General features: G+C 48.2%; 7 protein-coding genes across 16 annotated transcripts; 3 read left to right on the top strand and 4 right to left on the bottom strand.

Moving 5' to 3' along the window:
• The first annotated feature begins 3,381 nt into the window (after window positions 1–3,381).
• Window positions 3,382–18,146, top strand: TPM2 (tropomyosin 2). 8 transcript variants are annotated; one of them, XM_074569020.1, is made up of 9 exons: window positions 3,382–3,627; window positions 5,339–5,464; window positions 11,863–11,996; window positions 13,064–13,181; window positions 13,304–13,374; window positions 14,147–14,222; window positions 14,354–14,416; window positions 14,746–14,815; window positions 15,102–15,913. In XM_074569020.1, exons 1-9 carry the CDS (start codon window positions 3,514–3,516, stop codon window positions 15,182–15,184), a joined length of 855 nt encoding a protein of 284 aa, XP_074425121.1. In that variant the 5' UTR covers window positions 3,382–3,513; the 3' UTR covers window positions 15,185–15,913. The 8 variants fall into 8 exon arrangements, with proteins under 8 accessions (XP_074425121.1, XP_074425124.1, XP_074425122.1 ...); XM_074569023.1 differs by lacking the exons at window positions 14,147–14,222; window positions 15,102–15,913 and adding exons at window positions 13,624–13,699; window positions 17,844–18,146 and having other exon boundaries at window positions 3,394–3,627; XM_074569021.1 differs by lacking the exon at window positions 15,102–15,913 and adding an exon at window positions 17,844–18,146 and having other exon boundaries at window positions 3,395–3,627.
• Window positions 18,147–25,589: 7,443 nt separating this feature from the next.
• On the top strand, window positions 25,590–31,567 carry LOC141736322 (gamma-secretase subunit Aph-1b-like). Of its 2 annotated transcripts, XR_012584939.1 has the most exons (8): window positions 25,604–25,819; window positions 27,525–27,695; window positions 29,190–29,263; window positions 29,433–29,555; window positions 29,891–30,018; window positions 30,275–30,398; window positions 30,637–31,045; window positions 31,132–31,547. XR_012584939.1 is itself a non-coding variant. In XM_074570347.1 (7 exons), exons 1-7 carry the CDS (start codon window positions 25,707–25,709, stop codon window positions 30,672–30,674), a joined length of 771 nt encoding a protein of 256 aa, XP_074426448.1. In that variant the 5' UTR covers window positions 25,590–25,706; the 3' UTR covers window positions 30,675–31,567. The 2 variants fall into 2 exon arrangements, 1 of the variants encoding a protein (XP_074426448.1); XM_074570347.1 differs by having other exon boundaries at window positions 25,590–25,819; window positions 30,637–31,567.
• Window positions 31,568–32,229: 662 nt separating this feature from the next.
• LOC141736321 (carbonic anhydrase 9-like) lies at window positions 32,230–48,578 on the bottom strand. The gene is made up of 12 exons (XM_074570346.1): window positions 48,180–48,578; window positions 41,013–41,042; window positions 39,589–39,759; window positions 37,237–37,379; window positions 36,392–36,484; window positions 36,060–36,126; window positions 35,573–35,730; window positions 35,288–35,429; window positions 33,131–33,157; window positions 32,923–32,949; window positions 32,687–32,780; window positions 32,230–32,532 (listed from the first exon to the last, which is right to left on the bottom strand). The coding sequence occupies exons 1-12, from the start codon at window positions 48,319–48,321 to the stop codon at window positions 32,469–32,471; spliced, it is 1,158 nt and encodes a 385-aa protein (XP_074426447.1). The 5' UTR covers window positions 48,322–48,578; the 3' UTR covers window positions 32,230–32,468.
• A 19,335-nt stretch (window positions 48,579–67,913) lies between these two features.
• Window positions 67,914–97,837, bottom strand: LOC141736362 (myosin-IIIb-like). The gene is made up of 30 exons (XM_074570421.1): window positions 97,659–97,837; window positions 97,478–97,543; window positions 97,268–97,398; window positions 94,325–94,427; window positions 92,539–92,641; window positions 91,901–92,057; window positions 91,476–91,578; window positions 91,082–91,210; window positions 89,690–89,798; window positions 88,353–88,469; window positions 87,811–87,911; window positions 87,293–87,379; window positions 87,052–87,117; window positions 86,613–86,726; window positions 85,447–85,558; window positions 83,966–84,012; window positions 83,584–83,649; window positions 83,195–83,314; window positions 82,219–82,304; window positions 81,924–81,971; window positions 80,356–80,403; window positions 80,074–80,165; window positions 78,714–78,845; window positions 78,239–78,354; window positions 77,711–77,910; window positions 71,692–71,781; window positions 70,869–71,034; window positions 70,221–70,529; window positions 69,828–69,909; window positions 67,914–68,712 (listed from the first exon to the last, which is right to left on the bottom strand). The coding sequence occupies exons 1-29, from the start codon at window positions 97,773–97,775 to the stop codon at window positions 69,832–69,834; spliced, it is 3,213 nt and encodes a 1,070-aa protein (XP_074426522.1). The 5' UTR covers window positions 97,776–97,837; the 3' UTR covers window positions 67,914–68,712; window positions 69,828–69,831.
• On the top strand, window positions 97,756–110,372 carry ARHGEF39 (Rho guanine nucleotide exchange factor 39). 2 transcript variants are annotated; one of them, XM_074570423.1, is made up of 10 exons: window positions 97,756–97,908; window positions 100,402–100,586; window positions 101,074–101,168; window positions 101,586–101,706; window positions 102,767–102,885; window positions 104,701–104,771; window positions 105,548–105,676; window positions 108,572–108,801; window positions 109,703–109,791; window positions 109,998–110,372. In XM_074570423.1, exons 2-10 carry the CDS (start codon window positions 100,440–100,442, stop codon window positions 110,011–110,013), a joined length of 1,017 nt encoding a protein of 338 aa, XP_074426524.1. In that variant the 5' UTR covers window positions 97,756–97,908; window positions 100,402–100,439; the 3' UTR covers window positions 110,014–110,372. The 2 variants fall into 2 exon arrangements, with proteins under 2 accessions (XP_074426524.1, XP_074426523.1); XM_074570422.1 differs by lacking the exon at window positions 97,756–97,908 and adding an exon at window positions 99,130–99,234.
• Window positions 110,373–111,974: 1,602 nt separating this feature from the next.
• MRPL17 (mitochondrial ribosomal protein L17) lies at window positions 111,975–113,179 on the bottom strand. The gene is made up of 3 exons (XM_074570424.1): window positions 112,744–113,179; window positions 112,578–112,646; window positions 111,975–112,470 (listed from the first exon to the last, which is right to left on the bottom strand). The coding sequence occupies exons 1-3, from the start codon at window positions 112,915–112,917 to the stop codon at window positions 112,213–112,215; spliced, it is 501 nt and encodes a 166-aa protein (XP_074426525.1). The 5' UTR covers window positions 112,918–113,179; the 3' UTR covers window positions 111,975–112,212.
• Window positions 113,180–117,726: 4,547 nt separating this feature from the next.
• On the bottom strand, window positions 117,727–219,463 carry CCBE1 (collagen and calcium binding EGF domains 1). The gene is made up of 11 exons (XM_074570420.1): window positions 219,267–219,463; window positions 219,050–219,130; window positions 141,246–141,298; window positions 135,024–135,158; window positions 134,144–134,281; window positions 127,644–127,750; window positions 122,439–122,559; window positions 120,332–120,471; window positions 120,205–120,240; window positions 119,611–119,646; window positions 117,727–118,513 (listed from the first exon to the last, which is right to left on the bottom strand). Exons 1-11 carry the CDS (start codon window positions 219,365–219,367, stop codon window positions 118,280–118,282), a joined length of 1,182 nt encoding a protein of 393 aa, XP_074426521.1. The 5' UTR covers window positions 219,368–219,463; the 3' UTR covers window positions 117,727–118,279.
• Between the last annotated feature and the right edge of the window lie 51,448 nt (window positions 219,464–270,911).

Consider the following 270,911-nt stretch of genomic DNA (forward strand, 5'->3'; position numbering starts at 1 on the left):
GTGGGCACATCCCAGGGGGTGCAGAGGGGCTGTCCCCCCTGGGACCTTCGCCCCTGGACGGGCTCCAGGGTGGATTTGTGGCTCTCGCAGGCATCCCAGTCCTCCCAGCTGTCCCCTGACAATCTGCGCTGGCCTGACCCAGCACCAGGCTCTCACCCAGGTACCAGCCGGACACAAGGTCCCTCTGAGCAGCCAGCAAGGACAGTGAGTGGGCACAGTGTGGCAGCGGCCCTGGCTTCATCCTGGCACCCTACGGCCAAGGGAGCTCCAGCACCCCCGGCACAGGGCTGCAAGAACATCCACTGCCGTGTCCTCAGGCTGGGGACCAGGCAAGTGGTGGTGGCACGGACATCAGGGGAGGGACATGGGGTGCAGTTGGCCCCAGTCTTCTAAGTGTTGCCTGCTGGAGAGAGGGATTATTTTGGCAGGCAGGTTTGGGGGAGGACATGTAGGGACTTGGAGCTGGGACCAAGGATGTCCAAGCTTGGAGAGGGACAGTGCCTCTGCAGGGACCCAAATGGGGTTAAGTTGGAAGTGGGCAGGGAAGCTGCAGCCCAAATCCTCAGGGAGACCAGGGACTGGGGGAGAGACTGTGGTGTGGGTTGCACCCAGGGGTTTGCGTTTAGACAGCGGGACAAGCCTTTCCCCAGGAAGGCAGTCAGATCCTGGAAGGTGGCACAGAAGGGGGTCCCCATCCTTGGAGACTCAGCCAGGGGTGGGACTGGACATGGGGCAGCAGTGGGAGGGATGTGCACCCACAGCACTCTGCACCCCCTGGTCCTAGGGGGCACCCCAGAGGATGGCCTCGAGGGCAAACTCGTGGGCCTGGGCACCTGGATGGCCCCAGATGTGCCCATCAGATGTGGCCATGACACCTGGAGCAAAGGGGAGGAGGCAGCAAGGGAAAACCGCATCCTCTGGGGACACATCTGAGGGCTGAAGCCCCGCCTGGCTCCAGGGCAACTGCCTGGCTGCTCGCACCACGCACGTTGTCATCTTTCCCCCATGTGCCGAGCCCATAAAGTTGCTTCGGGCCAAAGTATCTCGCAGAAAACCATCCATCCTCGCCCGGGAATGACGGGAGACAGATCTTCCCCCTCCCCTCAGAAGCCGCGTGCTGGTAGTTACTAACTCTCCTTGTCCAAATATGTGCCTAATTCGTCAGTATTAATAGCTGCTCTCCAGAGTCCAGCAGTGGCTCTTCTGCTGCTTTCCCGACGGCGCCAGCAGCCCCTCAGTCCTCGACTGCTCCCGTCCCTCATGCGCCCCCCACAACCCAGGGCTGGGGGCTCCTAGAAAGCCACTTTCTCCAGCTCTCAAAAGCTTTTTGCTCCTTTCAGCTCAGAGCACCAGTGCCGAAAAGTTGTGGCAGGCAGGGGCTAGACGCGGCCCTGGGGTGACGGGCTCGGGGAGCCCTCACCCCCCTCCTGTCCCTGTCCCATCCCAGCCTCCCACGTGCCGCACAGCTCCTGCAGCCCCTCCGATGGCTCCTTCCAGCCGCTCCCCGACCCAGAGCCCACCCTGCAGCTGGGAATGCGCCAGAAGCATTTACGAGCGTTATTAAAGCACGGGTTATTTTTGGAGGAGCTGGGATCTGAAGGGTTTGCATTTTTTTGCCTGTGGAATACAGTTTATTTAGAGAAGAAAGGCGGAGAGGGGCAGCAGGCTGCCCACGCACCCTGTGTCACCCTGAAATGCCACCCTATGGGCTGTGCATGTGTGAGGTGTCCCTGTGGGTGACAGGGACGACGGCACCAGGGTGCAAGGCAGCAGGGAGGTGGGTGCCAGGGAGCCTACATGGAGCTGGGGCCCCGCTGCCCTGCTGTGACGCAGGAGCTGGATGGGAAGATCAGGGGCTCCACTTTCTTCTCTCCCAGGGGATTTTCCCCATGTGGGCAGTGCCAGCCCATGGTGTCCCCAAGCACAATCACAGCCCATGTGTGTCCCTGAGTGTAATCACAGCCTGTGGGTGTCTGCAGTGTCAGACTGTGATGTCCTCGACTGCAATCGCAGCTTGTGGGTGTCCCCAGCTGCAGTCACAGCATGTGGGCATCCCTGAGTGCAATCAAAGCCTGAGAATGTCCCCAGGTCTTCAGTGCCAGCCCATGGGTTTCCCCAGTGCCATGCCAGCCCCTGAGGTCCCCTAACCCAGTGTCAGCAAGCAGGGTCCCTCAGGCCGCAGGGTGCAGTGACAGGGCATGGGGTGTGCCCGGGGCAGTGCTAGCCATGTCCTCTAGCGCAGGGACAGCTCTGGCCAGAGCAGAGGCAGGTCTCAGGCCCTGGGGGTGGATGGCTGGTGGTGTCCCTGGGGCACAGTAACAGCACACTGCCAGCACATGCAGTCCCTAAGCACAGGGCCAGACACGGCACGTTCCCCACGATGGTGAGAGGCTAGAGGAGGTCCTCTCCAGCCCAGTGCCACTGGGGAAGTGCCACCAAAAATGCCCCTACTGCAGTGCTCCAGGGTGTCCCTAGCACAGTGCCACTGGGTTGCCCCTAGAGCAGTACCCCTGGGGTGTCTCTAGCACAGTGCCACCAAGCTGTCCTTAGTGCAATACTCCTAGCGTGTCCCTAGCACACAGCCATCAGGGTACCTCTAGCACAGTGTCACTGCGCTGCCCCTAGTCTAGTGCCACCGACATGTCCCTAGCTTAGTGCCACCAGAGTACCCCTAGCACAATGCCACTGGGGTGTCCCTCACCTAGTGCCACCAGGGTATCCCTAGCACAGTGCCACCAGGGTATCCCTAATGCAGTGCTCTGGGGTGCCCACAACAGAGCGCCCCCGTGGTACCCCTAATACATTGGCCTGGGGTGTCCCTTGCCAGTGCCACCAGGGTGTCCCTAATGCAGTGCCGAGAGGTACACCCAGAGCTGTGCCACTGGGGTGTCCCTAATGCAGTGCCACCAGAGTGCCCCTGGCATAGCGCCACCGGGAGCACCCCTAGTGCTGTGTCCCGGGGTGTCCTTCTCACCGTGCCCTGGGGTGTCCCTCGCACAAGGGTGTCCTTGCCCAGTGCCACCAGGGCATCCCTAGCGCAGTGCCACCAGAGTATCCCTAGCTCTGTGCCCTGCTGTGTCCCTCACCCGGTGCCACCAGGGTACCCCTACTGCAGTGTCCCAGGGTGTCCCCCACCCGGTGCCCCCGGGGTGCCCCTAAGAGCATTGCCCCGGGGTGTGCCTCGCTCGGTGCCACCGGTGTGTCCCTTCCCCGGTGCCCCCGCGGATGCCCAGCGCCGGGGCTGCGACGGTGCCCGCCGGGGGTGCCCCCCCCTCGTCCTGCTTGGTGCGGCGGCCGGTGGCGAGCCTGTCCCTAAAAGGTGCTGGCGGGCGGCGGGGGAGGTGCCGGGGCGGCCCCCGCCCGGCACGGCCCCTCCCCGGCTCTTAGGCGGTGCGGCTGGGCGGGGAGCGCAGTGCCGGTGCTCCCACCGCCCCCGGTGCTCCCGCCGCCGCCCCCGGTGCTCCGCGCCCCGCCGCCGCCCAGCGCCCCGCCGCCCAGCGCCCCGCCGCCACCATGGAGGCCATCAAGAAGAAGATGCAGATGCTGAAACTGGACAAGGAGAATGCCATCGACCGCGCGGAGCAGGCGGAGGCCGACAAGAAGCAGGCGGAGGACCGCTGCAAGCAGGTGAGTGTCCCACGGACCTGCCCCCCAGCATTGCCCGGGGACCCCCGCCTTAAGGGTCTTGAGCCCCAGGGACCCCGTCCCACAAGGCATACAACCTGGGGACCTCTGTCCTAGAGGTGTCCAGCCCCGGGGACCCTGTCCCGCTGGGTGTCCAGCCTGGGGACCCTCTGCCCTAGGGGTGTCCAGCCCAGGGGACCCCGTCCTAGGGGTGTCCAGCCCCAGGGACATCCCTATGCTGCGTGTCCAGCCTGGGGACTTCTGTCCTAGGGGTGTCCAACCCCAGAGATCCTGTCCCGCTGGGTGTCCCACCTGGGGACCTTCTGCCCTAGCGGTGTCCATCTCTGGGGACCCTGTCCCGCTGGTTGTCCAGCCTGGGGACCCCGTGCTAGGGGTGTCCAGACCCAGGGACCTCCCCACACTGCGTGTTGAGCCTGAGGACCTCCATCCTAGTGTTGTCCTGCCCTGAGGACCTTGCCCTACTGGCTATCCTACCTGTGGATCCCAGCTCTAGAGATGCCCAGCCCTTGAGACCTCACCCCATTGGGTCCCCATCCTTGGGACCTCACCCCACTGTGTGCCTGTCCCCAGGAACCAGCGCTCCAGTCTGTTGCGCTTGACCACTCATGTTGGTCCCCTCCTATATGCCTTGTCTTGGTGGGACACCCCACTGCCATCTCCCTGTCCCTCTTCCCGGGAGACCCTTGGGGGCAGCTGTCACATGCGTAGTGATTAACTTCACTCGTAAGACGGTAGTGAAATATTTATTAATATAAAACAGTGATTTAACAAAGTTAGTAGTGAATGTGAAAGTGTTTTATGAGATTTGATGGCAAAGCACACTTGATTATCTACTGCACAGAGGACAGGGTCAGACAAGCTGTCAGGGAGACCCTCCCATGGAGTCACGAGGTTCAGAAAGGACCCCTTTGCTTTCTAAACTCCTTTTCAGAGAGGTGCCGAGGGGCGGCTGGATACAATCCTAGTCCCAGACTTGGTCAACGGTTTATGTCCAAAGGATTGCCCAATCAATCCTTTATATCACTTAGCTAAGATTTCAAAGTTTAGCATGCTATTAGTCACTTACCGAGAATCTGTTGCAGCAAGGAATTTCTCAACCTCAAGGAGTAGAACCTTAAGCGAGTGTCCCCACTCAAGGGGAGACCCTGGCGTGCAGCCCGCTGCCATGCAGGAGAGCTCAAAGGGCTCTTGGGCTGTCCACTATTTATAGAGTAAGAGAATTGACCTATAGTCATATTCGCATGGGAATAAAATACCTAGGTCCCCACTCCAGACAGTGTTTGCCTGTGTTGCCAGCCATCCCCCCAAAGTCCAGGTGCAACTCATCACACCTCCCACTGATGGTTATGGCTTGAGCAGGAGCCAGTGTGAAAGGGGGAAGGCACACCACCACAAGAGTGTGCTCCCGCCCCAGCCACACAGAGATGGGGACCTTCTCGGTACCCCGCAGAGCTATGTCCCTAAGTCAGGACCTCTCTGGTCCCCTATACATGGAGGTAGCTCACCACCCCTCTACCCCCGTTGGGCTCAGGGATGCTGGGGCTACTAAGGGCTCCCTAAGGACGTGTGGCCCCAAAGTTGACAGATGGAGCGTGTCTGTGTGCTCCTGCTGTGCCTTGAGCCTGGGCTTCCCCAGGAGGAGGATGGCCGTCCCCCCCCCAGCCCTGACACCTATCTTCTGTCCCTTCCCCAGCTGGAGGAAGAACAGCAGGGCCTGCAGAAGAAGCTGAAGGGCACGGAGGATGAGGTGGAGAAGTACTCCGAGTCTGTCAAGGAGGCCCAGGAGAAGCTGGAGCAGGCGGAGAAGAAAGCTACAGACGTACGTAGTCGCCCCAGCAACTCCTCCCCCATGCGGGCGCCAGACCTCGGGGCCGGGGGGGGGGGACGGTGAAGGAAGAGGGAGGCCTTATATGGAAAGCGTCCGTGGGGAAGATTGTCAGGATCCCATTCCTGCGACGCTGACACTGGACCAGGCTGAGATGCAGGGAAGGGACCGTACGGATCCCGCTCAGGGTGCAGGGACCAGACCAGCTGTGGCGGGCACCGCTCGGGCGGCCAGTCCTGCCTGGAGCTTTGCAGGCAGCTGCCCACCTGGCTCCCCAAAGCTGACGGGGATGAGCGTCCCAAGCTGTGTCGCTGGTCCCCAGGCATGCGCCTCCACAGTGCTTATAGGAAGAACACCGTGGCACTTGCTAAACTATGGCAGGAAAGAAAAAAGGGCAGAGAAATGGAAAAAAGATCTTGGCCATGGCCAGCTGCCAGGCGCTGGCTGCAAGGAAGGGTGCGTGTGGGGGGGGGATTCGGTCATTTTGGGGCCTGATATGCCACCCTGTACCCTAGGAAGGGGAAGGCCAGGAAGAGTTTTATTTAGTGCCATGACTGATGTGTCTCCTGGGAAATGGATCCCAATGGGGAGATGTTAGGAAGGTGTTGAAATTGGCTTGTGCCCGGCCAGGATGAAGGGTGGAACAGCTGTGTGCGGCCACAGAGACGCTTGGGAACGGGGTATAACGACCTGCGGTGCCACACAGGGTATTTGACACCCTATAAATAAATCCTCCTTTTGATAGCCAGTCCTTCTTTGATGAAAACCAACCCTGGAAACTGGAGGAGAAGCTAAAGGGGAGCCGGCTGGAGCATGGCCAGCAGGGCACAGCCGGGCTTTTTAGGATTGAGAACAAAAAATTCAATCCCAGCTGGTTTATGGAGCTAAATGGGGAGATGCATCAAATCTCCAAGGTGGCTGCCAAGGACAGGGGTGACAAGACAAGGACGAGTAGCAGCAGCGCAAGTTCCTGGGGTGGCCCAGAGCCCCTAGGGAGCAGCTGGAGGCCTCCCCAGCGTTGTTTGCTGGCCCTATGGACCTGCCCCAGTTTAGTTAGACACTAAACCAAGTAGTTAAAACATTGGAAATCCTCTGGAAGGGCACATTTATCCTGGCATGGGGCAGACACGTTGAGCCGGGGAGCGCAGCTGCCGTGTGCGGTGAGGTCCATACTGGTCTGACTGGATCCATGCTGGTGTGGGATGAGGCTAACTCAGCGTGGGGGCTGGCTGAGCGTGGACAGGATGTCTCTGGTGTGGGGCTCAAAGGAAGGGGCAAACAGTGGTGCTGCGCAGACATAGGCTATGGGGTGCAGAGTGGTTTGCTGCTGGCAGGGGGCTGTACGACTGCCATACTGGGCAGGGAGGGTGCCTGTCCCCACTCTTGGTCCACAGCAGCTCGCCCAGTCTGCAGGCTTCAGCGTGGAGGGTCCCATCCCAGCAGATATGGGGAACGGGATGCACTGACCCCTCCAAGGAAGGTTTGGAGGGGAGGGCATGGAGAAGGAGCAGCGTGAGGGAGGGCAGGCTGGCTGCGGCGAGTGCCGCAGGCAGGGCTATAAGCCCATCACCAGCACAGTGGCCCAGGGTCCATGCCGAAGCCTGGACAGGCTGTGCCATGTGTGGGGCTCTGGGAGCCGCCAGGTCCCCGCGCTAGAGAACTGAATGCGCTGACAGTACTAAATGCCAAGGCTGGTGTCACCTCCTCCCTGGGGCAGTGCAGCTCCCGGCTCCGGCGGAGGTAGCACAGGGTAGACCCCCAGAGCCCACCCACCCGCCTCCCCAGGACCCCTGTGCCCCCCTTGTCTGCCAGAATAACATGTGCCTGTGAGCACGGAGTGTCCTCGTCCCCTGGACAGGTCAGGGCCCATCACAGCGATCCAGGCAGGCTCCTGGTCTCTGCAAAAATGTCAAAAAATGCCTTAAAAGAATAAATATCACCTTCCTTTGGCACTGCCCTGCCTCTGGCACTGGGTGGCAGTGCACGAAGGCTGCAAGGAATGCACTAAGGCATGCAAATGCGACCCCCCCCAGGTACTTGGAGGGGGGGGGCAGATGGTGGCACTGACCCATGCTCGGCAGCTCCACGTCGTTGGCAGCCCCTTCCCAGCAGCCCTGCCCGGCCACCGTGGCCCCACCACCTCTTTGCGCCCAGGAGGGACAGCCCACGGTGCCCAGGGCAGGATGCGAGCAGGGGCTGCTGGGCATGACGCAGCCCCCTCCAGCCCCCTGTGTCCCCAGCCCGTGGCCTGTCCCTGGCCACTCAAGCAGGGCCCAGGGAAACTCCGATGTTCTCAGGCCATGATCCCGAAGGCTTCACCCAAGTTCCCGCCCCGGTTGCTCTCCCCAGCCGAGACTTTGCTCTTATTTGGCGATTCCTCGAGCCGGTGGGAGGGAACGGGGCTCTGCTGGGAAGTGACTGCATCCCTGGGTGGGGCCAGAGCAGGAGGCAACCAGCCCGGCCGCCTCGGGAAACGGGGTGGCTGCCCCCCAACCTGCCTTCCATCCTGCCCCCTGCAGCCTGCTTGCCCCTGCCCCATTGCTGCCGGGGACCCCCGTTTCTGCTCCGGCCCCCATGCGCCAGCTTGATAGCACTCTTGGCACCCAGGCGTCGTGTCGGGAGCAGGGCAGGATCGGCCGGGACCAAAGCCAATCCCCGAAGCCATGTGCTCCCAGGGGACCCGCAGCACCGCCTCTTCCACCGCCGCTGGGCAGGGGGACGCAGAGCTGAAAAGCGCTGCCGGCGCTGTGGCCAGGTGTCCCCCGCTCCCAGGACCCCTGGCCCCCGAGCCGAGGGCAGCCAGCAGGGTCATCCTGGGAATTGGCATCCCTGGAGGCAGGTGTGAAGTGCAGCCGGGGCTGCCCGGGATCTGTCAGAGCTCCTTAAGGGAGGATTGAGTGCCACTAGCACCGGCCTCTCCTGATGGATCAGGGCAAGTGCCTCGGCCAGGGTGCCGATCTGGGAGCTGGGATCTGGCCTCCCCTGTGGGGCAGAGCCCCCAGGGCAGCTAGGGGGTGCAGGGGGCTCCGTGGGCCTCATGGGTATCTATGGGGCGGCCAGCCTGGTCCTCACTTGGGGGAGTGGATGCCAAGGGGCTGAGCAGGATGGCAGCTGGGGACTTGGCTGTGGCCTGGGGCTCCAGCCCCAGGTCCCCTGGGGGTATGGCTGGCAGGAGGCTCTGCCCCATGTCCCTCATGCCTTTCATTGACTTACCTATGGCCCCTATAGGGCCAAAGTCCATGATTCCCCTCAGCTCTGCAGGAAGGGAGGTGGGGGGCAGAGGTGGGTACACTGCTCCTGTGCGCATGGGGGCTCACAGGGGCCAGGCTCTGTCACTCACAGACTCCCTGAGCTGTTTTTTTCCCCAGAGAAAGGGACTTCCTGCGCTCCTCTCCATCACTCTGGGGAATTGTGGTGGCACTGTGCACCCCTGCCTGGGGGGCACCATGTTCCCTGCCTTGGGGGGGACTGTGTTCCATACCCTGGGGCATGCTGTGTACGCTGTCTGGGGGTACCATGTACCCTGGCAATGGGGACTGTGCATCTGCTTAGGGGGAGGGGACGCCGTGCACCCTGCCCGGGGTGGGGGGACAGTGTGCCCAGCCTAGAAGCCTTGCTTTGCGGGGGGCACCTGGGGGACAGCGACCTCTGCTTGGGGAAGGCTACGCGTCCTGCCCGGGGAGGGGGCACCCTGTGTCCTATGTGGGGTGGGGGGCACCGTGCACCCCTCCTGATGTGGGGCCTGTCCCCTGCCGGGGGTGAGGTGAGGGGGGGGGTGTCTGTGTGCGCTGCCCGCGGGGAGCGGCGGCCCGGGCCGGTCGGCGGCAGCAGGAGGAAGAGGAGGAGGAGGAGGAGGAGGAGCAGGAAGGGATGGAGGCAGGGCGGGCGGCGGGAGCGGCCGCTGCCTGAGCGCTTCCTGCCCGAGCCGGGCGGATCCCACAAAGGGCTCGGGCGGCTCGGCCTCCCCGCCGGCAGCCCCCCCCCCGCCATGGCCAGCATCAGCTCCATCGACGCCGTCAAGAAGAAGATCCAGAGCCTGCAGCAGGTGGCCGACGAGGCGGAGGAACGCGCCGAGCACCTGCAGCGGGAGGCCGATGCCGAGCGGCAGGCCCGGGAGCGGGTAAGGGCCGCCGTGGAAGGGGTGGTGGGGGGCTCCCCGGGATGCCCCACCGGCTCCGGACCCGCCGCCGGCGTCCTTGGCTAGCCCCGGCCGCCCCCCGTGCCCCGCCCCCACCCGCCCCGGTAGCCGCGCTGGCTGCCCCCGGGGGCCATGGCAGCGCCGCGGCTGCTGGCCAGAGCCGCCGGGGTGGGGGGCTTCAGGCAGCGTCCCTGCCGCCTCCTCCTCCTCCTCCTCCTCCTCCTCCTCCTCCTCCGGGCTGCCTCCTCCAGCCGCCTCCTCCATGAGTCTTGCGAGGGATGCTCGGTGCGGCGGGGCCTCCCCAGGGCTTCCCTGGCGCGGGGGGAGCAGTCAGCGGCCGCCTCTGCCCGGGCTCTGCTGGGGGTCGGGCAGATAGATCCTGGGAAAGGACCCCGTCCCTCGGAGGCCGCCTGCGTACATGGCTAAAAATCCCACGCCCAGGCTCTTGTCTGGCTTCCAGCGGGCTCTGTGGGTCTTCACCACAGCACTCACAGGCTCCTCGGCTGTCCAGCGTGTCCCTTTGCAGGGACAAGGCACCCCTTCGCGCTGCCACTGGCCAAAATTTCCACTCTGTGGCAGTGGGACAGCATTTCCAGGCTGCAGCTTGTTCCTGGTTTGGCTTTTTTATTGTTGTTGGGTCCGGTGGTATTTTTTTCTTTCTTTTTCCTATGCCCACTCCTTTGACATCCTCACCATATCAGGAGCGGCAGAGCTGGGTGCGGTACCCGGGCTGTTGTCACTCGGGCTGTGTGTGGAGGAAATGGCCCCTTCCTGCAGCCACAGATCAGGTTCCACGGTCACTGGGCGCTGCCGGAGAGCTCATGTTCCCAAGTGTCCATCCCAGCAGCTCTGACCCACTTTGGGGGTGATTCCCTGGGAAAAAAAAATATAACGAGGTGAGGCAGACACCACAGGCAGAGCATCACCCCATGGGAACCAGCCCCAGCTCCCCACTGGGTGGTCTGGCTGGGGAAAAGCGCTCGGTGAGCCCAGAAAGAGGGTGTTCATGGGGCTGAGGTCATTGTTGTGCCAGCCGTGGGGCTGGCCACCCTCCTGGCATGCCACCGGCCTGCCCCACTCGGAGAGGTGCCGGCTGTGCCTGTCCCGGTTCGCCACAGGGGGCTGTGGGCACTCAGCGGGGCTAAGCAGGGTGTCAGCCCCTCGCTGCTCCCATGGTCGTCCTGCTTGTCCGATGTCCCCCGGGGCATTCCCGGTGCTTGGAGCATGAGGCCAGGCGCTGCAGCCGGCCAGGCCTGCTCCAGCCTGTCAATAAGCAGGAGACATTATCCCCCAGGTCGGTGCGTGCTTCCCTGCGCCTTGGTGCACGGGGCTGCACCCTGCGGCAAGGTCTCATCCCTTTGCCCATCCCTTTGCCCCTGAGGTTCATCTTCCCCGCAGCAGCCCCCCGGCCCCAGGCGGGGAGCGGGGCCAGGAGCTGCTGAGGCAGCGTTTCCCGGCGGTGGCGATGGAGAAGGAGGCCTTTACCAAATGGAAAGAGCACGGGGCCAGGCGTCGAGGGGCTGGCGGGGAGCCAGGGCCATCGCTCCCGGCCGGCCCCGGCTCCTGGCCCTGCGCGCAGGAAGCCAGGGAAAGCGGGGGGCCCCGGTCCCGTGGGCCCCAGCGGCCGCAGCTTGGCCGGGAGCCGGCCCGCCGAGGGCGACTCGCTCCATTGCCCCTGGCACTGTGCTGTGCATCGTCTTTGGGGGTGGAATGTGCTGGGCTTCAGGCTTCCCTGTTGCGCAGGGCTGGGGGGGTTCCCACAGGAGAGGCTCCCGCCTCGCTCCGCCGCCTCCGTAAACAGGAAATCCACAAGCGGCTCCGATCTCCTTTTCGGGAGCGAAGCTGCACAGGGCATTCCTCCCTCTTTACTCACTGCTCTGCAAACCCCAAATACCATCCCCGTGACGGCACGGCTGCTGTGGCCACCCTGCGCCGGTGAAGGCACCTTGTCCCTCTGTGGGGCAGGAGCTGGAGGTGCGAGGACATGGCGAAGGGGCTGCACGTGCTGGGCTGGGGTTGCATGTCCGGGAGGACCCAGCATCAAACAGGGCACTAGTGATGGGGAAAACCCCATTGTCCCTATAGAAAGGCAAGGGGATGCGTGGTTGGGCATCCCATTCCAGCGAGCACTGGCTTGTTGCACAATGCCAAGGGGTGTTGTGGATAGCAAATGGAGAAGTAACCACTGAAAATCCTTCTTTCATTATATATACATATAAGACTTGGGGTAACCGAGGGGTTTCTGCTCCCCCAGGCTGAGGCTGAAGTCGCTTCTCTGAACCGCCGCATCCAGCTGGTGGAGGAGGAGCTGGACCGAGCCCAGGAGCGCCTGGCCACCGCCCTGCAGAAGCTGGAGGAGGCTGAGAAGGCGGCTGATGAGAGCGAGAGGTGTGATGGGGAGGGACGGTGGAGGTGGCATTGGGTCACCAGTGATTGCAGGCAACACCCTCGGTTTCACAGTTAGGTCCCTCTGAAGTAACCTTAGGAGGTTTGTGTTGGTTTTCCTGCAGATGCCAAAGGGAGAGAGCAAAGCCATAGTGCAGAGGAGTCCCCCAGATACAGGCATTCTTAAAAAGGCTTTGAAGTTTCTAGGGCACCCTAAAATCCTAAAAAATTTGATCTGGTGCTTACACAACTGTCAGGCTGTAACCAAAGCCAGAGGGTGCTTGGAGCCTGTTTTCTGCCCCAGAGCAGCCTCCTACACTCAAGGGCTGAACAACAGCCCAGGAGGGGACTTCTGTGCCTGGGAACTAAGGTCAGCTTTTGAGAATGAACCAGCATCATTCAAAAAAACAGTCCGGCAAAACATGTTACCCCATCCTTGCAGCAAACACATTTCCTGGGCAGGATCTGTGCAGGCCAGGGCACTTGGATTGTATGGGAGTGCCCGGACATGTCACGGCGTTCCTGACAATTACGTGAGCTCTTCCCTGCATTGGCAAAGACTGGTTTGAGCAACAACATCTGAGTGAGAGGAGAAGAGTCTGCAGGAGTCCCTACCGCAGGGGTTTGGTGATCCCCTGCTTGTGAGCATCATCCCTGAATGAGAAAAGGCTTTAACATGGGATGTTTTCTAGCATTTCCTAAAGGTTGCTGGCCTGTCAGGCTGCTTTTGTGGAGGTTGCGGCTGGCTCATCCTGGGCTGCACACATTTTTCCCTCCAAATGATGTGTTCAGGACCTGCCTGGTTGAGAAGCACCATAGCCACATCTCCTCATTCTGGAACATAGCCCTGGGGCCAGCTCCACTGCTGTAATTGTGTGTAGGAGCATCCTTGGGGTACCACTGGTGTGACCCAACTGCATGGTGTGGCCAGTGAGTGCTGGCATCCCCACGCAACGTCTCATGTCTCTGGAGTTGGAGGATGGCAGGGTTAGGGTACAGAGGGCAAGCAGAAGGTGCAGGTGCCACCTCGACACACAGCAGTAACGTCTTCTGTCTTGGGCTTTCCTCAGAGGCATGAAGGTCATCGAAAACAGGGCCATGAAGGATGAGGAGAAGATGGAGCTCCAGGAAATGCAGCTGAAAGAGGCGAAGCACATAGCGGAGGAGGCTGACCGCAAATACGAGGAGGTGTGTGCCCCCTTCTCCCGGTCCTGACCCTGCAGCAGCACCCAGAGCTGCCTCCTTGCAGCCTTGTGGCCCCAGCTGGGGCAAGCATGGGGCCAACGTGTGCCTCTTGCTGCCATCAACAGGTTGCCCGCAAGCTGGTCGTCCTTGAGGGAGAGCTGGAGCGCTCAGAGGAAAGGGCAGAGGTGGCAGAGAGGTGAGCGGGGCTCCTGGCGGGCAGCGTCGGGGGGTCCAACACAGCCCTTGCCCCAAGTACCTGGCAGCTGTGGGGACGGGGATGTCTGCGTGGAGACGGGGATGTCCCTCCCTGGGAGTGTCAGAGTCTGCCATCGGGGTGGTCCCTGGGCTCGCAGGCTGGGGGCAGGGGGATGCCGGCCTGCTGGCAGCACATCCTTGACCCTGTTCTCTGCTGTCCCCTTGCCGGGGTGCCCCTCTTCCACCCCAGCCGAGTGAGACAGTTGGAAGAAGAGCTCCGGACCATGGACCAGACTCTCAAATCTCTCATTGCCTCAGAGGAAGAGGTACTGGGGCAGGGGTGCGAGGCGACGTGCAGCAGCCCCCCTCTCTCTGTCGCTGTCTCTCAAACTGTGCGAACCACCTCTCCTCTCTGCACCGCTGCCTCCACCACCGACCTCCCCTTGCCTCCTCCTCCAGCGGGCGCAGGCTGGGCACGCTCCTCCATCCCTCTGTGCCCACCCTCTTTCTCAGCGGGGCTGGCAAGAGCCCAGCCGGTGGTGATACACGGGGTGTCCGTGCGAGGAGGCACAAGGAACGGATGAATGGACGCGTCCCGGCAGCTCCTGCTCGCGGCGGCTCTGCTCCTTTTCCACCTGCACCTGAGTTTTCTCCTCTCTCAACTTGTTCTTTCTCTTTCTTTCCCCCTTCCCTGCACCCGCTCTTTCTGCTCCCCACTCTCTCCTGCCCCCCGGCCCTGCTCTCCCTCCTGGCGGCCCCTGCTTGGGATGTAGTAAATGTGGTGACCTAGAGGAAGAGCTGAAAATTGTCACCAACAACTTGAAGTCCCTGGAGGCCCAGGCTGACAAGGTAGGACCTGGTGGGGCTGCTGGGGCTGGGCAGAGTGCATGGGGTCTGGGGGTGCTGGGGTCTTCTCCTGGGGTGAAGGACAGATGGAGGTCTCCCATGGGGCTCACAGGTGCCTGTCTCTGTCTCTGCAGTATTCCACCAAGGAAGACAAGTACGAGGAGGAAATCAAGCTTCTAGGGGAAAAACTGAAGGAGGTAAGGGTTGTGGGGCCAGCGCTGCATTGGTGCAGGCATGAGTTTGCTATCCCATGTGGGTTTTGACCCCATTATGCCTGAGTTCTCTCACCATTCCCCAAAATGCAGCCCTGCAGCATGGCAGGTGTCCGGGTCTGGGATGACCCCCATCAGCTGGCGCAAGTTTAGGGTGTGGGGGTCCGTGGGGCCCTTGTCCCTTGCCTTTCCCAGGGGAGGGCTCATGGAGAAGGGTACTAGAGAGGCAGACGGGGCAGATTTGGGGTGCAGTGCAGCCTGCACCGTCCCTGTTGTGCCCAGCAGCTCACCCTCTTCCCGCTGTGCTCCCACAGGCTGAGACCCGGGCGGAGTTTGCAGAGAGGTCTGTGGCGAAGCTTGAGAAAACCATCGATGATCTAGAAGGTAAAATGTCCCCGCTGGCCCTGTGTCCCTTTTTCCGGGGGACACCTGTCTGGTGGGGCCAGACAGGGCTTGGCCGGGGTGAGGGGGCGGGCAGGGGTCGGGGGAGGGGGCAAGCTGGATGCTGTGGTGTCTGGCGTGGCAGCGCAGAGCTGCTGGGGTCTGGGCTCTGCCGTCGGGTGTGGAATAGGGCCGCATCCACGCCGCCTGTGCCTGCATGCTCCTGCTGCCCTCGGCTGCCCGCTCACAGCCACTCTCTCTCGCTCCACCGCCTGCCCCCCACCTGCAGACGAAGTGTATGCGCAGAAGATGAAGTACAAAGCCATCAGCGAGGAGCTGGACAATGCTCTTAATGACATCACCTCCCTCTGAGCCCCACGCCGGGCACCAGCACTGCATTTCCCGCACCCCCCACCTGCCTCTCCCCTCCCCAGCTCGGCCACTTGCCTGTGTGGCCGTCCCACTGCTCTCCCTGCCCGCTCTGTCCTCCTCTGTCCTTCTTAGCCTGAGCCTGGCTGTTGGCTCCTTTGGGACAGGAGCCGGCTGGGGTGTTCCTGCAAACCCCCTCTTTGGGGGAAGACGAGGTGCTTAGGGGTGTTTGGTGGGGCAGGGGAGCAGCCCCTGGGACCCCCACGCGCTGGGCGGACGGTGCCCATGTGGTTGCAGGTCCGTGCCCCAGCGTTGCCCAGTGGGGAACAGGTCTGTGCCCAGGAACCCTTTGCTCCAGCAGCTCCCTCCTCGGCTCCCCAGCAGCACAGGCACCGGGGACTCTGCAGATCCAGAGCTGGGGGGCCGCCTGCCCCCCAGATCTCCCTCAGCAAAGCCCCTTTGTGCTGTTTGCTGGGCTCAGGGTGGGAAGGACTCACACAGGGGAAGCGGCACCTCCACCGCCAAAGCTCAGGCCCAGGGGATAGTGTTCGGTCTGACCGCAGGCAGCCCTTCCCCAGGCAGGCAGGCAGCACCCAGACCTCCTCCCTCATCCCTGCCTCCCGTCTGTCCTTTGCACATTGCTCTTCAGTTTGCATTTCATGACTTTTCTTTTATGTTCCGTCCCTCTGGGTTACGGAGTTGGTCTCAATAAAGCATTTTCTTTCCTTGGTTTCTCCTTTGTTTTCTTCATGCTGCTCTGTCCCTCATCGCCTGCCTCTCTCATGCGGGTACCAGCAGCCAGGTGGCAGGAGGTGGTTGCAGGCAGCTTGCAGCCGCGGGACCCCCGGGATGGCTGTGGCTGAACCCCGGGCGGCTCCCGTGCTGCCAGGCTGAGCAGAATGGGGCCCTTTGCGCCTCGGCCCAGGGGATGACCCCTGCCACCCCCTGGCTCTCATACACAGCTTTCCTCATCTCGTGCCATCTTCTCCATGACTCTTTTGGCCTGAAATAGCATGGTTAGACCTGGTCCTGTCCATTCCTTGTCCCCACTCCCAGACGTTGCCTGCAAGCAGCGGTCTCAGCCCTGGCATCTCTCCTGCATCACCCTCCCTTGATGAAGGGGCTTGACCCTACCTACCCTTCAGCAGCGATCCTTAAATGGGTCCCTGATCATCATCCTCCTCCTCTTCCTTCAGCATCCTACCCTGCCCAAGAACCCACTTCCCAAATTGACGGACCCACAACCTTGTCCCTGCCCTGGGACTGGCTGCCTTCTGCCAGTCCAGCTCGTCCCCACTGATGGCTGGGTGGTTGCGGGATTTCCAGCGAGGGCTTTGGGGAGCACTGTCTCTTTTCACTAACTTGCCTTTCTCTCTCTCTTCCCTCTGCTGCGCTGACGTCTCCATTTTCTCTAGAGCGCTCCCGGCAGGAGGCTGAGAGAAACCGTGTTCTCACTAACGAGCTGCGGGTCATCCTTACTGAACTTAACAACTAAGCTGCCCAGAGTTCCCGGTCCCAGCCCAGCCTCCCTGCCCTGTTTCGGCCAGGCGGGCTCGGGGCTGGGAGCCCCTGCCCGCTCCCTGCTGGGGCTAGGTGGGGTGTGGAGCCTTGGCTTATCCCCCTGGGGCTAACTGCCCTGCTCAGGGTGGACAGGGAGCCCCTCTGGAGCTGATTGTTTTTTCTTGGGAAAGAAATGAGCGGGTTTGTGTTGTCCTGGGCCGCCCATAGATGTCTGTCTCCCGGCATCAGCCTGGCCCCGACAGGGAGTGATGCGGCAGCTTGTATTGCTGCCTTCCTCCCCTTGTCCCAGCAGTTGGCGGCCAGCCGCTTCCTCCTCACTCTGGTCACCCCAAACTGTGCAGGGAGTATCCCCTTGGAGCGGGGTCCCTGCAGGGTGCTGGGTGTGCTGGAATAAGAGCTGGGGACCTGGCAGCATTCACTGCCCCAAACTTGGGGAAGGGGACAGGGAAGAGCCCAGCTGTGAGTGCTGGGAGATGGGGCTGGGTGGGCAGAGCTCTCGTCCCATCCCTGTCTCTAGAGGAAAGGAGGATGCCATTTGGAAGCAACCACTGGAGGAGGCTGCCTTGGCAGCAGGCTGCCTGGCAGAGCTCGTCCCTGGAGCCTGGTTAGCTCTGCTCCTTCTCTTTCTGCTGTCCTCTCTGCCCTCCCTCCTGGGCTGCTGTCTCACTCTTCTTCATGGAGCACCACTGGGTCACGCAGCAGGCACTGGCTCTCCTCTTTCGCTGGCCAAGCATTTGTGCACGTGCCCACAGCCGGATGGTCGTGATGCCCCAGGACAGGACATGCTGGTGGCTGGCCAGGAAATGGTACCCGCCAGCGGTATCTGCACTGCGGAAGGCCTGGCCATGGGCAATGGGGCACCATGGGAAGATGGAAATGCTGAAGAGTGGGGATCACCTACCCCCAGTGACCAGCCTGGCTGGCCTGGCTGCCCTAGCGGGTCCTGGAGCGGCTGGGCTCATCCCTGCTGACAATGGGGCTGCTTGTGTGGATTCTGGTCCACAGGGGCACCCCACTCGGCTGGAGGCGACTGAAATGTCCATCCGTGTGCGTGTGTCTGTGCTTGGTGTGGTGTGTGTGTGTCTGGCCGCACCTGGGTGCTGTGTCTGTGTGTGTGGCTGGGTGTCTCTTGTATTCACAGAGAGTCTGGCCAGTGCCAAAGAGGAGAATGTGGGCATCCACCAGGTCCTGGACCAGACCTTGCTGGAGCTGAACAACCTCTGAGCTGCCCTGGGGAGCCCCCCTCCCTCTTCCCTACCCCACACGTGCACCCCACTGGCACGCTCAGGACGTCATCAGCTGAACTGCGTCTTGGCCAAATCCACACATCCATTGAGAAGGGAAGCCCTGCAGCCTTACAGCGTGGCTTGGGGGCATCTTGTCTGTGCACAGCCTGAGTGGCTCTGTCCTGTCTTCATGTCCAAATTAAAGCAGTTTGACAAGACAGATGGGTGTGCTTGGTTCTTGTGGGCATGCAGGGACTCTGAGAGACATGGTGGGGGTCTCCTTGCTGAGTTTGTGCAAGCTCTGCAGGAGCTTGAGTCTATGGTGAGCATGGCCGGCTTAAGGATGTCCTCTCTAGCCGTGGGGGTCTGGGAGCAGTAACGCACACAGTCTGGGCTGTGTTCCCTTGTCTCCATTGCTTCCTTGGGATGCACAGGAAACCTCCACATCTCAAGTTCATTACAGACTAACCATCCTCTTCCAGTGCACAGTGATATACATATGTCATTAGTGTAACCGCTTCCACAGCCAGCATGTTACCTGCCTGGCACTTGGGGAACACACAAGGTCTTTGACCTCCACATGGGGTCTGCTTCATGTTTATAATGCCATCTGAGGATGCATACAAGCATGTGACCGTGCACGCACACATTATTAGTTATCAGGGTCTTCTCCAGCTCTGGGGTGAGCCGCATACCCTGTGTGCTAGTTGCATTTTCTATTACCAGTCGTTGAATGCCTGGCTGAGGGACAGCTGTATAAACTAGCAAGTACTAATGCAGTAGACAATCATTTCCCAAAGCGTTCAGGAAGCTTGCTCCTGGCTTGCTGTATTTTCTCCAATACAAAGAGAAGAAGAGCAGGATGTGTCTCATTGCTGTCACCAAAACAGGCTGAATTTCCTGGGAATGCCCAAAGTCATGATGTAGTCCTGCCATCCGCTTTGGGCCCCTCCATGATGCGCATTGAGCTCTGTTGTCCCACGCTACTGGCGGATATCAGTCTAAAAGCACAGTGTCATGCTGCCAGGAAACATAATTCATACTGACCCCTTGCTGAGCCAGGCCATTGCCCCAGCGAGCGGCCAGAAGGGATAGCTTTCATTATCTACTTTCCTTTATTTGCTGTGCCTCTCTGCTCCGGAAAGGAGGGTGGTGAGATTGCATCTCTTTCCTGCCCAGGTGCTGCTGGCCTCCTGCCCTCCCCCTGGCCCAGAACCTCTGGTTTGTGGCTCTGAGGCCTTCTTCTACAGGGAAACAGCTCCCCTTGCATAGGGTGCTCATTTTCTGGTTGTCCTCCCTGGGTGCGAGACCCGCCGTGACCCACAGCCTCCCACCCTGGATGTGCTCAAGGGAAGGACTGTGCACAGCTGCCCTGCTGAGCTGGACCTGTGCAAGTATATTGGAAGCAAAAGGAAGACCAGAGAAGTTGTGGGCCCACTGTTGAATGAGACAGGAGCCATGGTGACAGAGGATACGGAGAAGGTGGAGTTACTCAATGCCTTCTTTGCTTCGGTCTTTACTGCTCAGCCCAACCCTCAGGAGTCCCAGGCATTGGGGGAATTAATGGGGAAAGAAGAAGACTCCCCTTGGGTTGAGGAGGATCAAGTGAGGGATCAATTAGATCAATTAGATATTCACAAGTCCATGGGCCCTGATGGGATGCACCCAAGAGTGCTGAGGGAGCTGGCAGAAGTCATTGCTGGGCCACTCTCCATCATCTTCGAAAGGTCCTGGAGAACAGGCAAGGTGCCTGAGGACTGGAGGAAAGCCGATGTCACTCCAGTCTTCAAAAAGGGCAAGAAGGAGGACCCAGGGAACCACAGGCCGGTCAGCCTCACCTCCACCCCTGGAAAGATGATCAAACAGCTCATGCTGGGCATCATCTAAAGGCATGTGGAGGAGAAGAAAAGTATCAGAAGTAGTCAACATGGATTCACCAAGGGGAAATCATGTCTGACTAATCTGATAGCCTTCTATGATGGCATGACTGGATGGATAGATGAGGGGAGGGCAGTAGATGTCTACCTTGACTTAAGCAAGGCGTTTGACATGGTCTCCCACAGCATCCTCATAGAGAAGCTTAGGAAGATTGGGCTTGATGAATGGACAGTAAGGTGGATAGATAACTGGTTGAAAGACAGAGCTCAGAGGGTGGTGATTAGGGGCACAGAGTCTAGTTGGAGGCCAGTGACTAGTGGTGTTCCCCAGGGGTCAGTACTGGGTCCAGTCCTCTTCAATATATTCATCAATGACCTGGACGAGGGGATAGAGTGCACCCTCAGCAAGTTTGCTAATGACACAAAGCTGGGGGGGTGGCTGACACACCAGAAGGCTGTGCCGCCATACAGAGAGACCTGGACAGGTTGGGGATCTGGGCAAAGAAGAATCACAGAATCACAGAAACTTCAGAGTTGGAAGGGACCTCTAGAGATCATCTACTCCAACTCCCCTGCTAAAGCAGGATTGCCTAGAGCACATTACTCAGGACTGCATCCAGGCGAGTCTTGAAAATCTCCAGAGAAGGGGACTCCACAACCTCCCTGGGCAGCCTGTTCCAGTGCTCTGTCACCCTCACTGTAAAGAAGTTTTTCCGTGTATTTGAACAGAACTTCCTATGTTCTAACTTGTGCCCATTGCCCCTCGTCCTGTCACTGGGAACCAATGAAAAGAATCTGGCACCATCCTCCTTCAACCCACCCTTTAGATACTTGTATGCCATAATAAGGTCTCCCCTCAGCCTTCTCTTCTCCAGGCTAAAGAGTCCCAGCTCTCTCAGCCTTTCCTCATAAGGGAGATGCTCCAGTCCCTCAATCATCTTAGTTGCCCTACGCTGGACTCGCTCCAGTAGTTCCCTGTCCCTCTTGAACCGGGGAGCCCAAAACTGGATGCAGTATTCCAGTTGTGGCCTCACCAGTGCAGAGTAGAGGGGGAGAATGACCTCCCTCGACCTACTGGCCACACTCTTCCCTATGCAGCCCAGGATTCCATTGGCCTTTTTGGCAACAAGGGCACATTGTTGGCTCATGGATAATTTACTGCCTACCAGGACCCCCAAATCCTTCTCCTCAGAACTACTTCCCAGCAGGTCCACCCCTAACCTATACTGGTGCTTAGCATTCTTCCTCCCCAGGTGGAGGACCTTGCACTTGCTTTTGTTGGACCTCATTAGGTTCTTCTCTGCCCAGCTCTCCAGCCTGTCCAGGTCACGCTGGATGGCAGCACGGCCCTCCGGAGTGTCAGCCACCCCTCCCAGTTTGGTATCATCAGCGAACTTACTGAGGATACACTCTGTCCCATCATCCAAGTCATTAATGAATATACTGAACACAATTGGACCGAGTATTGACCCCTGGGGGACACCACTGGTTACAGGCCTCCAACTAGACTCTATATGCCGCTGATCACAACCCTCTGGGTTCTGTCACACAGCCAGCTCTCGATCCACCTCACCGTCACCTCATCTAGCCCATACTTCCTCAGCTTCCTAATGAGGATGTTATGGGAGACAGTGTCAAAAGCCTTGCTAAAGACAAGGTAGATGACATCTACGGCTCTCCCCTCATCCAGCCAACCAGTTATAATATCATAGAAAGCTATCAGATTGGTCAAGCATGATTTACCCTTGGTAAATCCATGTTGACCACTTCCAATGACTTCCTGTTCCTCAACGTGTTTGGAGATGACATCCAGAATGAGTCGCTCCATTACCTTCCCAGGGACAGAGGTGAGACTAACCAGTCTGTAGTTCCCTGGGTCCTCCTTTTTGCCTTTTTTAAAGATTGGAGTGATGTCAGCCTTCCTCCAGTCCTCATGCACCTCTCCTGTTCCCCATGACCTTGCAAAGACGACGGAGAGTGGTCTAGCAATAACATCTGCCAGCTCTCTCAGCACTCGCAGGTGCATCCCATCAGGGCTTATGGACTTATGGATGTCCAGATTGGCCAAGTGGTCTCTGACTGGGTCCTCCTCAACTGAAGGAAGATCTTCCTCTCTCCAGACCTTCCCCCTTGCCTCCAGGGTATGGGATTCGTGAGAGGCAGCTTTAGCAGTGAAGACCGAAGAAAAGAAGGCATTCAGTAGCTCTGCCTTCTCTGTGTCTTCCACCACTAGGGCACCCGTCTCATTCATCAGTGGGCCTACATTTTCCCTAGTCTTCCTTTTTCTATTGATATACTGAAAGAATCTCTTCTTATTGTCTTTAACTGCAGTGGCCAAGCTGAGTTCTGATTGAGCTTTGGCCCTTCTAATTTTCCCCCTACATAGCTTTGTTATATCTTGATAATCCTCATAAGTTGCCAATCCCTTTTTCCAGAGAATGTAAGCTTTCCTTTTTTTCCTGAAGACCAGCCAAAGCTCTCTATTTAGCCAGGCTGGTCTTCTTCCCTGTTGGCTCGTTTTTCAAGACATGGGGATGGCCTTCTCCTGTGCTTCTAAGAGCACCTGCTTGAAGTATGACCAGCCTTCCTGGGCACCTTCGCTCTTCAACTCTGCCTCCCAAGGCAGAGAACCTTATGAACCTTATGAAATTCAATAAGGACAAGCATAGGGTGCTGCAGCTGGGGAGGAATAACCCCATGCACCAGTAGAGGTTGGGGGCTGACCTGCTGGAGAGCAGCTCTGTGGAAAGAGACCTGGGAGTCCTGGTGGACAACAGGTTGGCCATGAGCCAGCAATGTGCCCTTGTGGCCAAGAAGGCCCATGGCATCCTGGGGTGCATCAAGAAGAGTGTGGCCAGCAGGTCGAGGGAGGTCATCCTCCCCCTCTACTCTGCCCTGGTGAGGCCACAGCTGGAGTACTGTGTCCAGTTCTGGGCTCCCCGGTTCAAGAAGGACAGGGAACTGCTGGAGAGGGTGCAGCAAAGGGCTACCATGATTAGGGGATTGGAACACCTCTCTTATGAAGAAAGGCTGAGGGATTTGGGTCTTTTCAGTCTGGAAAAAAGATGGCTGAGGGGGTATCTTATCAACGCTTATAAATACTTAAAGGGTGGGTGTCAGGAGGATGGGGCCAGGCTCTTTTCAGTGGTGCCTGGGGACAGGACAAGAGGTAATGGACACAAACTTGAGCATAGGAAGTTCCACCTAAACATGAGGAGGAACTTCTTTCCTTTGAGGGTGGCAGAGCCCTGGCACAGGCTGCCCAGAGAGGTGGTGGAGTCTCCAACTCTGGAGACATTCAAAACCCGCCTGGACACATTCCTGTGCAACCTGCTCTAAGGTGACCCTGCTCTAGCAGGTGGGTTGGGACTAGATGATCTCCAGAGGTCCCTTCCAACCCTATGATTCTATGATTCTATGAAGAGCTGGAGCTCCTCCTTGGGTCTGTCTTGCTTTTCGGCAGCACAGCAGCTGAGCCATTCCATGGTTTGGTCAAAACACCTTCCAGGCATGGGCTTGTGTGGCTGCAAAAGGAACAAGAGTGTAAAACCACCTCTTCTCCAGGAGCCTGCACCCGGCACTGCAAACAAGCCAGCCCTGCACTCCTATCAGGGTGCGTCCCCAGTGCCCAGCCTCTGGGTGCCCTTCGCCTTCCTGCTGGGACAAAGAGCCCTTTCACGCCCAGTGTTTTCCCCTGCTAGCTGCTGCAGCCTCCTGGTTTGGACCAGCCCATTTAATTTAACTATTTACACCCCACCGCAAGGGCCTTTTTTTACCACTGAACTTTCTGTGGTTTGGCAGTGGCTGCTGTTCTCAGGTGATGCTCTGCCCCAAAGACATGAGCCTGTCTTTCATGGTTCAGCAAAGCTTTGCATTTTCTCCACCCTGCCACCCATCTTCTTCGCCCCAGGTCCCTGCAGAAAGATGCAGGCCAGGGGAAGCTCTGGGAGGCTGGGGCACAGCAGCTGGAGCTGCTGGCGGGGGAGCTCAACCTGGCAGCTCGTCTCCCCACATGCGTCACTCTGGTCCACACTGAGGTCCACAGTGCCTGTCCCCTCCTCTGTTCCTCCCACTGCACCTCTCCCATTGAATGTCAACCTTTGGATTTGTTTATCTGACAGACCGAAGATCTCCATGACGAGCGTTCAGCCCTGATGTGGGCTCCCACCCCATTGATAAACCACTACATTAACTTCCGGCAGCCTCTCATCTCCGCTCTCTTCTCTGCTTTTCTCATCATTCTGCTGCCTCATCTGATCTCTGAATCCTTCCTGTTCAATAGCCTTGAACTACATGCTGGAGGAGAGGGATGACACAAAGAGATCTGAAGAGACATTTTGAGGAGACAGACACAGACCACGGTCACCCCTCAGTCCGTCCCTGCATTTACAGCCCCGTACGTTCGGGTGAGGGTGGGAAACGCCACCTTGCCAAGCTATGTGTGTTTTACAGGGCTCCGGGTGACTTCAGAACAGGTCAGGCTGCCTAAAGCCAAGGGCCGCACAAAGCACTCAGTTACCAAATTGATACTACTAATTTGTCGATCCCAGCAGAGGACAAGGCAGCTGGAGGAAAATGCTAATGGCTATAACCACGCGGCGCTGTCTCATTTCTGTGCAAGTTCCATACACCCTGTATGCAGCGCGTGGTACCACACCTCACACTGGGGCTGCACTGCCTGAGCTGTGAGCACAGTGTGGGCAGCGCAGGAGGAGCGTGCAGCCCCTGCACCACATGCTCAGGGGCTGCAGAGGGTCTGGGAGCAGTGCCAGAGCTCCACTGTAGAGAGGTAGGCCTATAGTGGGGTTACAGGGAGCTACAGACCCTTGGGGACAGCCAGCACACTTCAACCAACCGCTGGCACCCTTGGCTGGCCCAGATCCTGGGGGGCAGCACATGTCCCCCTTCAATGAGGGCACTGGTGACAGGGACAAGCTCCCCTGGATGCAAGCCATGTCCCCATGGTACAGGCCGTGTCCCTCCATGACAGGACCAGGTCCAAGCCATGCAGGCTGCATTCCCCTAGTGCAGGCTGTGTTGACCATGTCAGAACCAAGTTACCCCCGGTGACAGGCTGTACCCTCCCATCCAGCAACGTAGGCTATGCCCCGCCAGTGCTGGCTGTGGCCCCTGTCACAGAATCAGGTCTCCCCTGTGACAGGCTTGAGCCCCACAGTGCAATCTGTGCCCACCCATGTCAGGACCAAGTTACCCTCGGTAATAGGCCGTAGCCCCCCAACCCGCAGTACAGACCACCACATCCCCCACAGTGCTGGCTGTGCTCCCTGCCACAGGACCAGGGCCCCCTGTGATATCCCTGAGGCCTCCAGTGCACACCATACCCCGCCATGACAGGCCCAGGGCCCACCCTGTGACAGGCCCAAGCCCCTCAGTGCCAGCTGTGCCCTGCCATGACACGCCCAGGCCCCTGCAGCAACAGGCCTGAGGCCCACAGTGCAGGCCGTGCCCCGCCATGAAGGCCTGGGCCCCCGCAGTACAGGCCGTGCCCCACCGTGAAGGCGCAGTCCCCCCAACACAAGCCGTGCCCCACCATGACAGGCCTGAGCCCCCCAGTGCAGGCCGTGCCCCGCCGTATCAGGACCAGGGCCCACCCCGTGACAGGCCTGGCCCCCGCGGTTCAGACCGTGTCCCCCTGTGACAGACCCCCGCTCCCCGCCGGTGATAGACGCGAGCCCCCGCCGCAGGCCGCGCCCCGCCATGACCCGCCTCAGTCCAGCCCCGCCCCCGCGCGCCGCTTCCGGCGGCGGCGGCGGCGGCGCGCGCAGTCGGCACGTGACGTAGGTCGCTCCCGGAAGGGCGGGAAGGGGGGAGGGGGCAGCGGGGCCGGGCCGGGCCGAGCCGCCGGGTCCCGTCCCCGTCCCGCGTCCCCGTCCCGGCGCCATGACGCTCGCCGTCTTCTTCGGGTGTACCTTCATCGCCTTCGGGCCGGCGCTCGGCCTCTTCCTCTTCACCATCGCCCGCGACCCGCTGCGCATCATCATCCTCATCGCCGGGTCAGTCCCGCACCGCCACCGAGGGGAGGGGTGGAGGCACTGGTACCGGTATCGGTACCAGTGTGGCACCAGTAGTGCTGTTAGTACCAGTATGGGCGCTATGGAGTACTGGTACCAGTGTCGCTGCAGGTACCAGTACGGGCGTGAGGGGGGACTGGTACCAGTATGGGCATGACAGGGGCCTTGGTACCAGTGCCACTGCTGGTACCAGTATGGGCATGAGGGGATACTGGTACCAGTGGTGTACCAGTGTGGGTGTGAGGGGGGACTGGTACCAATACCAGAACTGGTGCCAGTATGGGCATGATGTGGGCCTTGATACCAATGCCAGTCCTGGGTATGGGCATGGGGGGATACTGGTACCAGTGCCAGTAGTGGTACCAGTATGGGCGTAAGGGGATACAGGTACCCATGCCAGTACCTGGTACAAGTGGGGGTGTGACAGGGGCTCTGATACCAGTGCTGGTACTGGTATGGGCATGAGTGGATACTGGTACCAGTGGTGGTACTGGTACCAGCATGAGCATGACAGGGGCACTGGTACCAGTATGGGCATGAGGGGGTACTGGTACCAGCATGGGCATGACAGGGGCGCTGGTACCAGTGCCGGTGCTGGTACCAATATGGACGTGAGGGGCTACTGATATCAATGCTGGTACTGGTACCAGTATGGGTGTAACATGGGTGCTGGTACCAGTGCTGGTGCTGGTACCAGTATGGGTGTGACAGGCGTACTTATACCAGTGATGGTGCTGGTACCAGCATGGGTGTGACAGGGGCGTGACTGGTACTGGCAGAGGCACAACAGGAGGACCAGTACCAGTCCCATGGTGGGTACAACACAGGCACCAGTACCCACACTCATACTTGTGCTATTGTGGGCACAATGGGGGCACCGGTTCCAGTACCCATACTGGTGTTGTTGCTTGGATGACAGAGGCACCAATATTGTTTCTCTTCCTGGTGCAGTTGTGGGCATGTTAGGGTGGTCGTGGTCATGACGACCTTGTCATCACCAGATCATCATCACCAGATCCTTGTGAGTGTGGCAGGGGCACCAGTATCCAGACTTGTACTGGTACCATTGCAGGCACAGCAGGAGCACCAGTATTTGTACTGGTACCATTGTGGGCATGATGGGCACCAGTACTGGTGTTCATACTGGTGCCATTTGCACAGCAGGGGCACCAGTACTGGTATAGTACTAGTACCATTATGGTCATCGCATGGCGTGGGCATGATGTGGAGGACGCTGGTATCCGTAACGGCATGGGATCGGTGGAGAGCTGGTACCAGTACCAGTTCCAGTGCAGGCTTGGTAGTGGTACTGGTGCATGCATGAAGCAGGGGCACTGGTACCAGTACCACTGTGGAATCAGCTGGAACTGATACCAGCATGGATATGAGACAGACACTGGTACTGTTACTGGTGTGGGCACAAGGTGGGCACTGGTGCCAGTTCTGGTTACCAGCGGAGGAGTGCAGGCACAGCAGCGGTACCAGTACAAGCACCACCTGCCCAGCACTGGTGCCAGAATGGTGCTGGTACTGGTAGGAGAGTGGGCAAGGCCGGGGCACAGCTGCCAATGCTGGTACCAATGCAGAGAGGTGCAGGTATGGTGCTGATGGTCACAGGCATGGCACCAATACCGGCACTGGTCCCGGCACAGCACCGGTGCCAGCAGGCTCTTGCACTCTCTTGCAGGGCTTTCTTCTGGCTGGTGTCGCTGCTGCTCTCCTCCCTCATCTGGTTTATCGCGGTTAAAGCCAGCGACCCCCGGGATGAGCCTTTGCAGAAGGGGCTCTTGATATTTGGGGTGATGTTCTCTGTGCTGCTGCAGGAGGCCTTCCGCTTCCTCTACTACAAGCTCCTCAGGTAAGGCCATCTCCTACTCTGCTCCAGTGCTGCCAGGTGGTCCTCCTGGCAGTGGTGGGTGTTGGGTTTCGTCTGGGAGCTCCTGGGCGGGGGGGGATGCCAAGCGTGGCACCAAGCCACTTCAGTCCTCGCTGGGAGTGCATGGGTGGTACCTGTGTTAGTATCTTGACCTCTAGTGGTTTTCGAGTGGTGGAGCAGAGCAGCCCTAAGTCTGGAGGACCCAGGGCTAAGGTGGCTGGTAGCATCTCCCTGACTTTGGGACAGGTAGGCTGTGGGTTTGGGCTGCTGCAGGACATGTGACATCCTCTCTGCTCCGGTGGCTAGCACCAGCAGTGCTCCCGCAGCTCGGGGGATGCGAGGGGGGTGTCAGGCACTGGGAAATGCCTTCTTTGCTGCACGGGGGCAGAAGGGTTAGGGATCTGCCCTGGCCTCCTGCCAAGTCTTGTTCCTTTCTTAGGGACGGTTTTGTGTGAGCAGGGACCGCCTGAAGGTGGTTTTGCGGCTCTGTGGGGTGGCACATCGCCACGGGCCCCATGCATGGTGCCCTGGCCAGCCCAGGGCAAAGTCTCAGCGCAGCCTCAGCAGCTCCCGGCCTCGCTGCTGACGCTGGCCCAGAGCATGGGCTTTTGTGCCGCCTGACAGGTCAGCACATGCTGCACTCTGTACTGCATTCAGATGGATGGATGGGCAGACAGACTGGGGCTGGGCAGGCAGACAAGGGAAGGCAATGCTGGCGTTGACATCTCTCATACACCCCAGCCTTCCCGGCTGGGTGCTGGCGAGGGGCTAGGGTAAGGCTGGTGAGACCAGGTATATGGGCTTGCACCGCTGCCTGCAGCAAGGCACTGCTGGAGGCAGGCAGGTAGAGGGTAGCAGAGCTCCACGGAGCGGCCTCTAACAAAAAACACTGTGGTTTGGTCACCCTGAGGATCTCCAGTTGCAAGTGCTGCTGCCCTCCCTGGGCAGAGGAGCCCTCCGGCATCTTCCTCACCTGCCAAACCTCTAGTTGATAAAAATTATGAAGCTCACCTCTCCCAGTTTCTCCCCAAAAAGAGAGCTAGCTCTTTGAGGTCTTCCCTGCACCCTCTCCTTTTTTTTTCAATATCTTCTAAGAGTATAAATGCGGAGATCAGGTACACCCTCCTGCCATGTGCCTCCCCCACTGACGCTGGGGCTGTTCTCCATGCGGAGGTGCTGCTTGCTTTGCACCCAATGTCCCTTTCACCTCAGCCCTGCTCCACGGGGCTGGCTGGCACTCATATCCACCTCTGGAAAATCTTTCTGTGTCGCTTCATGTGGTTTTCACGTGCCTGGTCTATCCAGTGGTTCAGGGCAGTCATGCAGACACCGTGCGTGTTGCGGTTTATGATGGGGAGGTTACTAGGAGGGTAGGATGATGCAGACCCCGGTTCCTGCCCGCTCCATCCTGGTGCTGCGCTCTGCCTCAGGAGGTGGCTGGGCTGTGCCGGGCTCTAGCATGCTCTCACCCCACAGGAAGGCCATCGAGGGGCTGGTAGCCCTCAGCGAGGACGGCTGCTCCCCCATTTCCATCCAGCAAATGGCATATGGTGAGTGCTGTGCAGAGTGGGGCACCCCAACCACGGGGCCAGGGACAAGCCTGGGCAGGGCTGGGCATGGTGCTGGTGGGAAAGGGAGGTTTCTCACACCGAAGATGGTTAGGAGGTGCCTGGGTGTCCCTGGGTGGCTCAGGACCTGACAGTGTCCCTGTCCTGGCAGTGGCTGGTGTGGGCTTTGGGCTCATGAGCGGCGCTTTCTCCATGATCAATCTCCTGGCAGACGCATTAGGGCCCGGCACCGTGGGCATCCATGGGGATTCACAGCTCTACTTCCTGACCTCAGGTGAGTGACCAGCATTCTTCACCCTACCACAGAGGCAGCAGCCCTGGGGGACTGGGGGCACAGCTCCACTGCTCTATGCTGCACCCCTGAATTGATCCCCATATGCATATGAGCCCCCTATGGTCTCCTGCCGCTTCTCTCTATGCCAAACCCAGTGATCCTCTCTGCTCCTCTCCCCCATCTCTCCCACACTCAGGGTTTGCCCCAGTGCCTCCCAGTCCAGCCCAGCAGTGCCACTACTCCCCTTTCCCATCTTCTCTCCATCATTCCCTGAGCCTGTGGGCTGGGCCAGGATGGGTGGCTCCCTGGTGACACTTGTGTACCATTCCCTGCAGCTTTTATGACCATGGTGCTGATTTTCCTTCACACCTTCTGGGGGATCCTCTTCTTCCACGGCTGTGAGCACCGTCGCTGGTGGGAGATCATGGCAGTCGTTGTCATGCACCTCGCCGTTTCGGGGTCGGTGAGTAGCTGGGAGCGGAGCTCTGGGCTGAGACTTGTATTCGGGGATGGCTGTGGTGCGTGCTGTTCGCCATGCCAGGTAGGGAAACAGCCTTTGGCACTAGTGAAGCGGTTGGGTTTGGGGGACTTGCGGCTGGCCCTTGACAAACAGAATCCTGGCGGTGGTGTCCCCTGTCATTAAGGCGGTGATGCTGCCACTCGTTCATCCCTGTCCTCTCCCACCTGCTCACCCTCCCCTCTCCTGCCTCTCTCCTCAGACGTTTTGCAACCCCCTGTACGTGGGCAGTCTGGTGCCCTCCTACCTGGTGATGGCTGCTGCTGCCACCTGGGCTTACCTACTCTCGGGGGGATCTGCCCAGAACCTGCGGCGCTTCCTGCTCTGTAAGTCCTGCTCCATAAAGGGGATGGGGGACCTTGTGGGTCCCTTTGGGTACCAAGAGCAGTGCTGGGATGGGGAAAGGGTGTTACCAGGGCTGGAACAAGGGCGTCATCCCTTTGTCTGCCAGACTGGAGGAGAAGCTGGGTTTCAGGGCCATGGTTGGGTTGTTGCCTCTCCTGAGGGATGTGGATGGGATAAGGAGCCTGGTGAAAACTGTCCCCCTCTTCTTTGTTCCTGCAGGTCTAAGGAGCGGAGCCAGCCCCCAGCCAGGATCCTGAGACCCCGCAGGATCTTCCTGTCCCCGGCCACCCCTGCCCTTCCTTCCATCCCGGCAGCAAGAGCAACCGTCACCTTCTCTGCAATATCTTTTCTCCTGAACTGGGGGGACTTTGGCCAGTGGCAGCCAGCCAATTGGTGTGGCTGGGGCTGGCTCACTCTGACACCCTTTTGGGAACCCCTGGAGAACATCTCAGTTTTGGGGGACCCAGCTTTGCTGGCCCTGCCACGAGCGGAGCCCCAATTAGCCTGCTTGGGAAGGAATGCTACCTTGGACTGCTGGAGGCCTGAGCCCAAAGAAACCCATTGCTTCTCCCCCTGCTGCAGACCATGTGCCGGAGCCAGGGGGGCCTGCATCACCTCCTCACCGCAGGTGGAGGAAGTGGCTTTGCAAAGCACCGCCACACTCTGGGTCAGGGCTGACTGCTGTGGTGCTACTTTCTCCACCTCTTTGCCCAGCCTCACTGCCCCGGGAGCCTTGGCTCCAGTGCTGGACTGCAGTAGCTGCAGTGAGCCAGCATCCTGGCGCAGGGAGGATGGTGGTGGAGTGACTTGAGGGGATTGACAGCACCCAGGACAGGAGGGGGACGGGGAATAGACAGTACCTAAAGGACCTAGTGGACATGGAAGGTGGTGGAGGGCTCAGGAGGAGATGCAACCCTGCAGCTGGTGCCGGCACATCTTAGGGAGGGGGTTCAAGGGGCCAGTCCAGTGGGTCATTGACCTCTTCTGCACTTGGATGGGGATTTCAGGCGGGCACCAGCCCTGATGCGCTGCCACAGGGCTGGGAGGGAGAAGCTGCCATCGGGCTCAGGGCTGAGAAGGCAGTTTTATCCATAATGGGCTTTTATACCAATAAAAGAAGTACCACAGACAAGTGGGGCTGTGTGGCACCAGCAGTGCTGCCCTTCTGGGGAGGGTGCAAGCACTCTGCGGCAGTGGTGGCAGCGGCTTGTGCTGGTGCGACTCATCTGGCAGTTGCAGACCTCCATTACCTGGAGGTGTTGCTCCTGCTCTGTCCATGCTAACAGGGGCTGGGCTCTAGTTTCACTGCTTTGGGGTGGAGGCTGCTGAGAGCTGGAGACCTGCAGGTTCCTCCCCTTCTCCAGGACCTGACACATTTCTCTTGGTTTTGGCAGCGCCATAGAGCTCACTGGGGCTTGGCTCCAGCAGCACTGGAGCCACCAGGAAAGGTGGGAGGCAGCAGGGACCACTCCAGCTACGGTACAGCTGGAGGGGAGCTGGGTGGGGTCTGGCCAGCAAGGAAGCAGTGGCTCTGCCACCTTCAGCTCTGCCTTTCTCCAGCCCTAGTAAGCCACAGCTATGTTTTTCTAATGCTTTGCACAAATAAGAGGAGGAAGAAGTCCTAGAGCGATGGAGGGCAGGGCTGGGCTGTGCAAGGAGCCCTGTGCTGCTTGCTCTGGAGCTCTGCCCAGGGCACCGAGGTTGAAGCTGTCTCTGCCAGTTGGGAAGGGGTCCCTACACGCACCTCTCCGCTGTGGGCCCGTCTCCACCAGTGCCCTTTCCTGCCCCACCGCTTCGCACAAGGGCAGTGGAGAGGGCTGGCACCATGGGAGGCTTTTACTTTTTTTTTTTTTCTTTTTTAAAATACATTTTTACCTTTTTTTTTTTTATAACAAAAATATCTGCTGGGGCCAGATACTGCCCCGGGCAAACAGTCCGTGTGGGCAGCCTATGCAGCTGAGGGATGGTGGAGTGCTGGCCACACTTTGGCCTGGGGTGGGAGTGAAGGGAGGTGGGGTGGCAGGGTTGAGACCACCGCAGAGGTGTGGGGCTCAGGCTGTGTTCTCAGTGCTGGCTGCCGTGTAGATGACCTTGGATTTCGTTGGTGAGTCGAGCCTGGTGGGGGAGGAAGGGAGGGTAGTGTTAGAATAAGCACGGAGGCCCTGCTAACCCATCTTGCTGCTTGAGAGACCACCCTTAACACCCGTTTTCATGCCCCTGACCCATGCTACCCCCCAGTCCCCTCCTCACGGAGCTCCCCATCACTCACCGTGCATTCTGGCTGCGGTGCTTGTAGATGTACAGCAGGAAGGCTAGCGCCGTGATGGCAAAGAGGACCCCAAAGAGCACGGCCAGCACATCCCCTACAAGCCAAGCACAGGCAGGTTACACTGGCTATGGTACCCTGTGGCTACCAGCCAAGGGAAGGGGGCAAGGCTGGAGCAAGCCAGTAGCCTGAAGGCAAGAGGGGACACGGAGACGGCAGCCTCAGCTGAATATGCCTACCTGCATGAAACGAAGAGCTGGAGTGTCCTGAAAAGGAGACAAAGACAAAAAGATGAGAGCCAGCCACACAGATGCGAGGGCAGCCCTGCGAACCCACCGTGGCTGCCTGCCTCCCAGCTCAGCACATGGCTGCTGGCACCCCCCTTCCCAGGCAGGTACATCCCCCCCACCCCCGGCCACCTTCCCCTCCTTCGGCCAACCCACCTACCTCCTGCTGCTGCTGTGTCGTCATTACCTGAAAGAGAGACAAGGGCAGTCAGGAGGTTGCCTGAGGTATTTGGGAAGGGACGTGGCCAGCCTGCAGGGCTTCAGGTCGCACTGACAAAGCAGGGCTGCCTGCAAGACTCCCCATCACCCAAGAGCAGGCAGGGCCGGCTGCCTGCCCCGTTATCCCCGGCAGCTCACAGCATCTTGCTGCAGGAAGGCTGGCCCTGACACCCCGCCAGAAGCATCCAGACAAGGGAAAATTAAAAGAAAAAAAGAAAAAAAAAAGGATCCCTGAACTACATCCCACACAAAAGCCTCGCTGAACCCAGCCAGAAACGCCCCCCATCGCTGCTGCCACCCCCTGGGAAGCAGGCAGGCAGAAGGCCGAGCACTGCAGCATCCCTCGGCTGCACCAAACCCCGCTGGAGACCCCGGGGAGGGGCAGGGGGGACCCTAGAGAGGGGCAAGGGGGGAGCCCAGCAGACGGCAGCCGTGAGGAGAGCTGCCCGCCGCAACGAGGTGGTGAGCAGCTCTCTGGAAAAAGGCAGCCGGCTGCTGCTGTCAGGGATGTGGGGCAGGGATGGCTCGGTGGCCGTACAACGCTGGGCGAGGGCTGTGCTGGGCAAATATTTAAAAGCAACGCTGTCGCGCCGGGTAAATGGCTACATTATCGTCTGTACACAGCTCGAGTACCGCGCGCAGAGTGGCACTATCTGCAGGCCGTATCCAGCTGCGTGGCCACTGCGGGGAAGCCACTGCCTTCACCCAGCAGCCGGGGGCAGGAGGGGCTCTCCTGAACTGGGGGTGACTGGGGAAAGATCAACAAGCGTGGGCGCAGGAGGTGCAGCTGCAAGTGAAGCGAGACGTGACCCCGCAGCACTCCGTCTCAGCACTCGGCGGCCCCAGGGATAAAGCAGGCGCTTATCTGCACCGAGTTGGGGAGAAAACCCCAATCGCCCCATGCGTGCAAGGCGAGGGACCAATAAGCATAAACATGGTCCTGGCACTCCAAGAACAAGGGCTTCATGGCTTTGTTAAAGTGGGGGTCATTGAATAGAAATAGCAAATAAATAAAGAAAAAAATGGTGAGCTGGGTGACTTCCCCCCTTGTCCCAGCCATGGTGGCTGCAGGCTTTGGAACAGCTTCTGCAAGAAAGTGGTAAAAGAAAGGCTTGGAGGTAAATGGAAAATATGATAAAGTATCTAACAGGTTTACCAAAGATAGAGCATGCCAGCCTAACCTGATATCCTTCTTTGATAAGTGATATTCTAGACAAAGAAAATGTGGTAGATTTTATCTCTCCCGACTTCAGTGAAGCATTTGATGCAGTGCCACATGGGAAACTGCTCGCCAGGCTGAAGACCATGGTGATTAAAAGCCTGGAGCCGTCAGTGAGCTGGCTGCAGGTGGGATGGTGAAGGGAAGTGCCTTGCACAGTGGGCGTGTGGTTACTGAGGCATTGCCCAAGGGTCTGGGACGGTGCGCTGTTTCTATTAGTCACCTTGAAACATGGTGTAGGAAACGCCATCAAAACAGAAAAGGAACAGGATGTTGGACAGAAAAAACCCAGTGACCCCAGAGAGCAGCAATGGGCAAGAATTCAGTGACGCAGAGCGAAAGTCACACCTGAGGATTAACAGGAATTTCTACTCATCACTGGAAACTGAGAAACGCAAGAAAGGCCTTCGAGGACGAACTGAGGCCAGGCAGACAGGGATGTGTGGGGCAGGGGACTGCCATCCAGGATGGCTGCGTGGCCCCGCTGGCAGAGCACAGCCTTCGGGAAGGGACTCCTGCACTGCCCTTCCTGCAGCTCCTACCAAATTTAGTTGCTGTGTTTGGGGATGAAGATAGCTGGGATGCTAGGACCTGGCCTTTTGCCCTTGATCATACATCCCCCTATTCCTGCTACTGTTCTATCTGCAAGACCAAGGATAAAATAGATCTTCCCCACCCTAGACACTGATCTTCCCATGCACAGTAAGACAAGTGCAGAAATGGTGTAGAGCAGGACCCCAAGACCAGCACGGCTGTAAATTCACCTGCCAGGCAGGTCTATGCCATGCAAATGCTGCATTTCTGTAAGAGATGTGATTCCTGCTCCTTGCCCCAGCCCTGCACCCAGGTGCAGCCCGAGCACGCTCACGCACGCCTTACCAGCAGGCAGGTGCATCGTCGAAAGGAGGGTGGTCTGGAAGCTCGCCAGCACCCGTCGCCCATGCAGGTCCTGCGCCAGCCGGTAATTGTTCTGCAGAGGCTTGCTGTCGTCGTTTGTCAGGCTCGTCACCAGCATTAGCATCTGTAAGGGGAACAGCATGAGCAGAAAAGGGGTGCACCCCGCCTGCGGGAGCCGGGCAAGCACGAGGGGACGGGCACGGGTGGCGCACGCCTGCAGAGAGAGGCTGGGCAACAGCCAGCACGGACTTCATTGCCCTGACGGACCTGGTCGTGAGAGATCTGCATGGTCTGGTTGAAGACCGTCCACTTCACTGACTGGAAGCAGGGAGGGGTGGTCAGAGAGCCATTGTAGTGGAAGTAGAGTTTCAGGCTGGCAGGCAGCAGACCTGCGATGTTGAATCCAGGCACCAAGACTTCCGAGCCTGGGAAAGAAACACCACGGCAGTGAGACCGAGCGACCCCTTGAAGGACAACAGACAGGAGCAGCATGGAGATCATGGGCAGCCTGGCACTGTGTGTGCCAGGGTCCCCGCTGCCGCGCTGGAGAAAGAGCTGTGGGTTTGCCCTGGAGGCAGGGAAAAGCACGTGAGAGCAGAGGGCACCTTGGAAAGCTGTTTCTGTACAAGCTGTGCCATGCTCCCCTTCTCACATACGTACAGCAAACACCTGCTGCAGCCTCTCTCTGCCCTGCGGCGGGTTTCTCTGCGGGGCTGCACCCCTGAGACAAGTTCTAGGTGGGACAGGGCCTTACCTTCTCTTCGTATTTTGGGCAGATGCTCAAGTATTTCCTGGTAGTATGGGTTCTCCCTCGGCCCAACCTGCAACACAGAGACCCCACAGTAATGACAAGGACAGGGGCCAAACAGAGACTGGCCTGTGATGGCAGTGCCAGCGGGGAGGTATTGCTCCCCGTGAGAGGCACCCTATCCCGGTGACCCCTTCCTCCTAGCCGCGCTGTTCCATCCTCTGGACTGCCCTCTCTCTCCAGGAGCATTTGCACCTTTGCTAGACCCCAAAACTGTGGCTGACTCTGCCCACCCCAGTCCCACCCCTTCTCGTCCAGGGCTGATCTATGTGACTCACCTCCAGGAAGGCTCCCAGTACGGCCAGGCCATCTGGGTGGACCATTGCCTCACTAAAGCTGTCATACTTGGTGTTGTAGTGGACCACGTGTATCTAGAAGAGAAGTAAGCAATTCTAATGTAGGATGGGCACCTCCAGGAGGTCCTTACCCCCACAGGGCTCCAGCCTGCCAGAGCAAGGGCTGGGAGAGACATGCAGCCATGAGGAACACCCCTCCTAGGAGGGCAATATGCTGGTAGGACTGAAAAAATATGCTGCTGCAAAGCAGCAACCATAAAGATCTGCCCACGGGAACCTCCCCATCCAGGGACAGCAAACCAGCACTCTGCCCTAGATACCAGGGGGTCGTACAGCAGAGCCGGGCTCAGTTTGAGGACAGCAGCTAGAGAAGGAGGGATAAAACCGGATGGGAGCTGGCAGAGCAGGAGGACAGTGTGTACAGAGTAAACAGTCCCTGCAGCTCCCAAAGCAGGCTGCTCACAGCCGCCCGGGGAGCTGGCTCCCCCAGCTCGGGGACCACCGCAGCTCCTGCTCCATCAGCCCCGGAGCGGGGCTGCAGCATGGGGACGGGTTGCTCCGCTCACACGGGGTCAGCCCCAGCCCACCTGCAGGCAGAGCATCATGGAGGGTGGTCTCCTCCTCGCCTCTGCCGCGCAGGCTGCAGCGTGCCTGGCTCAGCAAACTCCTACACTGAACTCTGCTGCCTGAGGAGCAGGGATCCCGGCCAGGGGCTACAGCATCCATCCAGGGACAACCAGGGCTAGGAGCAGGGCAGAACGCCAGCACCTTCCCTGCCCAGCAGCAGGAGAGGCGAGGATGTCCCCGCCGCCACAAGGGCTCCTTACCTCCCCGGCAAAGCGGCGCCCGTTGATGGTGTGCTCCGAGCCGGGTCCTGACGGGGAGCCCCAGTGCAAATGGAGCTGCGTGGCTCGGTACTGCTGGGCATAGCCACCGGTGATGGCCAGGGATTCAGGCAGCTCGAGGACAACTGCAGAGGCAGAAGGAAGAGGTCGGTCAGTAAAACACAAAGCCCACTCCATCCCTTAGGTACGCAGAGGAGATGTCTCAAGGCACAGAGTCACCCTGGGCTTGTGGAAATTTGTCACAACAAACAAACTTGCTTTCCATCTTTCATGATGCTAGGGGCAGATACCAATACCCAGAGCTGTGCCAATGCGGCAGGGTTCAACTTTCGACTTCAGGTCGTAGGACACCCCACTAAATACATCAGCTTCAAAAACAGCTGCTATGAAAATGCTGGAAAGTGAAGAGTCCCTCTGCAGAGACTCCCAGGGGCCAGCTCCAAGCCAAATGTTATCCAACAATTTATTCAGTAAGTGAGAATAATAAAAAGAGGCTGCGGACAAAATTCATGGAGAAATATATTGGCAGAGTGGTGAATACGTACGAGAGCAGCGCAGCTGGACAGAGAGCTGCAGCGCTCGGCGAGCTGGGACCTTTCAAGTAAAGCTGCCTGTGAGTGTCTGACAGCACTGGAGCTGGGGGCACGGAAGCGTGAAATCTTTTGAAAGCATTTAGAGCTAAATTTTTGCCTCTTTGTGTACGGTAAATACATACTTAGTTTTGCCTTTTACTTTAATGTTGTTTGGCCAGCTCTCTTGGACTCATGCAGCAGCATAGCAAATCCAAAAGCTGAGTTACCTGGACACGCAGCAAAAATATCAGGAGCATCCCTGGACCCTGAGAAAGGCTGTCCTATCCTTCTAAGCACCTTTTCCTCCTTTTAGTATCAACTCCACTCCTTCCTCCTCCTTTATAGGTGAAGCGTCCCTTAGTCACATCACCAAGGTAGGGCACATGTTCAGAGGTAACCACATAACAGAGCTGTAATGAGTCATTTGTCCTCTCCCGTTTTCCCTGCCACTGGGTTCAGAGATACAAAACTCAAAGCAAGAGAATACTCCCTCCCTGGAAATTTATCTGCTTTTAAATTTCTTTTGCATATCTGAATCATTGCATTCCTTCTACTGGCTACCTGAGTCATTTTCAGGCCCTTGAAAAAGCTTATCCGGCACAAACTTTATACTACAAAAAGGAGTAACTGTACAAATACCTTACTGGTCTTGCAACTTTTTATTTATTTATGGCTTTTCATAAAGCAGACTGGTAATCGCGAGAATTAAAAAAAAAAGGCATGTTATAAGCATGTGAGAAACTACTTCCCTCCCCCAACACCTCACCCCAATGAAAATGCTCCGACTGCTTTTCTAAACACCAAGCAACACCAGATACCAGGGTGTCTAAAATAGCAACGACTGAGCTCAACTAGTTTAACTCTGCAGGCACGCGAGGGCAGGAGGCCATAATATAAAGCTCTGTGCATGCACGGCACGGCTGATCTGACCGTGCACAGCGAGTCCGACCTGTTGAGTTTGCTGTATACACAGCTCAGTTCCATCTCGCTGGCTACCAGGGCAAGGAGGTGCCTTATCACACTGCCAGAGAGTCTTTAAGTCCCTTTCTCCGACACCTTTTCTTAGCTCGGGGACTGGCAGGCACCAGCGTGCACAAGACACTCAGCTTGCTCCCAGAAAAAGCTGGTAGCAACCAGGACCCACCATACCATCTGTGGGGTGGGGAGCGGGAAGGAGATGTGGTTTTCCTCCATATCTGGCATGGCAAGACTGCTGCTACAGTAATGCAACTAAGTTGCGTCCAGACTTTCCAAAAAAAGTTGTAAAATTGGAGAAGGGAAACAAAAGACCTATAAAAATTTCTTGAGGTCTTGAGATAGCACCCTGAAGCACAGACTTAAAGAAGTTGGCCAATGTTTTCTGCGAAAAGACTGAGATGTAGGTACTTTAAAGGCTAAGTCACATCAGAGACTGACTAGTCCTTTGCAAGTAAAATGCAGGGGAGGGATCAGTGTCTGCAAACCTGCACCAGAAATACTAGGGACACATTTGTATGGGAAATGTGGGTTTCTTGGAGCCAGTTCCCAAAGGCAGTGAATGGTGAGCTCTCCGTCTCCTGGATTCTCCCCTCCAGACAGGAAAGCACGTGGACTTGTAAAGGCTCAGCACCCTGATGCTTCCCTTTTGGCCTTGAAGCAACATGACTGCAGCCTGCAAGAGAATCTCCTTCCCAGAGACCAGGGCAAGGGCGTCAGAGAAGCCTGGTGCTGCCGGCAGAGGCTCTGCTTGTGCTCCAGCCTCTGCCTGTGCCTCTGCACCCACCTGTGTGCCCGTTGTTCGTCAGCCTGAGCTTCTCGTTGGCGGGCAGGCTGTAGCCAGAGAGCTGGATCGGCCGCAGCTGGGGGCTGAAGATGGTTTTGTCCGTCTCAATGTTGATGGGCGACTGCACGTTGCCCGCACAGTCCGGGTAGTCCTCACTCCAGTGCTCCCGGTCTGGTATGAGGAGGAAGGGAGGGACTGCCAGTGAGACTGCCCAGGCAAGGAGCCCGACAGAAAGGAGGTTTGGTGGGTGGTGGGGAAGGGGACAGGCACTGACCAGGGAATAAGCCATGCGTGTACGGCTAGTTTCCAGCAAGTTAGCCTGGGAGCAGCTCTGTGCCACCATGTGACCACATGCAGCTGTATCAGGAAAGGTCTTGGAGCGTGGTGAGCTGCCAGGAAAGTCTATTTTTGGGGTGTTTGGGAAGAGCGCGAGAAGATCATTTACAAGTGGACTTGGCAAGCTGGGGAACCGCTGCTCTGCAGCTCATCACACGCTCGTTGCCTTGCACAGCTTGGCCTCTGGCAGGTACCAGCCCACCGGTTCGCCTGCTCTGCGACTCCAGCAAGGTACCACAGTACCGCTGCGATCACAGGAGCCTGCAGCCACAGGTCTGATGGGTTCCTGGCTGTTAACTGCACCAGTATGGTCCCGCACAGGGCCAACTCACAGGGCTGGGGTGGCTGCTTAAACTGCCACCTCTCCCCAGTGCCATAGCTGGGATAAGCGTGGCTGATGCCCCAGAAGCCTCCCCTTGCACTGCAAGGCGCTGCTTCTAGCGCATCTTGGGCCAGCGCAGGCCCAGGCTCACCCCCAGCCCAGCCCAGTCCCGCCCCTGACAGGACCCTCATGAAGATGGAGCTGGGCATCCGCAGGTCCAAGCCATCCCCTGGTCCTGAGCAGAATGATGGTGCCATGGCCTGTCCCACCACCATGGTGGGAAGGGGTGTGTTTGTGCTGCAGTGATGCCCATCATGGGTGCCGTGGAGAAGCCCCTTAAGCCATGATGGGAGGTCAGGGCCAGGCAGGATGGGGAGGGAGGGCAACAGAGGTGAGGACACAAGCTAATCCCTGGGCAGGTCAAAGTCCCAGCATGGGCTGCAAGTCCAGCCTGGAGAGTCTAGCCTGCTTCCCTGCTTGGCACAGGACCAAGGGAGCTCCCGTTCAGGGAGAAGCCCTGCCCTGAGGGGCATCCCCATACACCCAGGGGGCTGGGGAAACCCTCGGTGGAGCCACTGCTTCCTGTTCAAATCAGAGTAACCCCTGGCTCTTCAGCCCATGGGTGCCCAGGTAGCAGGGTCAGCCAGGAGGGAAGGGTGAGCCGCAGAGTGCGCACAGGAGCCCTATAATCATTAACCACAGCTGGCTCAGGACCAGGGTCTGCTGGGTGGTAGGAAAAAAGGAGGAGTAACTGCAGGGTATTTACCTTCATAGCTCCAGTGACTGTGTCCAGGACCTTGGGAAAAAAAAAAAAAAAAAAAAAGAGAGAGAGAGAGAAAAAAACCCACATGAATGGAAGGGAAAGGTTGGCAGCAAACACACCTCTGTTAGGCAGAGCTCCCAGCCCCAGCAGCAGGTCTCTGGGTTCCCATTGCCTTCAACCGCCCTCCCTGCGCTCGCTTTCCCACTCCTCCCCCTGCCCTGGTGAGGGGGATGCTCCTGGAGGGCATTGCCTCCTCTGAGCAGGGCCAGGTCTCCTGCACCTGTTGGCCAGAGGGAAAACCCCGGGTCTTGATGCGTTGTTATCATCCTTATAATGGAAAAATCACAGATATTGGCTTCCGTCACTGAGCAGCTGCACCAGTACTCTTGCAGCTACTCTGGGACAGCCAAAACCTCCCACTGTCCCAGGGCAAAGGACTTAAGGAGGCAGGTCTGCAGCTTCCTTATCAGGCTCCGTAAGCAAGAGCAGCCAGGGAAGCGGCTGTCCTGGTGGCACTCCTGCGATGCCAAAGCACTGTAGGGGGTGGTGGGGAAAAGCAGCTCCTGCACCACAAAAAGTTTGGGCAGTGAGCTGCTTCGCACCGCACAGATGCCCGGGGGAAAGCAGCCCCGGAACTCACAGCAGGGGAAGAAAATGAGCACCAAAATCTTGTCTTCCTCAACAGCGAGTGCCCTTGCCATAGGGGTAGACTGCCACAGGAAAATGTGCCAGACCAAACACCCAGCTCCTGTCCTGGCAGCCCCCTGCCCCAACTCACCCTGCCATCCAAATTCCCACGCAGAGCTACATAAGGGTCCCACCATACAAATCCTTTCCTGAGGAGAAGCAGGGGGGAGGATGGGGGAGCCCATGCCAGGACCTCCACACACCCCATGTCACCCATGGGGCGCACAGTGGCCACAGCAGGGCAGGATGTGCCCTGGTGTGCCCTGAGCTTCCCACGGCTGGGAGCGTCCCCAGCACACAGACCTGGAGAAAGCAAGGCCCTCCTGGGGCAGGTCCCGAGGATATGGCAGTGCTCCATGTACCAGCCCTTGCACCATCACCCTCCTCCAGCGCTGCCGGCAAAGCCCAGGCTCCCGGCACATCACTGAAGCTGGCCTTAGAGTTGCCCCAGAGCCTCACCTCAGATGGCCCTGACCCAAAGCTTTGTCTGTCACCAGCCCTTCCACATGCAGCCAGCTCCCTCAGGGCTTGGATTTGCCTCAAGCAGAGAAAAATGGCCCATAAGGATTATGCCCATGCCCTGATTGGCACAACAGGTAACTAATGGGCTAATGCTCTGATTTGTCCTCACCAGCACGCTCACCAGTGCAGACAGGCTGTGGGCACATCCCAGCCCACAAGGGCAGGAGCAAAGGGTGCCAGGTTAGGACAGGCTTGGGACAAAGCGGGGCATGCACCCAGTGGCGATGGGGAGCATTTACACTCACTTCCATCGTTCTCCGGGGTGCAAGGACATGGAGGAGCATTCAGCAGGTGCAGTCCAACGCCAACACCATCTCTGTCCCTTGGTGGGGCCAAATGCCTGGCCAAATGTCCTGGCCAGGACACAGGAGTGGCTCAGCAGGCGCTGCTCTGGTCCCCATCCCTGCCGCTGACAACAGCTACCGACAGCCGCTTGCTATTAATAGGAGCAGATTCCAGCCCAGGGGTGAGAAAGGAAGAGGCACGCTTTCCCAGGCCCAGATGTCCTATGCGAGGCCCCAAGCCCAGTGGGATTCTGCTCTCCTCTCAGCGAGGGTCCAGGCATGGGCGCTGTTGGGGGCCTTCGGTGCAGATGCCGCCCTGGAGAGCAGATGGCCACGGCAAAACCCATCTGGGAAGGGCTATAGGGAGCTTCGGGGCACCAGGAGTCGCAGAGATAGGACCAGCCTGCGGTGCTCCCTCCAGCATCTCTGGTGACTCATCGCTGCAGTGCTTCTGACACTCGGCAGTCACTTGCCCAGGCACAGGGTACTCGCAAAGGCATATGAAGAAGGGGCAGCAAGCAGAGGGCTGGGCAAGCCACAGCCGCCTGCATCAGGCAGGAAGACCTGTGCCCGGGGACAGGCTACAGTGCCCTCTCCACGCCTGCTTGCATGGCACTGCCCTGGGATGCACACAGCTGTGCTGCAGTAAGGTGGGATTCATCCTGCCCACCTTGCTCACACAAAGGTTACCTGGTCCCTAGACACCGCTTATGCGCCAAAATCTAGAGTAAATTCTGGAAAAAAACCCCGTATCTTCCCCCACCCTGTCCCCACTCTCCTGCCCCATCTGGCTCTATCACCTGCTTGAGGTGGCCGTGGCTCGCGCATCAGAGCCATGTTGGCTGCTTCCTGGGCAGCAGGCGGGTGCGGATCAGGATGGAGAGCCCCCGGAGGGTCACTCGCACCGGGGCAGTCCTGGCACCGGTAAGCCACAGCAACCAGGCGCTGACACGCGGTGCCTTGGCTCACCGCACATGCCTCAACCGGCACGGCCCGCCCCGGCACCCCGCTTTCTGCTCACCTCCAGGGGCTCTGCCTTGACAGACAGCAACTTGAACATCATGTCGTAGGTTGAGCAATAGCACCGTGCTGGCACCTGCCCTGCTGTGTCAGCACTGTGCCACCCACCTCAGGCTCCCAGGTCCCCCCGCGCCCATCTGTTCCCAGTGCCAAGGGTGCTCCGGACCCTCCTCGCAGCCTTCTGATGCCTCAGCTCAGCAGCTTTGAACACCCCAAAGGCTGCAGCTTCACCCAGGAGTCAGTCCAATCCATCCCAACACAACAGACTTCCCTGAAGACCTCCTGGCATCAGAGCTTATCCATGCACTGAAGCCACCCGAGTGTGTTTCCCCGTCCTGCGGACCTGGACGCAGCTACGGGCACAGCCAGGCCACCCACTCGGGGAGGCATCTCGCCAGCTTATCTGTGCAGGGTTGGGCCCCCTCGGCACATAGACTGAGGGCTGGAAGACAGCATCGAGGTCAGCCCAGCCTAGGCACTGGGTCGGGCTCTCAGCATCTGCCCCGACCTCAGCATGGCTCAGAGGAGCCCTGCAATACTCCGGTGCCTTCCACATGGGGGCATTCGCAATCTCACAGCCCTCTGCCATGAACATTAACCCACTGCCCTGCCCAAATGTCTATTTGCATAATTTCAGCCTGCCTCCCACGCTCCCTGCTGGAGCACGTCTTCTCCCTCGGAAAGTTGCATGGTGCCAGGTCTCCTTTCTGCTGAACTGCTGCCACTCACCACAACAGACGTGGCTGCACCTCGGCGGTGGGTGCTGCAGCTCTTTGCACGCCCTGCCCTACCTCTGGGCACCCACAGCCCCGGCAGGGACTGAAAAGTACTTCCAAAAAATGTAGGGGGAAACAACCTTGCTGCCGCCATGAGCACAGTGGGAGATAACGTGCAAGAGGAGGACTCCTTTGCAGGGGTCCCAGCAGGAAAACATACCAGGGCACCAACAGGAGCTGCCTGCTATTGCAGGCGAGAAAGCCTGTGTGTTCAGCCATGCGGAGCCCCTCCGGACTGGCTGAGCACTAAACGCCACCTCCTCTCCCCAGGCAGCCTGCGATCCAGATGCGTTTCCCCCCTTCCACTTGCTCCTTCCTTCACGCTTTCTCCCCCTGCTGCTCACTCCCTCTCGGCCCTCCCATTTTGGGATACCGGCTCTGCCGCAAGCGCCAGCTCCCTTCCCTCCTTGACATCCAACACCGTCCAACAACACTTTCCTGCCGAGTTGAGGCATACGCTGCCATTACCGGCGTGCTGCTCGGCATGTCCTGCAGCCCGGCAGGAAGGGTAGGAGCAGCTTCCAGCAGGGTGAGGAGCCCTGCACCGATGCAGCAGCCTGCTCCCAGGAGACCTCACCACAGGAACACAGGGATGGACCAGGCACCCAAGGGACTCAGGATCATTTCCACAGAGCAAGGGGCTCCCCTCAGCAGAGCCAGGCAATATGGATGGAGACCAGAGAGTCTGCCCCCCTCCATCCTCAGCTATTCACATATTAGTGGGTTCACAGCCTGAAGCTGCTGCAGGGCACCTGACAAGACCGAAACGCGTGGATGCTGCCAGGCAGCACAGCAGCCATCAGTGCTGCCTGCTCGCCTTGAACTCCAGCAGAAGTTTGATGGCTTGCGCACGGTGGGCAGGGCAGAGGACTCGCTTCTACCTCTCTTACCGTCTGGGCACACGGTGTCCTGTGCTGAGTCACAGGGAGCACTGGGATCCCGCCAGAGCCTCCTCTCCCGCGCCAGACTCAGGTCAAACCCCTGTGGGATGAGGCTGGTTCGCAAGGGTTGCCAAGGTAGGACCACCTTGCTATGACCCAGCGGAAGAAGCCCCTGTCTGCAGATCAGTCCCAGGCTGTGGGGGGACCAATGGAGCTCACTGCCCGGAGAAGAGGGAAAGCAGGGTGTTATTCCTGGTGCTCAGTCAGCCAGGAGGCACCAGGACACACTGAGATGCACAGAGTGCAGGTCCCAAAGCAGGGACCAGCCACAGCAGCCAGGTCCCTGCCTATAAAACACATCCAAGCACTATGTCCCTTGAAAGCGATAACCCGATCATGGTACCTGGGCTGTGCCACTGTGCTCACCCTGCCTACAGCCAGTTTGTGGCAAGCATGACACAGGCACGGCGTCTGGGCAGAAGGGCTCACAACCCGAGCATCCTTCTGCCAAGCCCCACGAGGAGGCTCTTTCTCTCTACGGGAGAGCTGTGCCATCCCAGCCCTACCTCTGCCAGCACAGACCTGCTTTCTCCATCTGGACACACACCCCACACATCATCCATGTCCTTTCAGCCCAGGACACCACCCCGTGTGCTGCCCATGGGACCACTGATCCCTCCCAAGCCCAGCTGCGTTAAAGCCCCTTTGTGTTTATAAACTCTGACCCCCTGCAAGCCTTTGGGATCAGCCTTTAATCTGCCACTGGTAGCACAGGTCGCCACAGGGACTGTTCTTTGTGCTTCTAGGGGAGGACTCCTCCGGCTGTGGGACGCAAGACTCGGCCAGCTCCTCCCCAAAGGGGCAAGGGTTTGGGTGGAACTCAACTGCCCCAGCAAGTGCCAGGGGAAAAACGAAACAATCAGAGAACACTGCAGAGAAAGGGCCATCCCAGCAGGGGAAAAAATGGGGAAACCCCAGATGACAGATCAATGCTTGGAGATGGAGAATGAGATGAATAAGGGGTTTTAAGCAAGAGAAATGGGCTCAGCTGGAGGAAAAGGGCATCAGGGAATGAGCGAGAAGAGGACACGGACAGCAGGACAGGTCTGAATAGGAGGGAGAGAGGATACAGGTTGCATTGGTAAAGGGAGTTACTATTTCTCAAAGACACCCGTAACACAGGACTCAGTCTCTGGGCAAGCCAGAGGCTCCTCAGAGAGCAACCCCATGGCAAAGCCTCAGTGACAACCCCCCAGCTTGCACCAAGCGCCCAGGGCTGGGTGGCCACCAGCCCTGCCTCGTGCAGAAGCCTCTAGGACGAGGGAGGCAGCATGTTGCCCAGTGGTGGTGCTGAGACACGCAGCTTCTAGCGCCTGGCAGGAGCCTTGGTGTGTCCCAGCCGAGACCTCCTCCCCCACAGCACTCCAACCAGATCCTCAGCCTCTAACACCGGTATAGCATGGGCCAGGCTGCCTGGTCCCTACCTAGCTCCCTGCCACCTCCCACTCTTCACCTCCTCTTCCCATCTCCATCCCAGTCTCCCCAACCACCCCAAGCCCCACACCATGCTCAGCCGCTTGCTGCCAGCGCACCACACCGGCATGCTGGACGCCTGACACCCTCCCACCCTGTGGCCTGGGTTACTTCATCTCTGTGGCAAGGACCATCTGCCTCCCCATCTCTCATTGTCCAGTGCTCAGCCCGGCAAGAGCGGCTTTAGCAAGAAATGTGATTCATTGCAATAACAAAAGCAGCTCCTGGCACCAGACAATTGCTGGTCCCTACCACAGGGCAGCTGTGCCGGCACAGGTCAGGGCAACTCCTTACCAGAGGCAAAACCAAGGACACGCTATGAGGCTGAGCCTGGGAAATAGACCCGCGGGCAAAGCTGGGATGAGGAGCATAGCCAGGGACAGGAACGTTGCAGCACTCAGCCCCACGCGAGCAAATGCATAGCAGTACCCCAAAATCCCTGCTGAGCACTGGCAGCGCCACAGCTCCTAGTAAGAAAAGGGATCAAGACCAAAGAGCCACAACTTTTCCCTTGAACCAGTGACCCTGAAATCTGAGAGCCCCCGTGCCACCAGCAAGACGGCTCTTGGGGTGAGGGGCGGGGGCACACAACACCATCCGGCCCCGAGTTCCACCACGTCCCCCATTTCCCATCGCCAGCCGTGGGGCAGAGCCCCACCAGCACTGAAACGGGGCTGGATCCTTGCTGGGCTGTGGTGGGGAATGTGGACGCAGGGCCAGTCACAGTGGACCCTGCTGGGGAGAGGCCATGCTGCAGGACAAAGGGGACCGTCCGCCGTCCCGCCACGCCGGGGTCCCAGACTAGACCCTCCAGGCTGGCATGGCAAGGCACTGATCACTGCACGGCCCCCATTGCCCCTCTGCCAGCAGCCGTGAGCCCCCCCTGATGTGGTGGGACAGGGGCTTAGCGAGGGAAACAGGCTGTATGCAAGGCGGGGGCCCCCAGCCCCTGGGCAGGGGTCGGGCTGCACGCGAGTTGGCGGGAGCAGGGACAAAGGCTGGGACGTGCTGGGGGGATGCAGCTCCCTCGGCTGGGGGATGCTGGGGGGATACTGCCCTGCAGGGGCACCCCACACTGGGGCACACCAGCACCTCTAACAGGGGTGCAGCAGGAGGCACAGCAGCCCCTCCAAAACTGAGGAAGAGGGGAGCCCCCCAGCACTGGGGACCCCCACAACCCCCCCCCGAGGCATTAGGCACCCCAAATCCAGCACGCCATGCACCAAGGATCCCAAACCCAGCAAGGGGGGTTGGGGCAAAACCCCCATGTATCAGGCTGCCCCGTGCACCCCCAAACTCAGTACCGGGGTGCCCGATGCATCGGGGTGCCCCACGTATAGGGGCTCCCAAACCCAGCACCGGGGTAACCCTATACATAGGGAACCCCAAATCCAGCGCCGGGACGCCCGGAGCATTGGGGCGCCCGGAGCATCGGGGCGCCCTGCACACGGGGGACCCCCGGCTCACCTTTTTCCCGGGAGTGCGGGGTATCCTCGTCGCCGTGCTCCTGGTCGTACTCGGTGCCGGCGGCGGCGCGGCCCAGGGCGGCCAGGAGGAGGAGGAGGAGGAGAAGGAGGAGGCGGGAGACCCGCAGCGCGGCTCGGCTCATCTCCGGCAAGTGCGCGGGTGCGGGACGGCCGGCGGCGGCTCCGTGCCTGCCCGCCCGCCCGGCAGCGCGTACGTGAGAGCGGGCGGGGAGGAGGCGGCGGCTCTGACTCACGCCGCCGTTACCTTTTATAGAGGCTGGAGGCAAAGTCTGCCGCCGGCCGGCCCGGCCAGGTGAGCCGCCCGATGCGGGACTCGAACCCTCGACGACGTCCTCCGGGGGTTACCCCCTACCCTACCCTACTCTACCCCACCCCAGCCCCCCGCCGGCACGTGCCTGGGGCCCCTGCGCGGGGGGCGGGGAGCCCCGTCGGCTCCGCGGAGCCCTGAGCCGTGGCTGTGCCGTCTCCTCAGCGATGGGCGAAGGACCTCTGTGAGGTGGGTGTCCCTTCTCAGTGTGGGGGTTGTGACCCCTCAGCCATGGCTGTCCCCTCTCCTCAGTGTGGGGGTTGGGACCCTTCAGCCATTGGTGTCCCTTTCCCTCAGCAGTGGGTGAAGGACCTCGCAATGGTGGGTGTCCCCTCTCCTCAGTGTTGGGGTTGTGACCCCTCAGCCATGGCTGTCCCCTCTCCTCAGCAAAGGGTGAAGGACCTCTCAGTGGTGGGTGTACCCTCTCCTCAGCAATGGGTTTGGGAGCCCTCAGCTGTGGGGTGTCCCCTCTTCTCAGTGCTGGGTCGAGATACCCCTCAGCAATGGTTGTCCCCTCTCTTTAGTGATGTACAGTTAAGAAAAACATTTCTTTCTATCAAGGCTAGAGGATGACACAACTCTGCTCCAGGCAGAAGTCCTCCCTTTCTGCTGCTCCTCAGAGGTGGCAGGAAGTGTGTGGGTGCATGCACATAGTGCACCTGGATCCCAAAAAGCTTTGGACAAGGTCCTGCACCAAACATCCTTGGTCTGTCTCATCCTATAAGGTGCTGGTCTCCATGGTTAATCAGAAAGGCAATGGAAGGTAGGATGGCAGGTCGGTTTTCAAGGGGGAGGGAGGTACCAGAGATGCCTTCCTCAGGAGCTGCACTAGGGCTTGTGGTTTTCAGCATCTTCATAAATTGTCTGATGGGACAGAATTATCTGTGACACTAATTTAGGGCAGTAAAGGACTGAAGCTGCCTTGAGAAGTTCAAGGTGACTATAATGGTGCTGAGTGACCAAGCACAGCAACAGCAGATTGCAGTCCATGTTGATAGATGCAAAGTGATGCACAGGTGGTGTAATCAAGGATGCAGGGCATGAAGGTGGACTTAAATTAGCTAATGCAACTCACAGAAGAGACCAGAGAGTCGTGGTGATGTCAGCTTGCTGCTTGCCAAGAAAAAAAGTGAAGTAAACATCAGGGATTATCAAGAAAGAAACAAAGAGCAAAACAAAAAACCCACGTCGTGCTGTTGTATAAATCTTGAGTGAAACCTGCACTCAGTTATTGCCTCCGGTTTTGTTTCTCCCATCACAAAAGGGTCAGAATCAGAAAGAGCAGGCACAGGGCCCCAGGGCTGCTCGGGGTAGGGGTGGTTTCCACGCAAGGAAGGAGTGAAGTAGGTATGGCTGCCCAGCCTGGTGAAGCCTATGCCTGTAGCATCCCGGCTTGCATGGGATCTGCGAGCAGGGAATGAGCACTTATTCTCTTGGGATAGTGGATTAACGGCACAATCAACCAAAATCATCAAGGAGGAAGTTTGAGTCCAACCAGCAAAATGTTTTGTCAGGCATTGCAGAAGGGAATGGGGGAAAATCCTTTGCCCAAACGGGCAATTTGTGCACATGCAAGAAGATATTGGATAAGTTCATGGATTCCATGCTCCCCGTCGCTGCCAGAGTCCCAGCTCTGTGCTGCACGCCATGGGCCCCATGCCTCTGCTAAACCAGTTTGCCCAGCTGTTTCCCAGCCCAAATCACTGGTCATCCCAGCACCTTCCTATATGAATGTGCTCAGTGTAGCCCGTTTGAATACATCTGCATCCGCAGACTTGTCGTCACTGCAAGAGGGCTCAAGACCTGCCAAGTGGCATGGGAGATCTTGCTGGGTGTGGGGCTGGATTTTGTGCTGAGCAGAAGGGATGTCACCCAAAAAGCTCGCAGCTGGGAACAGAAGCCTCTGGGCTGACCGTGTGTAACCCAGCGCTGTGGGCTCCTGCCCTCTGTCATGCCAGACACATTCCCTCACCACCTGGCCTCTCTGGAGAGCCCCGTCTGTGGTCGTGACCCGCTGGTAGGATCAATGCACTCCCAAACGGCAGACTTTATCCTGATTCACATCGTTCCTTCCAACACCAGATAAGCTGAACCAGCAGATAAGAAGACATTCATTTATCAAGGCTCAAGGAAACAGGACTGTGGGGGAAAAACAAAGTGTAAAACACCATTCCAAAGCTCTTTCCTTCTTGTGTTTGCTTTATTAATGGTCTTTATCCTGGAAGAAGGGGAAGAAGGCAGCTGGATATGGCAGAGGAAGGACAGGCTCAGTCTGTCCCTTTTTCGGGACAAGCCCCCCACAGTGCCCACCTCACTGTTTGCTTCCCTAGTGAGGTTACCCTGTGTTCCCTATTTTGACTCTGTGCAAGTGGAGTAATTGTGGAGACGTCACCTTTGCTGCCCGTTCTTTCTTAGGTTTCATTGTCTTCCCTCTTCATTACTCTTCAAGGCTGCATGTATCATATCACAGAAGCTGTAATCGCACGTGTCTTCTTTCCACCTATGATCCCTTATACTTTGTCAGCTTTTCTGTAGAGATGATACTTGGCAGCTGGGGACACTGTTAGAATGAAAGGTGACTCCACCATCAGGTCACTTTGTCTGGATGTGCCTTCTGGGAATGCTGGGGGTGGTGGATCACAGCCCCATCCCACGAGCCTTGCAGGCCAGGCGGAAGAAGCGTTTGTCCTCCTTTACAAGGCTCACACCAATGTAACATCCTCACCAAAAGGTGTCCCCCAGGCTTCTCTGACAGACCTCTGTCAGAGGAGATCTGGTCAGCTGGATTCAGGCCCCTGTAAGCAGCCCAGCTCTGTGCCCTTCTTCGCTATGGGGCATCTTGAATGCACAGCATCAAAGTTCTGCTCAAGTCTTCACGGATCCAGCCTGAGGCACAAAGCACTGATGTACCAGGGAGCTTCTCTGATCCTCAGCAGCACAAGATGCAGTGGGCTAAGCTAGAGTGGATGTGCTTCTGGAAACACTGGCTGGTCTTGTTTTATTGCCAGTGCTGTGGGGAGGGACGACCTCTAAATGCTTGTAAAAGGGTTTATTATCAGGAAAAAGACGTCATTCCCAGGAAAATTAACTCATTCTAAGGAATCGCTTGGACTTCTAGAAGAGCTTTGGGACTCTGGGCATGATTCAGGTTTGCGCGAGTAATCCTTTCCCACAGCGTATACCAATGAATTCCTGAGCTCTTTTGCAGGTTTATCGTCTGTCACTTTTAATGTAACAGCAGCGGACACCAGTTTGTCAGTGCTGTTGTTGTGCCTATTCACGATTTAGAAGTTCCCTGGATGACTTCCAAATGAAACCGGGCTGATCTGTGCCATTCATTGAGGTGAATCCCAGTCACTGGCACCTGCCGTTTGTATTTTTTTACTGAGATTTGGTTAGAATTGCCTAAAGAATAATCTTTGCTTCAAGGTGATACCTGACTCTGCTTTGCAATTGCAAAAGTTGCATAAAATGTCTCCTACCACGTGTTTTTGTTTTCATGTCTATAGCTGTACATTCGTTGTGCTGGGACCACTGATCACCCAAGCTCTCCACCACCGCAGTGCATAGTTTATCTCCAGCAAATAACCAATCTGCAGTGCTCAAGGGTAGGATGGCAAGGAATGTTTTGAGGTGAGAGTTTTAATTAACTTGCTGCTGTCCCTTGATTTTCTAGGGTAATAGTTCCCAATTTCAGAGTAAGCCCAGCACCTGTGTTACGGGACTCTAGGCCCAGTCTGGCCAGATCCTGGTCTGCTCTTCTCTGTAACCAAACGAGGAACCAGGTGGCCAGAGGAGCCAATTGGCCCAGGATCTTCTGGACCAGGGCCACCCCTGTGGTGTGGCAGCTGCTTTGGACTTATGAATTCTAGCAGCTCTAGTAGGGATGGTTTTAAAATATACATTTTTTGTGTTTACAATTATAATGTATAATATTTACACATCCATTTTACCTATTGGGAAAAACTAACAAAAAAATAATCTTGAGTAATGAGAAACTGATTTTTATTTTAATTTTAAGAAATTTGCTTCCAAATCTAAGTTTAAAAATACCAAAACTTCTGGAAACTAGAAAGTCTGACTGCAGGCAAGGTCTACGGATGAGCCTCTGGATCCCTGTGTCAGCCTGTTCCAGGTAGGCAAGCAACCTCCCCAGCAGCTGCTGGCAAACACTAGCTACAGCGTTGTCCCAGCAGGATAAAAATGTGGAGACTCGGAGCTGGCAAACACTTCCAAGAGCACTGAGCTGTGCCATGATCTCTCTCAAGCAGTGAATAAGTCAATCTTTTTAATTACAGCAAACAGAACAAGATTTTACCTATAGCTATGTGCAAATTAGGACTGACAGCACTTGCCTGGGCGCTGAGTCTGATCCCTCTTTGTTAAAAAGCAACTACGTGGCCTCCCTCATGACTTGATCAAGCCATATGCGGAAAGCAGTGGTCCTCCTCCTGCCCTGTACTTCCTCGGGCTTGTTATAAAACCTCACTGTTTATGAATCTTCTTTGATTTTTCCATTAAAATGTATTTATTTGCTTCTATGTGAAGGCTGCCCTTTTGGTAGCATTTATTTCCTGATGTATTTATAGGCAGCAACTCTATCTGTTCTCAAGCTGTGCTTTGAAAGGTTAGACAGAAGTCCAAAAGACCTTAGCCTATCAGAAAACAAATGCTCCTTCTCCCAATTGCATTAACCCTCTGCACCTCTTCAAGTTTTAATTACTCTTTTCTGAATGTACATATGCTAAATTATACATTTAACCTATATGGAAAATACTTCTCCTGCTACATGTGAAGCTGCTCATAGTAAGCACACAGTCAGGCGGTTTGTCTGCTCTTCTTTTCGGTTTTCCCAGAGTAGTTTATACCAGGAGTTCTCATTAGCAGCTTATCAGCACTCAGGAATACAAGGTTTTGTGCTACTACAGACGGTGTTCACAGCCCTGCTTCAATAGCTTGATTTTCAGCTGCCACTGCAGTGTTTCCGAGCTTCATGTCATTGACACATTTTTGCACTTTGTGAAGGTCCCTAATGACAATACTTATGAAAGTAGGTCCTAAAACCCACTTCAGTGGATTTCAGTAATATCTTTGCTGTGCAGTGCCTCTTTTCTTGAGGTGACGTATTATTTTTCCCTGTTGTATTGAATCTTTACTTTACAGTCCTTATCGTCTTCACTTTAATTAATACTCACACCTGAAATTACTTTAAATAACTTATTGAAATCTGGGTAAAGTTAACCAGAATATTTCATTTGTCCAGAGAGATACTAGTCTGGTACAAAATCATTGTAGCAAATGTATATTCCATTTTATCCTTCTTCCTGCTTATTCTGTAACTTTCCTTCTTCTAAAGATATCCACATCCTTTTTCTCCACTGAAAGTGAGGTACATTTGTTATTCTCTCATGTGGCACCACCTCCAGCTGGACACCAGACCTGCAAGATGATTGTTGCTTCTTTCAGCCCTCAGGTTGTGAACTCCAAGCCATTTGAGTACCGTAATCTCCAAGTTTTATTCTGTATGGTGTGGCCTGTCCTTATACTTGCTTTTTGTTGGGTCCTCTGCTTCTGTTCCTATGCCTAGCAGCGTGGAGGCAGATACTTGTTCAGTTGTGGTTAACACAACTGAATGCTAAATCTGAAGCACAACCTAATGCTTAATCTTTGATCTTCACACAGGGGCCATCTCCCCTCTGTTGTTCCCCCAGTCTCCTTCAGATACTACTGAAGACCGTTTTGTGGAGTATTTGAGTTTTCTCTGCAGGGTCTTAACTGGGAACAATTCTCAGGTTTTCCATGCGCATCTTCACTTCCAACCCACAGCATCCTTTGCTGATCCACCGTTTTTACTAGTGCTAGCAGATTCTTTGTTCCTTCTCAGTATTATTCACCGTAGTTATACAACTACTAAGGGCTGGAGTCACCTCCTGAAATACTAACATATTATTCAGGACACAAGTTTCAGACAGCTTTTGTACTGAGTGAACAAAAAATTCCATGCCATTCTTTATTCCATGTCAAGTCCTCGTGCTTCTCAATCCAGGTGACTTCATTAACTAGTTTCTGTAATTTATTTCTCTAACTGCTGTCCTTGAAATTAAGAATCATGATTGTAAACATTTCTGACCTTCTACTTTGAGCCATTAAAATTTTATCATGCCATATAAGGTTATTTTCTGTAACCAGCTTGTACACAATAATTTCCCCACGTCTAAGGAACAATGAGCACCAACTTAAGCTGGTTCCCTGGATGTTTAAATCAAGCAGTGGCTTCTGTTAGAAGCCACTAGGAAACTCTGAATTGTCACAGGAAGCTACCACACTACTCCCCCATCTGTTGCCGCAGTGTGAACTGGCATTAAGGAAAGAGAAACGATGTCTCAATGAATAAGAAATGAGCAGAGTAGAGGATCTTGTCTGTAATTTACAGAAAGTTGTGAAATGCTTCCCGGTACACATTTCCCCAGAACTGCAAACTCCATACCCCTAGAAACCAAACATATTTTTCTACTTAGGAGGTATTCGGTGCTGGTTAGAGCTACTCAGGCAGATCACTGGCACCAGGAGTGACTGCAGGGTGTCCTGCGTGGTGACTTTTTCTTCCTTAAGAGCTTCCCCAAAAAGGGAAATGGACTAACAAAGCCTTTGTTGGGGCCATAAGACCACAGGCCAGATCTAAAGGAAGGGGAATTCATGGGACAGCAAGCTAAAAATAACCACTCTTGAATTCCTGTGACAGTGTTTTATTGGCCTAAAGCAGTTAAAACAAAATAGGAAATACCTGGGATGGGGGGGGTAGGATACCCCCGTGGCAAAACAAGCAGGGGAGTTTGCAGTTATAGACGTACGGCTGTGAAAAGCCTCCCTAGACCATTATGCTTGGCTGTGCATCACCTTAACCCAGTCAGCCCTGGCACTGAGCCCAGCAGCTTGTGCGTGATTCAGTCTTTCCTTCTGGGAAATACGTAGTTTGATCAGAAGCTTTCAAGCGACAGAGCTCCAAAAACTTAGGGCGACTTAGGATTTCCCTTTGGAGTCCCCTCCAATGGATGTTGAAATTACATGCTTCTATCTGTTTTTCATTAGTCTGACTGTAACCTTGCGCCTCTGGTTCTCGTTCTGCTATGCTGCTACTCCAGGATTCTGAGCAGTCCCCATATATTTCCCCATATCTTACTCAAAGAACCTCTCAATAGCCAGCTTGATAAACTAATCAAATGAAGCCCTTTAAATTTCTCTCTGGAGGGCATTTTCCCAGCCTTAGAGCAGCCTGTGCCCTCTCCAGTTTTCCATCAAAGTTATTTCAAAGATGTGGACACCAGGACAGGACTCTCTATGTCAGTCACAGCCTCACCAAAACTGCTCATGGAGGAGGAATCACTTCCCTGTTCCCACTTACTGGTCCAAGATCCTTGTCTGGAAAAGCATTAGCTCCTCTTGGCACAACATCCTGGTAGGAATTCATACCATTCTGCTTATAGGACTCATGACCATTTTCCAGAACATGGATTTCCAGGAGAAACTCCTTCATTTCCTAAGCTTGCCCTGCTCCCTGCCCACATGTTTGGCTTTTATGGGCCACGCTTTCAAAGAGCTCCAGGCCACTCAGGCCTCACAGTAAATCCTCACTTTACCAGCCTGGTATTAACCTCCAAACCAGAGATTACCCCCACCTAGACCTTGTCTCTGCGGAACTCCTGACAATTTCACAAGGGGAGGGAACTGTTCAGCTGTCAGGCATCTCCAGAAGCTGACCTCTGGTGCTCAGATGCCCTGAGCATCTCTGGTGCCATTTGTGTGGAAGCCGGAAAATAGGAGGTCTTTTTAACATGTAGCAGGCGAGGGTACCTCAGGTCAAAGGAGATCCAGTGCACTCTTTCATCTCTGCTCTTAATCATCATCCTCTTCAGAGATGAGCTGGCAAAACAGACTGAAGAAAAGGAAGTTGGATTCACAAATGACGCTTGCAGGGTTGTGACATGGGAGAGGAGAGCCAGGAGTGCAGTCAGAAAGCTGCACAGAAATCGTGAGGCTCTGCCTTATGCTGAAGAAGCTTCCCTGGGCATCCCGGCACAGCCCAGCGCTCGAGGTGCTCAGCTCCAGCCTGCCACCTCCTCTTCTTCCTCCCCGAGCCCTAGTGCCAGCTGCCGACCCGCAGCCACAGGACAAAGGCTGCATCTTTCGCAGAAGGTCAGATGCCGAGAGATGCAGCACGGAAACCAAAAAGAGGTTTTACTTGTGGCCACCTGGCTTAATTGCCCAAATCAGGCATATAAAAAGCTAATGGGTCTTAAGTCCCATCAGCCCATGCTAGCCGTGGTCTTCCACAGCCAGGAATGCTGGGAAGGAAGGCTGGAAGGCCCCAGGAAGGGCCAGGCCCTCCTGCATGCAGTGGCAAGCAGCAGGGGTCTCAGAAGGGATTTGCAGCCAGAGTTCCTGCTGGCAAGACCAGCTGCAACGTGGTGGTTACTGGGAGAAGCCCACACCCATGACAGCCACACCGTAGAGGAAATATAAAGGAGCTACAGGTGGAACAAGCCAAACGTCTGTGCCCAGCACAGTGGAGCTGCTGTGGGGTGCGTTGCCCACCATCCCAATGGGATGAAACTCCATTCATCTTGACAGGTTCAGGTGTAAGGAGAAGGTGGAGATGAGCCTGCTTATCACAACCACAAAGCACTGCTTTCTACCATGCAAGCCAGTGCGGGCACCACGGGTCTGCCCCGCACAACATCCGTGGCCAGTGTCCATGCATACACATCATCTGGAAAAAAAATATCCCTAGAGAAGGGCTGTGGAAGCATTTCCACGAGGCAGCACCCCCAGGGCCAGCCTAGCCTTCCAAGCTGGCTCTGTAATATTGCTGGGTGACAAATGCAGCTGGCAGGGGCCGTCATAGAAACTAATTTCTTAGAACACAAGCAGCTGAGCCAAAAAACAGTCTCTTGGGCTGCAAGGACCAGTGCTTTGCAAACACCGTACCCTTACTCACTTCCTCTTCAGGCTGTTCGACACTTTATAACCCCAGGCCAGACCTGGCCAAGGCTCAATGGCAGCCTGATACCACCATGGAAAGACCCCAGAAGTTTCTATCTTCTCCAGTTTCTGTCTGCTGCTACCTTCTGGCACATGGCAATGCTTTGCCTCTCATCCAAGTGATGCAGCTCTTGAGGAGACAGGAGAGCCCAGAGGAGCTGGGTGGGCCTGCACAAATCATCTCCCTGCAGCCTGAAGGCTGTGTCTGATGTCTGCTGGGAGCAGAGCAGGCAGCCCAGCACCTCTGGGGTGAAGCCCTCGGCGAGCCGGCAAGGACTGCTCAGCCAGACCGTGTCTGCATCAGTTGCATGACACTGGGGCACTGTTTTAATTTAAAATGGATTAGGCTTTGTTTTCTTTTTAGCACAATAACATTGCACGCATTGTTGGGCGATAAAACCCACAGATAACTGTGCCAGCGGGGTGTTGGGGTGGACGTGATCAGCAGCACAGTATGAGCTGAGATGGCGGAGAGTGTGGGGGGGAAGCCTATAGAAATGTGCTGCTGTGAGCACAGACAGCAGCTTCTGGGGACACCCTTGCACAACCTCTTCCTGAAAGAGGGCGGAGGGAGCTGCCACCCAGAACTTGGGTGACAGGTGGAGTGGGACACGGGGTGCAAGGCAGCAGGGACGCCAGTGAGCCAGCCATGGTATGTCTCACTCCTACGCATGGCCATGCGACGGTGATGGCACTGATGACTCCCGGGAGGACACTGGGAAGAGGAGGTGAGGGTGTCTCAACTCACCACAGCATCTATTAGTAAATTGCTATTTTTCCCAAGCTGGTTCTGCCCCTCCCTGCCTGCCTTCCTCCTGATTTTCCTGGGCTTAAGCTCTGCGTTTAGTGCTGGCGTGCAAGGGAAGCACTGCCTGACCAAGGTGCTCTGGCAAAATCATTTTGTTTCCCAGGTTTCTTGGCAGGACCTTGATATCACATGCACCAGGTTCCTTCGCTACCTTAATCCCTGCCTGTTGGCCAGCAGAAGCGCAAGGCAGAAGGGATGTTACCCAGCAGCGCTGACCCTGAGCTGCAGGAAGCACTCCCTGAGCGCAGGGGCTTTGGGCTGTCCCAGAACCACAGAGCTCAGTTTGGGGGCACCTACCCATACCCCACTCAGGTGTTAGAGACCAGACAGTATTTCTGCCTCCTGCAGAATCAGAGGACTCTGCAACAAATCCTCCTACGGCCTCCTTAGCTCACCGCACCAGTGTTATCAAACAAGTTGGCCCTTGCAGGTCTCTGACCCAGTTGTGCCTGGATCAGTCATGTTGACTCCTGGCACATGTGATGCCTGAGGAAGCTGATGCTGACAGAAAAATGCAATAAGAACGCTCCAGCACTGCTCATACAGCAGCTGGGGACCTGACCCCCTGCATCTCTCTGCACAGTATTTTCAAAGTACTTTCTTACCTGAAACCCTTCATAACCTCTCATGGCTTTTTTTAGCACCAGTTTTTCTGCCGACGTGCTTCAGACCAGGCATCCCTAGCTTCAGATGCTAACAGAAGGCACCGGGCTCCCCTGGGATGCTTTGTCACTGCTAGAAGGACTGCACCTCCATGCGGGTGAGGACAACAGGAGCTCCTGTGGACATGGTGTGAGATGGGGCTCAGAGCATGCTGCAACGTACGGTGGCGAGCGTAATGGATGCTGCTGCCTCGGGCAGGAACACAAGACGGAGGGAATCAGGGGCAGCATGAGAAAACCCACAGACCCACATGACACCAGTGTCCATCTGCCGTGACCTGCCAGGCAAGTGGAAAAGCCCACAACAGCAAGACTGCAAGTCTGTGCAGGCATTGTAGCTGTGCGCTCCCAGGAGAGAGAGGTACGCGTGTTTGTATCAGCAGGCAGCTGCAGCTGGTAGGAACACGGCTGCCCAGAGGAGCAGAAGTAGGGCAGATGCTCTGCACAGTGTAGATAGGAGCAACAAATTCCCACCGCTGCTCAAGGACAGCACGGAGCCACCAAGGCAGGAGACTGTCCCTGCGTGGGGAGGTGGTCCAGGGCACTTCGCGTAGGCTGCTGCACCACCGAAGCCTCAAGTGGGCAGTTTGAGAAAACAGAATAAAGATCTGGCGTAAGCCACCAGTCAGCAGTAAAGCCAACATGCACCCTGGGTCTTCCTGAGCCCTTGCATGACGTGGTGAGGACTGCATGAAAGCCTTCCTCTGGGCCATTTGAGAGGTCTGGCCAGGTGATGCTGTGGTTTCTTATGGGCTGGACACACTGTGAATTGACAAGTACTTTCCTGGTGGCAATTTAAATAGACCTTCTTGTTATGCAGAGACTCTTCTCTAGCAGGTGTAATTAGAGCAGGAATGCAGAGTACGGTTTTAGTTCCATCAGATGCTGGTAATACCCTCCTCCCGCAATTAGTCTTCCAGCATTTTATTTGTCTGACACATCAGATCCTATTTTCTTAGAGGGGAAAAGAGTTAGCAAAACACTTAGCAATAACAAATTAAGTGTCATTAAGTCAGGCAATCACAGAGCTGAGACTTAATTTGTCTAGCTCTTCCTGCAGAAGAGCTCTTTGATGCTGTATCCAGCTGTTGTTGCTGACGGACATTATATGCCTCCAACACTTGAGAGCCATGGATTTGATTTTGATCTGGACTGACATGGTCCCTTCTAAGAAGTTCCAGACTTTTCAGCTCCTAGCAGGACAGCAGAGACAGGACCCTGCCAAACCAAAGCTTATGCTACAAACTCGAACAGAAAGACAGTCCCCAACTGCCAAAGAAAAACGCTCTGCAAAAGGTAGATTGTCCTCTCGTACTCAAGTCCAACTAGATCAACCACCTCCTTTGGCAGCAGTCCCTACAGAAAGGGATACAGTTTACACAAAGAGGACAAAGGGAGAGAAACCAGGCTGTTTTGGACTGGGGAGAGGCAGAGCGGGACTCATTCAAGTGCTAATTGCTCTTGCACGCAGTATAACAAACCAGTATGAGCACAGTGAGAAGATAAAATTGAACAAAGATTTTAATCACTGAAACTTAGAAAGAACACAGTGCTACATTACTATTTTACACATGCACACATACATGTATATATAGGAGAAGAGGAAGTAGAAACGGTCTGTAAAACACATCACACTGAGTTTGGCCAGTGCAGGCGGAATGCACCAGGTGTTAAGCACAAAACCTGGACAACTGCAAAGTCATCTGCACACACTGCAGAGAAACTTATTTATTATTAAACTGCAGACTGGCCTGTTTCTCAAACTGTATCCTCTGCGGGGGATAAAAATCTGTCTGAGAAAAAATGAAGTTGGCAAGCCCCATCAAGACAACGAGGAAAGCCCACCCTGGAGCCAGGACTGCCGTGTCCCCTGTGAGCCCTCAGCCTCGGCGGCGGTGCTCTCCTTGCTCTGTTGCCCACTGCCAAGATAATGCCTGGGGAGGGCAGTGGGGCTCAGCCCAGCGGAGACCCTGCCCTGGCCTCTCACTGCAGCAGAACCACGAGGGGATAACGGGATCAAAAGAGCAGTAACGAGCTCTGGGAACTTGTCAGACAAATGTGTTTTTAACCAAGTCCCAAATGAGCCGCTGAAGGGGAGCATTAGTGCCGTCACGTGGAGCACATGATTTTGGAATTCATTAAGCCTTTGATGCAGTGTTAGCACCACCATCCCCTGTCCCAGCCGTTAGCCATCTGGCTGAAAAGCGGCCAAGTTTCCTTCACCCCAGAACCGGAGAAATGGCCTGCATTTGCGGCAGGTCGCAGGAGCTACAGAGCGAGAGCGTGCATGCACTAGATGGGCTGACTGCACTGGTCTTGAGAAAAAAAATGTCACCACTTCTGGGAGCCCTTGGCACAAACATGCCATTCCTCATGTCCTGTGAGGCTTCTTCAGAGAAATCAGATGCTTCCAGAGAAGCTTCCTTTCTTCTTTCTATGAGACAGGTTACAGAGGAATGAAAAGTTTAGTAATGGAGAAGTGGAACTAGAGCTGGAAGTCCTGCATTTAGTTACCAAGAACCAGAACAGAAGCACCTAAATTTTGGATGAAACCAGAACGGAACTGCAATTGAAAGCTAAAGGCAAATGTTACTGGATGTTGTTGGCTATGGCACAGGGTCATGTATTGCAGCACTATCTCAAATACAAAGTCCCCTCCGAAACTCCAACTCTCCCTTGTTTGAGGACAGTTTGTAGATTAACCATGCTGTGGATGTACAGAAGCAGAGGTGGCTCTGTCCATAGCCAAGATGTAGTAAACATTTTTATAGTTTGTTTTTCAGGCTAGAAAAAAGCTCAGCTGCTTATTCACAAGAGCCGAAGCAAGTACCTATGTAATTCCATCTCAAAGCAACACCCATGCAGTTCTGTGCCGAGGCCATGGGGTGTCCCGTGCTCCTGGCCAGTGCAAGCACCATGGTGCAGAGTTAGCTTGGAGCCGGAGCAGCACCTATCCTAACACCCCCCTCTTCACCCACAGCTTCGGCATTAGGAAGCACAATGAAAAGAGCTCTGCCGGAAACGGCTCATGTTGTAACAGGGATAACAGCAAAGTTGCAGGCATACAAATACACAGGTTATCTCTTACAGCCTTGAAACAGAATAATGAGTGCCTACTCCTGACTGGGATCTGCATGGTGTCATGGCCTCAGCTCCTCCAGCAGAGCCACCACACTGTCTGTGGGCTGTGAGAGCTCTGGCAGTACCCCCAACTCTCTTCCCAGCACAGTGCATGCAGCAGGGTGAGCCTGGCACAGCCTCAGCTCAGCAGGCCCTTGCTGTGTGGATGCTGTCATTCCAGACCAGACAATATTTGGGTGAGATGATGCTTTTGGCACTAACTCGTCGGCTGTGTGGATGCCCACTACACCAGCCACAGCAGGGCTCAGTTGCTGGCAGACAACTCCAAGGCACAAAACAGCAAGAGAAACCCTTTGAAATGCTCTCCCAGGTCTCCTAACACTGTGAAGTGGCTTTTCTTCCTAATTGTCCAACATCCTAATTTGCCAAATGTTTTTGCTTGACTGCAAGCAAAGCACAGCTTTGGGAACAAAATCTGCAGTGCACTGGGGGTTGCCCTGGGCTCTTAACTGCCGGGGTCGGTGATGCTAAGAGCTGACCCCAGACATGGCAAGCTCAATGCACAGACCAAAACACAAGCTGAAAACTCTCCAGCCTGGCCTGCCCTATCCCAGATGAGCTGTGAGCCTCAGAAACGCTGTGCTTCCTCCAGGGACCCCGCTGCGAACATGCCCCTGCGGTCAGCAGCATCCCAAAATGTGGTGAGAGCAGGGTCAGTAGCTGCTCAGAGCCTCATTCAGGTGTGAATGTACTGCAGAAGGAGCTAAAGACTGGCCTTAACTTTGCTGCTGGACTCAGGTCCCATGGTTCTGCTCCGGGCTTTAATCCTGCATCTTCTTCGGATGCTTTGTGTCCCAACCTCCTCCAAAGCAGCTCTAAAGACGCTCAAGTTGAAACTGCTGAAATCTTAAGTGGTACGTAACGTCCCGTGTGAAGTTGGATGTGAGAGGTAGAAGGGTGGCTAATAGGATGTGATTTGCTAGTAGGTTCCTAGGGAAATTAGTACTGAAAACCAAATTAACATGAAAAAGGATAAATGAGACATATTGGAAGAGGCGACACACCCTTTGTCATATCTCAAAAACTCCAGCAATTCTCTGAAGGAGAGTAACCACAACAAATTAAATGGAAAACCATAACAGAGTACGTTAGAGTGATAAGCTGAAAAACTAAAACAAAAAAATCACCAAACACCACCAAAAGAAAAGACCATTTTCACACTGGAAGCTTGCCATAGAGTGAACAGATAACAGACGTGTGAAAGACCATTCAGAGAAGACAGAGGCATAGCAGAAAAGCACAATGAATTATCCACACTAGTAAGGAGTGAAGGGAAATTCCCATGCTGCAGCCTCCTTTTGCAGGGACAAATGAGGCAACCTGTTCCCAGTGAAAGCATCAGCAGGGTATATTTCAAAACAAATTTATTACATGAACAGTAAATGCCATAGATGGCATTTATCAAGGAGCTCTGGAGGAACCCCAGCACAGATTTCCCAGCTGCTATGGGGCATGCAGCCTGTTGCTTAATTCAGCCTGAAACGAGAGGAATGGCAGGAGACAAATGAGATGCCAGGGTGGGGCTTTTGTTTTTTTAAGAGCTTTAGGTAAATCTGGGGACCTACGGCTTGTGAATCTGAGTTCCACACTGGGAATTAGGAGCAGAATTCCTGTGCATGTAGGGAAATGGGATTAAAGGGGAAGAAACAACCCCACTTTAGCAGAAGGAAGTAACGTCTCACTCCTTAAAGGAGTGAGGAATCTTGTTTTATGGATGTGGCTGGATAGATGGGTGTACTTGGACGCCCAAAACACTTTCAGCAAGATTCTACACCAAATGTCCTTAATCCCTCTTCGTGTTTAATCCCATGGTTAATAACAAGGTAGAAGACAGTGAATGGAAAACGGTCAGTGTTTAATACAGAGGAACATACCAGTGTTGTCCTACCAGGGTATGTGCTAGAGCTTGTGGTTTTTGCTGTATTCAGAAATGGTCCAGGAAGGGATGTGAGGAGTGAAGGGACAGAGTTTGCTGGTGAGGTTGAGGTCTGCAGTGTAGAGAAAATGAGCACTCATTACAGAGGTCAAGAAAGCCATTCATCCACAATGAGTGGCTGGATGATAAAATGACAAATTAAAGCCAGTGTTGGTAGTTGTAAAATAATTTACAAGGAGAGGCTCTACCTGCACAAGGAGAGAGTTCAGACCAATTATCCCCACTCAGGGAAGTGGCCTGGGGGTCGGCTCTTGTGTTTTCTCCCTTCCCTCTCAGAGAAGATACAGTGGAATTGAGGCAGAAAAGGGGAAAAGGAAAATGAAACGCATAGGACAGAGAAGACAGCCAAGGGAGTGAAACATACGTATATAAAAACATGTGCAATGAGTGAAATGTATTGGAAATTATTACTTGTGATGTTTTATAGTATAGAAACAAGGCACATTGATTAAATAATGACATAGGAAGTTAAAAAACAAATTTAAGTACTTCTTCACTATGCATCGTTTGTCTAAGGAATTAATTGCCTACGGTAGTGTTGGAGGCAAAGTAATCTAGAATTGATCAAAAGCAATCAGAGGCTTTTATGGAAGAGCAACCCAGCAAAGACTGCTAGACAGAAGGATACTTTGGTCAGAATAAGATTAAACTGAGCATTGCTTGAAAGGTGTAGCAGAGGAAGCATGGCTTCATGCCTACATTGCAGTCTGCTCTAAGTATACCCCAATGGCCACCTTCACAGCCAAGATCGTGCGCAGGTTTGACCCCAACACGTCACACCAAATTTTCTATGCTCTTTTGAGGCACCAGGAGGAGCAAATTTTGAAGCAAAGCCCTGGTGGAGCAGTCTGTCTTACATGTTGTTGCAAAGCAGTGGCACACCATGCAAGTATTTGGTTCGGACAACAAAGTTAACTAGATGATTGGAAAGGCGGTACCTCAAAGACGCTGTTACAACACTCCACAGTCACTTGACATAAGCTGGAATGACTAAGGACAGCATGGAGAGCCTTGTCCAGGCTAGGGTCCAAATAGGTCTATAAAACACATTTGGGGAAGGAAACATGTCAACATACGCCATAGCGTTGCTGAGGAAGAAAGCAAATAATATGAGGGCTGCCAGCTTTGTGAAAAGAGATTAAGAGCCGTACTGATCCTTGGGTCACAGGAGCACGTTCCTAAACCTCAAATCTACATCAAAGATGATGGCCAGACTGAGGAGAGGAGAGGAAAAAGCAGCACTGGGAAAGAGGGAACAAGAAATGTTGAGAATGGAAGGAAAAAAGAATGAAAATTTCTGTTTAGCCAGCCTGATGGGGAGTTGCTCGCCAGATACCTCAAGGGGCAAAGGCAAGCCAGAGCTTTAAGTCTGGACAGATGCTGATCTGGTGTAGGTCGTAGCCTAGAGGTGATTAGCTAAAAGGTTGTTTGTAGCCAGGACTATTGAGATGCAAATCATGGAGGGAAATAAGAAAGGGACACAAAACCGTCCTGCAAATGCAAGGAGGCAGGTTAGGGAAGCTCTCTAAAGGATGCGCTGAAGAACCAGTTGCAGGGATGGACTGTGTGGGGTGTGACTAGGAAGGCACAGATTATGAAATAAAATTCCTCCCGAGCGGCCAAGCCCAGAGATCCCTCTAGCACTTCCAGTTCTCGCTGCTGTGGATTGCAGATCCTTCTTGATGCTCTTCTTTTACCTTCCTGTGTGCCAGCTCTTCCCAGCCTTCCCCTCTGAGCTCAGCTGAAGTCCTGCAGGGCATGAAATGCAGTGCTCAGGGGACCTGCGGGCTTCCGGGCCCTATTCTGGGTGCTGCCCCTGCTCACACAGCCCAATACAGCCTGTTACTTGCGTTTTGTGTGAGTACATCCCGTTCAGCTCATCACACGCTAGCTGAACTATAACATGATATAACATGAACGGCCTTCCCACTGAGGTTTACAGTGTTTGCTCTCTGCTTTTTGTAAGGTATGACTTTCTGAGTGCCACAGGGGAAGTTGCTGCCGTAGGAAATGAGATAGGGCTGCTCGTGCAGCTGCTCCTCTTCAACAGAGAAGATCATCTTCAGCGAGAAGATGAAAGAAATCGTTAGCATAACTTGTGCTCTCACACAGAGCTGAAGCTCCAGTGCCTGACTTTGGCCATGAGCTGGAAGCAAGCAGGCAAAGGCCATGCTAGAGATTTCAAATCTGCACTTTATACTTTAGCAGCCTATTGTATTCCTAGCCCTTCTCCCAGCTTTTCCCCATTGCTGGCACACATTTCTTTCCATGACAGCCCAGCACTAGACAGACTGCTCTCCAGAAGCTGGGCTAGACCTTGTGTATAGGCAGAGCATTGAGTGTTTGCTAATGCTCCTGCGAACCAGAGCCTTGCAGAAATCATGCCGATACCTCCAGTGCTGCATGACCTCCTCAGCCTAGCAGCTTCTCGCCCTTCTCTTCCCTTGAGTTCTTGCCATGTCGCAGAAGTAGCAGATGTGGAAGAATCCTGACCTGCCCAGCCCAGGCATGCTGCCGAGGTTCATGCCAGGCTCCTGGCCACCCACACTGCAATTCTGCTTGCCCCCCCATCAAAGCAGGGGCAAAAGAAATCTGTGATCAATCTGCTCTGGTTTTGTGAAGCTTGCCAAGAGATGCACGTTGAACCACACACCAGAGAAGTGACCTGATGCTCCCCTGATACTGTTTCCCTCAGCGTGACTTGTGAGCTGTGCCTGCAGCAGTACCCAGGGGGTACTGGAGGCAGCTGCTGGGGGAAAGCTCTTCGCCACCCTTCTTGGTTCACCATTATCCTTGCCAGGCCAGAGGAGCAAACCATTTTGCAGCTGGATCTTAGCCCTGGACTTACACCATGCTTTGTGGCACAGGAACTAGGAAAAGAGTTACAGAGCAGCTCCGTTACTGAAATGCATTTCTCCCATGTGTCTCACTTCTGTGCATTAGTGAGTTCTTAGAAATGTTTTGGCCATGAGGTGGTTCTACGTGCTACCCAGAAGGCAGGCTTTCCAGCTGCCCAGCAGTGGAGGAAGCCAAGGAGAACATTAGCACAGGGGCCAAGGCTGCCCAGCAAAACGCCCCTGGGCTTAGCCAGGAAGAGACTGCAAACAGCAGCCTTTGACTGCCTGGACTGGTTCTGTCCTGAACAGCCTCAAAGCAGCTGCCAAAACCCAGCACTAGGAAGAGGAAAGGTGTGTTAATGCTTCAAGGCAGTGCTGGGGAGAGCCAGGACGCCAGGTTGGAACAACCACCGCTTCCTTGTCTGGTCCCCAGCAGTGCTGCCTTGTGACCCAGCACAGCTGGGCACTACTGCTCCACAGAATACAGGGAAGAGAAATAGTCCCACGGTTAAAGGCAGCGCCGAGACACTGCCACAAGCATCCTGTGTCACATAATCAGCTTCTCTTGATCCAGTGCCAGCCTGTGCAACCTGCACTCAGCTGCACTTCTGCCTCTCAGGGCAAGTGAAGCAGGGTGGGCAGTGTGGTTATCCCCCCACGCAGAGGGATCTGCCAGGGGGAGATTGGTTCCTGCTGAGTCAGAGAGGAGTGGGAGCTCTGCTGGCTCCCACTGAGCCAGCGCAGGCTGCAAAGGGGAGGTCTCGCCTGTGGCATACGCAGGAGATAAAGTTGGCATGTGGGAGGAGAGCGCTATTACAGGTGCAGTTGTACACCAGGATTACTGGCCCATGAGCCTTCAGCTTCTCCACTGAGACACTTCACATGACCCCGTGTCTGCCGTCAGGGGTGTTAGCCATTCTCCTCCATTTGCACTCTGTGGCTGGACTGACTGCAAGTAACAGAAACGGAGAAAACGCTGAGCTTCTCCTTATAAGAATAAAAGAGATTTATTTTAAAATTGAAAATATATAACAAGGAACGTGTATGTTGCAAGCCCTCTACCCTCAATGTAAAGTAGGATGTTGTCCAGCCCAGACTTGTAAGGATTCCGAGCAGGATGAACAAGACTGTTTCGCCAGTGATTCCTTGACTTGAGCTCTGGCTAAGAACTGGTGAGCAGCGTGCCAGCACACTGATGCAAGGGCAGGAAATTTCCTCTGCAAAAAGATCTTCTTGCCCCTTGTCTCAGCTCCTGTTCAAGTGCTCCTGCACTCAAGAGAAAGGACACACCAGTTTCATTCCTTACTTCCCAAGCCCAGCTTTCCTTGTCACCCAGAGCAGCGTATACACAGGACCAAAACAGAGATAAAGGACTTGCAGAGAAAGAGGTAGGAAATCAGTACAGGTATCTGTGAGAGAACAGGGTTTTGAGAGATCTCCAGTTTGTGACTATTAACAGTGCGAGGTGAGGGGGTCTCCAGGCATGTTGAAGTATTGACAGACAGATTGTCAGGCACTGCTCTATCTGTGCAGTGTGACTGTTCCCATCCTCTCCCCTCTGCCAGGATGAGACTGATCCAGATACTGCAGTCTCAGCCACTGAGACCGGCTGAGTGCTGATGAAAATTCATTTCTGCAGCAGTCCTGTCCAAAGGCACAGGGCCAGCTAGTGCAGCAAAAAAAAGAAAAAAAAAGAAAAAATGCCACTGTATGTCTGGATATGTTCACCCAGTTAGGGAAGGACCAGCAGCACTGGAAGACGACAGGGCTGAGACACTTTGACCTGCAAGAAAGTCAAGAAATACAACTCAGCAGAAGACATAGAAAGAGGGCTCCATTCTGCAAACTGTCATAGATGACAGTTGCAGTCATCTATGCAGATCACACAGTTTTTCTTTCGTCTGCTTAACCTCAGACACAAGGCGCACCCCCCATGTACATCAATACCCACAACAGGAATGAAACAACTGAGTCAAACACTTCAGGGAGAGGATTTTCTCCGCCATCAAGAGGAAGACAAGACAGGCCCTGGCTGACAAGCTTTGCTCCAACATGAATTCCTGGGAGTGGAACCACGCAGGGAACTCGTCAGTCCCAGTGCAAGACCGCAGCGGGTCTGCAGCCAATGGCGTGGTCCTCTGGTCCCTCTCCACTCCCAGCTGACACAAATCCAGATTTTTACAGTCGTGTACAACAGCACTATTACTGCTTCCTCCTGCCTTCAGCAACTGAATGGGACATGGATTTACCTACTTGCTGCAGAGGGGAGCTGCTCATTCACTAGATGCTTCAGAAAATTAATGCATTGGGCATAGCTAATTGTGTCAGATGGCCCTTCTGATGGTCTACTCCATATACTCCTATAATGCACCCAGTATACTACAGCCTCAGTAACCAGCTGTGTTTCCAGCTGCGGAGACCTTGTTTGAAGTCTTCACAGACAGCTGCCTTTTCTTATGTTCTCAGCCTTGCATTCGGTTCATTGCATCTGTTACCCCCTAGGACTCTCTGCCCAGCATCCACTTCTGATATGTGCCTCTCTCTGTAACGTTAAGCCACTGCAGCTGACTGCTGTAGTGTGCAGATATACTTCTGATAGTACTCGTCCATCCAGCCCTAGGTCTCTAACAAACTGTGAGCTCCCTCCAGCAGTCTTGTTATTGTATTGCAAGTACACTGCTGGGAACCCAAACTTATGCTGATTTTTCCCATTTTTCCTGGTATCTTTGCAGTCCTGGAATGCTGGTCACTGCCCTCTGTTTTTCCTGCTCTGTTTCTGGGTAGTTGGTGGCCAAGAGATCCTCCAGCTGGAGCAGGAAAGGAAGAGTCGCTTTGCTCCTCCATTTCCCTGGGAAGCTGCAATTGCTGTCTGCCCTCCTGTGTGCCGTCTCCTCTTACCGTGTCACTTGGGCTCTACGTCCTCAATGCTGAGAGCTTGACAGCCGTTCTGCACCGAGGTGTTCAAGGTAGTGGAAGAGAACTGCAGTGAGAAGCAGACAGACAGCATCAGCGGAGCACTGACTGGGACACTGGCCACATCACAGCCCCTTCTGTTGTGGACTTTTCTCTGGGCACCTCAGCAAGCTTCTCCCAGGATATCCCCCAGCCCAGCACTTCCACTGAACACAGTCTTGATCCCAAGACCACCAAATAAAACCTGTGACCCAGGAGCTAAGAAGCAGAGTGCTATTTGTGGAAACCTCCTCTCTCCTGCCCCTGGGTAGGGCAGCTCCACGCATCCCAGAATGGCCAGGGGTGGCAAGGCTTGGCAGAGGATATGCCCCAGCTCACCTGCTGGATTTCCTGCATCGCCAGACATATGGAAGAGTGGAGGCGAGGGAAGGCTCGTTGGCTGCCTATCTCCTTGCCTGAGCTTGGCTTTGTCCTGCTCTTGTCCAGGCTCTCTTCCTTTTGGCAATCCTTGGTCCTCCTGAACCACACGTGTCTGAGAACTGCAGCTGCTCCTGACTGCAGAGCAGGTCTGCTGGGGGATGGCCTGGAGGGGCAGGGCTGCTCCTCTGGAGGGGCCTCTCCCTCGGCTTCTGGTGGACCCAGCCTGAGGCACTCCAGTTCTTCGTAATCCAAACTCTCATTACTTTTCTGAGCAAGGGAAAAGTGGATTCAGCAGTGGCTTGCAGACCCTCCACACACCCCAAAAAGCACAACGAAGAGGAATACCCAGCTGTGACCACTGCTGATGTTCAGGGGACAGGGACCTGTCCCCTGAATCCACTGCCAGGGCCTCTCCCCCACCCCAGAGCTCCCCAGTGCCCGGCTAGGAGCATTTCCCAGTGCATGCAGAAGAGGCCAAGCTGCTTGGCCAGAATGGGATACCCACAATGGGAACACAAAAGAGAGATGCTGCCGCAGTGACTCTATCTGCTCAGGGCACAGTCCATGCCCCATCCCCTTTTCTGGCTGCAGATTCTTGACATTCACCTGCCCACAGGGAACAGTCAGTATCTCCATGAAGGGCTGGATGCCCACAGTCTGGTGATACCGAACCAGTTCGGTAAGCGAGGCGTGAGCTCGGTCTTCCCCCAGGATGACATAGCGTGCATTGGGCTGCATCTCAATCATGTAGTGTCTGCAGCGGCCTTCGCCCCTGGGAAGATGGAGAGATAGAAATAGTCATGGCATGTCTCTCCACAATGTCTCTCCAGTCATTGCTTTCTGCACTTGTCTCAAGAGGCCAGATGTGATCGGGGACACAGTAACAAATATTACAAAGATGCAGGAGATGCACCATGCTGGAGTGTCACACACTGTAGCAGCAGCAATTCCCCCAAAGTCAGTGACACCACCCCAGCAGCTAGATCCAAACTCCAGCAGACGGTACCGCCTCCCATGCTGTTGTCCACACGAAAACTCTGCCCTACCCCTTGCATGAAGCTGTACAAAGACCATGCCCTTGCAGCACTCTGATTGCCTCTCCTCAGGCCCTCCTCTAGACTTATCTTCTCTGCTCCAGCCACTGCTTCCTCCAACCTGGTTTGCCCACTCAGCCATATAGCACAGCCTAAGCAGGACCTGCACCCTTGTAGCTGCAGCACCCCACCCACAAAGAGATCCAGCTTTTGTCAAAAGACAGACCCCACAGTGCCTTTTCTGCTACTCTAAACTGTTTAAGGGACCCACAACAGGAGAGGCTGAGCATCATCCTCAATGGACTCCTCTGTGGAGGACGCTAACTCCTCCAGCCATGCAAAGCTCATTTAGGACCTTCTTTTTTCCTTCTCTGCAAGGAAAAAGATTACATTACCTGTATGTCAAGGTGTAGCCGGGTCGGCTCTGACTGATCCGAACAAGGAAGCAACCCAAAGGTTTGTCAATCAGCAAGTTTTCAGCTTCCCTGTAAGCAGGAAAGAGTTCTTCAGCAGACTGTGAGCAGCTGCCTCTGTGCAGGGATTCCCATCCTATCTCATGTGGTGCTCCCAGAACACAGGGAGGCCAGCATCTGCCCCATGTGCTCCTAGCTAGAGATTTCCAGACTCAGGCTCACTGGTGCAGGGAGGCATTAGCAGGCTGAGGAGGCACAATACTCTCAGCCAAAGGCTCTCCAAGCAGGGCTGCTCCAAACCTGCCCCAGCAGTCTGACTAGTGCAGCAACAGCAGCTGCCTTCCCGCACAGAGCACATTACAAAGCGTCGCTGAGATGAGGAGGCTGTGCACACATGCATTTCTTGCGCCTCAGGGCTGACGGAAGAAGTGAGGATGCTGTGGGGTACTGGTGCTCAGCACAAGGTAAGCCCAAGTGCCTTGGAAAAACACCAACGTGGATTAAGCCACTCCGCCTCTAAACTTCCTGCTGGATGGAGGTCTTCCCCCACTCTGCCCAATAGACAAAGCACTGCTTTGTGCTTGTCATGTGCCTTGCTCCAGGCTAAAGGTGACTGCAAATCACCAGTGCAATTTGGGATTGCTCTGGCTGCTCTGTTACATGAGGTTGAGCTTACACTGCTGTATGGAGACAAATCCAGCAACAGGAAGCACCACTTAAAAAGTATCTAATCTTCAGTGTCTTTGAGAAGGATCTGCTATGTCCTTCATTGTGAAGTGCTCATAGCTAGCCTGTATTTGAATTAGTTAGTTTTATCTTCCAGATGCTAGTTCCTCTCCTGCATTCTTGGATCTGTGGGCAAAAGCATTAATGCAGGTGGGGGCCTTGTTAATTATCTTAAAAAAAGAAAAAAACCTCAGCTGTCAGCTACTGTAGTGTCCTTTACTAAAAAAATGTCCTGTGTAATGTCTCCTGTGTAATGTTCACGCTGATAAGCTGACAAAACCCAGCAACTTGTGATCTAGTAAGACTGAAGGAGACATACAGCTTTAACAGAAAAAAGTTACAAACTGGAACAAGACGATAACAGTGTTCAAATGGCAGGCACGCTTGGCAGCAATGCCCACACACAAGTCCCAAATAAGGGACCCTGGCAGTCAGCAAGCATACAGCACCATAGACTAATTTGCACACAGGGGTGGCTAGAGCCAGAAATTCTGTTGTCTACCTGCTGACCCCACTGTCTTGCTTCTATCTGATCACTGGCATAATCAGCATTTCTCTGATTATCACACAGCTTGGAAAGTAGTGCTTGGCTCAGCCAAGAGAGTGAAGTGTGAGGCTTACCCAGTAGCAAAATTTCAAGCATTTAAATAAAGGTTTTCCTAAAAAAGCTCAAGACTTCACAGTCTTGTAAACCACTCTGTAAGAAGGTAGGGCGTTCTCTCTCTCAGCCTACAGCCTACATCTCAGCTCTGGATGTCTCTCTCAGCTTACAGGGATATAAATGCCACCTATACTGCACTATCCTTAGATGGGCAAAGGTATCAACAAAAAGCCTTCCTTTTCCCGTATCAGGGAGCTTTAGGGGAATCTTTCTATTGGGTACTCACTAAAGCTCCTCTTAATAGAATCATAGAATCCTAGAATCATTTAGGTTGGAAAAGACCCTTGGGATCATCGAGTCCAACCATCAACCCCACTCCACAAAGTTCTCCCCTACACCATATCCCCTAACACCACATCTAAACAAGTCTTAAACACATCCACGGATGGTGACTCCACCACCTCCCTGGGCAGCCTATCCCAGTGTCTGACCACTCTTTCTGTGAAGAATTTTTTCCTAATGTCCAGCCTAAACCTACCCTGCTGCAGCTTGAACCCATTCCCTCTTGTTCTATCACTAATTACCTGTGAGAAGAGACCAGCACCAACCTCTCTACAGTGGCCTTTCAAGTAGTTGTAGAGAGTGATGAGGTCTCCCCTCAGCCTCCTCTTCCTCAAACTAAACAGTCCCAGCTCCTTCAGTCGCTCCTCATCAGATTTATTCTCCAGGCCCTTCACCAGCTTCGTTGCCCTCCTCTGCACTCGCTCCAGCACCTCGATATCTCTCTCTTATGGAGGTGCCCAGAACTGGACACAATACTCAAGGTATGGCCTCACCAGTGCTGAGTACAGGGGGACAATCACCTCCCTCCTTCTGCTGGTCACACTATTTCTAATACAAGCCAGGATGCCATTGGCCCTCTTGGCCACCTGGGCACACTGCTGGCTCATGTTCAGCCACTTGTCAATTAGAACCCCCAGGTCCTTTTCTGCCAGGCAGGTCTCCAGCCACACTTCCCCAAGCCTGTAGCGATGCATGGGGTCATTGTGGCCCAAGTGCAGGACCCGGCACTTGGCCTTGTTGAAGCTCATTCCATTAGCATTGGCCCATCAATCCAATCTATCCAAGCCTCTCTGTAGAGCCTCCTTATCCTCATGTAGATCAACACTCCTGCTTAGCTTCGTGTCATCTGCAAACTTGCTGATGATACACTCTGTGTCCTTATCAAGGTCATCAATAAAGATGTTAAACAGAAATGGTCCCAACACCGAGCCCTGAGGGACACCACTTGTGACCGGCCACCAGCTGGATTTAACTCCATTGACCACCACTCCTTGGGACCACCCATCCAGCCAGTGCTTGATCCAGCAGATCGTATGCTCCTCCAGGCCATGAGCCACCAGTTTTTCCATGAGAATTCTATGGGGAACAGTGTCAAATGCTTTTCGAAAGTCTAGGTAGACAATGTCCACAGCCTTTCCCTTATCCAATAATCTGGTCATAGAAGGAAATCAGGTTCGTCAGGCAGGATCTGCCTTTCATAAACCCATGCTGACTAGGCCTGATCCCCTGCTTGTCTGTTATATGACTTGTAATGGCACTCAAGATGATCTGCTCCATGACCTTCCCTGCTACTGAGGTCAGACTGACAGGCCTATAGTTTCCCGGATCCTCCTTTCTGCCTTTTTTGTAGATGGACGCTACATTTGCTACCCTCCAGTCCATTGGGACCTCCCCAGTTAGCCATGACTTCAGGGAGATAATGGAAAGCATCTTGGCGAGCACGTCTGCCAACTCTTTCAGCATTCTTGGATGTAACCCATCTGGTCCCATAGACTTGTGCGCATCCAAGCGGCGTAGCAGGTCACTGATTGCTTCCTCTTTAATTGTGATGACCTCGTTCAGCTTCCCTTCCCTGTCTCCTAGCTCACAAGGCTGGGTGTCCAGGGACCACTGCTAAAGACTGAGGCAAAGTAGGCATTGAGCACGTCAGCCTTTTCCTCATCCTTCGTGACTATATTTCCCTCTGCATCCAGTAAGGGAGGGAGATTTTCCCTAATCCTCCTTTTGTTGTTAATGAATTTATAGAAACATTTTTTGTTATCGTTAACAGCTGTAGCTAGGTTAAGCTCTAGCTGCGCTTTGGCTCTCCTAATTTGCTCCCTGCATAGCTTTGCTATATCCTTATAGTCTTCATGAGAGACCTGCCCCCTCTTCCAGAGGTCATAGACTCTCCTTTTGTTCTTGAGGTCCAGCCAAAGGTCCCTATTTAGCCAGGCCGGTCTCCTTCCCCGCCTAGTTGTTTTTCGGCACACAGGGACAGCCTCCTCCTGTGCCTTTAAGACTTCTCTCTTGAAGTATGTCCAGCCTTCCTGGGCTCCTATATCCTTCAGGGCAGCTTCCCAAGGGATTTTGTCCAGCAAAAATTTGACCTGTCTTCTGAACAGGTCAAAATTTGCCCTCCGGAAGTCTAAGGTGGCAGTTTTACTAACCCCTCTCCTTCTTTCCCCAAGAATCAGAAATTCGATCACCTCATGATCACTGTGCCCTAGACGGCCACCAACCTTTACCTCCCCCACAAGTTCTTCCCTGTTCACAAGAAGCAGGTCCAGGAGGGCACCTTCCCTCGTTGGCTCACTTACCAGCTGTGTGAGGAAGTTATCTTCCACACATTCCAGGAACCTCCTGGATTGTTCCCTCTCTGCTGTGTTGTATTCCCAGCAGATATCCGGGAGGTTAAAGTCCCCCACAAGAACAACGGCAAGTGACCGCGAGATTTCCCCCGGCTGCTTATAGAAAGCTTCATCCGCCTCACTGCTTTGGTTGGGAGGTCTATAGCAGATTCCCACAGCGATATCAGCTTTATCAGCCCTTAACCTAATCCAAACACTCTCCACCCCATCATCACTATACTTGATTTCTGAGCTCTCATAGCATTCTCTAATATACAGGGCCACTCCTCCGCCGCTCCTTTCCTGCCTGTCCCTCCTGAAGAGCTTGTAGCCATCGATTGTGGCACTCCAGTCGTGTGAGGCATCCCACCATGTTTCTGTGACAGCCACTATGTCATAGTTTTCCTGGTGCATCATGGCTTCAAGCTCCCCCTGTTTGTTGCGCATGCTGCGTGCATTGGTATAGATGCACTTCAGATGTGCTAACGATTCCAACACCTTTTTGTGAGTGTGGGGCCCATTTCCCACCAGACCCCTCTCAGGTGCTTCCATGATTTCTAAACGTCTGTCCCTTCTCTCAAATGAAATGGCAGAGTGAGAGTCCTCGCTAGTCAACCATCCTTCAAGCCCTGGCATGCCTCCCTCGGGTTTATTCCTGACAGGCCCAGTTATCTCCCCTTCCCCCCTCGTATCTAGTTTAAAGCCCTGTCAATGAGCCTTGCTAACTCTTGCCCCAAAATTCTTTTCCTCTTCTGGGACAGGTGTGTCCCACCTGCCACCAGCAGGTCAGGTGAATCATATAGCAGCCTGTGATCATAAAACCCAAAGCCCTGCCGATAACACCAGTCCTGGAGCCACGAGTTGACCTGTTGCCTCTTCCTGTTAATTTCCTCATTCGTGATTGCCACTGAAGGGATAGAGGAGAATACAACTTGGGTTCCTGATCCCTTAAGCTGCCGCCCCAAGGCTCTAAAATCTCTTTTAATCGATTTTGGGCTCCTTCTACCCACTTCATCGCTACCCACCTGAAATACTAAGAGGGGGTAATAGTCAGAGGAGTTTACTAGGGCCGGACATTTGTCCAACACATCCCTGACCCGTGCCCCAGGGAGGCAGCAGGCTTCCCTGTGAAGTGGGTCAGGACGGCATATTGGCCCCTCCGTCCCCCTCAGGAGAGAGTCATCCACAACAATGACCCGTCTGCTTTTCCTTTTGGAGCCAGTTGTGATGCTGGGTCCATGGCGACTTGGTCTTTCTGACGTTCCTGGCCTGGGCATATCATCCTCCTCTCCAACAGCCAGTTCCTCCTGCAGGGCTTCATACCTGTTCTGCAGGGGCAACTGGGAAGGTGGGAGGGCCTGGGAAGGGATTCGCCTGCTTCCCCGAGCAGGGACCTGTTTCCATTCCCCCTCTTCTCTGCGATCCCTGCCTATTGCCTGGTGACGAGAGGGGAGGGGGTCCTCTGACTTGTGTGGGACCTCACCCTGTTCCCTTTCCCTCAGGGAGCGGGTCCACCAGTCACTCTCCCTCTCACATTCCCTGATACTCCTCAGCCTCTCCACTTCTTCCTTCAGCTCAGCCACCAGAACGAGCAGATCATTTACCTGTTCACATCTGACACAGGTGTTGTCTCCACTGCCCTCCATCGCGAGTGCCAGGCTCTGGCACTCTCTGCAGCCAGAGGCCTGGACGCCCATATGTTTGCGTGGGGCCTCTGTCTGCGTGCCCACAGTTTTTTTAACAGCAGCCTAACAGAGTTTCCACAGTCTTTCCCTGGACCTACATAAAGTTTCAGCATTTGCATCCTCTGACGGGGAGCTCCAAGCTTCCCTCTAACGGTTTGAAGCTCACAGCCTAAAAATGAAAGGTTATGCAGGTCACTCCCATCCCTTAAGGGGGCAAATCCTGGCAAATCCAACCTATGCGGTTCTCCTAAGGATACAGCTTCTGCATGCCTGCCTGCCACAGACCAAGCTGCGGCCACTGTGTCCAGCGTACTCACCTCCGGCTGATCATCCCATGCAGCCAGCTTGGAAAAGCCCCATCATCCTGCATGACCTTCCTGGCCTGTGTCTCTTTGAACCAGCGGATAGTTGCTCCTCTCTTGCATTTCCTCATTTTTACCTCTTCTCTGGTCTGTTCCTCTGTCCCCAGAACAGGGCGAGGCACAGAAGGGTCCAAGAAGTTATCAAAAGGAGTGGACTGAAAGTGAGGAAAAGGGGAAAGTGGGCATGAAACCAAGGCCAAAGGGAGTGAACCTTTGAAGGGATCCCTTTGGTAGTGATCCCATTTCTGAGTCCCTTAGGACAAGATTAATCGCAAACTATCAAACACTGCTTTCAGTTCCTCAAAGGTCCTAACCATGCGTTTTAACTAACCACATTAGGAAAGGGCTCTCTCACTTCTCATAACAAGAATGACAATGTTCTCCTGGGACCGCACGCAGGAGAACATGTGCATGCAGAAGGTGGAAGAAGCAGGGAACCAGCACATCTGGCTAAGGGGTCCCAAGCAGAGACAACGTTGCTACCTCTGTTAGTTTGCTGCGCGGCCGTGGCACTGGTGGCTGTGGTGACTTATCAGGTGAATGGGTACAAGGCTGAGGGCGCCTCTTTCGTGGCATGGGGACTGGAAGGGAGATTCTTTCTGCAACAAGAGAAAAGAAGCAGATGAAGTCTAGCATCCAAGATCCATGAAATCCACCCTCCAAGTGCCCAGGATAGAGACAGGCTCTGCTGCATGGACTGTGTGGGAAAGACAGAGCTTGGCACTCCTCCCAACACAGCCAGGCAAATGACTTTCACCACACTGCTTCTGCTCCCCACAGAGAGAGCTGCACTTTCAAATAGCAGAAACGTTAGCACCTCCCTGCCCACTGCATCGGTGGAGCCCCCAGCCCCAGGAGAGCTGAGGGCAGGCTGTCATCACCTGGAGTTTACAGCACTTCGAGGTGATCGGCGCACAACTGTCCATGCACAGGGACAGTGGGAGTGGGAGCAACTCACTCTGGGCCTCTGCTTCCACTGCCAGCTGACGGCTTCTTTCTCTCTCTGCCTCCTCCTGTAGCCGCTGCGCCTGAGCTCTCAGCTCAGCCACCAGTTTTAGGTAACTCTTCCTGCATCTGAATCCCCTGAAAACTGTTCAAAGAAAAGCTGTGGTTAGAAAAAAAATGTTCATCATGGCTTTGTCACTCCCTGGGGGAAGCACACGAGATAATATTCCTTCAGCCAGTGCAAAGCCCTCAACACTTCAATCATGTTAATAAAGAGCTATACAGACTCTACTTGAGCAGGCAGTCAAAAACATGTGAGGACTGTCTCTTCTCTCTAAGCTGCCAGAACATGGATTTAAAAAAATCAAATTACAGATCTAAGCTCTCATCTCTAATGCCAAGGCACAGGATACCTAGAAAACGAAGTCTCACAGAAGGGCCTCTGTTAACCACCTATCTCTCTGGTACCCTTCAGACACTACTCAGTAAAAACACAGCTCTTCCGTGCAGGAGACGGGATTTCCTTGATGTCAGCCCACAGGATAATGTTTCCCATAAGCAGCCATCACAGGGATCATCAGGAACTTTAGTGACATTGCATTATCCCGCCTACTCTACCAGGTACTAAAGCACATGAACTGAAAAGCCACACCCTCTCATTTCCCACTACCCACACATCTTCCCCACAGATGAGAACAAGGCACAGCATGTGACAGTGTGATGTCTGTCATACTGTACAGTGCATAGCTGGAAGCTGCTCAGATGCTTCAGCAGTGCAACAACCCGTACAGAAGAGAAGTACAACAGAGACAGACCAGGCAGGATGACGGCCTCCTCCTGCTGGTTGCACAGTCCTCATGGAGCCTGTGCAGAGGGAAGTACCAAACTGCCCACAGTGCCTGCTCTGGAGAAACAGGCTGCCAGAGCAGATGCTACCTGGAAAGGAAAGAAAAAAAACACACCAAAACAAAACCTCACCCCTTCTGCCTGTCTCTGAAAGTAGGAATGAGATCTGCTTCACTCATGTTCTTTTCCCTCTCCTCAGTTCAACACCACTCACAAACAAGCCCTCACCCTAGAGGACGGTTACTCAGATCTCAGGACACAGACAAATCATATGCTTGCCCTGCTCAGGTCTGCCACGTGCTTTCCCTTTCCAAGGCCCACACTGTCTGACGAGGATGAGCATGGAGGTGGTGGGGATCTGCAATAAGCACTCTGACTCCACAGGGCCTTGACAGGGAGATGGTGCCTGGCCTGCCTTTCTGTCATCTGCAAAGGTGCAATGGCGGGTCCAGCAGGGATGGGAGAAAAGCTTTTCTTTGCCCTGGTCTGAGATCAGATTTGAGGGACTCTCCTACCCCAGTGCTCACCTTTCTGTATGAGAACTGCTGCTCCTTCCAGTCGCTCCACATACTTTGCCAGCTGTTCCTGGTGCCAATATTTAAAGAAAAGTCGTGACTTTCTGTGAAGTTAGTGAAAGAAAGAAGCAGTGAGAAACACTGTTTGTCTAAACTTGCATCCATGGTCCTTTGGACAGGCCTTTCCTACAGCCATTAAGTTTTCCTTAAAGGGAAACGAGACAACAGTCTACATGTATAAATTAATGGGGGCAGTTCAGGGCCCCATTCCCAGCAACAGTGATCCACACCTACCCACATATCCAGCCTGTCAGATCTGTGCTTTGCAGTATCTCCAAGCAGCTGAAAGAGAGGAAAAAAGTGAAATAAATAATTTTCCACCCAAAGCGAACACTATGCAGCCAGTGGTCTTAGGTGCATAAAGGGGAAGAAAGCTCCTCAACAATTCTGCATTGCATTCTCTCTACCCTGTCACTCGATCACTTTCAGTAACTGGCTGTCAGTCTGTATTGCTCCTTGAGGTACAGCTAGGATGACATTCAGGAACATCAGCAAAGGGGTTCCCAGAGGCAGATTTCCTTCAACACCCTGGGAGGCAATTCTGCAGAGCTTATTTTATTCTCAGAACTGTTTTTCCTTATTTCGTTTCCAAGCTCTTTGGAGCACACAAGTTGCAAGGTCGACACAGCAAGACTTCCGGAAGAAAGCTTGTTTTCCAATTCCAGTTTCATTTTGCAGACTCTAGTGATAAAATTTGGGTCACTCGGAAAGATTCCTCAACACTTGGAACTGAAAGCAGTACTCTAGCTGCACCACACAGACAGCTTCCTCCCTCTGCCTGAAAATCCAGGCTGTGAAATCATACTGGCACTTTTTGCCAGTATCTTGCGTAGCAAAGCAGAAGTGGTTTTCCTTCTATCTCAGCCAGCTTCCACTGTGACACAATCTATATCCACAGTAATTCTTTTCTCAAATGCATCCTACAATTTTTGTGGCTGAAAACACCATGCTGCCTGTTTACCATCATTTCTCTCTCTTCTATGAGATTCTCTCTTGACCTCACTTGGGTTTGCAATTCTTATTAATTCAGAATCCTCAGTAACTTCAAGGAAGCATGTGAAGGCTGGTGGAGCTACTGCCAGGAGAGAACTTTTCCAGGAGAACATTCAAATCCTTGTCTTAAAAGACTAAATAACCCTCAGCTGGCTGTCTTGCATGCTTCATTCTCACTATCAGTCACAATTGACCATGGCAGGAAGGAGGAACTGGAAAAGTGGAGAAGCGGAGGTGGGGAGGTGCTGCCCTAGATGTAGGAAGGAAAAAGCTGACAGGGTAAGACTGCAGAGCTGGAGGGACATTTACTTGTGTAAGGAACAGCCAGGTTCTGAAAGTGCTGAGGGTGTATTATGCCTGTACACATAAAAAATTCTTGGACCAGAATCATCTCCTCTAGCCTGGGAGACATTCAGTGCTGGCTGTTTTTCTCAGCATTGTCTTTATCTTCTTCTTCTCCCATGAGATCATCAGGAAGAGGCCTGGAGAGGCACTTGGCAACTGCACTGAGCCCCTGCCATACTGAGTTCAGTGGATACCCTTGACCATTATTGCAACTCCCTAAATTAGCCAGTTCTTATTCCACAGGATATCATGGCTTTATAGCAATTGAAACTGGAAAGATTTCATTCATCATTGTACCAAATGCTTTTTAAACACTACCTGTCTTTGCCTAGGAATTTGTGTTCCCCGTTACCACAAACCCCTATCCTCACTTTGTTCCCTTTACTCAGTTTGCTATACTACCTTGAGAGCAAAAGTCTCTGAAGAACAAATTGGATTGCACATAACAAAGAAAGGGTTCCTACCTTTCTTTTGTAAGGGAAACATGTGGTTTAACTAGAAGAATTCCGTATCTGTGGAAAACAAACCAATTCAGCAAAGTAAGAGCCCCATCCTTGATGTGCTAAGGTGATCCATGTCACCCTCACAGCAAACAACAATAAATCACTGTCTTTCCCATTCGGCCTCCCACGGCAAACAACCCCACGATCTCAGGCATGTGAACTTTAAAGAGGCAGTTTCACTCCCTGCCCATATCTGGTTACCAGGGTCATTTCCCTAACAATATCTAACAAGAAATACTCAGAGGTTTTAACAAACCTTTCAGCAAATTCCTCAAATGAGGGTCTCCAGGAGAAACCATCTCTTCGGATGCGGATTGTCTCCAACAGTCCATTGTACCGGAGCTGAAGCAGCACCACAAAGAGAAACAAATAGAAACAGGTCATTAGGACACCAGTTTGTTCCTCTGCAGCCAGAAATTCCTTCATTCAGCCCTAAACTTTCTGAGTTCAAAATGAAAAAGTTTCTTTCTGAAAATGCTTCCTTGGTTAAAGACCAAATTTACCACATCCTGTTACTCTGATGATTAATCATTCTTAGTTAAAAGTTCAAAACCATAAAAACCAATGACTGAAATAACTTCATCTTCCAGCCATGGGTACTGTTTTGCCTCTCTCCCTTAAAGGACAGCCTTTTACTTCCAAATCTGAACACAGAAGTACCCTGAGGCACAGATGAACTTTTCTCTTAATCCTATCCTTTCTTATATATATTAAACAGGCTACATAGCATTCTGAGCTCTTCTAATAATTTTCAGTATTTTTTGAAGTGTCTGGATTTCAGACCTGACAAAATAGCCAAAGACGGTCATATCAGCACATATCAGCTCATGTCAAAGCGATCCCATCTTGGTTCCTATTCAGAGTTGCCCTGGCTGATAGTTGAGAACAGTCTCATTCAGGAAGCATCATTTTTCATGGAGAAGTACTGTCTGTACCAGTCCCCATCTAGGAGATGCAAAGACGAATCCTAGTAGCTGACATGCAGATCTCATTGCATTCACGAAACAGAAATGGGAGAGAACTAAGACTGTAAAACCTGGACCTAGCAGCCTGTGTCACAAAAACAACCAGGTACCCAGAACCTACATGCATAAAAGTGTGCCTACTCTTTCTCTTGCAAGGGGAGACTCAGACCTGTCAGCTTCCAGCTATCTCCACAGCCTTTAGGTGAAGTCTGCTCTCCCCACTGAGACATGGCAGAAGTACCTGTAAGGTACAGTGCTTTTCCTCACCTGCAGCAGTACCACCTGGCTGTCCACCACACCTGGCTCCTTCTGGCTGTTGGGCTTTATACAGCGCACAAAGTGGGGGTTGGCAGAATACATCCTCTCCATGAGCATCATCAGGGAATGCTGGCGAGGACAGCGAAAGATTAACAGTCCAGCAAGCCAAAGCACTGCCAGAGTCTGGTGAGCAATATCCTGCAGTTTTCCCATCCCACAGCAACTTCACAGACTCTGACAGCAACTGGGTCACTCCCACCATGATCAGCTGTGCTTGGCACCCAGAAAAATCCCTGTCTACGTGCTGGATGCTGCAACTACGCTTAGCAGCCTGGAAGCTCTCACAAAAACATCACTGCACTTTTCTCAAGGGGCACTGCAGAGCAGCAATACTTTACCCGGAACTGAGCTCCAGCAGACTGTTTTCGTGTACTGTTGAACTTGTCATCTGCTCCTGGTGTGATCTGAAACCAGACCCAAACAAAAGGATCACCCCTGGAAGGAGCACTAAATTGCCATCCAAAGAGTTCTGCTGGAAGGCAGATGGCAAAAAGGAGAGTGAACAGATTTCCGGGAGGGAAGACAAGTTAAACATATCAGCAGAAGCAAGCAGAAAACATGGTAAAAAACAAAGAAGAAATTGTTTCAAGCATACTGCTGTCTACTTTTAATTTCAAGCAATTCCTGTCTGCTCTCATTTTCAGCCAGTTTGTCAAATAATATATATCAGGTAACTATGCCATCATTTATCAATTGCCATGTGGACCTGAAGTGCAATACCTTGGCTTTCACATGAGGCATCAGTGTTCCTGTCCTGGAAATAGTGGCTGGAAGAACAGAGACAATAGTTAATTTTGTACCTTTGCTCACAATCAGCCATGTCTAAACATTCAAACCTCACTTCACACACAAGTCTCCCTACAAATAATGAATCACAGACAGGGTATCAGATTTCACCATGTGGAAATACAAGGAAAGAGAGAAAGAATGGGAGAAGAAAGTGCAAATATATGAAGCACACAATGCAGGCAATATTATTTTCTGCCACTGAGAAAACAAGGCAATTAGGTTATTTAACAACCCTAAATGACCTTCAAAAGAAATATCATCAACAGGCATCTGACAACGCAGAAAAAAAGTAGAGATAGCAAATGGGAAGCTCAATTACAGCAGTTAAGACAGCAGGTTATATAAAGTCATTCAGCTTAAAACTAATTCAGTGACAAGACAAAAAATTCAGGGAAGTTGAATTTTATAAGGATCTAATGATAGTCTTGCACAACCTTGATGCAACAGTTTCATGTGAATCATATAATCACAGAATGGCTGAGGTTGGAAGTGATGTTTGGAGGTCACCTCAGCCAACCCCTTGGCTCAGCAGGGCCACCTAGAGCCATCCGCTCAGGACCAGACAACCAATCTGAGAACAGGTTATCTCTGCTATTTATGAACTTTCAAAGAGTTGGGTCTAGCCTATCTTCAGTGACACTGTGGAAGTGGTAATGAAGACAGATACTCCTGAGCAGAAAAGCTGAAAACCACAGTGGAGAATAGAAATGAAATTCATCAGTTACTTGTAAATCCCAGAAAATGGCATAGACAGAACAGAACAAAAAAAAATAAATAATTTCTGCACCAGAAGCACTGTGTTCAGCCAGACAAATTCCAAGGAAGCATCCACCTGACTTTTCTTTAAATGTTTACTTTCAAAGAAGCCTTGGAGACTCTGCGGGATTATCAATAACTGGAAAAAAGGAGTGTAATGGTGGGAGAGAAATAATGCATGACCTCAGAGTTCTTTAACAAGTTGTACCTGAAGAACAAAATGTGTTTGAAAAGGATAATCTCTACACTCATCGCTTGTGGCTTTCCAGCACTATTTTCATTGTGAACAGTTAGAAGCTATGACCTTGTCCAGCTTCATTTCTATACAAGAACAGAGCATATGGAAAGGGACAGTGGAGATAGTCCTGCACTGGCCCTGGAGAAGATGGGCTATCTGATCTGAGGGAAGACATCTGAACAATGGAGTATTCTCTGGAAGAGGATACAAAATGCCTTGCTTTCCAGGGAGGAACAAACAGCTCTGACAGCTCGGTATAGGCCAGCAGCCCCACTCCAGGCTGCACCCTTCCCAGAGTCTCCCTGGGGCTGCCAGCTGTGAAATGCATTCACAGCACACGAGCCTCATCCTCACACTTAACTCTTGCAAGGTGGGCTTCGATTCATGTGGGATGCCCCATCACAGAAGAGGGACTTGCCTGTGAACAGCAAGCTGAGCAATGGGGTGATGCTGTTGATGAAGAGCCCACGGACGTTAGCTGGCAAGGTGTCTCTGTTCTTCTCTAGAAAGCCCCCAGCAGTATATTGTACCTAGGGGAAAGGGCAGCAAGTCACTAAGGCCAGCAGTGCTCACAGGCTTGCTGTGAAAGCCACCTCCACAGCTTGCCAGGAGCAGCCGTTAAACTGAATGTACACTTGCACATGAATTCTGTAAATGCATATGCACTCAATTCAGGTGCTAATCCTGAGGAACAAAACCCTGTGGATGGCACTGAGGCATTACAACCACAGGTGAGGCATACACCTTTTCTTGTTGTCTTTTCCTTGACTACAAAGTTTCCTTTACTTTTGGTTTATGCTTCACTCTTTTCCTTGCTCTCCCCCTCTTTCCTTTGAATAGGCTTCCATCCTGTTATGCATCCCCTTGTTTCTCTTGCTCCCTTCCTTTCTCATCTCTAGGTTCCTTTCTATGTTAGCGGTTATTTTTTGTAAGAAAGAATGTCACAAGTAATAATTTTGTCAGCAATGGTGGGATGAAATTACTAAATTGCATATTAAAATGACATGAATTTTCATGTCTGCTCCTGCTCCAAAAATGGTCTCCAATCAATTCAACGTATTTGGGTCAATGCTTTCAAAACTGGTGGCAGTAACATTATGTGCATAGTCCTAAACCCCAAGGTGCTTAGATACCATTTGAATGTACAAATAATTGCCTCCACTTTTAAAACACCTCCCTGCTCTCACTGTGTTCCTCAGTGCTTGCAAAAAAATAGTGACTGCTATGCTCAGGAAGCCAATAGATAAAGCCATTAGACTGTCCTTTGGTGCTGCACAGAGGATGCAGGGCTTTTATTTTATAAAGGGCTATTTTAAGACTAGAGTTCCAATAGAATGATGATTATTACAGCAGATTCTTCTAATGCTCTTTGCTTCCCAGAGGTAGTCCCACTTTCCTCAGGGGTCCTCTCTTCCTACACCTTCTACAGAAATCCCAGGGAATCCTAGGAGGCAACTCCCTGGAGACATATCACTTCTGTTATATCATTGTTGGGCCACACAGTCTTTAACATCAAAACCTTATTTGTCAAGCATATATACATACATACATTACAACAGCGTTCTTCCTGCAAACAGTACATACTTTCCCAGCATAGTGAATGATGCTGAAGCCCAAAACACGGCCTCGGCCTGGCTGGAAGTGTAAATTCCCTTTGAAGCTGCTGTTTAATTTATCCACCAATGTCTTATCAGTTGCCTGCAAGAAAGCAGATTTCATAATCAAAGTATGAGGATACAACAGAGACCTGATCAGGGCACATGGAAGCAAAACAAAGTGCTGAAAGTGGCCTTGTCTGTGCAACAGTTTCATACAGTATGCTCTGACTCTCCACAAGGACGCCAATATCGTTAGACTGTCCCTGATCTGTCTGCCCTGTCTCATCAGTCACACATGGGAACACTGCTGCTTGTCCTGCTCTTTGAAGTCACACTCAAACACAAGAGCTCTCTCTGAAGCCCAAATATTTATTGCTACATTCCCCCACACTATTTTGTCTGACCCCAATCTATCTCACGCATACCTGAGGGAACGCACTCTGCTCGTCCAGAAGAGACAGGAGTCCAAGTGGCTTGGCCAGGAGCAGATTCTGCAGGGAAAGGAGACACGATACACATATCTAAAGCAGTACAGGCCATCCACTCTCACCTACAACACCCTTTGAAGAGGTTCTTCCCAGGTACATCTCTGCCCCATGATAGCAAGAGCAAGACTCCTCTCTTGGCTGGACGGAGCAATTCTCTTCCGTCAGTCCTCTCACTCACCAGAATAGGTTCATTATTGTTGAATGTGATAGTCTCCCAAGGCAGCTCTTCTTCCTTATAGGCAGCCTGCTCCATCTGGAAAATGTGCTGAAACAGAGAAAAAAGAGGTTGGAGCACCCCTGAACATTGTCCTTCCCACCCTGAACAGAGGACAGAGGCGTAGCTGTCTCACCCATGGCATAAGAGGCGCAAGATGAAACTGCTGTTCTGCATGCCCATCCGTAAGCCTATCACTCGCTGATCCTAGTGCATAAAGCAGCAACACTTCTCAGAGTGTAAGTGTCCCTGCTCTGCCAACTTTGGTCATTGTTTGGCCCTTCTGCTCCTTCCTTCCCTGTACCAGTTGCTCCCCTGCCACAGTAAAGAAGGTTGCTGCTCTCTACCCGGCCTGACTAATCCTCATTTCTGTCCTTCCGGGCAATAGACCTGCTTTTTCCCAAGCTCTCCATCATACGCCAGGTAGATCGGTGCTCTGCTTTTTCTGACATACAAGCCGAGATCACTCACAGTAGACTTACATGGTTGAAGAAGTGCTGCAGCTGCTCATTGGCCAAGTTTATGCAAAGCTGTTCGAAACGATTCACTGCAAAGTTTTCAAACCCAAAAATATCCAAGATACCTAAAAGAGGGAAGATGAGCACATCATGCAGCCTGCAGACCATCCCTGCAGAGAGCTGCATACACCAACACACAACTAAATCTCCCATCACCCAGCTCTTGAGGCACAGGGAAACCCCAGCCAAGTCAACAGCAGCACCTCTCCCATAACTCCCCTTGGACAGCTAGTTGGGAGAAGCCCCACTCCCACCCCCAGCTCCTCTGCAAAGCCAGAGTGACCCACAATTACAGCCCCACAGTTGTTTCAGACCAACGAACTGCTCAGAGTTGGCCAAGGCCCTACAGACTTCATGCTGATGACTAGTATCTCCAACATGATCATGTCTTTGATAATGGATCTCTGCACGCAATCTCTGTGAAACCTCATATTGTGCCTTTCCTTTGTTGTGGCTGGGGGATGCACATTTGAGGGCAGAACAGGAGCAAGGCAGGCAGAACTCACCTATCTCACTCAGTTCCACCTCAGGATCCACATTCTCAGCCAGCAGCTCATTGATCTTGCAAACAATCCAGCCAAATACTCGGCCATATGCCACCTTTGCAATGGAGTCCCGAGCATCTGCACAGAGACAACAGCAGCTCACTGAAGGGCTCCAAGGAGGGCAGGGAACGCAGCACACAAGCTGGCGCAATACATTTACTTCTAGCAACAATGTTTAGTGGTTTATGAAGCTATTTTAAAGATCAGATAAACATTAGATAACTGTCTGATTGTCCTTGCCCTCTGTAAGCTCAAAAAGAGCTCTTTCATTATGAAATTCTCACTATCTTTCTACAAGATCAAATATGGCATACTAAAGCACTTGAGACCATCTAAAATATAAAATTTCCTTTCCAAAAAAGTCCAGCCACTATTCAGAATACCCAGAGACTTGCTTTCCCCTCCACAGGTCTACTGAGTATGGATCCCCTTCCTGCTAAACGAAGCGAGAGGCTCCAAGTTGTACTTGGAAAATTGAATGGTTCTGCTCCTCCTAGCCCACAGCTGCCAAGTGTTCAAATGCTGTGGGCAAGAGAAGGATGCAATTGATGGAAAACCTGCTGATGTTCTAAGAAGGAGGAGACCAAATTAACATGACCTACTGCATGATGCACCTACTGATGGGAGATGTTTCTTTTATTGTCTAGAGAGATGCAAGAGAAGACATTTGGGAAATGGAACCAGCTAATTGCCCATTTCCAGTTTTTTCTTTCATTTATTTTAAGCAATAATCTAGAAATCCTGAGATTTCATGCCTTTTTTTTAATTTTTAGAATATTTTATTTTAAATGAACCTTTTTGTGCAGATTCTCTTGGATTACTTTTCTTTCTTATTGAAAGGAAAAACAACACCTTGCTTTTGTTACTTTAACATACTTCCCTTTCACCTTACTCCTTCCCTGATACTGTGCTATCTCATTGATTCTCTCAGTTATTTCTCCATCTACTACCTAGAGCTCTGCACCCTGCCAGCACTCTGCAACAGGAGCCTTCCCCTCTTTTGTACAAATACCTACAGTTTCCTTCTAGGCTGGACTGAGGGAGAAAGCAAGGCTAATTCCTTGCTTTCTCATTTAATCTCTGCAGTCCCCTGGAGATCAAACAAAAGCAGCATTCATGGTCCTAAACACATGGGAGTAAACAGATAAACGTTGATATGCTTGCCCCTGTGCAAGGGGAACGAAGGGGCACAGACAGACATCTTTGTTCACAACACGTTACACGTGTGGGAATACCCTTACACCAAATATGGGTCAGTCTTTCTAGCCAGCACATCTGCAATTCATTATGTTTCCTACCTTCTGCCTGCTGCTGGGTGTGAAAACGCTGAATCTGCTCGCCTCGGGTCACTGACATCGTACAAATAAGACATTTTAACAGTTCATCTTCCTGCACTCCAAACTGACCCTGGGAAAGAGGAAATACATGAGGACAGTCAATAGCAGTAAACCCTTATTCTACATAGGGGTATTGCATTTCCTTGTGTCTGTGCAACACCCAGTGTAATGGGGTCATGCTTCAGATTAAGGCCTTTGAGCCCCACTGTAAAATAACTACACAATAAGTACAGTAAATAAGTAAAAAAGTTAACGTCTCGCAGCACTGGAGTCAGATGCGGGCTCTGAGATCTGCATTATCCCTTCAGTGACCAAGCTCACTCTTGTGCTCTCTGAAATACTTTCTGTTTTTCTCTCCCAGTGCTGCCACCTTTCACCTTCTTTGGGAGACACGCCAGTCCCCGCCGAATGGTTTAATGACTTACTGAACAGCACCACACGGAGGTGACTGTGCGGGTGCTGCGACGTCTGAGTTTCAGCAGACGTCAGAGTCACACGAACCCACAAGAGATAGGCAACAAAGGGAACTCGGACACAACGGAAGCCCTCAGCAGTTGCTTTAACAGGAATTCCCCTCCCGTGGGCAAAACCAAGGACCAGACTTGAAGAAGTAAGACAAAAAGAAGCTGGCTGCAGAACTGATGTAGTTGGCTGTTTCAGGTATGGTGTAGGAGGGAAAAAGGCAAAGAGATGGGAGTGAAACAAAAAAACAAGGATGCTGGAATTTCAAATAGGTCAAAACAAAAAGACACCGAATAGGAAGAAATATGGTAGGTTTTTCTGTTCTGTGTTGTTAATAACTGGGGTATAAATACAGGATAATGTATAATAAAAATGGGATGGTCCTGTGGAATATATACTTCTTAATCTGTGGTAAATTCATGTGAAATAGTAGAAAGTTTAATTCTGGATAACCAACAAAAATTGATAGAAGTTAAGGCGGTATCCTTGGATGAGATCTATTGAAAACACAGAACTGGTGTTCACATACTGCACACCTGAATTTCTCCAAGGCATCATAGCACTTACTAACACATATTTAATTTTAAAAAGCTTCTTTTGTATGAAGTCAACAATGCACGCGTAATATTGCCATATGCAAGACACTGGTTCTAGACACATGAGAAACAGAAGCTGTGAAGTGCCTCTTTGGGAATCAATAGCAGTGAACACAAATGCAATTGTGGGGTCAAATTCTGTATTTCAGGAAAAAACTCCCTGTTCTTTAGAAACCTTCACACTCTGATGCAGATACGTCCTCTGCCATCTCTGGCAGGAGCAGTTCCTGCAATCACACTGCCAGTGGGAACCAGCATCATATCCATAAGGTTTCTGTCAGCTCTTGTGACTCACCGCTGCAGCCTTCAGCCATCCCCGGGAGGCTTCGCTCACTTTTACAGACCCATTCCTCTCCTCAGGCTCAAAGGTCACATTGCCCAGAGACAACACACCAGCCAAGATAGCCTGCATGTCCACTTGCTCCTGAAACACAAAAGAAAGGTGACCGAAAATCTATCAGACAGTAACATATACAAAACAGAGGGCCCAGAAGTTGGACAGTTAAGGGAAAGGCACAGGCAGCCTGTGGAAAAGGCTCTACACAAAGTCTGACGGACTCAGGTGCTTTGGGAGTAACACGGAAAATCCAGAAAGGAGAGGAATAGGGCTGAGTCTCACAACAGCAGCCCGAAAGAAACCCTCTGCCTGCAGGATGCACAGATGGAAATTAAACAACCCCAGAACTGACCTGTTCTTGGAAGCCCACCATGTCAAGGGCATTGCACACCTCTTGGTATTTTTGCTTCCAGCGCTGAGCTACATCCTGTGTACCAAATCGTCCACTTATGTACCTGAGAAAGTGTATATCCCATACAAAACCGTCACACAACCAGCACAGCAAGTCAGTCTTGCCCCAAAGGAACAAAGCAGACCAGCAGCGGTGGAGATGTGAAAGGGAAGGAAACTCTTCCGAGGCAATGCAACAAAGAAGAGACTCCAGACCTCCCAGCTTCCATAATGACCCATAAGACCTCTTCATGCAGCTCCATTCAGATCCATTCATTCACATGTGCCAGGCTCCACAGACAGAGCCACAGGGCAGAGGCATAGGCTCCATTATGCTGCTTTCCCCTCTATCCCCCATCATGAAGACTAAACTAGTCTTTGAAGTACCTGTAGAGTGAAGGATCCAATAGCCCATACATCTCCTTTTCCTCTGAAGAAAGTCCAGCAAACATGTAGTAGAAGATATGGAAATTCCTCTCCCCAGTATCTTGTTGCACTACCCGTGACTTCTCTAACAGGTACTCGCTCAACTTTGCACCTCGCACTGCACACAAGAAGGTGACAGGGTAAACTTTGCACTTGGGGCTGAATTGAGCTGTCCTGCATCTCCTTTTTTGGTGACAAGAACATGGAATTGTCTAAAATAGCTTTCTTGTGTACAACACTCTCTAGGCGGCTCAGCACCCTGGAAATGGGCATCTCAGTGCTTCCTCCCATCATCTTAAAGATGTTGGCTCACCTCCTTTAGCAGCAACCGAGGCTTCTGGCACCACAGAGTATCACTGATACTTCCCTTGTACTGTCACCCCCCATATCCTTCCTGGACTCACACACCGTCCAAACCCAGGCCTTATCCTACAGCTGTGGTCACTGTAAGATTTTACTTAATTGCACACCCCTCCCACAGGGAGTCAAGCGTCAAAATTTCACCCTCCACAAGTTCTGGCTACTCAGTCCACTCCCTCTCTCCCCTCCTCCCTCAGTGCCTAACCATCCCCCAAACTAGTAATTGCCCTTGACTTTACCCGTGTTCTTCTGGAATCGCAGCTGTATGTATTTTCCAAAGCGGCTGCTGTTGTCATTCATCACAGTCTGGGCATTGCCAAAAGCTTCAAGCAACGGATTTACCTAAAACAAGCGAGCAAGTAGAACAAGCTTTCTTCAAATTCAGTGATCGAATCTAACTTACTAACGTTTAACTTTAGCATTTACTGATCAGCATTTGGCTGGAATTGGAACCACTCCATGAATACTCAAGATCACCTATTTTATCATAACCTGGATAAAGGAACTGAAAGAGGCAAATATAGAATGACAGAATTGTTTAAGTTGGAAGGGACCTTAAAGATCATCTAGTTCCAACCCCCCTGCCATGGGCAGGGACACGTCCAACTAGACCAGGTTGCTCAAAGCCCCATCCAGCCTGGCCTTGAACACCTCCAGGGATGGGGCATCCACAACATCTCTGGGCAACCTGTTCCAGTGCTTCACCACCCTCAGAGTGAACATAACAAAGACTATAAGAAAATAAGCACAGTCAAACTGAGCTGATCTCAGTAAGATCACTGACTCATTTGTTAGAAGATAAGGTCGGTATATCAGATTTCCACAAAGCATCTGACATGGTATCACTAGATAATTTGACTGCTGTACTACAATAAACAAGGTAAAAGATGGCACTCAGTAAACGTAAGCATGATAACTTAGCATAAGGCTCAGGATAGTGAATTATAAAGAAAGTAACAGAACAATCAGACCAGCTTGGTAAACTGGATGCAAACAAGGCCAAACAACAATTTTTCCATATTTGAGCAAAGAATGCCTGCTGACTGGAAGAATGATGCCTTAGGGTACATACTGGGCAGACTGCTGACCACAGCTTTACAGCATGCCACTGTAATCCCCAAAAGGCTAACTTAGCCCTTGAACAGATCTAATGGCATTGCCAGTCAAGTCTTTCAGGGCCCGTTAGGCCAAGCACTACGCCAAGCAAACATAGCTATCCTGCTTCCTTAACCTGCTCAGGTCAGAAGCAGCTTGGCAGTGTGGCCCAAGCCAGCTCTAAGTGGAGCCAGCAGGTATATCAATGCCATATTCCCACAACAGAGCACAGGCATTCACCTCGGATCCACCATGGATGATACGTCACTGAAATAAGAAGTAACTCCAGCGCCCAAAGCATAGCACAGTGTTTACATGGCAAGGTTTTGGTAGCAGGGAGGCTACAGGGGTGGTTTCTCTGAGAATATAACAGAAGCTTCCCCCGTGTCCGATAAAGCCAATGCCAGCCGGCTCCAAGACAGACCCACCGCTGGCCAAGGCTGAGCCTATCAGCGACAGTGGTAGTACCTCTGTAATAACATATTTATGAAGGGGAAAAAATTGCTGCACAACAGCAGCCAGAAGAGAGGAGTGACAATACGTGAGAGCAACAACTCTGCAGACACCAAGGTCAGTGCAGAAGGAGGGGAGGAGGTGCTTCAGGCGCCAGAGCAGAGATTCCCCTGCAGCCTGTGGTGAAGATCACGGAGAGGCAGGCTGTCCCCCTGCAGCCCATGGAGGCCCACAGTGGAGCAGACCTGCAGTCTGTGGGAGACCACTCGCTGGAGCAGGTGGATGCCCGAAGGAGGCTGTGATGCTGTGGGAAGCCTGTGATGGAGCAGGCCCCTGGCAGGACCTGTGGAGAGCCCATGCCTCAGTAGTTTTCTATCATTTAAGATACTGCCACACGCCCAGCAAAGAGAATTACTGCAAGTTGTCTTGCAGCAGTGGTGCTTCCTCATCTTCAAGCACCATCCTGTAATGACCTACCTGAAGGATCTGCTGCTCCAGCTGTGAGTTGCCTTTGCATAGGTTCATTATGTGCTGCAACAGTAGCTTCGTACTCTCTGTTTTCCCTGCACCGCTCTCTCCACTGCCAAGAAAAAGCAAAGGAAATTCCAGCAGCTGTAAAGCATAGTTGTTCTGCCCCTTGTGTCTTGGTGCCCCATCACTTGAGAGTACTCTCCTGTCCAAGGGTTTCACAACTTTTTCAGCTAAACTGCATGTGTGAGTACAAACTCACACCATGGCTTTACACAGCGGGTTCCATGAGGTCCTGTTTCCTCCCCAGGGAAATTTTTCCCCACCTGCAAGGGAGTACAGATATACCCCATGCCATCACTTCTGGATGGGGTGCACCAGCCAGACCATGTACTCTGCTTCTTAAGAAAAAATATATCTAACTTCTGGAAAACAACCTCCTCCAAAAGTGACCTGATCCATCAACAACCCCACATATGCTGAAGTCAACAGCTTCCTCCTTCAAAGAGATTTGCCCCATCCATCTCATATCCACAACCAAGTTCTGATCTTGAGATACTGTCGCAATCTCAAACTCAGGCTCTTCTCACATTCACGTGCATCAGCTGGTTGAGAACGTGGGCACACGGCCACAGAGCTGCCCGCACACCCACAGCAGCAGTGGTGCACGTCACTCTGCTGTCACGCGTGCCCAGCACCTCTGCCTCCAAGTCAAACAAACAGCACTCGGAAAGCACATTTTTCCCTGTCCTGGGAGGGAGAGTGTACAATCAGTGAGACAACGTGTCCTTGACTGACAACATCATACTGGCAGAGAACTTCAGCATATGCATAGAAAGAAAAATATGCAGGAAATGATTAAGGTATACTTGAGGGCAGGTCTCCATTTCCACACCCGACCTTTGAGCATCTGGTGTGGTTTTACTGCTTTGTAGCTCCCGGTAGCTCTGTGTTGGGATCAAGCATCTGTCATAGGTGGCTCAGTACCTCAAAATACTATGACAGATACCTGACCTCAAGCTCAGATCAGGCCATCGCTATCTGAGTACACGCAAACAAAATAAGTTGAGAACAAAAAACAGTTGAGAACATGCCACACAGACAGTGCACCTGGTCAGTGTATAAGATGATTTTTTGTTTTCAGTGACTTCCTTCCTCCATGAAAGAACTCTCAGTCAGCACTCAGCAAGTTCAAACCTGTCATTGTACCCTCCAACAAGCACAGGAGCTTCACCAGGTCCTGCAAACACTCCCCATGGCAGATGTGTAACTGCCCCAGGCTGTGAAGAAAAGCGAAGTCATCTCCAGGAGACCCAAGTGCTGTAGCATAGCGTAACCAGGCTGTGACTAACATCCCTTGGGATTGGGAGGGCAAGACGAGCCAGTGGAATTTGTAGCACAGGACAACTCGATTGCAATGAGCATTTATCACCTGCAGACAGCTGCTGCGCTCAACATCAGCCTCTGAAACATGCCACCCAGACCTCGCAGACTAAACTGGAGAGACCAAAAAGACCACAAAGAACAGCAGAACCTGGTGTGTCCCCATGCTGTTCTAATGAACTGTGGTCTAATAGGAGTGCCTTCCTGCCCCTTCTCCGCACCAGCTTTGCTCATGCCAGGTAATGTTATTAATGAGTGCTTCACCACTCATAGAGAGCAAAACCATGAACTTCCTGTGATACCGACACACAGACCGGTGAATAGGGTTGCAAGATGCACAGGAGTAACTCAGATTCTCATCTCTGAGACCACAAACTGCTGGCAGAAAACAATCAGATCACTGACTTCTTCACAAACGCCCACAGGTTACTCTTTCTTGTTTTCCATCTTCCAAGACAAATACTATGACTGTTCTCCATCCCTAAGAGCCCTACCAGAAGCACCTCTTCCACCTGCTGACTCCACGGCCACCACTTCCCTTGAGCTTTGTGAGAGCACTTCATGTAAAGCACAGGCACTGATGGCTTGTAGGCTAGAGAAATGAGTGGGGCTGGACGCTCAGGGTCAGCTCCCAGTCCCACTACAACTCTCAGCAGTAATTCAGCAAGTCATTTCCACACCATGTAGACTGAAAATACTGACAAAATGATCTGAAAGCCAACATAAAGAAAGAAATATTAAATCAAACAAGCTGGCAATTAACAGTTCAACTGAGATTACATTTCAACTGTTCTCTACAATACTCAGAACAGGCAGTTGGTGAGTTGAGGCTTTCTCCTCGATGCTGTTTGAGGCTTTCTCCTCGATGCTGTTTGAGGCTTTCTCTGCTGGTTGATGCTATCTGCTGCCCTACACAGTTTCAGCAGAACAATAGTGACATCATGGAGTAAAATGCTCATGACACTGGTAGGCTCTTTGGTTACAAGAGCCCATTTTTTTCCCTTCTAGCACACAGAACTGTCCATTACAATAATATTTTCCCTGACCAGATTCCCAAAGGTCTTTGGGCAAAAAAATCTTCTGTTTGTCTTTCTGCAGCTCCTTTGTTACATATGGGAAAAGCTCCGCTTTGGGAAAACAGGTCCCTTCTACTACATATAACCTTTATCACAGCAGTCAGAGGGGGAGTTGTTTCACTGATTAAGAGCACCCTGTGGCTTTCCCCAGAGATGGTTAAATCTTTCCAAGGCCACATCCCTCCAGAAGCAAACCCGACATATTTAGCTGCGTTACCAGCATCGTCAGCTGAGCCGTTGCTCCACAAAACCCAGCTTTGTTTTGCTGATTGCGATCTGCCCGCTCTCCTGTCTGGGAAGTGGACAGGTTGGGAAGAGAGATGGGTGGCAAGCGAAGCTGGGTTTGGACTCACCAACAGGGCAGGAGACGAGCTTTGCCCAAAACTTCGTTGGGGAGAGCCCAAGGAGAGCTCGTTGGCCGCCATCCAGCCCCCGACCCCTGCCTGGCTCTGGTGAGCCCCCGGCCCGGCCCGGTTGCCCACCCAGACCTCACCTGATGACGATACACTGGCTCCGTGGCCCGCCACCCCGGTGGCCCAGCATGGCGTGGTAGGCCCGGCTGGCCACGGCGAAGATGTGTGGTGGCAGCGTGCCTCTCTGGGGGTGCCGGTACTGCTCGGAGACCTGCCGGGGGGGAAAAGGGGTGGTGAAAGGGATGAGGGGGGCAGCGGGGCCCAGCCGGCGCGGGCCCGCGGGGACTCACCTCTCTCCCGTACAGCGGCAGGGGCTGGAAGGGGTTCATGGCGACGAGGATGTCCCCGATGTCGGTCTGGGGGAGAGGGGGAAGAGCCGGTCAGCCGAGCGCCGGCCGCCGCCGCCCCCCGCCCCGTCCCGTCCCGTCCCGTCCCGTCCCGTCCCGTCCCGTCCCGTCCCCCGGCACTCACGTAGACCTGCTGCCGCAGGAACCGCTCCCGCAGCCCGCCCAGCAGCGACGCCTCGTCCAGCTCCGACAGCGACGCCAGGTCGCCGGGCGGCGGGCGACGCTGCCCCAGCGACACCATGCCGGACCGCTCCCAGCGCCACAGACAGAGCCAGCCTGCCCGCCTCGGCCCGGCCCCGCTCCCGCTCCGCCCCCAGACCGCCCTCCGGGGCGGGGCCGCCATTTGAACGCGGGGCGGCGGCGGGGAGCAGCAGGTAACGGGCGGTGAGGGCGGTCTCGGCCGGGGCCGGGGCCGGGGCCGGGGCCGGGGCCGGGGCCGGGGCCGGGGCCGGGGCCGGGGCCGGGGCCGGGGCCGGGGCCGGGGCCGGGGCCGGGGCGGTGAGTCTGTGTAAAACGGGCAGCAGGAGGGGGGAGGAGGAGGAGCCCTCCGAGGCTGAGCCCGCCCTGCGGCCTCTGCCACAGCAGTCACAGAATCACACAGACTGGCAGGGGTTGGAAGGGACCTCTGGAGACCATCCAGTCCAACCCCCTGCCAGAGCAGGGTCACCCAGAGCAGGTTGCACAGGAACGCGTCCAGGCGGGTTTGGAATGTCTCCAGAGACGGAGACTCCACCACTCTCTGGGCAGCCTGTGCCAGGGCTCTGCCACCCGCAGGGTAAAGAAGTTTTTCCCTATGTTGGGATGGAATTTCCTGTGTTCCAGTTTTGTGCCTGCTGCCCCTTGTCCTGTCACTGGGCACCACTGAAAAGAGCCTGGCCCCATCCTCCGGACACCCACCCTTTAGATATTGATCAGCATTGATGAGATCCCCTCTCAGTCTTCTCCAGGCTAAACAGACCCAGGTCTCAGCCTTTCCTCATAAGATAGATGAAGGTCTCCTTGTGCCTGGCCGCTGGCATTCATCCTGTTACCCTCCCCTGAACCTGCACTCAATAAATTCAGGTGTAGCCAGACTTTTCCCAGTTTCTCTGTATGACAATCCTGATAAACTGAAAGGCTTTGGGCAGCTTATTCTGTAGAGGGAAGATCTTGCTGTCCTCAGAGGTGGGAGATGGAGCTGTGTGTCCCTTGGAGCTGACCCACCAGGTGGTTAACACTCCAGAGATGTCCAGAGTGGCTATGCTGCAATGATAATGGGAGGTTTTTGCAGGATATTCAAAATAGAAAGTATAGAAATGTGGCAGGGAATATTGCTAATGGGGTATCGTAAGGTAGTTAACTGTACAGGAAGTATTCAGCGGTTTCTACTCTGAGTCTGAGAAGACAGAGGCAAGCTGGGGTGCTTCTGTCACCAGTAAGTGAAGTTTTTATAGTCTGCCCATGGGCTCCAGACAACTGTTGCCCTACAGACCTGAGACATTTAGAATGTTCCAGATTTGGGAATAATACCAGTGTTTGCATTGCACCGCTTTATGCGCATGGGAGATGGTTAAATGGGGTGTAACTTTTTTTTGTCATTTTTTTTTTAAAAAAAGAAATATTATTTCTTAAAAGAAATTGGGCTGCAAAATGAAAATTATGACTGCAGCCTACTCTGGCTGAAGGCGCTCTGAGAATGGTAGCAATTTAGTCTATTATTGGTGAGTACTTTGCAACTGCGCGCTAATGCTAAGCTCTTGCATGGTGTTCCCTGCAGTACTGCCTCTCCGTCCTTAGGGGTGCCAGGTCTGCCCTGTTTGACCAAGGTGTGGCCTCAGGTAGATTGTGTCATGAGCGAATATGAGGATAAATCTCTGGAAAAGCTCCTGCTACTATAAAATACTGCACATGTCCCTCAGCTATCTGGACTTTTGCTAACTCATTAAATGAGCCTTGGTACTCATTTGATGTGAAACTTTTCTTTGTTTTAGATATCTGATGTTGTTTTAGATATCTGAAATGTCTCTGGAAGACTGTATTTGACAAATTACCTTTTCTACGACAACACATATTTCTGTATTAGTATAGCTTGTCTGTGTGGGAGCCAGAATGTATGTAGAGGTAGCTCAGCTTCCAGCGAAACTGCAGGCTTCATGCTGTGGTGAGCATGCAACAGCCTGCGCTGCCTTTTCATCAAAAGGCAGAGCAATATGTAGCCGGTGCTCTGCTAACACACGCATCTCTCTCTGAGAGAGGCTGAAAAAGAGGGAGTGTTTTTCTCTCTACCAAACCCACAACACTCTTTGCAGAAAGAGAAGAGCAGCAGCAAAGCTTGTTAGTAAGTGGATAGTGTGATTCACAGCAGTTGCTTAGTCTCTCTCATCTCTGAAACCAGGAAAGGCTATTGGGGAATGATAATGCAAACTGCTTGCGTCTTGTGAGCCTCCATGGGAAAACAAGAAAGAGCGTTCCCTTTCTCTCTTTCTCTCTTTTCCTCCCTCAGGACAGATCTTACGGCTGTTTTCTACTCCTACTCACAGTCCCTCTTCCATCCACTAACTTCTTTGGGTTTGTTGAGAATTTTGCATGAAGAATGGGGCAAAGCACGGGAAGAAGCACTTAGTGGGTGGAATTGTATGCTTGAGATTTGCTTACAGCTGTATTGTAACGTACTGCTCTTGCTGTCATGGTCTGTTCTTTCTAACGGTGGTGTTCTGGTTGATGCAAGGCTCTACCCATGGGTAGGAATGCAGAAGGAAACTGTTGATAATGATTGCTGGCAATTGACTTCCCTTCTTTCACAGTAAAGTGCAGACCTTGTAGCTCAGAATCCTACCTTGCGTACAGGTTGTGCATTTGTTGTGGGTCTGTCTCTCTTGGCTCTCTAGGATTGGTTACCTTTCTGTATGTCAGCTCTGAGACCGCCATGAGTGACTTGTCCCTGCCATTTATGGCCGGATCAAACACTGTTGAGGAGCAGAGGGCTCGCTGGGAGAGAAAGCGCAGACGGACAGCCAAGGAGCTGCTGGAAACAGAACACAAATATGTTGAGCAGCTGGATTTGGTGGTCACAGTGAGTATTTTGGCCCCTTCTGAACTGCTGGGGCTGAAAGTCTTTTTTGTTGTTTTTCTTTTACCTCCACTGTAATATCTGATAGCTTGTGGTTTCGTCACCTTGGCTTTGGTCTGTACCCAGACATAAATTTTTAAGTTTTGATTGTGTAGGGCTTAAGATGCCCGAGATGCATGAAACACAGGGGCACAGACAAGAAAGTTAGATTATGAACAAGGTGGTGCAAAAAAAGATGCATCTAGGAATACTGAAATAGACTCCGTCAATGCTGTAGTGCTGTTCCACATGTTCACAGTTGTGGTCAAAGTTACCACACAGCTTACATTTGATGATAGATATCTTAGGTAGTCATTCGCAACATTTGGTATCCTTTTGAGCTCAAGAGTGTGCAGGCTGCAACTTCTTGGTTCTGCTGTGTGCAAAGAATAACCTTTGATTGACCTGTGAATTTTACCTCTTTGAAATTCTCTTTTTTTTTCCTACTTAGTTCTTTGTGACAATTTTAAAGGCCAAAGGGACGCTGAAACCTGCTGTGTTGGAAACCATATTTGGGCACCTGGAATCCATATATTCGGCCAGCCAGTAAGTGAACAGACTGAGACGATTCCTGTAATTATATGGAGAGGACCCTATATTGATGAGAAAGTAAGATTTAAGGAAATAAAGCTAATACCTTGTAAAACAGGCATTCACTTGTAGCAATACTAACCTTAATGGCATTTGCAGGTGTACCCAGGAAACTGCTGATCTGTATCCACATACACGGATGCTCAGTAGCTATCTAGATAGTGGTTTAAATCCAGTAAGTCTTTTCTGTGGTATTTTTAAGGGACGTTTTCTGTAGCTTACTCTGGGACCATCAAGCACATATTTGGCACAGAAACTGGATGTGAGGTGGACACTGACAAAGGGGAATGTCAGCATAGGAGTGAACCAGATGGAGCTGTGAAAATGCCATCAGTAATGTACCCCTCATGAACTACCTTTGCTTGTGCACAGTGTTCTGTCGCTTCACCTGGAAAGAGGAAATCTGGCATCAGGATTAGAAAATTTCTGTCAGAATGTGGAGCTTTATGGCCACTACGCTGAGAATTTGGAGCAGGCAAATAAAACCTTGAAGGTAAATATCTCCTTTATCTTTCATGTTCCTTCTTCGCTCTTTCTCCATTCTGTGAAACAGCTGCATCCTTCCCTTTTTCTTCTGTTTCTGGATCAGAAACGGAAGAAACTTGATCAGTTTTCTTCCTTTTTCGGAGTTGCTGCTATTTTCTCGGTCTTTTTCCCATAATAGAATGGTGAAAACTTCTCTACCTATTTAAAGCTTCAGATTTTTGAAGCGTGTTTCAGGTGTTTGTGTATGTATGTGCATATGCTGAGACAGCTTTCTCAAACAGAGTTCTGTATTTACTCCCACTCCTTCTTGGCTGGCAAGCCTGGAGAGTTTGCAGTGGGAACACTAGGGGACATTCATCTCTTTCTGGAGAATTATGAGGTCTCCTAGTCTTTCCCATTACCACTAACTGTATCCTAACAGTGGGATTTCCTTGTCCTTCCCAATTCTTTTTCTATGGTAGAAAAAAATTTTTTCCTTCCCACTTACCTCTCCAAATACAGCTTGTCTTCCAAGAAATTTCAGAAGGGTATATTTTTATTTCAATGTCCTGACAGCTGTATCTGGAATTTAAACCCCTTGACTTTCAGTTTTTGTCCATGCTTGTTCCCAGCTGCAGATGTACTGGGATGTTTCCCTTCTGTTCTTTTTGCATGCATATATTCACACTCTTGATTTCTGAAGAGAAAAAGCAGTTTTGGATACTTGCCTTGAGGTGATGGGAACGTGGGGCTACATTGAAACGAGTGGCAAAAAGCCACAGGTTTTCCCATCTGAGTCAACCTTCCTTGTTTTCTTTGTTTCTTTTTAATTTGCTGAATATACTAGCTTTATGCTGCTGTGTATGTATGAAGAGGGGATATTACTTCCATTATCCACTGGGAAATGTGGTCAGGAGATAAAGAATTGCTTGCCCATGGCCACAAAAGAAGTTGTTGGTGCTTGTGTTTAGGACCGGAGTCCTAAAGTCTAAGTTTAAGAGTTTTAAGGGTTCCAAGCTCTGCTGTAAACTAGAACACATATTTCTTTCTATAGTTTTAAAGCCATATGCCTTTTCTCCTGCACTCAGGAGCAATTGAGGAAAAATAAGTCATTCCGACGGTTTAAGAAGCTCCAGGAGAATCGACCTCAGTTTCAAGGGAGGAAGCTAGAGGATCTGCTTCCTCTGCCCCTGCAGAGGCTGCACCAGTAAGTAAGCAATTCTGAGTCTTCAAGGTGTTAGTACGAGAGGGAAAAAGGAATGTAACGGTGGCTTGGTTGCTATGGGAGGTGAAGTTGCTTTATGTGTCTCAAAATCGTAGCTTGTAGACAGCAATGAAACAGAATTGAAGACATGCCTGTAAAGTGCAATCAAAGTACGTGTATGGGAGATGATGCAGAGTGGTATCTGTGTTTACCCCTGGCTCCTGAGTGGTGCATCTAGCTCTCTTGTAGAACTGGAGGCTTTCTGTCATCTCAGAAAGCTACCGAAGCTAGGCCCTGAACAAAAGCAAGCTGTCTGGTGGTGCATTGTGACAGAGATAGTCTCACTCCACTTTTGTGTGGGCTGCTGACCTGGAGCATTGTGACTCTCCTCTCTTGTACGTGGTTGCTTTTGGGGAGAGATGTGATTAATGAACACGTGGGAGCTTTTCTCCCCTCTCTGGTTATCGGGGCCATATGCTTTCCTCAGATTTGATGCCTATGTCAATTGTCTGAGCCTGGGACAGATCCAGTCTGGATTGCTGCATTCTCCCCTTGAAGCATCATCTCCCCTTTGGAGAGGGAGACTGCCTGTAGGAGGCAAGTGCTGCATGCCCTCAAGGGCTGCCCTTTCCTGGGGAGGGTATATGGGTAATACAGAGCACAGGTAGTTTGCTGGGAACCCAGCTGCTGCTGCTGTAGAGCATATCGCTGCTCTTCAGCTATGGTCTTATCCATGCTAAAGCAAATTTGAGAGATTGAGAGCCTCGTTTCTTTAAAAATAACTAAGAGTGAGCGTACCACTTAAGAGTACCACTTAAGAGTGGTCAGACACTGGAATAGGCTGCCCAGGGAGGGGGTGGAGTCACCATCCCTGGAGGTGTTTAAGACTCGTTTAGATGTGGTGTTGGGGGATATGGTGGAGGGGAGAACTTTGTAGAGTGGAGTTGATGGTTGGACTCGATGATCCCAAGGGTCTCTTCCACCCTAAATGATTCTATGGTTCTACCACAGTCTTTCATGTAGCTTTATGTAACCTTTTTAATCATCTTGGCAGATACAAACGTAAGCTTTCTTTTTACTGTAATTCTTTGGATTGTTCCTGTAAATTTGTGAAATAGCAGTATATTTTGTTGCTGTCCAACAGTTTGGAAAAATGGTGGCCTTTTAAGAAAGGTCTAACATTTTCATTAATCAACTCTTTCATGTTCAAGTTTCTTTGAAACTGTTAACATATGCTGCAGGTCATGTGACTTCTGCCAGTTCATGAATCTATTCAATGTGATAATTCTTCTGTCATTTCAGACTGAAAATAGTTTGACTTTATTGGGAGAAAGCATTTATGGAGATCTGATCCTTTCCGGTAAAGACTGGAGAGGAAAAAAGAAAAAAGGCTGCTCCTAGTTCTTATAGAAATGCCTTTATTTTCTTGTGAGGCCGGGAAACATACGGTATGAATGCTACCATTCAGACATAAAAAAAATTTAAATAGTTCAAAGAGCAATTGTCTGTTATTGAAGGCATTTTTATGTGAATGCTAAGAGACTCATGAACTTAAGTAATATGTGAGGTTGCTTTTATCAGACCCCCCAGGAAATGCCAAAGGCTTGCAAATGTTAAAAAAACTTGGGTTAATTTAGTTGATCAATTCGAAGACAAAAGTGAATGTGATTGAAGAATTGTGACCAAAAGCTGCTTGGTTAGGTTTAGAGGTGTGTACTCCACCTCCTGGTGGAGTGTTGTTCATCATTCTGTGACTAATAGGAGATGCTGCTGTTCCTGGTATCTTTTTGTGAAACAGACCTGCTCTCTCTACCTTAGGTACAAGCATTTCTTCAGAGACCTGCTGGAGAACACCAGCCCAGACAGTGCTGAGTACCAGAAACTTGCAAGTATGATTCCACCTGTAGATGCTGGCACTTTGGTCAGTGTTGGCCTCCTTGCTAATAATATTTGGATTCTCATCTTCTGTCTACTTACACAGGAAGAAAAAATCTACCTCTCTCTGGGGTTCTAGTGGATTACTATTTCCCTTCTCCCTGAGAACACATTGGGAATAAAAATATAGAGTGACTGGCAAAGTGGCCCAGGGGTTTAGGCCAGAGAAATGGCAGCTCTATTTTTCATAATGAGGGTGCTGAGACATTGGAACAAGTTGCCCAGGGAAATTGTTGATGCCCCATCACTGGACGTGTTCAAGGTCAGGTTGGATGGAGCTTTTAGCAACCTGATGTAGTGAAAAATGGTTCTGCCCGTGCAGGGCAGTTCAACTACATGATCTTTAGTTTCCTTCCAACCCAAACCATTCTCTATTGGTCATGTGCCTCAATTTTCTAGGATAATTCATGTCCTTCATGCCATATTTACTAGCAGTTAACACCATTTGTGGGGCATTTTTCCTGGTTTTGCTTCCAAATCCAGGAAATTATTCCTCTAATGTTTCATTGGTGAATAAATGTTGTCTAGAACCGCAGAAGTGCTGGTTGGAGGGAGACCTCTGGAGGTCCTCTAGTCCAATCTCTTGCTGAAATTACTGAATAGATCTGGTTTTGATACTTGGTTTAAAACATTTTTTTCTTAATTTCTTCTTATCTTTTCACAACAAAATAGACAAGATGTAGTATGTATTCGTTTGTAATAACCTCAGAATATGCTACTTTAATTTCAGAGGTTGTGAAGTCCGTTTCTGAGGTATCTCGGTGGGTCCAAGACATCATTGATAACAGAGAGAACTCATTGCAGCTGCTTCGGGTTCAGAAACTGCTCAAAGGACAAAAGACCCAGGTTTTGACTCCAGGTGGGTCTTACTGACAGTTCTGTTTTTCTTCTGCCAGGCTGAGATAACTGGAGACGTGCTCAGCTTCATCTCTGACTCAACTCATATTAACCAGTATTCCTCTTCTGCGTAAGTTCTATAGATAGGTGGTGAAGTAATATAACTAGTAATTCAAGCACTTTTTTTTTTTTTTTTTCAATTAAGAATTTCTGAGTAAGGATAAGCAGCAGCTTAATTGCCTGACATTCAGATAGGAGGAGCTGATGACATGTAGTTAGAAAGTTAGTAACAGAAACCTAAGGAGGTCAGGAGTATAATTCCTGGGTGAGAATGAAAGACAGACATTATAAAAATTTTGAAAGAGTCTAAGTAGTGGTATTGTCCCTACTCCATTGCAGGAACCATAGGTTTCTGAGTGTCAAGGACGCAAGGACTGTGGGGTTTCTTACCTTAAGCTACAAGCTTAATGGACTTGTGCTCACACCCGTAACATGAAGAATCTTCTTTTATCTGCATGGTTACGCTGTGCCAAAAATCAGAGTATTTGTGTTGATAGCTGAGATATATAAAGTCACAGTCAATGGCTTGTAAGATCATCTAATTGGATAATGGGTTTCTTTATGACCTCTTGTGTGACCGAGTGCTCTCCATGCCCAGAACACACTCCAAGCTACGTATGGAATATTGTGAGAAATGTGTCCAGTCTGGGCAATTATGAAACGGTCACTTGGGGCTTCACCTGCGCCCTAACTAAACGCTGCTATTGCAGAGGTCATCTAGAAACAGTGCTGCAGCTGGAGAGGAGTGTTAAAGTCACTGTGTGTAAAGGTCTCTAAGGCACACCTCCTGGCACTTACGAACGTGGTTGTAATTCATACATGTGGGATTTTGGGTAAAGAAAAATTGGATTTTTGGGTAAAAAAACACTTTTGGGATGGGAGAGAGGACTGGAAGAGAAAAGCAAAACAAGGAATTCATTCAGTACTTCCCATCGGCAGGCAGGTGTTTAGAGCCATCCCCAGGAAAGCATGGCTCCCTCACCTATAACAGAGACAAATGCCATCACTCCAAATGTCCCCCCCTTTCCTCCTTCTTCCCCCAGCTTTTATTACTGAGCATGATGTCATATGGTGTGGAACATCCCTTTGGTCAGTTGGGCTCAGCTGTCCCAGCGGTGTCCCCTCCCAGCTTCTTGTGCCCCCCCCAGCCTGCTCTCTGCTGGGGTGGTGTGAGGAGCAGAAAACACCTGGATGCTGAGCAGTGCTTACACAGCAATAGCTAAAACGTTCCTGTATTTTTCAATGCTATTTTCAGCACAAATCTAAAACATAGCCCCATACCAGCTGCTAAGAAGAAAATTAACTCTATCCCAACGAAACCAGCACAGGTAGAAAAAGAGGTTATTTATCAGGGTATCTCACATTTGTCAGTGTCTCTGAGATGTACTGCTCCCTGTGAAAAGAGACCCTGCTTTCCTTGCTGCCTTCCATATACAGGGCAAATACCATCTTAGCCAGAACTGCCTCCTTAACTGTTCTGTCACTCCTAGCTTCCCTAGGGATACTTCCTTGCTCTCCTTTCACAAGAATTTCCTAAATCATGTGCCCTTGGGAGTCCTGAATACAGTTCTATATCCCAAGACTTCCAGCACAGTCCAGCTCAGACTGTATGCCAGGGAGTCTGACCACAACTTGGCCTGAAGGAAACAGTTCCCAGTCCAGCCCCACACTGCTGACACCTTCCTTCCATTTGTTTTTTTTAAACTTGAACTGATTCCTGCATGTCACCCTTCTCTTTATCAGTTCTTATTCAGATAACAGGAATGGTTCTTGTGGAGTAAGCTAAGCAGGAGTTCACTTGCCTCTATGTTTTGTGACTGTAGCATACCACACAATCCATAAAAACTGTGTTGTTTTCTAAAAGGTACTTACTAGCTCAGCCAGAAGCCAAGGCACAAAACGCAGTGGCTGAAATTCTCTGGCAGGTGTTTCCCAGACCAAGCCAGATAGCAATACCTTATTAAATTCTTATAAATAATATTATTGGCAGGTGCCTTCATAATTCCCATGAGTTGATGGCTATCTTGTACAATAATCCCTCTAGAGAGAGGCATTGCTTTAATTATTCCATTTTGTGTAGACACCATTTTGTTATTATTGCTGCTTACAGCTAGGTTTATCAAATTGTTGTGATTTTTTTCCTGATGATTTCTGCACCTTTTGTTTTATTGCAATTCATTTCATGGGTAGATGACACTGGACTCTCCTCTGCAAGAGAAGGTTGATAAGGTTGGCTATTCAGACCTTGCTTTTAATATGTTGTTTTGTGTCCCCTTTGCTGTCTTCTCAGTAGAACAGTAATCTGCATTCTGTAATCTGTTAACTACTGGAGATCCATATATGATTATATGACCTGTGAAACTTTTTTTTAATTGGCATGCACAAGCAAACAAAACAAGGGAAAAATAATAAATGTTCAAAGCTTAGGCTAACTTCTTTTTCACCACTAATGACAAAAAATTGAGCAACACAATTTAAGATAGTTCATGGCATGTTTTCCAAAGGCTTATGTAAATTTAAAGGTATGCATACCATTTTCAAACCATGTTTTTGTTCTGGTCTCTTTAAAAATAGACTTCCATATCATAATATCATTTTAATTAATATAGTAGATTTAGAACAACTTCAGTCTGCTCCTCAGATATTAAAAATTTTGGGCCAATTACTGCTTCTGCATGGGTGCTATCAATGCTGGTGAGCTGGCCCCAGTCAATACTCAGCGCCTTCTAGAGGCTGGAATTGATGTAGAACCTGGTAACCTTCAAAGGTAGCTCACCGTATTCATGTTTGTCTCATTACATCCTTTTTTTTCCCAATGATGATCTGACAACTGTCTTCATTTCCCCGGCATGCCTAGGGCGCTGGTATATCCGGGAAGGCTGGCTTTTGGTGGTGCCTTCAAAGGGAGAAGAACTGAAGCGCAGGATGTTCTTCCTTTTTTCTGATATCTTGATTGCAACAAAGCCCTGCCATCCACTGCACCCGCTGAACTCGAACAAACTGGCGTGCCAGGCTGTCTACCCGCTTCACCAGTGCATAGTGGATAAAGTGTTCGGCCACACGCAGAGCCAGGGAGGGCTCCTCAGTGTAAGTCTTCCTGCTTCTGATGCACAGAAGCATCAGTGGCATTAGAGTCACGAAGCAGGTCTCTAGCCATCTCAGCAGCAGCAGGACCGAGATGATGAGAGTGGGGACAATGGTAAATGCAATGAACTACTCTGAGTTAGGGCAACCCTTCTCTTCTTGAGTCATGTAGGTCCTTTTCCCCTCATGGTGTAGGCCCTCCTCAGCGCTGCAGGGTACAGGCTGCTGGTTGCTTCACTTAGCTCAGGTGAGGAGGGTCCGATAAGACTCTGACATGCCCTTATCAGAGCCACATGTCTGGGGGGACACCCCACAGTCATGTGACAATGAATACTTGTTATTACATCGACTGTGGACTCAGTTTATAGAAAACCCTGAAAAACAGAGAATGCAAAGAGATGTGGGTATTACCACAAAAGCTTGTGCATCTAACTCCCGGAAGGCTGCAGGGTCTTTGGCTGGGACTGATGCCTCATGTAGGGGTTCCAGCACCTGGGGGCCGTTTTAGCGCATTCCTTGTGAGCTATGACAAGGAAGACTCTTTGGGCAAGCTGTGATCTCTAGATGGTGGTAGTGGAAGGACCCCTAGGGGCAGCTTGGAATACAGGAGAAAACTGGATGAAGAGCTGCTGAGGACTGTAATTGCCAGCATCCAAACAGCCTAGTAAGTCAAAGTGGGCCGTCATCTGTAGCTGGAAGGAATGGACAGGACTTTTTGCTCTGTACTGTCCAGCCTCTGGCTTCTGCCAGTATCAATACTAGACTTTTCTATCTGGGTAAGAAAATTATGGAAATCAGCAGAGAGGGCTCAATTGAGTTCAATGGTGACGGCTCTCCTGTTGCCAGGGTTGCTGCCTTGGCAAGGAATGCCACAGAGTGACACCGGATTCTATTTGCCTTTCAGCTTTCCTTTCCACACAAGACACTGTTGTTGATGTCCAGCGACCAACAAGATATTAATGACTGGTATCGGAGTCTTGCAGCTGCAGTCAGGTAGGCAATCCATTTTCCAGAGGTGGAAGGGGCTGAGGCAAGTGGGCAGAACATAAAAATGATCATATGGGCCTGTGTATTTGCATGCATTACATGGTTTTAAGGCTGACTTAGAAGAGCTGACTCTGGCAACCAGCATACAAGGGAACAGTAAGAGCAGATTTCATGTATTAACACTGTAACTTCCCCTTTATTTTCCACTACAGGCAGCTGAAAGCCTGACCCATGCGAGTACCAGACAGACTGGCAGGACAACTGCTTGGCAGAAGCCTACACCATTTTAGGAAATGGTCAAAGACTTACAATAGGCGAGTTGCATTTAGAGGGACTACAAAGCGTGCTTGTGAGACTATAAATGCTTTGTCAGCTGTCCTAACCTTAATACAGATATTGCAAAAAATAGGTATGCGTGCTAAGGATTTGTATATAAAGTCTGTATCAAGACTTTTCCACAACTTGGCTTAGAAGCTTCTAGCTTTCTTACACTTTTTTTCCCCCCTCAGGTTATTAATTTAAGAAAAAGCAGAAGAGCCTGACTTGCTTTCCCTCATTAAATGTTTTTACCCAACTGCCTTTCTAAATCAGTGTTTTCACATTTATTTGTCTACGTATACATCTACCTGCTCTTGCTTCTGGCTCCTTTGATCAAAACGGATGTATTTGGATAACTGTAACGTGGGCGTAACACTGTATTTTCAGCTACAGGGCTACAGCACCACAGCCATCTTCCTCCCTTGGCACGTTTGTATCATTCATATTCTTCTGTTTTCTACCAAAATAGTTTGACGGTTATTGTCCCTCCTCCTGTTAAGAAAGTCACAGGTGGGCTGATCAAGGGAAAACAATTCAGTGCTTAAAATACTTGTTGGTTTCACATCAATCCCACAGAAAAGCGAACCTGCTGAACTATCCTAAATAAACTGGCAGGTAACATGAACCTGTGCTTATCAAACAGCATTCACATTTCTAATCTGAATCCTAAGACATTATGCAGGTGAAACAGCACTTGCCTTTGCCTTCAAGGTACGCAGTAGCCTTATCGCTTTGAAACGCTACCGTGAAAAAGGGGCAGCACCCCAGCTCCTGAAGCACAGCGAAAATCTCCAGAGGGCTCCAGTCAGCATTCTGGATTGTCAGTTGCTGGTAACGCACTAGGGTTCATTTATAGGATGAAAAACCAATTTGAGGAAGAAATATACATATGCTATTAGTCTTGAGAATTCAACATTAAAACATTGACTTTTTAATAACGTGGAAGCTCCGCAGCAATAGGAGTGTGGTTCACCTACTGAAGGGGAAAACACCTGTTTGAACAAGATGTTAGATCATCAACTGCAAGGAGAGCAATTTCAGGCTCATAAGTAATATAAATATTAAGGTTTCTCTGGAACACGGACTTTTTTTAGAAGTTTGACTGTTCTTCTTTAAACAGTAGCACACATCTTTAATTTCTCACTAGAATTCATTAAAACAGAAGTGGTACTGTGTAAGGTAAGTGTCCTAAAGAAAAAATTACCAAATTTTAAGTTAACATAACTGGGTTTTGTTGTTGTTGTTTTTGGTCTTCCCATACAACTGACTCACTGTGTAAGATCACTCATTTAGCTTAGTTTGTGAAATCTGGGAGGAAGGAAGGAACCCAATGTGTCTTAGGTTTTTTTGTCTTTTTTTCCTTTTTTTTTTTTCCAGTCAGAAGCCACAGCCAGGACTTCCAAGTACTAGCTGTACTTGACATTAAAGACAAAGCTAGCAATTTCAGTTTATCTCTCTCTCTGAAAAAGTTCCACTACTCTCCCTTTTTGTTCTAATAGGGTAATACAGAGATTTCTTGCAACCCTGCACCTCAGGCAGAGATGTTTACCAAGGTCCTGGTAGAGATGACTATTATTCCTGCCCACATTGCCTCCTTATTAGAACACAAGTCCCTTTGGTGCTGCCTCTTTTAAGACTTATCACAGTGCTAACATCCCATTTGTCTTCAGCGCTTCTGAAGTGGCAAAACAAACTTGAATTTCACGGAACTTCCCATCCTGAAAGGCTGCACACTGGCTCCTAGAAAACACTGCAGCTGTGTTACAGTGAAGTGGAGACGTGGCACCAGAGAGCAGGGCTGTTGTACCAGAAGCTGTAAGAAACAGTTACTAATTCATGTGCATAGGAATATAATCCAAATAGAAGCAAACTCACTTTCTGAACAGAATTTATTTACACACAACATCAACCATGAGGACTCCCAACTTTATTTCCTTCTCTGGCCGAGTCTCTACTCAAACCACACGACGAAGCAAATAAACCCTGAGCTTCTCCCTCCCCTCATGGCAACCCAACGTTACTAATCAGCCTCCAGGCCTTCTGGGACGTCCTCCATTCCTGTGCCCCAGGACACCAACAAGGTGCAGGGCCAGCTCATGCCAGGGATGCCTAGACGGGGGTGCCCTTGGGGGCCCACTGCAGGTCCTCCCGGTAGCCCTTCAGGAGCTGGTTGAGTAGTGTCTTCTCGGAGTCGCGGTGCGGGCGGATGAGCGGCGGGAAGGGGTTCCCCTTGAGCTCAATGACCGCCATCTTGGCGCGGTCAAGGCCGTCCCGGTTGGGGATCTGCAGCAGGCGGGTGTAGCTGCCGGGGTGGGGCTGGAACCGGGGCGCCAGCACTTTGAACAGCTTGTGGATGAGGTCCTTCTCCTGCGGGGGCGGGAGGGGGCACGCTCAGCTCCCGCACCGGGGCTGCGGGGGGCAACGAGGGGTCGGCGGGGACCGGGAGGGCGGGGTGGGGGCACGGCGATACTCACCGTCAGCCAGAAATCCGCCATGCGCATGGCGCGCTCGTTGGTGTCTCCCAGCTTGGCGTACTCGATGAGCTGAGAGGAGGAAGAAGCCAGAGCCGTCAGGGTGCCCGGCCGCCCCGCCGCCCCCCCGCGCCCGGTGAGGCCCGCCGAGGCCCGGCCGGCCCCTCACCTTCTCGGCGTAGCCCCGCATCTCGTCAGCCCGGGCCCAGGGAGCCTCGATGCGTTCATGACGCACCAACGCCGTCACCAGGTTGCGCAGCAGGTCGAGGCGCGAGCGCGGGCCCAGCCCCAACCGCCGGTGCACGCGCCCGTGGGAGATAGCGGCCGGCACCGACAGCCGCATCCCGACAACCGCCCGACCCGGCCCCGCCGCCGCTGCCGCCGCCGCGGGGCACCATGGGAGGCGCCTCCCGGCAGCTCCCGTGCGCCGCGCGGCACGCCGGGAGTTGTAGTTCGCTCCCCGCAAGCCGCCGCTGCACCGAGATGGTCCGGAGGAGCCGCCGCCGGGCTCGGCGGAGAGAGGAGCCGCGAATCGAGGTGTCTGAACGGGTCAGGGAAACAGGGCCCGGCGGGTGCCGGCCTGCCCGGGGAAGCCTGCTCGCCGCGCGGCGGTGAGGTGCGCAGGCGCCATGGGGCCGCGCGGCATGCCGGGAGTTGTAGTCCCGTGCCCCAGCGGGGGAGGCCGCCGTCTTCCGCCCCAGTGCGGCCCTGTCCCGCCGCAGCCAGCCCGTAGCAGCCCCGCTGATGCCTCCGCGGCATCGCTTCCCACCGCCCCCCCCCATCCCAGGGCGACGCCGTGGAGGCGGGCAGGCAGGGCGGGCTCCGAGGGGAGGAAGGAAAGCGGCCGGCCTCCCTGCTGCCCCTCGCCCCACAGCTGGGGCCGGATGGTGGGCCCTGGGCCTCACGGGATGCTCCTGGGGCTGAGGGGAGGGCTCAGCCGGGCGCCGTGGGCAGAGGTGGCCTGCCTCTGCCTTTACTTTACTCTCCCTTTTTCCCCAGTACCGGTGGCGGGATGCCAGTGTAGCCTGGGACCCCTGTATCACGTCCCCGGGCTGCACAGACGCTGCGTGCGCTGGCCCCATGGGGTGAGGGTGCTGGATCCAGCCTCACGCAGCCCTCGCAGGGCATTGGAGCCGCCATCCTAGTCATGGAGGTGGGTGCGCGCCTTATGTCCACAGACGAACCTCTGCCCTCTTCTGCAAGAGGTCATGCAGGGAGGTGATTCTGTCCCTCTGCTCTGCTCTGGTGAGACCCCACCTGCAGTGCTGCGTGTAGCTCTGGAGCCCTCAGCACAAGAAGGACATGGACCTGTTGGAGTGGGTCCAGCAGAGGGCCACGAAGATGATCAAAGGGCTGGAGCACCTCTGCTATGGGGACAGGCTGAGAGAGTTGGTGTTGTTCAGCCTGGAGAAGAGAAGGCTCCGGGGAGACCTTATAGCGGCCTTCCAGTACCTGAAGGGGGCCTACAGGAGAGATGGGGAGGGACTCTTTATCAGGGAGTGGAGTGATAGGACACAGGGTAACGGTTTCAAACTGAAAGAGGGTAGATTTAGATTGGATATCAGGAAGAAATTCTTTACTGTGAGGGTGGTGAGGCACTGGAACAGGTTGCCCAGGGAAGCTGTGGATGCCCCATCCCTGGAAGTGTTCAAGGCCAGGCTGGATGGGGCTTTGAGCAGCCTGGTCTGGTGGGAGGTGTCCCTGCCCCGGGGCAGTGGGTTGGAACAGCATGATCTTTAAGGTCCCTTCCAACCCGAACCATTCTGTGATTCTGTGCCCCCATAGTTCTGGCAGTGCGTGTAACTCAGCTGCAAGAAAAATGCCACATAAGGAGGTTTCCTGCTGCTTGTCTCTTGCAGGCGACATTCCTGTATTTCAGAGAAAGGATGTGTAACAAAAGCAGCTACCGACAACGTAAGAAAAAATATCTTTGTTATTATGAATACATCATAAAATCACAGTCATTTTATACACATTTTAGTATTTCATATATAAATAAAGTGAACAGTATAGTTATTGGAATGTGTAATAGGAACAAACATATGGATTTTATCATGAAATTAACAAATTCTTGGATCCCACCCCCCTCTTGTTGCTTCTCTGGGGCTTAGCATATTAACTCTGAAATACTTCTAAGAAGATGGTTACTCATGCTGTGATGGCAACAATAACTCCAGGCATTAACTTAATTCCATTTAGTGTCAATTTACTTCTCCTTTTCGTGATGTAGCCTGACTATATTCATCTGTGTCAGTACTCTAGCTTTGCAAGAAAGACTAATCCCATATGTACTTGGCACACTGTTGAAAGAAAGCATTTTCCAAGCTTTACGATTTTGTTAAACCCATTAACAATCAGCACTTTCCCATCACTACACACTCTTGCAAATGTTTCCATTAAATATATTTCTAATATTAATAAAATAACAAACTCTTTATTATCCTTCTGCTTATAACTTGATGTCTTAACATCAAAATAATATTTCTTTCTAATAAAATTATACATAGTATTTATATGAAACAAAGTTGTCATGTGCATGAGCCTAGTAATGAAACTAGGCATGAGTGTAGATGTTTCTACATTCTTATTTTGGATTCTTGGGGCGGAGTGGAGGGTGGTGGTGTTTTTGGGGCCACAGATTAATAAATAATTTACAAAGTAATGACTTCCCTGGCTCCCCGGTAACGAAGCCTAAAATTAGAAATGATTGCTCTGGTCTGGCTTTATAAAACTTTAGGTATGCTGAAGAAAATGTCACTTTTCTGTCTGAGGGTCTGTATGTGTTTATCGAGAAATCTTAATGAAATGTTTCTGATATGGTGTGTTATGGAAGTTATCATACAATTAATCAGAAATAAAATGAGAAAGCTCTACGCAAAGAAGTTAGCCCGACGCAGACAGAAGGCTGAACCTTCCCACGCAGCTGTGCTGAGAGGGGCTCTCTCTCCCACAGGCATTTCTGTGTCATGCCAGGCGCACTTCTCTTTACCATAGCATCCCCTTCTTGCTGCCGGGACTCAGCCAACAGCTTTGGGGCAGGGAGTCTGGAAAGAGGAGGGTGAAGCACAGGGACAGACCCAAGGGGCATTTTCCTTCACCTTTTTTACGGAGTGAGCACGTCTGTTGGAAACCCAGCTCTAGGCTGTGAAAACCGATGATGCAGACTCCAGAAAGGAAAGTTACTGAGGTTTCCATTCAGAAAGGCACACAAACATGTGCCATATTTTATGTTCATGAGTCTGTATGTTCTGAGCTTTCGGTACATCCAGTGAGGCATGTATTTTATCTGTTTTTCTGGCCCAGTCTCAGAATTTCCCTTCCCTGGATACTAATGCACAGCAGGGTAAATTGTCACCTGCCCCTGAATTTGATGGTCAAACTGTAGGAACTTCTCATTTGGTATTTGTCCACATTTGGAAAAGCAGAACTTAGAACTAAATTAAGTGCCTTTTCCAGAACACATCTTCTTGTGGGCAGGCAGCAATAGAATTTAGTTGGTATGTAGGAAGTCACACACCTAACTCATTATTCTGTATCTGATGGTCCAAAAAACTGCAGCTACTAATTCTATAGTGGGAATCAACCTGATCCAGCAGGTGATGGGGTGTGGTGGTAAACATATGCAGGAGCTGCATAATTTGCAAGTGTTAATACATTTGACATTTAACAAATTTACTTAAAATTGCATATTCTTGAACAATGTTATTTATATCTAGTTGCTTGCTTGAAATAAGCAAATAAGACCTAAATGCCTCAGTTCATTCTGTCTTTCAGCCTGCTGTATGTAAGGCCATCTGTTTTTCGGCCACAGGTTCCTTCCCCAGATCTCACTGATTTCCCTGTTACCATGTTCACAAAACTACTTGGCTCTGCAGCTGGTGGCAGAGCTCCTCCCAGAGGAGAAGCCCAAAGACCACAGGGTGAGAGCGCTTATCATTTTTTCTAAGCTATCCCAGTAACTCGGTCATTTCTCTGTAAATATTGATATACATATAACACGGAGTACAGAACATTAATGTTCTTAAAGCTAATGCCCTTGCTTGTGGCATAGTGATAGCGAGGAGTTGGGAAGCAATGACTGGAATGAACACATTCTCTTAAGATAATATACAAAAGATACGAAAGGTCTAGGCAGCCAGCTGTTTATACAACATGACCTGCTCCGGTGGTGTAGGGATTACACCATCTTTTGGCCCAGAGAATATGGAAAGGAATCCAAACCTTTACGGGTTATCTGAAAAGGGCCTTCTTATATTTTTACCTGTATTTATTCTAGCAGAACATACAAGCCCAGAAAAACGTGGCAAAATAACAAGTTTTTCTTTGCATTTGCAACATGGACACAACCCAGCACTAAACATACTGTAGACGTAGCAGCTACACAGATACAACATTGAAGTTTTGTGCTTAATATACTCCTTAATCTTCTAAGCATGGCAAAGTCCTCAGCAGCTGTCGTAATCCCAAAGAAATGGTAACACACATCATCCGTGAGGTATGGTCTAACTTGTGCATCCAATTTTCCAGTGTTTAAAAAAAGGGCACTCCCTTTCATCCCCCTTCACAAATGCAGGATCGCATGTGCAGTACCTCACCTTAGCCATCCTCGTACCAGCTGAAAAGGTTTTGTCACGTGCACTCCTGCACCTACTCATACTCCTCATACACCCAGCCAAACACACTGCAACTCTGTGTTCCAGTTCCGTGAACGCCATTTAGGTTGCTCTCACGCAGCAGAGGAACAAAACAGACGGAGTCTCTTTGCAAACACGTGGCCTCTCTCTGATCTCGATTTCACTTGGACTTCAGCATTTCACCGAGGAAGACATGCACCTACAGGAGGTCAGAATCTGACTCCTTCTGCTTCCCAGTAAGCCTACTTGATTCACTTGTGCTTGGTTTTCCTGCTTTATATATCCCCTATTCTCTTGCTTGTCTTTGTGTAATGTATGCAGCATTAATCTGTTGAGGAAGGGAACTGGCCGTCACACTGAGCGGAGGGAAAACGGTAAGGGAAAAGTAGTGTTAGTTTAAGACAAAGACATCTTTTTGAATCTCTTTGAACGATACTCTAGCAACACAAAGCCCAATAATTTCCAGATCAAGAAGCAGCGCCCTTTTATCACTGCTTCACAATATTTTATTTTTTTTTGGCCTTTGGTGGGACATAATAGAAAAATACATTTCACCTACAGGTGGCCTCTGCTGTGAAACAGGGATCCGCTTTTCACAGTCTTCTAAGCCTGGGAACAGTAGCTGGAGACTTGAGTTCAGTGGTATAATACATTTACATGTATAAAGTAAATGTGGAACAAGGCTTTAATTATTGACATCATTCAGAGATGATGGTCAGCTCCCCTTCTACCACTGCCAAAATTTGGGTACTGGGTCATTTGGACATAGAATGCAAGGTAGGCAGATGAAATGCTGTGGTCTGTGCCATTAGCTAGCGCGTGCCTTAAATGTATTATATACTAAGAAGGTTTTTTTTATAGTCTAGGTACAATGCAAAGTGCAGGCTTGATGGTATCGAATTACTGCAAGGAGGCTACCATGAACCAGGAAAGCTAAAGTACAGGCAGCACAGTTGGGGAAAAGCAGAGAGAAAACTGGGAAATAATATATATATTTTTTTTTTTTTTACATTGTCAGTGCATTTTTATATTGAAGAACTCTAATGGGGCTCTATTTCTCAGTAGGCGTAGCTAAGGATGGGCTGCCTTCTGTATCCTGGAGTCTCTGGGTGCTGCCCGTGGTTTGTAGTCTTCCCCAGATCCAAAATCTACTGTGTCGTGATAATTTGTAAATTCCTGAGGTAATGGAAACTCCTCTGTTGATGAATGAGTCCTGTGTCCAAACACTCTCTCTTGCAGCTCAGCGATGTCGTTTCTGATGTCTGCCATCATCAGCAATAGGAAATCAAATGAACCTGGTGGGCCCTGCAGTCACAAGGCATGGTCATTAATTATATTCCACTTTGCTCTTACAGTTTTCAGAAAGGCTGATATAATTACTCTTGCAGGGGTAAGAGTAAAATACCGCTTCATTTCAGTTGCCAGAAATTAACAGTCTCTTTTTTAATCCACCTGCTCAGAAAACTATTTTCAAAAGAAGAAAAATGTTTTTGCAAACAGAGCCTACATTTACAAGATGATCAGCCCTTCTGTTACTTAACAATTCCTTTGCTATATCTGCCTCCTAAGAGTATCTTGGCACCTCATGGGAATAGGGGAGATAAATCTTGGTTCCTTGTGTTCCTGCTTGTTAAACTGATAGAAATTATAGTCTTAGAGTGACTAACCAATCAATAATGATTATTTATTTTAAATTCTTTCTCAAGAGTGCTGGTATTTGGAAGGTATCTTTTCAGTCTAGTAATCCCACTGCTGCCCATCACTTACTAAATATATTGGTAATTACAATGCAGAGAGTATCTATCTGGTTTTATCTGATTTTCGGAAATCATCATGTCTTTTTAGCTGACTTCACACAGTAAAGTACATTGTTTAATACTGAGGACACCCTACTGGACACACTCTTAAAAAGCCATTCCACTAGTGAGAAAACACCGCAATAAATGATTTTTTAAACAATTTCACCTGACAACAGATTGTAAATACTCAGCTTCCTGATGACCTGCACAAAGCCTATAGCTTCCCAAATCCCAGAGGGAGACAAGGGGCAGGATTTCAAAAGGTTCCAGGGATCCAGCTCTCATTAGGAGTGGTGGCTGAACTGTACTAACTAGCACTCTGCGTGGGATCTCATGTTAGTGCCCTCTGAGGATGTCCCACTGCTCTTGTAGGGCAGAGATGCACTTGCTGCCTTCAGTGTCACACCCAGCAAGGGAGGAGGTGTGCAGGCAAAACCACTTGGATGAAAACAGGTAATTACTTTATTTTCAATAACATTCTCTGTGCATGTAAACTTTCACTGTGCTCTTGACCCAGGAGAGGTTTTTTTTTTCCTTTTGGCTGACCTGTCTTTAGTAGTCAGCATCACTCTTGTGGAAATTCCTGCTGTGAGCAATACTTACAGGTATCCCCTTTGGTCCTGGTGCGCCTCGCTCGCCCTGTAATCAATACCACTGCAGTTAGTTTGCTGTGACTAAATGAAACGAAAAAGTCAGTTATCATCTGCAGACTCCCTTACTTACTGTCCCCCGATCAAGAATCATCAGCTTGCGCATGCTCAGAAAAAGAAAAGAAAGTGAAGGAGGAACTCAAGAAATCGTCGTTGATTCTAGTGGGAGCAGTTGGGCACTTCTGATATATCTTCCAGACAGTAACAAGCAAACCAGTTAACAGGAGAAATTCACAAAAGAGCAGTCTAATGAAATGGGCTAAAGCATCAACGTGTCTTCACAGAAAAGCCAAAACGGCTGCAGAGAAAGGAAAGGAGGCTGCCTGACAGATAGCCCGGCAAGGGCTGTTTGCAAGACTTAAGGAATGGCAAGCACAAGATAGTAGAAGAAAGACATGAAGGGATGGGACAACAGGACATTTTCAGCTTAGCAAAGCAAATGAGATCGTAAAAGGGTGTGACTGCAAGCGTGTGTAGGGTCTCTCTAGCAAGCATGTATTTCACATGTGCATGTGCCCACATTATGGAAAACAGTACCTCTCCTCACCTTGCTACCATCTCTCCCTGGGGCTCCTGGTGGGCCCTGCAAGAGAAAAGAAAGTGTTCACAAGGACGTGAGAAGTTGTGGAGCTAAACTGATTGTGGCATGCATGATGGGAGATGTGAATACTGACCACGGGGCCCCGCCTGCCCTGCTTAATATGTGATATGTCTGGAGATGGGCCCATAGGTCCCATTGATCCACGAGGGCCTGGCTGTCCGGGAGGTCCAGGTGACCCAGGAACTCCTTGACTCCCTTTTGGTCCTGGAGCCCCTGCAATCGACAGCAAAGGTTACCTGCCAAGGAAAGCTTTCGGGACACTTCCTCAGTGCAAGTAGTGGGGACTGGCCATTTTTTGAACCACCCAATGGACTGGTTGCCTTAGTACACCCAAATCCACAACAACACAACCAACACAGCAGTCCTCTGAGATAACATTACTCCTTGTCACAGTGACTACAAGAGATCTTCACAAAACAATTAAAGCTCGTGTATACAGGGAAGCCAAAACTGCCACTGCCAGGTGGTTAGGGACACAGACTGAGAGTGAAAAGAAAAGCAGAAATGCCTCATTTTCACAGAAAGAAGAAAAGAACAAGTCATGTCTGAGAAACATCCCATAAAAAGATAGTCTCAGAAAACTCATGGGAATGTTGGGTTGAAGGCATCTGCGTGACTGGCACAGAAGCAAGCCCTTTTCAGTGGTGCGTTGCACCTCTCTTTTGCCCGGTTTGGAAGCCAATGTGTTAGGGGCAAAATAAAGCTCTGTATTTTGCTCCATTTTGCTTTATATCCTTTTCAGCTTCTGCCAGTTCAGCAGAGAATGCTAGTTTTTAGGAAGCACACAGGCAACAAAGCACATGTTTAGCTCAAGAGAAACACTGTGAAAAGCAAAACAGAAGATCAGGCACCTGAAACAACACAAAATAAAGACCACTAAAGTGTGACTAGCTGAATTGCTTTATAATTAGAAGCTAAAGCAGTTTTGTTCATACAGAAGGCCTGTGAAAAACATAGGAACGAAGGACAGCGAGTAAAAAGGGTTCAGCGGGACGGAATATTTACAGTCAGGGTTTTCAAAAGGAGTAAGGTGGGGTTGAGTGCTGAGCCTCCGGGAGTCCTCCTGAAGACCCAGCCGCGCTGCTGCTGGCGGCCGGGGGGGAGGAGGAGGAGGTGGCGGGGGGGGGGGGGGCGGCTTTCCCGCGGACGGGAGAATCCTGCAGCACCTTGGAGAGCTCATCCATGGGGGAGCCCGGTGGAAGGGTCGGGCCCAGGGTGGAGGCATTGGAAGGCGGCGGAGTCCACGTTTCGCAGGCTGAGGGGGAATCTCCAACCACACTGTCCTTGCACTTACGATATACCGAAGGCTGAAGATACTCATCCTCCGAGAAAATGAGATAAAGACTCAAAAACTCAAAGCAAGACTGCAAAAGTGGGGATAAACGGGGGGCAGTTCGGTAAGGGAGTAAATCAAACCTTGTGAGGAACATCTGCTGCTCCTCTGTAAAAATATTCCTGAATCTCAGCACAATGCTAAAATTCCTTGGATTTATCGCTAACCCCAAATTAGATCTGCATTCGACAGAGTTTGCAGAATTTTTAGCATCACCGCCTGCAGGCTGCAAGGTTTCAGAGCTTTAAGAACTCTCTGTTAGAGAATTCTTAAGAGCTTTAGGAACTCTCTGCTTTTCTCATTGTTTCAAGCTATACCTTAGCAAAGAAGGTGTGAGTGGAGTTTCACTTTTCTTTTCAGATTCCTTTGAATCTGGAACACAACATAAAACCTTGCAAAACCAGACAAGGAAAAAGAAAAGAGTTGGCACAGACCCCCGCAAACTGAAAGCACATTTTCTGCTCTACTAATGACAGTGAGCTAAAGCGATAGATATTCCTGAAATGAAATGGAGAGTGTTTTAAGACAGAGTTAAAATACAGGAAATGGCAGCTGAAGCAGGTGAGATATCCTGGGGAGAGGGAGAAATTTAACACATATGGGACAAACACAGCTTGCACGCCAAGAAACACATGGAGACTAAGACACAATGGATGATGTTAGACAAGTGGCAGAGGCTGACCATAATGACCAGAAAGTTTGCTTTATAAATTTAGCACAAATGCAAATATAATAGTAACAATCAAAATATGAAACACGTGAAATCCTATCACACTGAAAGATTGAAGCTTATTATTTTAATTCATGGCACTATTGCACTACTGCATCCCTCTGGTCTGTATCTTACCTGGAGGGCCTTGTTGACCAGGCTGGCCTGGGGGGCCAGGGATATATGCATTAGATGCAAGCACTTTTTCACCAGTGATTTGCTTGCTAAGATCAGCAGCATTATTTGGTAGCAAAGCAACCTGCCAAAACCAAAAATCACTGTAAGCCCTTCGTCGTTCAGCTGGTTACATTACATTCTTGGTTAAGCTTTCATGTGGACAAACAGCATATTTAAATACTTCAGGAAAATATAAAATGTTTAATCATATCCTCCATTGAAATCATCAGAAAAAAATTTACTGTGTGAGGCTGTTCACTTTTCAAGTCATTGTGGAAATACTGCAAGTCAATCCAAATGGAGGGCAGAAGAAATGCAGGAGAGATACAGGAATAAGTTGTCAAAAATTTAAGTCTTGTAACTGCTTGGGTCTCCTCAGGAAACCTCTTTTTCCTTATTTGAAGTTTTCTCTATTCATTTGCTGCCCTTTCTCGGAGCAATATTGGCTCAGATATTTAAGTTCTCAGTTGCTGCGCAAGCCTCTAATTTTTCATAGGTTTCAATGAGAGCCCCAAATCCTTTGCGTATCTGGCCCTGTAACCGTACTATTTAACCCAACAGATGTCTGGATCTGCTATGCATAGAGTCACAAAGCTAAAGTAAGTGAGAATGTAGGGAGAATTGCACACTATAGTTTAAAATGTCATTATCTGTTACATCAGATGTTTAATTATCCATTAAACATTAATCTGCCCACACTGAATATATATATAATAATTAAACGTATTTAGAAATATCCTGCAAATGTTTAGTCACTCCAGAGGCAGCTGAAGGGAGATGACAAGCCAGGAGGCTGGTTTGCAGCGAGGAAAGAAGTTTATTAGCAGTGAGTGGCTGCATGTAGAGTTGGGAATTCTGCTCTGCCAAATGGAACTGAAGAGCTGTTTCATCAATACCAGGGCAGATCTATCCCTGGGTCAGCTCTGTTGCTGCCCCTAATGAATTTGGCTCACTGGATAGTTTGATGCTGGATTCAGCAACATTTGCGTGGGAGAGCTGCATTAAATAAAATACATGATGACTCCCATTATCTGACAATGCTTTTAATCAGCTATTTGGAGTTCCCTGCACTGGACTGTTCTCAAGACTCCTACTTGTTTCTGTAATTATTTGATATACACCCTCTTGCCCTTAGTGCAAGCCTAATGTTTGTAAAGCAGAGAAAAAATAATAATGGTGTGCCCTTGCAGGGCATACTATAACTGGGCAGATTTCTTTTGGAAAACAAGTTATTAGTTAAGGAATTCACTTTAAAAGCGGCCAGTGCTGCTTGCAGTTTGGGGTTGGATGCACAGAGCAGTTCCGAAGGAAGCAAAAGTGAGAAAGAAAAAAGTTAGAAATGCTGAGACAGTTCCTGGTGACATTTCCAAAACACCAGTTTGATTTTTCAGACTGGAATTCAAAATGTGATGACAGGAATACAAGGATTTATCAGACATTTGTGACTCAGGTTTTGCTGTTCCAAAGACAAGATGACTGCACTATAGGCAAATTGAGCGACATGATGTAAGTCGTACAAGAATTTGGTAGCCTCACTCCACCCCTACTGAAATCAGTGGCTGGATGAGGTCAGCACCTCACAGGAGCCCCACAGGGTGTTTCTTATGTTTCCTATGAACCTGCTCACACAGAAAATGGGGATCCAGCACACCTACTGGTGTGCCCTTTGTGCTCTCATCTTTGGTTTTCCAAAGGAAAAACATCTGCCTTGTTTGCCAATGACCCTGCAGCTTTCTCAGCCAACATCCCAGCCATTGTAGCACAGACCAAAGCGTGGGACTGCTGAAGATGAAGGGCTACTCCATGGGTCACAGCACCTTACACCTGGAGCTGAAGAGGAAAATTGAGTAGCTGGGGGCTCTCATAGCCATGCTGGCCAGGGACCAGCACAAGGAGGTCCACTGGCCCGCTCTGGTCAGCACACTGACAAGTTTTGTTTCCTGGAAGTGCATCCACCCTGCCCAGATAAGCCCTGTCCTGGCTGGATACAAACGGAAGGGTGCAAGGACCATCATGCTGCAAAACTTCCATTATGTGACACAAATCAATCTGCAGTGCCAACACTGCCATGCTAAAACCGAGACACAGAGTTAAATCCTGTGGCTACCTGAGAGCATTATATTTTTCAGGCAATTTTTAGAATATTTTCAGTGTCATCAGTAAGAGTTTCTCCTTAGGGATGGCCATAGTTAAGTGACAGATTAATTGATAGCCTCTTTAGAGCTTGTACTTAAATTTCTGACCAGATCCTATTTTGGGGATCTACTGCTATCCCAGCTGATAAATAGGTGTCACTTAGTATATAGTCCCTGCTGTGAATCCTCTTCAGGTTATATTGCAAATGGCCAGGCTGGAGTAAAAAGGTGCATTTAGTAGCAAAGACTCATCATGAAGAGGATTTGGAAGTGTATTCTTTTCTGTTGCTTAAATATTGACTTGTTCCAGACAGCAAGGCCCTTGTAACAACTTAGTAAGTTAAAAAAAAATAAATCACATAGCTGCTGTGAAAGCATCTACACATGCTTCCCCACTGAGTCAGCTGGACTTGAGGCATACACTAGGAGTGCCAAAATACCCAGGCTCTGGTCTAGCTCACTGCTCTTTGATATCTTCTGGCCAGAAAATGGTTGTTACATATACTTGGGCCAAACCATGTGTTTTTGATGTTGACTCACATCCTCTTAGGGATAGGCTATACTCGCTGGCCTAATTTCTATTTCACCTTTTAACTGAACCAGGATCCTGGTCCAGAGTGACCTTGGCTTTCTCCATCCAGAACTCCAAATCTTAATGTCCCTTGGAAAATAATTTTTTTTCCATGTGCGTGCAAATATTAGCAAGAGTAAAATCTAAAGAAAGACAGAAAATTCTAAAGAAACAAGACTCCCATATGTTGTGTTGCATGCTGCATCTAGATTTTTTGGTAGTTTCTAGGAGATCTGTGGTTTAGATGACTTTGACAGTGCTTTACAGGAGTGATGTGGAACATGGCTTTCTAATTGAGACGTTTAAGCACATCTGTGTAGGATCCAGCTTATTTGATTTTTTTTAAAATTGTTGGCTGTGTGTCAGTGTCAGATATCTTTCCACCAGTTTTTCAGCTTTCCACTCCTTCCAGCAAGGTCTGAGATCAACCTAGGACTGCCCACAGCCCCCTGCTATATTGAGACAGTGCATCCCCCTGATGACTATGCAAGGAGACTTTCTGTTCCTGATCCTAGAAGTACTCTGTCCTGGATCTGCAATGGATGTGGCGATCCTCCAGAAAGGTATTGGCGCCATGACCAGAGGTAGCAGGACTTGAGTTTACCCCTGTCCTTTCCTAAGCACACACACCTTGCCACACCTTCCACTTCCAGCACACCCCAGTTCCCAGTTGTAGGGTTTGCTGGATTGGATCCTTCACAGATTCTTCTGCTAAACATAATTTTGCATAAAGTTCATAGAATCTGAAAGCCTTGACCACAAGACTGAAGACTCATTCTCTGGCAGACAGAAATGAATTTTTCTGTGCAAAACAGAACAGCTTCAACCACAGATATTGAGAGCCGTCCTCCCCAGAAGAACTTGGCCATGGGGAGCGGATAGTGAAACATGAGGGTTCCTGTCTCCCTGTGCAGAGAAGCAGCATGAGGCCAGATCTCTGCTCAGCATGGACAAAAGCTCTCCTTTCTAGGGGTAAAAAACGCTGAGGGTTCCAGGGGACCATGTCTCCCAGCTCTGTCTGTGTGAAGCACAACCCGGTGGGCTCCCTCTGAGGATGCCAAAGATCAAGTCCCTCTAGGAAGATACTTGGGAAAAATTTAGGCTATGGACCATGACAGCACTTAGCTATGAGGCAAGAGTGGGCACTGTACAAGTGCCCACGGTGACAGGTATTGACAGTCTTAATTTTCCAGGACTGAACTTTGAATACAGGCACCTAAAAGTGGAAGTTAGACACAGAAAACTTTCCATCAATCCAGGCCATTGGCTTCCATCAATTCTTGCAGCAAACAGCTTGGCCAACAGCGTGACCCCGGATCCCTCCCTGGGGTCAGTGCCAGCCTGCTCAGCATCACGGACTGCGGCTGGACAAACAGCCACTCCAAACCATGGATCCTTTTTGAACCTGTTTGCTACCTGTTTGTTTGAAAACCAGAATTTCCATCGCACATGAAATTCTGTCACTTCCACACTTGTCTTCCTGCTGATTCAGAAGGAAAGCGTGACATTTTGAGGTTTTCTTGGTAAAGAGTATCACAAACCTCAGTGTATGTAATTTTAGCGAAGCAGATTTCTTTCTTCCCACTATAAATTACATTGAATGAATAACATTAAATGGAACAAGTGAATATACCAAATTGTGTTTTGACACAATGAAATTAAATGAGCACCCTGGGTGAGATAACTACAGCCTGTCAACATACATTGCTGAGAATATTCCTGCAGAACATTTCCATTTCAGAGAACATCAATGTTCAAAGGAGATGTCGCCAGAAAAGGCATTACACCTGCACCCCTGCACTTGGCTCTCCAAATCCTGGGCTGGGTCTCTGGGTTATTTCAATCCTACTCGGTGCAAAAGGGGGCCACCTACAGATGTGATTAAAGGCCAGGGGAAGGTTTAAGTGCATCATTCTCTACTTGCAAGGACACAGGTGAAACAAAAAAGGTTGGGGCTGAGGGTTTTTCCTTTTGAAAAAATCAAAGGTATCTGCTAGTGATGTTTTTGTCTAGCCATGCATCTCCTCTTTGGCAAGAATCCCGTATCAGCACGCTATTAATGCAAAATCATGTTCTCCCACGTTCCCGCATCTGCAGAACGTCTTGCACTTGCATACACTAAAGGTGGATCACGTCCAAAATCCTGTGCGTTCAGAGTGAATGAAAAGCTGCGGCCAGTGCAGGTTGCCAAAAAACCTGGGCTCAGACTGGGAGGGGTGTTTGCCAGACTGTGTTACCACGAGGCTGGTAGCACAGCTCCACGAGCTCGGTTAGCAATCCGCTGACAAGCAACACGGAAGCATAAAGAAGTGCCATTCCTAGATGATTTTAAAGTGTGTTGCCATCATCTTTATAGCCACAAGAGCCACACAGCAGTGACGGCTACAAACACTTAAATTTAACCTCAGGTGTCATAAAACGTGCAGGTCTGGTAAAGACATGACTGATCAATGTTCATACCTTTTGCTTCAGTTGTAAAACCGTCTGCTTTATTTGATGAAACTCCTTACAAGAGGCACAGCATGTCCCTGATTTTGCCACATTTTCAGATTTCTCAGGAAGCCCAGCTGAAAGAAAGCAGTTTCCAATACAAATATAAAGATCCAAAGCAAAGACATTCATAAAGTGATTGCAAAAGCAACTTGAAGGTTGCTACATTTCCCCAGACTGTGAAAAGAGGAGTTTTGCCATTATTAATGCTTTGGCTGTGAATTGCTATGTAAGGCTTAGAAACTTCGCAGGGACAGCTCTGATCTCATTTTAAAAGCAGCTGTTTCCAGTTAACAGTCCCCAAAGAATTTATTTTTTTTAATACCTGAAAAAGTTTACACCCCTTCTTTTATCTTTGTGTGTAGGGTGGGCTAACCCTATAGATTTGAATTGATTTACAGTCCCCTCAAGGGCAAATTTTCATATGCTATAAATTACAGTAAAATCCCTCACAATATGGTCATTTAATTCACTTTGCACAAACTGCTCTTTGTCATCGCCGGTTATTCCTCCATGTGATGGAATCAACCTGAGCGGAGATGGGGATTGAGATTAATGACAGGGATTTAAATCCACACAAGAGAAAGGGTCACACCTGTTGATACTACACATGAATGGGATATTTTCAGGAATCCTTTAAATGATTCAAACTGTAAGACATATTGCAAGTGTTATTTTTTGTCCTTTTTCCCATTCTCATACACAGTGAAGCACTTCCACATCGCAAACAAACAAGCACTGTTTTAACAGGTGTTGTCTTAAAGAGAAATATGGTTTCCAAAACACAGAATAACACATACTGGCAAACTCTAGGTGAGCTTTTTTTTCTTTCACATATAGTTGTTGAGAAGCATCGAGTGTATTGAGGCCCTGCATACGATGTGTGGCCTTGTACAATGTTACCTGGAAGGGTTATTGGACACGTTTGAACACTGACCATTCAGAGCATGTCCCGTAATGGAAAAGCTCTGCAGGTGCTCCTGGTTAAAGCCACAATCTTCAAAAACGATCAACTACAATGCACTTAGCTATTGCATTATACTTCTCACTTGGACACACACTCTGATGTCCTTCATCTTTTCAAAAATGTGTATTGATTTTGAAAACATCTGCATCATTTTAAATAAAACTGGAACTTCCTAATAGCAAAGATATCATGTGGTACTTGACTTTAAATGTTTGCAGGGTCCACTAAGGAACATTGCACCCAGCAGATGGTCATCTATGGACCACCATTGCACAAATTTAGGAAAAATTGATTTTCAGTATGTTTAGTCCATTAGATATAATGCCACTTCAGGTGTGCTTGCTTTTAGAAGACGACCCAGGAGTGCAGCACAGAGTGGGATCTACCTGGCTGGGGAGCAGCTCTGTGGAAAGGGACCTGGGGGTCCTGGTGGACAACAAGCTCAATGTGAGTGACCAGTGTCCTGCTGTTGTGGCAAAGCAAGCCAACAGGATGCTGGGTTGCATCTACAAGGGCATCACCAGCAGAGATAAAGAAGTCATTATCCCACTCTACTCAGCGCTTGTCAGGTCTCTCCTGGAATACTGTGTTCAGTTTTGGTCCCCGCTGTACAAAAAAGATGTGGACAGGCTGGAGAGCGTCCACTGAAGGCCCCTAAGATGATCAAAGGACTGGGAAGGAAACTTCAGGAAAGTTTCCTCCACTATGAGGAACAGCTGAGAGAACTGGGTTTGTTCAGCCTTGAGAACAGGCTGCTTAAGGGAGACCTTACCACCATGTTCCAGTATTTAAAGGGTGGCTACAAAGAAGATGGAAACTCCCTTTTTACAAGGAGTCACATGGAAAAGGCAATGGGTACAAGTTACTCCCGGGGAGATTCCGATTGGACAAAAGAGAAAAATTGTTCACAGAGATCAGCCATTGGAATAATCTCCCCAGGGGAAGTGGTGGATTCACCAATATTGGACACTTTTAAGATCTGTCTGGAGAGGGTGGTGGGCCCTCTTGTCTATACTGTGCTTTTGCCAAGAAAGGTTGGACGAGATGATCCTCGAGGTGCCTTCCAACCTGGAATTCTATGATACTGGGATTCTATGAAAAGTTTATTTCTCTTATCTCCTAATCAGGTAGGTGAGGGTTGTAAGGGCCAGATGCGGGAATGACCAGCAGCAGAAAGACACTGGCATTAGCGCTGAACTGATTAGAAGACCAGGAGGCAAAGGCTTGGGGGTTTTCCCCACTCATCAACTGCCTGCTCCCACAGCTGCAGTTCTTTGGCACTACAATAACCCACAATACTCCTCTTTATTTTTTTTATCACGTTCATGAGAGTAAGCATGCTGCTCTTCCTGGCCCTTTCTGATAGCAGACAGATTGGGTACACCTCAACAGCTTTCTGTACAGCGTTTAGGTGGCCCAAAGATTTAAGGCCAAAAGGTATTGGGGCTTTATGAGGAACTCTACATAACATATAATAGAATTTTACCAAATTGCAGCTATGCTGGCTCCAAGACTATTTGGCCACACCACCTCCCAGAGGGACTCCAGCCTTTGTGTGAAGATACCTGAATAGGCAGCATCCGCTTGTTTCCCTCCTCACTGCTCTATTCCTAATGCTAATCGTTTTGCCTTTGATGTCTTCCAAAGCCTCTTTGCCCATAGGTCTTTCTCTGATAGATCAAAAAATCTCCAGCACACAGGTTTTTTTTTTTCCCTTAACAAGGAATTGATATGCTGTAATCAAGACACCTCTTGATATTTCTATAATTCTATAATGTGGTCAAGTTTTCTCTTGACCACAAGCCAGTACTGTGGCTCCCTCATGGAGTTCTTCCTCCGTCTCTGATTTTGCAGCTTCCTTTAAAAAAATCAGTGTTTTGACATGTCCATTTTTGGACCCGTGTATGTTTTACAGCTGCACATACAAAACCATTAGAAAAAATGACTTTTTTTTTTTTTTTCAAACTCTGATACAATTTGTGTTTGGTACTACTCTTAACCAAAATTTCTTTTAATAGCTATCTTACCAAATGAGTTCCCTCACAACTCGCACACATTGTGTTAAGAAATGTTGCTGAGAGCAACATACAGTCATAGGGAGAAACTGCCAGAGCCTCTGCTATTTGAAACCTAATGCAATCCCACTAGAATCAGCGGAATTACGTGCAGATTAAGAAGCAGTGATTTTGGCCTCGTGTTTCATTATAAAATCCAGTTTATCTTCCAGAAGGATGTGGTACACGGGGCTGACAAGTATAGATAAAACAGGGCTGTAGCAATCCACGGACATGAATGCGGGGTTGGGGTGGGGGGCGGTCAGCTAATGTTTAGGAAATATCATACCAGTGAGATTTCTGCAAATCCAGTTGGATTGACTTGTCGGAGGAAGAAGTCCAACAGTGTCACATAAGCGAGCGTGAGCTGTGTCCCAGGAGGAAGGTGGAATCCCCCTAACTCATACCAGACAGAGGTGATGATTTGCCCAGGGAAGGAGTCATCCATCAAACATTCGCCCTACCCCCATCCGATCCTGTATCGCGACCAAACTACGAATAAAGCCAGAACAAAGGATGGATAAAGCCAGGAGCCACCTAGGACAGGCCAGAGAGGGCAGGAAGCAATTAGACGGAGCCACCCACGCATGGTGCAGATACGAAGGTCACCTACCAGGGTCAGTTTGGCCAGCATTGAGCAAGGCACTTACAAAGCCTGTTTCCATTGCACAGACCTACACCGGGAAACTAAAATGATTTCAGAAAAAGTTTAAACCATCCCCATTTTATGAAGTCTTTCCAAAGCATGAAGTCTAGCTCATGCATGACGTTGCTGTCCTGATGGGGTTCCTTTCATCTCAGTGAGACACCAGTGAGCCCCGCGGTGCCTATCGATAAGGGAGCTGCCCGGCGGAGCAATGTGTTTTCTTTGCATGTGCTGGAAGACTCTGTCTTGCTGATGCTGGAAGAGAAGGAGAAGCTGGTGGGGGAGAGCTCTGCGGGGAGCTGTGCCGCAGGCGGTCTTCGCATGGAGGCTGTTGAGTTGATCATCTGTGTTGTATTATCTGGGCTCTGCCTGCTGAGATGGTTTCATTTGCCTACTTCAGGGCGGGTAGCCGTATTGTCTCCGACAAATGCAACACGACTGCCTAAGTGGGAAAAATGCTCCCTATTCTTGTGCCCTGCTCACAAACCCAAAGCGCTCAGTCAAGCCCACTTACAGAGTCAAAAAAGTGCCTGGATTGCAGCCTTCAGGCACGGCGTGATGAAAACGTGAATAATAATCCCCCAGGAAACACGCAACATGGTTAAAGCTGGAAAGGGATACATGTGTTTTCATGTCTCTCACACTAAATTTTAAAATCAAATTTAAGTGTTCCAGCTACCATGAAAAGGCAAACAATCTGTTTCTTAGGAAGGAATTCCAGCGCGGATGCGGTGATCTCTGGAGCGGTGCAGGGCTGGGGCTGACCACGGGGTGGTGCATCGATACAGCCGGTTCCTCGCGGCTGCCGAAAATCCTGATTTTCTTTGGGGTGCGTTAGGGACACAAGCCCCGTGAAAAAGCGACGGCCAACTCCTCTTTCATTTGCACCAGAGGTCTGGCAATTAGTAACATTAACTTGGAGTACAGCAGCGTAACAGAGCAGGAAGTGTCCTCTGCTTCACACAGCTGATTTGGGAAATGTTTTGAGAGATGGTGGGTATTTAATTTCAGATTAAGAACTGGAACTGACATTTTTATGTGCCATGTGCATTCGGTGTAAAATTGGTGTTTTTCAAATATTAGAATTGTTTCCACAGCCTTGAATATTTTGAATGGTTGGCTATCCTGAATGCTTTGGGCATTACCCTGTCAGGAAATTTGAATTAGCCAGAGGAAAAGTTAACTAAAAAACTATTGGCAGGGGGATTATTTATGTTATGTCTCTTTCCCTTATGACCCCCACACACTTACAAAGAAAAAAAATAATTAAAACTACAAGGAACAATCAAAGTTAATGTAGTGGCTCCAGTTACACATTTTCAGAGGACAATCAAAATTATAAATTGTTCTGTCCACCCAGCGGGATTTAGAGCACCCAATGATACATGTGTTCAGGCATTAATTGATGAACCTATGGTAAGACACCATTCATCAAAAGAGTTGTTTTTTTTTCCAGAGCACAGGTTATTCTCTTCTTCCTTTCTCTTTAAATTGTTACATTAGTATTTAATCTGCAGTACTCTAAATGCTGTAATTTAATAACTGGGATGAGGTCAAAAACTTTAAAATCATTTATACGCAGTACACACTTTGAAACCAACAGTGAGAATCAAGAACAAGCCCTCACTTTTACCCCTGTCCCATCACACATTCCTTTCATTAAAAAAAAGAAAAAAATCTGACCGCAGTCACAAGACACACAAACTAATTGCAGATCAGCAGAATTCAGTGTTACTTAACATAATTTAGCAATTGATTTCAGCAATGCTCGAAAGGTGCGCGGAATTCCCAGGCATACCTTTCCTGAGCCTCTGAGTGCCCAGAGGCACCAACCACCCAACCCAGGGCCATTTGCTGATCTCAGATGTCGGCATGTAAATACACATTAACTCACTGAAATTAATTTAATTAACAGATGAAATTAATGAAGGCTTATAAGGGTCAGCATCTGGCAATTTTTTTTTCCCCTATGACTCCTGAGCTCTGGACTGCAAACTAGGTATAATCCAGGTTGGTGTGGGAGCAAAACATGTTTTTTAGCAGTTGGATCAAGGAGAAATGGTCTAACCGGAGCTGTAACGGCAAGTTTCACCCATCAGCCACTCTGCCTCTCCAGGGGAAGATGCCTTCCACATCCTTCAATGTACGTGTTCTCTTTCTTTATAGATGTGACTACTGACTTACTGCTGTGTGTGTGCAGCGCACAAACTGGGGAGGAGGAGAGCGTGCGGCAGGACCCCTCCACAGGCGCCCAGGTCCCCAGTTCAGCCTGGAGAAGAGAAGGCTCTGGGGAGACCTTATAGCCCCTTCCAGTACCTGAAGGGGACCTACAGGAGAGATGGGGAGGGACTCTTTATCAGGGAGTGTTACGATAGAACACGGGGTAATGGCCTCAAGTTGAAAGAGGGTAGATTTAGATTGGATATCAGGAAGAAATTCTTTACTGTGAGGGTGGTGAGACACTGGAACAGGTTGCCCAGGGAAGCTGTGGATGCCCCATCCCTGGAGGTGTTCAAGGCCAGGCTGGATGGGGCTTTGAGCAGCCTGGTCTGGTGGGAGGTGTTCCTGCCCAGGGAAGGGGGGATGGAACGAGATGATTTTTAAGGTCCCTTCCAACCCAAACCATTCAAAATAGAAAAATAAAAACAAAGAAACAAGCCGGGGTCTCTAGCAGCATCACCTCCATCCCCATGCCAGACCCCCACCTCCAAGAGCAGGGTAGGGAGCAATTCCTCTTTATGACAGATCAACCGTTTAGATGGCACTTTGGCTCAGGACCTTTACTGCCCCCACTAGCATATACCTTTATCTCCTTTGGTGCACGTCTTGCCGTCCGCCTCCCGCGTGTAGCCTTCGTGACACTCACACCTGTAGCTCCCCATGGTGTTGACACAGATCTGAGAGCACAGCGTCCCATTGCTCGCGGCGCACTCGTCGATATCTGGAGAGGAGCAAGAGCTGAAAATGTCCCACAGCCGGAGGTTTCAAGCCTCAAATACAATAAAAGACTTCCTTTAAAGGTACCAGGAGATTTTTGTGGTTAAATAAATGAGTAATTGCAGCACCGCTGGTGCTTTGGGCTGGAGCGCTGTGCAAACTGCACTATTATTATTAACACACCTGGTGTTTTATCGGTGAACACTGTGTGACCATTTCTTTGCATTGAAAAGCTTCCAAGCAAAGTTCTATCCTGCGAATCTTGGCTCCCTGGCACAGCAAACCACGCAGGGCTGGACCATGAAATCAGGGGGGGGCTAGCCACACAAGGACCACATGTAAGTGATCAGTCCTGAATTGGATACTGGCCATCTGAATCAAACCCCAAGGATTTATTTTCATAATTAGGCATGGTTATAGTGCTTTGAGGGTTACTCTCTCAGGCCAAAACCACAGATATGACTCAAAACCTGCAGGAGGAATTAATAAAGGGAAAATTACATCAGCCTAAGACTTCAAAGCATTTGGGTGCATATGTCTTGTTTTAGGTACTACCTCCTAATAATTTCAGGGGGATTTACATCTCTTAGTCCTGGGAACCAATCCTTCATGTAGTTAAAAAGCACATTATTCCGTAACAGTAAAGAGAATAAGAAAGGTTTCAGATCTAAACTGACTCCTAAAAGACCTGGGGGAGCAGGATCCATCATTAACCAGAGATGAGCTCAACATGTGCTTCTACCCACCCAGGCAGTAAGGCTTCTCTCTGTTCCTGTGCCTCTCCCGGTCATAGCGGTACCCAGGGTAGCAAGTGCATAAGACTCGCCCAAAGTTATCTGTGCACTGCTGTTCGCAAGGAGCTTCAGCACAGACATCATAGTCTAGGGAGAGAAAAATGTGGTTAGGAAAATACCAATGGCAGTCAGTAGCCGGATGATACTATGACATGAAATATTTCACCTCTCTGCTAAGTAATAAAGTCAAGTGATGTTGTTTTTGAGGATGGAAGAAATAAAACATTCATGACACATAAGCAAAGAATTATAGTAAAATTCTAATTGTTAACTACAGCTTTACGGTAGTTAGACTATTTCTTAAAGTTGGATTTTAAGCAAGGGGCACTTCCCCAGTTTGCAGAATTTAAGAATTCTTCTCAGAGAAATATTAAATTACCTACAAGCTTTTTGCTGTTTTCTTCCACAAATTTTTAAGTGCTGATAGCAACGTTTCCTAAGAAAAATGCTGTGAAACTGTGTGAGGCTAACTGCCAAATCTGGGCAGAACGTGTATCATAGAGAAGAGTTAATTAAAATCAAACAATAATTGCTCAAAGCCAGATATAACCCTTCTAGCAAAGAATGCATTGTTACAAAACCATCATCACTCTTAATAATGGCAATGTGCAGATTAGGGTATGGGGAGTTGCTGGCCGGGCTTGTCACTGAAATCCCAGCAGACTGTCTGAAGTTCATGGCTGAAACCCGAAGGAGGGTGAATCTGTTTCTGATTTCACTGCTGTGTTGCAGCAGAGCTGCAGCCCAGGGAAGGGACACCAGGGTCTGCCTGCATCCCTGTCCCTGGCATCAGGCTGGTGGCAGGGCATCAGACCTGCAGCCACCCTGGGCAACATTTGCCAGGAGAAGAAAGGAGCTGAAGCAGCATCTAGCCTCCAAACCAGCTCAGGCAAACCCTGATGAAGGTCGGGTTTTATACCAAAGCAAATGGCAGTTTCTGTGATCATTCCAGAGGAACATCATCCAGCACACAGCATCCAAGTGGTTGTCACTGCCACCCTCCAGTGACTGCGTGCTGGGGGTCCACAGCAGAAATATCCCCTCCCCGCTCCAGACAAAATACATCTAAACCAAACCTAAGTGTTTTGACCGGGTTCCCAGCAATGGACTGTGCTTCCATATATACAGCATAAAATAATTAAAACGCAAACTCATTATCGACTCACACTAATGAATAGCAGACATCTCTGAGTACGATGATTTTTCCAAACAACTAAAATGAACTAATAGATGGTAAAGCAAGTGAAACCACATTTGCTGTACAAAGTATACAGAGCACATGTGTAGCACTGCGGGTAAAAGCGACAGTGTGCCAAGGCACAGTAAAGCACCAAATCAGACTTAACAAGCTGCTGTGTGTCACACCAGAGCCCCTTAGACCAAAAAATACTATTGCAATGGTGCCAAGCATTTCCTCCCTTGTGCATGCCACCTTTTCAATTGCAGGCGTCCTTTCTTTCCTGCTTACTCCACAACCACGTTGATTTTAACTCCCCAAGTCTGCCGGCAGTGCTGTGGCGGTGAATGGCACTGCCAGGACCCCCAGCAGTAACCAGGGACGACAGTGCAGACCCTTGCGCACGCGTGGAAGAAAAACACAGCCCTGGGCTTCAAACACTGTCAGCCTGGGGGCTAGTTTGGGCTTTTTAGGTGATGCTGGGGCTGTAAACTCCCGTTACGTTTGGCACTACTAAGTAGTCCCAAATATAAAGCATTAGCAGTGCTTTTTTACTGCGCATGGTTACAGTTTTCATTTTCCACTGAAATAAAATCAGATGGAGAACAGGCTAGTGTCCCCAGCACTGAGATGAACACGCCTGCTCCCCGGCCAGCCTGACCACACAGGCGCTGGATTTGGTCTGTGCCATGTTCAGCCATTTCACAGAATCACAGGATGTTGGGTTGGAAGGGACCTTTAAAGGTCACCTAGTCCAACCCCCCTGCAGTAAGCAGGGACATCTTTTACTGGATCAGGTTGCTCAGAGCCTCATCCAGCCTGGCCTTGAATGTCTCCAGGGATGGGGCCTCCACCACCTCTCTGGGCAACCTGTGCCAGTGCCTCACCACCCTCATTGTAAAGAACTTCTGCCTAATGTCTAATCTAAATCCACCCTGCTCTAGTTTGAACCATTGCCCCTCGTCCTATCGCTACATGCCCTTGCAAACAGCCCCTCCCCATCTCTCCTGTAGGCCCCCTTCAGGTACTGGAAGGGGCTGTAAGGTCTCCCCGGAGCCTTCTCTTCTCCAGGCTGAACAACACCAACTCCCTCAGCCTGTCCTCACAGCAGAGGTGCTCCAGCCCTCAGATCATCTTCGTGGCCCTCCTCTGGACCCGTTCCAACAGGTCCACATCCTTCTTGTGCTGAGGGCTCCAGAGCTGGACACAGCACTGCAGGTGGGGTCTCACCAGAGCAGAGCGGAGGGAGTGGCTCTGTGCTCCCTGAGCTTCCATAAAGAGATGTGCCCTACTAAAATCCTAAAAAACAGCACTGGAAGGGACCATTGTAACCACAAGCAGGATTAGCTACGTGCAAACCTTTCCTAATAGGCATTCACCTAGAAAGCTGTGAGGGATGGAGATGCCCCACCATGCAGTCTATTCCCAAGATTAAATATCCTTACAGATAGAAAGCTTTTTACTCATATCTAATTCAAACTCCCTTTATAGCCATTTAAGCCCATTATTTTTGTCCTCTTCTTCTTGACCATGAAGAACTGTTTACTTTCCCCCTTGCAGCAAGTTTTCACATACCTAAAAACTGTTATCACGTCTCCCCTCAGCCTCCTTTCTCTAGACTAAACAATGCCAGTTCTTTTTAATCATCTCTCTTTCGCCTTATTTCATGTAACTAGTCTTTAAATATGGTTTTAACACCCACCTTAGCAGAGCTCCACCAAGACCATTGCTTCATTTACTTTCATACAAAGCTAGGGAAGGGTCCCGGAGGTGGAAATCTCCCTGCTGGTGGTTCCCACACAGTCAACCCAAATCACACAATGGCTGTGGGCAGGTCCCACGTCACAGAGGTGTCCATCCCAGGGCTTCAGTCCCAGCTAGCACGACGCCCTCAAGAACAGTCCTCACAAGTGGGATGAAATTGGGCAAAAGCTGCGGCACCGCCTCCGCATGCTCTGCAGAACTGAGGATGCACGCACCCTCCCACATTGAAACCTCTTCTCTGCCAGCCCAGCCTAAGAAACGTGGTTTGAGGACTATTCAAAGCCACATGGTGAGGATCAGGCTGTTCCAAACTTTAGGGAAATATAAAAAAAAGGGCAGCAAAATAACAAATGTCTCTACATATATTTCAATGAACTCAGGAATGACAATGCAGCATGTAAAGCCGTACCAAGGAAATTTCTGAAATAGCATTACTGAGGAAAGAGCAGATCTGATCAGTGTTTGCCTGTCACAGAGTATTTTGCTCTGAATTTAATCCACAGCCAAGACACTCAAGTAACAAACCAGTGGTAAGGGAGGGTGCTCTCCAAAAGCCACTGTTTCAGGCTACATCTGTCCCTGCTTTACTGTTGGCGATGCCACAAGGCAGGACCTGGTTGGAGCTGTGAGTATCCAAAGCAAAGAAGAAGGAGACCATTCAGGAGAAAAGGGTGAGGAGCTCTTTTCTGAGGCTGCTCTGCTGGTCAGGTGGAGCAGGAAGAGATGCTACAGGGGGAATCAGACACACAAAGCAAACTCCCCTCGGTGTTTCCTGAGGATCATTCTCCCTGCTCCTGCAGCTGAAATCCAGAGTGAGAAGGTGAGTCTAATGCAAATGAACTGCAGAAGCTAGGGGCATGGACTCATACCGGACTGCACTGATTTCTGTATCTTTTCAAGGGCATACAAGAAATAACAGGAGAGAAACCAAAGATGGACCTGGGCAAAGACACTACCCTTTGGGAAAGAGTCTGTTTAAATAACAGCTGTCCAAGAAGGAGATCGGTGTCTTCCTGAGGCAGCAGTAAGAGAGTGGACAAGGGAGGGTCTATCCATCTCCCAACCCTCCTCCCTGCAGCCACTGCTGAATCACAGAGAAGACAGGGCTGGAACTACTTCTCATGGCTTTGACTTGCCAGTACTGGATTAAAAGGTGCAGATATGCTCTAATAAACTCACATCTGCAATGTATTTATGTGCCCATGTCGAGATATGCATTTCATACAGCTACTCTGTCAAGATTATGCCAAAACAATGTGTGAAGAGCCAAGTGATGTCTTGTAACAGAATAAGTGAAATGAGTGCTTCACTGAATCATGTTTCTCATCCCTGTATCAAGGGCCCAAGATCATCTCAGATGTTATAGCAATTACTGTGGCCTCTGAAGTTCAAGGCAAAGTACAGATTGAGCTGGAAAAGGGGGAATGGAGATACAAAGGGAGAGAAGCCACAGCCAGCAGAGAAATTCAATTAGTGTCAGAAACTCTCAGGTTACTGAGATACAGTTAACAGACAGGATTAAGCGGAGTCAGGGTACATAATAAAAGCTGCTTTCATAATCACCTAAAATCTCAACAGATGAAAATTAGAAGCCTAAAATAATATATTGCCATGGTTCTCATTTTATTTTTGGTCCTATTACTTCTGCTGCCGTATCCATTATATTTAGTGAATATATCTAGCATATAAAATTGTTGAAATCCATAGGAAAGCTGGAGGCCAGCTTCTTTGTAGAGCCCTGGCTTCTTTCCCTCCTGAAAGGATTCAGGGGTTCTGCCTCCCACGCACACGACCGCCTTGTAGAACACAGCAAACTGCCTCTTCCAAGTGTCCGTCTCACACTGGAGCTGCTATCTCATGACACACAAACCAAGACAAAACTCTCCGCCAAACCGTGGGACGAGGAACTCCTTGAGAGCATCGATTTCACCCAAACCCTACCCCAGGGCTTGGGCTGGCATTGTGAGCTGTTTCTTCACAAGGAAACAGTAAATGCACAACTCCTGTTTTGAGAAGATATGGGGTTTTTTCCTTTTTTTTTCTTTCTTTTTTTTTTGCAACCAGTGTTCTAGTGTTTCCAGCCAGCAGCAAAGATACGAACTACAAAAAAAAAAAGCAGCAGGATCAGAGTTTGGGTTATAATCCCTGTTGGCTGGACACTGTAACTCAAAAACCAGCCGGCTCTCTCCAGTATGTTAATTTGTCACTTTTCTTTTCAAAACATCATCATGCCAAACTGGGAAAACTCTCAGGTCAGCTCGAGGCTTTCCATATGTCATCAAATAGAAGGATGTGTTGCCATAATCCCATTTTTAAACCTGCTTTTTGGATCAAACAAGGTTTATTGGCTTGTCATCTCTGGCCATTTGCTTCTGCCTGACAGTTCCTCTTCTATGACTTCAGAGCCAATTGCATCTGAATCGGGTAAAGCGGTGGCAGTAACTGAAGACGTCACATCGCTACTGCTCAGCGCAGCCATCGGCTGGGTGGACCCAACAGATGCCTCCCCCAGGGTTAAGGCAGCCAGAGCTCAGCCTTTTCCCAGATGAGATCCCGTTGCAGCAACCTCTGAGCATTGGGACCCCGGTACTGCCTTTGGGAACCGTATGGGGAGCCCCCCTCTACCAGGAGGGCATCGTTCCCTTTTCACTAGTGCATGAACTACCCTAAGTAAATACCCACCTCCCTCTGCCCATAGGGACAAGGAAGCCGTGCCCACGACCAGGAGAGGAGGTGGAAGAGAGATGCTGTTTGGTGATACTATCCCCTCGCTGACATCTTTGGGAAATAGGTAACTAAAGGCAGGACTAACTCACCTAGTCACCCACTACCTGTGCACTTACAACCCAAATTGGCTCTGCCAGATGCAAGGGACACATGGTGAAAGCCACCAGCCAGGAAGCGTCTGCTCCTGGATGTACAGAGAGCTCCAGGTACCCAGTCAAGAGCTGAATGCGTCCTTCTGCAGCAGGTGATGGTACAAGACATGTGCAGCTATGTGTACTTAGGGGAGGATCAAGGCTTGGCATGCTAAGCGAATCTTTTGGAAGACGCTGATCTTTTTATTTTCCCAACAATTTCTTGGAAACAGTTCCCCCCACTGACACAGGAGATACGGCCAAGCCTGTGGTTATATCAGGATGCTTTTCCAAACTGGCAATGGAGAGAACAGGGCAAACAGGGAAAGACAAAAGCAGGGGGACATGAGGGATAAGAACAGTGAAATCACATACCTTCAGGGATGCACTGTCCAAGAACAAACTTATAACCCTTACAGCACTTTTTCCTGAAAAACAATAAAATAAATAAATAAATAAATAAATAAATAAATAAAAATAAATTCTCTAAAGGTTGGTGCTGCCTTTAAAAACATTCATGGGTAGATCACGGATGTGATGAACCAAACAAGATGAAGACCCTGAGCTTTGCAGTTGGAGGTCTCTTATCATTAAAGAACGCAACATGGAAACCCACCACTCAGACCCTGAGGCATTTTAAATGTCAGCATGGCCAGCTGCCTGAGGAGCCTGGGGCTGGGCACCCCAATGCTGACCCACTCAACACCCCCAGTCATTTCCGAAAACCCTGCTCCCTTGAGTTGAAAGGATGCAGCACACGGCGGTGCCGTCCATATACACCACTCGGGTCATAATTTTCCTGATAGGGTGAAGGGTGTTTTTCAAACATCCGTCATTACAATGTAAACTTGCAGAAAGGGGTAAGTCTCAGCGAGGAGTACACACAAGATAAATCTCATCAGTCATTTCTCATCTTTTAATAAACCTGGGAAGTGATAAGTGAAACATATTGGGTATTTCAACTGGAGCAAGGGAGCGTATCTTACACAGGCAGGGGGACAAAACTGCAGTGAAGAGTCAACAGGATCCAACACTTTTTATGTGCCTATGATACGAACGAAGTCTGAGTGCTGATAAATTAATGTCTCTTACACACTGGCCTGTAATGTCATTTAAACATTCAGCTACACCTGCTTGTTTGCTTTCTGGGCAGCAAATCACAGCAAGTCACCAGGACTCCCAGCAGCACTGAAGAGCCTTTACAAATGCTGTGTCACCCTCAGAGCTACTCGCTGCAGGGACCTGGTGACGTTTGAAGGCTACCAGGGTGGTGGCTACCAGGACTGCCAGAAGAGAAGCAAACTTCTGTTCAGTGGGCTATTTCATCAAGTCTACATGAGTCTGAGGGGAAAAAAACACCCTGTATTTTACAAATTCAGTTTTTCATGCCTTGTGGATATGCTGAAATATCTGAAAAACTGGGAAATCATCCATTTGGTCTTATCCTTTAATTCAGTAACTGATGCAGAAGAGTGCTAAAGCCATGGCAGTCAATGACACAACACTCCCCTAGACAACATGCAGCCATTACAAATCATCATTATGTTGAATTTAAATCAACTGTCAATTGCAACTGACCACTTAAAACAAACAATGCATTACTCCAAACTATGTAAAAACAAACTTTGGCTCCATATTTTACCCTCTTCCAAAGATTAGCTGGAATATAAATTATGCTTAATGAAGGCTGAACATCTGAAGAGGAAGCCTTGCTTTGTTATGCAAACAGTGGTCCCTCATTAGACTTTTCTCCAAACACTGCTGTGAAGTTTTATCTGCAAGACAAACAAATGCAGGAGGAATGAGTTCAAAGGTGCATTGGGGAGGATGTTCATACGGTGCAAGCCCTGCCAATGGCTTTCCAAGTGCACATTCATCTCCTCCTGTCTGTGGAAGAAGGGAGACTGATAAAGGCTTCCTTGTAGCTGCTCTTCAGAGAAAGACACGGCCTGGCTTGAGAGAGGGCCGGGAGATGGGAAAGGAGAGGAGGGCATCCCTGACATGAGATGGTGACCTCTGGGGTTGTGCATGGGCGCAGAACAAGGGCGCAGCAGCTTTCATCACTTCTGCCGTTCTCCCTGGGAATTCCCACCTGATTTTTGGGCTTAGGACCCTTAGCATTTCCACCCTTGGAAGGGCTCGTGGCAGGAGATGCAAACCTCAGCCAGCACAGCCTGGTCCTGGGTAAAGGCTCACCTGCTGGGAACCTTGCTGGAGCTGCCTCTCTCCTCTCAACTTGGCCGGTGGTGGCTTTTGGCTGGACTTGTTGGCTTTTTTGTGGCTAAACTGTGGTTTTACCTGCCTTCCTGGATTCTCCTGATAGCCAAACTGCTCGCCCTGATCAAACACCTCTCCCACAGCCACACACTGAGAACCCACAACACGCCGAGTTACGTCTGGTAAATACTGCCCTGGCACCCTGGGGCAAGCAGGGCCTGGCGTAGCCTCGCTGGGGGTTGCTCCAGTTAAACCAACTGGAAAATCGTGCTTCCCAGGCAGATATCCAAGCCCCTGCTGAAACCCGTAGCTTCAAAGGCACCTTGCAGCAACAAGTTCCAAAGGGGGACGCAATGTTTTTGAGAAATTATTTCATTGTTTTCAGTCTCCCTTTTAATTTTTGTTGAATTTTCCCATCGTGAAAGCTCTAAATCACACCTAAAGAAGAAGCCGTTTAGAGGACGGATGCCCTGCTTTCAGGATCACGCTCTAGAAACAAATTCCCCTTAACAATTGATTCCAAATTCAAGATTACAGGTCTCATATTAGCGCAGCCTGTACTCGACAGCAAGCTTCAGCCATCAGCATGATTTTTCCAGGGAAACTGCTACTTTAGGGTTAATGCAGAGGAAATACAATACGACAATACCCGTTTCTCTGAACATTACACTGCAACCCTGGGATTCCTGCATGCTTTAGCTTTTCACATTCCTAAAGAGAAATCTGTCAAAATGATGGACACATGAGTTGATCATTAGCAAAGGCATTTTAATAGCAATACTCATTTTCAGACATCCAGCTCTGGGTTGACACGTCTAATCAATGTTGCACAGCAGCGATCTCGTTATACATAATGAGAGATAAGGGGGGGTCCCCACTGATAGTTTTAGCTGTTGAATAACTTCCAGCAAGGCGGTTGCTATGCAGCTGTACCTGTGAGCATGCATCAAACACAAACTAACACACAGCTGTGTAAGAAGCTGAACCACTAAAATCTAGATCTATGGGGAAACTGAGTTGATTCGTTAGCTTTAAATCTGGTTTCTGAAAGGAGGAACGTCTGGCAGGCATATTTGTTACAGCTTTTAATGAGGTGCTTCAGCTATTAAAAATATATCAGCAACTTCTGATTCTCATGCGATCTTGACTCAGGAAATTGCACGAGCCCAAATTCGCAGAGGGTTTTGGGCACCATGATTTTGACCCCTGCAGCGTCTAGCTTTTGTGTTACCTGTAAGAAAATCCACAGTGATAGGGACTCTCTCAAAGCAAAGTCACCCTTTTTTTCTGACAGGTGGCTGCAGGAGAAGCAGAGAGATGTTGAGCTACTCCCCTCTGCCCTGGAGGTTGAGGTGCTCCTGGACCACCGAACATGAGAAGATGGGATTTAGGGTCAAACCTCTGATACCAATAAACACATCCATGATGAGGCAAGCAGTGGATCTGCCTTTGTTGTGGGCTTTCGTGGCCCACCACCTTGCAGACCAAGAGGGGAGCTGAGCTTTCCATGCCCCATCGCCTGCAGGTCCCCTCTGCTCCTGACCCTCGGCGGTCCACCAGTACAGCAACGCCCCCCCCGCCGCCCAGCCTTGCAAAGCGTGATAGCATCGCCCCAGACAGGCAGGACGAAAGGCAAGATGCAAAGAATGTGGCTTAATTAAGCCACCACTTTATTAAGTTAGCTTATCTGGCAGCTATCAGCAGTAACTCATCCAGTGCGGACCACGTTTTTTTCCCCATAATTGTTTCCACCTGGTGCAGGGCTGCCGTTGCCCCCAGCCCAACCCCTGCCCCGCGCTGCGACACTGCTGGAGAGACCGGGGCACGCTGAACCCAGAAAATACCTCTGTGCAAGAGGGAAAGCAGCAATTCAGGGTCCTACAGCAGCCGAAACGCTTCGGAAACACAAACAGTAACAGGATAAACATTTTAAGTGATAATTAACCCATATCTGCCTGCAGTAACATGTCAGTGACTTGGGACGTGACAATGGCTGGCTTGGAGCTGCTTGATGCATTATCGAGGTTTTCATTAACTTCAGCAAAGAAGCAACTCCGAAACTCCATCATGACAATTATGTTGAAAAAGATACATGATGGACATTCAATGATTGAGAAAAGGGAAGGCAAAAGGGAAATGTGAAGGGAAGGGAAAAAGAAAAGCTTTATACTGGTTTCAGATGAACATAGTATGTTAAGGAAGCTCTTGCTAAAGATGTCAAAATAATAAATGGAAGAGTCCGCTCTGGACTCCTATTCGCCTCCTAGGAGCAAAGCAGACACAGAAAACCCTACACTGAGACCGAAAGTGAGTTCTTAATATAAAATATTACCCTTACGTTCCCCCTACAACGCTGGGGCTCAGACAGACATTCAGCCTCCAGGATGGCTCCACCCCGACAGAGGTAATTAAAGCAGAGGCACTTTTAACTCCCATTCATCAGGGGTGGGAGCACACGCACGGACACTTCCCATTGCTCAGCTGATGCCCGAGGTCGCTTCACTGGAAGATGCAGCAGCTCCGTAGGTGGTCAGGCAGGTCAGATCCCCCCTCTCTGACACAGTATTTCTGACCATGAGTGTCAGAAGAGTTGCAGTTTAGGGAACGTAAGAGCTGCTTAACATTTTATCTGGGTTTAAATACATCAACGCTGTTTTCCCAGGTCAGTGCTGGTAGAAAATACTGATAATACAGTCAAGCAAATGTATTTAATCAAAAAGGTGATATCCTGTTGGGAAAAGATATATAAAAAAAAAAAATTTAACCAGATTTCTTCAGACAACGTCACAACATGAACTTAGAAGAACTTGTGCCATATCTTGAAGACCTGACTCAGCAAAAGCCATGGCATAGCTGTGTTTAATTGCACAAAGGGGTCTTTGTTAGAAGGGCTCCTTATTCTGCCTGCCCAGATTTTCTTTTTGATCACCCTGACTTTGAGAAACCCATGGTGCAGCAAAAATGCAAATATAAAACACAGCAATGAACTTACAAAAGATAATTAGACAGCTATAAAAGCAAGCCAACAAGGCACCTTAAAAAACGCCCCGAACTTTGTTTTTCTCATATTCTACATAAAATTCTAATGAGGGCCAGGTCTGTCTGCCAAAGCATGCACAGACAAAGCCCATCTGCAGCGCGAGTGTATTAAGGAAGCAGCTCGGTAGCTGTGCACAGTTTTGCTGTAATTCACACGGAGAGATTTATGGCAACATGGTGTAAAACTGAACGCACTTTATTTTTGTTTGCCTTTCTGTGGGACACATACCGAAATCTTGAGTAAGAGAGGATGGCCTCCCTGCAGACACTTGCTCAGCGTACACTTTGCCATGATTTCCAGACTGAGTCCTTTTTCCACAGTTTTGTAAAGAGATAATTTATGTTCGCTTTGGGTGTAATGCAAGGTCCAAGGCCAGCCCGAGCCCTTCCAGTCACCGTCCCAGCTGAGCGGGAATATCAGAGGGTATAGTGCACGTCCTCCACTGCCGAGGAAATGCTGCAGCACCTATGGCTGCAGTACGTATATGTGCACATCTTTTTTCTCTAAAATTACTGAATAAAGCAGGGTTCACCTGAAAAACCACAGAGAGACATCCTTCACCAGCAAAGCTGGAACTCAGACCTCTGACAGCAAATCACTGCAACTTATTACTTGATTTTTCTGAAAGTCAGATTTTTGGTGATTAATGTGTGGCCTAAGCCTAACCCACGTTTCTTGTCAGCTACTTAAGTCAAATAAATTTACCCACATATAATGATTTTCCTTTTCTCAGGAAAAAAAAAGAGCACCCTGCTATCTGCTGTTTTGCTTAGCTCTGATTATTAAGACAGGTATCAGAAATGAAATCCTATTCCAGTTATTGCTAATGGGAAGGTTTTGCTAAAATTTGCAGGTCCCAGGCTCCTCTTCCGCAAACGCAAGCCAGGGAGCAGATCCCCCCCTGGCAAAATCCACAGACCTCTGTTGACTCTGGGGAACCGTGCCAGTGCTTACCCAGGGAGGCTCTGGCCAACGCTCTCAAAAGCTCTCAGACACGCTCCTCGGTGACTCCTTACTGTAACATCCTGTTAACTGACTCCTTCTCTCCTCGCGGTGCTGTTTCATGTCATCTTTTTATGGTCAAAGGGAGTTTTATGGCGCTGGAGTATAAACTGTGGTTCCTTCTTCTCAGAAGGGACTTTCCAAACTGACGAGATGATTTGCAGCCCCTGCAGAGCTGCACTATCTGTGAATGCGTGAAGCTCGTGCCTCTATAAAAGGGCAAAAAAAGACCTCAAGGGGTTCAAGAAACCCTCCACCCTGCTTGGGTACCCGTGGGGCTTGGAGCTGTGATTGGCGCCGACCCGCATGAAACTGGAGAATGCTCAAAAAAGCAAAACCTCACAGGTCTGGGGACTTTAACCACTGTTCTATGCCTTTTTTTGCAGCAGCCTGTGGGCCTCTGTTCTCCGTGGACACAGCGCAGGACATCTCGCCACGATGGGGTTTGTGGTCTCGTTTGGGAAAATGAGGTGCCATGATATGTTCAGTGGAGGTGTTCAGGCAAAATCTGGGCAGGCAGATCCCCTCCCCAACACATCCCCCTGTGTCAGCAGACCAGCAGTCCCAGGAGACCATCATTTTTGGACTATTTTAGGACTTCTGGGATGCAGGGAAAGGGGTTGGTACGAACACCCTGCAGGCAGCCCCACAAGAAAAAACGAGCTCATGAGCTTCTGCTCGCCACAGGAAGAACTAAACCTCAGCTTTTTGGGTCTCTTCTGGGCAGAATACAGACTTTAAACATGTTTCCTGTGATCCTTCCTTCCAATGTGTAATGAAAGAAAAAGATGATACTGGGATTTCCGCCTGACCCATACGGAAGAGGGCTTCACATTTTCGGGGAAGCCGTAACACTGTGCTACGGGGCCAGAACGAACATTGGCCCTCGTCAGTCCTTAGCCCAACCAGAGCCGTGGTGCTGCCAACACCTCGACGAACCCCAGATTAATCAGCTTTTTTCTTCTGCCGCACAGACCAACTGGAGGCGCTGGCAACCATCAGTGCTTGTATCTCACTTAGCATACCAATGCCCGAAAATGACTGAGTAAAAATCTGCCTGTGAATATTCTCTAAGCGAAGAAGGGAACTCTCAGAAGGAAAATATTACACAACTTCAAAAAGGTAATTACCCCTGCTGACACTGGAAAAGCCATTTGTTGGATATTTTACATGCATGTGAATATCACCCTCAAAATCGCATATGTGATTCCTTCAGTGCTGGACTGTACTTTATTCCCCTCTCTTGGATATTTATTTGATTTTTTTTTTCCCTTAATGCAAGGGAATGCTCATGTGGTTTATCACTAGACAGCATGTCAAAAATAGCAGAATGATTAAATAAAAGACTTTTGACTGTTCTCATCTGCTTAGACTCAGCTTTATATACACACTGTCAGGTTTGTCTCGCTCTGTTTTCTTACAAATTTCTTTTATTTTCTGGCATTGTACCAAGAAAATGATTTCGTTTAGTTTTGCAGGTGAAGTTTGTGTGGAATTTTCAGAATGAAATTAAAGTTTGACAGGTGTAAAATTTGCGGCAAAGAAAAAAGAATGAATTTTATACACAGATAACACTGTTTGCACTTAATACATAGCCTAATGCACTGGCAAAGTTTAATGCATCCTCATAAATATATTGTCATTTCTAAGAACAAGTAGCCTTCTAAATGTGAATTGAAATGATCCAAGATTGAGCCAGTGATTTAAAATAACTCACTGCTTTGAGATTTAAAGTATGAAAAGTGAGCAAAAGCCTTTTTTTCCACCACCTCTGACTTCCAATTAGAGGCCTGCAAGCCAAATTTCCTTCCAAGTTTGTGACTAGTATGTCTTGCTGACGGCACACATCCAATTATTTATCTAACCCAAGGTGAGCCAGAGTACAGGACTAATCACAGCACATCTGTCCTGTCTCTTGGATTTTTTTAAACTTCCATGACTCTTCATTTTGTAGCTCCAATTTCCTACCAAATATCCATGCGAGATAGAGAGCAATAAATTCCATTTCAGTGCGGAAGGCAGAGCCAGAGCAGTGCTGCAAGGAGCTGCGCTCGCTGGCTGCTGTGCTGGTCCTCGGTCACTGGAGCCAAACAGCAATAAATCGCTGGCAAGCTCTTAGACTTACTGAACCCAGTCCAATCCAACCCCGTTTATATAGCATCTTTCATCAACAGGATCACAAAAATGCTGCATAAGCAATGGCTAATAAACTCCTTTCGATAAACAGCAAAAGGCAAGCGCCTTTTACACACGCATGCACAGAAGAACACATCATAGAAACTATGCAAGGAAGTCAGATCTCTAAAGCTAGTTCTCCAAACAGGACATAAATCCCAATTAACCTTCAGAGACCAGCTGGTAACTCGGTCTATGTTCACTTAGGGGTGAGCTGCCACGTAAAGGGCTTGATCCTGATTCTGCAGAAATCCCCGTCAGCTTTGCCATGAACACTTGTCAGGCTGGGAACAGGCTCGGACCAAGGCTCAGGAGGATGGGTAAGAACACGCTCACCTCTGAGAACGGGCTACAACTGGAATTCTGGGAAGAACAGTTTCAGATAATCACTCGTGGCACAAACTTAACCAGGTCTGGCTGACATTTGTCCTTGGAAAGGTGACGGAGTACTGGAACAGGCTGCCCAGAGAGGTGGTGGAGTCTCCATCACTGGAGACATTCAAAACCCTCCTGGACACGTTCCTGTGCAACCTGCTCTGGGTGACCCTGCTCTGGCAGGGGGTTGGACTAGGTGATCTCCAGAGGTCCCTTCCAACCCCTGCTATTCTGTGATTCTGTGAAACTCCTGCAAACCTCTTCCTGGTTTTGATGGGTTTGGGATTTGACATGTATCCCCTACTCCTGTACTCCCCCCACGGGCATGCCATCTATCTATACCTTAGAGCACCCATCTATACCCTAGATACAGACACAGATATTTAATCTGGAAGTTTTAATCTGTGATGGTTCTTGAAATTCAACTCCGGGAATAATGCAAGCAAGTAAGTCCAGCCAGGCTAACGTTTCTGATTCAAATAGTCTAAAAGTGTGGAGAGCCAGACACAAAGATAGCAGCTCTTAGGAAAGTCAAATAGCATGGAGAAACAATTTAAGAAAGATGCAGCTCTGAGCACCTCGTTCTCTACGCTGGCTACCCACAATGTCCAGATGACACGTTGGTTTCCATCACTGAGCTGGAAACTAACAGACAGCGTGAGGAAGATGTCTGCGTTTGCATAGTCTACCTGTCTGGCGTGGAAAACTCATATTGCATGGACACGACACCACGCAGGGTATGGAGGTTTACCTGACTTGTCCCACATTAACGGAAACTGGGCACTCTCTATATATCATCTACAGACACGGGGTATGAAATCGCTCCTATCTTCAGAGCACATGCTTTTACAAGAGTACAAAAAGCACAGTGACCTAATTTTATACATTTTGAATCACATAAGGGTGCTTAACAGCCACTTATGCCTAAGGATTTTTATCCTTCCAGTACTGGCTTACAGTCACCGGTGCATGACCCTGCTTCAGCGCAGCCAAGGGAATTTTTCAAGTCAAGGTTTCAGCCATCCTATAAGCAGCAGAAATAAATCCTGGGGAAAAAAACCCAAAAACATAATTCTGGAAAAACAGATTCACAGCATAATTTGGATTGCAAGGGACCTTTGGAAACCGTCTGTTCCAAGCACACCGGGCAGCGGGGTTAACTGCGCAGAGACCCGCCCAGGTGAGTTTTGAATGTCTTCAGGGATGGAGGCTGCCTCACTCTTCCAGTGCTTAACCACTTCGCTTTCCCCCCCTTATATCAACTTAAAATGTCCCTGCTGCAACTCATGGCTCCTGTCTCATGTCCTTTTGCAGTGCACCTCTGATGAAAGTCTGTCTTCGACTTCTCTACAGCTCCTCATTAGGTAGTTGGAGACGCCAATTTGCCCCTTAGCTCCCTCTTCCCCACACTGAGCAGAACACAGCTCCCTGGGGCTCTTCTTGAAGATGATGTGCTCCAGCCCTTGGAGCATCTTAGCTCCAAATTGTTGATAAGTGTACAAAACTGTAGCTAACCAAATCAGAAAGTATCACGAGCAGATATTCTTTAAAAATATTAAAGAAACGGGAAACAAACAAACGAAGAAAAAAAAATAAGAAAAAAAAAGTTATTTGCTAAATTGCAATGGAATTGCAGCTTTGGTCCCCTCCCACTGTTTTCTCTCCCTTCTTTCCATTTTCACAATAAAATTTTAAATGGAGAAAAACTGAAAAAAAAAAAAAATCTTGAATGAAATACAAACAATGCTATTTGTCATGACAGTATTTTCAAACAAAAGGGCTGGCCAGCTCTGATTGCTATCTAAGCAACAAGACCAAGTTAAAATTGTGCTTCTAATATATTTTCAACATCAATAGCAGCAATGGAATTAGCTTCTTAATATAAGCCCTTGGAAATCTCTATAAAGACACTAAAAAAGATATTATTTCAAAAGCGTTTCACTGATCCAGATGTTTCCCTCCATTTTCTCTCTGTTTTATTGTTCCCTGAGAAGACCTTGTAAAAGCTGAAACTGCTTATTAAGTATACAGACTTAATGAATTGGACAAGGAAAGAAATTATTCTTAACATAACATGTTCACAAGTCAGATCCACGTTTATTGTCCACAGAGATGATCGCAAAATACTCTCTATATACGGGGCAGTCTCTGTTAGGACAGAATCTGTCTCCATGAACCGCTTCCAGCATACAGAAAAGACTCATTTTTAAAACAACACCGTACAAAAGTATGTTGAATTATGTAGTGATGCTGTACCATGGCCCCAGTGCCAAGGATTATTTTTAGAGCCACACATCTGCAGGTTATTTGTTGCAGGGTAGGGTGGAAGGAGTAAATCCTGAAACAATTCGCTAAGCGGGCAAGCATTACTGGAACGAGCTGTTATTTATATGGTGTCACTAGAAGGCTCGGTATCTGGGACGCGGCAGTGGTGTCTGCGCTGCCGGCGTAGCTGATGCTGCTCTGCAGTCAGCAGATGATGGGAAGTTCACAGAGACGTTTTTTGATGTCCCCCTTAGCTCCTCTGCTAAAAACGGCAGGAGGAGGAATGCCATCCATCCCATCCTCCCACCAACGAAGGGGTCACAGTGATTTTAGCGCAGAGTGCGCCAGACCGGCAGTGCCCACTCAACGTCAGGCCACCCCGCTCCTCTTTAATTTGTGGGGAAATGGGTGGCAGGAGGCCAGTTTCAAAAATAAGACGCAAAGCTATTTTCAGAAAATTCCTTCCATTTCCCCACTGCGCCATGTCCCGTGCAGGGCTCAGCTTTCAAGCCAGGCAGAGCCTGAACTTGGTGTCAATCGCCCGTTAGCTAAGTGCTAATTGCAGGAGCGACTGTGCCGTGCCCTAACCGAGCAAACCACAGCCCCGGCCCCGTGGAGAGACCATTTCCTATGGCCTCATTTAACTGAGCTGGCACTGGCTGCTGCTCCTCGCTCCCCACCCTGCTGCTGGAAGACGGGTTTAGCCCTGAATAACCTACTGAGGTTAAACACAAGACTTTTATGAGATGCTGAAATGCTATCAGGTCAACTCATCCCTCATTTCGCTCTGCATGCTTGCTATTTTCCACCATGCTCCTGCCAAAAGAAAGTCTCTCCTCCAGCCCCAGCCCTCCTCTAACCCACTGCCCGAAAACTAGGGGTGGGCTCTGCTACCAGGCAACATGCCTGGACACCCTGCGATAGGCACTTTGCTTTGGCCAGCTACAAAACACCAAGAGCGAAGGGGTGGACATGAGCCAAAGGAAGAGTAGACCCACTGTGGGGCAGCCCATGCTGCTGGGATGGACACCTGAAGTCAAAAAACCTTTGGGATATGCAAGGGAGCTGAGGGAGAAGGTCACAAACCCAAACCCAGACGTCTCATCCTCAGATGGCCAGTAAAGATGTGGTTCCTGAGCTGGTGGAGCACTGTGACAAACGCATGGGGAGCTTCAAGCATGTTGACTTCTGGGAGGAAACTCGCACAACTTCTCACACTGCTGTTTGATGCTGGACAACCACCAACAATCCCACCAATCCTACCCATCTTTAAAGAAATTTGCTCATCTACAACATATCTTTCCTGAGAAAGGAAAATTGCACCACCAGGATCTGTGACCTTGCCAAGATTATGCTTCCTGGGAAGAAAAAAACAGCTTTAGCTGGTTTAGCCTCTTAATCAGAGAAATGAAGCCATATGACTTTGGCCCACGGCATAGCTGGTAGTGAAGGTGTGTGCTTCACACAGAAGAAATGTATTTTTTTATTGTTTGATAAGCTTTTTTCTCACTTATCAAGAAATAAATATTTCCATGTAAAGAAATGGAACATATTTATTTTAGACTTTTGGCCCACTCTGTAACGTTTGTTTGTTTGTTTTTATGTGTTTGTTTTGTTTTTTTTTTTTTTTTTTAATAAGAGGGGACTGTTTATAGTTGCAAAGAACTGATCTATGAAGTTCAAAACCGACCCAGTATTCCTGTGGTGGTTTGAACTGCAGGGAGTGCTCCCAACCTGCTGCCGTGCTGTCCTTCAGCAGTGGGTGTATGTCCTCAGGGAGTAAATACCTGGGAAAACACCCATCGCGTCCATTTGTAAAGCACTTTGGGATGAAGGTGGTTTACACCCAGAAGTTAGGACCGACATGTAACTGGTGGGTTTATGGGGAGTCAGGTGGCCCATACAAAAGCACATTTAAACCTTTTGCACTATAATGTGCTTTGTCTCAGGTATTTGCTTTGTCCTGGGCTATTTCACTTCATCTAAAAAGAGAAGTTCCGTTCCTCAGTGGTGCTTGTTTTTCTCCTACAATTTGTCTAATTTTACTGTTCTATTGAGGCCTTTGCAAAATAGCAAGTGATGTTTCTAGCTGCTGTATTGGTGCAAAACCAAAGAGATCTTTTTTTTTTTTTGGCTTGCAATATTGTGCAATAACCCTTCTATTAATTATGCATCACAATTGAAACAGGGTTGTGTTTTCACATACTAGTGCCTGCAGGTACATACTGAATTTATATTACTACACCTCATCCTAAAACCAATGCAACCCGGGGATGACTCCGCTGGAGCTGGTGGAGCAGTTCTAGTCACAGGCAGCGATTCAGAGCTGCGATCACTGGAGGGATTCTGGCATTCAAAGCATCCAAACGGGATCAAAGTTTCGTCTCATAACCAAAAAAAAAACCCACGTGAGACCAGAGATCAAAATCAGGCTTACTGACCAATTTACCCAAAAGATGGGGTAGGATATATACAGGTCGTGATGTTCTCTAGGGGCAACATCACTCCTTGGAGGCACACATGGAGGATTATTGGCTTCAGAGTATTCCAGCCTGACTTTGCAGGCACTCTGTAAGGGCTCATCCATACAGGATCAGAGATTTTCCTTGCATCAAACACTGCTTTTCTTTACGAACATCCCTCAGTTTGCCTTATTTCACCAGGTTTCCCCTCCCTGCAGATCATCCTGGACAATCCTCCCGTGCACCAGCCCAGTTGTGGCATTCAGTGGTTTCATCTGCCACTGTGGGGTCTTTTCAACTCACTTGCAAACGTTTGTTTTCTTCTGGCGACTGGATTTTGCTTTGTCTGCCTTATTTCCGTGAGCTGCGATGAAGGCAAGCATCCTGCTGGGTGTCAGTTTTAAGATGCGCTCGCTGCTGGCCACGGGCTTGTTTGCTTGTGGGAACCCATCTCTCTCCTTCACTCTGCCATGGGCTTGCGGCATTTCTCTCACAGTATCTCTTTTTTGTAAGCTAATTTTTTGTGCGTCTGGGCAAAACCCCTTTCTGAATAGCTCAGGTTGCAGTTTCTTGACAACGCTCAGCACCGCGTTTCTTGTTCTTCCTTCACCATTAGCACATTTAAGGTATTACAGTATAAATGTCTCCTTACCATAACACCTACCAATACCTAGGAAATATAGGGAAGGATGGATCCTCGTGGAGGGACCCACACAGGGCCTGTGCAGCCCTCGCTGGAACCATGCCATAAACCTGGCAAGCTCAGCGTTGTTAACATGAAAGTTAAACGGCTGCTGCAACGTGCACATTCATCTCTGCTAGTGCCTTATTCTCCATACAGTATTTAAATAGCATTTTCATGTCACAGCACTCATGGCTGAGAGGAGACTGCCTTCCTCCAGGACATCCTTGCAGGCACAAGGAGTATCTTCTCATTCCGCAGGGAGCTGGCTGGATCATTTGAAAAGGAAAGACTCTTGCCTTCAGTGCAAGGTGACAAGAAGCAGCAGATAGTCTCATCTGCCTTGGCCACAGCAACTGTATCAGCAACATCTTAGGGTCACCTACTGTTTTAAAAATCTCTTTTTCTGAGATTAATTATGGGAGAAGCGTCAAATGAATGTGATGTACCTTGGGCTCTTAAAATCTCTTTTCCAAATAAAATAAGTGACAGCATTAAGGGCTTTTTGCAGCAACAAAGTTACGGCTGTGGCCTCAGCCAGCAGCAGGATGGTGCCCCATCACCTCTGGAAAGCATAGAATAATCGTAGAATTGCCTAGGTTGGAAGGGACCTTTGAGATCATCTAGTCCAACCATCAACCTAACTCTGACAAAAACCATCACTAAACCGTATCTCTAAGCCCTATGTCAACCATTCTTTTAAATACCTCCAGGATGGTGCCTCAACCACTTCCCTGGGCAGCCTGTTCCAATGCTTGGTAACCCTTTCGGTGTAGAAATTTTTACTAATATCCAACCTAAACCTCCCCTGGCACAACTTGAGGCCATTTCCTCTTGTCCTGTTGCTTGTCATTTGGGAGAAGAGACCGACCCCCACCTCTCTACACCCTCCTTTCAGGCAGTTGTAGAGAGCGATAAGGTCTCTCCTCAGCCTTGGCAAGCAATGGCAGATGCCACCCTGATCAACTGCCCAGGACGAACCCCGACCCTGGTCATAGGCAAGACTTGCCACCTTCACCTAAAGCAAACAGCTTGGGAAAGTTTGGGTGATTTCTTCCTACTAACTTATGGTCCTCTAATGTGTTTCATGCTATGAACACCATTCCTAAACTTCCAGACATTTTCAACTTGATGCAATACTTAAATAAGTATAAAATAGAGCGACCCCCAAGGAAGCCTGGAAGATAAGGGAGTGGTGTATCTTTTCTGACTGGCTTGTCATGATTGGTGTGACCATGGGTGACAGTCACTTCGGCTCTGCCTGAGTGAATTTTAGCTCTCCCTGGAGAATGCACGTTGTCTCCAAAAAGTGATATTGCAGGTAAACACAGTGTGCACTCAAGGCATCGGTCTGTGTTAGCCTGTAGAGACAATGCTAAATTTAGATCTGAGGCTAAATCAGTATCAGCAAAGACAAGATTAGCATTGCAAGATTCATACCTCTTTTCCTCTCAGAACATGCCTTTTGTGTCAATTTGGACTGCTTCTCCATTCCCACCAATTTATCTACATGTAATACCCGTGCACTGTCTTTGAGCCCACTCCACAGTTCACACCACCACACTCTTGTCTAAGGAGATAATATTTTACACAGAATAGAATAAACTAGTTGTTTCCTTTCCTACTCTGTTCACAAGTTGGTTTTTATTCCCAAAACACTTCAAGGGAAAAAACCCGACATTTTTACAGCCTGAGATATCAATCTGATTCTACAAAGTTGTTTGAAAGCGCTATATTACATCTGGCGCACACTAATATATTTGGAATAAAGGTTTGGCATGTGGTGTAAAGCAGACTCCCCCAAACACATGCATGCAAACTCCAAACTGAAATGAGTATCACACACATTCCTTGAGAAATTTCACCTCTTAGTTTGGATTTTTTCTCCCGCTTTTCTACCTAATGAAGTGCTTGTTCATCCCTGTTATAACCCGATGGGCACGGCGTGCATTATAATCTCACCATCTGCATCATTTACATTCTCAAATGTGGAATCTCAGCCAGATGTCTGACTTATCTGCAAGGCGTTGACGTTAGGCATATGGTTTTTATTTAAATGAATCACAATACTAACAGAAATCCAGTATCTATTATCTATCACAACTGGAGATAATAAGACAGAATAAATTTATCTTGGGCTTTTTATTGTTGCCCACACAGACACTTCTGCAGTTGGATCTCCTAAAATGCAACAATAAAAATCAAGTGAAAGGTAAGGCGGGATGTTAAGCAGAGTACTTCATTACAGTTGAAGTTTGCAGATTGCATTACGAGCAGCAGAAAAACACGCAGCCCTTAGTAACACGGACATACCGAAGCAATCCAAGTTATAGTGGCACTGAGAAACTAGGGCTGGCAGTAGGTCACCCTAAGCCTGTATTTCTGTTCGTTCTTTGAACAATCCAGCAAAACCCAAAGCGTTGGTGCTCAGCAGGAATAAATGTCACCACATGCAGGGGGGTCCATAACCTGAAAACACCACCACGTTCCCCCGCTTGCACGTAGAGCTTGCGGCTTCTACTGAGAACTCACGTGGTGTTTGCTGGCACAAAACTCCCCACTTTTCCTTGAAATAAAAAGTACGCCTTCATTTAGAAATGTGTCGTATTACACATTTTTCTCTGACTTGGATTTCTGGACCTTTCCACACTCCTAATTAGTACCGGTAGTAGTAATAATATGTTTTTGCTTCTATGACGTTAACCGCTAGAGTATGAGTGCTGCAAATAGAAACTAAGTTTAACATAGAGAGATCTCCAAGAAAACTGATAGTTCCTTACTTAGATTTCTTAGACGTCTCACTTAGATAATTCCTTATATTTAATATCAAATATATTTTCAGGCCACAGCTATGACAGGGCACGGAAGGCAGATATGTAAGGAGCAGGACAGAGCTCCCCACATTAGTGCACTGTGAGTGCAGGATAATCAATGCCATCACATCCCTTGTTGTAACTATACACGATTTTCTGTGAAGTAGCTGAATTCCATCTCAAATTCACCCTGTCAGCGTGCACAGCGAAGTGCCTGGCTAAGCACAGGTCCCTCCTGTATTCAACAGAGCGGGGCAGACACTTCTGGAGAGCAGCTCAGCCTGGCAACGGCACGGCAAATCTCCTAAATCCCATGACTTGATTAAGTGACAATAGGGAAAACCTGGGCTTTAGTGTCCTAATTTTCAGCAGGGTTATCCAATTTTTTTAAAACCCTTTCACAGCTTCACTGCTATTGGAGGCGATCAAGGGACATGAAAAGGGGGAAATCTGCACCAAAACCAGCAGGAGGTCGGTTTTGGTGCAGATGCTCACGCTGCTGATGGTCTCCAGCCACAGCCTGCAGCCCTCCTCCTGCCTTGGGGTGGGGAGACCCTGCGGAGTTACCTCCTTGAGGAGACAACCCCAGCACCCCCACACAGAAACGCATCACCCCACGTGGGAGGTTGGGCGTGCGCTGGTGGTTTGACAGTCAAGCCTTGAGAACCGAGAGCTCCTGGAGAGAAGGGGGTCGGCCTTGGGGGAGCTCTTTGGGGAGCTCTGTTTGCAGGGCTGCAAACAAGGGCAGCCACCCCCTCAGCTGCAGAGCTCTAGTCACCCTCCCTGTGGGTTAAGCTGTTTTGTAAACCAGGGAGATGTTGCAATACTAAAACTTCATTGCGTTTGAACCTCTCAGGAAACCCTTCCAGAAACAGAACTAGAAAAAAAACCCAGACTACAATCATGTAATTAAATGCTGAATCATAACAGAGAACCACAGAAGTCCAGTGCAAATTATGCTGGCATGTGGTTAACGCTGGTTTTTCTTAATTTGTGAGTGCTTTGCATGTTCACAAGGTCACTGTTGTGTGCAACGGCGACTTCTTTTGATCACTGCTTCCAACACACGACATTCCCTTTCAGCACTCCTTGAAGCCGTCAGAGATGATGTTTGCCCCCCTGCACTCTTCCAGTTAATATCCAGCTTCTACTTTATCTGCCAGAACAGTTTAATGGATGCGGTCCTGCAGAAGATGCAGTCAGAGCACCGCAAGGCGACACCAAGGGCTGCCACAGTGCCAGCCCAGGGACCCTGCACCGCCCAGGAGCGCTGGTGGATGTCTAAGGTGGGACAACGGTAAAACACAGGCTGGGGTGAAAAATCATGGGAATGGGTACTCCATTCTCTGGGTCCGGACATTTGCTAGCCCAGTGTGCTATTCCTATACTGGTATCAGGGTCTCTGACTTAACCCCCTTGAGGAACCAGCTGAGGGTGCCCCTCCACAGAGCATGGACCCCACCTTGCCTGATGGTCCTCCAACAGCTTGTGCCAGGACGCTGTGGGCATTGCCCATGTTCATTACCAGATGGTACAGGCCCTGTTCTCGCTGGCAGACAGCTTGAATCTCTGAATTTCAGTTAATTCAATTCACAGTTAATTCAGTCCACATGCAGTATCGTGCGGTAGTGTTCAAAGATGCCCAAGCCAGTCTTGAATGTGCTAGCGTGGGCCTGGCAGCGGGACAGCTGCCTGCATCCATCAGGCATGCTCTCTGTTGATATATTCTCCAGTCCTATGGTCTGGGGGGTAAAACAGGGACAACAGGACTTTTATCGCCCACTGGGATGTCACCCCAATTGCAGTAGAGCAGCAACTGTGATCAGTTCTTGTCAGGAGAAGATCTTTGAAGTAAATACTGCTGGGGATTGATAAAAATGACTGACGACCATGCTTGAGGAGCAAGCTCAGTGGCTTTAGATCATCACCTTTTACCTGTGCGATGCAAACCTAGCAGGCAGTCCAACAGAAGCTTCCTGCCCTTGAAGAGATCTGAACAAGTGCCTAGGTGCTACCTGATCCCACCACCATTGTCCTCTAAAGAAGGATGGGCAGGACGAGTCTGCCTCTCCACAAGCAATGAAGCAGTTACAAGAACATCTGAGATCTTATAAAAATGATGAATTCATTTTCCACAGATAAAGTCCAGTAAGTTTTATGCTGCTACCTACAAAAATGTCAACTGCACAGTTTCTGAGCAGGATTTAGCTGTCGTCTTTTGACAGAAAATAGCAAAATGGTCAAGACCGCTCTTGTTAGAGCCGGGCAGTAAATTACATGCTCTGCTCCATCCACAGAGAAATGTTTATCATCTGTTGCCAAAAACCACAGTGTCCTGGTGTTTCCTCGGGCTTGCTTTCCATTTCTACAGCCACCGAGGAGGCTGTTACCCTCGGGAAGTCTCATTTAGAATAAACAGTTCTTTATGTTCATTATCATAATTCCCAGAGAAAGGGCTGGAGGTAGCTAATTAGCAATTAAGCATGACCGATCAGGCAGCCTGGAAGCGCCAGGCTGGACCCAGCTGATCTACGGGTGCATCTTCCAGGCTGAAGAGCCGCAGCAAACCTTGTGACTCTTCCTCCGGCCTTGAGGACACCCGGGCTTTGAGCTGGGGAATTTCTTCTTTTTTTTGGGGTGACAAACAGTTCACTGGAGGAAGGGGAAACCTCCAGAAAATGAATGATTTTAAGGGAAAACTAAGAAGAACCTGAGGGTTTCAGATCCTCACTGAGAAGTGGTGTTTGCTGATCAGAAGTGACAGACTGCTTCTCCAAGGCAAAAATGACACTCCAAACCCCAAAGCATGAGTGTTTTGGGAGAAGTACTTCCAATACCAAAAGGGGGCCTACAGGAGAGATTGTGGGAGTCTCTTTACCAGGGAGTGGAGCGACAGGACGAGGGGTAGCAGTTTCAAACTGAAAGAGCGGAGATTTAGATCAGATATCAGGAAGAAATTCTTTACTGTGAGGGTGGTGAGGCACTGGAACAGGTTGCCCAGGGAAGCTGTGGATGCCCCATCCCTGGAGGTGTTCAAGGCCAGGCTGGATGGGGCTTTGAGCAGCCTGGTCTAGTGGGAGGTGTCCCTGCCCATGGCAGGGGGCTGGAACTACATGATCTCTAAGGTCCCTTCCAACCTGAACCATTCTATTCTAAGTCTAAATTGCATTGCTTGATGATGATGATGATGATTATTAGTATTTTTTTTTTTTCTTGCAGTTCAGCCTTTGAACCTCAGTTTGTCCTCACTTTGATCTCATACCGGTGATGACGGCACGGCCATCTGAGCTCAGCGAGCTCGGAGCCAGTCACCAGGCGATGCTCACAGCCTCCTGGCTTGCACCAACTGAGAGCTCCAGAGCAAGACAGTGGCTTGGCTTAGGCTCGGCTCCTGGTGCTGGAGATTCGCCCCCACCATCGCCTGGCTCGTCCCTCTCTTCCTGGCACGTCGGGGGGTCCTGGAGCAGGCGGCTGCGGTCCATCATTCAACCAGTGAGGGGAAAACAGGTCTGATAAGCAACCTTCCTCAGAGCAGGTCTGTTTTAAATCCAAGCAAGGTGAAGCATATTGCCAGTTAGGGAGTTACTCAGAAACTTTGCCAGTGCCACAGATTCTTGGTTCAGCTTAATGACTTTCACCCTAGATTTAGCTCAACTCCTAATAGGGGTTAATATCCTCCCGTCAACGTGGCTTATTAAAAGATCCCAGTAATCCCTCTATGGGTTCAAAATCCTGAAGTCAAAAATGTATTAACACACTCATAGCGATGGCAGGTTAAAAGAAATTATACTCATGCTGTGGCCTATGTTTAAGCTAGAGGTTGAAGTTTGTTCTGCTGGTTGTACTACCTAAAATAGCTGTTTGCTAAGATACAACTTAGATCGCTGTCTGATGTTTTGTAACAGGCACAGAGATTGTCTCACTTTTGAAATGTCTAAGATTTCAAAGTCCCACAAAGACAGTCTTCCAATTCCCACTGGCCTGCAGGAAATGCTTATAAACCATGAGTTTGAATCAAAACAGTGCGTTTTTATCAAATCTTGTTCAAGTTATTTTTTCCATTACCAATTCTCCCCCCGCAAATCACTATTTACTTATACATTCTTTGCTACTTGGAAACACAGGAGGAGAGAACAAATGCATCAGCCAGCAATGCACTGAGGATCATCTCTGGAAACACTAATGGCTTCTCACTCAGCAAACAGATTTTGATGTAGGCACGTCTGGTTCAGAGAAGAAAGCCGAGAGAATGGCACCATTTCTCATGAAAACACACAAGAGATGGCCACGGCCCTTAGATAACACAAGGGGATCATCGATGCAGTTAAAAAACAAACCCATCGCTGCGGTGCTGAGCTGCACTGTATACACAGTGCCTCAGAGACCTGCCTGTCCTGGGTTCAGCAGGGCGTTCAAATAGCTGGGCTTTTTAAACAGACAAGGAATCGCGTCCAGATTTCCCCCGCGTCCGCAGCGCCTGGGTTAGCCAACGTGCGTTGGACATGGGCGGATGGAGAGCTTGGCCACTGCACCAAGCAGAGTATGTGCTGGATGGCCGCGGCTGCCTTCCTCACCTCAGCCTGCCTGGGTTCGTCCCTGCAGGCCAGCAGGCAGAAAGGAAAGCGAAGAAATAAGGTCTGGCATGGCATCCCTACAGAAGGGGGGAAATAATGATAATAATTTAAAAAAAAAAGAAGCAACATTTAAGTTCCCTGTTGAATTGAAAGCAGCGGAGCACACGCAGGATGAGCTGAAAAGGCTGGTCTTGATCTGCACGGAAATTCAGCATCTCCCTGCTGCACGACTGCACAAGGGTCCCGGAGGGCACTAACCTACTTTCCTTGCTCCAGTGTTCCCAAAGGACCTAGAAATGCATGGCACTGTCTTGCAGAAGCAGGACAGCAATGAGGCAGCCCTGCGGCTGGGGTGACGCCGCGGAGCTGCTCCCTCGTCACAGTGACCCATTTCCCCTGCCACCGAGGTGTTTGGAACTAGCGGTTCCACCCTGAGGGACAACAGAGGGACATTGTACAGGGATGCTCAAAGAGCTAGGCAGAGCCTGGGTACCACCTCCTCACTCTTCAAGCTGAAGGATGGATGCCCAGCACCCTGAATCACCCGGGAACCCCAGGGCACAGCAGCCCTCCCTCTGCTGCAGCCCCCAAACGCAATATGGGGTAAACTAACCTGTAACCCACCAACTTGTGAGCTGGTGAAAGGGGCTCCCAGGACCTACAATCTCTGGGGCAACATCCCTGAAGGCAACTCAAGATCCAAAATGAACTGTGTCCCCAGCTCTCAAGGAGCTTGCGAGAGGACACCTGTACAGGCACACTCTGGGGGGGATCTTCAGATGTAAAAGGGGGATGTTCAATGGGGATGTTCAAAAGCATGGAACAGTACTGGAAGGGAAACTTGTAAATAAAGCAAGGTCTTTTAAGAGAAAAGGAAAAGAAAGACAGTGAAAGGGGGGTGGAACAGAGGGCAGAAACCAAAGAACAGTGGGGAGCAGGCGGATCAGGCACAGTGCTGTGCTGCGTCTCACTTTGACAAATCCTGGGAGGACCCAAGGAAATGACAAGGCAGCAGACTTAAAATAAACCAATAACAAGCACTTTTTCTTGCAATGCTGAACTGCAATATTTGGGGTGAGGTGGAGGCTAGGGGATTAAGGAGGTTGACACAGGACTCAGACTGGCTCTGGGTGGGCACCACAGCCAAAGTCTGTCCATCCCCATCAGCACAGGCAGGCGTAGAGATGCTGCCGGTTGCATATGGGAGGTAGGGTCAGCAGAAGTCCTCCCCAGCACTGCTTGTCTGCCGCCATCTGCCAGCGTTTTATCTGAGCTCACTCTAAGTTACCCACCATCACGCTATCTTGGCCTCTCAGAAACTGCTATCAGCTGAACGCCGGTGGCCCAAGGTTGCACGATCCGCTGTGAGTTGCTTCCAAGCTCTTGCTGTAAAAGGGAATGTCGAGCAGGAGCGGCTTGCTCTCAGCCTGCCCAGCTACCTGGGCTCCTTTGAAGGCAAGATAAAGCAGCACCCCCAGTGTTATGACAAGAAGCCTTTTAGCAAAAAGGAAGCAGAGAGACTCTGTTTACAGGAACCGCTTGTAAATGGAAACCAAAACCTGAATGTGAAAGGAAAACCACATGGCCATAATCTCTCTCCCATGTAAGGAGTAGTAATTCCGATGTCACCCAGCAAGCTAAATGGTCTCCTCCAACCAAATGAGGATTACAACTGCATTCCTGGATCATACCTGACCCAGAGAGTGCTCTGAAGTGCGGGGAGTGGAAAAGGCCTCCCCCCTTACAGCATTACATGTCCCTGGCACAGCCCGACAAAAGGTTATGGATCAGCTCAGTTAGTTTACAGAACAAACCAAATTATTTTCCTGGAATGAAACCTTGAAGTGAACGTTTCCAGCGGGGATGGATACCACCCTGCTTCTACTGCTTCATTGTCAACAGGAAACATGTGGAGTATGTGACGGGATTCACTACATTTCGTAATTCAAGCTATAGGTGCAAAGTAAATGTGGATTTATGAGTCTGTTGCAGTATTTATTTTGCCAGCAGATGTTCCATGCAAAGACTGGACTTCAGCTTGTACTTCACCCCAGCTGAGCGATGGGCTAGATTTGGATTTGCTCTGAATGACTGTGCAAGATGGGGCTCACAGTGGGCCAGTATACGCCTACGTATGCGCATATGGGCAAATGGACACATGAACTGGCATTCCTACAAGCAACAAGCCTTTCTACCAGGGGTTTTCATGCCTTAGAGCTGCATCAAGGAGATTTCACCCAGGGGCTTCTGAACCTCCACTCTGGCCACTGCAATGTGAACCAACTCCAGGGCTGACCTCCTCCAAAACCCCATCTACCTCTGGCATGGCACCCGTGGAAAGGTAGGACTGGCAGAAAGGCTAAAAACCAGCCAGTGGTGGCAATGCAACTGGCAAAAAATTATGGGGTATTAGCTTTGCTATGTCAACAGGGTGAGAGACAGCACTGAAAGACCAAGACCAAAATCAAAGTCCTGCTTAGAAGGTCTTTCTCAGCAGCTCTCAAAAGGAGGCAGCAGTGTGTACTAACACGGGCTATTAAGTCAGCAGCTTAGATAAATGTATAAGAAAACAGGCAAGTCCTTGTTCTCCTTGAGAAAACTCAGGAGACAGAGACTCTCGTACCCACACGGTTAAGTATCCTACTGCACATCCTGCTGCAAAAGGGTTCTCACGGGTTTTCACAAGGTTGGCATGATGAAAAGGCTCACTGCAAAGCACTCCCATCAGCAGGGACCTCCCATACTCCGGACTACTGCCCATAAAAAAAAGCAGGCGCTCACATGAAGTCTTTGCCCTCAAACACAGCCATCCCCTCCTGACACCCACAGCCACCACCCTCCCTGCCCAGGGAAACAAAACAGCCCAGCGAGTCGGTAACCACAGGCTGCTGATGGAGGCAGAGGCAGCAGTGCCTGCAGGTCACAGCGCTCTCCCTGAACTAGCGCTTTGTGTGGCAAACGCTCACACTGAAGTGCCTGAAAAACCACTGCAATCGCTGCTTGCCCAACCCCAAATCCCAGTCAGCTCAGATCCCCAAGCTACTGCTGTTTTTTTCCCCAAATAATTCGCAACTTTCAGCTTTCGCTCGAGAACACAACACGCTGCAAATTCCAAGAAAACTGCTGATATTTTTAGCAGCGTCACGCTCAGAAACCAAAATCAAGGAACGATCCTTAAAGCATCACCCAAAAGGAAATCATTCAAACATTCGAGGAACTAATGGCTGTACTGACACCCTTTTCTAGCTAAGCTCTGGTTATGACCCAGTATACTTCTGCTAATTTAAGAGAGCCACACGGCAAGCTTTCCCTACATCATAAATACAGCAGTCATTTTTCAAGAGCTGAAGTCTCTCCAGTGGCCCCTGGTCACTGTGCTAACCATCACAACAGGCTGGTTTGTTGCAAAAGGGAGTTGTTTTCTTAGTCAATTATGCCATTATTTCCAAAAACATGCTTTACGTGACGGGACAGAAATCTCGTCAGGCCTCTCCTGAGCACACTCTGCCCCACATAAATATCAGCAGCGGAGAACCGTTTAAGAAAAGCATTAGACCCAAAAGACGAACAGGGCTGGATCGTGGGAGAGCGCTGGCGAGAAGCACAGGAGCCAAAGAAAACAGGGCTGTCCTTCGTGCAGATGAAAAAACAGAGATAAAAAATGTTAACCCCGCAGGTAGCAGCCATGCCATGACTAACACGTTTCTAATTCCAGGTGGTGTTCATTTATTTCTCTTCTTTCAAGGGCTTAGAACATCGTTAGATGCTTGCGGGAGGCACAGCGACATCCCCAACGCAATGCGATGTGCGCTGGAAATGCCGCATGGACAGGAGGAGTAGCATTGCTGCTTTTTCCTCAAAATTGAAAATATTTCACAAGATTGTGCTGTCGGCCCTGCAGTATGAAAGTAAAGCTCGGGCTGGGGCAGGACAAACAAGACAGGATTTATTTGCAGGAGGAAAGAGGGAAGTAGGAGCACAGCCGATCACTGCTTGGGTGGGCAGCTGCTTCACCACTGGACCTATGTGACAAAAACAGCTTCAGAAAGGAGATGGGAAGAGCCCACAAAAAATAACGCTGTCCAGGACAGTGAACGGATGAGAAGGACCCCAGAAGTGACCGGACAAAGTGCTCACTGAGCTCAAACGATTCATTCACTTATTCACTTATATGATCTGCATGGCATTTATGGACTTCTCTGTAGCGTTTGACTGGAGATCTGTGTTTTTACATTTTTGGAAAAGACATTTCACCTTTTGCAATAAATTCTCTACCAATTCAAGCACAAAGAGATGCAAAGGAAACACTGAAAGTGATCTTACTGATGGGCTAAGAAAACAGTTCAAAACCACATGTCAGCTAAGGACAGATTCATGTGCAGCACATCCTTATCTGTGCTACAGAGTTTTTTGAAAGTATTGCTGCTATGAAAGATAAAGAGAATTTACTAGCGTGCATACATTTCCAGCAACAGGACTACATTTCCAAAAAGCACTTTATAGGATTCAGATTGGAGATCAACAACTGAAGCCAAGAGGAAAGATTATAGGATTCAAAACATTGCATTGTGCGCAAAAGACAGAGCACGACTACATGGTCAGAATCAGGATTTTACCAGCGGGAAAAGAAAGATGAATGACTTGTCCCAGAGCTGTTTTCTAATGACTGGGTATTTCTTTTTATACAGCTAATTTGATGCAGTGAGCTAGGTATACATATTTCTAGATACAGACAAAAATAAGCAGTTTCTGTGAAGTTGGTGGACGGTTTCCTCCTTTCTTTGCCAGGTAGGGAGCTGAAACACAGGGAGATTAAAATAAAAAAAAATCTCCACTTAACTGTGGAGCACAAGAGCCGTAACAAGAGGCTGAGTTTTCAGAGGTTTTGCACCATTCTGTGTTTGTTCAAAGCCCGGTTCCCACTGACTCTGGGTGCAGCTGCCAGTGCTCACTGCTACTGCAAATGCAAACCACGGTCCCCAGCCAGGTATCATCTGAGAAAAGGGCACAAAATATTTCTTTTGCACCAGAAGGAGTGGGAAGGCAAGCTCCAGCTCTCCCCAGCCTTCCCTTTCTGCAGCCCTTGCTTCATTTTTCCACGTCCTCCTCCAGCGTTCCCAGAAGCAAAGGGTCGTGCAGATAAAAACTTCTTGATTTGAGCCTCAAGAGAAGGGAGGAGGGCAAGCAGGGGGCCGAGGAAGAAGGCAGATGCTGGGGGTGCAGATAAAAGGGGATTTCATCCTTCACCCCACCTTCTTCCCAGGGCAGACATGCCTCCTCGGGACGCTGGCGGGGGGAAGAGATGTCCTGGCACAGCCTCATCCACCCACGACCACCGCAAAGGTCTCTGCTGTGCAACCGTCACGCGTGGGGACAGCAGCACTGGGTCCCTGCTGCCCCGCAGATACGGGGGTGCCTCTTCCTCCCTTTCTTCCTCACACACTTGCATGTCAAGGACTGCCAGGCATTGCTTCCCATCTCTGTTCTCTTCATGCTGTTGAACATAGAGGAGCCATAAGCCATGGAACAGTAACTTCTCATGTCAATGGAGTGTTTTGCAAAGCAACAGCTGACTATGTCTTTCATTTTTGCTTTAAAAGCTTAGTAAAATAGCCACTACCCCAAGGTGAATTTAAATAAGGTCCTGCTTTGAAGCCCAGCAATTGACTCTGTGCTAGAATATTATTTAATTTCATACTTCTTGAATCTTTGGCAGAGACAGAAAGCCGTCTATACTATTAGGTGTCTCTTCAGTTTTCTTTTTAAACACATCACCACAATGCTAAGCAAATCCAGCGATTCTAATGAACTCTGTTTTAAATGCAAAACATGTTTTGTAGCACTTAAAAATCAATCAAACTGCCAGAGATTGCTAAAATAGCTAGTATAAATTCCCTGCCATTTTCTACATGCGAAGGTCAAGCCTGGGAGATGAGGAGGCACTCTGAATTTGCAGACTGGCTCCATCTGTTAAACATAAAGTTTGGTTTTGGCAGTGAAAACACTGTGGGGGGGGTGTAGAAAAACCCAAGTTGTGTTGTCTGTGTTTACTAACTGCAGGGCCTGATCTTGCAGGGAGCTGAGCGTCTCAAGCCCTGGTGGGGTGGAGGGGATGCACTGGTGCTCAGCCATCCCTGGGGACCCGAGCAGAGCTCACCCTCTGCTTGTTTTTATTAAGTCACAGAAACCTGCGTCTTCATTGTGAACTCCCTGCTCCAATGCTGCAGAGACACACTGAGCGTTAACACCCTTCGTCTTCTCTTTGAGGCTTTCCCCTTGCCCATCCCACCAGCCGGGATACCCGCGGCTGCTCTGGTGTAGGACATATGGCTCCACCTGTGGAACCACTCATGGTGTTGTCCTCGGCACCCACAAACAAGAAACGGGGGTAGCGAAAGGCTGAGGCTGTTTGCACCTCCGGGCAGCTGGCGCTGCTGACGGCAGCTGTACCCTGTCTGCAGACAGTGATAAAGAGGGAGTCATGTTTTTAATACCAGAATGTGAGAAGACCTTGTATCAGCAAGGACGTGAGAGAGGGAACTGCACAACAACTCCCTCCCCGGCATTCCTCCCAGGCGATGATTAATGAATGCGAGCAGTCAGCTGCACGGCTGTAATTGAGGACGACACGCCGGCGAGATGGTGTGTTTGTGCAAGGGAGGAGGCGGCCGACAGCCACTCCGTGGAAGACGAGTGAAGGGGAGCCTGGGACGGCTGGAAGGCAGCGACAATTGCCCCCCCTTGGGATGCTCGGCATTCCCAGCGCTGCTGGGCTTGGTTTAGATCAGTACCATGGAAATGCCAGATGAACGCCATCTCCTTTCATCTTCATTTCTACCTTACTTTCTGATCCAAAGGGCTAGGCGTCCCTCTAGCGCTGGAGGTAGTTCTGTCCTGTTGCCCTGTATCAATCAAAGCCAAAATATCGACATACCAGGTGAACCCCAAGCCCCATAGAAGCTACAGAGTGCCGGCATCAGAGGGGATGCAAGGGACAAAAATACACCTTGCAATACCCTGGCGAGGCTGGAAGGCCATTGCCCCTGCGGGTACAGCTACACTGGGGGCATTCTTCCGAGGTGAGTCACGGCACGGATGGGGAGGGCCAGCCCGCATTACCAACTAAGCAACAACTGAAAACAACCCAATAAAGGGAACAATGTTATTGCATCTTGGAATTACGCTTGTGGTAAAACGAAAACCTTTGCGAGAAACACAAAAGTCTGCTGGAGGAGAGCAGAAGAGAGGGGAGGAGGAGGAGGGCTATTAAAATGGAAGCCAGATCTGAGCTTCATGTCGGGCTGAATTCTTTGCTGAGAATAATAAGCGTTTACCACAAAGAGAAAAGAAAGTTTGTTCACTGGCTGGGATTTTTCCAGAACCTGCACAACATCTAAAATCCTACAGGCTTTCTTATCCAAATGAAAAATAATTACTCTAAAGAATATTCTTCAATGAACCCTTAGGGGACAAATTATGATACTTCTCTGAAAACACGCTGTTCTTTTCCCCTCACAAAAAATGTTCTCGTGCTTGTTTCCAGGAGGTAGGCAGGCGAGCACCGCAGCCAGCAGGAAGGCTTTTTGGTAATCCATTTAACATCATGTGCTCTGTGGCAGCTTCTTTGCGCCGTTCACAATGGAGCTCCTTCAATTTTGTAAAACCCAGCAAAGTCAATCAGAAGTCGCCCACAGCAGCATCCCTGCGGAAACCCCCAGCAAACATACCTTACTATCCCGGCTCAAGCACCACAGGCACTTCAGAGACGTGCACGCACATTAATCTGCGTTCATCAGTATAAATCTTCCTATAAGCACTGGGGGAAGTTGGCCGGCAAATTCGTTTTTAAGTATCCAGGAAATATGGCTTGTACACAACAAAACAACTATTTTAAACAGGATGCAATAAGCCTTTCATGTAGGATATTTATGTTGCTGCAATGTTTTATAAATAACGGAGGAAAAATAGTAAATAAAAAAGGACTGGGCTTCTGGTGAACACACAGGCTGTTTTAAACATGTCGGAGGTTGCAAAAAATGCTACTTTCTCGTCCTGCTGTAGCTGCCAGCCGTCCAGAGCTTCGTATACACCTCAAAGACTAAGAAGTGTGATACGGGCCAACGATGCCATGTACGATCTTTGTTTTCAAAGACAGCAGGGTGCATTTTTAATATCTCATCCTATCTCATCTGAAGAACTCTTGACACGGGTGTCAGAACCACAACTGCTTCCAAACATGTACTATCACTTACAAAGGGGAACAACCCCCCTACACACACTCTGAAAGTTCACAACCCAGCAGGATGTTCAAGAACTGATTAATGCCTCATTTACTATGCAACAATTGAAACAAAAAGTTAAATTCCACAGCTATCCTTAACGTAATTACATTATTACCGGTGGACTTACAGCAGCAAAGGGGTTACCCCTAATGCCTCTATATTATCAACGCCAGATTTTTGACTGAACAGCACTTACTAGAAAAGTGCCTGAGTGAGTCCACACGGAGGGAAAAACCCAAACCAGAGTATTTTTAAAAAATGACATTCCACAGATTGAGTATTTTTAAATAGCTACAATAGGAGTAATTTTATTTACTTTTCCTTTCATTATGTAGAACAATGGTGTGTTCCAGGCTCCCAGGAAAATTATTAATAGCGCTTTGTTGATGCTGAGATCGTGTAACGCGCTGCGTGGGGCAGGCAGGGTGCATCCACAGGCTCCTGCCCCCACTGCTTTACCACGATGCCCTGTAACTTGCTTTATGCCAAACCAGCCTCTCCTACCATCTTGCAGAGCCTCCTCTCACCATCATGTTCATCCCTTCCTTGATCCCAATGCAGTTATTCCCCTTTATTATGTGGTTTTTCTCTGACTTGAACAGGCCAGATCAAAAACTCCAGGCAGACCTGGAGTCCCAGCGCCAGGCAGATCCGGCACCGGAAAATGCTGATTAATCATAATTCAAGTGTTGTCTATGACTGTGTCAATTTTGATGACATTTTCAACAGAAAAAATCCCAGGCAATTTGAAGGGCACTTCAAGTTTTCTTACACAGAAATGTTTCAGGTGATAAAATACTCTGAAATTCTTATTTTATACCTTAGATCGGGAGAAGGCACGCCACAAGTATTGTTATTTCCTCTTTTCTGACACATGTGTTTCTGAACTCTTTGGTGTAATTAGTCCCTCCTCCTGACTTTTGGTGCACAACCAACCCCAAATCCCTTGGGTTTGCTCCCGACGGGATGAATGACAAGTCTTCCTCTCCAAAGCCCTGAGAACGTGCAACTGCTACCAACCACAGCCGGGCTCGTGGTGCTCCCAGATATCTCGGGTAACTTCGGTGGCAATGGTTAATAGATTAATTGATGCTTGAATGTCAAATCTTTCAATTTAAAAATGGGTATCTTTCTTTCATTCTATTTGCAAGAACGTGAATAAAGCGAGCATTCATTTTCTACAAACAATCCCTTTGACTCTGTTCTCCTGCTACTCGCAGTGCCTGTAATTTAGCTGTGAGCTCGCCTACTGGTCTCAGCAGAGAAACCATCCGTGCATTCTCCAGCACCGATTTGGCCAGTTTGTTTGCTATGATTTACTTTTACATACACTGTGAATAACAGTGTCCTGTTTCCATGGGTTATTTTTGACCTAGTGATGCTTCTTTTACACACCACAGTCACCCGTTTTTCGCCATGCCCTTACTTCTGGTTTGATTTTCAAACGTGGCAGAACAGCAACAGTGAATCACAAAAAAAAAAAAAGGCCACCACTCATTACAGACATCAACTAGATAAACTGACAGCACTTAAAGCATGTCTCCAGCTTTCAATCTTGCTGATGAAAGGACAATTTAATTTTGGCAAGTTCATATGGCAATAGTTCAGGCAACCCCATGCTTTTGGACTTAATATGTAACATGGACAGATACCATGTGTTCAATTTGAGACCTGAAATTAAGGACTTCTGTGAAGGTGTTTGCATTAAAAAAGCATTAAGCAGCTCCATGCCACCAGCCACTGCCCCATCGTCACTGCAGCGAACCACGTCCAGCTCCGAGCACCACGCTTCATTCTCCAAACACAGGGCAGTGACTCAGGGCGCAAAGAAACCAACACGTCCCTGGGTAAACAAGCACAGAATCCAAGTATCGGAATGGGGGCTCTGTAACTTAATAATGAATAAAGACATCTGGCAAGCCCTGCCGTGATTTTGTTATGGCTGCAGTTTAACTCTCTGAGCCATGCCAGACAGTGGTTTGATCAGATGTCGGACAATCTCTTTTGTGAGTAAGACAATACCAAAATACACAGCTGGTGTTGGGAGGGGGAAATTGTCTTCCTGACCCCTCTGAAGAAGTGCCCCAAATCCTGCAACAAGTCCCCAGCCTGCCCCTCATAGGGACAGGGCTTGGTGTCCTACACCCGGGGTCACTATATTGTTTTCTTCCATTATTAATTCTTCCATTAAACCACAGCCTCCAGTCTGCATGGCAGAGGTTTTACCCACTGCTTGCAAAAGGAGCATCTGGGTCCAAAAAGCTCACTCTTTTCCTCAGTTATCATTCATAAAAGTAGTAGAGCAGGCATGTCAGAGCTGGTGGCTCCAAATTTAAGATGCCCAGGAGTTCAGGATGGACTTTGCTTCCCAGAATTAAATTTTCTTCTGAAGCCATGTGTACTTTATCATCTGTGAATCTACCACCCCGTAATTTTATTAGACATCTAATAAAATGCATTTAGATTTTGTGGTATGAAAAGCAGTGCATGATTCACTCCCGACTTCAGAGACCTCTATTACTCCTCCTCTGTTGCTTCTTTTCCAAAATAAGTCCTTAGCTGTTCAATCCCTCCCCATATAGAAACTGCTTCATACATCTGATCAGTGCTACTACCCCCATGAGCTGCCCAGCCATGGCAGAAATCCAGGGTGAGGGTTACCTTCATCTTGCCTGCCTGCAGACGTGGTGGTTTCTGATGCAGGAGCTGCAGGATGGTGTTTGGACACCGTTCTATGAGCTCCTTGGAAAAGTGTACGAAGAGATGTCCCCTGTAAGCAGAAGATTGCTCCTCACCAAAGCTATTCACAAAATCCCTGCCGAAGGAGAATGTAGGAAGAGAAGAGACAACCATATTCTTCTCTAAATACACAGCACAAACATTATCAGAGGAAATGAATAGCAAACACTGAGCCTGAGGAATCGAGTCTGGCAAAGAAAAGAGAAATCCTACGTGAGCCATGTCACAGCCTGGAAAATGATCCTTCAAGACCAGCTAAATGGCAGCTGATGTGGGGCATGAACTTTATGGGCTGCAGAAAAGCATGCAACAGTGCATGGCTTGCTGTTTGCAAGTCTTTCATAAAGAATCTGAAAATAAAGTAGCTGGAGATCATCCTCTTCTGGAGGCACTGTAGGTACCAGTGGGTGTGACACGAGGAGCCTGCTGCTTAACCTTACTTTCTCTTCTGATTATCAACTAGCAAACAGGCAGTGATAAAGCAGACAACTGCCTTGGATCTGGAACACAGCAGCCAGTGCTTGCCTTCCAATCCAGAGGCTGCAAAGCACGTGGTAAATCTATGGAATTTAAGTTATAATTGTGATATAAGGATAAAATGCAAGCTTATCTTCCAGTTGCAGCTGTGGTGGAGCCGAGCATCGGGGCTGTGCCTCTGTGCACACCCACCACGCTTAGTCATTCATTTCCTGGGTGGTCCAGGATCTCCCCAGTGCATCTCTGCATGGTGGGGCAAGAGCCCAGAGTGAGACCTGGGGACTGACCCACCTCCTAGCTGGCTTCACAGCACAGCGTTCGGCTCTGCTGCATAGGGGCTCCAAGTGGGGATTTCGGACAGCCCAGACATTCCCACAGGCTGTCCCCACTGTGCATAGGCTGATAGACCCTACTTGTACACTTCAATGCACTGATTAACATCAGGGTGGAGAACCTGGTCATCCCAGAGGCTCCCCAATGCAGCCAAAGCTGAGCTTTGCTGAAAGATACTTGCAAATGGCCTGTAGAAATTGCTCTTGCAGGTGCAGAAATGGTCATGAAGGAGAGAGTCTTTTGTATATTTTTAAGATGGGTAGGAGATATTTTGTATGTAGTTTTAAGATGATCAGTAGCGATGGCTCATGCATGCATGGAGCATGGCCAGCAGGAGTAATCAGCACAGCAGTCTGGGGAGTCTCACTTCATCCCACCGAAAGGCCACTGCAAAGACCCCTTCCATGGTGCCTCCTGTCACCATCTGGCCAGCAACTGACTGTCCTGTGTGAGAGGTTTGATGCCCTGTGCAAGCTTTACCCTATGCCATGACCTCAATAATTTAGTTCTGTGGGTTTTTTTTAAGAAAGCATCTATCCGTGTGTGACGGGTGGAAAAATGGACTAGAGGAGGATTAAAAACCCACGTTATAGAGAACTGATCAAAAAGGGAAAAATACGGAACATAAAGAGAAAGCAGAATGCAAAAAAAATACACATTATGAAAAGACCAAAAGCATCCACGTCAAGATACATGCAGCAATGTTAGATCAGTTCCATTATATGTGGGAGAAACGTTGTACACTACAAGGCACATGGTGAAATTACTTCCAAGTTAAATGACCTACGGAGATGACAAAAAAGGTGTCACATAGACACTGCATACATTAGTATCAAACAAGAAGTCGTATAGACACCAGCAGCTATCACAGATGAGAGAGCTGATGCTGCTCACTGGCAGGGAGACCTTGCAGAGTCTTGGTTTAAATCCCCGTGTCTGACCCTGTGTAGTCCCCTGATTGATTCCTTTGCTGTTGTGCGCACCAAAGAGTTTGCTGCTGATGTGCCACCAACACTGTCACGTGGCCTCCTTGCACTACCCCAATGTCATAGAATCATAGAATGGTTCGTGTTGGAAGGGACCTTAAAGATCATGCTGTTTCAACCTCCTGCCCTGGTCAGGGACACCTCCCACTAGACCAGGCTGCTCAATGCCCCATCCAGCCTGGCCTTGAACACCTCCAGGGATGGGGCATCCACAGCTTCTCTGGGCAACCTGTTCCAGTGCCTCACCACCCTCATTGCAAAGAATTTCTTCCTGATATCTAATCCAAATCTACCCTCTTTCAGTTTAAAACCATTACCCCTTGTCCTATCATTACACTCCCTGATAAAGAGTCCCTCCCCATCCTTCCTGTAGACCCCCTTCAGGTACTGGAAGGCTGTTATAAGGTCTCCTCGGAGCCTTCTCTTCTCCAGGCTGAACAACCCCAACTCTCTCAGCCTGTCCTCACAGCAGAGGTGCTCCAGCCCTCTGATCATCTTCATGGCCCTCCTCTGGACCCGTTTCAACAAGTCCATGTCCTTCTTGTGCTGACGGCTCCAGAGCTGGACACAGTACCCCAGGTTGGGGTCTCACCAGAGTGGAGCAGAGCGGCAGAATCACCTCCCTCGCCCTGCTGCCACACTGCTTTTGATGCAGCCCAGGATGTCCTGCATCCACAGCTTGCCGCCTTTTGATCTGGACCCCAAAAGACAAATGTTTTTGTGCAGGGGCTGTTCCTCCTGATCCGTGTTTGTGCAGTAACTAATGCAATGGTGTCCTCCGCCAGGGCTGGGAGCACAGGCCTCTGTGGCAGCACAAATAACAGTGATCAAGACCTTGCTTTTTACTTCCTTTGCTTGTGTAAGCGCAGGCATGCACAGGTTGAGGAAGGAAGGATAATCATCATCCCCTCGCTCATGGCTTTGGACATTTTCCTATTTTTACTGACCTCTGTGTTAATAACCAAAAGGGAACAGCATCACCCACCGCACACCGACAAGTCATTTCCACTGTTGGTTGGGTTTTTTTGATTTACAACGTTAAATCAGACTCACGATCAGAACATTGCTGTGTACAGTCCGGCTGACGCAGTATTATTGTAGCTGTCAAGAATTAGACAGGTTTTAGAAGCTGGAACCAATTGCCAGTTACAATGAAAGAGGAACCTCGGCATAAATGGTGCAGGATTTCCTGTTATTGCAGATTGATTTTTGTGATGCAAGGCAAGATTCATTTTTTTCCCCCCCAATAATTAAACACATGTGAAGTAGCATTCTTTCCAGTCCACAACAATGACTTTCCTGGAGATTGTTTTGACAGCGTTTTCAACTGAAATATTTTTCATTAATATAAATAAGTTTGTTTCTCAAAGTCATGACTCCACAATGATATCACAGCACACCAATCTACTTTTTGAGGAAAGAAAGATGTTATTTTAGGAACGGTCAGAACACAATTCCTTGAAAAAAGTCTGTCTTAATCCATCACATTTGCTTGAAATTTTGGGGGCTTGCTTGCAAACATGAGGCTGGTGCAAAATACTTTAGCATAACAAAAAATATTTTGTAACGTAAGCTTTAAAAGTATGTTACTGCTTTATAAAAGAAAATTTAAACATGACTGTGATTCAAGTCCACTGATTTTTTTTTTCCTATATGGCAATACAAAGGTAAACTTCTCAGACAGTTTATTACAGTTCATCTGTAAAGTAATTGCTTTTGATAGAAAAAATGTGCAGTGCTTTTTACTGCCTGGAAGTGGACTGTGGCTCCAGTCCAAAGCTTGTTGATGTTAGTGGGGATTCTTCCACAGACTTTAATATCTTAGTTAGCAGGAAATGCACCGTCAAGAAACTTGTTTTTCCAAATACCATGATCTAACCACTGGAGATAACTCAACATTTTCAAATGAGAGTTGAAAACACTAGCAGGATAAGCAAAAATTACGACCAGGTTGCATTATTCCTACTCAAAGGCAACAGAAACTCACTCCACAATAGCTCTGCTCCGTGCTTTTCACTGCAAAGCCTGTGGTCCTCGCAGCCCTGCCAAGCATCCCACTTCTGCTGTGTGTGCTCTGCACCCCACGGAGCCCAGCCTCCGCTCCCCCCCGCACCCCCTTTTCTCCCTACACCCCAGTTTGCCCAGTCCTTAGTGAAGATCTGGGGGCTCATCCAGAAGCCTCTCTGCCCCCTCCCCTCCACAGAGCCCTCTGCCACTGGGAAGATGAAAGTGGATCATATTAAGCAGATTTAGCCATAAAACAGTGAGCGGGCATCTGGCCACCCAGCCCACACTTCAAAGGGCAACACACTTCTTGGGTCCCCGTCCCGTAGAAAGGGCCGTGTGTGCAATAAACATCAGATAACTGAAGCCTGAAATGAGCTCTTTGTATTTTCACTGTTGCTTTTTATTAAATGTGGCATAACATATCTTTTATTACCTCCACTGGAGCAATTCATTTGTACCCACAATGGCTTTGGGTAAAGACCCAACTTCGTTTTCACCTTGACTAAGCCTTTCCACCCCTTGCCCCCGCCTGCTCCCCCCTTCACTGTTGCTTTTTGTGCCAAATGAATGAATGCTCACTCAGGCTTCAAAGTACATGGCAGTTTAAAAGGCCTTGTTTGTTAAGATCTCCCAGCCGTCTGCTGGGGAATTCCTCACAAAAGCAGATCTCCCCTTAGGGATTATTTCGCTACCTTTGAAGACCGTTTTCCAGCATGGCTGCTTTTTATTTGAGGAGGTATTTCAGCCTTGTGAAATGACAGAGTGCAGTACGCGTTGCGCACAGTTTCGTTAGAACAGCCAAGTATCCAAATGTTGATTTGCCGATATCTAGCTTCCATGCAGCTTTCTTCATCCAGCCTGGTCCTTTGCAAAGCAGCTGGAGAGAAGAACCAATGCACTCACCCTTGAGGTTGAGATAAATTTAAGGACAAAGTGGGCAAGTCCAGCACCAGTTCTGACATAGGCAACCCTGCCGCTTGCCCACGGGCCCCTAACCCTTCTGCTGGGGCATGCAGCAGACGGACTCCAGCATCTAGGATTCTATGGTTTGCTCCGTCCATCACAAGCCCCCGTGCACCAGCACCTGAGGCAAACCTCACGCTGTCATGCAGGGCTCATCACAAGGGTCTCTCTACTTTCACCATTAAAAAAAAGGTGCCTGCAACGCCTTAAGCAGCCAGCCCCAGGAGAGAGCTGCAAGCAGCCAGTGCTGCACTGAGCAACATCTTAACGTAAATCCCCGCCGGTTTGCTCGCACAGCACCTCCCATCTCAAGGCCTTTCGCTGCGCTCCCTCTCGCAGGCCCTTTTGTTTTCCCTGGATGTGTCTGGATGTCTGACTTTGGGATCTGGATTTCATTAGGTGGCCGGGTGCCTAGAAGTCAGCCACTGCAATACCAAAATCCCTTTGGGCTTAGCCCAGAGCAACACGCCTAATGACACCCAGCAGCTGTAGCTAAGCCAAGAGAGATCCAAGACCGTTAAATGTGATGGAAGGACCCACTCCTGAACCAAACAGCCTCCTTTCTAAAGAAGTACGCAGCATTTTCCTGAACAGGACACAGATGCATCCCATCTTCTAAGCACTGAGCACGCACATCCCTTTCTGACTCCAAACTGGGATTTAGGAGTGCTGAGAATTTCTGAAAACTGAAATGCAAAGTCTGACCCCAAAAAAGCTCCCAAGCTGACCACTTTAAAGCTCACAGTCTGATAGCTGAGGGCCAACTCAGCACAACCAGGTGAGATAAAAGATGGAGACCAAGGAACAGCCCGAGGCACGTCCTCTGTTTGTGGTCAGTGCAGGCAGCTCATGACTCCTTTTGCCAAGTTTGCTTAATGCGTTGGAGTGGATAAATGATCTCCATAACACATATCACACTCTCCTCCAGAAAAAGAGGGGAGTGAAAAAAACAAAAAGACAGAGAAGATATGCAAAAAAAACCTCACTTGAAAAAGATTAATTTGATAGTAAACACATGAGTTTAAGATTTGTTTTTAAATCAGTGAGATTAAGAATTAGTTCTGGGCATGTGCTGTAAAACAACATATGAATGTTTTGGGTTTTTTTTTATTCCATAGCTAGGATAATGAAAAAGCTGCACAGAACAACTATAACTGGACAAGTGTTCATTAATCATTTGTCTAAACCATTGCCCTAGTTGTCTTAACTTCATTTTTAGAAATTCACCAACTAAACCAAAGCGTATTTCTGAGGCCAAACTGGAACGAATCAAAGGACTTCTCCCATGAGGTAATCCCGTTGTGGAAGATTGCTTCGTCCCATACGCAGAGCTGTTACCCAAATATTGCCAAGCTGAAGTTTCAGCTCAAATTGTTTGCGTATGTTCAACTGGAAAAGCGTACGAGGGACGGCACGGATTAGCTGTGCTTGCAGTTACTCATGGGGCCGCGTGGGCATGTCAGCCCCGTCGCAGTACAGATGACAGATAGTCACCTCTATCTAGCTGCACCTCTACATAAAGGGTAGAAACCCCAGTCAGACCCAGAGGGACAGCAATATACTTATGCCTGGAAAAAAACATAGGCAAAGCTGAAGGGGAAAGGACCACCAAACCACCACCCCCACTCCTTTATTTCACATGCACTATCATGTAAAAATTAATAATTCATTGTTACTACTGGATATTATATTATGGGGTGAGAAGTTCAAAAACGGAGGGAAACGTTGAGAATGAAAAAGCTTGCAGTTTCCAACATGAAGGAAGTGAACTAGTAGGATAAAGACCTTCCTTGGCTGTTAGTAACAATTTGTGCCTGTTAATTATCAGCTGCATAAGGTGGCAAGACCCTGGCCTGACAAAGAGTTCTGGAGAGTTAACGTTCACACAAGTCTGAGAGACAGCAGAGAGCCCCCAGACATCCCAGCACCCTGGGAAACTCGCTGGGAAGAAATGCAGTACATCCCAGAAGGAGCTTCTACACATTCATAAATTCTAACTGAATGTAAAACATCCAGGAAAAAGACCTTAGAGATGCGAGGAATCCAGTGAAAACATCTGTTCGCTGCACAGGAAGATGGGTTACATAGCCAAGAAAATATTACACTGCCTCAAGAAAGATAAACTAGCAGCGTTAATATTCTAGCAATAGGCTTGATCCTCTAGAAATAATAAAAGCCAACTCTTCTTTAGGCGAAGACAGGATTCAGCCATTGGTACTGAGACCCGTCCCTGAACTTTTGGAAAACATGGTCTGTAGAGGGATATTTATCCTTTGTAATCGCAAGAGAGGATGGTGACATGAGATAGAGACCGCTGCTGTCTGGGCACCTGGTGAGACTTGCTCTGCAATTCCCTGTAGGCATATCAGCCCATGTCTATGGCGCTTGGGACAACAGGGATTAGGATAACAACTTCATCTAGCAAGGTCAATATTAGGCCTTAGCAGAAAAAAGATGCAGTCAACAGCTTAAAAAATACACATTTTATGCCTACGATGTCAAATACTTACGAAAAAGTGAGAGGCTCTGTAAGAGCAGGACTGGTTTAGATCTCTAGAAGGGACAAAGACAAAAAGCCCACAAAGACTGAAGGAGCTTTGTCACCAGACCATAGGTATCCATCATCTTAAAAACACCCAGCCCAGCAACACAGCATCCGTGCTGACAGTGGGAAAATAACATCACCCGCAGCAGCTGCTGGACTCATCAGCATCCAGCCTGTGTCTCCTCTCACAGCCACCACAAGGACATCCTGGAAAGCACAGAAATATGCCCTTTTCTCAGCCTCCCACCTCTCCCACCCAAACAATGCCCACAGTTTACAGATACTCAAGCTAAGCATTTATCTGAGGAGTCATTTACCCTCAGTTTGGTTAAAAAGCACACAGCTGCTTAGCATGCTTCACAGGCTTTACCTTTGCTTTTCAGGAACTGCCTCTCCATTAGTACTTGGTGAAAACTGTAATTTATATCCTGGGTTGCATGCCACATCACACAGAGATAAGAACCTTTCATTTCACCAGCTCTTCCTTTTCATACAGTTTAGCAGTAAATCCCATGATCCCTGTTCTGTGCAAGTCAGTCAGTCACCTAAGGGAAATGCCTGTGGCAGAAGCTGCATCTCCAGAGAGGCCACGGCACTCACAGGCTTGTCTCCTCTCTGCCAGCCCCCATGTGCATCCGTCCCGCGGGGGGGTCATTGCACACAGTGACAAGAAGCTGCCTTGCTGTGTTCCCATCTCTCTGGGAAGCTGACAAAGGCCAGAAGTCCCCACGGTCCTTGCTCACCCCAGCATGGTGATACACCAGCTGGTGTATACAAGGAAGGATGAAGACATGCGCCTTGGCATCAACACCACCAGGTCCACCAGTGGTGACAAGAATTAGGCAACCTGCATGTCACCTGTGGGACACATTTTAGGTAAAGGGGAGGCGAGGATGAGTTTGTTGCATGAGCCGAGTGGTGAAACAGTTTCCCAGGGTCTCTGAAAAGAGCCAGGCCAGGAGGTGCTTGCCTTCAGGGCTAGACCCATGCAGGGAGCTGGCCCCAGCCATGACCACACAGATGGAACTGCCCAGGGCTGGCAATCAAGCCCTAGAGCTGGGCTGCTGGCACACTAGAGCCTTTCAAACATCAACCCAACACAGTGAGGCACTTTGGAGGTCAAGGACAGGTGACAGCTCTTGCACAGAAATGACCAGTGGGGCTGGAGAACCAGCTGTAGGAAAGAAGTGGATCATCTCAGTGGTACAAGGTGGCCAGAGCAAGCCTGGAATTTTACCACAAATCCATAATGATGCCATAGCGGGCAGCTAAGGAGGTTTTGGGGCATCACAGCTGTGGGCAAGCATCCCTGTGCCAGCAGAAACTTTGCAGGTGCAGATCTGCCTATGCTAAATCTGGCCACGATTCCTCCCTGCTTTTACAAACGGGCAATCTCCTGAATAGAAGTGAGTCCCTCAATAATTTCTTTCCTAATTCACTAGAAATGAAAAACGTTTTTATTTAATGGAAAATATACTTTAAGAGATGTTTGTCCCAGAAATCAGATTTAAGCAATATGAGGGATTAGAAACAGAGACTTTATAGAAGGAACTGTTGTGCTAGAATAACTTTTACCAAATAAATGTCCATAAAAGATACTGGAGTCTGCCAAGCTGAAAACCCTCAAAATGCGTGACCATACTATACCATCCAATATTGCATCCCTGGCACATTACAAGATGCAGGAAGCATCAGATGAAGCTAGTAAGAATCAGGTACAAATAAAATAAACAACAGTTTTACCCACACAATGGCTACTTGAACTGTGGGGCTACTTGCCAAGGTTTTCATCTCTCAAAGGGAAAACTGAACAAAGCCACAGAAAAGAAAACCATTATTTTCACTAAATATATAAAAACTGTCTCCCGCTCTGTGAGTCCCAGAGTTGAAAATGATTGAAAATTGGGTGAAAACTACAGAAGGAGAGTGACTAGGGGACTAGAACATCTCTCTTATTAAGAAAGGCTTTTCAGTCTGGAAAAAAGACGACTGAGGAGGGATCTTATCAGTCCTTATAAATACTTAAACGGTGGGTTTCAGGAGGATGGGGCCAGGCTGGTTTTGGTGGTGCCCAGCAATAGGACAAGGGGTAATGGGCACAAACTTGGACATAGGAAGTTCCATCTCAACATGAGGAGGCACATCTTTACCCTGAGGGTGGCAGAGCCCTGGCACAGGCTGCCCAGAGAGATGGTGGAGTCTCCAACTCTGGAGACATTCCAAACCCGCCTGGACGCGTTCCTGTGCAACCTGCTCTGGGTGACCCTGCTCTGGCAGGGGGTTGGACGAGATGATCTCCAGAGGTCCCTTCCAACCCCTGCCATTCTGTGATTCTGTGACTTTGGCTACTCATGAAGACAACATATTGGGACTGGTGGATCATCACCTGGCACCACCCAGCATCCACCAGCTCAATGATTCTGGTGTGTTTGGGCGGTGCTTTGGGCTGTGGCAGTGCAGATTGGTGGACAGGAGGTGCCAGAAGATCTGAGTTAGTAAGTACTATCATTGCACAGGGCTGTGTGGAGCAGCTGCAGCCTCCTCACCCTGGCCCCGAGTAATCGCATCACATGCACATTTACCTAGGAGAGGGGCAGATTCACCAGCAAAGAGGCACAGACCATTTCTGTGTATGGGAACCAAAGAACCTGCTCCAGTTAAACAAGTAAAAACATCTTTATCCATCACCACAGTTCTCAGAGGTCCCACAGCTGAAGCCCGTGTCCACATCAAGCGCTTTCTTCTGCTCTTGTTGGTGTCACCTCTGCTGCCCTCATCGGGGTGAAACACAGCGCACCGCCGCTGTCGCAGTTTGCAAAGGCTTGGCTTTTTTGTGGTTTAAGTCTCAATATTCACACACTTTTTGGCAATGGTTTGCACTGCAGTACTGTTTTGTTTCATCAACGCACTCGTAAAAAGCAAATCATCCTCTAGTGGGCATCCCTGAAAAAGAGACTTGCAGGCAACTAACTGATACCTTTTGATCTTCTGGACAGATGCTGCCATGGAGTAACCCATCCCTTTATCACTTCCATACCAATCTGACCACAATCCTAATGTTTCCCCAATACATATTATGGGGTATCAGCGATCATAACTCTCAAGCTACAGATATTTGGCAAAACCAAGAAGAATGTAGTTAGATTAAAAAAAGGTTAATGGTATACAAACTCACTGAACAAAAAAAGTACAATTCTTAGTTCCATAATGCGGGCCAGCTCAATGTTGTTTTAGTCTTAAAATAACAGAGCATCTAAGGTCTTGCATTTTTTTCAGCACCACAGGGAGCACAGGGAGGCTATTCGAACCATGAGCTAAAATGGAGGAGATAGGTGAGAAACAACAGTTTCGACAAATCCAAGACTAAATGTTGCCTTTTCTTCCCTCCCCACCAGAATGTGATATTTTGACAGCTGAATGTGTCTTGCTCTCCCAAGAGACGCAAAGATACAGACCAGGACTTGACATCACCAGTTGCATCAACAAAAAGCAAAAAACAGCTGCACACAAAGTCTGCTGCGGCTATTGCAACCGAAGTGCTCCTTTACAGGAAACAGTGGAACTCACGAAGTATAACCTAAAATCACAGTGGAGATGGAGGCTGCAGATTTCAGTCTATTGAGAGACTCAGCCCCTGACTGCACACCCTGGTGTGCAAGGTCTGCCCTTGGCAGAGCAGCCCCGCATCCCCCTCCTTCCGAAGGTATTCCAATTTTCCTATTCTTTCTTCAAAAAAGCTTAATATAGGCTTCATCCCTGCAGGAGCGCTCAGCCCCCAGCAGCCCCCGAGCAGAGCTGTGTGCCTTGCCAGTGGCCCGGCAAAGACGGCTTTTCTGAGCCTGGAAGAGGAGTTGTTGTGGAGAAATCCACTCCCTTGGAGAAGAGGAGGAATTTGGAGATAACACCAGCGAAGGATATAAACAATGGACACCCAGCAGACTCGCGCACACAGAGGGAAATGTCCTCACACAATAGAAAAATGTATAAGGCACATTAAAATGCCCACCCAGGTTTGACAACGCTGCAGACAGTCTCCTATTCTTTATCCTCTAGAGTCAAATACAAAACAAAGGCCTATTTTTTTAAGATTAAGACCAGAGACAGTGGGATTATATGAAAGATTTGACAAAGTGTATAATGGACGGACTCAGCATGCAAACGGGTTTGGTTGGGTGCCAAAGGCTCAGGTCACAAAAACTACATTGTTTCTTCTTTTTTACCCTTTTAAATGCTTTATAAATAAGCATTGTTGGACACAAGCTATTTTTCTTCTTATTTTTAGATATTACAACGATTTTTTAAACTTGGAAAGTACTTCAGATTCAACTTTTGCATGACAATCAGAAGTTGGAAATTAAATATGCTTCTGATTATAAAAATGAATGAATTAAATATGCAGTTCTGCTATTTGGGGTTAAGGGAGAATACTTCTTGGTTTTAAGTTTAGTGACACGAAGAGCAGTGAGTTCATCCAGCTTCCAGAAATGCCTTCTGGCATTAGCATACAATGTACTAAATGTATATACACACGCATACACGTCTTCCCTCAATGCACATCAGCAACCTTGGTAGCTCCTGCAATGAGATATACTTGTTGCTTTGCCACTGGAAAGGTAACGTTCACATTTACACTAATAATTGGAATTGAATCAGGTGTCTCACACTGTCATGACTGGGATAAGGAGGGTAGAAGTGAACATGCATCATTTCAGGGGAAAATTCACAAAGCTCAAGGACTCTGATGTAGCCAGATTTTTGGGATGCTCCCTGCAACACTCTGGTTGCCCACAAACAAGCAACGCTGCACTTGCAGGTAAATCTGGAAGCGTAGGTTTGCTTGTGAACATGCTAAAAAAAAAAAAAAAAAAAATTAGGAATCCTCTTTGAAGGCACAAGCATATGATTCGGTGGGTAAATGGCAACACTGTGGGCACAGCCTCCCCGGCAGCCCTGCCACTCGCAGGGGAGTTGCTGTACCCGCTATGGTGTTTCCCTAGCCCAGACGTGGGCCACTCCATTATAGAATCATAGAATCATTTAGGTTGGAAAAGACCCTTGGGATCATCGAGTCCAACCATCAACCCCACTCCACAAAGTTCTCCCCTACACCATATCCCCTAACACCACATCTAAACGAGTCTTAAACACATCCAGGGATGGTGACTCCACCCCCTCCCTGGGCAGCCTATCCCAGTGTCTGACCACTCTTTCTGCAAAGAATTTTTTCATTAGCCTCATTAGGGACCTCTCTGGCTCAAAAACAAAATAAAGGAAAACAAAGGGTAAAGAAACCCAAACCCAACAACAAAAAGGCAAGATCCATTCCCCGCCCCAGTTCTTGGTGTCAGGCTGAAGCCGCCGTGCAGGCAGCGCTGAGGCCGTTGCAGTGCAGGGATGGCACCAGGGGATGGGAGACATCAGAAACTTGTAGTATCACCAAGTACTCTGGATCATGAAACTGCAGACAAAGCTCTGCTTGAAAAGCACCAATTTGTACAAGCAGAACAACAAACACAGCATTTCCAATGGGTCACTCACGATGACGCCACTCATGATGGAGTTAGCTTTTTTTCTAGCATTCTGTATGTCATGCCAAGCAGGCCCAAGAAGAGCTATGGAGAGGGAAGTGATTTTCAACCACAGTTTTTCTTCAGACCCTAAAGCTGCAAGGGTTGACACAGGGACGTGGCACCACCTGAGCCAGCAGAGCTCCACTGGTTTGACCTGTCTCCAGAAAACCGTGAGCACCGGCACAGCTCTCAGCCTCTTCTTGTGGTTTTTAAGTTACCTTGTTGATCTGGGATGAGAGGGGCTCGTTCACATCCTCACAGCAGGAACTACAAAACCACCTAAATTGCCACAAAGACAGCGGCTCTGGGGTGCTGCAGCCCTCGAGGGAGCAGGATCCCATTCTGGTGGGATCCCACCAGTGCAAAGTGCCGAGGGAGCGAGCCTGCAGCAGGCACAGGGATACTGCACAGCGGGGTCATTGCTTCACTTGACATTTTTGGCTTTTGGGTTCATCTTCTTGAGTCCCTCTGCAGACAACAGCTTAAAAATAACTGACAACAACAAAAAAAACCCATCCCTTCCCTCCCAAGCAGAGCTTTTTCACAGGACAGCCAGGTATCGGCAGCTCAGGTGTTAAGCAAAGCCTCCAACATGAGATTCCCAATGAAACCACAAGGTTGAGCAACTCTGCCATAGCAGCCAAGATTTCCGTTGATATCTGCACAGGTTAAGAGTACTGTGCTGGCCTCCCTCTACCCAGCAAACTTGCCAGCTGTTTGATTCAAAGCTTCCCTCATCCTCCAGGAATCCACATGCAGCTTTCGGCATGATCCCAGCTCAAATTATTTTTAAAACCCCTCTGTGCACTTAAAATGACATGATAATTAAGATTAGAAAACAACAATCAATCCAGAATTTGATAATAACACTGAAAGCCTAAGAAAGAAAAATAAGATTGGTTTTTAATTGTGCAACCCATCTGTAGGATGAATTTGTTAGAGACAATCTGGAAAGGAATCTTTTAAGTAAGCCAAGAAGTTTAGGAGGGATAAAAGGAATGTATCAGTGAATCCAAACTGTTAAAGCAAATTTCAGAGTGTTTTGCCATTTTTTAAGTGTAGCATTTGGGCTTTTCAAATCTTTCATGATTTTTTAAGAGGTATTATTTTCAAGTTACTGGGAAACTAAATCAGACTGTCACCTCACTAAGTACATGCATGTGTTCTCCAAATGCCCAGAAAGAAGAAATACTGTAAAACAAGACAACTCCGGAAATTAACAGACACAAGAGCAGCATAAATAACCAGTGATGATAAGACCAGAAAACTGCGATAGGTAGGTTAAAACAAAGTCCATCTATCCCAGCCCTGCCTCCAGCAATAGCTTAGGGAAAGAGTACTAGGAATGGCCAAGCACTGCATCCCTCTCCTCTTCCAGCAATATGGAGGTAGCATCCCAAGGAGGTGGCATCCATAATGTGGAGTCTAATGGCTACTACCAGAGCTGTCTGTTGCCATACGGGCGTTTTAAGATGACAAAATGTGTAGAGTTGGGGCATCCCAGCTCCAGCCCAACATGCAGCCCCTGGACACTGCGCCCTGCCTGCCTAAAGCACCCTAAACTGCCCTTATGGATGATGGAAAGCCAACCCACATGGCCATCAATAAACCTGTGATCCGTGCCCAATCACGCAGGAAAGCTGACCCTCAGGGGGTGTAGCACCCAGCCAGCTCGTCACCTGCTCCGGCAAAGAGTTTGTTTGGGGACCTGAGACAACTTTGTGCCCTGGCCCCTGTGCTTTGGGTTTCAAAATGTTCCCCACCCCATCTCAGAAGAGTCAGACTCCTGTCAGTCACCATGCACTCAAAAAATTAAGCAGACAGACTTCATTTGCCTTTGAAGATCTTGGCTTCACCAAAGCCAGTGAGACTCATCTCCTTTTTCCCACCACCCACCTCCCAACTTCAGACGTCCCATAGCTTTCTCTGGCACAGGATTTATCCAATATTTGAACTAACCAGGACAATGAGGCAGATAATATCTTTTTTTAAAAGTTCTCAATTATGTAAACGCCTCAACTATTTTTGGTAAATGACTGCTAGTTTAAAAATTGTGAAAAAGAAATCACATAGCAATTATTATTATAATTATTCACAAAATAATGACATTATTATTTTTTGATTAAACAATGCTGCACTCAGGGGATTACAGGAAAAGGTCAAACAAAGGCTTTGGTGCATTAACAAAGCCGCTCTGAAATCTTGGAACGACCTCAAGTTTCTCAATAGTTTCGTCCAGGATTTGGGACTAAACTGCAGCTGCAAAGGTAGGTTGTGTCAGGGAGCAAAGCGCCTCTCATGAGGATGCCTCTCCTGAGCTGGGAATCTGTATTTTCTGCTGTCAGTTCTCCTGTATCTTATATACTCCATATTGTCCTTTTTCTTTATGCCATGTCCCTAGTGGTGTAATAAGACTATGTCCCTATTCCTCTCCATCCTTCTCCGTAGGGATGTACCTGAATTGTGCAATCCTGGCACATATATAATAGCTGCAGCATGGTGGGCGTGAGGAGGACGCATTTGAGTGCATTAATTCAGGCTGGATAAGAGACTTCTCATCGCTGGGGACTGACAACAGCCCAGGGCGCAAGGGAAAGAAGGAGATGGTCCACAGAGCTAGAGTGACAGGCACCAGAGGGAGCATCACACGGCATCCTGGTCCACAGGGCGGTCGGGAGCATCCACTCCACTGGCATTGCTCCTCATCTGTGCCAAGGGAATTGGACTTGGCACAACGAGAGGTGCACTCTGCAGTAATGCGGCTTTTTATAAGCACAAACTGTTTCCTCGGCCAATTTTTTTCTTTTTCCTTTTCTTTTTTTAAACCCCTCCAAAACATCAAACTGCGTTCTAAATTTTGGCGCACTTAAAGCTGTTGTTAGAAAAGCCTATAACGAGTTACCCTCAGACAAATTAGCCAACATTCATTATTCCTTGGTGATGTATCTCATCTTCAGACCTGGCCATACACTTTGTTGTTTTCAGAACCAACTCCACAGGATATTCACAGGGTAACAAACAGAATCCAAGTAAGGAGAATTTAAGTCTACATGCCATTGACTGGTTCAGGACTCAGACTTATTTATTTCTAAATTTTTTTAATTTTTTTTTTAATTTCTAACAGATTTCATATCGTACCTTCACAGAAAAACGTTTTAGCTGCAGAAATACATCAAAATAGTTCCCCTCTCCTGTGGACTTCAATTTTAAAAATATCTTGGTGTATCCCTCTGTTTTAAGGAAGGGTGAAACTGTGAAGATGCTAGAAGCAAAACATCTGACATCTGCTGTGACCGCTTGGGAAATCTCTCTGTGCAAAAGTCAGCGCACAGACTGATTTTCAGGAATCTGTCCAGTGTTGAATGATTTGGTGTGCACTGAATGAGATTTTTGCTGGCATAGTTTGTGTCACCTGGAAGTCAGGAGGCTGGGACGGAAACACCAGGAGTCCAGACCCTGAAAAACGATCAAAGCAGAGCGCTGGCCATGCGCACAGCAGCTCTGAATCGCCAAACCCTTACTGCTGGGGACGTCCTTCTGACCCCGGATTTTCTAATAAGCTTTGCCAATAAGCTTTGCCTTCCTCGGTCCTAACCACGGTGATTGCCGTCTCATGGGGATTGTCAGGACAATCCTCATCATCAATACAGGCTGGGGGATGACATGATAGAGAGCAGCCCTGCGGAAAAGGACTTGGGGGTGTTGGTGGATGAACAGCTGGACATGAGCCAACAATGTGCGCTCGCAGCCCAGAAGGCCAATCGCATCCTGGGCTGCATCAAAAGCAGCGTGGCCAGCAGGGCGAGGGAGGTGATTCTGCCCCTCTGCTCCGCTCTGGTGAGACCCCACCGGCAGTGCTGGGTCCAGCTCTGGAGCCCTCAGCACAAGAAGGACGTGGACCTGTTGGAGAGGGTCCAGAGGAGGGCCACCAGGATGATCTGAGGGTTGGAGCACCTCTGCTATGAGGACAGGCTGAAGGAGTTGGGGTTGTTCAGCCTGGAGAAGAGAAGGCTCCGGGGAGACCTTACAGCCCCTTCCAGTACCTGAAGGGGGCCTACAGGAGAGATGGGGAGGGGCTGTTTGCAAGGGCATGTAGCGATAGGACGAGGGGCAATGGTTTAAACTAGAGCAGGGTGGGTTTAGATTAGACATTAGGCAGAAGTTCTTTACAATGAGGGTGGTGAGACACTGGCACAGGTTGCCCAGAGAGGTGGTGGAGGCCCCATCCCTGGAGACATTCAAGGCCAGGCTGGATGAGGCTCTGAGCAACCTGATCTAGTTGAAGACGTCCCTGCTTACTGCAGGGGGGTTGGACTAGATGACCTTTAAAGGTCCTTTCCAACCAAACACATCCTGTGATTCCGTCATCCTTAACCCTCGGAGGTTTGGCACGGAGCTGCATCAGGTCACAGACCCGGTGTCTGCCTTGGCACCAGCTCTGGTGCTGTAACACCCCCACAAAGGGGTTGCTGGCAACAGGCATCTCACCATCTCTAGTGCCAAGCCCCTGTGATATGAACCAAAATCCTGCAGCCTCCATTAAGAACAGCTCATTAATTCCCTTCTGTAGTCTGTACATCATCAGCAGAGAGGGGGAGACTGCACCGCTGTCTGAGCATGGACTGGACCTCGCTTGGGCTTCGGCTTGGCCTCAACAAGCAATCTTATAAAGTCTTAAATCTTAAAAAATAAATAGAAGAATAAAAAAAGATTGGTGTCCCCCTGATTTTTTTATTATTCTTTATTTTTTATTCTTTTATTTAGTTTCTAAATAGAAAAAACTTGACCAACATCAGCTCCAACAACTCAGTCCTTCCCCATTTAGCGCACCTCCTCCCTGCAGCAGGGTTTGGATTGTCTTTATAGACACCCTACATTATTTGCTATCCACTTGGAGCACCACGGAATAAAAAATAAATAAAAGAATTAAAAAAAACCAAACAGTGGGACATGACTTGATCTGTGAAACCAAGCACAGTGGAATCAAGATGTATTTGCACAGCATTGCTCCGACACCTGTCTCAGGGTTTACACACCTCAGCTCCCAGGCAGTCTAGTCACTTAGCTAAGCTTAAAGTCAGGCGGGAAACATGGCCAGGTGGGGAGATTTAAGCCTCCTTTGAAGGAATTTAGGCATAGAAAATACGGCAGTGCTATGCCTTTCTCGAGGGATCTGGCCTCCAGCTCCAAACCAGTTCTTTATGCAGGGGAAACAGCCTTTGCACAGCCCAGTCACTCATTAAAGATTTCAGGCAAAACATGCAAGCCATTAGCATGCATGAGAGCTCCTTTATTTCTTTGTTGTTGCTCAACAGATAGTACTGTGGAAATTCTGCAACTGAATTTTAAAGGGGAAAAACAAGGAATAACTGTAGCCAAATGAACCTTGACAAATGTTGTTCCCCGGCACTATTAGATGTGAACAGATTACATATCCGCTTACAGGAACATGCAGGTTTGCTATTACACTTCAGAAGGCATCTCCATTAATAATTTCAAGCATTTGGAAAAGTTCATGCACTCCAGCTGAGGAATTTTTGATTAGGTAAAAGCTTTGATTTTTTCCTGAGCCAAGTATGTGCATTCGGCAGAATGACACGCACCCAGTATGATACTGTAACTGTACTAACCTTGGGGCAACATACCCCGAGTTTTTCCTGCTGGAAACCCTGCTCAGACGAAAAGGACGGGAAAGCAGAAGAGAAATGGTATTGTTTCGAGGGAAGAAAAAGAAAAGTTTCCATGAAGAGGATAAAGTGTGTCTCTGTCCCAGCAGAGGAGGTCATAGGGCAACAGGTGGAATGAAAGCCTCCGGCAAAAACCTCTTCAGGGGTGAATTCAGACAGGTTTAAATCACGCTGCTTTCCATCGGGCTGGCCTTTGACTCCTGCTATCGCCCGCCCCGGGGCACTTGGCCACACAAGATTTCTGAGGCTGGGTTATGAGACGTCCAAAGCATCCTGCTGAAGGGGGAGTATGGCAGGGAAGGGCTGATTGACTGGCTGGATGAAAAGCCTGATTAGCGAAAACACGCATCAAAAAGGCAATGCAGACTGAGCCACGCCAGAAGAGGCTTGTGGAAGGGATACGATTTAAATAAGGAACGGAGCTAATTAGGCTTTTGGAGAGTAATTATGGATCATATGACTTGCTGAAGAGTGAAATGCTTGTCAAACGAAGCTGGGATTTATTTAATCTTTTGTGATTAAATCCCCCTTATAATTCTAAGCTTTGGAATTACTCCCTCAACACCAAAGCACACGTTAAACCCTCTAAATGGAGTTTAATTATACTCATGGCTGTCCTCACTCCCTCTAAATGCTGATAAAAGCCTTTGGTGTAAATACTACTACTAAATCATAACCAAAGGGAGGTCTCTACTTCGTAGCCATTATTGATTTACTGATATTTTGATGCATTTTCTTTCCGTTGAGTGTGAAACATCAAAAAAATCCACAGCAGCGAGGATGCTGCGCCCACAGCTCCCTTCTGAAGGCAGACTGCAACCTCTACACCAGCGCCATCAAATACAGATGCCGGTGGAAAATCAACAGGAAAAAGAAAAAAGAAAACTCTGCGGAGGTCAAATACACTGTGCTGTCCCACCACGCAAGTTAAAGATCTGGTCTGAACTTCACACTGAGCCTTTCTTTCAGCATCACATAAAGCCTTGAGGAACTAGTTAAATTTGGGGGTGCAAGTGTATTCATTTACCATCACTGAGAAACAGCAAACGACCACAGCATGTGCGACAGTTGAGGTCTCTCTCAGCGCTTTGAAGTCCCAAGAGGTCAGTAATCAAGCGCCAATCTCATCCTCAATTAAAGAAGAAAAAAATTCCGCTGTTGTTCCTGATAAGCCAACCATAGTACTGCTGCCTAATTGCAAGAGTGCTGAAAGCATATGGGTTTTATTTTTGATTTACATGTGCAACCGCTTTCCTAACCGAACTGTCAAAGCTTAAGATAATTATCTCAGAAAATACTGGATCAATTAACTCATAGACCAAAGATAGGACACAGGCAAGAGAAGTATGTAAGAAAATGGTTTGTAGGCATCCCTGCTGGCTTAGGGTGGGCAATGAATGGGCTGCGTTCCTCACCGCAGTGTCATTTTACCAAGCATCATCAGCCTTAGAGGCTAAAAATGTCTTTAAATATGTAATCTGAATTCGCATGAGAAATAGGACCCAAGAGATCACTAGTGTGTGAGGATTTGCCTCCTGTAGGAAGAGTATTAGTGGTCTCTGTAGTGGGCATAATTTTATCCAAAAATGGAAAGACTAACATCATTCACATAAGGCAAAATTAGGAAAAAAAAAAAAAAGGCAGCACTTCTGACAGGAGGATTATGGATCTATTTGTAGCCTCAATTAATTGTGTGGCATTTGCAAGCCCTTCGGGTAACAATACAGCAGCTGAAAGTTGATGTTGTAGCTTAAAGTGTGACCAAAGACCTTGCAAAATAGGATTTTACCCAGTGTTGGCTAACATTTTCATTGCAGGGAGTCCTCTTCAGTTTTGTTTGTATACTCATCTACTCTAAATTCATTAATGACTACTTCATTTCCTGTGGCTATATTTTAAGCCACGAAGTTCTTGCTTGCATAAAAGTCTCCTACTCAGAAACTGTAATCTGCATTATTAATTTGGCATTACAAGGAAAGAATCAGACTCTTGGTTATGGCCAAGGAGAGGATGTCCTGGCTTGCCTGGGACACGACCATATTTCCTACCACACATGTCTGTCAGGCAGTCATTTATCACCACAAAACCAAAAACAGGTGTTACAAAACACCCGCTATGCTTCGGCCAGAAATAAATAATCTAATCACACACCCTTTAAACACCTATCTTCAAAATACCAAGCTGACTGTAAAAATAAAGGCCCCCTACCTTAAAAAAAAAAAAAAAAAAGATACAGTTCCATAGAAAATCTCAGGTATAGCAAAGCATATTTCTAATCTGGAGAAAATGTGATTGCATTATTAACATTTGAAGCAGACACAAGGTATTAGACCTGTACTTTCTCAGCCTCATTTTATTTACAGCCCGGGACAGTGCTTGGCTGGCAGGGGATGTCCTGTGGATGTGCACGGTACATGCAGAGAAAAGATTTTCTCCACTTCTGGGCATGGCATCCTATAGAAACGGGAGATTACTCCATGCATTTCTTCACTTTAAAATACTTAGAAATGGCATAACTTCAAATCACAATTTTAGCGTTAATTAGCCTATGCTTTCCTATCTGATCAAAGATGAAAAAATGTGTTTAAGAGGCAAATACAAAATGGTTGAAGGATGCTAGTTTTGAGCACAATTTTTTCATCATCTTTAATGAGTTCCTAATTTTGATATTTAATTACACTTAACTTTCTACAGTTTGGTTTAGGGTTTTTTTTTGTTTGATTTTTTTTTTTTTAGTAACTAACGTTTTTGCAGCAGTACTGAAAAGAGATTATATAAAATACGCAGTTTAATAGCACATATCGTATCAGCATTATAAGCAATCACGTAGCCAGAGCTCTGTTAAGATTGGTAAAATGCAGACTGCAGTCTGGCGATTGCAGAAAGACATATTGACGCCTCCTTGTAAACATGAGGATAAAAGTCACTTGTAACTTCTGTGACCCGATTGATGCTCTATTTCTATCTGATACCTAAACATTTTTCGCTGTGCACACGTAAATTAGTAGAAACTTTTAACAGCACTTTTACATGCCCTGTCATAGCTACAGGGCCAAGCTCCTCTCTCACTGATGGCTTTGTAGACTCCAGACTGAGAGGGTCTGAAAATGGAAAAATATGTTCTGTGTTTGTGTTCTATGAGAAGAGGAGAGCCGTCAGCTCTGAGAAATTTTAATTCAATGAATCCTGACTTTGACAAAACACAATCCTGTAGTTTTGTGTTGTTTGGAGCAGAATTTTCCTTTAGTCAGATTTTAAGCAGTTGCCTGCTCATTCAATATCTTATGTGTTCTTGATAAAAGTTTGTAGTTTGGGAACTCTCTTCTCAAGCACGAAACTTTGGAACAGTTTCTCTGCTGGCTAGTTGCTTTAAGTCCCTAAAAAATAAGCCAGGCGCTCTTGAAAGGTAATTATCTCCTGATGGGCATCTGCCATTAGCACAGAAATTACAAACCAGCCTCTCAGCATCACCAGGAGCCTCATACAGAAACAAACTAAAAAAAATAATAATTGTAACATATTCTTTCCCTCAGTTGTTTAAAATACATTTTAACAATACGAAGTTGTAATATTGGCATTTGTTTTAACCTCTTTTTCTTTACAGTCCATTACACATAACCGTGCCTTTTCTTTGGGAGGATCTCAGAAGTATGGGGACGTGGCGGCAGCAGAAACATAACGTGGTTATCAGCCATCTGTGGGCCATGCCACTTTCCCAGGGGATGCGGAAATCTCATTAAGCTGTGTAACGAAAGACAGCGTACATGGATATTTGTGGCTTCCCCGACTGTGGGGCAATTCACGCTGAGCCACAGACGCGCAGCTAGACCGTGGGTATGGAAAATAGCTTAATGCCATCAGCGAGCGGGATGGTTTAACGCTTTAGGATACGTACCGTTTGAAGACCGTGACACCGTTAAATGCAAGCAGAGCCATGAAGCCAGCTCTAGCTCCCAGCTTATCTCACATTTACTCGATTAAATGGTCATTAGGATGTCAAAAGCCACAGCAGACGAGCCAAGCCGCTCCCATGAGGCTGTGGGCCATTTACAAGAAATGCGTGTTAGGGCCGTTGAGAGGAATAAATCATTAGCGAAGCAGAGAAAATGTGAGTCACGGGTTTTACTGAGAAAACCACCACCTTCGTAGAGCCCAGCTGAGACACACCTGGCTGGCAGGAGGAGAGGGTGGTTTTAAGGCAGTCTCCCCCACACCTCCCGCCACCACGACACAGAAGCCTGACATGCCGTGCGCAGAGGAGGCATTCGACTCATCATCATCCCAAGTTTTACGGAAAAGCAATCCGAAACGTAAGCAATGCCAACAGGCAGATCTGATGCTTGGCAGAAGGGAGCAGATGGAAAAGGTCCCCTTGGTCTGCCAGCATTTGTCTCTCCAAAATCAATGTGTGACTGTTCTTGGATTACGGTCATGCGACATACAGCATTGTTTCAAAACGCAAGTAACACAGGTGTTAAAGCTGTTAAAAAAATGCACCCCCACACATATCTTTTTTTTTTAAGTGCACGATCTGTTATTTACTGAGTGTTTACTGAAACTGCTGATGTGAATTAAGTGCAAGGTCCCAACCACAGCACACTCCCGGGGCTGAGTGAACGAAGACGGCCAAAGTCAGCCAAAGGGAAAAAAACAGAGCAAACCCAATAAAAACAGTGTTCCCAAACCCTCAGCAAACTCCATCTGCACGCAGACAGAGCGCTGCATAAATCTGTCTTGAAGCTGCCCCCTGGACAAGCACCTTCCAGCCTGGATTTCCCGCGAAGGCCTCACAGACATCTCTGCAGTTCCTGGATCAGCAGAATTCACGTTCACAAATGAATGAAGATACAGAAGTAACACACTGCTTGTGAAACATCCACATATTATAGCAGCAGGCATAATAATTTTGGCAGTAGCTACCACCAATAAGCCAACTCTCTAAGTATCCTTTTTCAGATGAGGGCCTTAAAAAAAAAAGTCCCTATTTCCCTTATTATTAAAAAAAAAGGCGAGAAAAGGGTTTTTTTAATTAACATTGACATTCCTTAAAAATAATACATAAACAAAAATGGGTAAAACAGCAAAGCAAAACTTCTTACAAAGTCAATGAAACTTATTTGCAATTTTCAGTTGTAATTGCACTTTTAGTTTCTTCTCTCTTTTCCCAGATTCTTTCTCCAGGATGCAGGCGTATTGAAATGGAGTAATCTGGGAAAAATCCTTGAGTTCAACCTTAGCCAAAACCTAAAAATAATAAATCTTTCTGAAAGGAAGCTAAAAAAAAAAAAATCATTTCGCGTTCTTTCTTGAGCCAACAAAGATGTAAAAATAAGATACAACTAGAATGCAGAAATCATTGTGTTTCATCTACAACAAAACAGGCCTTCCAGGTTTCACAGACCAGCACTAAATATCTGGCCTTCTGTCATCCAAGATATGACGACTTCAACTACACACACTGAAATAAAAAAATAATTTTCAAGATGCAGCAGACTTCAAACAGTAATATCACCTAAAGAAACCTTTGGTACACTCAGACAATTACAACGCTATAAAATGGTGCCTTAAGAACGGATAAAGATATTTTATTTAGATATCTATATAAATAATATATAGATATAAAAAGATGTAAATATACAAGATTATATGTGTATTATATAAGGTTTAGTGTATGTGTGTGTGTGTGAGAGAGAGAGAGGGGGAGGCTTATTTGAATGTACTTATGCTAAAAGTAAAGCTTCTCTTAGGACCACTTTGCTAAAACCAAACCTTCTCCTGAGTATCCCATAAAGCAAACTTTCACATATGAACGTGTAAATTCCCACTGAGCACAGTGATGCTATCGCTATTCCTATCATTTTCCAAGTAAACTCGATGTACCCAGACATTTATGGGGACCAGCAATGATGAAAAGCCCATTAAAAAATCCTTTGATCATTGCCCATAAGCAGAGTTTAAAATCATGCCTTACCTACATTTTCAACAATATCTGACATATTCTTAATTTTCTTTCTCTTGATGAACTGCATCAGCCATTTGGATTTGCTCAGCTGTTTATGCTCCACAAGCACGCTAATCACACAACTGATAAATGCAATCACTTGGGAATTTTGCATTTTCAATTGACTCTCAATAACTCTTACAATTATAAACATTAGGTCATAGTCTCAGAGTCTCTCTTTAAGGAGGCCATATATCCTGGAACACCATTTTCCTTGTGTGGTCTGAGCTCTAAAATACTACTGGCAAAATATCAGCGAAAACGCAAGCAATTTAGGTTTTTATCCCACAGTAAATATCACTTTGTTCCTCAAAACAGATCACTGCTAAGGCTTCACGGGCACTTAACGTAACCTCCAACCCATATCTTCCCCACCCAGTGAGTTTTAACGCCGGCTGATGGGAGATGCTGATATTAGCAGGAGCTGGCTCCTGTTACCAGGCGCTGATATGGTTTAGACTTGTTGCTGGAGAAATAAATAAAAAAAAAAAAGTAGTGTCCTCAATGAGACGCATCCAGTCCCCGCTGTGCGCCTTCATTGCCAGCCCGTGTCACCTGCCCATGGGAAACGTGCAGAAGGACGTAGGGATGACGGGGGGAGTGTGCCTCTGCACACCCAAGGTTGTATTTAGGGAGGCTCGGGACAGCTTTCCTCAGGCTGCAAGTTACTGTGTTCACAGCATCCTTCTTAGAGGATTTACAGCTCCTCCGGCTTCCCCTGAATATGAAACACCAGTTGAGTCCTCAGGGCTCCTGTGGTGCTTCCTTTATTTCACCAGGTGCTATGCAACAGAAATTAAAAATACCAGCCTGGTTTGGGAAAAAAAACCCAACAACCCACCCAACGCAATGAATGACCAAATGCCATATGAGCATCTAAAAATCTTTTACATTGCAAGATGGTAAAAACTAACCTGTATTGGAGGAAAAGGCAATTTTTATAGCAGTGAACAACAAAGTTGTCTCTTTCCCCCCAAATCCTGCATTGCTTGGGGATTTAAGGAAAAGTACCTACTTTCTATTTAGAGCACCGTTTCCTGTGCTGATTTCAGTTCAAGACAAGTGGAACAGAGATCCTAAAACCCACTAAAATTATGGCTCTTTCCTCACTTTGTCTTTTCTTAAAAATTACGGCAAGTCTACAGCTATCACTGCTTAAAATACTGTATCACATTTCTCTGTAACCCAGGTATAAATTAGAGATATCAGGGATTGTCAGAGTCTACAAAGTGCTTCCCAGCGCTGATTTTTTGTGTTTGCATTTTCATTCCAGTTGATAGATACAAGAGATCTTATATTGCCTGGGAAAACCTTACTCCTGATACCTCTCAAGAGATTGGAGATAATTTGTGTTCTTCCAAACTCTCCCATAGTGTTTGGTCATTTCAGGCTTTTCCAAGAAAGTTAACGTTTCTTGAGATCTCCACCCATTTTTGCTAAATTGTACCCCCTCTGGAGATCCCTCCCAAAAATAACAGCATGAGATACAGCTATTGTCTTTAGAACTGGAACTGTATTTTCAAATCCTGAACTAGACACAGCAACTGCTCTTAGCCTGTAACAAGCAATTACAGCAAAAATATTTGGCTTGTTTCTAGCTTCCTTTGGTAGGTGCCACAAAAAAAACCCCCAACTTATTCATATTCCTCATATTCCTGCTGGCTCATGTCCCCACGAGCTCTATGGGCAGTCCCTGTTGAAACTCAGGGATTTTAGGCATGGGATTTGGCTTAGTTCGACAACGTATTTGGGAACACACTGACCCACAGCAAGTAACTTCATCATGTCAGCATCCTAATTTTTTGGCAAAATAAACACACAAACAAATAATAATAAAAAAAAAACAAAAAACAACCCACGAGCTACAGTCCACTAGTTCACTTTTCTGAAAAATCTTTCATCTAGCTCATTTTACCTCCTGGCCTTAGACTTCCCAGGTTGTTAAATTGACACAGAGTACTACATTTCACTTAACAATGTCATCAGCAACTGGAAAAAGTCATTGGTATTGTTTACTTGTATTTTTCCCATTCTGTTTGTTTTATATATGAAGTTACAGAACTGTCACCCTGTGGCACGTGCCTAAACCAAGTACCCATGCGACCGCATTACTCTAAAATTATCTTCCAGTACCCCTGAGCCCTCCTTGCGGTTAGTCACCGACTCGTGTGGTGGCTATTTCTAAAGAGCTGTTTGTGACCATATCTAGCATCAAATGTGCCAGTAACCCTCAAATACTTGGCAAGCTTGGGCTTCTTTTCTGTTAAGCGATCAGAACGCCTTTGGAGATGGTCTGCCGCTGTGACTCACAATTGAGCTGTCCTTCATTCATGTCCCAAGGACTTAAAAAATAATAAAAAGGGCAGAATCTGCCCCCAAACCTCTGGTATTTGTGGTAATGACCCCTAAATACAGAAGGTCAGGAGAAAACTGCTCTAAATGTTGGGTTGGAAGTTAAGCGGATGGCTGGGACGTGCTTGCCTTGACTTCACCCTGTAAATCCTCATTCCATAGTAAGATCATAGTCACGGTAAAAATCATCTACTTTGAGCAATTTCTGCAGGCAGCAAGAAAGTAGAGCCATAGCCTCTCTCTTTCTGGCCACTGAGTCATTTCAAGCTTGCTGCAAATTATTTTTTCAAAGACACTTCTGTTCTTCTTGGCTGAGAAATACACGGAGAAGTTCCACGAAGCAGAGAGCTCATTCTAATAATGCTAATTATCCTGTTTCGGATCCCTGTTTACAGTAGTATAGAAAGGATGTATTTTGTCTTCACGTGCCCTTAAGCAAACCCGGGGTCTGACCTTGCAGCCTCTGGAACAGAGTCACGTCTGTTGGGGAGATAATATCGCTCATGTCGCTCCTGTATCAGCTTTCTGCTGGCATCGTTTCAGTTCTTATAAGCAACAGTCTCCCTTGTCTCAGCCCCCAGCTCATTTGAAGCTTTTATTGGTGCAACTGCTGCTTTCTCAGTTATTCCAACTTTAAGGGTCACTGGAGAGTCAACCTCCAGGTCAAGTCTTTGGTCTGTTACTATTCGGTAACGAGCATCTGTGAAAGTCACCTACACGAGACAACCCACCTCTTCACTCTCCTAAGGAAAGAAAACAACACCACAATATCCCAACCCATGTACCAGCAGCCTCTGGATTGGATTTGAGTGAGCAGCACGCACACAAGAAGTTCTCTTTTTACACATGTCTCGAGACATCTAACCCCCAAACTGCCACTTGGAACAACTTCATAAAGAGCAAAAGTTCTCTTCTTTGAACAACACCATGGGCTATTCCCCGAAACTGTACCCCTGGTGTTACTATATAATTGATGCCCAGATCTGTGGATCAGATACTGAGAAAAGCATACTCAAACATTTTCTTTCCATCCTCAAAAACGACTACAATGAAATACTGTTAACTAATTAAAAATCTAATTTTTCAAGAATTCACACACATTCATGACATTAAGGCTCTAACTCCATTTCAGCTTTTAAATCATGCTGTACGACAGACTTACCATGATTTAGGTCCATGAAAGAGACTCTGACATTTAAAAAACCCCATATTATCCCGCTAGGATTCAGAAGGAAAAGTCAACATCCAGGGCTAGACAAAGCATGCTCTGCGCTAAGCATGTACTAGTAAGCTCCTCGGGAAGACCTTCAATTTAAACACCATTCTGTTTTATAGAAAATATTTTCTATATTTCCTCATTTTGTTTATTTCCAGGGATATTTTTTCCATGTTAACAATGACAAGGGAGACGCTCATAAAGAGACAGCACCATCACAGGATGTTGAGCACAGCTATGGAAGTCATTCAGACAAGAGATAAGATTTCCCACGTTCACCACTTTCAATAACAAAGCTAAAAGCCCAGGCAAAATACTGGAGAGGAAGGAGCACCCAATTCTAAGGCACCAGCCCATGATTTGTGAGACTGAGGATTTCCAACCTGCAGAATTCAGCAGTAAAACCACAGGCACGAGTATAAGTGTGAGGGGTAGAGCTTGTGTCCCTAACAGCCCACTTGTGCTGACCCCAAACACCTCCAGGCTGATGTAAGCATGACCACAGCCTGGGGGCTGCTGGTTTATTGGATGTGAGGGAGCTGGGAATACACTCTCGCAGTTTAGCCAACTCGACAGTTGGTTAGATCACAGAATCATAGAATGGTTTAGGTTGGAAGGGACCTTAAAGATCATCTAGTTCCAAACACCCTGCCATGGGCAGGGACACCTCCCACCAGACCAGGCTGCTCAGAGCCCCATCCAGCCTGGCCTTGAACACCTCCAGGGATGGGGCATCCACAGCTTCCCTGGGCAACCTGTTCCAGTGCCTCACCATCCAAACAGTAAAGAATTTCTTCCCGATATCTAATCCAAATCTACCCTCTTTCAGTTTAAAACCATTACCCCTTGTCCTATCATTACACTCCCTGATAAAGAGTCCCTCCCCATCTCTCCTGTAGGCCCCCTTTAGGTACTGGAAGGGGCTATAAGGTCTCCTCGGAGCCTTCTCTTCTCCAGGCTGAACAACCCCAACTCTCTCAGCCTGTCCTCATAGCAGAGGTGCTCCAGCCCCCTGATCATCTTGCTGGCCCTCCACTGGACCCGTTTCAACAGGTCCATGTCCTTCTTGTGCTGAGGGCTCCAGAGCTGGACACAGCACTGCAGGTGGGGTCTCACCAGAGTGGAGTAGGGGGGCAGAATCACCTCCCTCGACCTGCTGACCATACTTCTTTTGATGGAGCCCAGGATGCAGTTGGCTTTCTGGGATGCAAGTGCGCATTGCCAGCTCATGTTGAGATTCTTGTCCACCAGCACCCCCAAGTCCTTCTCCTTGGGGGTGCTCTAGATGACATACATAAGGAAGAAAATGACTGCACACAGTTTTGCAAGCTATTGAAAGCATCTGGGCTATGCAGTAGAAGACAAGTCTCCAAGTTAGGTGCTTGAGTATAGATGCCTGCAAGGGTCCCATCACCATGTCCAGACTTCCCAGTGCAAACCATTTCCAAATTTAGAAGCTCTATTTCCACTTCAATACGGACTACATCTAAAAAGACCAATGTCTTAAAGCTTGGTACTCATCATCACTCAAATAGCTATGTAACTTTTAAACTAGGACTGGCTTGCACCTTTCCAAAAGGGATGTTGCTTCATTCCACCTCTAAACGATCACACGGGCTGTCCCTGTTTCTGAAAGCCTTGTCCCAGGTGTGACTCCTCCTTGCAAGTTAACATCCAGAATTGCAGAGGCTCTTCCAGCTGAGGTCTCGCCAAGGGTTTGCACAGTAGTATTAAAATTTTCTCACCACTACTGAAATTGCTTCGCTGCATACACTGTGGCACCACACTTGCCTTTCTCATTTCAAATTCCTCTTTTTACCGTAACCAGACCTTCCTCCTGTGCCTTGGCCAGCTGATGAGCTTCTCGCTTCCAGCATCATCTCCTGATAGAGACAACTGCCTCAATACTCCCACTGGGCCAGAGAAATTTATTTTACCTACAATGAGCTGCCTCTTTAAATGATACATGGAACAGCAAAGGGTTTAGGTAATCCCTGCTGGGGATCAACTCCTGCCAAGTTTTGACCACTATTTATTTTCTCTCATTCCCAAAGATCTAAGTACCAGAGGCGATGATCCACCAAGCAAGAGTGTTAGAAAAGCACAAACATTCCGTTGATTGCATATATTCCTCTAGGAAAACACTGGAGAAAGCCTGACCGGAGTGACATCTCTAAACAGACACAAAACACACAGTTTTCTCCTCCAAGATGCATGGCCCTTGGCTCTTCTCAGCCGACTGAACAAGGGGCATTTCAGAGCACCCCCTCACGGTTCTGGATGCCCCGGGGGAAACCATGCCTCGGTTTCTCTCTGAATTCAAACAAGAAGCTCAGAGTTTTCAAAGACATTGTTTTTCCCTTATTTATTCAAAGTTAACAGGCTTTTTCCTCTTCACCACCGTGGCAGATTGTGGGCTTCAGGGGAGCTCATCCTGCATCTCTGCACTTCCGACTCCACACGCCCCAGAGTGAAAATGATCCAGGATTAATTCTCTGTTCAAAGTCTGTGCAGCTTTATGTTTGTGATCAGGTCCATGTCTTTAACTTCCTCTCAGACTCACCCCGCGGTACCATGAGGTATGAGGACAGTGTCACTCTGCCGTGCCCTGGTGCTGGCGGGGGCTTCTCCCTTCTGGGCACATCCAATTCCTGTTTTGGCAGACTTACACATTCTCTACAGACTCCTGATAAGGCTGAAGTGTTTTCCACCTCTCTGCCTACTTGCAGCACCTTTTAACAAAGTTAAAATATTTGCAAGCAAGTAAAGAAGAAAACTTTGAGTCAGCTATCGAAGTTTGCTGCCTGAGGTAAAGTCACCCATGAGTTAAAGTCACACACCTAGGAAGGAAAAAATGCAGCCCTGTAATCAAAACCACAGCTGAGACTCTTGGATAATTAACAAGGGAAAAGAGAGGGTATGTTCTGCCTTGGCATTTGGAAGCAGCACACATAACCCTAAAATTAAGCATCTTTTCTGCTCTTCGCAGTTCAGGGATGTTGATAAACGCAGGAGAATTCAGACAAGACCTGGGAGAGTGATCTAAGGGTGAGGGACTACAGAGAATCGTCCCAGTGAGCTTGTCAAAGATACTGAACACAGACTTGATCATATTCTAGTATGAGATTTGTAATCTGGGTTAGTTGTTGTTTTGTTTTTGTTTTGTTTTTTTTCATGTCAGTAAATTACAAAGTGCTACCACATAAAGAAATCAACTGGTCCTTACTAATCTTTTATTCCATATGCCCTCTACTTGAGAGCAGGTCCTCAGACGATACGTAGGCACCTGACTCCTACCAAAATCAATGGAATCAAGCATTCAAATGGTTTGACGATCCGCCCCTCGGGGCATCACAGGTCTGAGAATAAACTTATGCTGATCTTGACAAGACAGGGTTATAAATGCAAAGGCCTACTTATCTAGTGAAGATACACCAGTCTACTGAAGATTTCCAACTTTTTAAAAAATTGTTTAAAACTGCACATCTTTTATTTATTTATTTACAAGCGGCCCAGAACTGCTGACTATCCAAAGAAATCGTGGAAAAAACAAGCTGGGGTTTGTTCGTTGTTTGGGATTTTGGTTTTGTTTTGTTTTATTAATCCTGTACTACCCACAGTCAAAAAAATAACTTCAAAAATCTATGGTGAGGCAGAAAAGTGCTAAAAAACCAGAATTGCTCGTATGCAACAACTGCTGAGTTAGATGATTCCTTGAAAAATACAATCAAATTACTTCATCCTGGAGGGAACTGGGAGACATTTCACAAAAGCTAAATTCCAGGGCCTCGTGTCATTTCCGCCATCGCTTGAAGCAGCATAAATCGAGACAACCTCGATCAAAGCCAATGGAGCTACATCCAATTTGCACTGGTGCTGCAGAACAGGTTTTAACTCTAGCTAACTTTTTTGTTCACAGGCGCTAGAAAACAAACACGAGGTGTTCTTGCTGTCTTGGATGAGACAGTAATTTATGTAGCATATTTATGTGTATATGCTGTCATATCTCAACCTGAATTTCTTCCAAGAGGATTCATGCTCTGCCATTACAGACAGCTAAGACATTGCCAGAACCATCCTAACTTCAACAGTTGAGATGCTAAGTTTATAAATAATTCCCTTTTGTTATGATTTTCAGCTACATGCTGTGAAAGGAAAAATGAAGGGCTCTATGGCTAAGCCTCCATCTAAACATTGACTTTACGAAGGGAATGACTTACCGTCCAACTGTAGCCTATGAACTACCTCGGAGCATTTAACAGAAAAGTACATTGTGGAAAATTTATTTTTTAAGAAGGAAATTAAAAAAAATAAAAAAGATTTCGTAAGAGAAGTAATAAAGGCTTACTATAAACGATGCAAACAAAAATCAGTAGGTGTCTGTGCCTCTCAAAGTCTTTTAAAGACAGTGCATTTAGTCTGAGTAAAGCAGGCAAATAAGCTGTTATTTTTACAGCTGCTACCAAATAAAAAAGAAGTCTTGCATTTACTTGTAAAACTCATGCTTCAGTAAGGAGAGGTGCCAAAAAAAAATTATTCTCTCCAAGAGACTAACAGTTACACTTCATAAAGATATCACGAAAAGTTTCAGGGAGCCTTCCGAATGGGGAATGTCTTCCTGCTATGAGGTAAAAGATGGAAAAGTATCATCAAAGACAAACAACTACATTTTGTCTCCAGTAACAAGGAAAAACTCAAAATTATTTAAAATCTGCAGCTTAGCCATTTTTAAAATTAAAACTATTTCTAACAGAAGCTAGCGTCTGCTTCTGCATTTATCGAGAACCTGCTCCTTCCTTGAACCTTCCTCAAAACCAGACTTTTTTCATGCTATATAAATGGGCTTTGGAACTAGAGTTTTCCTACAAAAGAAAAAAAAAAAGGAGTAAAGTAGCTTTTCACTAGGTTATTGATATGCGGCTGCAGAACACCCATTTGACAGTTGACTTCCAGACCCAAATTTTGGAAGCCTCTGCTTCGCTCTGCCATTATCACCGGGCAGCTTGGGATGATGTAAGGATTCACGGTTCAGGTCTTCCCCACAGCAGCCCCATTTAGTTAATAAGGCAACTCCGGGATGGAAGGACCACTTCCGAAACTCGTGTTCTCAAGCATTTCCCATAAATACCAATTACATGCCTCCGGAGCAAGACACGACAACGACTTTTCCAATCCTTTGATGCTGCTTTGCAGCTTTTTTCCACCTGCATCCCATTGTAGCAGGCAGGATATTGAATATTTTGAAACAGTTAATCTTCTTGCAACTGAGACTGCATTTCAGTAATAAACAACTTGCTGTAATTTTTCATCCTCTGGGTGATTATATTTCCAAGAAGCACAGTCAAGATGGCATTTAATAAAAGGATTGCTATATTTGTTTGGTTCTTTCTCCCAAAAAAGAAGCCCTACAGAGCAAAGCACCAAACGGGACAATATGGAATACAGCCAGGGTCTTCAGTCCTAAGATACAATTAAGAGAAATCTGAACACAGAAAGTTTCCTCTCTATTTCTATCCTGAAGATATATTTGTTCCTGCATTAAATCTTTGTCAAGTCCTTAAGGAAAATTTCTTGGAACAATTTTCTTTTCATTGGAACAACTTATAACTGTAATGGCCGTAAGGTCAATGAAAACGTTTGAAGTCTCTTTTTCCTGGTACTTAAAAATATCCAGCAGTCCATATTGCAAACTGTGGATGTGTAAATAAATATATGTGTACATGTTAGCCGTTCTTGCTCCCGACTACTTGGTTTCTGCTGCTCTTTTCACTTCGCCATAGCTATTTTCACTGGAGATGTTCCAGTGATGTACCATTAGCTTACTCCCACTGTGGAAATACTCTGGATATTTTTGCAACATAAGAAAACATCACAAAAATCTAATTTATCTCTCAGTGGATATGAAAAAATATACTTAAAAAAAGGGAGCATATTTTCTTCTTATCTCAAACAGTAGCATTTTGTTGAACTGGAATGACAGCAAATCACCATAAGTAAACAAAGTCCAGCAAGTTATTTGAAGATTCGATTTACAGCGACCTTCTCTGCCATAACAGGAACACTACGTCTTCAACGTAAGCTATCAAGTTCTTTTTTCTGTGAGGCATAAATTAGGCTTTTCCCTCCATTTTATGGCTGAAGAAGTAACTAATACTGACATCCTGCAGTAAACCTTAATGGGTAACTGAAGGCAGAATTTGGCATGATACGGCTCCTTGAGGAGCACAGAAATTTAGCCCAGGATCTAGAACTACAAGTCAACTCCTGGCAAGTCCACCCTAAGGTTAAAGAACATTCCCCCCCCAGCATCGCTGTGCACCCGCTGATGTAAATCTGGAGAAGCACCGCCAAGGACCCTTCCAGGCATGCTCAATAAAACTGCAGCTCAAGTATGGGTCAGCATGAGGACAAAAAACAGCGCAAACAAGACTCTGGCCAATAAACTCAGCTTGGAAAGTCAAGCAGGGACCTCACTTCGTTGGTAACATGCATTCAGTCTGCTTTAAGAACTTTTTGCGTTCTTTTTTTCATGGAACACTAAGAAGAATTATGAAGAATTCCCAAACTGACGCCCTCTGGTATAGGTCCAGGGAAGTCAGCAGAGCTATAGAAATGCAACACTCTGCAAATCTTTTCATACAACATCTTCAGTGCCCACGTAGGGGACCAAAAGAGCCATCCTTTAACACAGGTGAGCTTCTAAGAGCAATTAAGAAAGGACGAGTCCTGCAAACACATTCCTGTATAGTAATTAGTCTTCTTGAACCACAGAGAGAAATTTCTGCAGGAAAAGGACGTAATTTAAGATCAGATACAAGGATAAGGTTTGAATGCACTCTGAATCTACTTCAAACCCAGAGGAGATGCCAGGACCACAGGTCTGTCTTTATAAAAACTTCTGCGGGTAAAGGTCTTCACTGAGGTCATATTAAAAGGAAATTTTTATTTCTTTTTAAGAAGTTTTAAAACTAAGAGGAGATAGGACATGTTAACTTGGCCTGAAAGAGAACTCTTTCCCTTTCTCCCTCTTGACTGTGTACAGAGAGAGCACATGGAGCCTGGACTCCTAAAGCAGACTCTTCACAGAAGGGTCTGAAAACTGGGAAGTGTCAGGTAGTCCCCTCTTTCCCTTCCTTATCCATAATTGACTGTTTTTTATCTGGAAGAAAGAAATGTGGAGAACTGGAGGGTGAGAGTGTGCAGGGAAACACTCTCAGAAGTAAAGTTTTTAGTATCTTCTGTTTTGCTGTGAGACAAGCTAGAAGGCAAGCAGGACAAGGCAGAATAAAAATGTATCCCACTTTCTCCATTTTTAATCACATTCCATTTTGTGTTTCTTCATTTTAAAATCAGAAAAGCTCGAAATGAGAATTTTTCCATGAAAATTCAAAAAAAAAAAAAATATAAAGGAATGACCCATTTGCTATAGGCTCCTCATCTCTCAGTTCTGGAATTTAAAGTGGTGTCACCAGCTGCTCTCTGTACATGCATTTGTAGCCTCCAGGGAGCAGGAAGTCCAGTGGAGCAGACATACACATCCTTCAGGAAAAACAAAACAACCCAAAACAATCTAATGAGCTTTTTAAATTCACATATACATCAAAACAACCTTTCTACATCTGCCTAAGCAAATATACTATTTTCCATATAAGCAGCATATTATGTAATATATCAAGAAGCCAACATCTGAGGCACCACAAGAGTCAGAGTCTGAGGCAACGCTTGCCCGTAGACTGTCTGGGCCATGGTGCAGACCAACAGCCCAACCACGGTTGGGTTCATCATGCTAGTGGTTTCCAAGCAGCGGGCAGAGATCAGCCCAGACCACCAACGTGCCCGTCTGCCACTGCTCCTTGCAGCCTTGGGAAGCTGCCATTAGAGGCACATATCCCCAGGAGGATCAAGCATTTACCAAACAGTAGCTCTAGTGACCCCTGGTCCCTCAAGTCTCTCTTTCACTCTCTGCTTCTCAACCACTAAGATCTACCAAAGAGCCTCAACCCCATTTTCACCCATTTTCTTCTCTTCCCACAGATGCTATTATAAAGATTAAAATAATTTTCCCTTTGGCTATTTTTGTTTGAATTATAACTCATTTCAATTCTCAAAGGCAATAATCTCTAAACTAAGGGGTTTTGTCAGAATTCCAGAGAGCAATGTTTAGGAAATGACACCACTTTTTTTGGTGCAGCTATGATAATAAACTCCATAATGAAAATTGAGTATGATAATAACGTCTTGTTGAATAGGCAAGATGTCAGATTTACAACATATATTAAATGTGTTGAATGTGATCACAGAGATATTAACATTCCACTGAGACATCAGAGCTCTAAGCAGGAAGTTATTTACAATGAAGTAACACAGCCAATAAAGCTATTTGCTCTCTCTTATAAAAATAATTGTGAGCATAGTTTTTTTGGTGTGTTTTCACAATTTTCTAAATTGTCAGCATTTACCCATTACTCGTAAAATATTACAATACTGCTTCGTGTATTTCTTCATCCATTTAGCAGACTGTACCATCTAACTTCTTGGACTTGCGCGTCTTGTTATGGAGAATTAGGTGGTCAACCTTCCCCCTCGAGGGAGGGCAATGAGACTATGAAGCCAACATGAACACTGCTGTTTTACATCAGAAGGTATGCACCATTAATTTCTCCATAGAAAGGCTATTGTTTGTCATACACTTGCTAGCCCAGATGAATATTGTCCTATATTTCTCCAAGCTCACTCTCTCTAGCGTAACTTGCCTTTGACTTATAATAAGCCTATTCATTCTCCAAGAACAATCCATTTAAAAACTCAGATTGTAGCTTTGATTTTGCCTCTCTTCACTGTTTTAAACATCATGTATGCACCACTTTAGCTTCCAGCCCATTTGAAGAGGAAGGAGAAAAATTGTTTGATGCACATTTGCTACTGAATGGCTGCTAATATTAATACAGTGAATAGAATCACTGTGTAAATACACCTTATTTGAATTCCAGCACAGATCATCAATTAAAATGGATGTGGTTGGAACTTAAGTTTAACAAAAAACCCAGAGGTACGTGTTTTTTAATAGCTGGAGGTACACTAAATGCTTTATGGTCTCGTACTTCATTTTTTGAACCAGGATCAACAATTAAATCAACACAACATGATGGAAAACACTCTTTAAGCGAGAAGGATTTTCCAAACACAACTAAGCTCTGAGATTACTGTCTGCAACTGAAATTGTTTTTTTCTTCAACTGTTAAACAGAGCTACCCTCAAGGAGATGCAAACAAATTGCTTTTTCTTCCTAAGCCAAGAAGAACTGAAGTCAGCACTGTATGGATTCTGCTCTCCATTGTTTCTGCTTACAATTGGAACAACACAGAAGAAACGGCCAAGTAGAGCAGTAGAGTGACATTCGCTACTGTTAGTTTACAGAAGAAGCCACCACTAGTTTGAAAACTGAAACCCAGCAAACAGAAAATGGACAACAGAGGGAAAAAAATTCTGGGCAGAATTAGGGGAAAGTCTGGGGTTTTTTTAGCTGTAAATCAAAGTCAGTTCTGCTTACGTGAATGGTAGGCACAAGTCTCAGCCTCTTAGTAAGCAGGAATTTTAAAGAGAGGAACCCTGGAGTGACCCACATGGGTCTGCAGGAGACATAAGCAACACAAGCCAGGGTCTCCAGAGCAGAGCTTCTCCCTGTCACTGATGTAGAACAAAGCAAACCCTCTGCCATCCCCAACAGCTCCAGCTGAAGTGACACTGATACTGAACACTCAGCAATGACTCACACATTGAGAGAAAAGTCATCTCAGGACTCAGGGCACTGCAGTGGAGACAAAACCAAAAGATTAAACTCAGGGTTGTGAGAATTCAGCACAATCTCAGTGAAAGCCAAAATCACACATGCCCCAAATGACCAGTACGGCACAAGAGCAAGTGCAACCTGAAATGTGGTATGTTCCTCTGCACATCTGTAAATCAGCGGCCGGGGCCACACCAGGTATCTCGCACAAACCTGCCTTGTGTGACCTTGTTGCCCACACGCAGTAAGTGCTCTCCCAAACACACAATGACAGAAAAACAGGCAAGTGCAGCAGAAGTCTCAGAAAACCTGTCGCCCAGATGCTCTTCCTACTGGGCAATGGCTTTCACAGCAGAATATGGGCAATCCCATCTTACCTGGGATATCTAGCCAGCCTGATCTATTTTTCCAAGTGTAGTTTAAATATTTCATGTTCAGCTGCTTCCCAATAATTCTGTGACGTGACAATGAGTGAAGGCAATCTGAACTGCGCAAAGACTGAAAGGGCACTTTAAATATCTGCCTGTGAGGTGTTTCTCCTGCCCCCAAATGGACCTGCACTTTACAGAGGGGGAAAGAGATTGTCCAAACTGAGTAAGAAAAGAAGGGGAGAGGCTGTCAAGGGAAGATGCATCCACTTCTGCAGCTTAGCTCCAAGTCTAGTTGGGAGAACAGACATCTTCCACAGGGTGCATGCATGTGTGTTTTTGTTTGTAACCTGACCTCAGCGAGCATATACAATACTTAGGATGATTACAAAAGTCATATTCCCTTTGGCGGCCTATTTTTATTACATATTTTGTATAAGCCACGGGAGGCCCTGGGGCTACTATTTTGTTTGTCTGGAGTCTCTGAGCTAGACAACATGCCCAGGAAAGTCAGTTCATATTTAACCCTATATTCTGTAGATGAAAACCATAATGCAATGCACCTGGATTTCATTATCGATCAAACCACCAAGGAGGGCACTTATCATAAAGCTCTTGACTTGCCAGTTTTAAAATTCTTCAAGGTGCTTTGATGTCAACATCAAAAACTTCTAGACTATGCAAACAACCATTATGCCAGACCTTTAATTGTAGCACATCCTACCTCAGTGCACCACTCACAGTCATTATGCAATGTTCCGAAAGATCATTAATTATATTGGTTCATTTTGGAGTGAACTGGCTGTAGAGAGGAGACACTGCAGAGCAAACCCACAGCAGCACCGCGTTTTGCTGCAGGAGGCTGCTTTGCTCCAGCCAGTAGCATCCACATCTGCTGAGATCTCAAGTGTCCCTAACCTCACCGAAACTCAGTAAAAATTAAGATCCTTAGCACCTGAGAGAGCGAAGTGGCCCAGAAAGTTATGGACACCCAAATGTGGTATGGAAACCTACAGACACATGTGTGGCGTTGGTGTTACTCTTCACTGGCAGATACTGACAATTTGTCTCAGTAACTGCGAGCAATCTGTTCCCTTGGCAATCACAGCAAATTAAATCGAATCAAACTAAGGACTGACTGCAATCAGAACCACGACACTTAGAAGTGCTACTTCCAAAGCAATAGTGAGAAAATATTCTAGGAAAGCTGGGAAAAATGTTTTAGCGTCGTTGTAGCATACGGTGTTTTGTAAGACAGTTGTGTACTGAAACAAAATTTTCTTTATTTGTCTGCACAGAAGTCTACCTGTGATGACAATTTCCAGGAAGATTTTTTTAAAATGCATATATAAAACAGAAACCAAAAGCTTTTTAACTGGGGGAACACTTATGTTTGTTGCATCTCTTCATAAACACCATGCTAGTGAAGGAATTAGTAGAATTGGTACTCGTGAGACTCGGAGAGCAGCACTCCTTCCACGGATGTGCCACGTCACGGAGCTGCTGAACACATCGTTTTCACGATGATGGTTTGATATGGAGTTCAAAAGGCCCAGTACTACATGCATAGGCACAGCCTCCCTCATAGGACGAATAAATTAATAGGTTCTGACACTCCTCATTCTCAACCCAATCACCAAGTAGCTTTTCTGCGGCTTTTTTCAGTAGCGCCCACAGTCTATGTGTGCATGTTTCAGACGCTGATGCTACCCTGAGTGATGCACAGTTAGCAGCTTATGTCACTTCACCACTGAACTACGTGCAAAAGAAAAATTGTTAGCGTATTGAAATACAAAGAAAATCTTTTGGGAGATGCGTGATTACAGCTGTTGTGTACGGTTAGTTTTCTAAAACCAAATCAAAATTCACAATCATATCCTCTCCTAAATTTCCAGCAAAGTTCCTCCATGGAGTGCATTTCCCTGCAAGATAACTGGAGATTAAGCAGTACTTTGCTCTAGTCAGGCAAATTTCTTGTTTTTTCTGTTATATCAATTGGGGATCTTTCAATTCCATTAAAACTGAAATGGTCAGCAAAACTTCAGAGAGGAAACACAACGGCAGCAGTAAAAAATGAAATGTCTAAAAAGAAAAGTCAGAAGATAAGATGGCAAAATGTCATCCTTGCTTACTCCAGCTGAAAGCTTCAAAATTGTATACAGCAATTTTTTTTATTCCTGTTGGAAAGCTCTGCAACACGCTCGCTGAGTATCTGGGAACCAGGAATTGCATATGGTCCCCAAGGGCATATTAGTGAAAATGCTGCTCTTTGTGAAACAGCTACAATCCAACTCACTTGCAATTACTTTTATCTTTTAAGAATGTGCAAAATGATACAGTCTAAAAATAGTAGGCTCTACCAGCAATATCAGCATTCAGGAGAGTAAAAAGAAATGCTTTTTGAGGCATGCGATCTCTGGTTAGCATCAGAGTGAAGTAGGATGTTAAGTATACCCGCATTCTCTTCTGCAATACATTTGAATTGTCTTTTTGTTGTGAAGTGTAGAGCAATCTTTCACAGCAAAATTTAAAACCTGAAATGTAGGGAGGGCCTCTGTAAAGTACTTCTAGCTGCTAATTATCAGATGAAGAAGCTGACGACCTACATTGAATTGTGTTCACCCTACTTAAAAAACCTTTTGCTTGCAAAATACTACAAAAAAGTTACTGAGTTAAGTTCTAAGCCAAGATTTAAGCCCCACAACATGGCGCTTATTTGCAGATATAACATGTAAAGATTTGCCTCATCTTTACAGAGATTTTACCATCACTAGCTAGGACTATTCTGCCAAGCACTCTTATTCTAAACCTCCGACTTTCTGCCGGCCCTGCAGCCTCCACAACTACACACACAGAATTAGGGTATAATATGTTCCTTGACAAACTCGTACACTTAATTTTCAGCAAAATATGCAGGAAATAGAGAGTGGTCACCATGATGTCAGAGAAAGACGGACAAGTTCTCTCACCAGATCAATAGACTATTCGTTTAAAAAAATCAGTTTTGTCAACTAATTTAGTCAATTTTATTTGCAAGTTGAGAAGACTGATAGTTACAGCTGAATAGAAGAAAAAAAACCCTTTCCTTTGCCCATGAAGGGAATGGCTAAAGTGTTCTTGCAGGCTACGCAGATCCAGGTTAAAATTTTCATCTGTCTGATTCACGTGTGCTGGTTTCCTTAATTCATCCCTTAATTTTTATTAAAAAAATCTGAAAAGGAGCAGAACTATTTCTTTCAAGTCAATATACAACAATATTTAAGTATCTAGAAGACAAAGTGATTTGCAGAGTCAGGGGATACAAATATTCTCATTTTCCCACCTGTTTCATGCTTGAACCTTCCTACAACTGGTGATAAGCAAACAGCTTCCCACTAGCAAATGTTTCTCTTCAGTCTGCATACTGTCTTTCTGAATCATTTTCACTACACTCTGAATTATGACTGATTATAATATTTATCTCTCCTAATATACAACAGTTAATTACGTGACCAAGTTTTGCTGTTTTTTGAAAAGGGAGCAACCCAATCAATGCGTTGTACCAGATTAGATGCTGAGCCTCCTGAACTTGGAAGGGACATAACCACTACCATCCCCTTACAGGAAAACAGCTACAGGACCAGGATTAGGCAAGGGGATGCCTATTCCAGACGCTGCTTTTCCTTCCGGACCACAGAAACAATGTACGGTAGCACTGTTTAAAATGAAAATGAATGACGCACTGCAACGAAAAGGGCTGTGGCTAAGATGTGCAAACTGGATTGTCACATCCAAGGGATAATGCGTGGAAGCACTGAAGAAAACTGCAGCAACATTCATGTAATTCAACATGCCAACAAATTGTTTAAAAGTCTATCCAAAAGTGAAACAGGTTAACATCACTCAAATAGCTGGAGCAGGCAGAAACACGTGACTGGGGCCTCATGTTCTCATGCTGCCCAAATTTCATCAAATTCGATGAATTTTGCATACAGCAGCAATTCAAAATCTTACTGGACTACCACATTATCACCAAATCTGCAGAATTTATTCTCTGTACCTACATGATGGGGCCATTACTTCCGGGTACCTTGTGCAGTTACATGCAAGAGTTTACATGAGATTTGCACTGAAAAGATATTGTACAAGCTCCCACTGCTTTTTGCATCTGTTCCTCTGTACTCTTATGAAAATAAATACAGAGAACATCTAAAAAAATACAAACCGAACTAAGCCAAGGGCCAGACTGCACACATTCAAAAAGGAAAAATACGTCTAATTATGTACAAGGTTGCTATGACCACAGGGAAAAATGCCAATATATTCTCAGTGCTTGGCCCCACTTTTGGCTTGGCCCTCCATTTGGCTCATCTTTATTCATGAGTAAATCTGGTCAAAAAAAATTTTTCAAGAAATATTTTTTTGTGATGAAAAGATGCTATTTTTATTGAAGGGCTCTGCAAACATGCTGATTTTCATGAAAAATTCCAGCAGGAGGAATAAAAGGATGAAATTGCTTTCAGTCAAGAATTTATGCTTTGGAAAACTAATTTTCCTCAGGAATTTTGACATCTGACTTCAAATTTATTTCTTTTTTTATTTAACTAATTGCACAGCATATCATTAGCAGTGGTGCACATTGCCTCATGCCTGACGTGTTATGACCTGAGATAAATTTTGTGTCAGTTTGTTTAATTTCTACATAAGAGGTACTTTGACCTAGAAAAGAAATTGTGTATGCTAATAATAAATAGCAGCTGACATTAACTATCCTTTTAAACTACATCTAACACTGTATATAAATTACTGTATTATTCATAACTATTGTCATTATGAAATACTGTGAAAAAAAACTGTCTAGGAAGATAAAAAAAATGAAATTTTGTAACAATAAATATTAGAAGACCAAAGTCAAGTTTCTCCGAAACCTGGAGTGAAAGCTCCCCTAAAGCCACTGCTGAGTTTCTGTCCAGCTGAAGATTTTTAAATGTTCGCTGTCACTCTAGGTGTGAAAACTGAATCCTAAAGCACTTGGATGTCCTACGAAACAAAACCCACCTTGAGGCATCACAGGCTTAGTCAACGCTAGCAAGTTTCCTGTCGTCTCAAAATATTAATTAAACTTAAATTGAAACATGTTCTGATGAGGTCATTTCCGTGTGCCTGCTGGAAGCCCACCTTGCTAGCAGGAGCAATGGGGCTGCTCTCTTCCCCTAAGGTTCACCATGACGGGTGGGTGATGCTGCTGGTCCGTGTCAGAGCGTGGCACAGCTCCGAGGGGCAGGACCAGGGGCACACCGCAGCACAAGTGTGTCCTCTGCTGAGCCACACGCCTCCATTTCGGAGATGCTGCCCTGCTCTTGTGCATATGGACATCACGGAAGAGAGCTCGCAGGGTGGGGGATGGAGTCCTCCTCACCCAACCCTAAAGGCTAGACCTTGAAAACACATGATTACACGGAAATTGATTTTTTTTCTTTTTTAAAGCAAGGCAGCCCTAGCAGTCATAGATAATAGAAAAGGTTTGAAAACATGAACCCAAACAACCTAGAGTGCAATGCAGTGATTTGGAAATGCTCATTCACAGTCTGTGCTGGTTTGGGATGGTGAATACTGCTTGGGATTGTGCAGGGGGAGAGCTGTGGAGGGAGGGAGGGCTCGGCAGAACCAGAGCCCAAAGGTCAGAAGTACCTTAGCCAGGATCAAGAAAGTACAAGTGAGACTTGTCAGCAGGACAGAGTCCTGCTTTCTTTGCACGGTGGCCCACAGCAGCCGGTGGAGCCCGTGAAGCCCTCATCCACTTCACACCAAGCAGACCCACTTTGCTCACATGGATTTGGGAGTAATGAGCAGGACTGTCATGTGCACAGCTGCTTTATGCAGCTCCTACTCTGGGTTTTTCCTTCAGTAACACCCCCCAAGTCAGCACAACCTTGCTCACCCCAGTGCTCTGCTCCCAAAGTGGAGAAACGCCGAAGGTTCAACCATGTACTCTCCTTCCCTGCGAAACCCACACGCTGCCGCTCTCCAAAAGGTGCTGCGCACTGCTGTGTGATACAGAGCTGCCTATAAGCGGGGTCTGCCTCACCCTCACAGGGAGAGGAGAGAGAAGATAAGGGAAGGAGGGAAGGGTGGTCTCCACTCTTCGCAGCACCCTTCCCGTCAGCTGTAAGAATGCTAATGCTGCTGAGACCTGGGGAGCGGCGTGACACCTTCCCAGGTGGCTGTGGCTGCCGGAGGGCACAAACCAGCCCCGAGTGCATGAGTGAGGCACAACACTGCTGCACCGTGCGCCTGCAGCTCTCTGGTGTTTATGCCAAACAGAAAACACTCTAGGAAGAAATGGACACTCTCTGTAACGCTTTTTGCCAGTATGAATGTGCCTTATCTTATTTGAGTTATACATAGGTGGCTCCGTGCCACACGCAGGCATACACACACAAGCAGAGCACAGCTGCCTCCACAAAGTAGCCTCTCACAAGAAGCAGCTTTCACAGATGAAACATCTCATCTGTGGGGATGGGACTAATCAGTAAAGGGATACGTGTGAGCTCGTACTTTGCATATATTTCTCCAAAAGCACATCTATTGTCAACTGTTCTGGACATTTGTCATCATTAAAACAGCTTTAAAGTTCTTGTGAAAAGCAGACGATGTTTCTCAAATGCACAGCTGAAAATCGAAAACTCCAGGTTGGATTCATCTTACTTAACTTGAGAGGCCTCTGCTGAAGTCTCCCCCAGAGCTGGTTGCTGAAGAAGTTACTCATTCTAAGGGCATGATTCATCTACCTAAATGTAAACGTGTTTTGGGTGGCATGACTCCAGTTATCATCTCACTGATCATCCCGCAACTGATGCAGCTATAGCTCCGATGCCCTTCTAGGCATCCTAAGTCAGAGGAAGCCTCTCGCACTGCATCAATGACCTGTGGACAGGATACGGCAACCAAAACCACACGCACCCTCTCCAGCGATGCCTTTGCAGCGGGGTTACTAAAACCTTTCGCGTGGGCAACAGCGGGACTTGCCACGGGAGATGCCGAACGGGAGAGGGACGTGACCGACTTATCCCGTTCCCGGGGGGCAGAAACGCCGGGGTGGGTTCGCGGGGAGCAGCGGGGAGGCAAAAGATGCCACAGCTGCTTGTCCCCGCGCCTGACACCAACACGCCTGTGTCCCCCGCTCTCCTCCCCCTCACCCCCCCGCCCAGCCGGGGCAGCGAGCCCCGAGCGCGTCCCCCGCCGCTCCGTGTCCACCCCCCACCGCGGCCGCGGCGCTCACCTGAAGCAGGTGGTGAGCTCGCCCGTGGGCTTCAGGCAGGGGTACCGGGTGGTGGCGATTTTGTTCTCGGAGCAAACCTCCCTGCAAGGCCGGGAGTGGGATTATTAACGGGGGTGGGGAAGAGAGAGAGAGAAAATAAAAGCGGGTAGTGGATGTGGGGCAGGGGGAAACGCAGAGGAAGAGGAGCACGGGGGTCCGCGGGCGGGGGGACACTCACCTGTCGCCGTCCTGCGGCTCCTCCCGGTAGGTCCAGGCGTGCCCCAGCGCCAGCAGCAGCAGCAGGCGGAACGGGGCCAGGCTGCCGGACGGCCGCCCCATCGGGCCGCCTCTCCCCTGCGCTCCGCGCCGGCTCTGCCCGCCCCGGCCGGCGGCGGGGCTGCGCCGACCCGCCGCTCCTCCCGCCCCGGCGGAGGGGCCGCCCCCCGCCGCCGCCGCCGCCGCCGCCGCTGCCGCCAGATGTGCCCGCGGGGAGGGGCCCCCGCGCCCAGCCCAGATGTGCCGGCAGATGCGGCCCCCGCGGCGGGGCGGGGCGGGGCGAGGCGGGCCGGCGGGCAGATGTGGCGGGGTCGCGGCAGATGTGCGGCGGGGGTGAGGGGACAGCGGTGTACCCCTCCTGGTGCCCTCCCAGCCCCCCGCCGTGGCTGCACGGGACAGGTCCGGGGGTGCCCGCCCCAGGCTGAGCGGGAAGAAAGTGATGGAAAGGACCGAAGCCGCGGGGGTGACCGGCGGCTCTCGGTGCACCATCACTGATGCTTTCCAGATCCGGCTTTATCTTGTATCTCTTTCCCAAAGCAACAGGGCAGTTCAAAGCATCTCTGCTGCGACGGTTGTTTATCCTTGTGTACGGCTGCCACTTCCCCGCCATTCATAAAAAAGGAGATTAACGACAACAGACTTCGATAAAGTAGCGCATCAGGTCTGGCCCGCCGTACCGTATCCTGTTTTCACAGTTTAACTGCCTGGGACCAGGGGAGCAAACCCGCAAAACGACTATGCCTTTGCAAAATGTTTGGCCAACGCGTTGGCTTTGATCACCACAGAACTTCCTACCAGTATGAGAGGCTCCAGGGAAATGAGGGTGTGCAAATCAGCCTTACTGGCACTTTCACCTGTAGTATAAATAACCTCATTTTACAGCCAGAAAAATCAGGGACATGTGAGCAACAGTCCGTACATAAATATTATTACAGAAAAGTCAGGGATGTGCAAGTAACAAGCTGTAACTCCTCTACTAAACCGGCACAGAAGAAATAAAGATGTGTAAGAGACTCAAGCAACACTCCCTTCTACTTTTTGCTCTGCCACAGATAACTTCTGAATAAGTCACTTCACCGCTCTGTGTCTCAGTTTCCCCTGTCTGTAACAGGAAGACCCTAATAGTAAAATAAATAAATAAATAAACAATGCAGAGCCCCATATAAGAATCAGCTATGATTAAGCTGTTAAGCCCTTTGGTATGTTGTCCGGCACCCAGAAGAAGGCTTGTGACAGATGGACTCTTCCTTGGGAAACTCTGGGGCTTGTCAGAAGTTTTCCCTCTGTTGCGCAGCATCGGCTGTCACCACGTTCTGCTGTTCGTGCTGTGAGCCGCCGACTTCAAGGTATTTCTCTGCTGTAGGTGCCGCTGCACGTTCATTTTCTCTATTCCCGTGCTCAGTTAAGCAAGGGAGTTCTGCATGGCAGATTTTTTTTTTGTGTTTTTGCTTTTGCTGTTGAGAGGATTTTTGAGATGTTTATTCTTTGTAATTACTGCTTTGCCTTTATACAAATAATGAGTAAGCAAAGACAGGACTTGCTGTATTGAAGCCAGTGAAAACTCTGAGTGTTTCTCGCAGGGCTAAGCCCTCGTCTCTCTCACACAGCCGCTCCGGACTCGGAGACAACAGGAATAAAAGCAGGACCTGGGTGCTTGGACGCAGGCGCTCCGGAGACACCTGTCTCCACATCGTGTTCCTCACCCTCCCGCCCCAAGTGGAAAGTATCCAGTGACAAGGTCTGAAATGAAGAGAGGTTTGCACTGCTGTAACCCCTGTGATGTCTGTCGATAGATAACAAAGGATTTAATTTACCGCATTCCAGAGGTGGTCACAGTCCCTCAAAAATCTCAATTTTTAAAAGAAATTTAATCATACCCAAGCACAGAGACGGAATCCTTTGGATGATTTCCAAGCCAGACCCAAGTGTCATGACATCAGAAGTACTCTGATTTTCAAAGGATCCCTATAGAGCATGAGTGGGCTCCCCAAAAATGTTTTTTTTTCCCAGAACTTTTGCCATTCACTGCAAATCTGATTCACTACCTGAATTGCTTAACTCAGCTCTCTGCCTTTTCTTTAATGCCTGCCACCCACATAGCACTGTATCAGCACACTGTACTATCTTTTTAATTAAAAATACTACAGCAGCTTCCGTATGTTTTCATTTAACTCATGAAAACAGCCTTGTTAATTTAGACAAGGTAACCTGCAGGTGAAGAAAATCCTGTACTCAACTCTTTGCCAAAGCAGGCCCCAAAGTTTTAGATATGAAAGAAATTAAGCATGATCGATAGTAGATAGGACAGAGAGGTTCAACAGCACCATGCAACAACATCCATAATTTGCAGTTGGTGACCCTATTACCACCGAATACATTAAAGTTGAGGGTTTCATCATTTTGCTTCATCAGCTCCATCTCAGCTGTAATGACCGTGCGGCCAGGGCCACCCTGAGAAGACGGCTTGCTTCCTGGAAAGTGTTGAAGGGTGGCGGTGGTTAAGGAAACACTGAAATGTTCCTGTTGCCTCAGGGAAGGAATGATCTGGGACTGTTTTCACGTATAGTAAATAAGCAGAATGTGCTTTCTCGTGCAAGGGATGCTTTTCCTTGTGCAGGGTCATGTTAGTTTTGACTTGCCCAACTCAAGCACGTATGAAGTTGATTAAGCTGCACACTAAATTTTGGAGTGCTCTCAAAGAAAAGAATGAGGAATTCAATGTAGTAAAGTGCTTATCAGAAGTTTTATTTATACTGTTTATGTAGGAAGATGCATTGTTTCCTGCAGTTCATTCATAATGATGTGGATTAATAATCCAAATTCAAATTCCTTTTCTGGATTTTGCTAGCAACTGGAACAGCTCAGAAACAAACTTGGATCACCACCCCCAAAGAGGGTCTTTCTGAAGCCCATTTCCATAGTGGAAAGGCACAACTTCTGCACGCTGCAGAGCAGGAGGAGAAGGGCGTGCAGAAAAAAAATTAGAAATACACTGAGGTCATTTACATCCATGAAAAGTTCTCAAGATCTTGAGTGGTTATTTTATTATCCTACTACTCATAGACCTCCATCAGAGCTGTTGTATTAGGCTCAGTACAAATGCACAGAGAGGTCTGAAAGTTTAATAGTGGTCCTGAATATAGAAGATTATTTTTCCCTACTTCCTACCCCCACCTTTAAAAATACTATGAACATCATGTTGTGGGGGTGGGTTGAGGCTTTTTTTGTTTCTTTAAGATGTTTCACTGGAACTTTCAGAGGTATGCACTGTGATTTTTCTTAATCCATTTACAACCGACGTTTTCATCAGTGCATTTTCCATCTGCTTCAATTAAACAGCAAGTAACCAGTTATTGTAAATAGTCTTAATCCCACTACAGCATTGTGTTTGCATCAAGTTCCTTGGTGGCAACTCCACCAGATCTCCAGCTGTTGGCATCGACATGTTCGGGGAGATCAGAGCAGGACTGAAGGTGTAAACAAAGAGAAAACAGAAGTTTTTGAGAACATCTTGGGCCTAGGATACCTTTCATATTTGAAAGGGCTTGTGCTGGTCATTTGTGAACTTTGTTCTCTTCCAGGTGAATGCCCAGACTGAACCTGTCCAGGTACAAAAAATATACTCTGAATAATTCTATCTAGTTATCTAGAGAGAAGTGGAGTTTCTTCCTAACTCTTCTGTGATTAACGGAGTTGCCTGGTCTTTAAAAGGCTGTGTGAAGCAAGGAATAAATAGGCAGAGCAAAGGCAAAGAGTGAAAGCCGAGGCTGTCAGAGGTGATCCATGGGTCCACAGAAAACAGATCTGGGACAGTAAGGAGGTGAGAGAAAGGGCAGAAACAAAAAATGGGAAGACGCAGAGGAAAACCAGGGAAGAGAAAGGGGCTGAAGAAACGTCAGGGAACCTTGCGGGGGGGGCTGAGGTCTGCCCAGGTCTAAACAGGTATTACAACCTGAAAGAGGATGGTAGAGCAGCCAGGAGGGCATGTGTCTGAGCAGGAGAGTAGGAATGGATGCTGAGAAGACAGTGGTATGGTCACAGCAGCACACGGGTATGTTTGGGTGGCAAAGGGCGAGGAGAAGAAGGGATAAAAAAATGGGGGAAGGCGGTTATGCCTCTTGCCTCTGTTTTGGTCATCCTGTTATTGTGCCTTGAAAAGATGAGAAACTGCGAAAGTGAAAATATTTTATTTATTTTTCCTAGAAGGTGCAAGGTGTTATCTTACTTCTGGAGCCCAACATATGAAATACGCCACAAAACATTCATTAAATAAAAATACTGAGGCAGGGGGAAGATACTTCTCATCACAAACACTCTTATGGCACTTAATCCGTCTAGGAGACAAACAGTCTCTGCTTTCTGTCAGAGGGCTTTTTAGTAAAGCATGTTAATGCAGGACCAAGGTAGTTGAAATGGGATGCAATTGTTTTTAAAATATCCATGGAAAAAGGCACCTTGGAAAACATGCAATGGTGACCATGAGGCATTGCCTCCAGAGAGCATCACAGCTACAGAAAGGAATTGCCCCAGACTGCTTCCTCCATTTCACAGATAATTACAGGGCTCATCTCAGATTAGTAGCGAAAATAAACAACTTTGAAAAATATCAGCTAAAACAATAGCGCTGCTGACCAAGCAGAAAATAGGTAAACGATAGCTCTAATCCACCAAAAGCAAATCCTGACCGATACACGGGACACAGCATGACACTAACCAGAGCTGACTTATTTTCTCAAGGGCTAGGTTTGAATTCCATTTTGTTATACGAGATTAGAGCTGAAGAATGTGAAATCTTCCATGGCATACCAGCTATCAAACACCATCGGCTTCGGAGGTGCGTATGTGCTTCTTGTCAGTCCGGGCTCCTTTGACAAGGCCTGGGCCATCGCTCTAAGTGCATGGACAGCAAGATAAACAGATACCTTCTGCCTAGTCTTTGTAATGGTTAGAACAAAGTCCTTGTGCTTCTGAGGTTCTAAAGCAGCAGTTGCTCCTGTGATGATCATCCCATGGCGGTGCTGTGCTATAGAGGCCCTGGGTGGTGAGGAAGACTTTGGAAGGTCACTGATTGAGAAATCAGTTTTTAACCACTGACACACACAGATACCCACACAGTTCCCACATGTGCACACAAGAAACGGAATAGGTGGGAAACTAGATCCGATGGTACAAATTGAAGTAAAATTTGAGCACTCATTCTTTTTTTTTTGCAAACGTGCATCGTGGTGGCAGCATGGAGGAAGATGACTCTGGGAAGTATTCCTTTCTTTTTTTCCCAAATAAATCAGGTGGTCCTTTGATTCAAAAAAGCTGTGGAAGCCCTGTTTTAGCATGCAAGTTGGTGGCAAAGGACGTCCAACGCTAAGATTGTTGCATGTGCTTGCCACCAAAGCAGCTCGTAAATGTCCAGATGCTAACAGCCCCCCATCCCCATTTTGGATCACAATGGGGGGGGTTGTCTTTGAAAACTGCAGGCTGAAAAGTGCAGAGAATGGACATAAAGGCTTGAGCAAGAGGAGACCTTAACGAAAGATCTGAGTTAACTGAAAATTTACAACAAAGTTTACAAAAGGGTGTTTTGTTTGTTTTTAATTACATGTGGTTAATCAACAAGCCTTTATTTTGGAATAGGGGATACTGCTTATAGGACAAAGATGTCTCCGTTTCAGTCAATGGTTTGCAAATGCTAGGAAAGATGTTCCAGTGAGTAAGGCATCAAGCCACGTATGTAGAAGACATCAGCAGAGAATGGATGATGCAACTGTCCAAAAATGTGTTTTTCAACATGCTCCCACACACGCACACATGTAATTACCATGCATACAAGCAAGTAAAACAGCGGAGAAAATGCTTCCAGTTACGTCCTTGGCCTCAAACTGCTTGCATGACCTTGGGTAATTGACGTAGGCCCAGACCTTCCACAATCTAAATACCACTAAGCATGTGGGTGTTAATCTCTGAACCTCAGCATGCCGTCTACAATGTGACCTAATCTCTTCTTTCCCACCTTTGGTCAGGTTTGCTTATGTAAAGTCTAAGGTATTTATTTTGGGGGCAAAATTTGACCCTGATGACAGCACTGAAATATAAAATATACATCTTTAAAAGTGCAAAATATACTTGTTATGTATAGAAATCAATATCACTATAGAATACATAACTGTACTTTCCTACTTGTTCCTGATGGGGATTTCTTTGAGGAGTGCTGCACGCTGCAGTGCTAATTTCATTGTGTTCTTCCAGAGCTGCTGAACCAAAATTTCACCTTTATGGACCCATCCTCAGCGAGTGGCAGTAAGCTCAGCTATCTGCCGTGGTCTAGTCCCTGCTCACGGAGCCCCCTGCAGCCTGCCATCCCACCTGCAGAGTGGGCAAAATTCCTCACTGTGCCGACGGTTTGCAGCTATGGCTTGACACGACCCAAGGCAGCCCAGGTAGCTGTGGTTACGCCTGTGGAAAAGCTGCTTTTCCATGGCTCGTCTTAACCTCTCTTGAAAGTGCTGCCCGTATCCGAAGCTACGCAGGGACTCTGAGGAAGGTCTGTGACACAGCGGGGAGGAGAGCAGCCCGCATGTTGTTCATCAATCCTTGGAGCCTGCGCCAAAGCAAATGCAGCCCGGAGACTGCGCACACGTGCCCCTGCTGTGGCATCTCCCCCCAGCTGTGTTTTCTTTGGCTCGAGCCCCTGCGGAGCCGCGGGCACTCTCTGGTGACAGATGCGTTAACACGGACGTGACTGGATGGAAGCCCCAAAGTTTTCAAGCCCTCTCGGAGATCGCAAAGCCCTTGTTCGTATAATTATGGAGCCCTTGTTCATGCAGTTATGGGCCAAGCTGGGTGCAGGGGGGCTTGCGAGATGTATGGGTACGCCACAGACTTTGAAACCTGCCTCTCCTGGGGTGCTAACTGCACCTGCCCTCCTTGGAAAAGCCGGGACACACACACACATGCGTGCACATCCTCCCCAACCCTTACCTACAAATCTGCTGATGAAGAAATGTTTTAACTTACGTGTAATTTGTAAGTGGGCTAATGGAGTTTACCCAAACTTAAAAGCCCTCCGCTCACAGGCCGAGGCAGGTTATTTAAACTGAAGATCAGCCTGGTGTGACAGTGGAAGCAGCAGCTTTGCAGCGACGGTGCCGTTCCCCTTGCCATGGAAATAACAGTACGCTTCACGCTTTTCATCTCCTGCACGCTGTTTTTGCCACCTTATTAGTACTGATACATTTTTTTCCCCTCCGATTTCCTTCTAAATGAGGCAGCTTTTACCAGAGTTTCACTCTGCCCTTTGGTGCAACACATGTAACTCATCACAGAAATGGGCTCAATTCAGACCAGTCACCCATTTCATTGAAGTTAATCTGGCAAAACACAAGTGAAAAAAAGAAGAATACGACCTTCAGTCCACAGCTTGTGACAGCTCGCTCACTGCTTATTTATTCTGCACTCCTTGCAAAAACACTCCACACATTCAATCACATCTCAAAGAAAGGGGTCAAAAGGCAAGTGTTTTTAAACTGTCTCGGTTGAAGAGTCCCTTCCCATTAAAGCCATGCTGGTTGTGTCAGAGATAAAAGACTGTTTTCTATGAGGACTGACCACTCTTGACAAATCAACGATAAATTACTCAGAAATAGGCTCTGGCAGATTCATTGCAGGAAAATGAATCTCCAGGCACCCACCATGTTCAGCAGTGAACGCTATGTAATTCTGCTGATGTCTGTGTGAAAAACATAAGAAATTACTCAAAACTTTTAGTGCCTATTTCAAGAGCAACGGTTCTGCTTCTGGCCCTATGGTTGATAGCCAAAGATGAAGCAGCTTAAGTCAACGCCATGGGACATTTGTAGGGAAGAAAATCAGTGACAGGAAAAAAAAAATCTATTCTTTTGAGCTTGTGAAGCACTGACCTTTAGTGATCAATGATGGATGTGGAAGACTTCAAAGTTTGTTAAGCACAGGCAGGAAGCAAACGGAGCGTGTTGGGAAAGATAATTTTCTTGCCAGAAAAGGGGAAAATCCACATTCAGATGTCCATTTACTGAAATGTTAATTGTTAGGATAAATACAGGATTTTGCCTTGAGAAGGACCTTTCTCTCCAAAATAAGTAATTTAGATCTGGTTTGACTTCAGGCTAGAAGTGTCTTAATCCTTGTGTATCACTAAAAGACTGATTGGCCTCAGCAAGAAATTGCAGCTTTCCACCAATGAATCTGAGAGACATTCCTTTTCACATTTACCCCTTTGCAGGTCCTTTAATATTACAAGGAGTCAGGGCTTGATCTCCTGCATGCCTTGTATCTTGCTAGAAGATTTTTCAAAATTCCTCACACCAATCCTTATACAGAAACCCAACCACAAACGCTTGGTGAAGCCATCTGGCTTCTGCTCCTCTCGTCATCTGTACCAATTGCACAACTTTATTGCAATGGTTAGATTAAATTGAGGAGAAAGGCATTCTGGAAATAAACCCCGCAGTTATGCTCCCACCCTACATCCACATATCTACATTGCTATCCAAAGATGCAACAGTGACTCAGAACAGTGTCTGTGGTAGCTCGAAACACAGAAAACTCATGGTCTCCTGTCTGACCTCTGCTGCCCAGTGTACCAGTGGAACACAGAAAGTGCCTGCAGCAGGCTAGCAGCCACTGTGAAGGGCTTTCCCCTGCTCCAGAGCATGGCTTTGATACCTTTTGCATTGTCTTCTGCAGGCATTTGCACCGGACGCAACTGCAAATGAACGCAGGCTGAAAACAGGCATCCTTCTTGCCCCTGCGGCTCTGCAGACAGGGAGGCAGTGCTGGGCAGCCCTGTTGGTACCAGTGCCACCCTCACCAGTCACTACGAGTTTCCAGCAGTGATGCTCACAGCGCGGGTGACCACTATAAAATTAATGCAAAGGGATCAGCAGAGGGGCTCACCAGCAACACTGAATGCACGGGGTGCTGGTCTCTGTACGGCGCCGGGAATGGAGAGAGCTGGGTCCGGATACGTGCTCCCTCCCAGGCGGTGGGTGAGCCACGTGGGTGCAGACCCTCAAAGACACAGAAGCTCCGCATTGCCAGGGAAGACAGCAGGCATTAGACTTGCCAAGGCCTTCTAGGATCTGGGCCTCAGTCCCTTCATGCCCCCTGTTGTCACACCCCACAAGGGACTGACAGCGCCTGGTGATTAATGATGTACGCTTTCCAGGTGTCCTCGAGGCGATACAGAGTGAGTTCTTTAAGACCTCAGGACACCGCAATAACAGGGATCCAAGTGCTTGCGAAAGACAAAATAAGTCCATCAGCTCTATTAAAGTGTTTAACAATGTTCAGCATCTCCAACAGAGCTCTGGGAGGACCAGAACACTGGAGAATTAAGTTACTTTGTTCTTCTAATTCCAAATCGTCCTTTGCAGCCAGCAAGCTGTATTTCCATTTTTTGCTATGTATCAAGTAATAGGTTTTCCAGGTCTATGCTTCAGCCAGAAAAACCCAAACCAAACAAACCCAAAAAATCATGTAGAAAAGACAAATATCTGTTGAATGATATTTACTTTGATTTCTCAAACAGGTGAGGGTGATTTCAATCTTCCAGAAAATTAAGTGGTTTTGTATTGTGACTCTGCATCTATTACTTACCAAAGTTAGGTCAGCTATTTTCCTGCCTAAAAAGTAATTGTTAGAAAAAAAAAGAGCAAACAAAGGAACAATCCTGACAGCAACTCATTTTTACTGAACAACAAGGGAAATTATCAGTGCATACCTTGGCACTTAGCTGAACCAAGCTGCCTTTCCTTATTGACTCTTCCTTCAGGCAGCACGTCCAAATATTTCCTTGGAATATGTTCGTAGTGTGTGCAGGAGCTATTTATAATCTGCAACGCTTATTTTTGGATTAAATACATCTAGGTGGCTAGTTGCCACGAGAGCAAAGGGGGTTTCAATGAATTACAAGCATGTGTATGAGATATTACACTTGGGAGAAGGCATTTCCAAGCGAAGCGGCCCGTAGAAGCAAACAGGCTGTCAGACACAGTGCGAGCAGGCACAGCACAGAAACCGGCTGAGCAATGCATCAGCGTGGCCTCGCTGCCCTGGCATCCTCTGCCTCTTTTGAGGAGGGATCCCTCCAGATGCTCTTCCAGGGCTCAGGCCAGTACTAGAGGAGCAGCCAAGGAGCGGCTCGGGAGGGTTCCTCTGTTTGTTCAGCACCTGCCCTGATTTTAGACAGCGTGTCCATTGGCTGAAGTCGGTCCCATCACCAGCCAGCTGCCTCCTGCAGAGAAGAAATGTTTGTGGAGTGTCCGTCTGACACCTCTTCTCAGCCACTGAAGTCTCCCAGCTTCTCTTAGATGTGTGGTTCGTATGAGACGACCCTGGCCTCTAAGCCATTAGTTCCTAGGCTTGCTGCCTTCTCCTCCAACCCTTTTTCCTCTCTGTCTTTCCATCCACCCATCCATCTCAGCCTTCCCACCCCCATGCCTGGGTTGGCATCGGTGCCTCCTTGCCCACAGCAGCACTGGCTTGGAACTGGGGTGACAATTGCCCAGTACAGCATCCTACCCCTGGTGTGGGCAGGTCTCCCACCCTGGGGACTGATGGCATCAGACACTCCACAGCGGACACGATTAAAGTATAACTATAACAGCACCTTCTCCCACAAGCAATTCAGTCTGAACAGAAGTGAATGCATTTTGTTAGCTAATGGTTAGATATGCCATCTATGCTACTCATCCTGCTCCGTAATGAACGGTGGGTAATCATTAACAGCGCAACAAACTGGTGAACTAGTGCATACACACTTATTCTTCAGCTGCTTCTGATTTACTGCAGTCTTTACCACTCTCAGTAAAATAATTTGGACATTGAGCATGTGTCGTACGACGCTAGCTTGTGCTGACAAAGCCCGACGTATATCTAACATCCAGATGCTGCCAAAGCTCCGGTTAGACCTTCACAACTGAAATATAGAGTGGCAAGCATGCCTTTCCTGACGTGAAATCCTTTTGCTTCCAAAATGTGCGCTCTGGTGATGAATTATATATATATTGCTATCTATCCTCCTGGCCCAGCTACAATCGCTGCTCTGTACGTTCAGGGTTGTCCCAGTCCAGTTTTCATGAGGAATGTGTCGCTTTCTGTTCTACGGACAGCTATATGAGTAGCTGGCAAGCTGTGGTCTTCACAGCACCACTGCTCGGATCTTGTGGCCCCGCTTCAGGCCATGTTTGTTTGTAATGAGGAGATTTCTTCAATGTTTCCAGCAAGAAGTGCCATGGGAGGTATGTTAATAACAAGGTGACAAATGTCAGGGCTGGTTTCTGCCGTTGTGGAAATCAACGGCCAAGCTCTTGCTCAGACTTGTACCAAAGGAGAATCGAGTTGACTTTTAACTGGATGTATGCCACAGACTGTCAAACCCGTGAGTTATTTTAAACAGCCAAAAAAGCATGTTGGGAACAGCTATGGCTGCCTGTTACTCTAACAAGACCCCACAATTCGAAATATTTTTTCCACTGGTTTGTAACTCCCAGGAGAAGACTGTGTTAAAAGAGCTCACTGACCTTCTTGCCTTCAGCTGTACTTACCCTGTTTGTGGCTGGTACACGCATAATCCTCTCCTTTTTCTGGCCAATTCTCCAAATTATCTGCAGCCATTGGAGAATGATCAGAGGCTGGAGCACCTCTCCTATGAGGACAGACTGAGAGAGTTAGGGTTGTTCAGCCTGGAGAAAAGAAGGCTCTGAGGAGACCTTATAGTGGCCTACCAGTATCTTAAGGGGGCCTACAAGAAAGCTGGTGAGGGACTTTTTAGGGTGTCGGGTAATGGTAGGACTAGAGGGAATGGACTAAAACTAGAGATGGGTTGATTCAGACTGGACGTTAGGAAGAAGTTCTTCACCATGAGGGTGGTGAGACACTGGAACAGGTTGCCCAGAGAAGCTGTGGATGCCCCATCCCTGGAAGTTTTTAAGGCCAGGCTGGATGGGGCTCTGAGCAACCTGATCTAGTGGGAGGTGTCTCTGCCCATGGCAGGGGGGTTGGAACTAGATGATCTTTAAGGTCCCTTCCAACCCTAACGATTCTATGATTCTATGAATCTGTGTAACTTAAGAGCAACACTGATGAAGTCCCACCACAACGACTTGAAGACAGGTAGACATGTGGGGACAGCAAAGTCAGGTTGTCAGTCTGAGTGAGCAACGTCACGCTAAGGCAAACATCATAACACAGACCAAACCAGAAAACCTTGGCACTGCAGAGCAGAGACAAAATGTCCTCTAACACAGTTTAAGCAATGCAGTTTTGAAGGCCAGATCTAAACTACCCAGGGGATGTCCTAATCAGACCCCGAACTCATTCATGTCCATGCACACAGATTGCAAGCCAGTACTTGGTGGTCAATTTGGGCTAATCTTTGGACCAAAACGTAGTTGGTTGTGTGGATGTCTCAGAAATACACTGTATCTCATACAAAATCACCATTGTTAGTGCAGCATGATAGCAATAATTCATAAGTATGAATAAAGTAGACCTGGTTAATACCACTTTCCTCCCTCAGTATTTCCATGTTAAAATAAAAGGCTTAAGGTTGAACAAGGTCAAAATATGGCAAAAAGAGCCATAAACGGGAAATGTCCAGCAGCAATTTTACTCATGCAAGAAAGACACTACAGGATTTTGTTGCTCTGAAAAATTAAGACTTTGAACTAAGCCACAAGTGAGCAGGGGAAGGAAAAAGCACGAGATGATCATTTTCAGTGGTACCAGCTGCCTGCTGAAGGCTCTGGGAAGCTGCTGCTCCTGTGGCTTTGGGTCAGGGGGACATCACACCAGTGAGGGCCTACTCCCCCGTTGGCCACAGCCAAGGCAAGAAGGCTGAGAGGAGGGGTAGGACAAAAAGGAAGAACTTGCAAACTATAGGTTGAACTATATGATAATATAAAGCGTATATAACAATCTGCTCTTTCAGGAGGATTGCTTTACAAGAACACGGCCAGGCTGACATTGCAGAAAAGTTTTCCAGTGTTAATTTATGAGCAAATTGCAAGAACATGCAACCCAAAGTTTTCTTATTCACAAATTTGATCCATGCAAACGTCCAGCATGTGCATATCTGACTGAGATACAAAGACCACAGCTGGAGCAGAGGAGAGAAAGGGAGATGCAATAAACCTGTGCATGACAAAATTTCTGCGTGAGGATGAGACACACAGGCTGAACTGGGCACAACAGTGGTGGAAAACTGCTCATTGTACCGTAGCATCTGCGAGGACAGCAAGGCATGTAAATAGAGGGAAACACACAGGCCTTCAAAGTCTTTTCTCTCACCCCTGAAAATAAAAAAAACCCTGGAAACACAGAAAAAAGCAATAAATTAGGACTGAATACAACATGGATGAATTTATTTATTTTCCTCCACAACTCTACGAAAATGTCAAAGTTAAACAAACATGATTTCTTTAGGCACATCCTACGAGCCCCCTGCCCAGTCCTGTGGGACTCCACGTATGAAAATCTCTATGACAATGTCATCGCTTCCTTTGCCCCTTCAACCATGGGCTGGGGGTTGCCAATAAGTTGCTGGTGGCATCTGTCCTCACATGAAGTGCCAAGGGAAGTCCTCAGGCTGGTCAGGGATGGTGCTTTGTAGCCTCATGGCAAAGAAACCACCAGATGGGAAAACATCTGCTCCACAGCATCTCGTCATCTGCTTCAAAGCGGTTGCTTGTGGCTGGGAAGCAGAGATGGGAATGACCTCCTTCCCCGCACAGTGCAGTCCAAACCAGTGCATCCCAGCAGCTCAGCTTTCCACCCAGCCCCCTTTTCACTCCCTCACCCATCACCAAGAACCACTGCAATCCTCCAGCTGCAGTGGTGGGAAGGAGAGCTCTGCTTTCAGCAGCATTCACAGCCCCTCAGCTTCAGACAAAGACCAAAACTGAACCAAAAGCTGTGCCAACTTTCTGACCCAGCTTGCTTTCCGGCTGTGAGCTGTGGCTGGCTCTGCTTCAGAAAGGCTCCAATGACAAAATCGCAACGTCTTTCCCACAGTGCCTCTCTTATACTCAGAGAGATTCCAGGTTTTGCATAAGTTCTCCTCATCTTTTCCTCACACTCATTCATTTTTATTGACCTGCCCCATTAGAACACTGAAGGACCAGCTGCCAGAAACAAACAGCTGAGAAAAAGCCAATGACTTAATTTCACCACACATGGATTTGTACAGCACTCAAACAGCATTCCCATATGTCACTGCAATGGAAAGGGAGGGGATAGGAAGGAGAGGTGAAGACCTTGCTACATGGACTCCAGGCACAAGCTGTGCATGGATAGATAATGTGGAGAGCATGGTCAAGGTAAGGTGAGCAAACAGATGGGCTGGATGAACAAATTTATTTCTAAAAGGGACATGGAGATTAAGCTGATGTGAGTTTAGCTTTAGAGCAGCTGCCTGAGGAAAGGCGCTCTTCATGCCAAGAACTGATGAGGTCTATGCTTGGGACACCAACTTAGTCAAGAAGTCACTTATAACTAATTCATCAGCTCAGCACACCAGTATTGTCAGATTTAGCAAATGCCCGTTCTGTTGATGACATTTCTGCGCGGGTGTGGGCGAGAAGCAAGCAGACAGGATACAGTAAGAGCCAGCAGCCACGTATTGGTCCAAGAGAAGCTGTTGACAACGGAGTGTTCTAGGTTGTAAGCAGAAGTTTTGATGACTTTTGCTGAATGGAGATTTCCCCGTGCATTTTTAATGTTCCCTTTCCTCAGAAAGGGCTGCTGTCTGCAGTGACTGTCATTACGTGTTCTGTTGAGTGAAAAAGTGGCTTTAAGTGAATGGGACCACTAAGCCTGATTGCAGGAGGGGGTTTTCCATTGCCCCTGGAAAGGCACAGTTGGGTAGGAAGAGCAAGGCAAAATACACCAAGGGAGCAACAGCATTCACAGGTAGGAAAATGCAGAGTTGCTAATTCTATTGCATTAAATTAGGACTGGGTTGAAATCAATCAATGCTAAAGCTAGCTAGAAATGAGCTGCTAAGCTGTGAAAAGGGCAGGGTTTACTATCTGACTTTACTTTTTTTATTTGAGATTAAGACTTCCAGAATAATTCCTGCTGCCTTATCTCTGCAACAGAAACAGAATAGCTATTTCTCCCACCTTTCCCTGTCTCTTCCATACTGGAAAAATCCCCTTGCATAAAACATGGCTCTTCCTCCTGAAGTAGCTTAACACACCACTAACCGCTGTTATACTGTACAAGGCTTTTTGGTTAGACTTTAAAAAACTAATTACTAAAACAGTTGCTACATTTGAACAGCAGCACTGTGCTTGCTGGAATCAGCGCAGGGGAAGACCAAACTAATAACCATTTAAGATCCTGTTTTAAAGTTCAGCATAGGCCAAATGCATTAAACCCTAACTGATAGCTTCCTTTACAAACAATCACTTTAAATGACTTCCTTTGACCTCCTGTTGGCAACTGACATTTCATTCGAAATGATCAAAGTTACATGAGATTTAACAGAACTTTGTCCCTCGTGGAATTTCGGCATCTGAGTGAAAAATTGAATTTCCCAGTTGCGCGCGCACCAACTGACACTGGGATAGAGAGCTCATTTGGGTGTAGGAGGATAAATCACTCTTATAACAACACTGTGACCATTGGGTATGCAGGTCCTAAGCCAAAGTGACCTTGGGTGCAAATCAATTAGGAGCAGGGGTGATCTGAGACCAGGATTACCCAACTGCAAGCTTTAAGAAGCTGAGAAGAAACAAAATGTATGTGCAATGTGCCAAAAGCCTCTTGTCCGAGGGTTCAGCCTAGGGCTCATGCAAGCAGGCTGGTACGAAGAGGTTATGCCTGGAGAGTTGCAGCTCACTCTTAACTGGAAACCTTGCCCACACTGACAAACTCCAGTCTGTGCTTCTTGTTCGCTGGTCCTCTTACCACAGAGAAGATAGACTTCCTTTCTGTACGTGCCTTCCCTACACCCAGGGCAGAGAACAGTTTTCTTTACTATATATAACTTCCTTGTGCATATTTCCAAAGTGACTTTTCTACTGCCAGCAGTTACTTCTTTAAAGGCTGTGCAGGATTTCATTTCCCCGGAGGAACAAGTCCATAACACTGATCAATCAGGGGGCTATAGCATTAACTAGGGATGCACCCTATTGGACACTGACAGAATGATCTTCATATGCTTATAAGAGTTTCAGTCATTTAATTTGACTCATTTGCACTCACAGAGGCCACCATTATGCGTAGGTAACTTAAGCACAATATTGTGGGTTGTTTTTTTTTTTAAATTGAATAAATGTGTTAACTGTTTATGTCAGAGAAGTTGAACTCATATTTAGCTCTCCAAATCTTAAGGGAATTAAGAAATTTAATCTCATAGCTAGAACTTTTACCCAGTTGGGCCACTTCGAACATGGCTATTTCTGTAACTATTGCATTTTTATTCAGTCATACCCTTCCCGCCCCCACCCTCCCTTCAGTTAAGCTTGAGATGTGAACCATAATAGACGAGGTACATGTTGTTTTTTAAGAGCATCTTCGATTTATGCATGCTGGATATCAGACATGCACACACGACTGCCACTGACAAAATGCAGCAGGAAGGAGAAGTTAACGTTCCCCGCTGCTCCTGGGGTCATCGAGGGGAACACAAAGGGATGAATAAACTGTTTCCAACACTGCTTGGACGGTTGCGCTGTGGCATGCATTTAGTACTATGGAGGGCTGTTGAGTGATGCTCCAAGGGGTGATTTAACAAACGATAATCAGTTTAAATTGATTAAGGAACAATTCTAAAAGTGAGGCCACTCCCCAGGTGGTGCAGAGCTGGAGAAAAGATGCTCTGGAGCACCACTTCAGCCGCAGGGCTGCTTCTACGCCAAGATCTCCTTTTGTGCACAGCCAGCCACACACACAAGGGTCCCTGTGTCCCTTGGATGCTCCTGGGATGGTGCAGCACCAGCGAAGCAGCATCCAGAGCATGGCCAGGCACACAGGGACAGGCAGAAGGAGGTTGGGGGAAGCCAAATACAGGTCCAGTGAGAGAAATGGGGCACGCATGTGTGTTCAGGGGAGCTCCACAGAGCAGTGTACAGGAACAGAGCCAGAGCTGGGGCTGCAGAGGCAAGGGAACACCCTTTCACACTCTTAATCATTTGCTGCTTTTTCCCATTTGACTACAGAAGCAACAATCCTCCTATTGTACAAATCATGGCACAAGCGTGGTCCCCTCTCTGAGGGATTCTCCATGCACGGTCCCAGTGGGATCCCCACGCACCAGCTGTTTTGCTGCAGCTTGTGGCCATCGAGGCTCAGGCTCCAAAGTGTCTAAGTCATCCAGCAGTGAAAAAAACCTGCTTGCCCAGCAGAAATATTCAAAGCCTTGCTGGGAGCCAGTATTGTTTCTCCGCTTAGCAGAAATCACGGCAAAATGCAGCAGAAAGGCTGTTTTGGAGGGGGTTTGCAGTGGAGGGGGCGAGAGATGGTCCTGACAAACTCCCCCTTTTCAGAGTGCCACAGGCTGCTCTCATTTACTGTCTTTTACCACTAAAAGAGGTCAAGCCGCAGTAGAGGAAGACCTCTCTAAAAACTGGAATTCAAAAATGTCGTTGAACTTTTGTTTTAAGAAGCTGCATTAAATTTAATGACACAGGCTCACGAATTCTTCAAATTACATGTCAGTAAAGTAGAAATGTGTCCCTGCACGCACTTACGCACTGCCATAGCAGACCAGAGCAGCCACGTGAAAGACCGCTGCACCTCAAGCTGTCAAAAAGGAGCTAAGCACGTTCTCTTCAGCAATGTAATTTAAACACACTTTCCCACCTTGTAATTGGAAACCTTTTCATTTTTCTTTCTGAATCTAATATGAGCCAAACGTACTCTTACGTTTCCTCTATTGTTAGCAAAGCCATTAGATGGCAGCACATCCTAAATTATTCTTAGGAATGCCAAAGCATTTTGGTGCTGCTACAAATAACTATATTTCATCCTGTGTTGACAGTGTAATTACGAACATCATAAATGTTTACCACGAAACATAGTTTCTCTTTATGTAGATAACTAGAAATAGAATGTGAATGAAAAAGTTAAATATAAAGCACAGAAAGAAAGGAAAAAGAGAAAATGAAATATTTCATCACAGCGGCAGGTTTACTCTGCTATGATAGGAACGGAGTGTCCTTCACTCTCCAATTCGTATGTACAAAAGGTCCAAGCTAAAAAATAATAAAACCAAAAATAACAGTCAAGCCCAGCAAATCTAAAATAGCCCCGTTGTCAGAGTTATTTATTAGTATTGCCACAGAGTCTCTGAATAGCAGATACAGACCAGGGTACCTATTGCATGAAGGGTTTTACAAGCACAGGGTGAGGAGACAAGCAAATGGGAGTGGGTCCTGCCCTGCAGTTGAGGTCCGTGCCAACGACAGCACTGCTCCGCTCCCATGGGGACCCACAGGATCACCGCATCCAACACGTCTGCATTTCGGGCACATTTCATCACCAGGTACTTTAATGTAGATTATACTGATGCTTATTGCGTTGCAGAGACGAAACATTTGACCAGCAGATTTATACCATGGAGGGCTGTGCTATTGTAATTCCGGGGGTGTTCACCACAAGGTAAGCACTCTGCCTTCTTGACCTACCCTTGCAAAACATACAGTGGCTTTCACGGCATTTTCTATCCATAAAAATACTATGAGAAGTTACTAATCATGGAAGAAGCATCCTCATCCTGGCAGGCTATGAAAGACACTGCTAAACGTGGATTTGAGAGGGTTTAGGGTGCCCAGCATCTAGTGGAAAGAAGCCCTTGCTGTGTTCCTGATGCCACTGATGCTGGGGTTGATTGCAAAACTAGTAAGTGTAGTAGAGGGAAAGGACAAGGGAGAGCAGATGGAGTCTTTTGGAGGACACAGAGGTCTTTCTGCTACTTTCCAACAGGACACGCACAAGTATTTCCTTGATAAGCTGTAAAAGCTGCAGTTCATCTGAAACTATTCATAATTTAAGATGAATTTGCCAAGTACTTCATATGTACAGATATAAAGAAGCAAAACCCCTATATTTGAAGTATCAATATTGAAAACACAAACCACTGACATTGACTGAACCAGAGAAAGCAAATTTGTCAGTAGGAGACTGGAGTGCTAGGTCTTGTAAGTCTTACCCTTGCTTTTATTAAAAATTTCTTCCTTGTCCCAAATCCCAGCTTCAGACTGAGCAGCTATTCACTTCTAAAACCTACTTAATAGAGTACCTATTTTTTATAATATCTCTACTTATATTAATCTGAAGGCAGACAGCAAAACCTCCCTTATACCATCTGACACGCTGATATCTTATCCACTTCACCAGCCACCAGTGACAGGACTTGACCTCGGCTCTTTGCTGTCACTGTGTGGTGGCAAAGTTTCCAGCACAAACTGTCCCTTTCCGTTCTTCCCCATGTCCACAGGAGGTAGGCCCTGCTCTCACGTATAAAAACAATCAGTGTGAACCTTGCATAGATCCGTTAAGTCACAAGGTGACTCATTGCTATCATTGCTTTAATCATTACAAGAATGTAGGGAGTCTTTGCATTTGAGACTACAGCAATGGAACAGATAACAGAACATTAGCAGACAGTGTGTCATATATTATATTCTGTATTATTATAAGCATATCCATTGTATATCACATGGGAGGCATTTAATAATGTTCTCTGCTGTTACTTCAGTAAGACTTTGGAAAGTCCATCCACTCAGCATCACGCCATAGCTCTTACATACAGTGCTACGTTCATGCATGTCAGCTGGGAGTTTATCGCCATCTCCTTTTATTCAACATATTATTTGAATAACAAATCTGTTTAAAGGCTCTCTGAGAAGAAGTTGCATGACAAGGAGCCTGAGATGCAATGTAAAGGTCAGGAAAGTCTCTGTCTTGCACTGGCTTCTAGGGGCAGATGCAATGAAAGCCAGATTTTATAGACACCATCCAAAGGGATTGCTTACTTTGATCCTTTCATACTTTGAACTGTGCACCATCATAAACTTAACCTCCTTAATTAACATTGGAAGGGGTGAAAATTCTCAGGGGCTGAGAGAGAAGACAAGGACTTGAGCAGAGACTGCATCAGAGACCAAGGACAAGGTCTAGGAATGAAACAGAATTTTAAAAGAATAATAATTTTTATAAGGGGCGATAGTTAGGAGGAAGAGCCGATGAGATGAGGTTTCTGAAGCCCATGAAACTTTTGAAATTCCATGCAATTTTGTGACATTTTTCTTGGCTGTAGAGAGCAGAGAGCCCTCCTTTGGGCTCTCACAAGGGGGCTGCTGCGGCTAACGCCATGCAGGAGGAGAACAGACCCCACAAAAGATTTCCTTTGAATCTTTGCTAAAGAAAGGTGCTGGGGAGGAACCGGAGCCAGACCAGAGTTTGGGGTATGGTCCCACTTTCCCAGGTGGGTGCCTGGCTGCTCATAGCACCCCACCTGGTAGGTCCACACCAAGGACCATCCTGCGTGAGGATTAGCACCAAAGCAGGTTGAGGGGCATTGTCCCAGCAGCCAGCCTTACAGTACACCTCCATCACAGCCAAAAATTACATGGGTTGTGTGCCTTGCTACTGCTGAATCATCAGGCTGAAACCCTGTCTCATCGGCTGTCCCAGGGGGGCGGTACACCAGGCATACCCTGGTACCGCACCGCAACAGGCCAGTGAGTAGAAAATTCAGTAAAGCAACCACTGCCAGATCAGTCTCATTCTTCAGTCTTAAGCCATGTCCAAACAAACAGCAATAGCAGGAAGCTGGAGGGATTTGTGTTTCTCATGACAGGACACCGGTTCCCTCATCTCCTTCCAGCACCGCATTGTACGCATGGGGCCAGCAGATCTGAACCCCTCCACCAGCCCTGGGCATCACTGCAGCAAGAGTGGGCATCTCCCCGGTAGCCTCCTGAAACATGTGGTTCAGCTAAAATGTAACTGCACAGAAAGCTGGGAGCCCAGTCCATAGAAACAAAAAAACACCTTTTCTTTTTCAACCAAAGAGGGAAACATTTAGGTTCAAGATTGAAGCATAACCTGGCTGTCCAGTTTGCTACTCCTTTGCCTGCAGACCATATAACCTTAAGCCAGGATCGCACACATGTATTGATGGTGATCTTACCCTGCCAACACTGCCTTCTTCTAAGGCTATTACCAAAAACTGCGTTTGGGCTTGTGACAGCAGTTGCTCGAACAAGCCAAATGGCAAAACCACTTGTGGGAAAAGTAATCGATTTTCCTTTGCTGGGGAACACAGGAGACAGACCTCACCTGCCCCAAACACCACCCTCCTCTCTCCAGGAGAGGCTCCCAGAGGTTCCTCTCCAGGAACTGCACGTGTCCAACACAGTCCGGGGATGTCATTCCCACTTCACAACCCTGCACACGAGATGCAGACAGTTGGCTCATTTTCAGAGCTGCTGACGGTGATCACGGAGCAGGAGGGATGCCAGAGCCTACGCTGGGAATGCAGGGGCATGCTTCATACCCTGCTCAGACACGGCTTTGTCCCATGGCTCCTCTCTGACCACTCAACTTGGTCCAGCCCTCTTCCAGAGAAAAAGTAGCGTGGAGACCTGCCACAGAGCCTTGCGTCACGTGACATCTTCACAATGTTGGGACCTGGGTAGGGAGGCCAAGGGTTGCTGGAATTTGGCACCTCCCCTGATCAAGCACTGCCAATAATGCTTCTAAGGACTTTCTGCTGGAAATTAAAGCCGTTAATTCGCACTCAGAAGCTACCTGTGGAAATATGGCATAAAGCCCATCTTTTCCTGAAAGTAAATCCCCTATTTAGCAAGGGTATCTGGCAAAAGCAGGTATTATTGACATAAGGAGAATGAAGCCAGGCTCAGATTTAAGCCCCATCTTTTTAAAAAAAAAAAAAAAAAAGTAATAATAATAGTAATACAAATCTATGCACTCATTCTGAAAGTCTCACATTTAACACACACAGCTCAGGCTTCTGAGATATCCACATCTGGGCACTCAGGACAGAGTCACACCTTATGAATAGTGTTGAAAGGGATCCCTCTGATATAACATACCAGGTGACTGGTTATGGCACTAAAACAAAGGGAACGTGCTGTTTTAGTTGCTAGTGAGCTTATTTTTAAGCTTGTCCAATGCTTTTGAAACAAGATGAATCTCACAAACCCCCTTGCGTTGAAGGCAACAGTGATTATGTGTTCCCCTATTTATCGCCAGGAAGTAGCAGAATAACAAACACATAGAAACTATGCGTGAAAAAGCAAATACTGCATTAATAGCTATCGCCCTATTACTTGAGAACGGACAATAGGATAACCAGTCGCAATACCTTCCAATAATAACATAAAGCTGAGGTCAGACTTTTTGGATCTCAGCTATATTGGCATTTGTTCTTACAAGGAAGAAGGGGGAAAAAAAAGTTAAGTGAGGTTCCCACAGACCTTAAAAAGCAGAAACATCTGTTGCTGCTATGAACAGCTCAGATGCTGAGTTCAGCAGGAGAAAGTCCAGCAGCTAGGCCAGGTCTCTGCTTACCACCGCATGCCTCTGCGCTCAATAGGAAATGATCAGAGACAGTTTCAAGGGACATATCAATAATTCCAAACATCCAGAACTAGCATAAACAAGTAAGAATTAGTGCTCTCTTCCTTCTCCTGCCAGCAAGACTGGAAGATGTTACTGATGCCTTAATGTGCACTCTCAAGCATCGTTGTCAGAACTGTCCCCAGCTGATGAGTTGCTCCACATTGTGCATTTGTTTCATTTTTTAATAAACAGTTTTGAACTGAAGCACTGAGCAGAAATTCCAGACAAGTGACTCTTGTTCTCAGCAATACAATCTTCTGTGGGGCTGGGGGAAATGGCAAGTTCTCATGGGCTCAATTTTTCTGTTTAAGAAATGAATCCACGTTTCAGTGATTCACTCATTTCCCAACAATTCTTCATGCTTCGTGTTTGTGATTTTTTAGCTTACACAAAAAACTTATCTTCCAACATAAGGTGACATACAAGTGTCAGACATGCTGTTTAGCTAGTGTACTCACACAAACTGTACTCAGTGAAACTCTTTCTATCAGAAACTCTTTTGTAAGCAAAACCTTTTGGCAGACCAGGCATCATTCACAGGGACTGACTGAGCTGCACAGCTATAAGGAATTGCTCTGCGAGTAGCTTGAGTAAATATCCACACAGAAACTCCTGCTCCTACTTGGAAAGCATCAAACTGCTTCAATGCTGTAGCAACCATGAGTCCAGAAAGGAAATGCTGATGACTTGGCATTTTGTACTGCTTAGAGTCTTAAATTTTGTGTGTGGGAAGCCTCACAGAAGTAGAGTCCTGTTGAAGGAAAGAACCTCTTTATGCCAGATTTCTGTATAAAAACAGATTCCCAGATACAGAGCTTTATTTTGCTTCACATTCTTATACAAAAAACCCTTCCAATGCTGTGCAGAGCTAAAAAGCAAAGGGAAATGAAGTCAAGACCTCTGGAGTTGAAGGAGTGAATATTGGCCCTGCTTTCTCCTCACTTACGTGCTGGTGTCAATCTGGAGTCACTCTTCTGTCTCCTCGCATACAGCAGTGCAAGGAGACCCTAGCCCAATTTCCAGGGAGAACTGACTGAGAAGACTGGAAGAGAGGGGTTTAGAGGTGCACAGTCTTTGGAGCTCAGATTTATTCCTTCATTTAGTTATTGCTGTTATGAAAACATACTGGGCTGTAAACAGACAGATTTTTTCTTTCATTAACACATTGAAGGAATGGACTTGAAGATAAGAATACCATGACCTGAATTTTAGATTCATATCATAGTATTTATGAAGACACAGGGTTAAACACAAGTATGCCAAGAAATAGTGCTACCAGATATGCACATTTGACATGTTTTTCTTTTGACAGCAATACCATTATAAAAAACATCCCCTTTTTCCATTTTTTTTTTGCTAGTGTAAGAGTTCCCTGTACAAACACCAGCTCACACCCAGCACAACATGCATCATCTTGTGTTGTACAACACAATACCAGTACAACTAAGGACGTTCAGAACCGAGGAGACAGCAGTAGGCAAGGGCTGCTCAGGCACAGCAAAGTTCATCAAAATTGATTAGGGCTTCACTTTTAGGTCTTCTCCAGAAAAACAGCTTTCATGCTATATTGACTCCAAGGTAATTAAAAGTAAATGTGTCCTATGCCTGCCTGCAGACCTGCCCTCCTGACAACGTTGTCTCTTGCAGGACCCTCCATCTCCACCTGGTCCAAACCTGGAAAACAGAGGGTATGTTCAGTTCCACAGAGCAACTGCAAGAGATGCTCCACAACAGCAACCCACCTACGCTCCTGTGCTCAGCACTGCTTGACAGCTCTGTCTTTGCACAGCTTAGAAAGCAAGTAAAGACTTACAGGCACTGCCAAGTGGTCCAGAGCCACTTACGTTCACACACCTTGAGGCTAGCCCTCTCTGAAGTAGATTAACATGTTGACTTTCATAGCGGTTGCTCTCCTTTGGGAAACATACAGTGTTTCCATTGCCCTAAAACAACTGGTTGGGGTAATTTAGTGCGGGACAGGAAAGAGGGATAGAAAGGAGGGTCACTTGAGCATCTGAAATTATTTAAGGGCTGTTGCCCTTAAATACAATTTAAGGGTTGTAGCCCAGAGTTCTGTTTTTATTGTATGAAGTTAGAATTGTATGTTGCATGCCTTCAAGTATGGCATAAAGGCCTTTTTCAGGATGCTGGCAGAGCACAGGAGAGCTACCTAGCATAGGGAGGAGACCTAAGTGTGGCCTGGCCTGCCTTGCCCATACCACCTCCCAGAAATGGATGGTCAAATGACTTAGCCTCATCAGGGAGTCAAACAGGCAAACTCTGTCTATGTCCAAGACCAGCATGGGCTGGGAAGCAGTTTTCTGGCAGCATAGACACAAGCTATAGCTTCATGTAAGACTTTTGATACTATTGGTCACCAAATACTCTATAGAAACAAAGGAGTCCTGGAACAAAAGAGAAAGATCTTATGTTCATACATTTGGGGAAAAAAAGTGTATAAATAAACAGGTTTTCTTAGTGGAAGAAGGTACCCAGGTCTCCAAGATTTGTGCTGTCCTACCTATAGAAGACCTAGAAAGGTGGCAGGCATGGCTAACAGTACTGTGCAGGGCAGTAGAAGGTCCCCACAGCCCTGAGCAGGTGGGTATCAAAAGGGTAGAAGAAATTAACTGCAGAGAAAGAGGCAGCTTCAGAGTGAACGACACGAGAGAAATCTTCACACTCAGACTATTTGAATTGAAAATTCACTGCCATGGGAACCCTGAATGTTTTGCATGGATTCAAAACGCAGCTTGGTGGATCTGTGGAACAAAAATACATCAGGAGTTTCTCAAGACAAAGATACCAACTCTGTCTCTGGAAGTCACCATATACCAAATTACTGGAGCTAGAAAAGTACAGCAGAGGAGTTTTCACTTTATTAAATTCTTATAAATTCTCCTGAAAGCATCAGTTTACATTATTGTTAAAGATAGACCTTTATCCTGACCCATTACAACTGCCCTTCTTGGTGCATATATGTTGTAAGGAACATTTTCTTAACACACATGTGCCAATCCTGGAATAGAATTGACGAAGAAATGAGAGGCCACCGCCTAGAGATCTCAGCCCCATATCAACACAAGGTTCCCAGGAATCAACTCTATTCTAGGAAACAACTTCAATCGGAGACCAAAGTGGAAAGCAAAATGCTCCGGCCCTTTGGCCAACTCCCATTGCACCAAGGAGCCATGCCTAGTCTGAAATTAGCAACACAGAGTCAGAAGTCTTGGATAAATTAAGAGCCTTTACTTCATGTAATATAGATATACTAACAGCGCCCTCTTCTGAGAGCCTCTCCCCAGTCTGATCAATAGAGCGTCTTCCATCCTTTCCCTTTCAGTGGAGAACAGAGACACGGAGGTGTGTAGGGTACCTCCCACCTTGTTCCTTACTATACAGACAGAAGTCATATTTACAGGCTGCAGCCTCCTTAGGGGGACAAGGAAAAAGGGAGAACTTTGCCAAAGGGGGGGGCGGGGACAGACAGGGAATAAGGGGAAAGGAGAAGGAAAAACTTAAAATCAAGCACAGTGGAAATAGTATCTTAACTGCTCCCAAGTTGGTTGTATGAGAACCATCACAGTCAAGCCATTAAACTGGAGGCTGCAAACTCACCAGTTACAGACAAAGGAGATGAAACTTAAGGAGCTTCTCAGGACTCTCTCGCTCTGTACTGCCAACTTTCATGTTTTCGTACTCATCTTACCAGATTTAGTGTTACTTGAAGTCCCAACTCCTGAAAGCAAATGGTTAGAAACAAGAAGAGGGGGATGAAATGCCCTGAAAGTTTCCATCTGTTTTCATTTCAGAGAAATGCCAGATACTGTGATCTGAGCAGTACCAGCTGGGAGGACTCTCCAAAAAGTACTTTTTTCCTGTTAGGAAATGCTGACTTGTTAAAATATAAACCCCATCAAAACTGTTACAGTTTTGCGAAGAGGTTCTCAGATCCAGACTAGAATCATTGGTCATCAGATAAAAGGGATCCCAAAAGCAAGTCGTTTGGAAAAACTGCTTTGAGGTACCCACCTGGGGATATGTGATTACACAACAAATAAGACCAAGATCTAGCAGACATGCCCTTCACTTGAGTTCATCAGAAGAGGCAAAGAGAGAATTCAAACCTGTTCATCACACTGGGATGGGACCGTTTTGCCATGTCAGGCTTTGGGGAAGCCTGAAGCTAGCAAATCCTGCTTATTTTTGGACAGAGCCTAACACATTTGGTCTGTGCTGTTATCACAGGCACCTCTATGTAACCACTTTCACTTAAAAAAAAAATCCTTCTGTCTTTTCTCTCCTTCCCTTCCTCCAAAGTTCTGCCACTGCCAAAATTTCTTGTTCCTGTCAAGTGTGGAAGCGTTTTCCAGGCAAACTTGCTGACATACAAGTTGTGATCCATTTTGATTCCGCTGGTTGTTTGTTTCAATATAGATGATTCCCACTTGACCTAGACCTTTTTCTTTAGCTAATTTTCTTTAGCTAATCTAATCTAGCTAATATGCTAGTCCCCTATGCAACTGCATACCCTGGCTTTCATTGGCAGAATAAAGGCCACTGGAAAACACAAAAAAAATAAATAAAGACACTTCACAGAAATGATCCACTTTGCATCATTTAATACACACTGCATTGTAAACAAAAAGACAGCCAAAAATCAGAGTACAGGGCAGAAGATGGAAGAAGAATATTCCTTCCCTTTTGGGGGCTATATTTTCCTAACACTGGTATGATTCAGTTGTCTAATCCTTGCTGGTTAGTAGAATTACTCAGAGCAATAGTGTTGCAGGAATATGTTCAAATGTCATTTTTTGAAGTTTTAAAATTTGCTAAACACAGGGGGAGAGATGAGTTTCTGTAGTAGAAAGTAGAACTGCGCATCCCATTCCTGAACAGACTGTAATTATTGTTCCGGTGGCAGTTGGCATCTCAGAAGTGGAAGTAGTTATTTTGGTGAAATCATCCCCTGTTAGGTACCACATTGCCAAAAGAGACCTCAAACAAAACCAACAATACACATGGCCATCACTGGGAGCAGACACACTCTCACACTGAGGCTGCGAGCAGCAGTCAGCACTTGCATAGCACTGGTCTCCAGACCACTTAAAGGACACAAGAGGCTTAGCATCAATTTGAATGGCACAAGCATTTTTCTCCCCTCAAGTATTGCTTAGAAAATCCATGTAAAAAGCATGATGTAATGGCCAGGACATAGGCTGAAATTTGAAATTTTGGCAGGTAGTCGAAGTGGCATAAAGAAAATAAGAATTACCTCCTTTTGTGTTGAAAGAATCAGGAAAAAAAACTGTCTCTCATGAGGTCAGCATCTATTCAGTGTAGAGTCATGCCTTTTTGGCCAACTGAAACAATTAATAATGCTGAACAAACAAGAGAAAGCCTCAGAGAATGGAAAGTGCTGGTACAAAGGAATCAGGCAGATACAACAAGGAATACTTGGCTAAAGAAAGTCTTAGGAGTTGTTATGGAAGTGGGAAGAAAGGAGACAAAAATCAAGTAGATATGCACTCCCAGTTTTATGGAATCAGTACAGAAAATGCTCACCTTCCACCACCCCAAAAAAAGGGAACTTCTCTACGGGCTGGTGTATAGATCTCCAGAAGACCTTTATTCACAGAACAGACTTCAAGAATACAACACACATATAGCTGCAACCCCATAGTTAGTCATACAAGTCATTTAAATAGACAACACTGACTATAAACAAGCATTCTTAAAAATAAGCCATTACAGCCCTGAGATACAAAGGCACACTGCTGCATGGGAGTGCTCTTGCCTTGCAAGCAAGAGTTGACTTGCAAGCAAGACTGATCTCATTTCATTCCATGCATTCGATTTTTACGTGAAAATAGCTTTTAGTTATACACATGCAGAGCTCCAGAGAGGTTTATAATGATTTCTTGTTTTAAACAAATTTGTTCTGTACTCACATAGCAGAATGGCTACTGTACTTTTGTAAGTGATTACGAAAGCTTTCAACATCAACTATGTTAATCTGTAACATACGCTATGCAGGATGTCACTGATATATCAGACATTAGAGTCAGACATTTTATTCACATAAATGAGGCAATTACTGCCATGGAAATGGCAGATAGGATGAAGGCAACAGATGTCACTCATTAAATACACTTCCTTTCACAAAACTTCATTATTGCTTGTGTGCTGCAGACAAGTTTGGCAACATTTCTCAGTCAATGGAGTTTGCCCATACACGAAAACTGGGAAGAATTTGTTGTTGCAGATTATATGATCATGTAGATCTCTAACATCAGAACAAAAATCACTCTTAGGCTAGAACTGCTACTCCATATGGGAAAAATTTCTCAATATAAACCCATTACAATTTTTCCCTCTTCCTCCCTTAGGATTGTTCTTATCTCAGGCACTAAGCTTGATCCATGCCCAATCTACTGAGTAAGCCCAAATGATGGAATCAAAATTCACCCTCTCTTCCTGAATTTCAGAAAGGGGCAGAGATCATTTAAGGAGTTATGCTATGAACAAACACCCTAACCTTCACAGGCTCTCCCCTTCTATAGTTGGATCAAATCAGTTCAAGAACTCTCCACCTGCAATTTCTCGTGCTTGTAATGATCATCAAATCAACATCAGAGTTCTCAACAGTGATTGCAAGTCAATCGATGACTCTATCTGCAGGCATAAATTATTAATAATGATATTTTTAAAAAGCTACTAGGGAGGAATGGCAAAATCCACAAAAGACCCCAGATTTAGTATTTTCTGGCTTTTGGGAGAGCAGAATCCAATCACCTCCCTCCTAAAGCTACATGTACATTGTTTATCACCACAATGACTTGATGAGGCAAGGAATAATTGGTGTTCCCCTTTGGAGGTGTACATTAGAGAAATTGGTTAAATGCCTCAACCAGTGACATGGAAAGATTCTGTGGCAGAGCCATGTATTGAGTGTGTCTTTCCAGTCCTTGTCCAGGACTATAAGATTGTTTCTGAAGAGGAAGAAAACATCACAAAGACTCAAAACATTTGACTGAGTTTTGAGAACCTTTTCAGATTTCAAGCATATTTCTGAATACTTTGAGTACAGATTATTCTATGCAGGAGAGTTGTTTTGCATTTGGATATATCTAAGAACTAAGACACTACTTTTAGAAAAGATATTGAAGTGCAGAGATATTTAACACAAAGCGAGTTCTCCACAGGTGGGGAGGGAGTTAACATTTTCTCATGAAGAAGCCACATTGCACAGGGATGAAAAACATTGCAACACATGAAGGAAAGAAACCCCTCCAAAATCAGTTGTGACAGGTTTCTTCAGTTCTCTTATGTGCTTTCCATGATGCTTCAGTTTTAAATCAGAGAGCAGCCTTTTTTGTTTACTTCTTCATTGAAAAAACTTATTAGAACAATACACTCAGGTTTCTTTAAGCACAAGGTGGTGAAAGGCCTTGTGAAAACAGAAAGTGGGAATGTGATGTCTCTGGCAGCTCCAGTCCTCTCACTCAGGGGACTCATATCTTAAGTTCAGCTTCTCCACCGTGAACAGGAGTACAGGACAGAGTATGGGTAAGATCAGGGTGTACCCATAGTATTTTCCAAGGCAAAGGCTCACTTTCAGTCACCACTATCTGCAGAAGAGAAAAAAAACAACCCTTTGCATGGTAAGCGAAATAAACCACAGGCATGAGTGGCTGGAGATGCTTCAAGTCCATTACACGTCCCACTGACTGGTCTCTGAGAATATCCCTCAGCGTTATTCAGACAAATATTCAGAATATCCATCAGGTGGATGAGAAAATTACCAGTGTCCATCTCTTAGTGAGAAAGTTCAAACTTTTTGCAGTGAAACACTCCCTGGCTTTCTGAAGCACCGTACAGATTGAATGATTTGTCACCATGGCCTGAAATACAGGATGCAGTTCACATGACAGTTTCCACAGCTCTGTCTTTCACTCATAAATACACATCTGTAAGCTGCTGGTTACCTAAGAGGTCAATGTCTCTGTGTTCCAGAGCTGCATTTAGAAACACAGCCCGACCCACCAGCCAAGGCTCTGCAAGTGTTTAGTACAGAGGCTTTTGGAAACTGTTCTTTGCGCTTGTGAAAGCACGAGAAGACAGTGTGGGAACTACCCAGAAAACTCAGATTTATTACGACTTGCTATCCCCCAGTCAGAGAGTATCCTCTAGGAAACACAAATGCTCCTCTTTTGTATTCACCAAGGCCTCCTACGCAAGCAGAAATGAAGAAAGAACAACCCAATCTGCCTTCCACTGAAGTCACAATCTTTCAGTGTTACCACAAATATATCCTATAATTGAATTCCCTGTTGTGATTTCCTCAAAAAGATTATAGCAAGACCAAGAAAAAAGCATGGGTCATTTAACTCCACGGTTCTATGCATAAGCCACAAGACCATCTCCCTTGCTCTACAGGAGACCATCTCGGACATAGGTTAAGACTATCCTCTAGGAACCACATTCTTTTTTGTCCTCACCAACAACCCTCTACACAAGCAGAAAAGGGAATATAAGACTCAAATGAGAAACAGATGTTTAAAATAAGAAAGAAAAAAAGAAAAGGAGACCACAACAGACAGTCCTATCATTCATCTACTAGTTCAATCAATGACCCAAGATCAACCTCCTGAAAGAGCCATGCAACAGCACACAGAACACTCCCCCCACCATGTGCTTGAAATGAAAACACGCAGTGGAAGAGTCATTAAACCTGAATAAACTGACCCAGAGTTCAATAAACAAGCTTGAAGACATTAATGATAAGAAGGTGGAACATCCAGTACAAACAAGACTATCACTGCACAGCGAGAACCCTGAGCTACATGCAAGCTCCCTAGCACACAGAGAAACACAGCAACTGCTCTTCCAAACATTTATTGTTTATTTCCACTTATCTCTTGTTCAGGTACAACACACCTATGTCATAGACATAGGCTGACGCATACGTTTACTCTTTGGCATGTTTCTGATCACAAAGATTTTGATTTCAGATCTACGCTACTGCACTCCAGTCGAGGCCTCTGATTAACACCAACAGGAATTAATCGTTAAGTAGACAGCACATCGTTAAGTAGGTAGCAAATGCAGCACATTTCCAATTCTTACCTCCTGAAGGAAACATGAGTTTGTACGGCAGCTGCTTTCTAGGAGGTCTAATGGTTGTGAACGTACAGCAGTGTCCAGAGCTCAGGTGCTGAATGGTCACAGCCCAGGAGAAGCACCAGGACGGAGGCAGAGCAAACCACAGATGAGTGCCAGAGCTAAGACAGAGCACTTCCAGGGACGCCTGAGTGCTGAGGGTCCCCATTCAGGCTCCTAGTCCAACATTTTTAACCCTTCACCCGTCTGTTTTTCCTTTGACATCCATTGCTCTTCCTGGACTTATTTTTCTTTACCTTTGGGAGGGAAAAGAGGTCCTGGAGGATGAGCAAGGCAAAACTGCAAGAATAAGGGATGTTTCTGCTCAAAAGAACACACACGAGTTGAACAACATAGCAGGCACTTGTACCTGCTACCGTTAATCTGCAACCACAACAAGTAGGTGTGGGTGGTATCTTGCACAGATCAGCCCATTACTGAGTAATGTTTTCAATTAATTTAACAAATAACCTATTGCAGTCATTCAGTAAGGCTGGTGGTTGCAGGGAGAGAGCAGAAACCTCAGTTCAGACCCCGCTTTGCAGGTTTTCCCAGTGGGGCTGTACCTGCGACCTAGCAGAGTGAGGAGGAAGATGCAGAATGCCATGCCCAATGCCTCAGATGGTCACTGCAGCATCTCATGGCCAGACAGCAATGGTGGTAGGGCTTGGCTACCTCGGTGGTTCCTCAGATTACTTAAGACAGCAACTTCCCACCAGCCAAGACTGTGCACTGAACTTCACACTGTTGTCTAAGGTCATCCTTAAGGGACCCCTCCAAGCCTGAATTTGAAATAACTCATTTGTGCAAATCTCACTGTCCCAACAGTGGCTGGGGACAATTTCAGCCCCAAAGGACAGAATCCATCACACATCAGGTGTCTGCTAAGCTGGACAACAATAATGAGATATTTTCAGAAACAGAAGTTATCTGCACACCTCTTCCCTGCCACAATATGAGGGTTCACATGGGAAGCAGGAGTCTCACAAGGAGACAACACTTTTTCCTGCTGGACCACCAGTTATTGTCTAATCCACCTGTGCACAGCACCTGAATATTATTATTGTGCCAGACTAGATGTGATCTGTCTAGGTCTGCCTAGGTTAACATCCTATTTGACATACGTCTTTGTGGAAACCAGACACCGCCTGAGGAAGGTTTCAGTTACATCTTGCTGCCGCTCCCTGCCATGCTAAGTATCTCCATGCTCCGCCACTGATTTTTCCCTTTACTTTTGGGGATCCTTCGTGCTTCCATTTCCTTATTTATGTTTATCTCAAGTAGCAGCTCTGTGGCTGCCTCCTTGCAGAGCGCATGATGGGCCGTTTGCCCTGCACAGCCCAGCCCAGCATCATCTGCCACCTCTCTCCAATCTTGTTTTCTGTCTGATGTCTCACAAGGTGAAAGCCTGTGATTTCCTTCCTCCTTTTCTTCTTTCCCCTCCCTCCAGACGCATGTTTTTGTGTTGAGTTTTATCACTTTCCTGGGCTCTGCCCACCAGCACCAGATGTCCTGTACATGAAGATAGGACTCGGAGCATCGCTTTACTTGGAAAAAAAGCAGGGAGAGCCCTTAGCTCCCACCCCGCTCCCTAGATGACCCCAAACACCGCTGAAGAGATCAGGATCCACTTTTTTCTCCTCTTCCTTGTAGTAACAGCACCACCTTTTGGCTCCCGGCATGACGCTGTGATTTCGCATCAGCGGCTCAGCGATGTCACTGCAGAGCACTAACATTGCCCAAAAGAAGCCCTCGCCTGCCCTAACAGTGCTCATTTCATTTGCAATACTGTTGCCTGGAGAAAAGGGGATCCCACAAGCCCCCTGAAGTGAGTGGTCATCCCCTCACAACCAACCACACATCACCTGAGTACTTCTCCTAACTCAATGGCTTTTCAGATAAGATAACTGGTTAGCAATTAATTCGACCTCCACCCAGCTCTGCACTCTGAGTCCAGCAAAGCGGGTAGTAGCATGGCTCAAAATACACAGTCATTTTCAGACCTGAATGTACATAAACATACCAATCCTTTGACCCTTCTCTAATTTGCCTACAAGCATGAAGTAATCAAATACAGAGGAATGGTGCTCATAAACTCAACTTCTTAGAAGAATGACTATACTGAAGACATATTCATTTGTCTGGAGTTTGTGGTGTATCTAGCAGAAAAAAATAAGAACTGGGGAAGGTTTTTTTGAGGTGAGGCATTAAGAAACTGACACACAAGAAGAGAGATGATAACGCACACGTTTAAAGCAGAAACTCACCTTCAATTTTAAGTCACACTTCAACAAGGGTCTGAAACCTGTGTGTTTGCCTCCTTTGTTGGTGGCATCAGGCCTAGAGCTGCGACACAAAAATTGACATTGCTTGGAGCAGATACTGTAATGCAGACTTTAACCACCCACCAAATCTCCCTTTCCCCCCTCCAGCTCTGATAAATCAATCTCACTTTATTGATGTGATGCCCACCAGCTGGGCTCTGATCTTTCTTCCTCAGGGGTTAGTGACACCAGCAGATGTGAGAGCCTCCTAATCAGGGATAAAGCAGAACAGAGGCACCCCTTTAATGGTGCAAATTTGATCCAGTTTCTAGCAAATAAAGTGCTGTGCTCAGAATTCAGTAGAATCTGCTTCATTTGGGGGATTAACCTTTCTGTTACACTACCTGGTAAATTCCCTTGGGGAATGTCTATGACACCAGGACTAAATCACTTCTTAAAGATCAATAAACAAATGCACCTACAGATGCACACCTGGACATACACAAGTCTATGGGACCAGATGGGATCCACAAACGGGTACTGAGGGAACTGGTGGAAGTGCTCACTGAGCCACTTTCCATCATTTATCAGCAGTCCTGGAAAACTGGGGAGGTCCCAGTTGGCTGGAGGTTGGTTAGCAAATGTGATGCCCATCTACAAGGAGGGCTGGAAGGATGGTCCAAGGAACCACAGGCCTCTCAGATGGACCTCGGTGCCTCAAAAGGTCATGGAACAGATCATCCTGAGTGCCATTATGTGGCACATGAAGGACAACCAGGCGATCAGGCCCAGTCAGGATGGGTTCATGAAAGGCGGGTCCTGCTTGACCAACCTGATCTCCTTTATGACAAGGTGACCCGCTTGGTGGATGAGGAAAAGGCTGTGGATGTTGTTTACATGGACTTTAGTAAGGCCTTTGATGCAGTTTCCCACAGCATTCTCCTGGCGAAACGCTGCTCATGGCTTGGACGGGAGTACCCTACACTGGGTTTGTCCCCCTGCACTCGGCACTGGTGAGGCCCCACCTCCACTGTGTCCAGTTCTGGGCCCCTCACTACAAGAAAGACATAGAGGTGCTGGAGCGGGTCCAGAGAAGAGCAACGGAGCTGGCGAGGGGTGTGGAGCATAAGTCCGATGAGGAGCGGCTGAGGGAGCTGGGGTTGTTGAGCCTGGAGAAAAGGAGGCTGAGGGGAGACCTTATCGCTCTCTACAACTGCCTGAAAGGAGGGTGTAGCGAGGTGGGGGTCAGTCTCTTCTCCCAAGGAACAAGTGATAGGACAAGAGGAAATGGCCTCAAGTTGCACCAGGGGAGGTTTAGACTGGATATTAGGAAAAAAAAATCACTGAAAGGGTTGTGAAGCATTGGAACAGGCTGCCCAGGGAAGTGGTGGTGTCACCTTCCCTGGAGGTATTTAACAGATGTGTAGATGTGGTGCTGAGGGACATGAGTTAATGGTGGACTTGGCAGTGCTATGTTAACAGTTGGACTTGATAATCTTAAAGGTCTCTTCCAACGAAAACGATTCTATGCAGAGCGTATTACTACTGTTCCAAATCTAAGATTAAAAACAATTATAGGTCGACTCATGTTTCCTTGGACTATGACTGTGTGCCTTGACCTTTGCCGTGGTAGAAAGTGAAGTAGTTAGGTATATTTAAACACATGCTCACAAGTATCTACATTCCAATTTATAATGTGTTCCAGTAACCTTGAATTAAATCTGGCATATGAAATCAGACAAATAGTTATTTGCAACAACTTTCAAAATCTAAGCGTAACCAGGCAACAGCTTTCCTCTACTACTTCTGATTCACCTGTAAATGACTAATTCCCATTATTTTCCTATTATTTTTTGTTACTTTTCTCTTACAAAGCCCAGGAACCTAACTGTCCTGGGGTAATGCTAAGGATAAAGCACCAGCGCATGCAGACACCCTTATAGACTTGATGTCCCCATCACCCTGGCTTGAAGCTAGCATTTCCTAAAAAGCTGTTGTAAAAGTAGGTAAAATGTCTTACGCACTTTTGTCTTTCCCAGTTCAGCCCTTACAACAGCATGCTTCAAAGCATCTTTCAGTCGTTTTTCAGGGTCGTACTTTAGCTAATCAACAGCCATCTCTGGAATGAAAACTTGGCTGAAATGAGCATATTATTAGCCTTCCTGTCACAGTATCTAATCTGACTTCAAATGAAAAACAAATATCCAAAGACTGGAACAATGTTTGCCTGATAAAACAATCTAGATGAACACAACATAGGAAGGAAATAGCAGAGAGTTCAGGTATTTGCACAATAAAGTTGAACGCAGGCTTTGAGGCAGCTTTTTTACAGTGTTGCCCACCTAGACATAGCTGTACCTAGAGAGAAAATTTCAAAATATTCTGCATTGCTCAACAGCAGCTCCTGAAGAAATGAACCTTGCAGAGGCTGTTGCCAACTGCTGTCAAAAGTTTTCCTATTACTCATTTACAGCCTGATCCCAAACACATTGCAGTTGATAGAGAGTCCCATTGATGGTTTCAGGCTTTCATGTGGATGCAAGCCCTAATTTTTAAATGGGGCTGTTATCAAAAAGGGGGAGAAAACCAATACGTCCTTTATTTAGGCACCTAAGGATAGGTTTGGGTCCTGGTCATTAACAGCATTAGTTGACAAACACAGCCCGTGCCAGACTTCAGCCCAGCAGGACTTGTTCTAGGGCAGTGGAAGTTCTAATAACTTTTAATCTTATTACAATACATCTTGGAAGTATCTGGGATGTATTATGCACCCAAACCTAACAGGAACTGGAGATTTTTCTGCTGCTAGCTGATTTTTGCCAGCAACTTCAGCTTGAGCAACCTCTTGTGCTGACCGACCCTTTGGTTCTTCCAGCTGGAGCTGGCAGAGACTGTCCAACCCCAAATCCGTTTAATGTATTTTGTTCTCTTAACTTACTGAACCCAGTTAACTTAAAGCAGCCCTAAAATACTAATTATTCTAATTCATCCATAATAGGAGTGAGGCTAATGAAACAACTCACTTTAAGTGCCCTGGAGGTATCGTTGATAAGATACCTGCCAGTATGCAGTCAGCAGTATTTTGTTCTCAAACTACTGCAGAGAGAAGTACAATGTTATCATGAGAAGGGACTAGTGGGAAATGGAAAACCAGCAAGACAAATAAGGAAACCAGCAGGGGAAAAGTTACTATGTACATTAATTATCCATTAGGAGCAAACAACACCCCTAGCAGTAAATAGTGCAAATGTTACATTGTTCTTTTATTTTAAATTAAGCTATTGCTTTAGCAGTGGGAGGAAAATTAAGATCTTCCCATGCGAAACTGGAAGTGTCAGTCTCTTCATAAACAAACTGGGTTACGAATGTTGGCAGTGGTCTGACTGGGCCTCCCCAGCACCACAATTGCTGGTGAAGCTGCTGGGGGGCTGGAGGCTGTCACCAGGGATATGGCGAATGAGTAACAGCCTGGCACATTTCGACACAGGATTTCCTCTAATGTTTTTTTCATCTGAGCCCCCCTGCTTTGATTTCCCTCGGAAGCCCATCCAAATGCTCCTGCCTCAGCTTTCAGCTCACACACACAGCAGAGGGAGCTAAGCCACCAGAAAATAAAAAGAATCCCCTCCTCTCACGGAGAAATGGGGTATAACTCGGTCAGTTCTCTGCCCTAAAGCTCTGATCATTCAGTGTTGGAGCTCCCCTGTGACTAGGTCCTCTCTTCCAGCCCTCCTGTGTGTCCTACTGATCACACACCTGATGAGCAGGAGCGCATATGCAGTACTTCTGACTCCATCCCTGGGATTCTTTCACTTTTCAGGGATATTTTTTTTAAAAGGAAAATTTTCTCTACAATTTCCCTTTTACCACCAGGTTTTGGTCTACATACTGGATATAAATCCCAGTATTTTAAGGCACTGCAGCAAGATTCAAAACTTCCACTTTCTGTGCTCGCTCCTATCCAACTCCAGATCCCCGTTACCTGCCAACAAGCCAAGGGGTCTCACCTGTGAACCTGTCCTCAATTGGTGTTGACATCAACCCGACCCTGGCCTAGGGCAGACATCTCAGAGAAGAGAATTTCACATCATAAACCCACAATTACTTCTTACGGTAGCTTAAGTGCTTGCAATCTCCCCAAAACTGAGAGAACATGGAAACATAACTTCCATCTGTGAGGCACTGGTACTCATGGGGCAGGACAATTTGCAGGACAGTCTTATTACTGCTGCACTGAGTTATAAAAAACTGCTGAATAATCTTGCAGAGGTGAAAAACTGGAAAATTAAATGGCAGACGAAATTTAAGACAAGTAACTATGAAACATTAGATATGGGGGGAAAAAATCCCACTGATTAAAAATTCAGCATCTGTCCTATGCGGCCATGACAATTCCCCAGCTGACTGTCCTCTCTTTGACTCAGCACAGTACTTTCTGGAAGAGTCAGGTTCACTTAAATAATTTCACTTAAGGAAATATTCAAGGTGCAGGAGCAGGCTATGCCCATGTGCTGAAAGAGGAGCCGGGGGGAAGAAGACTGGCCCGTCTGCGCAGAAAGCTTTGGCTGGAACTCAGGAAAAAAAGGAGTTTATGACCTTTGGAAGAAGGGGCAGGCCACTCAGGAAGACTACAAGGATGTTGTGAGGTTACGCAGGGAGAAAACTAGAAGGGCCAAAGCCCAATTAGAACTTAATGTGGCTTCTGCTGTAAAAGACAGACAGTAAAAAATGTTTCTAAAATACATTAGCAACAAAAGGAGAATCTAAGGAGAATCTCCATCCTTTATTGGATGCGGGGAGAAACATAGTGACAAAGGATGAGAGAAGGCTGAGGTACTTAATGCCTTCTTTGCCTCAGCCTTTAATAATAATGCCAATTGTTCTTGGGGTACCCAGCAACCTTAGCTGGAAGACATGGATGGGGAGCAGAATGAAGCCCCCATAATCCAGGGGGAAAAGGTTAGCGACGTGCTACACTACACAGACAATCCCAAGTCTGCAGGGCTGGACAGGATCCACCCAAGGGTACTGAGGGAGCTGGCGGAAGTGCTCACCAAGCCACTTTCCATCATTTCCGTCATTTCCCAGCAGTCCTGGCTAATGGGGCAGGTCCCAGTAGACTGGAGGCTAGGAAATGCGATGCTCATCTACAAGAAGTGCTGGAAGGAGGATCTGGGGAACTACAGGCCTGTCAGTCTGACCTTGGTACCAGGGAAAGTTATGAAGCAGTTCATCTTGAGTGCCATCAGGCAGCACGTACAGGGCAACCAGGTGACCAGGCCCAGGCAGCAGGGGTTTATGAAAGGCAGGTCCTGCTTGACTAACCTGATCTCCTTTATGACAAGGTGACCCACTTTGTGGATGAGGGAAAGGTTGTGGATGTTGTTTACGTGGACTTTAGTAAAGACCGTGACACCATTTACCACACCATGCTCCAAATGCTGTGGAAATTGTCTGCTCATGGCTTGGATGGGCATATGCTTCACTGGCTAAGAAACTGGCTGGAGGGCCGAGCCCAGAGAGCGGTGGTGAATGGAGTTAAAGCCAGTTGGCGGCCGGTCATGAGCGGTGTTCTCCAGGGCTCAGTATTGGGGCTGGTTCTCTTTAATGTCTTTATCAACAACCTGGACAAGGGGATTGAGTGCACCCTCAGTAAGTTTGCAGATGACATCAAGTTGGATGGGAGTGTTGATCTGCTTGAGGGTAGGAAGGCTCTACAGAGGGACCTGGACAGCCTGGATTGATGGGCCGAGGCCAATAGTGTGAGGTTCAAGAAGGCCGAGTGCCAGGTCCTGCACTTGGTTCACAGCAACCCCATACAACACTACAGGCCTGGGGAAGAGTGGCTGGAGAGCTGCCCAGTGGAAAAGAACCTGGGGATGTTGGTCGGCAAGTGGCTGAACATGATCCAGCAGTGTGCCCAGGTGGGCAAAAAGGCCAACAGCATCCTGGCTTGTATTAGAAATTGTGTGGCCAGCAGGACTAGGGCAGTGATCTTCCCCTTTACTTGGCATTGTGAGGCCGCAGCTCGATTACTGTGTCCAGTTTTGGGCCCCTCACTACAAGAAAGACATGGACCCGTTGGGGCGGGTCCAGAGAAGGGCAACGAAGCTGGTGAGGGGTGTGGAGCACAAGTTTTATGAGGAGCAGCTGAGGGAGTTGGGCTTGTTGAGTCTGGAGAAAAGGCATCCCCTGATCATTTTTTGGCCCTCCTCTGGACCCGCTCCAACAAGTCCATGTCTTTCCTGTGCTGAGGATTCCAGAGCTGGATGCAGTACTCCAGGTGGGGTCTCATCAGAGCTTTGAGGGGTAGACTCCCCTCCCTCGCCCTGCTGGCCATGTTTCTTCTGATGCGGCCCAGGAGACATTTGGCTTCCTGGGCTCTGAGCACACATTGCCAGCTCATGTTGAGCTTCTCATCAACCAGTAACCCCAAGTCCTTCTTGGGAGTGCTGCTCTCAATCCCTTCATCCCCCAGACTGTATTGATACCAGGGGTTACGCCAACCCCGGTGCAGGACCCTGCACTTGGCCTTGTTGAATCTCATGATGTTCACACAGACCCACTTTTTGAGCTTGTCCAGCTCCCTCTGGATGGTATGCTGTTCCTCAGGCATGTCAGCTGCACCACTCAGCTTGGTGTAATCCGCAAACTTGCTGAGGGTGCACTTGATTCCACTATCTGTGTCACTGATGAAGTTATTAAACAGTACTAGTCCCAACATGGACCCCTTGTCACTGATCTCCATCTGGACATTGAACCATTGACCACTACTCTCTGGATGCAACCATCCAGCCAATTCCTTATCTACTGAATAGCCCATCCATATCTCTCCAATTTAGACAGAAGGATGTTGTGGGGGACCATGTCAAAGGCCTTACAGAAGTCCAGATAGATGACATCAGCAGCTCTTCCCTTGTCCACTCATGAAGTCACTCCACCATACAAGGCCACTTGCTTGGTCAGGTAAGATTTGCCCATGGTCAAGCCATGCTGGCTGTCTCAAATCACTTCCCTGTCCTCCATGTGCCTTAGCATAGCTTCCGGGACGACCTGTTCCATGATTTTCCCAGACACAGAAGGGAGTCTGACAGGTCGGTAGGTCCCAGCGTCCTCCCTACCACCTTTTTTAAAAATGGATGCCATAATGAGTTTTAATGAATAAGGAGTTTTAATCATTCTTTTATTCATTTAATCAGCTCTAAAATACCATTCAAGGACCAAACAATGTAGTTCAATGTGGCAAGGAAAAAAACCACCCAGGACTTCCACAATTTATGGGCAAGGGAACTGAATCACAGAAATTGTGCAATTATTTCCTGAGAAATATTAGTCTTGTCCTTAGATGTATTGAGTTTGAACACACTTTGCTATAAATATAACAACAACACCCCACAATCCTATTAGAGGCCAGAAGTACTTAGACTCTCAAGCCTCCAAAATAGCCCAGTGATTGTAGCAATCAGATCCTTTAAAAGACCTATATTTTTAGACATCTACTAGAGAAGCTACCCAGATGTGTCCAGTAGGTGTCATTTTTGTCCACTCTTGCTTGTTTTACTAAAGGTTAATGAGAGTAGCAAGAAGGCATTTCCCTTGGAATGTCAGAGATATCAGTGCTTTCCTATGGAAATGGATGGTATTTGGGAGAGGAAACCATGGCATGTGCAGAAACAATGGGTTTGACCAGAAATCTCCCCCGGCTGAACAGGAAGGCTCAGGATCAGTTTGATGCCTGCACATTTCTGGACTGAACTAAAGACCTGGGAAGGCAGGTCCAGATTTTCCTCAAAGTCCAGTTCTGCCGGGTTTGGCACTCCAAAATAAGGACTCACCTCCCACGATCCTGCTCTTTCCACCTCTACATATCCTCGGCCATGTTAAGTCTCAGCAAATCCTCTTGGTACCTTCCCCCAGTATTGCTGGAGATATGAGACACACAGTCTACCCATGGGCACTTCTGGTGAACAATTTCTTACTTCCTCCACCTGCTACACAGAAAACCAGACTGCATTGAAAGATAAACTTCTTTTGCAGGGGGAATTTAGTCCAAGGCTGCTGGGATTGGAGTGAAACCATCCAGGGATGGTTTCCTGTCTGGCAAATATGCCATTTCTTCATTGCGCAAACCTCTGGAGCAGGACCGCAAGCACCTGCCTCCTGCACAAGCCAACACTAGGTCAGCAGCCCTGAGAAGCAAAATCATGTCACTGTGGCCAAGTGTAAGACATTTTATTAATTTCATAAATTGTTTGATAGTTTTTATTAATTATGCATTTTGTCCCCATACAGGGAATTCCCACGCCACAGGAGAAGAAGCTGAAGGGAACCTGTGCTTCTCCAGGGACAGTTAAAGCCTGGCAGCATTTGCCATCAAAATGCTTTAATCTGAGAGATTGTACTTTGGTTTGAGGTGCTGGAGCTCCAGGCAGACATGAGTTTCCTCTTGCCAGTTTGGCTGATGAGGTGGTAACCTCTGCCAGATGGACATGACAGCGAGCAGAGCAGCCCTTGCTGCTCCCTGACCCCGAGCCCAGGGGTCCCCAAGGTAAAAGATACACAGACATATGCTTATGGACACCCCCACACAAAATAACTTCTTGTTGGTTTCCCAAGAGACCCACAGGTGGCATGAAGCCCAGATGCGAAAATAAATCAGTACCAGCAGCGGAGCTGCACCCATCTGCTGCACGTGGGTGGCTGGGGAGGTGGGGGCTTGCCTGTCATGTGGGCCCTGCCAATGCACAGGTGCCACGGATGTTCCTTCTCTTGGTCCCTGGCCTGAAAACACGATGGACTGCCTTGAGCAGCGCAGCTCTGGAAACTTCGCCCTGCTGCTGTATATGCACAATGACCAAAAAAGGCCATTTTGCATCTACTGTCCTTCCTACCCAGCACTCTGGTGAAGTCGGAAAATTCATCCCTAACCAAGCGAGCTGCACGCTACAACCATACATCTAAGATTTCCACTCAGACACCTTCATGACGATGAAGCAGAACTTGCAGCAGCGTTGCTTTCATGCAGAACAGACACAGCCCCCACAGCTGTCTCCTGCTTCTCTACAACGAAGCGGCACCAGAAGCACAAATTTCATTTGATATTCCCAAATAACTGGAATTACTTTTGTTATTAAAGACTACCTGACTAAAGTGTAGTCTTCCATGAACCCACATTAGCCACGAGCCATCAGTGCCATCACGACAGGCAATACTGATTTTCTATGAGGTTTCACAGTCTCCCCCTGAATTATCTCCTGCAAAGACTCATTTTCACAGGATTTCCTGAATGCTGAGGCTTTGGTTTCCATTAGTCTTCCTCTCTGCAGAACAAAAGGCCCCAGCGAGGGACCTGCAGACCTCAAATAGGCTGGGCTGCTCCCAGCCCTGCCCCAGAGTGCCTGGGACTGCAGGCTAGAGATGTGGGGAGCAGTAAGAAAATATCATTTCAGTAGACTTAACTAACTTCTCTGGCCAAGAATTACTCCTAAACAAATACTTCTATTCTAAAATCAGTTTTTCAACTCCAAATAATTAGGGGATGTTGTTCCTGCTTTCTTCTCTTGCAGAGATAACTTGCAGCTGTTTGCAAACAGCTGACACGAATTTTTGTCCGCCCATCTAATAGCACGGTATTGTGCTTGCCTCCAAACTGGAGGAATTTATGCTACAGTGTGAATTTCCAACTCGTAATATCAAATTATCTATCAGGAAATACTTCTCTGCAGGGGTGACCTGTGCGCGAAGACCTCACACAGTCATGCTGGAACTCAGTTTTCCAGGGCGGGATCCAGCCCCTCCAGCCGTGTTGCCCACACTCCAAGAAATGTGCTAAGTTTCTGAAGGAACCTGATGCTTTCTCGTAACTGGTTTGGAGGCCCTTTCTTCCAGAGCACTACTTCTCCCGGTAACGGCCACTAGTGAAAGTGTGGACCCTGAGGCAGGCAAGTGGGATCTCACTTTCAGATGGTCATTGCTTCTTCAATCAGCCAGCAATGATAAAGCGAGATAACAGGCATTTAGTGAAATCCAGGAAAATGCAAGCAGCATTTCAGTCAGCTCCTTCAGTCAGATAAACTCCAGACAGATCACACACATCAGCCACACAGATGAAGGTGGTTCTTAATCAGACAATACCGATCCTTGAGTACAGCACATAACAACGATGGAACGGAACTGCTCAGCCCACTTTGCCCAAAGCATTCTGCTACTGTAGCTGGTCAGAGAAAATAGCTTTATCACCACCATCAGCCAGGTTGAATAAAATCTCAGACGTCAACAACCACATTTAAATCAAAAAGGATACCTGCAATGAGAAAACTTCAAGGTGAGGTCTGAGGTTTTTCACAAAATTACAAATAGAAAAGATCAGTACACTGGGCTTCAAGGATCTTTCAATATATGTAATTACAGAAGCATGACAAAAACAGGGTGACCGATTTCCACGTGCTTCGAAGCAGGGACTTTTTCAGGATTAAGCCTTTCAGCCAGCAAGTAATATCTGACAGGCTTGTCACAGAGCTGAAAAATGTAGATATTTATTTTCTACCAGCCCTGAAACAGTGTGCCTTTTTGTGGTTTTTGAATCACTAATGTAGGGTTTGGTTTGTAAAATGAGGGTGCCTGGATACACAACCTGAGCAAAGCTGGATAATGGGCGGGAATTCTAGCGGGCTGAGGGCTGCTTCGGCGGATGACTCACTGCTGGGTGACTGCTGGGTGCTGGTGACGTGCCCACTCAGGCGGCGCAATACATTAACCCTCTGTTGAAATGATGCAATATTCATTTTCTAGAAGGTTTCACAGTCTCCCCCTGAATTATCTCCTGCAAAGCCTTCATTTTCACAGGATTTGCTGAATGCTCAGGCTTTGGTTTACATTAGTTTTCTTCTCTGCAGAACAACTCTGTGTTTCCAATCCAAGAGCACCAGAACAGCTGTTTTCCATGAAATTAGCCTGGGAAAAGCTTCAGTAACAGCTTCCTGCACTGAGCTCCATACGTCCCCCACAGGTTTCACCTTATCAGCTGTAAGACAGTAAGAGACCATCCAGGTTTTGACCATCCTGTTATTGCTTCCATGGCCACTTGTCCCCAGCCATACTGTTATCCTTTACCATCTCTGTTACTTTCACTTCTTATCCTTTCCTCCTTCTTCCCAAAGCAGCTTCAAAGGCTCTGGAAACTTTAAAACTTCCAATCCCCACACATTGCCCTCTTTTTCCATTGCATGTTTGGCACCTGAGTCCCCCAGCACATCTAGATGGGCAGCAGAGCACTGGAGGTGCAGCGTGGCATAATCATGGCCTTCTCAAGATTGAACTGAAGAATGTCCTCAGTGAGCACCTGCTCTCCATTTCTTTTGAGAGCTGTAAAGTGTTTTGGAGGACCACACTCAAATAAAAGAGTCTGTCTTCCTTCTTCCATTTGGAGACTATATGAAGGTGTCTAAACAAAGGCTGCGTTTGGAGATTCCTTGCATAGCCATCACACCTGTCTGTGTAAAGTCTGGGCATCTTCCTCCGAAAATCAAGCTGTTTTCTGTCTCTTGTTCAATCCCCTTCTTTTTAAATAAACCCTTTTATGTAAGCATGACTGTTCATTATTATGGCTTTGGTAATACAAGGAAGGAAATTGGTAAAATGAGTTTTACCATGCAGAGGACAAACCAGAGCATTTTAAAGCAGTTTTCAAAGCACTCTTTGCTTTGGCAGCGCCTTTGCAGCCATGGATCAAACCACTGAACAGGGTGTCTACCATCATGAGGGCATCTTCTTCAAACACAGGGTCATTTCAGGTCCTCTTTGAGCAAACCTGAATATCAGGCTTTTCAGGCCACCTCAGTGAGCAATTAAATGAAATTCTGCCAAGAGTTGTCATCTGCAGGTTCCCTTTGCCTGGGGCACAGTACAAACATTTTTTGCAGATATCTGAGCAGTTCTACAATGCAAAATGCTGAGGTTTAACAAGGTGGTAATACAAATATGTCTTATTCAAAAAAAAAAAAAAAAAAAAAGAAGGAGAAAAGGAAGAAAGAAGAGGGGGAGGGAGGAAGGAGAACAGAGGTAATCAAACAGGGCCTCTAGTGAAGTCTATTGATTGGGAGCTCACGAAACTGCAATACAGAGTCAGGCACTGAGAGTTCCTGTGATTATTTCACTTTCCTGTCGAAACCCGGCATGCGGCGGGTGGCAGAAGCCACCGCAGAGGGGGGATCTGCGTCTCTGAGCAAGTGGCAGTGGTTAGCACCCTGCCTCCTCGGGGCACACACCCACACAGACACAGAAGAGGGGCAGCACCTTTTAGTGCATCTTCAATCCCACACCCATCCTCCCAGAAATCAGGATGGGGATGTGAGGGCTCTGCAAGGCAAGCCAAGGGCGGAGGCGGAGGAGACGTTGCAAGAGGCGCACGTCTCTGACCGTGCTGCTGTGGTCATGCCAGTGTCCCACTGGGGCAGCTCTTTGAGGATACACAGCAGTGTTTAAGTCAAGGGGCCAGTATTAAGGGGAGGTATCGCATTCAATTGATGCAAGTATTATATCAGGTAATTGGGTTTGTTAAAATGAGGCAACAAAGAAGACGATGGCGTATCCCATCCCCCATTCACGCATGCTTGTCCCGATGCCATGAGCCTGGATCAGTCCCCAGCTCTGGGGGCCACAGAAAAGAACTTAGGGAAAGGGTGCAACTATTTATCTGATGATTAGGTCCTTCCCCGGGTGGCTTCTGCTTCAATCTTTGTCCTCTGCACCAATGGCTTGAAAAACAGCAACAACGTCCATATAGCTTTTGTAAAATAAATGTCAAAGTAATAAAGGAAAGAGAAAATACTACCTACTGGGGATTTCCACTGGGAGGCTGTGGTTAGGCTAAAACTCCATGACACAATGGAGTGTAGAAAGGATCGGCATTAAATAAAGAGTCACCTTCCAACACACTATGTAGCAATTTAATCATGAGCAGAGCATCTGACCCTGCATAACAAGAAGTGGCTACTTGTCTAGTCTCTACAGGAGGGAGAGAGGCAAATATATTTATTCCCATAAGGGGTCCTTGGAGATGTTTTTTTTGTTGTCTTTTCCCTTTATTTTCCCAGGTTCTGCATTTTTAGTCTCTGAGAACATAGTTTAATGGTCTTATTTGAGAGCAGCTTTCCCCACAGTCCTATTAATCTCTATGCTTCATCATTTGGAAAGAAGTAAAAATTGTCACTCTCTAAAACTTCAAACTTTATCCTTTTAAAAGGAGCCCTTCTCACCATCCCTAACATTGTCAACAGCTGCAACATCCTGGGCTAGTCTATACCTAGGAGCAAGAATTCCTGATAATTCTCTCATAAACAATCAGAGAAACACTATAAAAATGGGTTGTAGAGAGGCCTCTTATCCTCCTTACTGGAGATTACTGAATTATGGAAACATCAATTAAGGCCAAAGCAAAGAGGTGTGAAGATAGATTTTAATCATGCTGGCTATTGGTTGAAGCACATTTTAAACATGTAGTTTAAAGTTGTTCCATTTCCTCTGTTTCAGTAAATATACGATGTGTATAGCCCATAATTGCATAGACAAGTTTTGATCACTGCTTCCTCTTTTGCATAGCGGTTCTCGGTTTTGTTCTTTTGTTCTTAAACAGACTCTTCCATCAGCTGATTTTCTATGTCGATAGGCATAAGTTAAAAAGACTAACCAGACATCCTTAGAGACACAATAGACTTGCCCTACATTTACTTCTGTGAATGTGTCTCATCATTCCTGGATTTCCGATGTTTAGCGCAGTTATATGGCTCACACGTCTTTCAAACGATCCAAACAAAGAATGAGTCATGTTGGCAGAGCTAGCAGAAAAAAACGATTAGATCACGATTCAGAGCTATGATAACCCGTCTGCAGGTTGGTAACCCCTGTGCAGAATGTAACCACACTGCCAAAGAATAGTGTCCAAGTCGAAAGTGCAAATGGGTTCAGAGGAAAACTTACTCTTGTAGGAGTAAATATAGTTAATTGTATTTAATAGGTAGCCCTCAAATGTATCTTCAAAATCAGGGAGTCCTTATTCTTTCAGATTGCCAGAAATTGGTAGAATGAAAGAAGGAAAAGATGACTTCATGAACTTCCTGTTTTCAGTAGTCCGAGCATCTTCTTTCCCAGGTGTCCCATAGCCACCGTTACAGGCACGAGCCTGAGCTGACCCTGCCTGGCAATGCTCAATGTGCTGATTCTCCCTCACGCCCACAGCATGGGTTCAAATACTTTATAACCACAGGAAAATGTACTGATCCCACTATCCCAGGGAACACAGTGACTTTGATCCTCCCCTCCGATAACACTCTTGCCAAATACTCCTCGACTCACGCTGAGAACTTCCCTCCATCACGTTTGCCACTGGGTGTGCCCATACACTGGTTATTGGTGGGGATGGAAGAGCAGCCAGATGCATCCAGCTGTAATGACCTTAGCTATTCAGAGAAAAAGTATGATAAAATCTCTCCCTTCATGGTTGAGTGCACAGCACCGCTTCAGCATCAGGCTGCCTTGAGCGCTCCCTCCAAAAAGTGCTGTTCTGCACTGTGCCTTAGCAGCAAAACGCTGGGTGTGAAGAGAAGTAAACAGAGGAAAAGTAATAGCAGGTAGAAAATACCTGTATGCAACTCTTACAAGTTCTGCTCCATTATGAAACCTGTCCTTCTCTTTGCTCTACAAACAACTCTTTGCTCTACACCATGTTCTGCTCCTGGGAGAAGCCTGTAACCACCAAACCCTCTTATTATCATGAGAGGTCACAGAACAGGCTCCATTTCCTGTCTGCCAACTGCTTTGTTTCTCAACTTGCATTTTTTTTTTTCCCATGCACGCAGAAGCTGGGTTTTACAACTCGGTGAATTTGTAAAGTCATGTTCTATTTATAAGGTTCTGTTCTGTTGGGAGGATATTAAAAGTAACTGAAAAAAGAAATGTTCACATAAGAATGAATATAGGAAGTCACAGTTAAGGAGACTTGCAATCTTTCTCTAGTGACGAATCTCCCAGATATACTAATGAAAGAGAACTAATACTGTTGCTTCAATGTTTGAAGGCAGGCTGTGACTTACAGGTGTTTGACTTACAGGTCACTCTGCCTATATATCTGTGAAAGAATGTGATCTTTAACCTCTCCTAAGTAATAAGTGAAATGTATTACTTTGGCAATTGTTCCAATTACATGTATGCCTCACATTTCCAACCATTCTATTATAAATGATCTATGCAAATTAATAGTGTAATTAATAAAGTTAATAATGGTATCATGAACCAATAACCCTCACCTCAAATATCTTACAACCTAGGATAAATAGACTACAGCAACAAAAAAAATTGAAAGGAAGAATAGTATGGTTACTTTTCACCAAGTCTGCTTAAATTCTAATATTTTTCTTTAATTTAGGGTTGTGGTTGGTTGGTAGGTCATCATCTAGAAGAGACAAACAGTTGTTCCAAACCCAGAAGCATCACAATAAAAAAAAAAAAATAGAAGTGAAAGAAGGGAAAGCTGGGGATAGGGAAACAAATAAAATCAGAAATAGGTATTGCAAAGAATATCATGGATAGATACAGTGATTATGAGAGTTGCCAACACTCGATTCAGCGCATTGCTTATTGTGCATGCTTTGTCATTTGGGGGATAAATTCATAGACAGGGTTTCTGGAGATTCTTCCTCATCCCTTGGAGGTTTCCCAGAACTGCAGGTCCAATGGGTCATTGACTGACTGCACTCGTGACTCTTTTTTCCCACATACAGTACCAAGAATTTTTCAACTGAGGTTTTTAAAAGCTTGACAAGGTATTTTACTTGTTTTTGCGGGTGCCGTCATTTTCTGCTTTTTGGCAAACGCTGAGATACCACAAAAAAGGTGGTTTTCATAGTGATTCAGCCCTGAGCCAAAACCGAAAGTTCACATTATTTATTTTGATTACGCATCCAGCCTTCTGTGGACTTCCCTCGTCCGAGCCTTCTGGGTTTTTAGACTTGATATGATCACTGCCAGATTTATTGGCCAGACTGTGTGTCTGTGAACTCCTGGGCTAAAGACTCAGATGCTGCCATTGCTAGATATAAGGTGACTTCTGCCTGATGTGGCTTCTGCTGGGCAGCAGGAACCTGAAGCTCAGGGGTGCAATGATTGCACCAACAGCCCACAGTCTGCATCCCTGCATGACTTCCCAGCCTGACTGATGGGACACGGGACCTTCCTCACCAGCTCGAGGAGGAGGTGGTGGTGGCGACACCACGTCTCCAGAGAAACTAGAGAACACCATCAGAGGCCAGCAAGGGAAGGCCTGCGGCTGCAAGGGAAGCAGCCCCATGTTGCTCACCCCTTCCCAGTCCAGGGATGTCCCAGCACCAGGGACAACCCTGGACAGGAGTCATTTCCCACAGGGTCATGAAGTTTACCTCAGTGTTTCATAGCCCATGGGGTTACCAGCATCACCTGAGGGTGATATGCCACAGGATCATAAGGGACATTCCAAAGAGGGGGGTGTCCCATCCCATGGAGGCACCATGGTCATCTGAGGGAGTCACATGCCGTGGAGATCACCCCAAGAGGATCAAATCCCATGGGGTCACCAGGGACACCCCAGTGACCACAGGGTCAGCAAGGATGCCTGCGGCAACAGAGCCAGCCAACCAGCCATTCTCCTCCCAGCAGGAGTTGAATTCCACCCGTGGGACGCAGACCACCAGCCCTTGAGGCTCCCCTGCAGGAGTGGGTGGGGGTTCATGGGGCAGCCTGCTCTAGGTGCCTCACAGAAGGGGCTACTAGTTTTCTCCTTTTCCATGCCATGCTCAGTGGGACCCTACGACCCTCCTGGCATGGGGCATCCCACCCTGCACCTGATCCCTAGTGCACCTTCTAGGGCACTGGCTCCTCAGGGCACGCTGCTGGTTCCTCTGAGCACTCAGGAGGCACCGTCGGGGAATCTCCCTCTGACATCCCTGCCAGCAGCTCTGGGGTCCAGACAGGGAAAGTACCCATAAAACCTTATCATCAAACCACCACAGGGGCTCTTGACTAATTTGTCAGGGTCTTGTTGACTCCATGTTGCAAAACTGTCCCCAGCATTCCCCAGAGCCGCAGGGAGGTGGGCACCATCTGGCTCCTGTCCAGGGAGGCTCCTCCACTGCTCACCCATTCCCCAGCCCTTTCTGAGGTCCTCTGTCACCTCCTCGGTACAGCAAGCCCCTCTCCTCTCCCTGCTTGCTGCCATGTTCTGCCATAAACGCAGACACAGCCTGGTCACACCAGCCATCCCCTGGCAGACTCCTGCCACCTCCGACAATTAAATTGCCTTGCGTTAGAAACAATCAAAAAAAAACATTAAAAAACCCCCAAAACCGCCAACAACAAAAAACCCCTCTGATTTCTTGTGTGTTTGCAGATTGAGAGCTCCCTCCAGATTCGCAGCCCATGTGTCCCCCCCTCCCCCACCACCAGCTAAACCTCGTTGCCCGTTGCAGGATGATGAAATAGGCAGGGAGGATGTCATCATGGCCACAAAGCATGATGTAAGCCAA

The sequence above is a fragment of the Larus michahellis genome, chromosome Z, assembly GCF_964199755.1.
Source record: "Larus michahellis chromosome Z, bLarMic1.1, whole genome shotgun sequence".
NCBI classification, from domain to species: Eukaryota; Metazoa; Chordata; class Aves; order Charadriiformes; family Laridae; genus Larus; species Larus michahellis.

Excerpts from the sequence above, each read along its gene's own strand:
- TPM2 (XM_074569020.1), top strand. The coding sequence starts at position 3,514 with ATGGAGGCCATCAAGAAGAAGATGCAGATGCTGAAACTGGACAAGGAG. Across the intron at positions 3,628-5,338 it reads CGGAGGACCGCTGCAAGCAG|CTGGAGGAAGAACAGCAGGG; the intron begins GTGAGTGTCCCA and ends TCCCTTCCCCAG. Across the intron at positions 14,417-14,745 it reads TAGGGGAAAAACTGAAGGAG|GCTGAGACCCGGGCGGAGTT; the intron begins GTAAGGGTTGTG and ends GTGCTCCCACAG.
- LOC141736322 (XM_074570347.1), top strand. The coding sequence starts at position 25,707 with ATGACGCTCGCCGTCTTCTTCGGGTGTACCTTCATCGCCTTCGGGCCG. Across the intron at positions 27,696-29,189 it reads CTCTACTACAAGCTCCTCAG|GAAGGCCATCGAGGGGCTGG; the intron begins GTAAGGCCATCT and ends CTCACCCCACAG. Across the intron at positions 30,399-30,636 it reads CCTGCGGCGCTTCCTGCTCT|GTCTAAGGAGCGGAGCCAGC; the intron begins GTAAGTCCTGCT and ends TTGTTCCTGCAG.
- LOC141736321 (XM_074570346.1), bottom strand. The coding sequence starts at position 48,321 with ATGAGCCGAGCCGCGCTGCGGGTCTCCCGCCTCCTCCTTCTCCTCCTC. Across the intron at positions 36,127-36,391 it reads TACTGGGAGCCTTCCTGGAG|GTTGGGCCGAGGGAGAACCC; the intron begins GTGAGTCACATA and ends TCTGTGTTGCAG. Across the intron at positions 32,950-33,130 it reads CGACACAGCAGCAGCAGGAG|GACACTCCAGCTCTTCGTTT; the intron begins GTAGGTGGGTTG and ends TCTCCTTTTCAG.
- LOC141736362 (XM_074570421.1), bottom strand. The coding sequence starts at position 97,775 with ATGGTGTCGCTGGGGCAGCGTCGCCCGCCGCCCGGCGACCTGGCGTCG. Across the intron at positions 89,799-91,081 it reads GATGGCTGAAGGCTGCAGCG|GGTCAGTTTGGAGTGCAGGA; the intron begins GTGAGTCACAAG and ends CCTCTTTCCCAG. Across the intron at positions 70,530-70,868 it reads TGACTGTTCCCTGTGGGCAG|AAAAGTAATGAGAGTTTGGA; the intron begins GTGAATGTCAAG and ends TCCCTTGCTCAG.
- ARHGEF39 (XM_074570423.1), top strand. The coding sequence starts at position 100,440 with ATGAGTGACTTGTCCCTGCCATTTATGGCCGGATCAAACACTGTTGAG. Across the intron at positions 101,707-102,766 it reads AGGCAAATAAAACCTTGAAG|GAGCAATTGAGGAAAAATAA; the intron begins GTAAATATCTCC and ends TCCTGCACTCAG. Across the intron at positions 104,772-105,547 it reads TGAGTACCAGAAACTTGCAA|AGGTTGTGAAGTCCGTTTCT; the intron begins GTATGATTCCAC and ends CTTTAATTTCAG.
- MRPL17 (XM_074570424.1), bottom strand. The coding sequence starts at position 112,917 with ATGCGGCTGTCGGTGCCGGCCGCTATCTCCCACGGGCGCGTGCACCGG. Across the intron at positions 112,647-112,743 it reads TGCGGGGCTACGCCGAGAAG|CTCATCGAGTACGCCAAGCT; the intron begins GTGAGGGGCCGG and ends TCCTCCTCTCAG. Across the intron at positions 112,471-112,577 it reads TGGCGGATTTCTGGCTGACG|GAGAAGGACCTCATCCACAA; the intron begins GTGAGTATCGCC and ends CCGCCCCCGCAG.
- CCBE1 (XM_074570420.1), bottom strand. The coding sequence starts at position 219,367 with ATGGGGCGGCCGTCCGGCAGCCTGGCCCCGTTCCGCCTGCTGCTGCTG. Across the intron at positions 135,159-141,245 it reads TGGACAGTGCATCCCTGAAG|ACTATGATGTCTGTGCTGAA; the intron begins GTATGTGATTTC and ends TTCTCTCCCTAG. Across the intron at positions 127,751-134,143 it reads GTGCACCAAAGGAGATAAAG|CTGGGCTTCCTGAGAAATCT; the intron begins GTATATGCTAGT and ends GCTTTCTTTCAG.